The sequence below is a fragment of the Myotis yumanensis genome, unplaced genomic scaffold, assembly GCF_028538775.1.
Source record: "Myotis yumanensis isolate MYYU_CA2020_CCGP unplaced genomic scaffold, mMyoYum1.0.hap1 SCAF_6, whole genome shotgun sequence".
NCBI classification, from domain to species: domain Eukaryota; kingdom Metazoa; phylum Chordata; class Mammalia; order Chiroptera; family Vespertilionidae; genus Myotis; species Myotis yumanensis.
This window is the reverse complement of record NW_027223757.1, coordinates 28,627,959-28,916,316: the sequence shown is the minus strand read 5'-3', so window position 1 is coordinate 28,916,316 and position 288,358 is coordinate 28,627,959. Positions and strand designations below refer to the sequence as shown.

Sequence of the window (288,358 nt, the reverse complement as noted above, 5' to 3'; positions counted from 1 at the left end):
AAAGCCATCTTCCTTCACCGGGTGAAGATTTTATCTGATGCTACACTATCTAATTACTAGAGGCCCGATGCATGAAATTTGTGCAAGGGTAGGCCTTCGCAGCCCCAGCTGCCTCGCAGCCCCCCCCCCGCCCCCCCATCGATCGCCACACAGGATGGCCTGGGCCTCCCTCTTTAAGGAGATTGCGGAGCCCCCTGATTGATCGCCCCGCTGGCCGGTGGCCTGGGCTTCCCTCTGTGGGGCGATTGTGGGGCAATGGCACCCCCCCCCCCCCCCCCACCACCAATCGCATCTCACCCGTCTTGGCTGGCCTGGCGCCAGTGTGTGTCATAGCGTGGTTGTGGTTTTCTGGACGGTCGTTCTGCTGTTCAGTCGATTTGCATATTACACTTTTATTTTTATAGATTGTGTGTTTTTTATTTTTTTCATTTTCAATGAATAAACAGTTTGGATTGGGAAACAGTTACATTGTTTTTTAAGTGTATTTGACATTGGCAGAAAGGAGGGGAAGAAAATTAATGACATAAATTTCAAAGCAACTGTTAAACTATTCGATTGTATGCTTTATTTTTTATTATGTTTGCCAAAATTTACAAAATTCCCTAATAAGACAGTTTTAAAGAGGGATGTCTTAATAAAAAATTGAAAGAAGTATCAGAAATTAGTTCTTTCTCTCTTGACCGCCTCAGCAAAACTAATAATTATATCAACTTAATTATATCTGATAAAAATAGAGTTTGGGAAAATAGGCCTAAGATGTTTCTGGAATCACAGATGGCCCGTAGTGATCCAATAGGATGTGTAATTCTAGGTAGGTAGTCATTTGGCCATAAAATAGTTTTCTTGGGTTTCCATAGAGACATCTAGACTTAGAATGTTTCAAGCACTGCTACGTTTAAAATGAGCATCAGTAAAAATAGCAAAAGCCAAGGCTCTTTAAAAAAAAATTAAAAATGTTTTAAAGTAGTGAGATTCCCGGTTAAAAATCCACGTTGAAGCCAAAGCTTGTCCTTCCCCGTCATTCTGCAGCAACTGGAGAAGAGGCACCGAGAACTGGTTTCCCTGCCTTTTGGCAGAGGAATGAGACTACATTGACTTCATCCATGAAGACAGCTGCCAACTATTTTCTAACCCATAACTGTTAATTGTATGTGGTGAGGGAAGGGGTGATGGGTGATGTTATTTTTATGGGTATAAGTTCTGGTGAAAGTTTGACATCTTTAGGATCTTACATTTTTTCAAGTGGAGTTAATAAAAACAGGCTCAGGGGATTACTTCTTACCTGATTTTTAAGTGAATACTGCAGTTGAAGAAGCATGAACTTGGGAGTCTAGGGCAGGAGTTGGTAAGAATGGCCCATGGGCCAAACCCAGCCTGCTGCCTATTTTGGTACCACTCACAAGTTAAAAATGGCTTACCTTTTTAAAAGGTTAAAAAAAATCAAAATAATTTAGTGACTGGTGAGCATTAAATGAAATTTAAATTTCGGAGCCCATAAATTCAGGTTTTTTTGGAACGCAGCCATGCCCATTTGTTTCTCTGTTGTCTAGGGCTGCCTCTGACAACAATGGCAGAATTGAGTGGTTGTGACAGAGACCTGTCTATGGCTCCCAAAGCCTAGCTATTTCCTGTCTGGCCCTTTAAGAGAAGGTTTGCTGCCCCCTGGCCTAGAGATTCTAAAATGTTGAGGCTGGATTTCCAAGGTGCTTGTTCAAGTTTCTGTGATTTTGGAACTGAATAATGTGGCTCATTGTGCAACTGTGGTGAATTGCTTCAGTACCATGATTTTTTAACATTGGTTTATAAATGTGAAAGAGAGATCCAAGACACTGACATATTTATTCCGCCTTAAAATATTTTGTTTTCTTATATACACTTTAAGAGAGTGGCAAGGAGAAAAGAATTTATCATTTTATTAGTGTTTCAAATAAACAATACATTTTATTTATAATCATCATAATAAAAATGTTATCAAGTATTTATCATCTTTAGGAACCATTACTATAATGTCAAAAGTCTATTGGACTCTTAAAAACCAGAATCTATCTCCATACCATCCCCTATCTCAGACCTTCCCCACCCAGTTTTCTCTGCAACACTTTTGGTAACCTTTTGATGCTAGAATCACATACACGAGTTTGAAAGAAAGACAAAAAACAAACATGTATTAGGTGTTCTATTATTATTGTTGTTATTATTATTATTCACCCAGCATTGAGTTTAGGACCAGGCCTTATGTGTAATAGACAAATACTAGGTCCAAATTCTAAATTGCATAGTAAAGAAGTATTTGAGGGAGACTTCCTGGAGGGAGACCAGCTGTGCCCTGAAAGGCCCGTAGGATTTGGGAAGGTAAGCAAGAGGGTGAGGGTTAGCATCTGCAATATTAGAGTAGGAGAGTGCCAACGATGGAAGACACAGGTGATGAATGCGTGGGCCAAGTGACTGTAATGAAGATTCCAACTTCTTTCTGAGAAGAAGTAATTTTTCATTCTCTTTCTGATGTGTGATTTCATACTTGTTCCTGGAGTATATGTGGTTTGGGTAGAGGATTGCCAGGGACAGAGATTGTCACACTCCAGTCACTGAGGTAAGCGGACTGGAAGTAGAGATTTAGGGATGGAACATGTTAATAATAGAAGCCAATATTTACCTAGACCTTACTAGGTGCTCATATGTTACCTCATTAATCCTCATTACAATCCTTTGATTCAGTACTATTATCTCCATTTTACATCAGGGAAACTGAGGCACGGGAGATTAAATACCTTGCCCAGGATCTCAGAGTACTAAGTGACCATGTCAGAATGGGCTAGGTCATTGCAAGGTAACACTCTTTCTGGGTTAGTGGCTGAGAACAAAGGTTTAATTCTCGCATGCTGCACTTCTTGTCCATCTCAGTCAGGCCAGGGGGTAGCCATAACTCCCCCATCAGGATCATCACCAGTCACCGTGGCAGGGCAAAGAGAAGTGGTGAATAATGCTCTATGTCTAGAGCAGAGCTTCCCAAACTTGAATGCGCATCTGAATCACCTGGGGAGCTCCTTAGATGCACATTGGATTCAAGAGAGCTGGGAGGGGCCTGAGATCCTGCATTTTTAGCAAACTTCTGAGCGATTTCTGTACTGCCCCACCATGGACCACTCTTGAGTCAGGAGGGCTTACTAATTTTTGCCCAGAAGTGACACATCACTTCTGCTCACCAAAGAATTAAAGTAAGTCACATAGTCACGCCCACATTCAAGGTGGCGGGGAATGTAATCTACCATCTACCCCGGCAGAAGGACAATTGGAGTATTTGGGAACAGCCCCAGTGAAGAGCAAAAAATCTGAAGCTAGGATTTGAATTCAGGCAGGCTGTCTCTCCATACAGTCAGAAGTATTGGTAACTTCTCCACTGAGAAAGGGCAGCAGGTGGCACCTGCCCTGCTGGGCAGGCCGCCAGGCGGGGTAGCCCTCGAGACTGACTGGTTGCAGTCCATTTGTGTGACTTCGGTGCCAGGTGTTCCAAGCTGTTTGGTGTCAAAGGCAGCAGTTCTCAACAACGTGTTGCAACTCTGAAATGTTTCAATTCATTTTTTTTCTTAATAATGTGCTGACATCATTGAATTCTTTCTTTTTGTTCAAAGCATACCTTCGAGTAGATTCAAGTCTTTCTCAATGGCACTGTGTCTCCTCTAATCCTGCCACACAGTCTTGTTTTGGAGAAGGGGCGAGGTTGGAGCCAGCATTCAGAGAGCTGTGCATGATCCCGGGAACGCCCGTTCTTCATGTTTGCAAAGGGCTGGAGGTGCTGGTCTGGAAGAGCCCTGGGCGTGTGGTTGGCACAACGAACTCCATTTCCAGATGGTGACTGAGCAGCAGCCTCTCTGGGCCTGCAGCCCATGTGCTCGCTGGTCATAAACATGGAGGATTGTGGGAGAGAGTGGTGCACTGCAGGCCCACGTTAGAGTCGTACGTGGAGAGCAGTGGGCAGGGTTCCTTAGAGCTCAGTGCTGAGTGAACCCTAGATCTCCTTTAATTGGCCTCCAGCATCCACAGAAAACCTTGCTGTTGGATCCCAGGCTGAAGTGTCAACAAACTGTTCAGAAATATTACAGGGTTTCCTCCCAAAAATGTATACACACTTTTTTTTTTTTTCCAGATAGCTCAGTTGATGTTTCTTTCTTTTCAGATTTAACCCACAGGAATTAATAGTTACTCCAAGTGTGTATACATTTTTGGGAACACCCTATATTTTAAGCAAGGCCCCTGTCTACCTTATGAAAACCTGGTCTGCAATGATACTTGGAATGAAATAAGATTGTTCTTCCACCATTAAAAACAATCCCTCGCCCTAACCGGTTTGGCTCAGTGGATAGAGCATCGGCCTGCCGACTGAAAGGTCCCAGGTTCGATTCCGGTTAAGGGCATGTACCTTGGTTTCAGGCACAGATCGATGTTTCTCTCTCATCGATGTTTCTAACTCTCTATCTCTCCCTTCTTCTCTGTGAAAAATCAATAAAATATGTTTTTTAAAAAAAATCCCTCCCAGAAAGGATCTAGAAGTACATTTCAGTTTTACCTCATAATCAGAGATAAGAGTTCCGAAGTAACCGACTACCTGGTCCATTCCGTCAGCAATTTAGCTAAACATGAGGGAGAAAATGGGCCCTGAGAATTTTTCATTTGGAAAACCAAGTTTGCCAGGTTGAAAAATGCCCTCACTCCTGCCCCCCTGCTCTGTCATTAACCACGGGAAGAACTGGAGAAACCTGATCGTTCCTGAGACTCGTTTGTCCTGTAATTCACGGAGTTCAGTGAACATACGCAGATGAACACAAAGTTAATAATTAAGGGAAAACAACCAAACAGAGTATTGCTATTTTCATTCGTTTCTTTGACTGAAACCTGCGGTATGACTTTTACCTTCGTGGAAGTGAATTCTACTGCTTGATCATTCTTTGGAAAGAGACCCACCACTCCACTGGTGATCCTGATTTCTCGTCAAAGTGCTCGCAGCTTTTGATGCAGCTGTACTGGCATCGACAGCCATTTCTTTCAGTGACATGTCTGTATTGGAGGCCTGAGCTAAGGATGTCAGCTTGATCTTTCCGTTGGCCACATCACCATCCCATTCAGATGCTAAGCAATTTCAGGAAAGATTACATTTCTTCTGGACCTGAGAGCAAAACCATTTTCTTAGTGACTGGCGCCCCTGGCAGGGTGCCCAGGGGAACCCGGCAGCGCCCTCCTTTGTGGGCCTGCTCCGCAGGTAAGCTCCCCTCTCAGCACCGGGTTCTTTCATCCTGAGCACATTTCATCACCTCAGAAAGCTCCAGCTTTCTCTTACTCTTCCCTTCAGAGTCCTGCAATCGCCCTGAAATGTTTCCCAACTACTGCAGCAGCCCACAGAGATTGTTTTCTTTAAACACTTACTTAGTGTCACCTAGTTTAACACTCTGTGGGGCTCTAATTATAGTAATTAGATTGTAAGCTCCCCCAAAGCCAGGACTTAGCCCAGTGCTAGGCCCAAGGGCGGTGTCAGGAAATGCCTGCTGAGTGATGGCTTTCAGCTGTGGACAGTCTCCAGTGGGTAGACAAACGGTGACTTAGCGCCACGCCACCACCGGAGAAAGCTGTCTCAGCTGACTGAGCAGGGCCTCTGTCCCCGCCTGTGCTTGTGAAAGCCGTTGCTGCCAGACAGCTCTGGGCAGCCAAGGTCGGGCGACTTAGACACCCAAGGTCGTCCTCCAGCTCATGGCTTCTCATTTAGAAAGGTACATTTTGAACTCAGGCATGCAATTTCCCATTTTCAGGTTTGAAAAGTCAGAACAAGCAGCAGAGAGGCAGAGAGATAAAAATTTTATATCTGCTTTGCTAGACCCTGTAACTTTCCTGTGCAGGCAGAACACATAAAAGGGAGGACACGTCGCATGTTGAAGAGCAGATAGTGTGCTGTGTGGAGACTGATTTATGTAACTCTTTTTGCTAGACTAATCCAGAGCTGGATTAATATTTTAATCATATTCCCTGGAGAGGAAAAGGCAGCTGGTGAAATTGTTGGAGGTGACATGCCAATCTACATAGAAACCAAGTGTGGTTTGGAGACCACCATGGAAATAATAACTTCAGTCATTAAGTAGAGAATGAAAGAAACCAGATAAGTTTTCCAGGATCAAGAAGTTATTTTTATTATAAACTAACCTTAGGGAGACCATAGGCTTGATTATTATTTTAACATTTAAATTCAAAAACTGATGGTTTTATCTTTTCACTGTTGATTACCCTTGGCAAGAACAGAGTTAGCCATGAGTGCAATAGAACATCCTTCATTTTTTTATTTTTAAGTTGCCATTTTAATTGTGTACATAAACTTAGTTTGTAGGCAAAGCCTGGCAAGGAGCACACATGATTAGGTCTTGATGTGGGATTTCTCTTTCCCTTGAACTTGACTTTCCAGGATCTGAATTCTGATGGTTGGTAAAAATTTACTGGCATTTGAAGGAAGTGGTCTTTCCCCCTTTTTGTTTTCTTGCAGACCTGCATAACACCAAATCTTCACAACGGTCTGTAGCTGGCACTAGCAATAAACGTCTGGAATATAATGTGTTGTGCTCTGGGAAATGCTATCTTTTGCTTGGGTGGATAATTGCTGAGAATTTGTTAATGCTTCTGGATTTTGTGGGATTAAGGCTGATACTTTGATATTCCCATGTGTTCTGTTGACCCTTAGGTATTTGAGAAAAGAGGGAAAAGAGTGCCTTAGGGTTGAAATAATCAAATTTTGAAGGTGCTAAGGTTCTACTCCAATTATACTGGCTGATGGCCCAGGGTGCAGCTGCTGACAAAGGATCCCAGATTGCACCCGAAGGCCCAAATACCATCTCTTCTGCCTGGAACTGAGTCAGTAAAAGGAAATAGTGTAGGGCAGAATTTTGGCCTGAAATTTCTCTGTGGGAGCAACAGACTGAATTGATAATGGGGGAAAGTTTGTATTGTTAACTTTTATGAGGTGGCAGTAATTTCAGGAATTATATAGTGCTGGCAAATTATTTGGGCCATATTTTCACCTGGTGCTCATTGTTCATGCTGCTGGGTTGGGTAGCATAGCTGAGCCAGCTCCAAGATGAGACAGAGAATTGGGGCCGACTGTGGCACTGGGCTAATGCAATTAATGTCATGACACGCACGTTGCCGCAGCTTCTGGGAACCACAACAGAGAGCCATTTACAAAGGCCCTGAGGGGATGAAATCTCTGACACCAGGAAGAAATGAGCAGGAGAGGGTGAGAGGACATAGAGGAAGTGGCTCCAGGAAGGAGAGAGTAAGGTTTGTTAGTTTGTGTTAATCCTCACTGGAGGATATTTTTTCCATTGAATTTTAGAGAGAGTGGAAGAGAGGGGGAGAGAAAGAGAGAGAGAAACATGGATGTGAGAGAGACACATCACTTGGTTGCCTCCCACCTGACCGGGGCATCGAGCCTGCAAGCGAGGTACAGGTACGTGCCTTTGACCAGGAATTGAACCCACGACATCTCATTCCTGGGCCGACACTCCATCCACTGAGCCAAACCGGCCAGGGCATTTGTTTGTTTGTTTATTTATTTCTCTCCTGATCTTTCCTGAGCAAGACAGCAACCCTAGGGTAGACCATGGCTTTAATAGTTAATTTCACTGGATAAATAAGAGAAATACCCGAAAAATGAAGAATGCTGGTGTCTAAGGTGGAGAGAGTCACTTTTCTATTCATGCCTTTGGTTAGGTGAAGGGCATTTGATATGCTTTGTTCTAATGTACAGAAATACAGTGGAAAGTTAGAAGCCACTTTCAACTCTCTATCATAAGAGGCTAGATAAGATGGCTTGGGAGCAGCTGAGAAACGTCTCTCTTGGCATGTGTCCACACCCTGTTTCTCCTTCTCTCTTATGGGTGTGGCTTTTCCCTACACTGGAGTGTAAAACCTGAGATTCAGTTTTTAATCTAGATTTAGGGTGGGTCCAGGTAGTTCAATACTAATAGGCTGTTTTGAATCAAGGCCAATTAGGCCCACCTTGCATAGTGATAGTGGTGTTCTCTACAATCTAGCTAAGTTAGAAATGCAGTTGTCAGAAAACAGACTCGTTCATTAGACTAACGAACAACAGCTAATATTTATTGACTGTTTATTGTGCACCAGGCACAGTTCTACAGGCTTTGCAGATAGTATATGATTCTTGTAGCCACCTTAGGAGATTACTGTCCTTTTCCCCATTTAAGTAAGTTTATAGAGGTTTATAGAGTTTAGCTTGCTCAGGATCGCAGGGCTAGTAAGAGGCACAATCAGAATTTAAACTCTAGAGCTCACATTTTACAACCAGCAAACTAAACTATTTGAAGATCACCCAAATAGGAAAAGAACAAAAAGGATGGCGAGTGTTGTTCCCTGCCATGCCCTCCACTGGGTGTATTCATGAGGCTAGCCTTTGGCTTTTGTCAGTACTTTTCGAATTTGAATGTCTTATCCTAGTCTGTGTCTGCGCGCAGGTGTTTTTGTTTTTTAATTTTAGCAAAGTAAATCTTCTAGAAAGAAGAGAGGTGTTTTACTTATAAGAACAGATCCCAGGATACTTACAAGCTTAAAAAAGCAATTGGATCATCATCTTGGTTCTTTACAAAAATTGCCTGATTTTATAAAAAAATTTTTTTCAATGAGATAGGTCTTGTTCAGGATCCACAGATGAACTGACTTGCTGATACCTTTGTGTATTCTGTAATTGTTTCTCTAAAGAACAGCACATATTATTATTGTGGTTGTTATTATTATCATTAGGTACTGTGCTTAAGTGATTTACATGTATTTTTCGCAATTACATTGATATGTATGTGATAGGTACTACCATCATGTATCATTTATCTATTGTCACAGCAATGATAGATAACAAAAACCCCCAAACCCTCAGTAGCATGCAAAAATAACTATTTATTGCTTATACACTTAAGATGATTCGTTCAACAGATCTCCAATCATGGCTCGACTGGCTCACAACACATAGGATTTGGCTCACTGAAGACTAAGCTAGCCTGGCCTTGGTTGGGATGAATGAGGAGATTCAGTGCTCCATTTGTCTCTCATCCTCCAAACGACTGGGCTGGGCAGATTCTCTTGGCAATTGCGATTGCAAGCTCTGTACAAGCTTAATTGCGTAAGTTCATTTCAACCTTCTGCTTTCAACATGTGTGTTAATATGTCATTGGTCAAAGCAAGTCGCATAGCTAGGTCTAAGAGGGTGGAATTATGCACTCCATCCCTTGGGAGAGCCCTGGAAAGCAGCATAGCAAAAGGCCTTAGATAAAGGGAATGGTAAATGATTGGACCCATTTTTGCAATCTAGCACATGTTCTCATTTTATAGATGGAGAAACTGGGACTTAGTAAGTGGCTTGCCTAGGATCACATACATATTAAGTGACAGAGCTGGAATATGGACCTGGGTTGGTCTTTTCTCAAAGCTGGAGCTCTTAATGATGTGCTATAAATGCAAGATTTAGAAACTAGCTCTGCCTCCAACTCCTGTCCAGATCTGAGCAATCTTCTAACTCCCTTTTTATGCATCTTCACCAATGAGGACAACATGCAGCTGTTAATGTTATGTAATGAAAATGCTGCAAGGAGTAATTAATGTTAGCAAATTCCCTGAAAAAGTGCTAGGTATTATGATCAAAGAAATATACAGGCTTTTTAATCACTGCTTGACCTCATTTTACATTTTGTAGTTTTTCAAATGTCTCTCACCTGCAATGGTTTAGAAATGTACTGAGTATAAAATCTTTTCATATTCTCACTTCCCCTCCCCCACAAATCATCATAGCAGTGCGCCAATCTTCCTACATTAATAGTAAGTATAAATGAGAATAAAATCCTATACAAATTGCTTTTTAAAAAATCTGACAGTAACATCTTTAAGACTGTCAATAAAATTGTACATTTTAGCAATTGATAAATGTGAACTCTAAGCTGGTAAAATCCAGTCTTTATATCAACTCCCCTTTCAACAGATGTGTTCTAGTCTAGTTTTGCATTGTAACTAACTACTACTGTTGCTATTCCTTGTATTAAGTCATTGTCATGGTACATGTTTTGAAGAAAGTTCAGAAGTTTTATATACTTCTGTTGACCCTAGAAGCAAAACAGCAGAAGGACACATTCAGGCATACTACTTGCCAAAAAGCACTCCTAAAGAAGACATTTCTGGTGTACCCTTTGACTCTTGGCCCTCTGGTCCTGTCCTGGACCTTTGACAATAGAACAGAGACAAGTTTATGCTTCTCAGGGGAGGATATTTTTTTACAGAGCTCTGAGGACCATTGAAGGTCCACCAGCATTTGTGTGAATGCTCTGTGGGTCCATAACAATGTTGGAAACCACTTTAGAAATATGGAATTAAGGAGACTATGAAGAGGAAAGGGGAACATTTGGAGAGAGGTGATGCTGTGAAGATGAAGGGCCATTGGCTCTGAAATAAGGGGGAAGAACGAGGCTGATAAGTTTCAATCAATGTACAAATGATTGGGGAGACTGAGAAATTAAATTCAGATTCTTTGTGAACATAAACATTTGGGGAACATGACTATATGCTGTATTTCCTCATCCTAGCACCTAGCACATACTTAGTGCTCAGCTGTTCTCCCACAAGACCATGAACTCGCTGAGGGCAGGGACTATGTATGTCCTGAGTGGTGTTATCATCACAGGAGAGCCCAAAGCACGGTATGTAGCATGCACTACGTAAATATTTGTTAGTCAAATGTCCCAGAACCAGCTAATACTTCTGTCGATTTCCTCAAGCAAAAACTCAGAAATTGCCTTTATCTCGTGCAACAAAAGAATAACCTATGAGTTGGATGTAATGTGGGAATTAAATAAAATATAATACCCATATTTAATTGTGTCCTGAAGGAAACGTTTCTCATGTGGTAGAGAGGGAAGGAAGGAACATCAGTGTAATAAGTCAAGGGACCTATCTTCTTGTTGCAGATCTGGTTTTGATCTTGGTCACATGACCCAACAGCAGCTTACCCTGTATATAATATGAACAACAAATGATGTGTTACATTTGAAAATACTTCAGAAATAAACGTGCCAAATTAACACTAGGTACTAATAATCACTAAGACACAGTTAAACTGAAAAGAACTCCAGATACAGGAGGCAGGCAGCTGCCCTGTCTTTTGTCTTTTTCATCTTGTGTGTGCACGACTCCAATGTCTATTATAATGCATGGTCAACAGTTGGCACTTGGGATGTGTTTATGGAATTAATTAAGGATCCTAAACCGCAACATAGAATAAAAAAGATGCTCTCAGGTAGTTATTCTTATTTATGGGTGAAGATTTTCATATGATTATTATCATGCAGTTGAATTGTTAAAATTTTATATAAGTTATATAGAGTCTTAAGGCAGAGTTTCTTCCCTCAAGAAACTTCCTATCTCATTGGTTCACAAGACTTAATTAGCTCCTCTCCCCTCATATTAAACAGTAATAAAAGGCAATACGAGAGTCCTTTTGGATATAGGGAGAGACATTTATTTTGGCCAACTTAAGTGGAAAAGAGAAAAAGGGTGGGTCACAGAAATGAAAGAAATGTGGAAGAGCCAAGTCCAGGAAGACCAGAACCTATATCTCCGAAGATCAAGGGGGTGGGACTGGGACACAGGCTCACCAGGACCCTGCAGCCAGGGTGGCTTAGCTCCATCTATTGTCTCTTTTGGTCACTCTATTCAACATTCATATTTTAAGGGGAGAGTCCAGTTAGCATGACTAGGGTACATCCTCACTCGCTGGCCAAGAAGGAGCAATTAGGCAAGATTGCATGAAGCCGGTACTGTGTAGTTCCTCAAAGCATAACTTGGGTGCACCTCTGTGATACAGTGGGTCCTGTTGACAGTATTACAAGATTTCAGAGAAGAGCAGTTCTGAGACTTCACAGGTGAAAAGGGACTCACGCTGGATCTTTAAGGATGGGTAGGACTGAGATAAATGAAGAAGAGGAAAGATTTCAGGTGGAGCCACATAAGGAGCTAAGGTTTAGAGTTAGGACTGAGCCCAGTGTGTTCACCAAAGTCCCAAGTGTCAGAGAGAGAGAAGATAGGCCCTTGGATTTGTGTCAGTAGAGAAGTGAGGGTAGATGTCAGGTTTAAAGGAGAAATAAAAGATTTGGGCAGGGACACTGTTAGTGTAGAACTAACTGAATAGCAAAATATTCAGGGAGAGTATAGGGGAAAGCTATGTATTTTTGAACGACAATCAGAAAAAAATAAGTTGGAAGATGCTTCTGGGAATAAGATTGAGAAACCAAGCAAAGGGGTAAGTCTTTTTTTTTTTTTTTTTTTTTTAAATTAAATCTTTATTGTTCAGATTATTACATTTGTTCCTCTTTTTTCCCCCCATAACTCCCCTCCTTCCAGCTCCCACCCCACCCTCCACCCTCACTCCCCACCAACTGTGTTCATCCATAGGTGCATGATTTTTGTCCAGTCACTTCCCGCATCTCCCACACCCCTTTTTCCCCCAAGAATAGTCAGTCTATTCCCTTTCGATGTCCCTGATTCTATTATAATCACCAGTTCATTCTGTACATCAGGTTATTTATTCACTTGATTCTTAGATTCATTTGTTGATAGATGCATGTTTGTTGTTCATAATTTGTATCTTTACCTTTTTCTTCTTCTTCCTCTTCTTAAAGGATACCTTTCAGCATTTCATATAATACTGGTTTGGCGGTGATGAACTCCTTTAGCTTTTCCTTATCTGTGAAGCTCTTTATCTGACCTTCAATTCTGAATGATAACTTTGCTGGATAAAGTAATCTTGGTTGTAGGTTCTTGGTATTCAGCACTTTGAATATTTCTTGCCATTCCCTTCTGGCCTGCAAAGTTTCTGTTGAGAAATCAGCTGACAGTCGTATGGGTATTCCCATGTAGGTAATTGAGCCTCTTTCTCTTGCTGCTTTTAAGATTTTCTCTTTGTCTTTTGCTCTTGGCATTTTAATGATGATGTGTCTTGGTGTGGTCCTCTTTGGATTCCTTTTGTTTGGGGTTCTCTGCGCTTCTTGGACCTGTAAGTCCATTTCTTTCACCAGGTGGGGGAAGTTTTCTGCCATTATTTCTTGAAATAGGTTTTCAATATCTTGCTGTCTCTCATCTTCTGGCACTCCAATGACTCTGATATTAGACCGCTTAAAGCTGTCCCAGAGGCTCCTTACACTATCTTCACACTTTCGGATTCTTTTTTCATTTTGCTTTTCCAATTGGGTGTTTTTTGTCGAATCTTTGGTTTGATTATTGTACTCCTCTGGTCTGCTATTGGGTATAATATTCTTTATTTCAGTCCGTGTATGCTTACTTTCTAATTTCTTTATCGTAGCATTGAGGGTCTCATTAGTTTTCGTGAGGCTCTGCACAAATTTATGGCAAGCCCTCAAAATTGCGATTCTTAGCTCCATATCCTCCATTTCTGTCATGTTTTTTTGTCTCCGCATCTTTTATGCTTTCTTGGTGCACCCCCTTGTGGTCTCTGTGCGCAGTCTTGTTCTAGCCAAGCCTTAATTGTTGTAGTTAACACTAGAGGGATTTGACCCCCAGGCCGACTGGCTATAGGAATCAGCTGTATGGAAAACGTCTGCCTTCTGGGGAGGCGCTAATCCAGCCTTTGCCTGAGGCGATCGGCAAATGGCTGTGCTCAGGGTTTGGGCGGGGTGGGATCAACAGGGCGGGCGGAGGGAGCAGTTATGGCCACGCTCAGTCCCGTTCCCAGAGGCTCTGCTTCTCAGAACCCCGGCAGCCGCTGCAAACCTCGGAGAGAAAGCTGCCCTCAGGTTCCAACTGATGCCGGATAATCCCGCTTCTCCCGTTTGAGTCTGGGTCCCTAGAGACTCGCCTGGATCTGGAGCCCAGAGTCTGAGACTCACTCCCGACAGAAAACGACAACCGCGCCCTCAGCCACCAGCCCGCTTTCGCGCGCACCTCGGTACCTTTGTATTTTCCACACTGCGCCGCCTCTGAGCCTCGATTTGCTGTTCTCTTTCCTTCTAGTTGTAGAGTCTCTCTTCAGCCAGCCTTCCTGTGGTTCTGGGTGATGTCCGTTCAGTCTTTTAGTTGTATTTTTGAAATGGTTGTTTGCGGCAGCGGTCTCCGGTGTTTACCTACGCCGCCATCTTGGTCTCCCTCCCAAAGGGGTAAGTCTTGAAGAAGAAGAAAGTCACCACTTGTTCGGATGCTGGACTAGTAATGGGGGCTGAAGAGGGTGTAGATATCAGCCCAGTGATTTAGATGACATGTTAAATATACTAGATCTTAGCAACATCAGGTAGGAGCCACTGTCGAGTGAAGTGGAACAGTGGTGGGTGAGGACTCAAAGGCGAAGATGTTTTGGAATATTCAGTGTGGCCAGAGTGCTTAGGAATCAGTCAGGGGTCAGTGAAAGATCACAAAACAACATCTCTGCCTTGGTTAAAGTTAACGTGAATTTGAGTTGTGTTTCCAAATGACTGGATGGAAACTCCTTTTGGTTAATATTTAAAAGCTAAGGTTTCCAAAATGTTGGAGCCGATTTTAAAGATAAGGGAATTTATTCAGGAATTTAATGTTTGTTCCTAGACTTAAAGGATTATTGGAAATATTTGGAAGACAGCAGATTGGCATATTTTATTTGGGATGGTTTGCATCTCTCATTTATATATGGAACAGTTGCCACAGAAGTCTCTTGATCTTATATCCTTTTCACAAAATAAATGTATTACTAGAAACATCAGACACATTAGTGTTTGACTAAGCACTGAAATAGCACTGAATAGAATATCTTTAGCCATTTCAACCCTCTTCTGTGCCTGCACATTATTTATGCTGGAGTTATCTCAAAAATGGATTAAAGGAGAAAGCACGAATCTACAAGCAATCCTTAACCTCAAATATTGGTCTATGTCATCACATTTAAGCAGTTCAGAATCTGCTTAGAACAGACCAGGGTTTGGCTTCTCTTTATGCCTTTGAAAGAGCCAACATTTAAAATTTATCAGTGATCCAGATCCTCACTATGACTAAGTCACCTACTGGTGGCCCTTTCTGTCTGCTTAAGACAATACACAAATAATCGCTCTATGTCATACATCTATTTCTGCAAAATTAAAAGTAAACCAAAAGCTCTTTGCTACAAAAAAGGCCTATGAATCATGTTTCAAGAAAAAACAATCCCTCATTACCTATTTGTTTTGTAAGTTTAAAATTCCATGTATTGGCCCTAGCCGGTTTTGCTCAGTGGATAAAGCGTCAGCCTGTGGCTTGAAGGGTCCAGGGTTCAATTCTGGTCAAGGGGACATGCCCGGGTTGCAGGCTTGATCCCCAGTAGGGGACGTGCAGGAGGCAGCCTATCAATGATTCTCTGTTATTATTGATGTTTCTATCTCTCTTCCCTTATTCTCTCTAAAATGAAAAAAGAAATAAAATAAAATTTCATGTACTGGATTTACTTACAATGAGATGCATCGGTAGTTTAGAAACATAGTTTGTGGGGTATCTACTTGTTCTTAATTGTAACTGTTCACAAGGAATAGCCTAGTCATTGATATGGCTAATTGTAACCAGCACAATAACAACTACTGCAAATTCTATTGGTTGAGTTTTCATTAATTCTTTATGAATATTGTCTATTGAATATAGATAATCATAATAGAGATAGTAGTGTAGACAATCATAGTCATATGAAGTAGGTATTATTATGATGACCCATTGTATACATGAGCAAACTTTAGCTTATGAAGATTAGGTAACTAGCCTGACATCACACAACCGGTGAATAACAAGGCCAGAGTTGAGTCTACATCTGGATGGTCACAAAGCCCATGCTTGTACCATACATGATCATTTCCTGACTTAATTAATGCTCCTGTATAAGACATTATGCTATGTTCTTAACCAGAAGCCTGTACCCTTGCTGGTTGTTTGTCTTTAATATTTTTTAAATTAAAACCTTTTAAACTTTTCATTCCAAATTAATTTTAAACTTTAAAAAGTTGCACAAACAGTATGAAAATTCCTGCATATCCAGATTCCTCAAATATTAATCTTACATAGCTATAGTACAGTGACCAAAATCAGGAAATAAACCTCGATACAATTCTATTATATAGTCTACAGACCTTATTCAAATGTCACTAGTTTTTCCACCAACGTCCAGGATCGAAACCAAGTGACAGGTTGCATTTCATTGTCATGTCTCCTTGGTGTCTTTTAGGGTCAGCTCTACACTTGCATGACCCTCAGAGCAAGTGCCTCTTCAAATTTTGCACCCTAAGTGCTTGGCTTGCTTCATCCCAGTCCCTTTTGTGTAGAAGAGTTGCTCAGCCTTTCTTTGACTTTCATAACTTTAACACTTTAAAAAATTACTGGCCAGTCATTTTTGCAGAATTTTCCTCAACTTGGGTTTGTGTGATGTTTCTTCATGAGTAAATTTAGGTTGTTCATTTTATTTTCAGTTTTTGTTAATCCTCACCTGAGGATATTTTTCCATTGATTTTAGGGAAAGCGGAAGAGTGAGGGAAAGACAGAGAGAAACATCTATGTGAGAAAAATACATCAATTGGTTGCTTTCTGCACGTGCCCTGACCAGGGCCCGGGCCGGGGAGGAGCCTGCAACCATGGTATATAACCCTAACCGGAATCAACCCGGGACGCTACGGTCCGCAGGCCGACGCTCTATCCACTGAGCCAAATCGGCTAGGGCTAGGTTGTCCATTTTTGATAAAAATACCATAAAGGTTATCTTTTGATCAGCACATCATTCCAAGAGGCACAGGATGCTGACATGTCCCATCGCTGGTGATGTTAACTTTGATCATTTGGTTATGGTATCATCTGCTAGATTTCCCCTCTGTAAATGAACTATTTTTCCTTTTTAATTAATAAGCATTTTGTGGGGGATCTACTTTGAGACTATGCAAGTATCCTGTTTCTCATAATACCTTTGACACTAATTTTTATCATTCATTGATAATTCTTTCTGAAACAATTTTACTATAGTAGTTGAAAATGGTGACATTCTTTTTTCATCTTTAATTCTACATTTACTAGAGTTTTACTGCAAGAAAGAGCTTTCTCTTCTTCCCCATTTATTTATGTATTCAATTACTTATTTATCAGTATGGACTCATGGATTCTTATTATATCCTGTAGGTTATAATTAGTTACCACCATTATTTATTTTGTTTGTTCAAATTGTCCCATATTTGCCCAGAAGAGGCCCTTCCATTGGCTCTAGTGTCCTTTTGACATGTTGCCATCATTTTGTTTTAAAGCACTTACTTTCTGGCACCACAAGATGTTCCAGACTCATCGTGTACTTTCCCTGTCCAGCGATGGCAGGAGCCATTTCACCTTCGGATGGACAATGGTGTCCAGAAACCAAGATCTTGGCACCAGGTGCTCTTACTGCTACTGGAGCATCATTGCTTCTAGTTTCTTTCAGAGGAAAGAGCTAGAAATATATGTGAGCATACGCATACTTCTGTATCTATTTGTAATCTATCTTTCTGTAAATGTAATAAAAATCATTGCCTCATAGTGATACCTCCAATTCCAATAGACCACTACAAGGTTTATTCTAAACTTACTCTTTATTTGTGGCTTCTTTCTCAGACAACGATAAAACTGGCTCTGTTAGCCGTAAGTATAATCACTTATAGTCATTGGTCAATACTAGAATTTACAGAAAGTGAACTCCCATATCCCTGTAAGTACATTTGTATATGGCTCGTCTTATCTGTAGTTTCAGTGTAGATAGTGAAAATACTGTTTTTCAAAGTAACTGAGGTTAGTTAGCTCCTTTTTCTCCTTCCCTTTCTGTGTGGTTGCTATTTATTAGCTCTTATATAGTTAGGTTTATATGTGTGTTTGTTTTCTCTGCTGGTTATCAACTTATTGCCCTTTATCTCCAAATTCAAATCCACTCTTCATTGTTCATTGTCTACTTTGCAATAATGGAGCTGGAACCCTTTTTTTGTTTTGTTTTGTTAATCTTCATCCGAGGATATTTTTCCATTGATTTTTAGGGAGAGTGGAAGAGAGAGGGAAAGACAGAGAGAAACATCAATGTGAGAGAAACATTGATTGGTTGCCTCCTTCATGAACCCTGACCAGGGCCCTGGGCTGGGTAGGAGCCTGCAACTGAGGTACATGACCTTGACCGGAATCGAACCTGGGACCCTTTGATCTGCAGGCTGACACTCTATCCACTGAGCCAAACCCATTAGGGCTAGGGCTAGAACCTTTAAGCATTTCTCCTCTGTAGCATGCATGATGTTATGATTTGTCAGTGAAGGGCCCTGGAGAGACTACAGGAGAGAGGGCCTTCTCTTCCTGATTCTAGAGTGCTGCTGTTTATGCCCTCTCTCTACCATAGGGCTGCCGGTAGTGTGTGGGAAAACCCGGTGCTGCTCGGCCTTAGCTGCTTGTCCAGACCATCTAGTCCGTTAGTGAGCTCACAGCCTGGCCCCAGGGACCAACTCACTGTGGCCCTCCCAACATGGTATCACACACTCTAGGCCTCTTGCTGCTCTGCTGGGGTGCAGGCTTCCAAGGTCCCAATTCCTTTTGTGTGCCTGTCTGCAGGCTTGTCTACTTGTACCCCAGGGGAGTGCTTTTGGCTTGCTGGCCCTGGCAGTCCTTCCTGCCAGCCTCCAGCCTGCCTGCGCCACAGAGGATATTTCCTGCTTGTCTGGGGAATATGGGGCAGCTCCGGCCAAGGCAACCCACTGATTTTTAACATTCACTGACGGTCTCTACCTACTACCTCCCCTTCAATGAGGCTGAATGTCATTCCTGGTGAGGGGCCCCTTCCAAGTTTCTTCATTCCTCAGGCTTTCTCTCTTTCTGCCCTAGAGTATTCTTTAGAGTTCTCTTTAACCTTTACAGTTATTTATATTCATTTATATTTTGCTTTTTTTTTTCATGTAACAATATATCCTAGTAAGCACACCATATCAGTTCACAGAAATATTTATCATTTTTTTACAGCTGTATTGTCCTCCATTGTCTGGATGAATTATAGTTTACTCAGCATTTTTAAAAGTATGCGAACAGTCACGCATCACTTAATGAGGATGATACATTCTGAGAAATGCATCTTAGGCAGTTTCATCATTGTGTGAACATTGCCGAGTACACTTACACAAACACCCAGGCTATATGGTATATTGCTCCCAGGCGAAAACCTGTACAGCATGGTACTGTACTGAACACTGTAGGCAATGACTGTAGGCAGTTATAACACAATAGTAAGTATTTGTGTATCCAAACATATATAAACAGAAAAGGTACAGTAAAATGTGGTTTAAAAGATAAAAAAATGGTGCACCTGTATAGGGCACTTACCATGAATGGAGCTTACAGGACTGAGAGTCACTGTGGGTAAGCCAGTGAGTGAGTGAGTGGTGAGTGAATGTGAAGGTCTGGGACATGACTGTACACCCCTGTAGACTTTAGAAGCACAGTACACTTTGCCTACACTAAATTTATAAAAAAATGTCTTTCTTCACTCACTGTAGCTTTTTTACTTCCTAAACTTTTTAATTTTTAAAAGCTTTTCAACTATTTGTAATAACTACTTAGCTTAAAACAAAAACACATTATTGTCCAGCTGTACAAAAATATTTTCTTTCTCTGTATTCTTATTCTATAAGCTTTTATTCTGCTTTTACTTTTTCACTTTTTTAAAGTTTTTTTTAAAAAATTAAATCTTTATTGTTCAGATTATTACAGTTGTTCCTCTTTTTCCCCCATAGCTCCCCTCCACCCGGTTCCCACCCCATCCTCTACCCTTACCCCCCTCCCACACACACTGTCCTCATCCATAGGTGTACGATTTTTTCCAGTCTCTTCCCGCACCCCCACACCCCTTTCCCCCTGAGACTTGTCAGTCCACTCCCTTTGTATGCCCCTGATTCTATTATATTCACCAGTTTATTCTGTTCATAAGATTATTTATTTACTTAATTTTTAAATTCACTTGTTGATAGATATGTATTTGTTGTTCATAATTTTTATCTTTATCTTTTCTTCTTCTTCCTCTTCTTAAAGGATACCGTTCAGCATTTCATATAATACTGGTTTGGTGGTGATGAACTCCTTTAGCTTTTTCTTATTTGTGAAACTCTTTATCTGACCTTCAATTCTGAATGATAGGTTTGCTGGGTAAAGTAATCTTGGTTGTAGGTTCTTGCTATTCATCACTTTGACTATTTCTTGCCACTCCCTTCTGGCCTGCATGGTTTCTGTTGAGAAATCAGCTAACAATCTTATGGGTACTCCCTTATAGGTAACTAACTGTTTTTCTCTTGCTGCTTTTAAGATTCTCTCTTTGTCTTTTGCTCTTGGCATTTTAATTATGATGTGTCTTGGTGTGGTCCTCTTTGGATTCCTTTTGTTTGGGGTTCTCTTCGCTTTATTTCTTTCACCAGGAAGGTGAAGTTTTCTGTCATTATTTCTTCAAATAGGTTTTCAGTATCTTGCTCTCTCTCTTCTTCTGGCACCCCCATAATTCAGATGTTGGCATGCTTGAAGTTGTCCCAGAGGCTACTTACACTATCTTCATATTTTTGGATTCTTTTTTCTTTTTGTTTTTCTGGTTGGGTGTTTTTTGCTTCTTCGTATTTCAAATCTTTGACTTGATTCTTGCGATCCTCTAGTCTGCTGTTGGATCTCTGTATAATATTCTTTATTTCAGTCAGTATATGCTTAATTTATTAGTTGGTCCTTTTTCATATCCCCGAGGGTCTCACTAGATTTATCGAGGGTCTTACTAAATTTATTGGCGGTTTCTAGAAAATTCTTGAAAAACCTTATAACCATGGTTTTGAACTCTATATCCAGTAGTTTGCTTTCCTCCATTTCTGTCATTTGTGACCTGTTTCTTTGTCTCCGCATTTTTTATGCTTCCCTGTGTTGATAGAGTGGCTTTGTGTGCTAGGTGTCCTATGGGGCCCAGTGATTCAGCCTCCCCAATTACCTGAGGTGGACACTCTTGGTGCACCCCTTTGTGGGCTGTGGTGCACAGTGTTGTTGTAGGTAAGCCTTGATTGTAGTTGGTATCACTGGGAGGAATTGACCTCCAGGCCAATTGTCTGTGAGAATCAGCTGTGTCTACAGTGGGAGAACTTCTGTGCTGGAGACACCCTTCTGGGGCAAGACTTGCTTCAGTGGGGCTTTGGTGCTCACTGAGTCTGCCCCCTGAGTGTGTCCCTTATGGATCTGAGGAGTCCTACTCTGAATGGTCCCACTCTGACCATTGGGTACACTGGCTTTTGGATCTCTAAGGAGGTGCTAATTTAGCCTCTGCCTGAGGCTACCCAGCAGGAGCTACAGAGAGATCTGCAGATTCCTCTTCTTTGTTTGGGGTTTGGAGGTGCCCAGATGAGGCCCAGCTGTGAAGCAGTGCAAGCTGCTGTGGGGCCTTGGGCCTTCTTTTGGATGTTCTGGGTCTCTCTGAACCAGCTGCAGTTTGTTAGGTAATTTTAGATTGCAAAGGGCCAGGCCATTCATATGCAAAAGCCTCTGGGCACAGCTTGGGTGGGGTGGGGTCTCAGGGAATCAACAGGGCAGAGCAAACAGCTATGGCTGATCCTCAGTCCTACCCTAAGAGGCCCTGCATCTCAGTGTCCAGCAGTAATCGCTGCAAGCACCTCTGAGAGAAAGCGGTCCTCGAGTTCTGCCCGATGCCAGACAGTCCAGTTTCTCCCCGTATGAGTCTGGGTCCCCAGAGACTCGCCCAGAACTGGAGTTCAGAGCAGTCGGGAGCTTGTGTCTCCCTCCCAATTGAAAAAGACAGCTGCATCCTCAGTTGCGAGCCCTTTCCGCGCGCCTCTGTACCTCTGCACTTTACTTCCGCACCTCCTCTGAGTCTCAGTGTGCTTTTCTCTTTCCTTCTAGTTGTAGAATTTCCACTCAGCCAGTCTTCCTGTGGTTCTGGATGATGTCCGTTTTGTCTTTTAGTTGTATTTTTGAAGTAGTTGTGTGAGGCAGCAATTTCAGGTGTTTACCTATGCCGCCATCTTGGTGTCTCCTACTTTTTCACTTTTTAAGCTCTCTTGGTAAGAGATAAGACACAGATGCATTAGCTGAGGCCTACCCAGGGTCTGGGTCCTCGCCAGCACTGTCTTCTGCCTCCACATCTTCAGGGCCAACAGCAGGCAGGGGGCTGCATCTGCTCTGTGACAAGGCCGTCTCCTGGAGGTCCTCCGGAGGGCTTCCTGGGGTTCTTCCTGAAGAGGTGTTGTCAGAACTGTGCCCACGGTGCTTTGCTTGGTTTGTTTCTTTTTTCTTTTTTTCATCATAGATTTGCTTGTTTGCACTATGAATATTCCTCTCTATTAATGAAAACGTTTCAGTGTTGAGGGGGTCTATGTTTTCAGTCTTTTTAAGGTGCTTGTAGAGGTCCTCAAAAGCTTCTGTTAAACCCTTCACTGAATTTTCTTGAAGTTTCTTATTTTTCTTCTCCTCCCCTTTTCCTTTCTCTTGCTTCTTTTTCAGCTGTGTGTTCCTGTTCCAGTTCCAACAACTCCTCATTAGTCAGTTCCTCAGAAGCCACGTCTAGTTGATCCTCAATGCCACCCTCATCAACACCCAGATGGAAGTTGTTTGCCATCTTAACCACATCCATGTAGCGTTTTGCAGCCTCCTCATCCTTGGAAAATCCTTTGAAGTCATGGATGAACCTCTTGAGTGTTCCAGATGCCATCATAAACTTCTCGGTGACATCATCGTGAAAGGTGTTTGGTGCGGTCATGGATGTTGTATTCCTTTCAGAATTGAATCAGGGTTTTCTCAGTTACAGCAAAGCCTGGACCAGGGTTCTACTCAGGCAGTAGGAGTTAAAAGCTGCTATAACTCATTGATCCATTCATTGGTAAAATCAAAGAAGCGGAGTTTGGAAGGAGAAACACAGCTTTGGTATTGGCATGAAGATCACCAATAAAAGGAGGATGTTTAGGAGCATTATCAACAATAAGCAAAATCTTGAAAGGTATGTTATTTCCCAAATAGTATTTCCCCATTTCTAGCCATTCAGGAGGGCCTCTTAGAAGAGAAGCTGGATCATCCACGAATTCTTTTTTTTTTTTTTTAATCCTCACCCGAGGATATTTTTCCATTAGGATAGTTTTCCATTGATGTGAGAGAAACACATCGATTGGTTGTCTCCTGCACGTGCCCTGACCAGGGCCTGGGCTGGGAAAAAGCCCACAGCCGAAGTAGGTGCCCTTGACTGGAATTGAACCTGGGACCCTAGAGTCCGCAGGCCGACGTTCTATCCACTGAGCCAAACCGGTTAGGGCCATCCATGAGTTTTTGTTCCTCCTGTAGGACACTGGCATGTGTGCTTATTGATATGTGAGAAGGCCCTGGGATTCTCATTGTGCCAGATCACAAAAGGTTTCAGTCTGTAGCCTGCAACATTGTGCTCAAGCAAGACTATTAGCCTGCCCTTAAATGCCTCAAAACCTGGCATTGACTTGGCCTCCTTATGGATGAAAGTCCTCTTAAGCATCCGTTTCCAGAATAGAGCGTTTTCGCCCATATTGAATATTGTCTCTAACAAGATATTTTCTTCCACATCAGCTTATCAGGCCTTTCCAGAAATTCCTTAGCTGCCTTCACATCAACACTCGCAGACTCCCACTCACTTTCACATTATGCAATGCCTAACGATTCTTGAATTGTTTAAATCACCCAGAGCCAGTAAGTGCAACATTGTAGTTGCGTCCAGCCTTTTCTTTCAACATTGCAAACTTTTTGCTTTGGCCGTGATCTTCATGGTGCTGAGAGGGATATGCTTCTGTATCTGCTCTCAAATCTAGGTCATTAGAAGTTTCTCCATGTCTGATATAGACCCTTATTGAATTTTTGTTAGTTTTGTTGCCTTCAGTGAAACCGATCTTTCAACAGCTTCCATCACTTTGTGCTTGTTCTTCAAGATCATACCTGTGGTGGAATGGGACATGTTTGCCTGGCAAGCAATAACCATCACTGACTTCCTACCTTCTTAGTCCTTAATCACTTTAAAAAATATATGTATTTTTATTGATTTCAGAGAGGGAGGGCGAGGGAGAGAAAGATAGAAACATCAATGATGAGAGGGAATCATTGATCGGCTGCCTCCTGCACGCCCCCACTGGGGATGGAGCCTGCAACCCAGGCATGTGCCCTTGACTGGAATTGAACCTGGGACCCTTCAGTCTGCAGGTTAACGCTCTATCCACTAAACCAAACCAGCTAGGGCAGTCCTTAATCACTTTTAATTTTGTTTCCAGGTCAGTCACTGCTTGTGGCCTCTTACTAGCAACATTAGCAGTGGATTTTGTAGGCTTAGGGGCCATGATGAACAAAACACCACAAAATTAAATCAAGTACAAGAGAAAGTGATGCAATCAAGAGACAAGGTAAACATGAGGTACATGAGGCTGCTGCCAGCATAGCATGCCATGCTATTTTACAGCAACCTTTTTTTATAAGTAGAAAGAGCACACTCTAAAATAATGACAAAAGTATAACATAGTAAATACATATGCCAGTAACATACTCATTTATTATCATTACCAAGTATTATATATTGTGCATAATTGATAGGACTGGCAACACAGTAGGTTCGTTTACACCACCTCAAACACATGAGTAATGCATTGCACTACGACCTTACAATGGCTACAGTGTCACTAGGTGATAGGAATTCCTCAGCTCCATTATAGTCTTAAAGGACCACCATCATATATGTGGTCCATGTTTGACAGAAGCATCGAATGGTGCATGACTGCATTGAAGCCATTTCCAAACAGTGTTGCAATGAATCGCCTCTGCATGTATATTTTTCTATTTTTGGAGGTGTATCTTCAGGGTAGGTTCCTAGAAGTGGGATTGCTCAGTGGAGAGGTAAGTGCATGAATTGTTTCCTTAGTCACTGCCAAGTTCCCCTCTTAAAAGGCTGTGCCAATTTGTATCCCCACCAGCAATGCATGAGAGCACCTGTTTTCCCCTAGCTTTGCCAACAGGATGTGTTGTCAAACGTTTAACACTTCTGCTTATCTGATTGGTGAGAAATAGTGTAGTTCTAACTTGTACTTCTTTTTTTGTTTGTTTGTTCTTTTTAATCGTCACCTGAGGATATTTTCCATTGATTTTTATAGGGAGAGGGGAAGACAGAGAGAAATATCGATGTGAGAGAAACATATTGATTGGTTGTCTCCTGCAGGAGCCCTTGTAACCTTGACCAGAATTGAACCCGGGACCCTTCAGTCTGCAGGCTGACGCTCTATCCACTGAGCCAAACTGGCTAGGGTTCTAACTTGCACGTCTTAATTATGAACTATTTGACTATGTTTTTGTATGTTAAATGCCATATATATGTTTTAAAATAAATTTTCTGTTTATGTCTTTTTCCCATTTTTCTGTTGATTTTGGTTATATCTCCCTCTTTACGATTCTCTAAACTTTGAGGATGTTGGTCCTTTGTCTGTGGTATAAGTTATAAACATGTTCCCAGTGTGTCAGTTGTCTTTTGACTTTGTGTATGGTTCTGTTGCCACACAAGTGTTTTTATAATTTCATGTAGCCACATTTATTGATCTATTTTTTTTTTCTGAATTGTGAGTCATGTTAGAAAGACTTTCCCTCTAACATGGTTAAAGAGGAATTCACCCATGTTTTCTTCTAGTACTTGTATATTTTAAAGGTTTCCATTCAGATTCCCAATCCACTTCAAGTTTATTGTCTTTTTCCAGTAGCTACCTGTTTTCCCCATCTTTGCCCCAGCAATTTGAGATGCCCCCTTTGTCACACATTACATTTCCATATGTACTTGGGCATTTTTGATGGCTTTTTATTCTATTCCATGGTCTGTTTTGGTTGCCAGTACCAGACTTTTTCAGATATGGTGACTTTATAATAGGCTTTGGGTTTAGAAGAGCTAGTTTACCCTCATAGATGCTCTTTTTAATGGACTTCTGGCTATTCTTGTATGTATATTTTTCCATACGAATGTTAATAACACCTTGCCCTTGATATTTAATATGACTCAATTATATGATGCCAAATTGAGGAAGCAGTTCAGGAGCCCAGGGGTACATTTGCATTAACAGTGAATAATTCATCCAATGGGCATCATGGCAGAGACCTGGATCCTGGAAGAAGACTGGAGACTGGGATGAGGAAAGTCATGGAGGTAGGAGACAAACTCCAGCTAAGAACCAGATCGTGGGAGTCACGGGTGGTTAAAGCATCAAATCGGAAGGTCAGAAGCTGTGGCTAGCCCCAGAAGGACTCAGGAATCATGACCTTACACCCTGGTAGTGAAGAGGTTTGATGTGGTGTCAGCAAGTTTGATGTGGGAGCCCGCCAGTTCTCAGTCGCAGGTGAAGTGAACTTGTAATATCCATTTGGTAGGAAAATTCTTAACTCTCTATTCAGTTAGCCAACAATGTGGCTTTAAAGGGCATTTATGCCTGACATATTTCTGGAGTAAGTTTTGTTCCTAGGAAATCTAAGTTCTTTTTTGCAGACTTTAATCATTGGAAACTAAAAGTTTAAAATGCATTTTAAACAGTCACTTTCCCTCCTCTACCCACACATTTACCAAAATAAGCAAGGCCACTCTGCAAGCCACTGTCTGATTTGCATAGCGGTGAGAGCTGATGCAATTTCTCACATTTGGGGCTATTTCAGAGTTGGTGGAGATGGCAAAGGGTTCCTTTCCTGAAATAGTCTTGAGAGTGGTACCCTTGAACGGGTGCTTTTCTAAAGCACAGCTACTATAAATTGAAAATATTTCAGGAAGTAAAATACTAATGATAAAATAAAAATTTTAGATGGTGTCAGGTTTGATTTTTGCTGTAAGACAACATTACAGCCCAGAGTGGAAAGTTAGAAATTATTGCCTGGTCATGTCTCTGTTTCACTGAAGACTAAGTTTTATTCAGTGAGTTTTAGGAGAGGGGAACTAGCCCAGTCAGTGTGGCTCAGTGGTTGAGCATGGACCCATGAACCAGGAGGTCATGGTTGGATCCCCGGGTTAGGGCACATGCCTGAGTTGCAGGCTCCATCCCTGAGCAGAGGGTGTGCAGGAAACAGCTGGTTGATGATTCTCTCTCTTCATTGATGTTTCTATCTCTCTTTCTGAAATCAATAAAAACATATTTTTAAAAATGTAAGAGAGGGATCTAAAGTCCCTGCTTCCTCTACCACATTTAATCGGAATTTAAATTTCAGAAATCTAACCTTATAACTTGTTTGAAATTGTCTTTCATTTTGCACTTTTCTGTGATGCTCACTCACTCATTCGTAATTGGTTTGTGTTTGTCACGTACGCTCTCCACAGAGAGACTATGTACTTAGGTTGCTCGAGTTACACGGTATTGTTTAAGAACACTTTTTCCCTTGGCGTTTGTGCCAGTAAAATGTTTCCAGTCATCTGGGTTCCTGTACTCACTCGCTTCGATGTGCCTTTGTAGTTTCCCAAGGATGCAGCTGTCTGGGGAGTCATACGGCAAGGGTCGACACTTAGCTCATGGAATAATTCACCCTTTTCCAGTAAACAGCACCGAACCGTGCATTACTGGGTTTCAGAATTCCAGGGGACTATGATGATCGTGTTAACTCAGCTCTCGGCCAGTGACAAGCATGGTGAAATGGTTTGCGTTAGGCTTGGCTCTCTGGAAGTCCACATTGAGTCTTGTAGCAGGCAAGAAATAAAGCAGGGCCAGTTTTATTGATGGATTTTTTTTTTTTTTTTGCTTGTTTTTATAAGTACTGCGCGCTAACCGATTGCGCCACTGGAGCTCCAGAAATATCAATCAGCTGCCTCCTGCACAGCCCCCACTGGGGATGTGCCTGCACCCAAGGTACATGCCCTTGACCGGAATCGAACCTGGGACCCTTCAGTCCGCAGGCCGACGCTCTATCCACTGAGCCAAACCAGTCTTTGCTTGTTTTTAATTTTCATTTTCCTGGGTTGTTCATTCCAACCAGGAAAAGACCAGTTTACAGTTGGCCACATAGGTAAAGAGTTGAGGGTGGGAATCCAAATGAATTGGTGCCATGTATCTTTCTAATGTATTGTGATATTTTATGGGTTGTCATCCTGGGCACTGGTCTGTTTGTTAGGCAACCTCTAGTGAGGAGAATCCTTGAACACCGTTTTCTCCAGAAGGCTGTGTCTTTGACCTTAGAACAATCACCAACGTGCTGATGATGGCCCCAGTGCGCCAGGATAGTGGCTCCTATCCTACACCCTTAGATCCTGTGACTCAGAATCCAGGGTTTGAAGAACAGCCCTGAGTGTAAATCGCTTCAAAGGACACGTCTGCCGCCCTGAGGTTCTGTTGAGCCATAGCTTCCTGCTTTGTCACTGTGGCAGCTGTGGTGGTGGTGGTGGTGGTGGTGGTGGGGCAACATTTTCCTCAGAAGAGAATCTTTCCATTTAAAGAGTCTTTATTTTAAAAATAATATTTTTGGTTTCAAGGTTACTTTTTATGAGCAGAAACCATAACAATGTATTCATTTATAAGGGGGAGAAGGGTAAAGAGAGCAGAAAAGTAACATATACTCAAACAAACAAACAAAAAGCTGTGAAGATATCTTAGTCTAAGCAGCATGGTCCAGGATGTTGTAAAAAAATAATAATAATAAAGAAAAAAAATCCCAGTACCAACATGTCAACCTTACCGGGAGGAGTTTGAGTATCTGGTTTTGGTGGAAAATGTAAAAGAATCAACTTGTCCGCTCAGGGTTTAGCTGAATGCTGTAGGCAGAGCCAGGATTGCAGGGCCGCAGCAGTGCTGGGGTCCCGGGCCTGTGTAATTTACATTGAAGCCCAGTTGTAGCTGTTTTCCGCAACTATTAACATTGCTTAGCCTAGACATCAGGGAGTCAGCACAGGAACCCCGGGGCAGGCTGGGGCTGGAGGGTCAGGGGAGGATGAAGAGAAGAGAACCCAGAGTGAGGAGCACCTGACCCCGGGAGCCCCCGGGGGGCTCTACAAAGCCGAGGAGGTTAGCACGTTCGCTTGTGTGGTTACACCCTTTGAACAATGCAGTCTTAACAGTTATTGCCGCATCAAAGAATAGCCTCCCAGTCTTGCTAAGACATATCATACTTCTCAGTTTCTTCAAAGCATGATGAACAAAATAACTGCCCCCCGCCTCTCTTTTTAGAGTTTAAAGTGAAAGACAGTTTACTAGTGAAGGAGTGGGACAGAGAGTGGCTACTCTATAGGCCAGGGGTCCTCAAACTTTTTAAACAGGGGGCCAATTCACTGTCCCTCAGACCGTTGGAGGGCTGGACTATAGTTTAAAAAAAACAACTATGAACAAATTCCTATGCACACTGCACATACCTTATTTTGAAGTAAAAAAAACAAAATGGGAACAAATACAATATTTGTATTTGCATGTGGCCTGCGGGCCATAGTTTGAGGACCCCTGAATGTTTAAATCAGAATAGCTTTAAAAGCAGCAACTGCTGGGCTGAGCTATTGGCCCAGTGTTCCAGGCATAGAGGTTTGGGAGACGACCTGGAGATGATCCTTGAGAACAGTGAGTCTGCGTTTTGTGTTTTTTAAAAAAATATATTTTTATTGATTTCAGACAGGAAGGGAGAGGGAGAGAGATAGAAACATCAATGATGAGAGAGAGTCTTCAACAGGCTGCCTCCTGCACGCCTCCACTGGGGACTGAGCCTGCAACCTGGGCATGTGCTGACCTGACCAGGAAAGGAACCTTGACCTCCTGGTTCACAGGTCTATGCTCAACCACTGAGCCAGGCTGGCCGGGTTTTGATGGAGGTGTGCCTGCCTTGCTGTCTGGGGCATCTTCTCAGCGCTATTGATGGTCTGGCCTGTGGCTTGGGGCCCATAGGAGCTTTTCTTCTCTCTATTTTCTTGCTCCTCCCAGTCTTCTGGGAGCTTGACAACCCTTCAAACACTTGCTAAAGTTATTAATCTGAAGTCAGTGACAACAGCAAAGGCCTGAGGGGACTCACTGTGACCTTTGGTGTGGGCCATAGAGAGCTAGTTTTGCCTTTATAGGTGCCTTTCTTGCCTACGTCCTGATTTCTGGCTGCATTTTGTATAGATGGGTTTTTTTTTTGTACCATAATTTAAGATAGAGTAGGCATTACCATAATGCAAAGGAAGAGGGTGAATACAATATGGGAAAGGCACTATTGTGTATGGAGCTGTGTTCTCCTCTGACCACACTAAGGCAGCATCCCCTCCACTGCCTTAATGCCACGTGGCTGAGCGTTAGGAAATCGGTCACCGAGGCTGGACGGTTTGAGAAGGTGGTCACGAGGTGACGGCTCTTCCTTCCTGGTGCCAGGCGTGAACCCAGTGACTTCTTATGGCAGGCGTTTCCCCCACATCCTCTACCCAATTTTTTAAACCTCAAGGTTTCATAACTCAACCTGACTCAAAGTGAGGTGTTACTTGATAGCATGATAAAACAAGGATACATATTTTGCCGTGTTCTCACCTGTGGGGTTTTGAATTACAAGACTAGGAAAGGAGAAAGAGCAGAGGCCAGTGAAACCTTAGAAATCATTTCATTTCTCACCAGACCTGTTTCTGATACGCAGGCCTTTCTTCTACCATTTTTATCCTCACCGATTCCTCACTGCTCACGTAGAAAACAGGTAAGGAAAAGCACCAACAAGCACGGTCCAGGGTGTGAGACTTGTTGAGATCTCCTGTGTTTGTCCCACTAGGGCCTCACTGCTATCCGGGCTGAGCGAGCCCTCACCCAGGATTGATGGATCTATGCAATGTGTGCATGAGCATGTGTGTGTGCATATGTGTGAGCATGTGTGTGCATGTGTGAGCCTGTGTGAACATGTGTGTGTATGTGTGTGTGTGTGCAGGGAGGAGGCCCATGATAGGGAGGTTAGGAAAAAGGTTCAAAATTCAACCTTCAAAGAGGGTGTGCTAATCCATGAGTCCCCACCAAAGAATTCTAATACAAAACTAGAGACAAATGCATTCAAAAAGTGTTGCCAAGAAACATGTCAAATACTTGTTCTTTTCATTCAAACATAGATTAAATCACAGCTAACAGCCCTAGCCCGTTTGGCTCAGTGGAGAGAGCGTTGGCCTGTGGACTGAAAGGTCCCAGGTTTGATTCTGGTCAAGGGCACATGCCTGGGTTGCGGGCTCGATCCCCAGTGTGGGGCATGCAAGAGGCAGCCGATCAATGATTCTTTCTCATCATTGATGTTTCTATCTCTCTCCCCTTCTTCCTTCCTCTCTGAAACCAATAAAAATATATTTAAAAATAAAGAAATGAAAATTCCTGCCGAAACAGAATTACCTAGAGCTCCACAAGAAAACTGGCTTTAAGATGCCTGGTTCCGCTGATGTCACTGGGTCCCGGGTGTCTCTCTGAACTTGTTACAGCCCATGTTTACACCATCTCTTTGTTCTCCATCTGAAAACAGTCATTTTATTTGATTAATCTCTCATGCCTTTCTTCCAAACACAGAAGGGAAAGCATCACCAGTGCCCTCTGCTGCAGTGTCACAAAATCATGGTTTGACATCTAAATAGCAGCACTCCACGGCAAAGCCAACGTTCTCTCAGCTCCCAGCTTTTCTGTACTTTAATGCATTTTCAGCCAGATTACTCAGAATGATTACCATTGTATAGCACATTGGAAAAGTGATGGCCAGGTCATTTTCTAAGGCCCGTGTCTTTCTACATTGTATCCCCAGCTGTGCTGTTGGCCTGGCTGCATGGAACCCTCTCAGTTTTACTATTTATAAAGAGGGGCACATGAGATGGGCCTTCAATGTGCTTTCAGAAAGACATGATTTTTTACCGTTATTTTGAATAATTTAGAAATGAGCACAATTGCTTTTTCTGCCCTTAGACTGGCTAATAGAGAACAGGGTTTCTCAAGCTAAGATGGAAACTTCTAGAAGGATCATAAGCTCTATGGCTCTTATTTTAACAGGAAACCCAGGTCTGGGGTGGGATGACTGGCTAAGCCCCAGCTTAAATCACATGTGGGATGGTGGGTGGGGTGAGAACTCCAGACATGGTTAGGAGTACAACCTCTGAATCAGGACACATGGAGTGCCAATCGCAGCTCCACCACTCATGTGTGACCTTGGTCAAGTAAGTTAACATCACTCTGGATCACAATGATAAGTAGCATAGTTATGTTATCAGTGGGATAGCAAGAGTAGCTCCTCAGAGGATTATTGTAACAGATACATGAGCCGATCCATTGTGGTTATTAATTTGGTGCATCATGATTGTAGAGAGAAGAGATTTACTAATCACTGAGAAATTGGGAAGATGAAAAATTTAGAGAAATTCAAAAGGTATTGGAAGAGGGCAATAATTACATGTAATTAAAGTCATGGTTTATTTTTATTTTACAAAAGCTGTTTGGGTTTTTTGCATAGGTGGGGGTGGCTCACCTTCCCTGCACTCCTGGCACTTTATGCCAGACCAAGACAGCTTCCCCAAGGACTGTATTTTGTCACTTTAAAGTTGGTTAGATGGGGGTGACATTCATCGTATTTAAAGTGATTTTGCTTCATTTTTGAGGTCTTGGATGAGGCTTAACTATTTTCAAAAGCTTGCAGGAAGTTCTCAGCGAAAATGCCCTGGTGCATTCTGGAATTACAGAAATTGCTTCTCAGATCATACTCAAAAAGCCAGCTATACAATCTGTCAGTTATACGATGAATAAGGTCTAAGAATCTAATGTAGAACATGGTTACTATAGTTGATAACACTGTATTATCTAATTGAAATTTGCTGAGAGAGTAGAACTGAAGGCAAATATGTGAGGTGACGGATGTGTAATTCACTTGATGAGGGGTGATCCTTTCACAATGTATGCATAATTCAAATCATCACCTTGTGCATTTTAAATATCTTACCATTTCATTTGTCAACCATACCTCATTAAAGCTGAAATCCTATATAATAAAAGGCTAATATGCAAATTGACTGAATGGCAGAAAGACCGATCGCTTTAACACACACTGACCACCAGGGGGCAGATGCTTAATGCAGGAGCTGCCCCCTCATGGTCGGTGTGCTCCCACAGGGGAAGCGCCTCTCAGACAAAAGCCTGGTTCATGGCTGGCGAGCACAGTGGTGGTGGTGGGAGCCTCTCCTGCCTCTGTGGCAGCACTAAGGATGTCCATGGGGAGTGGGCCTAAGCCAGCAGTCGTACATCCTCTGAGGGCTCCCGGACTGCGAGAGGGTGCAGGCTGGGCTGGGGGTCTCCCCCTGCCAGCCCCTGAGTGCACAAATTTCATGCACTGGGCCTCTAGTAAATAAATAGATAAATAAATAAATAAATAAATAAATGCTTAGAACAAATGGTTCCACCTCAAATGGAGAAAGATTTTTTGTTTTGTTTTGGTTTCTTTTTGCCAAGAAGAGGGAATTTCTTTTCCTCACTTATCTCCTCAACTCTCAGTTCATCCCCAAATAAGAATTGTTTAAATTCTCAAATTTTCTTAATGGTCTCCAATGGGACAGTGAGCCATTGTTGACACGTCTACTCTTTTTGTTCACCCATGATTGAGCTTCTTTCGTGTTAATTCCTTTCAAAAAATGGAAATTAAGTGGGGAGCAAAGTACCTGCCTGTGAGTTCTCCCAGTGTCCAAGGTCGGTAGAGGGATGGAAATTTGGATGATGTGTCTGTCTCACGGGGCAAAGGTGTGCATGTCTCATGGCCATCAGTCATCAGCCTGTAGCAGGTGTGCATCCAGCCCAGAGGAGATAAAAACGGGTGCTGGCAAGTTTTGCCTGGCCCCAGGATGAGGGGTATGGCCTTTGGGACCAGCTCTTCATGCTTACATCACCCTACAGGCTCCAGGAGGTGGGCCTGGGCCAGGGACCATGGCCTCTGCTGTCAGGGTCCTTCCTCCAAGTCCTTCTCCTCTTTCTTTTCCCACTCACCTGGATGCCTTGATTTTTCCCAGCTTGCTCCTCTGCCCACAGGGGCCTTCCTCTCCACCCTGACTGTCTTGGCAAGAGGAGTAACACCAAGCTGGTGGTGAGGGTGAACTCAGGACAGGCTATTCACCATCATTCTGAATTTCCTAGGTTTTGTCAGTGGAAGCCTGACTCTTAATGCTATTTTAATGCAGTTGTTTTGTGTGTGAATAATATGCTCTTTTTGCCAAACCTCAAGCCCTGGAACTAAGATCTCATAAAAATGCCTAGCGTCCAAAACTAATAGCTGTTATTCAGCTGTTATGGGTGAGGCCTGAAAAGTTTCAGATTGATATTATTCTCACCAGGGCAGCGGGTGACGTGAAACTATTGAGGGGTGGCTGGGACTCCAGATGCCTGAGGTGTAGGAGGAGATGCGCCCCATCAGCCTGTTCCAGCCGGCCCACGGCATGGAGGGCCCTGGAGTAGATTTTTAAAGCTCATTGTCTCTGCAGCCCCTGGTTGAAGCTTCCCTTCTGTGATCCTCAACTCAGCGAATAGCCTCACTTTCCACCCACGCTGAGAGTTCTGGAAGTTATCTTTGATCCCTGCCCCCAACCTCCATCCCTCCACCATCTTCACCACACATATCTGATCACCACCAACATTCATGCAACAAGAATTTATTGAGGGCTTATCCATGCCAGGCATTCTGCTGGGTGTGATAAGGTGGCGGTCTGCTTGAGAGAGAGAGAGAGTGTGTAGGGTCCTGGTTAAGAGCATGGACTCTGAAGCCAGAGGTTACATGCTGGCTCTGCCACCTATTAGCTCTGTGACCTTGGGCAAGGCCTTCCTGTCTCCCTAGGGGGTAATACTAGCACCTGCTTCACAGTTGCTTTCTGTTACTAAATGAATTAAAACTTCTATTGTGCTCACTGCCTGGATCATGGTAAATGCCATGTATTTGAAAAATAAAATAATGGTGGGAAGAAGATTTGTATCAAGCTTTCACATAGACAGGTGAAGTGACTGCTGGGAGAGAGCAGTGCCTGGATCTGAGGATCCTGGGCTGGGATGTGAAGGACAGGTGGGCATCAAAGTTGTGTGGGCTTCACTGTCCTAATTCAAGCCATGGTCACCTCTCATCTGGACCACAGAAACGCCCTTCTTAGTGATTGTCCTTCCTGTTCCCCTACAGTCCAGATGGCGGTCAGTTGGTTTTTCTAAATCTTAAGTCTAAGCATGTCATGCTTCAGTGGCTCCCACGTACCCTTAAGTTTATATTCAAACTCCTCCTTGGGATCACAAGGCCCTCATCATTTTCCTCCCAGCATTGTCTCTGTCCCCCAGTCCTTGCCTCCTTCCACCTAGGATACACGCTCACACCTCACATAGCTTACGCCAAACCTAGGGATGTTCTTTTTGTCACCTCCACTTGGAATATCTCTCTGGCTGGTAGTCATTGCAGCAAGCAGCCCATTTTAGCTATTGAATGACCCCCTTCCTGATGGGTATTTCGAACACTTCACCCAAATGGGCAGGGGTGGCGGCCTCTCAGCAAGACCTCGCAGCAGAGGGATGTGAGTTGCTGGGCACGCAGGTGCTTGCTTCTCTTTTCCCTGGCAACCTCCTATCATCCTTCAGACCCCAGCCTCAAACTCGCTTCCTCAGGGCAGCCTCCCCTGGGCTCCATGCCGAGGACGGGTGCTCTGCCTGTGTGCTCCCTCAGCTCCTCCTAGGACTTTATTACTTTCTTGATGATATAATTTTTCTTTTATTCTCTCTGTCCTCCCCCCCCCCCCCCCCACACACATGTCCTTCGAAGGTAGAAATTGTCCTTCTTTTTCAAGAGCATACCCCAGAATCAGCACAGTGCCTGGCATGTGGTAGGTTCCCGATACATTTATGGGTTACATTTTGTCTCCTCCAAATTCATATGCTGAAGTCCTAACCTGCAATACCTTGGAATGTGACCTTATTTGGAGATAGGATTGTTGCCGATGTAATTAGTTAAGATGAGGTTGTATTGGAGTGAGGTGGGTGGGCCCCTAATTCAATGTCACTGGTGTCCTCATTAAAAAGAATGCCTTGTGAAGAGAAAGACGCACATAGAGGGAAGATAGTGTGAAGATAATCAGGGAGAGGACGGTCCACAAGCTAAGGAGAGGGGCCTGGAACAAATCCTCCCTCTCGGCCCTCGGATGGAACCAATCTTGCTGACACCTTGATTCAGACCTCTAACCTCCACACTGGGAGACAGTAAATTTCTGTTGCGTAAGCCACCCAGTGTGTGGTACTCTGTTATGGCAGCCCTAGAAAACGAACGCAACGTACTTCTTCACAGACTGGGTTTCCAACTCTTTTACACGTGCTCCTCTAAGGAAAGACTTCGCATGTGTACAAATATACTCCAAACAGCTCCGTGTTCCACAGATAGACAGATCCATGAAACTGGCAGGCCCAGGTGGCTGTTAGTCATCGCAGCAAGCAGCCAATTTTAGCTTGTGAACGACCCCTTCCTGATGGGTACTCCAAGAATTTCACCCAAATGGGCAGGGGTGGCGGCCTCTCAGCAAGCCCCGCAGCAGGGGGATGTGAGCTGATGGACACGCAGGTGCTTGCGTCTCTCTCCCAGCCAGGAGAGCAGCTGAGAAGGAATGGGAGGGGGCAGAGCAAAGGGAAGAAGAGAATGAGAGCAGGAATCTGGAGCCAGAGCTGGGTTCGTGCTGACACCGCAGGATGTCAATGCAGGCTGTGCAGAGCCAAGATGTCAGGGAGGAATTTCCCCCCTTCTTAAGAAAAGTTCTCCCTCTCCATTTGATTGGAGCCTCTAATAAGCAATTCTTCCAGATTTCTTCTGACTTAAGAAGTTCAGAGAGTGTTGAGCTAAAGAAACACCAGGATCATAATTACGGTTATTATAGAGAGCTGTTGTGTGCCCATCACCACAGCATCTGGCTGTAATCACATGCTTAATGGAATGCAAGATGATCCCTGCTCATAATGGGCACTTTCCAAGCCAGGCAGCCACCAAGTGCCCACCTCCCACTCGGGGGCCCAGTAGAACAGATGTTTGTGGAAAGAGAAGATGTGTGTGCCTGTCTGGAGAGCGTGTGACCTTGGGGCAGTGTTCAGGGAGTTAGTTCCATCACCAGGTCCTGGAGCTTGTATGGTTCCAACTAGCAGCCAGGTCAGGAAGCGGGCTCTCCCCAGCTCTGGGTGGCAGGGAAGGGGTGTGTGTGGGCGGGTCCCATTGCTTACCTCTGATCACATTGATTCTCACAGGTGGTGAAGTGGAGAGGTGTGACTATGGGATGTGGGCCCATATTGGCTCTTGGTAACCCCAAGGAACTAGAATATCCCAATGCACTGCAAAGGTAGAATGAAAGTCCCTCTCATCAAACAATTCCTCTGAAGCGTAACTGTCTTAGTCAGCTCGGGCTGTTTTATGTATGTACTAGAGGCCTGGTGCATGAGATTTGTGCACTGCGGGGAGAGGGGTCCCTCAGCCCTGCCTGCACCCTCTTGCAGTCCGGGACCTCTTACTCCTTACTGCCTGCCTGCAGCAGAGGTGGGAGAGGCTCCCGCCATCGCCACTGTGCTCGCCAACTCTGAGCCTGCTGGCGAGCCCAGCTTCTGGCTGAGTGGCACTCCCCCTGTGGGAGCGCACTGACCACCAGGGGGCAGCTCCTGCATTGAGCATCTGGCCCTTGGTGGTCAGTGCGTGTCATAGTGACCGGTTGTTCCGTCATTTGTTCAATTTGCATATTATGCTTTTATTATATAGGATGTATGTATGCATGTATGTATGTATTTATTTATGTTAATCCTCACCCGAGGATATTTTCCCACTGATTTTTAGTGAGAGTGGAAGAGAGGGGGAAAGACAGAGAGAAATATCAATGTGAGAGAAACACATTGATTGGTTGCCTCCTGCAGGAGCCTGACTAGGGCCCGGGCTGGGGAGGAGCTTGTAACCGAGGTGTGTTCCCTTGACTGGAATCAAACCCAGGACCCTTCAGTCTATAGGCCGATGCTCTATCCACTGAGTCAAACCGGCTAGGCAGCTTGGGCTGTTTTAATGAAACACCATAGACTTGGTGGCTTAAACAACAACACTTATTTCTCACAGTTCATGAGGCTGGGAAGTCCAAGAACAAGGTGCCAGCAGATTCATTTCTTGGTGAGGAGCCTCTTCCTGGTTTGCAAATGGCCACCTTTGCCTTCTCATTGTATCTTCACAAGGTGGAGACAAGAGGCTCTTGGGTCTCCTCCTCTCCTTGTAAAGATACTAATCCCATCAGGAGGGCTCCACCCTCGTGACCACATCTAAACTTAACCATCTCCCAAGGGGGGCTTTGGCTTCAACACATACCTTTTGAGGGGACACAACTATTTTGTTTCTAATAATAATTAAACTTACTTTATTATTTTATTCCACCCGTTTCTTTCTTTATACTCAGTTTTGAGAACTAAAAAACCCAGAGCTACAGGTGCCTGAGCAGGTCCTATTCCCTACAGATGGGACCTTGGACTCCGCAGGCCTCACCCTGCCCCAGCCTCCAGACACAGGGCTCACCTGGCACCCTGTGCTGACTAGAGTGCGTTTGGGGTTTTGACTATAGTGTAGTCTTAGCTCATGCCTTTGGTGGGTTCCTTTAGATTGGTACTATTGACAACCTCAAGGCCACTTGATTCCACTATGCCCCACATTCTGGGTATCATTGTTAACTTCCCCAAAGATAAAACCCTACAATCATCTCACCTCTCCTATGTCATCATGCTCAGTCTCTATGCTCTTCTCTTTTCTAATTTTCTGCTGCTGTATTTATTCCCTCTGCAGTTCCTATGCAAGTAAACTTTCCTATTTCCTTAACTCACTCCATATCCAAGGATCTTCTGTGTGCCCTCAAAGGCATCTCAAACTCAACATGGCCAACAATGAAATTTTAATATCCCTGCCATCCTTTGCCCTATAAACCTACATGTGTCCCATTGGCTTGTTCCAACAGACTTGTCCTTCATCATCCAGCATCCTACCAATCAAGTCCTGCAGGGTTTATTCTGAAAATATTGCAGATACCAGGAAAGAAGGAAATGAGCATTTAAAATAGATTTTTTTTCAATTAGATCATTTCCCTAAACTCAACCATATTTTGAGGGGGGGGGCTAATTTTTTAATTTAATTTTATTTTTTATCTTTAATTTCTTTATTGATTAAGGTATTACATATGTGACCTCATCCCCCCATACCGCCCCCCCCCAACTCATGCTCTCATCCCCCTGTTGTCTGTGTCCATTGGTTGGGCTTATATGCATGCATACAAGTCCTTTGGTTGATCTCTCCCCCTTATTCCCACCCTTCCCACCTTCCCTCTGAGGTTTGACGGTCTGATTGATGCTTCTCTGTCTCTGTTCATCAATCTATGTTGTTCATTATATGGGAGGGGGGTAATTTATTGCTACATAGTCAAATATCTATCTATACTTAAATGATGATTTTAGCTTCACATGCATACTGAAAATAACATAAAATATAAGGTACTAACTTAGAAATGAATATCCTCACTTATATTTCATGAAACAGTTTTAGTCAAACTTCTCATGTGCAATTTTGACATCAGTGTCTTTGCCATCACTGGAGCCAACTATAGACTTAAGGTGGTTTTTTAGAGCAAATCATGGTCAATTCAGTGGTGTTTGAGACACAGCATTTTTGGAATTCTGATGTGATTCTGTCTCTGGAAATGTTTCTGAAAGTCACAAGAATCCATGGAACAGCTGGTTTTTTCAACTGTGTATTGTAATCCTTACCATATAATCACTTAATACATTCATTTTAAAGTCATCTTTCAAACACTTCTTTATAACACTCTCTAGCATTTGTGATTATGAAGTCATAATCCCAGGAAAAATTACTGCAGTTCTATTGGTTGACTTTGCCTTATTCTTCTTTGTTAACAGAATCAGTCAATAGACCCCTCTAACACCCCAAACCAGCATTGATTCAAGCCATTTCAGGCAAATGTACCTTTTCTTAACATAGGGTGACCATATGCCCGGTTGGCTGGGACAGTCCTTGTTTAACATGTTGCCCACGTGTAATTATTAATAGAACCATTTCCAAAGTGTTTCAGTTTGTATCATCAATTGTATCATCAAATACCAGTTTGCTGTTCCAATGAGAGTAATTGAGAGAACTCCCTTAATAAGGATTTTAAAGGTCCCAATATAAGGTCACACTATCTTTTCTAAGGAATTATGTGAGGATGGGAAGCAGTTTGTCTTACATTTAGGCATAAACAGTAATTCTCATTAACTCTCACAGTATCCTCCCAAGTGGTTTCTCTGCCTCCAAGGTGTCCCCCTCAGGTCAGCTTCTGCTGCCCTGTCTGTCCCCGGCTTACAACTATTCAGTGGTTCCCCACTAACTGCAGGGTTATATCCAGACTCCTAATGTGGCTTACAATGCCCCGTTTTTCTTAATCCTCTGTGCTTCCTAAAACCCATTTCCTGCCACTCGTTATATGAGAGGCTGAATTGCAGCCTCCCAAACATGCCCGCATCCTTATCCCTAGTACCTGTGAGTATTACCATAAAAAGGGGACCTTGCAGATGCGATTAAGTTAAGGATCTTGAGATGTGGAGATTTTCCTAAAATTATCAGGGTGGGCCTGATGCAATATGAGGGCCCTAATGAAAGGGAGGCAAGAAGGTCAATGAGGAAGTAGGAAATGGGAGGGATGTCAGTCAGAAGAAAATGACAGATGCACAGTTGCTTTGAAGACGAAGGAAGGGACCACAAGCCAAGCAATGCAGACCCACAGAAGATGAAAAAAGGCCAGGAGCCTCCAGAAGGCACCAGCCCTGCTGACATCTTGATTTGAGCCTGTTGAATCTCAGTACAGACTTCTGACCTCCAGAACTGTAAAGAGAATAACTTCATGTTTTAACCCACTGTGTTTGTGGCAATGTGCTACAGCACCACAGGAAACAGTATATCCTACTCAGTGCTTTATGTCCCAGAAACACTAGTCTGTCTGACGCTTACCACCCACATCACACACACTCTTTTCTGCCTCTGCTGTTTTGATGCCATGCCCCCTGCCTGGAATACCCTTTCCTTCCTACCCACTTTCCTTTCTCATTCCAGCCCCCATTTGCTTGGTCAAATCCTCTTTACCCATGTGACTCAGCTTGGGCGTCCCCACCACGGGAAAGAGTTCACAGACCTGCAACTACATCCACCTAGGCAAGATCAGACCCCTTCCTCAGACTCCCATGTTCCCATTCACATTTCTCTAGCATTTCTTTTACCAGAGTTTACTAATATTGTCCATGCAATTGTTATTCCCAATAGTCCAAGAGTGCACTGTGTGAGGGGACTGTGTCTTTTTAATTTTTCTATCTCCATATTTAATAGATGCTCAATAATTGTGGAATACTGGAAAAACATGAATTCAAATAGCTTGACAAAACAAATATTTCGTAACTAAGAAATATTGAGTATTCCTGGCCACTTTCCAAGTGCATAGAAGAACCACCTATGCTCAATATTCTGTTATGTATTATGCGAGAAGAAACTGTGATTTGCTGCCAATTGGAGAACTCCTAGGAATCAAAACGGAAGAGCTCTGGGTCCCCTTCATCCCACACAGAGAGGGCTTTCTAAATCCTGGTCCTGCAGTAGTTATCTGGTGTATCAGAGGAAGCTTTCCCTTCTGATGAACTTGCTCATCAGGGACCAGGACCCCAGGCTCTATGCTCCTCTGGGTAATGGGGGCTTCAGTTCAAATTGTTATATGTCAGGAACGTCTCATCCTACACCTTAGCCCAGTGGTCATCAAACTCATTAGTCAACAGAGCCAAATATCAACAATACAACGATTGAAATTTCTTTTGGGAGCCAAATTTTTTAAACTTAAACTATATAGGTAGGTACATTGTTATTAACTTAATTAGGGTACGCCTGCGCCGTGTCTCCCGTCACCAGACTGACCGCACCCCCCACTTCTTCTAATGCCACTTCTTCAAATAGACTCGCCCAGGCCGAAAACTGACTTCTGCGCATGGGCCACAAAGTTTCAATCGCACTGCACTGTACAGCGCGCCCGCACGTGGTATTTTGTGGAAAAGCCACACTCAAGGGGCCAAAGAGCCGCATGTAGCTCTTGAGCCGAGGTTTGCCGACCACTGCCTTAGCCCAACTGGACTGTACTTAGACACACCTGCCTGTCTTGACACCTGTGCTCACTCCTTTTCCTGCTAGAATGCTGTTCTCTCTCACTATGTTTTCAGATTTCAACCTTTTTACCCACTGAAGTTACACCTTCTAAAACTATCCCAAATCCTGGTAGGCCATTTCATAGTTTGGATGAATGGATATGAAGGATTCAGCCCAATCAATCACTACCCTGAAAGTAGCTGAAATTCAAGTTTCTCCAAGATGGAGCCAATATTTCTTCACAAAAGAGAGCACATTTTCAAGGGAAAGCAAGCATATCTTTATAATGGTGGTGAAATCTGCTCTATAGGCCTCTGAGCATTCTCTTGTGTATATTCTGTGGCCCATTATGGTAATTTCTTTTCCTCTTTACCTTCTTTGTAACTGGGTGATTATACTGCAGATCCCTGGGCACTATAATTTGCATTGCAATATGAGGCTTTATTTGATGCTGGCAAATTATGGGCCCAGGGCTGAAGCTCTGATGTGGGAGTTGCTTCCCCATAAGTCAAAAGAAGTTACATATATATGAGTGCAGCTCTGGGAGTAAAGAACCTCTTGTCATAATCACAATGTAATATTTAAAAATAAACTCTCAGCTACAGAAAAATCAGAGGAGCAGGCCCACTGTCAGAGGAAGAGGAAAGCTGAAATGAAGTGCTTTCATAAAAGACAGCCTACACATATTATACACTTGGGAGGAATGCCATAAAATTTCTGTTCAGGAAGAGGCAATGTTCCCTCGATCTCCTTCCTGTTCAACAAGGATTTGTTCTGAATTGTGAAGTCCCAACAGGTGAGTGTTCACTTGCGTCATGCATTTCAGAGGAAAGAAGTTACAGTCATTGGGCTGCGAAGATGGGAAAGAGAAATGAGCTCCATCCAGGGAAATCACAGGTTATTGGTTTCAGAGGACAGGATTTTCATACAGATGTGCTCTTCGTAATTCAGGCTTTATAAGAATACATCGTTTCTGCTGCTCTTGAATTCAGTAGAGAGCTTGGTGTGTCAAGGTTGGGCAGTTTCCCTGGAGGGGAGAAGACCCGAGTTCTGGTCTCATTTCACCTCCTAATTACCTAATAGTTCTCAAACAAGATCTTAGTTTCTTCATCTATTTATCCTGGAGGTTGAATAAGGGTATCTTCAAGGTCCATTCCACATTTAATGTTCTAGTTCTATTATCAAAGGCTCACTGGTGTGTGAGGACTATTTTTGTCAGGGTCACTGTCTATAGCAACTGAGGCCAAATCTGTACCTGGAGAATATTATTCCAGCATTGATCTACACCAAATCCCGAGCCTGGTAGTTAACCTAACTCTGTTTTGTTGGCCTAAGCAAAAAGCATTATATTCTGCCATCAAAATCTTCCATAGAATTTATTTTGCTGTAGAAGGTGTGTGTGTGTGTGTGTGTGTGTGTGTGTGTGTGTGTGGAGAGAGAGAGAGAGAGAGAGAGAGAGAGAGAGAGTTAGTTCAAGCTTGGAGTCGGGCAGTTCTGGACTCAAATCCTGGCATTGCTACTTCTGTGTGATCTTGGGTAAATTTTGTGATCTGTCTAACTTCAGGTTCCTCACCTGTCAAATGGAGATAGTATCTTAGGGGATGTTCGTAAAAATTAGAGATAATGCATTTAGGTACACAGTGAAGCACATTTGATAGGCTGTTATTAACACAAGCTAAAATTTTCCAGCTCAGGATAAACAGTGGGCCTCATGTGAAAAAAAAAAAAAAAGCGAGCATATGAGCCCTACAGTGTTTTAACAGGAAAATATTTGTTTATAGAATACCTACTATGTGCCAGAGGAAGTGTTAGGTATTATTGCAAAGAGACTCCATCATGTTCTATGGGCCTAAGAAATGCGGAGTTGAGTAGAACAGACAGGCTTACTTATGTTGCGGTTATAGGAATACTCATTCTGGTGGATGTTGACATATTTCAGACTTCTAATGGAACTGAGAGGATGTAAGCACCTCCTGGCCAGTTCTAGTCTATGGTTTGGCTGAGGGAGATACATCAGACATTAAAAATCAAGAGAGGGCATTTTCTTTTCCTTTTCTCCCTCAACCTCCCTTCATCCCTCTGTCCCTCCATACTTCCCTCCCTTCCTTTCTTACTCCTGACAACCTTTTCTTACCATCTTCCCACCAGTGTCTGCTCTTCATTTCCTTTCACAACCTAGTGGTCTAAGTGAGGAATAACGCTTTGGATCTCTTGTTCCAAAATGAAAAAAAAAAATTATGCTCAGTTTCTCAGTTTCTTTAAAGTATTTGGTCTCAAAAGCAATTTTACAATAGCCCTTCCGAGAGCCGCCCAGCCATCTGCTCTGAAGTCCAGACTCCTTCCTTGCCACAGGCGGGGAAGAGGCTGTGTATCACACCCTGGGAGTTGGGTCCGGTATGTTTGCTGAATTCATTGCTAGCCTGCTTTAGGGTGATGTTGGTTCATTAAACTGTTTCTTAATGTTCAAGAAACCTGATAAGACCATCTGGACTATACCAGGGGCAACACTAGCTATTTATAATTCCAAATTACCTACACTTTCAAATTAAGTAGCCAGTTTCACTCTCACTAATTAAGTCATATCTCCACCAGGAAATAGAGGCAAAACAATTTTTAAATAGTTTCCTGATCTGTTCTTGCATTGTTTGACTGAATATAGTAGTTTCAGATTTTTATATCATATATTTATGCAAAATAGTTTAGAATTAAAATGGATATTTATGTTAATATCAACTGTATAAAATTGTCATTTTATACACATAATTCCTTCAAACTACAGCCATACAAGTTAGGTAGTGTTATTGCTATTTTTCAAGTAAAAAAGATGATCATCAGAAAAGTTAGGTATCTTTACCAAAACTACACAGCTAGTAAATAGCAAAGCCAAGATTTACTAGTAAGCACAGATGTGTATATTAACATTCTCATATCTATAAATAAAAGCATAATATGCTAATTAGAGTGGACATCCTTCCGGACATCCTTCTGGACGAAGCCGAGGCTGTGAGGGGAGCCCGGGTCCTGGGTGTCAGAGGAAAGCCGGTGCCAGCAGCTGGGGGAAGGAAGGCCTACTCTTGCATGAATTTCGTCCATTGGGCCTCTAGTATATATATATATATTTATATATGTCATGTAAATTATGTGATAAAATCATCCTCATGTTTATTTTATTTTCAAGAATGGTTATTATAAAAATATAGCCCACAAGTCAGTCAAAGACAAGTATCACACGACCTCACTTATATGTGGAATCTAATGAACAAAATAAACCAATGAACAAAATAGGCCCAGAGGCATGGAAGCATTCAATAGACTGATGGATCTCAGAGAAAAGGAGAGGGGGCAGGCAGAGACTAACCAAAGAACTTTTATGCTTATATGCATAATCCATGGACACAGACAATAGAAGGCCTGGGGTGGGGTGGAATTCAGGTGGAAGGGGGCAATGGGGGAGAAATGGGGGACATCTTTAATACCCTCAACAATAAAGATAAATGATTTTTTAAAAAGATGACTTTTGAGAGAGGAGATGACAATTGATGATAGTTTCAACAAATTTTTAGAACTAAGAAAGGTTTTCTTTAAAAAATATTTTTATTGATTTTTTACAGAGAGGAAAGGAGAGAGACAGAGAGTCAGAAACATCGATGAGAGAGAAACATCGACCAGCTGCCTCCTGCACCCCTCCCACTGGGGATGTGCCTGCAACCCAGGTACATGCCCTTGACTGGAATCGAACCTGGGACCCTTCAGTCCACAGGCCGACGCTCTATCCACTGAGCCAAACCGGTCTTGGCAAGAAAGGTTTTATTTGTCATAAGATATAAACACTAGATATTTGTTTAACAACAATGTAATAAAATTATAGTAGGATGATAGGGAGGGAAAAATGTCTCAGGGGTGAGGAATTGTAAGTAATAGAGGTGTAATTCCTCTTTGCCCATGGTAGAAAGCCAATAGAAAAAAAAAAAGAAAATACTTTTAAAAGTTTAAACCTTGGTTAGAAACATAAAAATAAATATCAGTAGATAGAGTGAAAAAATTGAAAGTAGTCACTTAGTGTGGCAGGACTTGAGTATGGGAATACAAGCTAGAGCCTTATAGTACACTTGACTTTTAAAATTAAATTTGAGTATCACCCTGCTGCAAAACAAAACAAATGCATGTGCATTGCAGATAACAGATTCAAATTAGAATAACAAAGATTATCTCTGAATAATTTTGCCACCCAAATTTGCTATAATTAACATTTAGTGTTTTCCCACAATGCATATTTTTTGTTATAAACTAAGTATATTTATAGGTTTGCATAAATTTTAGAAAGGATTCTGTTTGTTTAAAATACTTAATGTCATAGGCATTCTTTATGTGATTAAAAACTTGTCCTAATGTTTTGTACAATATTCAGTTGTATGGATATTACATAATTAGTCATTTTTGTACAATTGGGCTTTAACTTTTAAAATGTATTATTTCATTTAGTCATTACAATAGCATTAAGAGTTACTCTCAATATAATGCTCTTTTTAAAAAGCCAATCTTGAAAAGGTTACATGATGTGCTATTATGGGCTGAGTTACATCTCTCGAAACTCATATGTTGAAGTCCTAACTCCCAGTACCTCAGAATGTGACTGAATTTAGAGATAGGGCCTTTAATGAGGTAATTAAGTTAATATGAGGTAATTAGGTGGACTATAGTTCAATGTGATGTGTCTTTTTAAAAAATACATATTTTTATTGGTTTTAGAGGAGAGAGAGAGAGAGAGATAGAAACATCAATGATGAGATAGAATCATTGATTGGCTGCTTTCTGCATGCCCCACACTGGGGATCGAGCCCTCAACTTGGGCATGTGCCCTTGACCAGAATCGAACCCGGGATTGGGGAGGGGGACAGATACCCTTCAGTCTGCAGGTCGACACTCTATCCACTGAGCCAAACTGGCTAGGAACAATGTGATGTGTCTTTATAAGGAAAGGAAATGAAGACACAGTTCCAGAGGGAAGACCATGTAAAGCACAGGGAGAAGAATGTTCATCTATAAGGCTTCAAGAGAAACCAACCCTGCTGACACCTTGAGATTAAGCTTCTGGCTTCCAGAACTGGAAGAAATAAATTTCTGTTGGTTAAGCTGCCCAGTCTGTGGTGGTTTATTTGGCAGCCCTAGCTAACTAATGCATGTGTCTATGTTCATGTCACCAGTGGAGGCTACATCTGATTACAAAATACATGTCTCTTTAATACAGGTCTCTTGAATCCATATTTCAGATCCCAAGCTCTTTTCCTATCCCTCTGCTGCATTAATATACAAACACATGAGTGTACACAAATATATTCAGCTTCCATGAAAGTCACAATCTTACTTTAATGAGTTGATACTCTTGTCTTTTCCCTTTGCTTTCCTTTTTATTTTTCTCTTTATCTCTTCTTATAATGTTTCCAAATTCTCCTACCTTTTCCCTTCCGCTATTCTTTCCATAGTCATGCCTGGGCAATTTTTCTCACCATAAACATTTGCTTTGGAATATCCACAAATCCACTTTTCATATCCTGACTTGTAAGTCTGTAGCCATCTGATGTTCTGTATCCTCAATTTGCTTTTCAAGGAGCATCTGGTTAAGAACATGATGCCACCCAGGGCTTTTGGTTGCTAATTGGAATTGATAGAGGCACAGACTTTGCAGTATAGTGTAATTTCTAATATGAACTGAGATCTGATCAAAGAAAAACAATGAATATAGTCACTGGCCTGGGATGATCTTGATCTGTAATTATTGTAGTTTTAGCTAGTTTCTCGTCGTACTCTCAGGGAGTTGTACCCCCTCCCCACAAACCCCATCTTCTTCTCCAGGATCCTATGATCAACAAAAAATAAGTAACATAAGTAACACTCTGTTTGGAGCAGTTCTTCCTTTATTTAAGCAGGTGCTAAGTACGTAAAGACATACTTAGCATTTAAAGGGTGTATTTTCAGTCCTTAAAACATATGTTCACATTCATGTTTCCAATGTAAAAACAAATTCCAAAAAGAAGAATAAAATCTCAAAATTTGACAAGTTCTGGTAAATAGAAATTGAACAGGTGGTTTCACCGTCTTGAAATCAATATTTTATTCTGAAGAAAGTGGAAGTCATTCTAGCTTAGAACTTCTTTAGAAATGATGAGGGCTTTGAACTCTTCTTTCTTAAAATACAGATGTGAGTTACATATACTTTCTAGGGAGTCACACACAATTGGTAGATGTGTTGACATCCAGAGATTAGTTGTGTCATGCATCTAATTTTCAGGCTCATGGATTTAAAATATCTTGAGAATGACAATGAGAGTTGACAAGAGGGTTGCTAGACACTGAAGAATTTTTTGAGTTATTATTGTTCTTACATCCCAGAATCTATGTTTTGAAATTATACAAAAATTTGATAGCATCTCATATTTCTCCAGTGGTTCCGCCTGAAGGCAGAGAAATGGATTTAAATGGCTTTTTAAGACCCCCTTGAGTCCGAATGAGTCTGAGCTTGACACCTCTTCTGCAGGCCACCAGACAATGGTCATCATTAACCACATGAAGTTCTATAGCCCCATGAAAATAGTAATTCATAAAAGGCATATCCAAAGTCCTCATGGGATCTATTCACTTTCTCCTTAGATGTCTTAAATGTGTCAGAATTAAGTTGAGGGATGTCTAAAACATCCAGAGGATGGATTTTCAAAAGGATTAATTAAAGATGATGCCATTTTTATCTTTTTAGTTGTACAATTTCTAATGAAGCCTATGAAGATTCATTGACGTGTTCTAAAGAGCTGTGATTGCAGTAACTTAAACCTCTTTAATCTGGAATTTGAGTGAAAACCACCACCAAATTAGAAGAGTGCCAATTCTCCTTTGTAAAAATTTTTAACAATGTAGATGAAATGTAATCCCAGTAGGGTTTTTCTTCGAACACATCTGGGTGCCTGGGAAAAGAAATATGAGGAACCCAAAATGTGCTTGGGTGTAAAAATAATGAGCATGTTTCGATGTGTTTCAGCTCAGTTCAAAATTCGTACTCCATGGTTGTAAAAGTAAGTTTTAACTTGGAAAGTATTTCTAGATTGTAATAGGACTGCTTTTTTTTTTCTGATAAAGCTATATCTTTTTAAAAATTGTAATTGTATAAAGATACAGAGAATTGAAACTTGCATTGCAGTGAAATCTTGGCGATTGTACAATTAAACAATTCCTTTTTTTCCTCAAGAGGCATGGGAATAATAACAATAGTCTTCAGAATCACTCAATGAGATCTTTGTTCATTCAGACATTTACTCAACATTTCTTTCTTGGGGTTGAGTTTCTTATTAATGGATTATTTGTTATCCTAATTTTACTTTCACATTTAGATTCTAAGTATTATAAGAACAATTAAATGCTTACGGAAGTACTGTTTGTGAAATTCAAAGCAAACCTCTCTCTTCCCTAATATCTTTTTAGAAAGCACAAAGTCTTACTATTTTTATATTTACTCTCCTTGTTGTTTTGTTTGCTGTAATTTTAATTCACATGACCTCGAGTCTATACTTTGTGTGTAAAAGGTAATTCAGCATCCTTGGACATTCTCTTTGTACTCAACATCATGTTAGTGTACCTGGGGAGACACAGATATCTTTAAAGCCCTCTAGGGCCAAAATTAATTTTATTCTGTATGTTTCCAGTTTAAATATATTGAGTTTTCAGTGGGCAAAAATGTGTTGGTAACACTCCCTGTTCTATATTTTTCTTTCTAGGTTGGTTCAATATAGGAAATAGAATCCTCTCAAGTCATAAGTGAAGGGGAAGAGCCTTCAGTTGCTTCTATGTTACTGAAATATTGAAGTAAAATACCACATATTTGAGTCCTTCATTATGCTCTTTTACACCCTTGTTTTTCATGTGGTAAGTCTTATCCCTCTTATAATACTTGAGCATTTGAGGTCAGACCCATGCCTCACTTTTTATTTTGTTTTTGTATTCTTCTATCTGGGTTTCTAATAGTTGCTTAATAAATGCTTTGTTAAAAGAAACAAACTGTTTATGTTTGGCGGCAATTATCCTTGCCAAACAGTTGGGTATCCAAGTTAGTGTCTTTTGGTCATCTTGACAGTCTGTTTTTGCCCAAAGCAATCCCTAAGCCACAGTAAGTGTCTCTATTTGGTAATGTAATTCATTTACTTACTTTCAAGCAATTCACTTTTAGTTTTCTTGATTCAAGTAGAACTCTATATTGGTCTTATTTTTTTTCATGTTTACAATCCTTCTCAAACTTCTGTATTCCAAACTTGATCTTCTCAAACATCTGAACCTTTGTCTTCAGAGGAATTTTCTATCATATCCTCAAACAGTTGCTGAGTACAGTACTGTGTGCTCATTGTCTGGAGCACCGGTCCACAATGAAACCACTTGTATTTGTTTTAGGTGCATGGCTTCCCAGACCTACATGATTATTATATTTATTTCCAACTGAACACACATCGGGGGATTGGTGGGAATTTGGGGGCAATATCAGTCCTCCTCTGTATTCAGTTAAGTCAGAGAAATCACACCTCAATGTAGTCTAACCAAAAAGAAAAAATTATTGGACAAACATGGGGTGACTCTCATAGAGGAAGACTGTGGAAAACAGGGGTGTCAGGCCTAGAACCAGTGGCCCAGTGACCATCAGGTTCCTCCTGTCTCCTTCTTTTATCTCTTTTCTCCACTTCCTCCTCTGGGTCGGTTTAATTCTCTACTATTCCTTCATAAATGTGGCAAAAATTTGGCTTTTCCAGATTTATATATTTCCAGTTCTATAAGTTAAAAGGCAAAGTCTTGATTAAAAGAAAAATTAAAACCTGGGGAGAATTCTAATGGCTAACCTTGACTTACTTGTTCATGTGTAGACCTGTCACTAGAGTCAGAGGAATGAATTACTACGACAGGCCTACCTTGGTCACATGTCCACCCCTATGGACAGGAGGTGGGGCAGCACTGTAATAGGCAGACACCACCAAAACCAAAAGGTGGGAATGAAGAGCAGCTCTTCCCCCAAACAAGGATGAATGTTGACTGCCTGTTATGGACTGAATTGTGTCTACCTCCAGATGTATATGTTGAAGCCCCAACCCCCAACGTAACTATATTTGGATATAAGATTTTAGGGAGGTAATTAAGGTAAAATGAGCATAAAGTGGGGCCCTAATCCAATATGACTAGTGTCTTTAGAAGGAGAGAGAAATGCCAAGGATCTGTGCACACAGAGAAAAGTCCATGTGAGGACATACCCAGAAGGTGGCCATGTGCAAGTCAAGCAGAGACCCCTTAGACTAAATCAAACCTGCTAAACTTGATCTTGGACTTCCAGCATGCAGAAGTGTGAAAGAGTAAATTTCTATTTAATTTATCTTATCAGTCAGTGATATTTTGTTAAGGCATCCTTAGCAAATTAGTGCATTGTCCCAGGTGCCCAGGTAGTACCTGCATACCCAGCTCCATCTTGCTGTCTTACAAATTCTGAAACTGTGTTTACAAAAGGAAGTTCTGGGCTCAGGAAATTAGCTAGCTAGCTTTATAAAGAGATGCTCACAGATTGGGCAGGGATAGTCATCTGAGGGCAGCCTATTCATATTTTAAGCTGGCAGGGAATTCAGTGTGTGTGTGTGTGTGTGTGTGTGTGTGTGTGAGAGAGAGAGAGAGAGAGAGAGAGAGAGAGAGAGAGAGAGATGGCAAGGGGTGGTGGTGAAAAGGTTATTCCATTGGCTCCTCCAGGGTGTGGATAAGGGAAGAATTGTTCATTGATAGCAGAAAGACAGCACAGAAGACTCTTCTGAAGAGTCAAACTCTCCATGAAACACAGAAATGGAGACTAACAAATTCCTCATGTGACCTCAGATTTCCATTGGAGTGACCAACAATGATAACACCCAAGAGTCAGCTGTGACAGAGCTGCTGTTGTTTCCCAATATCTACTCTCCCTCTTTCCATAGTAATACAATTCCATATTCTTAGCTGGGCTAAAGGCCACTCAGAATAAAGGCTACTTGCCCAATCTCTCTGTGGCTAAGTTTTGGCTCAAGGAATGCAAAAGGTTGTGTCATGTGGCAGATTTTGAAAGCCTTTGAACTATTGCTAGGATCTTTCCTTTGCCTTTATTTTCTTTGTTCCTTCCTCTACTCTGCTGCCTGGAATGTGAATGTGATGACAGGTGCTTGAGCTGCCACCTTGGACCACTGCCTTAGAGATACTGACTTATATGGAGGAAGGAGCCTCTGAGGGCTTCAAGGAGCAGAGCTGTTCTAATCCTACACTGCTGACTTCTGGACTCACACACAAGGGACAATAAGGTTCAATTTCATCTAGCCTTTGCTATATTTTGTCTTTGTTACTCACAGCCAAACCTAATGCTTACTGATATATCAGACAAACCAAAATCCAAGCGTAATGCTACACAATTTCCTATCTTCCAAGACCCACAATCAATCAATCAATCAATCAATCATCGTGCTCTATTAAGTCTTACCACTCTGGCATCTTTCTCTTTTCTTTTGAGTCTTTAGTTTTTTAATCTTAATCTTCAGTTTCATTCTTTTCCAATATCTGCTCCACACTGCCACCAGAATGACCTTTCTAAAATGAATTAAATCACTGTTTAACCTTCTGTAATTATTCCCTACTTTGTACAGTTCTTAGTATGGAAAACTCTTCATGATCTGTGTCTCTTCCTTTATCTCCTGCAACTCCACCATATTCATGACTCTCCAAGCTCTTTATAGTTCTGGTCCATGCCACCTTATATCATATCTCTGTGCCTTTGCATGTGCTGGTCTTACAATTTGGTATGTCCAGTTCTTTTTCTTCTTCAACATTCATCTAGAACCTTTATGCAAAGAAAGGAGGGGACTGATGAAGTATCTTTGTGACAGGAATGAACCTTACATGTACATCTGTGTTGTAGCTTTTATTCTGTCCTAGAATTACTTGCTATATGTCTCCCCCTTTTAGATTGTGTGCTTTTTTTAAAAGTAGAATTTGTTGTTGTTGTTGTTGTTCACTGTTGTATCTCCAGTTCATATAAAAGTGCCTGGCACATAGAAACCTTTCAATAAATATTTAGTGAGTGAAATAAATGGATGCATGCATGCATGATGCACTATTGCTCTATCCGGGGCTGGAGGGAGTTTATGAGGTGAAGAAAAATAGAAGGCCAATGTTAAGCAGAGTGCCTGGATTTAGCACAGATCCATTTTTTAATAAAATAAATTCTCTCATCTTTACCATTAAAGGAAGAGGCCCATATCAGCCTCTAAGGAGATTTCATAAGTCAGCATGACTAATTTTTCAAAGACTTAGAAAAATTTGCTTTCCAAATATTTCAAGAGAGTGGAGCTTACCCAGGAGCAAGCAGGTCCCGTGGCAGCTGCCACGTAGACTGGAGCCCTGGGCGCTCTGGGAGCCTCCGTCAAGACAAAAAGAGGAGCATGTCCTAAGATAGACATAGTTTAAAATTAAAAAAGAAATCCTCACTTAAAAAAGTAAAAATGCTCTCTTAGTGGATTTCTTTCACATTGTTCTCGTTCTTTTCCTGGGAAATGTTGAAAATAGCTAACTCCCCCATAATAGCATGTATACGTTCCTTCAGAAATCCAATGCTATGCAAGTGTTTAAGTGGTAAAGCCTATCAAATGAAACACACACACACACACACACACACACACACGTATATTCAGAAAATTTTAAATCTCTGAGGGCAATAGAATTCTCCAAGTGTAGGCCTAATGGTAATTTATTGAAAGCAGCCCAGATTTCATGCATTATTCTAGAAATGGTGATAGTTCCTCCTGGAGGCGCAGGAAGAACCCTGGTGCAGAAACCATCTCACGCTTTTCTGTGCCCCAGACCATTTTCTCTGTGTGAATCTATTTCTTACTTCCATCTCATTCCAGACTTCTGCCTTGGCTGTAAAGTTATATAACGTGAAGATAAGAAAATAAAACACACCAAAGAAACCAAACCAAGAAAGGTGTAAAGTCCCCCTGCCCCCGCCCACCCCCCACGGCCTGCCCTCTTCCTCCCCCAGCATTTTTATCCTTAAAGCAGACAAAGAAGCAGCTGGTGAAATTTAGTGTCCTTTAATGTTTATCCGGTGTCTCTTATGCAGGTGCATTAATTTTATATAAAACTTTCAGAGTGACGCATGGTCTCACCCTCTTGATCGTGATTATGGTTTCATGGCATATGTATATGTCAAAACATCAGAACGTGCACTTTAAACATGTGCAATTTGTTTTTTGCCAGTTATACTTCAAACACTATATTTTTAAATTTTTAGAATGCACACACACCTGTGTACACACACACAGTTCTACCTTGTAAACCTCCACTGTCTGATAATTCTGGAAGCTATTTGTTAATTAAAATGAAAAAAAAATTGGAAATGCAATTGTTTTAGTTGCACTAGACACATTTCAAGTCCTCAATAGCTACCCATGGCCAGTGGCTCCCACACTGGACAGTGTAGACCAGTGGTCGGAAAACCACGGCTGGCGAGCCACATGCGGCTCTTTGGCCCCTTGAGTGTGGCTCTTCCACAAAATACCACGTGCGGGCGCGCACATACAGTGCGATTGAAACTTCGTGGCCCATGCGCAGAAGTCGATTTTCGGCCTGGGTGAGTCTATTTTGAAGAAGTGGCGTTAGAAGAAGTGGGGGTACGTTCACTGAGGCCGACCCCTCAGATTGAGGACGTTTTTAGCAAAGGCCAGCTTAGGAGTACCCTAATTAAGTTAAGAACAATGTACCTACCTATATAGTTTAAGTTTAAAAAATTTGGCTCCCAAAAGAAATTTCAATCGTTGTACTGTTGATATTTGGCTCGGTTGACTAATGAGTTTGCCGACCACTGACCTAGACCAATCTTTGTAAAATGCAAATCTGCTCCCCCGAACCAGTTTGGATCAGTGGATAGAGCCTTGGCCTGTGGGCAGAAGGATCCTGGTTTCGATTCATAGTCTGGGGCAGAGGGGTGAGTAAAGCAATGGTGCTGGAGAACAGGCATGTGGAGAGTGAAGGACAGGGCATGTACCAATCGATGTGTTTCTCTCACATCGATATTTCTCTCTGTCTTTCCCTCTCTCTTCCACTCTCTCTAAAAATCAATGGCAATATATCCTCGGGTGAGGATTAAAAAAAATAATAATAAAAAATAAAATGCAAATCTGCTCAAACTCCCCCACAAGATGCAATGCAAACGCCTGCGAATAGAAGCTATGGAAAATACCAATTCATCCCATCTCCAGCCCAGTCCTGGCCCTTCACTCTCCACGCACCTGTTCACTACCACCATCGCTTTACTCACCCCTCTGCCTAGAAAGCTCTCTGCTTGCATGTCTACTTGCATACTTATGGTTACACTTTAAATTTAAAAATGATCTGATCTTTGGATTCTTCCAACCTATTTTTTTAGGCATTTACTGAGATTTTCTTTGTGGGTTAACATATAGCTATTTTTATCAACATTTTATGTGGAACTGATAAAGAAGGTCTGGTCTCTGTTATAGAGTAGAAAGTTCGATTTGTATATTTTACATCAGCCTCATTGATGGCATTTTGCAATATCTAGTTTTTAGAATATAAGTTTATTTAAAATAATCATATTTTAAGTAATCATATTTTAAATAAATGCTCTTTAAAAGGCTTTCAACACAAGTTTCTGACAATTATAATAAATTATATATTTGAATCCTCTCAATTGGAGACAAATAATTCAATACAGATTTAGTGTCTCATTTTCACCCAGATATTTCACTATTTTTTAATTTCAGGCATCAGGTCAGAAAATTATGTGGTTTATTTTCTCCCTCTGCCTCTGTATGTGTATGTGTGTAAGTATCTATCTATTTATCTATCTATCTATCTATCTATCTATCTATCATCATCTTTGGGGTGCAGTCCTTATGAATGGGATTATTGCTCTTATAAGAAAGGACAAGAGATCTTCTCTCTGCTCTTCACAATGTGAGGCTACAATGACAAGACAGGATGCTATAAAATAGGAACATTCAGAAAACAGAGATAGAACACTTTGAAATTAAAAACATGTTAGCAGTTGAAAAGCTTAATTGAAGGCCTGGAATATAAAATAAGAAAATTCCCAAGAAAATAGAGCAAAAGGGCAAAGAGACAAAACCTAAGAGGAATGATTGTAGAATTAGAGGACCAGTCTAGGCTGTCTAACATCTGAAAAAGAGAATTTCCAGAACAAAGAACAGAGCAAAATGAAGGGAAGAAATTACCGATAAATAATTCAGGATATTTTCTAGGCCTGAAAGACATTAGTCTCTTAATTAAAAGGGATTTGAGCGGGAATGCTGCCCAGCACCATAAATGGAAACAATGCATTCCGAGGCACATCAAAATGGAATTTAGGGATATTGGGGACGAACAAAAGATTGCACAAACCAGGAGAGAGACACATACAAAGTATTAGAAGTCTTGAGAACCTCCTCCGATTTCCCCTTTTTGATAGGATTCCCTTAGCCATTAGGGCAAGAGGTTAAGACTGGCCAATTTCAGATTTCGTCCTCCAAAATCACATCTAATTTTACACAGTCTCTGAACTTCAAGGATGATGAAGACAGTACAGGAATTACTATACTTTAAACATTACTGATTTCTTAAAATTAAACAAAAGTTCTACACTCTTTATAGCATCTTGACCCTGCTCCTGAGTGTGCACAAGTTTCTCTTGTCTTAGAACGCCTACAGAGGCTACTGTCTATAAACTGACTTCTTCCTGAATTATATTGCTATTTATATGTCATGTGTTGTTTTTTTTTATTACATTGTGAGCTCCTGAACAGCACCAAATACCTTCCACTACTAATGTGCCCTTTAGTTCCTACCACATTGCTTTGAAAAGTAGAAGTGGCCTTCATCTCTTGAGTTCTTATTCTAGGCTAGGTCAGACACTCCCTAGCTGTCTCATTACATGTCTACAACAGCTCAGTAAGGAACGGGGCATCATTATCTCCACTTTACAGATGAGAACATCGAGGCTTAGGGGGCTTAATAAGGAGGGCCCTCGACTAGTGAATGGCAGAGCTGGGAATCCGAGCTTTGCCTGGCTGAACCCGCAGCGTGAGATCCCAAGCATATGCTATGGAGCGCACCATTCATTTCCTATTTGTCTCAGACGGAGTAGTTTTCTTTCAGCTTTAGGAAGGTAAACTGGGGAATTTGTCACAAAAGGCAGTGAATGCTGTTATTCTGTCCATTTCTGCCTTTTCTTCTCTCTCTGCTCCCTATTATGATACTCCCTTTTCACTAACTGAAGGGGCCATGGCTGGGATAGTGACAGAAATGAGGGAATGCTGAAGGATCTTGGGGAGAACCAGAGTTTGGGGGTCTGTGGCAACAATCTATATGCTAATCACCTAACAATCCTCAAACCATTTGATGGAAATACTTCAGTGTCCTGGGACCAATACATTCCATTTCTATCCCCCTATGGTGGGGGACACAAAAGAGCACTGTTCGGGTTAGCAGGGGGCCTGGCAGCGTCCCAGCTCCACGCTGTCCCCACGCCCACACCCTTGTCTCAGGCCCCCTCGCCTGTCATTTCTCTTGATAAAAGGGATCAAGTCTCACAGCGGTGGGGAATTCTCACCACTCCCAGTTTAGGTTATGAAACCCGCTGTCTCAAAGGAGGAGAAAGAATGAAAATTGCTGGGGAAGGGGGCGATGTCGACAGGAATAAAGAGAAGGGGCTGGAGGCTGGTAAATGGGCAAAAATAATGAGTTGAGAAACTGCCTTGATAGAAAATGGCCAGAAATCTGTGAGAGGGAGGAGAGGGGTCCCGTAGAGAGGAGGGGTCACACCAGAAAAGAGAGAAAAATTTGTACACAGCCACTTTTAATTCCGGGTCCATGTCAGAGCCACCCCCCACCCCGAAATTATTTTTCCTATATTGTCTTTTTAATGTAATATTTGATGCTTACAAAAGAATATGGACATACCCCAGGTGATTTTGAAGCCATTAGAATTTCATGTCTAAGTAAAGAGTGAGACACCACACAGGAGGTGAAACAGTTTGTCCTATGCCTGGTTGAGAATGCAAGAAGAGATGTGTTTTACCTGGAGTACCGCATTGAAAGTTTCCCCTTTACTGCTTGAATGAGTAAATTGCAGGTAAAAAACCAATTACTTTTAAGAAAGTGGAGGCTTTGCCCTGTTTTGAGGCTCTGCATCCACACCTGCCTCTGCCCCCCCTCCCCCCCCCCCCCCCCACACACACAGTGAAATTGTAGAGGGCTTTCTGCTCAGGCCTCCTGCAGGGAAACTGTCTTTTCTCTTGGTTGTAGTCTTAATTGATGCTCAAATAATGGAGCACTTTGTGCCCCAAATAACTTTCTAAAAATTAGATTGTGTAGCATGAGGTTAACTTAGGGAATGCTCCTGGCACAAATTAAATAACTCCAGAACTTTAAAAGGAATCTGTCAAGAGCAATCTGCCTGAAAAGGAGCCTGCCTAGGATTCGGTCCCATTGGGTGGTGACACTGCACCAATGACAACCAGGTGTTTCCTGCGCCTATTGATTGAATTTCTTCCCTTGTTCTCTTTGTGCCAGCCCCAATTATGAGGATGGAAACACATAGGAACCTGAGAACAAAAATGTCAAATTCTTGTCCTCTATGTGCAAAAATCCTCAGCCCAAACATGAGACAGGTGAGGTTTGGAAGAAGATGCTGTTGGGCATCCCTGGTCCTTGTCACAAGCAGATGAAAAGCCTCTAAGCTGGAGAAAGGGAGAGAGCTGGAGAAGCTTAGAGAGTTAGATTCCAGAACGGGGGCCCTTGCAGCCTACTCCCCAGGTTGAGCCAAGTTTTTGGTGGGATGAGTGCTCGGGGAGAGGTCTCCCATGCCTTGCTTTTTGTCTGGAATCCTCTTGTGCAAGAATGTAGTCTGTAATGCAGTGTAGGCAAATATAAACACACTAGAGGCCCGTTGCATGAAGAGATTTGTGCAATAGGTCTTCCCTTCTCCTGGCTGCCGGCATTGGTTTTCCTCCGGCACTGGGGACCCAGGCCTTTGCTCTGGCCAGAGCCTTCTGTCTTCGCTGCTCTGGCCGGAGCCTTCAGTCTTCGCTCTGCGCTTTGCGCCTATGTATGCAAATTAACCACCATCTTTGTTGGGTTAATTTGCATACTCTCCTGATGGGCTGGTGAGCATAGTGGAGGGATGGTCAATTTACATGTTTGTCTATTATTAGGTAAGATCATTTGTTTTCCTTTTTCATGGGAATTGTAGACATATAATTTATAAGGATATCTGTGTTCAGAGGGCCCAAATGATACAGTTAGTAAGTCTGTGTGTAAAGTTGCATGTTTTATTAATCCTGACTATGAATAATAATAACCTCATTTGACTGTGCTAGAGGAAAAAAAGTATCTGTCTAGTCTCTCCATTGAAAACATCATGAAAACAAACAGTATGAGCCCTAAAAAGGCAAGGAAAAAATAGCATAGAGGTATTGTAGGCAAGTAATGAGCAAGAATATTTGTTACTTTTCTGTTTTTGATATTTGCCAGCTTTGTAAAATTAGTGATTTTTGTGAATAAGTGTTCATGTTTGTACCTAATTTTGAGTGTGTAATTTTGTAGTGCATTCTATTTCCTAAAGAAAGCTTCCCAAATTGTTTAATCTGCTGTCCCACAAAACTGTATTTGCTGCTGATTTACTTTGAATGAAATTCATGTCTCAAAAACACACTCATGATCACCTCAATATACAAAATGAATGTGATGTTGTTGTTAGTAGAAATAGTTTAAATTTTCTCTTATCTTTTCCTAACAGTATCAAATGATGGTTCCCTCCATGAAATGAACTATTCTTCGTAGGAGACACTGGTGTGGAGAAAGAGATGTGGTCTAGACACAGACAGGAAAACATGTCTGTGTTTGGCCACTGACCAGCAGTGGGAATGCTACTGACGTTCCCTAGACCTCAGTTCTCTCATCAGTTCTGGGATGATGCATAGTAATTACGCCCATGTGAACTGTCACCCCCAGGACCAAACCTCTACTTCAGGGGCTGTGTGGCCAGGGCCCTTCTTCCAGACACAAAACGCTTTCATGAATGGAGTTTTAATTTTGTCAAATGCTTTTCCTGATTCTATTGAGATTATCATACAACTAGAAGCTCGGTGCACAAAAATTTGTGCACTAGGGGTGTCCCTCAGCCCAGCCTATGCCCTCTTGCAGTGTGGGACCCCTCGGAGGATGTCCACCTCAGTGGGGACCCTCACCCCATGAAGGTTTGGCCAGTCTGGGTGAGGGGCTGAGGGCCGTTTTCAGGCTGGCCAAGCACCCTGGCGATGTAAGCTCCCAGCCTCTCCTCCTTTTTTTCTTTTTTTTTTTTTTATTCTGGGATTTATTTACCTTCTATAATTGAAACTTTGTTGCCTTTAGCAGAGGCCTGCAGAAAGCTTGGCTTCCTCCATCACCAGGGGCAACCCACTCCTGCTCGCTCCAGCTCCGTGGCCACGGCTGGCTGAAAGCAGGTATCTGGGGTTTGTTTATCTTCTATAATTGAAACTTTGTTGCTTTCAGTGGAGCTCAGAGCTGGGCTGCGGCAGGCGGGGAACCTTGGCTTCCTCCATCACTGGAGCAAGCAAGCCTCCTGCTCGCTCCAGCTCCGTGGCTGCCGGCCGCCACCTTGGTTGGGTTAATTTGCATATAGTCGCTCTGATTGGCTGGTGGGCATGGCTTAAGGTGTAGCGAAAATACAGTCAATTTGCATGTTTGTCTTTTATTAGTATAGGATTTTCTCTTCTATTCAGTTAATAGGGTGAATTGATTGATTTTTATAATGTTAAACAACCTTGTATTACTGGGATAAACTCCACTTGTTTGTGGTTTATTATCATTCCTATATATTGCTGGGTCAACTTGCTAATGTTTTGTTAAGATTTTGTGTGTGTGTTTACAACCTTGAGGGATACTGGTTTATAGAGGTTTTTTTCTGTGTGATGTGTTTGGTTTTGATATTGCCAGGAGCGCCCCTAGGGGTTGTGGGGTTCCAGGCAGATATTTTTTGCCAGGCCTTTGTTCATATAAAAATTTTTGATTAAGAATGTCTGATACAATCTATGGGCCTATGTGAAATATAGTGAAGATTTAGAAAAACAAGCAGAAAAGAGGTAATTATGTATTTGTTTATTGTCTGATCAATTGCATTTCTTTGTAGTATCTATTCCTTCCTTCATATTTAGGTCCAGAAACTATTTTTTTTCCAATTCTTTATCATTAATTGCTTGCTTCTGACTTATTTCCTATTTCCCATCTAGAGAAAATGTAGCAGTGTTGTTTTTACAAAGCTGGGACCTGTTTGCATTGAAACAACATAAATCTTCCCTCTGCAATTCTCTATTTATTCAATTATGGTTAGATCATTACTCATGATGCCGCATCACCCATCTGCCACCCATGAACACTGGCTTCTGATGAGACACAGTAAAAGTTGTCATTTTCTATTTCATTCATTTCTGTTCTTATCCTCATTATTTTCTTCCATCTTTACTTCAGGTTCATTTTGATTTTTTTAAAAACTTTTTAAGGTAGAAGATTACATCATTCATTTCAGACCTTCTTTTCTAAGTAAGTATGTATAACTATATTTTCATCTAAGTACTATTTTAGTTGCAGCACACAAATTTTGATATGTTGAATTTTCAATTTAACTTAGTTCATTTTAATTTCATTATAGCTGGAGAATATACTTAGTATGGCTTCAATCTTTTTAAATATTTGAGACTTGTTTTATGACCCGTAGGTAGTTTACCTTTATATATGTCCACATGCACTTGAATGTGTATTCTGCAGTTGGGTGGAGTGGTCTATAAATGTCAATTAGGTTAAGTTGGTTGGTAGTGTTGAGTTTTCTATATCCTTGCTATCTTGTATAATTGTGCTATCAATTACTGAGAAGAGCATTGAAATATCCAATTACAATTATAAATTTGTCTATTTCTCTTTCAGAACTATTAGCTTTTTTCTTATGTATTTTAAAACTCTATTGTTAGTTGCACACACATTTAAGATGATGTCTTTTTGATGAATTACAATATGCTCTTTTTAATTCCTAGCACTTTTCTTTGTTACACAGTTTATTTTCTTTGCTATTAATATAGCTAGTCCAGATTCTTATGACTATTGGTATATGGTATATATTGTTATTTCTTTTAATTTAAAAAAATATGTTTTTCTTGATTTTAGAGAGAGAAAGGAAGAAGGAGAGAGAGATAAAAACATCAATGATGCCCTGACCGGTTTGGCTCAGTGGATAGAGCATCAGCCTGTGGACTGAAGGGTCCCAGGTTCGATTCCGGTCAAGGGCATGTACCTTGGTTGCGGGCACATCCCCAGTGGGAGGTGTGCGGGAGGCAGCTGGTCGATGTTTCTCTTTCATTGATGTTTCTAACCCTCTATTCCTTTCCTTTCCTCTCTGTGAAAAATCAATAAAATATATTTAAAAAAAAACAAAAAAAAACAAAAAAAAAAACAACAACAACAAAAAAACATCAATGATGAGAGAGAATCATCAATCGGCTACCTCTTGCACAGACCCCACCAGGGATTGAGCTGGCAACTGGGCATGTGCCCTGACTGGGAATCAAACCATGACCTCCTGGTGTGTAGGTAGACACTCAATCACTGAGTCACACTGGCTGGGTAATTCTTTTACTTTTAACTTGTGTTTTTATTTTCAAAATAAATTTCTTGTAGGCAGAATATGGTTTGGTCCTGCTTTTTTATTTAATCAGAATATTCCTGCATCTATTGAAGTATTTAGATTATTTACATCTAATGTAATTAATGAATGGTTAGATTTAAATCTAAAATCTTATGAGTTTTATGTTTTTTTTTCTTGCTTTCTATTTTATTATTTTTATTAACTTAATTGAGAAATAATTTATATACAATAAATTCTCTCAAAGTGCACAACTTGATGAGTTTTGACAGTTGTATACGTATATGGAATCACCACCACAACCAAGATACAGAACACTTTAATAATTGAGTCCTTTTAGTATTCTATTTTATCTTCACTATCCATTTATTAACCAGATCTCCATTTTTATTAGTTGCCTTGGGTTTAAATATTGCTTCTTTAATTTCTGACAGTTTACCTTCAAAAGTATTATTATGAATTATGGAAGACACGAAATTTTCTCCCCCACTTCTTTGTACTATAAAGTTTTTCTATTTTTTACTCTTGCATGTCTTATTTATCAATTGTTTTATTTTTGCCTTAAGCATTCATTATGTTTTAAGGAAATTATACTATGAGAAAAACTTTTATATTACCTACAAATTTGCCATTTTTAATGTTCTTCATTCTGTGTGAAAATCCAAGCTCCCATCTGGTATCAATAGCCTTCTGCCTGCAGTGTAAGTATGCTGATGAGATTTTATCAGCTTTCATTAGTCTGAAAAAGAATATTTTGCCTTAATTGTTGAAATATATTTATCTAGGTATGTAACTCTAGGTTGACAGTTATGTCCTTTGAGCACTATAAAGATGTCATTCCATAGTCTTTGAGCTTGCATAATTTCTGAGAAGAAATCTATTGTCTTTGTTCCTCTGTATATAAATTGTGACTTTTACTATGCATACTTTTAAGATTGTCCCTTTATCACTTGTTTTCAGTAACATTATTACTATTTCTCTTGGTGTGATTCCCTTTGGTTTTATCTTACATGAGATTTGATAAGCTGAGTTTTGTGGATTTATAGGTTTCAACAAATTTGGAACATTTTCTGCCATTATTAGTTCAAATATTATTTCCCCCCCCTCACCTCTCTCTACTTTTTATGGACTTCAATTACATATGTATTGCTTCACAGGTCAGGGAGGCTGCGTTTATTTCTTCAGTCTTTCTATTCTCTGTGCTTCAGTTTGACTAGTTTCTATTGTAATGTCTTCACATCCACTGATCTTTTGGTCTTCTGAAGTCTCTAATCTCTTAATTCCATTCCAAACTTTTATTTGCATTTTTTTATATCTTTTATTTGTCTCCAAATCATATTAATTTTTCTGTCTGCCTTCTTGACATATGGAGTATCTACACTAATAAAAGAGAAACATGGTAATTAGCGTATGACCGCTACCCTTCCCATTGGCTAATCAGCATATCCTTATGCAAATTAACTGTCAGCCAAGATGGTGGCCGGCAGCCATGCACTGAAGCGAGCAGGGAGGCTTGCTTGCTCCAGTGACTGCGGACTCCAATGTTCCCCGCCTCACTTGCCGGCCTCTCAGCTGCAACTCTAAGCAACTATGTACTCTGTTGCAAATATAGAAGCTAAACAAAACCCCAGAAACTGGCTTCCAGTCAGCCCCAGACTGCAACATTGTATCGATGTTTTCAGCAGCGAGGCCTCAGAGCTAAAGCTGGCCCAGAATAAAAAAAAAAATAAAAAAAGAAAACAAGGAGGGGTTGGGAGCTTCAGTCACTCTTGGGAGCTTCAGTCACTCTCCAGCCGGAAAACAGCCCTCACCCCCTCACCCAGACTGGCCAGGCACCCCAGTGGGGACCCCCACCCTGATCCAGGACACCCTTCAGAGCAAACCAGTCGGCCCCCACCCGTCCACCAGGCCTCTATTCTATATAGTAAAAGGGTAATATGCCTCCCAGCACTGGGATCAGCGGAGCAGCAAGGCTCCCGGCACCAGGATCAGCGTGACAGGGGGCAGCGCCCAAACCCCCTGATCGCCCTGTGGCTCTGTGTGTGACAGGGGGTGGGGTCACAACCTCCCTATCCGCCCTGCTCTGTTCATGACAGGGGAAGGCTCCCCAACCCCCTGATCGGACCTGCTCTATGCCTGATAGGGGGGAGATCCCCAATCTCCTGATTGACCTGCAGCTCTGTGAGTGACAGGGGGCAGTGCCCCAACCCCCTGATGGGCCCTGCTCTGTGAGTGACAGGGGGCAGTGCCCCAACCCCTGATTGGCCCTGCTCTGTGCGTGACAGGGGGTGGCGCTGCAACCTCCCCATCGACCCTGCCTTGAGTGTGACAGGGGGCGGTGCCCCAACCCCCCAATCGGCCCTACCCTGAGCGTGACTGAGGGTGGCATCGCAACCTCCCGATCCGCCCTGCTCTGTGCATGATGGGGCGGTGCCCCAACTCCCCAATCGGCCCTGCTCTGAGCCCGACCAGGGGCTGCACCTAGGGATTGGGCCTGCCCTCTGCCACCCGGGAGCAGGCCTAAGGCAGCAGGTCGTTATCTCCCGAGGGGTCCCAGACTGCGAGAAGGCACAGGCCAGGCTGGGGGATCCCCCTCTCCCCCAGTGCACAAATTTTTGTGCACCAGGCCTCTAGTATATATATAATAGTTGTTTTAATGCCCTTGTCTGCTAATTTAATCTATCAATCTGGGTCTATTTCTGTTGACTGACTTTTACCCTGGTTTTGGGTCAAGCTGTCTTGACTTTTGGCATGTCTTGAAGTTTTGATTGTATGCCAGGCATGACAAAATTTGTCTTGAGTACTGAATTTTTATTTTTGAAGGATTTTCCTTAAAGAGTGTTGTGCTTTATTCTGGCAGGCAGTTAAGTTACTGAGGATCAGTTAAATAATTCTGAGTCTTCTTCCAAAGCTTTTTAAGAGTGTGACTAGAGTAATCTTTACCTAAGAACTCTGACAAATACCCGACCTTTCTCAATATCCAGCGTATTCAATGAGGCCTCTTCATTCTGGCTAGTGGGAACATCAATGACTCCTGGTCATCTTTTTCTTTGTTTTTTAATATATTTTCATTGATTTCAGAGAGGAAAGGAGAGGGAGAGAAATAGAAACATCAGTGATGAGAGAACCATTGATTAGCTGCCTCCTTCACACTCCACACTGGGGTTTGAGGCTGCAACCCAGGCATGTGCCCTGACCGGGAATCAAACTGTGACCTCCTGTTCATAGGTTGACCCTCAACCACTGAGCCACACTGGCCAGGCTGACTCCTGGTCTTAAGTGAGCTCTTGAACTCCTTCAGTTTATAGATCCTTGGTAAGTGCACTTTCCTAAAATTGTAGAGTTTCACCCTATTTAAATGCACAGTGATATTCAGCCAAGACTGGAGGGGATTCCGTGCACATTTCTGGAGCTCCTTTTCATAACACCCTCATATCTAGCACTCGCTTACAATCCTAGTCACCTTAGTCTTCTGAACTATGGTCTCCTATACTCCTTGAGAGCAATGGCTTAGTTTGGGGTTTCCCACTCCATGCTGGGATGTGGAAATGTCTCGAGGCACAAAGCCAGAGTGATCAGAGGGCACATGTAGTTTATTTCCCTTTCCTCAGGGATCATAGTCCTGAGAAGCTCTGTTGACCAATGTCTGAAATGTAGTGTTTTATTATATTTTATCAGTCCTTTCTAGTTGTGTACAGTTGGACGAGGGTGTACTCCCAGACCTCTTAATTTCTTTATGGCAGGAAGAGGAAATTCCCCAGACATAATGTGCCTTCTTTCAACTTTGCCTCAATATTCGACTGGAGTGCAGAATAAATGCTGCTGATGGCGAGGCTGTCTCACAAATGCAAACTCTATTTATTCTTGGACTTCCTCCCTTCATCACTCCTTCCCTTTGTTCTCAGAAACCTTTATCCCAGACTTACCACTGAACTCTTGAAATCAATATAGTGACCTCCAAAATTACAATTTAGTTAGTGCAAAGATTATACTCCCAAATTAAGCCAACTTAAAAAGAAAACTCACTTCAAAACTGCCTCCAAGACAATTTATAGCAATGTTTTGGGAAAATCATCTTCTAATATAAAAATTCTAAAATTAATGATGACCATAATACAAAATTAATGTATACACAGTAGTAAAGTGGTGATGAGGGATATTTTTACTTCCCTGGAATTGCCAACTAGAGTTCATGGTTCAGTATAAACCGTCAAGTGTCCTACCTTTTCAGTGAAATGCCTTCTTTTTTCTTTCTTTCTTTCTTTCTTTCTTTCTTTCTTTCTTTCTTTCTTTCTTTCTTTCTTTCTTTTTTTTAAAAGATTTCTTTTAAAAAATATGTTTTTATTGATTATTAGAGAAAGAGGAAGGGAGAGGAATAGAGAGATAGAAACATCAATGAGAGAAACATCATGGATTGGCTGCCTCCTGCATGTCTGCCACCAGGGAATCTAGCCTGCAATCTGGGCATGTGCCCTGACCTGGAATCCAACATTGACTTCTTGGTTCCTGGGTCAAAGCTCAAAGGCTGAGCCACACTAGCCAGCAGTGAAATGCCTTCTTGATGCCAGTCCCATACTATGATATTTATTAACAAAAGGCATTCAGCAGAACCAGTGTCTTCTGCCCCAATCCTTTATAGCAGCAGTTCTCAACCTGTGGGTCGCGACCCCTTTGGGGGTCAAACGACCCTTTCACAGGGGTCGCCTAAGAACATCGGAAAACACATATATAATCACATATTGTTTTTGTGATTAATCACTATGCTTTAATTATGTTCAATTTGTAACAATGAAAATACATCCTGCATATCAGATATTTACATTACGATTCATAACAGTAGCAAAATTACAGTTATGAAGTAGCAATGAAAATAATTTTATGTTTGGGGGTCACCACAACATGAGAAACTGTATTAAAGGGTCGCGGCATTAAGAAGGTTGAGAACCACTGCTTTATAGGATAAAGGACACAGTGGTGGTGGTGGTGGGGTGAGGGGAGCACAAGTATATTAGACCTTTGAAGGAAGGTTCATGTAGTATTAATGCCTTCTCCTTCCCTTGATGGAGAGCCTGGGAGGCAGGCAGCAGGGATGTTTCTATCTGTTCCAAACTCTTCTGTTGAAATCTGTGTTTCCCAAGTTCCCTCCACTCCCCAGGATGAACTGTGGGGGTGGGGCTGTGTGCCACTGAGCTGAGAGAGCATTTGGTGTTGCTGCTGATGGAGCTGTAAGAGAGAGTGCCCCAAGGCAGCCTGTGTTTCCACTCTTGGCTTGGAAAGGCTTCATGGGTGCATGCCATGGAAGGTAGCTGGGGCTTGCCGGAAGCAGAGACTTTTGGATGGATTGCTTATTGCCTTGGTTGGTAATAGGGGAGAAGATGACAGGGGAACTGTCCAAGGGTGGGACCTTGAGGAGCTCCCTAAAGAGCTAACAATTTCATCCCCACTCAAAACCCAGGGCCAACGCTTGATCCCAGCCCCTCTGTGTTGGACTAAGAGGCAGAGAAAGGACTCGCCAGCTCTGATGCCATTTGCTATGTGAGCATAGGTCATTGTCCTCTCCCCCTGGCACAAGGAAGAGAGGGAAGGGAGTTTTGACAGTTTGGATTTCAAAAAGCACAGGGATAAATATTAAGCCTGAATGGGATGAAGAAATAATATGTCTGGACTGCACAGGATGTAGGGTGTAGAGCCCAGAACATTTAGTGCTCCTTAAAAGTGAATGGGTTACATGCTTGCACACATCTATGTTGAGACTATTCTAACTGAACTTATCAATATGCTTGTGTGTATATGCAAAACCAGACATAGCATTTTAAAAAGCTTTTATGTTGCGTTTGATTTTATACGCTTGCAAAATTCCCTTGAGAGACTTTTACTGCATGGATTGTTTTGACTGAGGTTTTAAAAACATATTTTTAATAAAGCTTGGGCATCTCTCTTCCTGGCAAATCTCTCTATAACAAGCAAAGGCATTTGTCATTACTCCAAAATCCCTTGAATTGTGCTTGAAATTAGGGTCATCTGCCTCAAACATTTTGTTGCTTAGTTGATGAGTAGGCATGAAAGCACCCAAATGTTTTGAATATTTCCATGGGACTTCATCAATGATCCTCAGCACTTCCATTTCAATAAATCAGATGAGATAAGATGAGTTTGATTAACTTGGATCAGCTTGTCAGCACTGGATAATTGGTTTGGCTTAATGAGAGACAACAGTGTTGGCCACTCAATTATTAGAAAGTCACAAATATGAGTTTTAGATATTATCCTGTGGTTATTACTCTATTTTTTAGCATAATACAAGAATAACTCACGTAAATATGTAAAAATGTTTAATGATAACATATGTGTCAGTTTTCTGAATTACAACAAACTTAGTGGCTTAAAACTCATATTTATTACCTAATAGCTCTGGAGGTTAAAAGTCTTAAAATCAAGGTGTCAATAGGGTGGAATTACTTTTGAGGGTGCAGGTGAGAATCCATTTCTGTGTCTTTTTTGAGTTTCTAGTGTCCACAGATTCTTTGGCTGTGGCCCCTTCCTTATACCATTTCAATCTCTGATACCATTGTCACATTTTTTTTCTCTCATTGTGACCTTCCTGCCTCCTTCATAGAAGGACATGTGTAATTACATTGGATGCACTGGATGATCTAGTGTAAACCCTACATCTCAAAATCCTTAACTTCATCACACCTAAAGTCCTTTTGGCTATGAAAGGTAATATTCAAAGGCTCTGGTGATTAGGAAATGGGTGTCTTTGAGGAGGGGGAACTACTACCACACCATATTAACTAAAAAAAAAAAAAAAAAGGTGAGCAATAGTATGATCTCCTGCATCCCTGAAATGCTGAACTCTAACAGTTCATTTCTGATCCTGATTTCCTGTCTATTGCCCTCATTTCCTTGATACATCTATTTTTCAGCCTTACTGAGACTGTCAATTTCCTCATCATTTTGTTGTGCTCCAATATTGATCCTCTTTCTTTCCTCCTCAGTTCCAAAACCCATGATTCATCTTTCCCACCACACTTGACACTCACTGGCTTGTTCTCTTATGGCACTTACTCTTCCAAACCAAACTTTCAACTTCTTTACTCTTCCTGGTCTGTTGAGACCTCTGGGAGGAAATATCTGAATGGTCCTTGTTATCACCAAGTAAATTCATGGTCTTCAACATCTCTGGCCATCAGTGCCACCAGAAAACCTTCTGTGTTTTCAGTCTATGCTGCCCTCAGGCTGTGTTACAAATTCCAACCCATTATCTGTTCTCTCACTCTCTTCAGTCAATTCTTTGAGGCAAAAATGTTAGTCATCAAAAAGCAGTCCCTGAATTTTGTTCTTTGTCCTGCAAACCCACTTCCAAGGACACTTGTTTCTTTCTCCTTCTTTCCTATAACTGGGTAGGGGGTGGGGAGTGTTCCCATCTAAGGCTAAGCCAGAATTTTCACCAACCAGGAATTTTCACATTTGACTCATATCATACTGATAGCTTTCGTTCTATAGGTAGAAGTTCTATTTTTGAAATAGTATTCTGTAATTGCTATCTCTTCTTTAGCATCCACTAATGTCAATAACTCCTCAATGATCTGAAATATAGATTCTGTTCCAACAATTACATTGAAATAACCCTTCACACACATACAGATAAATCCAAAGTCCAGTTCATCATGAAACCCCACCCCAGCCTAGTTCTCCAGGTTTCTTATTTAAGAAAATTGTGCTATCATTGTCTTGAACACATCTTAGATGGTTTTGTCTCAATTATTGTACACAATGTCAGTTACCAGACCTGTAGATTCAAGTTCCTCACACACACACACACACACACACACACACACACACACACACACGTATTATTGAAATTTCTCATATATATTCTAAATAATATTCAACTTCCTAATATGTTGGGGTCCAGCCCCAGCAGGTCCAAGGGTTCCCAAAGGTGTGGATGGAGACAGTGTTCAGGTGATCATTATAGCCAGGTTCTGTAGCCAGGTTCTAGCCAGGTTCTCTAGTCAGGGTCTCCAGCCAGGTTCTGTATTTATTGTCCTGTTACATCTGTATTTATACCAGTTGATTTTAATCCTATCAATTCTATTCCAAAGGTTAGGGCGTTTCTTATCTCCATTCCAAGGTTACTCTATTGTTCTATTAAGCTACAAGGAAGTAACTGAAAGAGATTATCCTAAGTAAAGATTATGTAGCTTAAGCGTGATTGTTCATAGTTAATCACCCGCCTGGCACTTAGTTAAGGGGTTTTATTCCCTCCCTAACTCCAGGGAAAAATCCTCACCTGGGGAAACAACCTTTCTTGAGGAGGTGGTCCTGTTTAAAACACATAGTGTTAAGAGGGGGAGCAAACATATGCCATATATGCCAGGTCCCTTGAAACAAGCTGTGCAGATGTTTCTTCCTTGCAGCGACTGTGTCAAGCAGCAAGGGTGGATTGGCTTCCAGCACTAATATATACATTGCACATAAATATTGCATACTTTTTTCCATATCTTTATTATAGGATTAGATATTTATGTATATTCTTTTATGCTTTTTTGGAACATTTCATTAATTAATCTATCTGAAAGTTTAAATATGGTGTTTGTATGTGTGTATGGTTTAAGGGAGCAATCTAGTTTTTTATTTTTTACCAAATAATTATTAATTTGTTACAGCACCACTCGTCTAATTATTTATTATGTCCTTACTGATCTATATAATAAATGCCACCTTTATTATTTGCTATATAGGTTGGCCGGCCAGGGTGAGGGGCCACAGGAGGTTGGCTGGCCGTGGGAGGTTGGCTGTGGGAGATACAGGGTGGGACAAAAGTAGGTTTACATTTGCGAGTATATGAAACACATTATTTTGTATATGTGTTTTTGCCCCTCCTACACACACACACACACACACACACACACACACACTAGGCCTGCTTCTGGGTTTGCTTTCTATTTTGTTGATTTTTCTCTCTATTCTTGAGCCATACCACACTATTTTAATTATTGCATTTTAATAATGTTTTAATGGCATAGTATGCTTTAATTACTCGTCCTCTTCAAGATTTTCCCTTTGTTTTTACTTGCTTATTTTTCTGCTAAATTAAAAACAAAATAAAAATGACCCACCATAAGAAAACCAAACCAAACCCCAAGTATGATCACATAATTGTATTTCAAACAGTAGTAAGGCATAAATTCAAATTACTATACTGTAAATTGAATCACCTTTATATTTAAAGCACACAGGTGTCAACTTCTTTAGGTGTCAGTTTGGTGGGCCAAGTGAGAAAGTGTTATTTGCTGGAGGAGAGGGGGAGTCACCGGGTCCCAGAAGAATTGCCCCGGAGACTCCTTACAAATATTCCACTTCTTGAGGTTTCCACTTCTGAGAGTCATCTGGAAAAATGGTTTCCTTTTAAATGGTGGTTTTGCCCCTTTCCTGTTATTTTTTAACCACATTTTTCTTTTTCATTAATAACATCCATTCTATAGTTACATAACACTTTTTTTTTAAACCTAAAACTTTTCCTGTCCAGGTCAAAATATAACTTATCTGGTGCTAGACCTAACATTCCCAAGCACATCAGAACAGTAACAATAGTAGTATAGTGGATATCTTACTTCTGACAATAAAAGGAAATGCCTTTGGTTTTTGAGATGACTATTCCTTCTCATGATATGGGATGTTTTTATATTACTGATGGTATTATCAGCTATAAATGTTAAAGTTTTCAAATGCCTTAGAGCAACAGTGAAAAGAATCATAAATTTTTTTTTCTTTTGTGCGCTGAGACAAGGTTTTTAATAAAAATCCTAGTATTAAGTAATCCTTGAATTTTTATTTATTTTTCATTTTTAATTTTTTTGTTAATCCTTACCCAAGAATATTTTCCCATTAACTTTTAGGGAGAATCAAAGAGAGAGGGAAAGACAGAGAGAAACATTGATGTGAGAGAAACACATTGATTGGTTCCCTCCTTCATGTGCCCTGACTAGGGCCTGATCTGGGAAGGAGCCTGAAACCAAGGTATGTGCCATTGACAGGAATCAAACCCAGAACCTTTGGTCCACAGGCTGATGCTCTATCCACTGAGTAACACCGGCTAGGACCATCCTTGAATTTTTAGAATAAACCTTTTTTAGTTTTGAAAAATTATTTGTGTACTGTTGGGTTGATGTTGCCAGCATTTTAGTGAAAGCAAGTGAAATTTTTTTCTTTGCTATGTTGGCTTTGTTTATATTAACTTTGAAAAATAATTGGGGAAGTGTTTCATCATTCTGTAATTTTGGAACAATTTGAATAATGTGGGAATTGTTACTAGAAAGTTTTCAAGAACTTACTCATAAAACTCTCTGGATCCAATTCCTCTTTTGGAGATAGCTAATTAAACATTAAAAAATATCTTCCATAAATATGTCTGTTTCAGCTTTCTAATTCTTATTGAATTCATTTTCCTTGAAAATTGTACATATCTCCGGGTCCTAAGAATTTATTGCCATAGAGCTATAAAATATATTTTCATAGTTTAAAATTTGCTTCACATCTGTGCTTATATTTGTCTTTTTTTCTTTGTCTTTTCAGTTAACATATTAGTGGTTTGCATGTTTTAATTATATTTATATAGATTAGATATTGTGATAATCAATTTATCAATTCCACTCTTATTTTCCTACTGCTTTACATAGTTTCTGCTTTTGTTTTTATTAGTTCCTTCATTATATTTCTCTAAGATTTATTTTTATGTTTTCTACTCCATATTCTGCATTAATATTACTTAAAAATAATTATGGTCAAACACTTTGTAAATTAACTCCCCCCCCCCCCCCCAAAAAAAAAATTTATTCTTTTTTGGATTTATCAAAAAAATACACATTTTTGCAATCAGTAAATTATAAGAACCAGGCTCAGTAAGCCCACTTTCAAGAGGTAATAGAAACAAAGTAAGAAAGGAGACACGATGTTGTTAGGGTTTGAGATGTACCATGCAGACATCAGACTAGGGATTGCTTGGTCTTTATTAAAATTATAGTTTGCATTTAGGAAACAGTTCACAAGATTAAACCATGAGATACAAAAACATTCATGGATTTGACTAAATTGATGTACTTTTCGGTCACATTGCCTGTGTGAGGCAACTGTGACATTATTGCAGTAGGGGTCATCCACCACATTTCCTCCAGACTGACGCTGGGGCCGAGGTTCCTTTCTCCAGCCACCAGTAGGGCAAATACATGAATGCCTTGCTCTACATCTGCTCCTTTGATTCTCACTAATTTCTCAACAAGAAACACAACAGAATTTTATTCTTAATGGTATTACCATTGCACAGATTAAAATCCAATGAGCAGTTTTAGTTTTAGAAACTAGAAGAGGGGGGAAAATGTTATCATCAATCATGAATTTGGAACGAGCTCTTTAACAAACAAGGAGGAGTTATTTTGGAAACAACTGTATTCTATTCTTATATAGTTTATTTCTCTATAAAAGGTGTCCTCCCTTGGGCTGGGAGGTGGGGTACATTCCACCGAGGTCTAAGTTCTGTGAGGCTTCCTCTCCTCCACTGCCAATGCCCCAGGGGAAATGGGGATAATGAGTCTTCATGGCAGCTCAGTCCAGCTTCCTGGTACACTTCGATCTCATTCCAATTTAGGCTTCTCTTTCTCTTCTTCCATACCTAAAACATAGGCAAAGTACTTTATGTGAACACCCGATTAAACTGTGAGCAGCTTTGCCAAGCTGCTTTAAAAAAAAACCACACCTCTCCTCTCTCCATTTCTCATCCACCCTCCTGCACTCACCCCTTTTCTCCAGTTGAGAAGGAAAGTCATTTACTGCTTTCTTCAGAAACTTTCTCAGTGACCTCTCTCCCCACCCCTTTCCCTCAAATCAAGACAAAACATCTCCGGGACACACCCAGTCCTTGTGGCTTCTGGGAGTGAGGGACTCAAGTTAGTTCTTGACTCATGGAGTTTGCTCAGAAACCCCAACCGGACTGCTTTGTAAGGAACTTGTAGCGATAGGAGGTGCTGCTGATAGTTTCAAATAGACCTTCTTCATTTTGATTTTATTCCTGTTCCTGCCCAAGACAAGGACTCTAGGTGGTAAAAAGTCAAGCAATATATACATTTCTAAGCTCACTGAGAGCTTATCAGCGACAAGAACTGTTTATTTTCATACCCATCTGTACTTAAACTGAAGTTCTGCCTCTCTTCAACCCAAGCCTCATAGACAGTTTTTTCTCTTTTATTTTTTTTATTTTTATTTTAAAAATCTTTATTGTTTGAAGTATTACATATGGCCCCACCCACCCCCCACCCTTGAACTCTTCTAGCCCATCCCTGCCCTAGGCCTTCACCACCCTATTGTCTGTATCTGAGGGGTTGTGCATATTTGCATACAAGTTCTTTGGTTGATCTCTTCCCACCCACCCACCCTCCCCCACCTTCCCTCTGAGATTCGACAGTCTGTTCTATGCTTCCATGTCTCTGGATTTATTTTGTTCCTCAGTTTATTTTGTTCATTAGATTTTACATATGAATGAGATCATGTGATACTTGTCTTTCTCTGACTGGCTTATTTCACTCAGCATAATACTGTCCAGGTCTCTCCATGCTGTCTCAAAGGGAGAGATTCTTCCTCTTTATTGCTGCTAGGCTGTTTTTCTTCCTGAGACTCATATGGACTGGACTGGTAAGATCTCTGTCTATTGCCTATATGGTAAATAGCTAATGGTGTTTCATTTTCCTAGAGATGAAAATGTTCAAGTCATTCTTATGAATCAAAGTTAACCCTGGCAAATGCTTCCCACTTATTTTCTAGATAAAGATTTTTCTTCTGATACTAAATTCTCAGAGAATTTTTGCTGGAACAAAATAACCCCACCCGTTGCCTTGGAGGGTCTGTTGGTATTCTTTCATAACCTGCAAGCTCTCTGAGGGCAGAGCCTTTACCTGCTTCATTCCAGATTATATTCCTAGAACATAACACAGTGTCTGCCTCCTAGTAGGGGCACAGTTCATCTTTACTGAATCAATTAATAAACAGTAAACATAGAGGAGGTCTCAGCCAGCTGGCCTAGAGGGAAAGCAGAACAAAATATGGAACTTCCAATATAAAAAGTCATAAGCCTAACTGCAGAGGGTCACCATGATAGGGCTTCATTAGGAAAGAACCCCCACCCTGGCTCCTAGTATGTGTATGTGGGTTCAGGGTGGTAGCAGTACAATGTGGATAACATGCTCTGAACAGGTGTCCTTAGATATTCTTTTAGGTTTGGTTTTCATGACTAAGGAACTGGCAGGGATCTGTACCACTTTTTCCAAAGTAATTTTCAGAATCATATTAAGGAAAACTTCAATTCCAGGAGTCAGGACATCTGAAGGGAGGAGGAGTACGGTTGTGGGGTGAGCAGGCAATGGCTTAGTTGTTGGGTAACCAAGGCAAAGGCAGAAAAACACTACACAGATTCCATTCAAACAACACACATGACTTGGGTTCCCACTTCATCCCTGTGGAGAAACTATCAGGAGCTAACTGCTTGCTTTTCTTTTTCAAGTCTGTTTCCTCCTAAGTGTTTTCCTGCAGATGGGTTGACTTGGCAGCAAGAGTGGAATCTTCAAAAGCAGGGGTGGAGAACAGGGGGTGTTCACTGACCCAGACAGGGAAAACGGCTCCCCACCTACTTTCGTTTGGCAGCTTGGAGGTAGAGGGAAAAATTAGACAGCTGTAAATAATATTTGGAAGAACCAGAGGTATAATTTCCACACAAATAGTTGAAAGAAACCTGTCACAGAGCTGAGGTAGGAGGTGCTTTCGGAAACACAGAGGAAGAGCTGATTGACACTGAGAGACTCAGTCATCTGTGATTCTCCCAGACTGGGAGAGGGGATCAACCAGAGGGCAGTGCTGGGACACTGCAGGCCTGGGTGGGCCTGGGTGGGACATGAGCTAGATGGGCAGCTGGGAGAGAAGAAAGGTGGATGTTTCTGTCACATAGGCCTGGCTCTGGCCTCCTTTGTCCTTTGGTCTGCTTTCTCTGTCCTCACCTCAACCTTTTACCCTTGGACACTTTCATTTCTGGTTGTATGAAGTTTGACTTTAATAAGACTTACCCATTGGAATTGAAATATTCTTTTTTTAAAAATATATATTTTTATTGATTTCAGAGAGGAAGGGAGAGGGAGAAAGAGAGATAGAAACATCAATGATGAGAGAGAATCATTGATCAACTGCCCCCTACTGGGGATCGAGCCTGCAACCAGGGCATGTACCCTTGACCGGAATCGAACTCAGGACCCTTCAGTCCGCAGGCCGACACTCTATCCACTGAGCCAAACCAGCTAGGGCGGAATTGAAATATTCTTAAAGTACAGAAGTATTTCAGCTGTTGTAGGTTGAATTGCGTCCCCCACCAAAGTCATCAGTTGAAGCCCTTCCTAATCCCCAGGACCTTGGAGTGTGAGAGCAGGCCAAGGATGTGGCTGGACAACCGCTTGCTAAAGAGATTAGGCAGATGACCTGTGGATCCAATTAATCATCTCAGCAGAGCCTGGAAAGACTTGTGGGGGACCCTCTGTTTGATGATTTGGACCCCCATGGATTACATGGGAGGCCAAAGGGGTTTTGAAAATTTTGTACCAGCAGAAACACTGCCAGCGTAGATGAACAGGCAGGATGAAATGCAGGAGGAACGACTCCAAAGGCATTTCATGGGCTGGATCCTTCTTGGCTCCAGAGGGCAGGGCTGCTGCCCAGGGCCAAGGATGCAGGGCCATAGCCTGGTGAGTCCTGAGGACAGAACATTCAGCCAAAGAGGATTATTCTCAAGCCTTAAAATCGAATGGAATTTGCCCTGCTAGCTTTTCGACTTGGTTGGGAACCATGACCCTTTTTTACCCTGTGATTTCTTTCTTTTGGAAAGGAAGTGTATATTCTATGCTTGTCCAGCCATTGCATTTTGGAAGATAACTTTCTGTCTGGTTTCACAGGTTTATAACTGGAGAGCAATTTTTCAATTTTGCTTCAGGATGAATCATTCCCCCAGTTTTACTCTTGTGTGATTTAGATAATATTTAAGGTGAGATTTAGGACTTAAGAGTTGAGTCTGGAAAGACTTGGGGGGCTATTGGGAATGCATTTTGTGTGAATAAAGGACATGAATCTGGGGGGAGGCTGAAGGCAGAATGTTATGGGCTAAATATCTCTCCGAACTAACTCCCAGTACTTTAGAATGTGACTGTATTTGGTTCTTTACCAAGTTATAATGAAGTCACCGGTGTGGGCCCTAATCAAATATGACTGATGTCTTTATAAAAATAAATTTGGAGACAGCTTCTTCACACATAAGTGAGAACTCCATGTGAACATGAAATGGCCATCAACAAGCCAAGTAGAGAGACCTGGGACATTACTTCCCTCCTAGTCCTCAGAAGGAACCAACCCTCCAATACCATGATTTTGGACTTCAGGCACCCAGAATTGTGAGCCATGACATTTCTATTGTTAAAGTCTTCCAATTTGTGGTACTTCATTGTAGCAGCCCTAGCAAATTAATACAACATCCACAAAGCCACATGGAGTTACTTTCTTTTCAAAAGAGTAAATGATTACCTATAAATTTAGCATAATCTAGGTCCATGGTTCTGAGAGAACTTTCTGAACGCTCATGTGTCTGATTTTCCAACGGTGACATTCTGTTGGTTCACTAGAAATAACACTGGATTGAACATCCGTCAGAAGGAGGTGACTTTGCACCCACCTTTTTTGGCGGGTTACTTAAGATTTATGGGCCTCAGTTGACTCTTTATAAAAGGTAAGGGGTGGCTAGGATGATTTTCTAATCTTTTTAGTTTTAAGATTCTATAATAATGTGATTTTATCTCGGAGTTGAGGACAACATAGCGTAACCAAGTGAGCCATTAAAATTCATGATGGATAAAAGGAAGGGAGCTGAAATGTGGTATTCCTGCTTCTTGGGGGAAGTTTGTTTGGGGTGTAAGTAAACGTACTCAGAATTGTAATACTGTACTTGATTGGATTCAGTTCATCCTAACAAGATGCACACAAACACACATAGGACACACTTCTTTTAACTGGCAGTTTCAGATTCATCTACCGACCGAACCAGGCAGCTAACGTGACAGCAAAGTGGCCAGTGAGGATTAGGCAAAATTAAACAGCCATCTAAAGTAGGCAACTGATACTCAAGTCCAAACTATTGTTGCCAGAAGAGAACAGTGGGCTCAGTGTTGCCAGGTCTTAATATATTTGAGAAGATAAAAAATGTGGCCTTGATGTGAAATCTTCCAATTTTGAAATGTTGGTTCCAAACAAAGCCCCACTATGTAGGCCTAAAAAAGCTTTTTGGCAGGTAAGATTTGGAGGAGGCCATCAGTTTGTGATCCCTCTCAGATATGAAAAAGATGGCCACTTGGCATAAAACATCTGTCCCCATGGAATTATCTAGATGGTCCCTTGAAGATAAAATTAATCCCTATACTTGACATGAGTTACAAAATGTTAGTCATCTTTAACTCAAGTTGCTGAAGAGAATGGCACAAATTAAATTGAACAGGTGATTCAACAAAACCTTAGTTGCACTATTCATTTTTAACTTCTCACTCAAAGCTGCTAAAATGTAGTATTATATTAACATAGATTGGATTTTTTTCTCTCTTTTTAGGCCATTTTCTCTTAGAAGTAGCAGAACAATGGCAAATGACCAATAGAATCAAGCCCATCATATGCTATATATTGGACATACAGTATTAGCTTAAATTGAATTATGGCCTTTCTCACAAAACATAAGACTGTTTACATTTTATTCTTTTATTTAAAAAAATATATCTTTAATGATTTCAGAGAAGAAGGGAGACAGAGAGAGAGAGATAGAAACATCAATGATGAGAAAGAATATTTGATCGGTGGCCTCCTGCGCACCTCCTGCTGGCGATCGAGCCCACAACCCAGGCATGCGCCCTGACCGGGAATCGAACTGTGACCTCCTGGTTCATAAATCGACACTCGATCACTGAGCCACGCCGGCCAGGCTACATTTTATTTTTAATATATTTTGAAAGTTAGCTAAATACTTTTATAAGTTAATTAGTAGAGGAAGATTACTATTCCCATTGAACAGAAAGGAAAATTATGGAAAGATTAATTTCTGGTCCCTCAAGCCGTGGCCTGAACTGAATAAAAATTTTGATACTTTTCCTAATAGACCACTTATTAAAATCAAGCCAGCTGCCGAGAAAAGAAACCCTCAAGTTCCGCTGGGCCATTTAACATTGGCTAACACTTTGACACAAACCATCTTAGAAGACCCACACACAAAAGAAGTCCAATTCGACAACCATGCAATGACTGTTTTATTTGTCTAATTAGGTCACGTTCCTGGCATAGTGTCTGGCACAAAGTAGGGTACTCAATGTCTGTGGAACATAGATCAGTTTCTGGCGAGGCCTAGAATGTTGTGATTGTTTCAGAGGAGATGCCCAGAGCTCTCTAAAATCCCCAAGTCATCTTGTCTTTGGATGGATTATCATGAGGGCTCAAGTCACAACATATCCGTGTTGCTGCTTTTTTCACCTTCCCATTCTTATGTTATTTTACATACACTGTGGACAGGTTTTGCACAGCTTGGGTAAGATTACGTGCCTTGCCAAGATGGAGGCCCTGCTATAAATAGAAACAAAAGACAAATCAAATCGTAGGTTAAAAAACTTTTTGCAGCAATGAAGTGTTACCCTTTAGTGCCCAGATTACTTTGCCCTTGAACATGACAGTCACTGGTGAATCATGTGGCCTGGGCCTTCTGTGCTGCTCGATGTCTAGCAGAATGGTGGTGAGATGTCTCTGAGGCTACTGCACCCATGGGAAGGATGATGTGAGAAGTGGAGATCTGGGTGGCTTCCATCGAGACCCGTTACATTTAATAATTTATCTATTTCGTTGGGGGGTCCTTTAGCTAAGGCAGTACTTATTAATCAGAGTGAACTCCCTAAATTTTTTCCTGTTAACACTACATTTTTCACTATAAAATTTATAGATGTGCTTCTTTGCTTTTAGATTTAGATATTTTACTAGCTAATAAGACAAAGTGAGTAATGAACCTTTCAGGTAAATGCCAGGAGCTCAAATTAACATTGTTATTACAAAAAAGTAACTCTTCCTAAGTGATCCCATGCTACAGCAGAATTTTCCTTCGGTCTCTGCGCACACTTTTCAAGACTGAAATTCTCTTGTTTTATGCTCCCCTAAACAATACTTACTTCTCTGTGTATCCCAGATATAGCTGTTCAGGGCTTCTCCCAGCAGGTACAAAAAGTTCATAAAGATGGTTGTAGACCCAAAGAAGATGATTCTGGCTCCCGGGCCAATGTGTTCCAGGAAAGGGTACGCCCACATCCCGGTTACGTGATGCACCCAACACACCCTGCAATGGAATTGCAATGGAGACATAGACAGGACTTATTCTCATGTCAGATTTCAAAGTTGCTGATATTACCAACAGGACCCCTTCCCCCATTCCAACCATGCTTCAGCAATGCCAGTCACAGCTTTGCTTCTGAGACTCAGGAACTACTGGAAACACTGTTGTAATTTATTTTCTTTTATTTTTTTTTTCACACAGAACTAATTTTAAACTCACAGAAGAGTAGCAAATATGGTATAGAGAGCTCCAGTATGCCCTTTGCTCAACTTCCCTGCAAGGTAACATCTTGTATCACCATGGTAAAACGAAGCAGTGAACCTTGGTACACAATACTACTAGCTGAACGACAGATTTTATTTGGAATTTCTGTTTTCCCATTAATGTCCTTTATCTGCTGCATTTGGTGGTCACGACTCCTTACTCTCCTCCAATCTGGCAGTTCCTCAGTTCCTCCTTGTCTTTTCTGACTCTTGAAGGGTTCTAGTCAGGGATTTGAAACTGTTGTTTGTCTAAGTACTGTTGTACAATCTTCTTAATCTCTTCTTTACATAACCACATCCCATCTATTTTTTTAAAAAAATATATTTTTATTGATTTCAGAGAGGAAGGGAGAGGGAGAGAGATAAAACATCAATGATGAGAGATAATCATTGATCGGCTGCCTCCTGCATGCCCCCTACTGGGGATCGAGGCCACAACCCAGGCAGATGCCCTTGACTGGAATCGAGCCTGGAACCCTTCAGTCTGCAGGCCAACGCTCTATCCACTGAGCCAAATCGGCTAGGGAACGATGAAGATTTTCTTTTTAAAAAGTCTTCTTGACTTACGAGGTCATCAAGCCATCTCAAATGCAGAAGTCCTGTTATGTGGGGTTTCACCTGGATTGGTGTGAATGATGCATCCACATGTCCCAACAGGATGTGCTTTCACCATTTGTTTCCTTGATATAATCAAGGCTCAATTTTCTGCACAAAAATGACTCATGGACTTGCTCATCTATTTCTGGAGACTTTTTGGTTCTTGGTTGACTTTCAATTTCTACCTCAATCTAAGGCCAGTTTGTCTTAATGCCCAAATAGCTTCTGCTTAATATAATGATACCAGTTTTAATTTTAGCCTAAAAAAATGATAACCATTGTGTGTGTTTGTGTGTGTGTGCATACATACATATGCACATGTTATAGTATCACAAGACTTCTGGGATGGTCTATTTTATTAAATGTAGCTCCAGTGTCATTCACTTTAACGAGCAATTAAAATTGACATTTATTAATGCCTCCTATCTGAGTGCTGTGATACACACTAGGGATATAGAAGTAAATGAGACAAAAGTGATTTTTGTCCTCATGCAGTACTGTCTAATGAGGAATACAGATATTAAAAAGGAAATAACTAGTGTAGTCAGAATTAAGAAAAGTTTAAGTGTAGGATGTCCTGGATGCTCAGAGATAATTTCCTGCTTTTTGGGAGAACCTTGCACTTACCATCAGTGTTTCTTTCTCTTATGTACTCAATTTCCTTTCAAATCATTTTTTTCATAACTGATAAATATGTAAAGCACATATTTCAGCAAAGCACAACAAAAAATTTCCCATCAACTTCACAAACACTGCTCTCTATCTCTCTTTCTCTTCAAAAGCAAACTTCTCCAGTGTCAGCCAGTGGATCAAAGTGTCTTTGGTTCAATTCCAGACAAGGGCATGTACCTTGGTTGCAGGCTCCTCCCTGGCCCAGGCCCTGGGGTTGGGGCCAGTGCAGGAGGCAACCAATTGATGTGTTTCTCTCACATGGATGTTTCTTTCTGTCTTTCCCTCTCTCTTCTACTGTTTCTAAAAACCAATGGAAAAATATCCTTGGGTGAGGATTAACAGCAACAACAACAACAAAAAAACACCCCCAAAACAAAAAACACACTGGCTCTCTGTCATCAGGTTCTCCAGTTTTCTTCCTACCTCTGGCGCTGTTCTCCTTGGATCTTTTTGTAAGTTCACCCTTCACTACCAAACCATTAAATGCTGAATTTCCTTAAGGTTTGGTTTTAAAAACCTTCTTATAGTATGCATTCTCAGTTGATGAGCTTTTTCATGGCACTGCTTCATGTCTTCTACTATTCACATAAATTTCAAAAATTTATGTCCCCATCCAGATCCCTCCTCTGTTCCAACAATCATCATCATGTCTCATTTTGCACATCATAAAGATACCCTTGTCTTGATATATCTGCAGCCAATGTCATGCTTCTTTTCCTCAAACCTGGTCCTCCTCTGTTGTTCCTTATTCTTTATTTCTGAATGGTACTACCTCCATTCAGTTTTGCAACCCAAACCCAAGAGTCATCTTGTTATTTCCCTCTCTTTCATCACACATTTTCAATCCATAACTTTGTCTTGTCAAGGTTACCTCACACATCTCTCCAATATGTGTATTGTTTACCATCTCCATCACCAGTATCATAACTTGTATTACAATCATCCATCTCTGTCTAGAGTACTGTCATAGTTTCTAATCTGTCTTCATATCTACTTTTGTCTCCTTCCCATTCATCCTCACATCTGCCAGAGTTTTAAAACCAGAAATCTGAACACATTACGTCCCTGCCTCAAACATGTCAATGGCCTCCCATTGCTTTTTTGTTAAAGACCCACATTTTTAACAAAGTCTAGAGTGCCCTTCATAGAATGGTTTCTGCCTGTTTCATCCCCCCATATCATACCTTGCTTTTGTTACACTGGCTTTCATTTGGTTTCTTGATTTTGCCATGTTCCTTCCTGCCATGTGGATTTTCACTTGCTCCATTTTTTTTTCTGTCTATGCTGTTAGTTACCTGATCCTTAGACTCATTAAATTATAGTTCTCCTTTATATCTTAGTTCAACTATAACAAACCAGTCATCAGTTAGAAAATTTTTTCTGACCTATTATATTAGATCAGATTTTACAAACTCTTTCAGAACCATAAATCTCTCTTATATTAAAGCTATTCTTTTTATTAGTACTTAAATTTGAATGACATATTTACTTGAATAATATTTCTCCCCCTTTATAGTATCTAAATATCTTATTGTATTTTCAATACTTACCACAATGCCTGTCACATAGTAGGAGAAAGAATAAATGAATCAAGTTGCGTTTAAGCTATGATAGGAGGAGTAAGAGTTAATTGAACAAAGATGGGAGACAAGAACTTTCTAGCCAAATGGAATTGTATGTCAAAAGACCTGAAAACAAGGGAGAGCTCCCAGATATTCAAGAAGAAAACATTTTGTTGAGGTCAAGGGAGAGCGGGCATGAGGGGCAGGCAGACACTCCACTGTGGGTGACTTTTTAAAACATGGTAAGAACTGCAGACTCTATCCTGGTATGGACATCAGGAAGTCTTTGAGGGGTACTGAATAAATGTGAAACAGATCACATGGTCAGGAGAGTGGTTACTGGATCTCTAGGAAGGATGGTTGCAAGCTGGTTGGTTGGCAACTTAAATTCAGCCACAGTGGGAGTTCTTACACCAAGGGCTGTCAAATGCTGTGCTTGGGTTCTCCTTCCCTCACTTCCAGAAAAGCTGGCTGTTAAACATTGGCCAGTAACCCACAGGTTACTAGCACTTAAAAATAAAGTAAGAATATAAGAAAAGTAATAATAGTACAAAAAGTAAGAATAGTAAGAAAAATAAGAATAGAAGAAAATAATAGAAAACATCAGAAGGTCTTGAATATAATGATGATAAAATGGTTTTGTGAGATTTCTGTTTCATTTGTGTGTATGTGTGTGTACACACACATGCACCTGCATGCTGGCTGGGTCATGTTGCCAAAGAAGTTTTATATATTGTTTTTATTCACAGTAAAATACATTTGAAAGGCACTGATTTTGGAAATAGAATTAGAACTTAGTGACTGATTGGACTTAGGCAGCTAGGGAACTGAGATGAGTTAAGGATTAATCATAGATTCCTAGCTTGATTAAGTGGGTGGGGAATGCTGCCATTTCCTGAGACAGGGAATGCTGTAAGGCAGCTGGTTTGAGGGGATGACGAGTTCAGTTTGGACATGTTGGGTTTGAGGTATCTGTAAGATATCCAAGGGGAGATATTCTGAAGGCAGTTACCTGGATTTGAACTGTAGAAAAAGGACTACGGTGGCAATATATATTGGGTGTGTTGGGAAAAAGATGGTGGCTGAAGCCACCAAAACAGATTGAAATCATCCGGGTAGAATATAAGGTATGAAGAAAGTGAGTCCGTGAGGGAGCCCTAAAAAAATCAAGATTTAAGGGATAGTTTGAGGAGGATGAGGCTTAAAAGGAAACAAAAAAACGTGGGCTAGAGACATGGAAGGAAGACAGAAAAATGTGGCGTCTTATGCCAATGAACAAGTGGTTCAAGGGTAGAGTAGACCACATTTATTAACACTGTAACATTGAGAACTGAGAATAATTAGAAAACAAACTTTGCGCATACAAATATATTTTTTCTGATTTCAAGTGTTATATGTATCATACAAATCTACTTTGGATGCTGAATGGATATAAATGATAAATAGTGAAGTAAAGACAAATTGACCTGGTCAAGCTCCGTAGCTCTTTACACCATATGGCCAAATGTCACCCCATCCCACAGTTCACAAGTTGTGGAGGTCACTGGAGCCCTCAAGGAGCTGTAGTGAAGGAGACATAGCATCCCTCCCTTTTCTGGCTCTGTCACCCTTATATATCCTAGATAGACACACGTACCCATTTTACTACTGATGACCTGTCAGTTCTCAAGATTATTTTATTTTAAAAAATATGTATTTTTATTAATTTCAGAGAGGAAGGGAGAGGGAGAGGGAGAGGGACATAGAAATATCAATGATGAGAGAGAATCATCGATTGGCTGCCTCCTGCAGGCCCCCTACTGGGGACGGAGCCCACAACTCAGGCATGTGCCCTGACTGGGAATAGAACCGTGACCTCCTGGTTCATAGGTCGAGGCTCAACCACTGAGCCACACTGGCCAGACAGATTAGTTTATTTTAAAGAAGATTTTAAAATTGCTTTTATCATCACATTTTGGTAAGGAGCGAGGCTATTTGGCAGCTAGGCCATTAGGTCAGAAGACACAAAGAACACAGATTCAATGCAGTAACAGCTAATAGCTAGTGATACTGAATTCTTAGTGACAGGCACTGTTGTAAATATTTTATGAGCAATGCTTTGGGAAAGGTATTAGAGTAGTATCATCTTATAGATTAGGACACTGAAGCCCAAGGAGGTTCAGTAGGTTCAGTACAGGGATATGTACTGAACACAACTGATATGTCAGCAGCACAACTCCTGGCTTGTATGCCTGGCTCCTCTGATGCTCTGAAGACTAGGATATGATGGGTAGGAACAGGGCTCTGGATGGTTTTTAATGGGCTCAGAACCAAAAATAACCTAAGTATAAAATCTCTATATAAATTTCTCTTTCCCCCCACTGACTCTAAAAGTAATTCATGCTCATTATGGAAAATGTGTGAAATACAGAAATGTTGCAAGATGCAAGATAAGTCAGTTTTGGTGAAGTTTTAATACAGGACTGAGCCTCCTATAAAACTCAGGGATCAGATTTTAAATTTTCCTCAGAGGAGAGGAAAACCACTGCAGGGCTGCAGGGGTAAAGTAATAAACACTTCCTTCAGAGAAGGCACTGACTTACCTCTTATGAAATAATCACATCATTTATGCATTTAGCCTACTGGAATTTACTACGCTCCTTGGCAGGCAACGAGTGTGTGCCTTAGGGTAGAGTGAGATAAGGAATGTGCGTCAGCTTCTCATCCAGTGGGTCTCCGTGTGCCTTCCATGGCGCCTCCAACCTGATGCTTCTGAAGGACTTTTCAAGAGCATTTGGCTTTTGGCTCAAATGCGGATTTTAGAGCTGGCCCTCTCTTTAGATCTAATCCACCCATTTTAGGGCCATTCTATAGGCCCCTTGGACCATTTTCTGAGTACTAATTGCATGAAGACTGGTTCCTGTTACATTTTTGAAAACCTAGAATTCTGTTGGAGCTTTATGGAATTCAGGTACTCATTCATTTGTTCAACGGACATTTCTTGAGCCCCTACTTTGTGCCAGATGGGGCAAGAAACAGTGGGGATGCAAAGGCGTGCCCTTGAGGAGATTATGGTGCAGAGGGGCTACCAAGGTTTCCGCTGCAAAGACTGTAGGTCCCAGGGAATATGATAAAGGATGTCTGCCTAGGTGGAAACAGCACTCAGAAAACTCCTCTGGGTGACGTGTGTGTGATAGTGCTAGAGAATTAATGCATCAACTCACAGGCAAATACAAATGGAGAGGTCCCACCAGAAGCAGTGTGGAAATATCCTCTAGCTCAATTACAGATTGAATTAGAAGTTACAGAGAGAATTATGTGATCATTCACTTACTATGGTTTAATAGAGTATTCCTCAAGGCAACCTTTTAAGACATAATCATAATTTAAGATTGATCAAAGTCTTCCTAATTTTCTCATTGAAGCTGATCCAAATTTACAGAGCCTGGGATGTATCTATCCATCAGGCTGGCTTTATGGGTGTGCACTCCAGGCAGTCACTTGTGGCCCTGTGCTCAGAAGGGCCCCACACTTAGTTTAATGCTCAGCTGTCACCGTCTTGCAATTCTTAATAATTTTTTTAAAAAAAATATTTTATTGATTTTTTACAGAGAGGAAGGGAGAGGGATAGAGAGTCAGAAACATCGATGAGAGAGAAACATTGATCAGCTGCCTCCTGCACACCTCCTACTGGGGATGTGCCCGCAACCCAGGTACATGCCCTTGACCGGAATCGAACCTGGGACCCTTCAGTCCACAGGCCGACGCTCTATCCACCGAGCCAAACCGGTTTTGGCTCTTAATAATTTTTTAACAAGGAGCTCCACATGTTTATTTTGACCTGGGCCCCACGAATTATGTCTATGTAGCTGTACATCTATACTTTGGATCAACTTCCGTTCATCCACTTAGTAGCACCTTGGACATTATTTAACTTCTTGAAGCTCAGTTTCCCCTTTTGTAAAGGATATGTACTGCCTATCTTAAAGATGTATTCATCCATTAATGTAAAGTTCTTAGCACCATCAATTTAGGTTAGATTAAAAACACACACACACACACACACACACACACGGAAACAAAACAAGTAAAACACCTTTCCACCGCTGTTCCTAGTGCAGAAATATATAATATTTTTCTGTACTTCTCACACACGAAGATGTTTTCAAGGTTACAAGTCTCTCCACCCATCCCCGGGGAAAGAGGCAAATTGTGCGTGCCTCCCAAACTGAATTCCTGTAGTGAGGTAATGAGGGAATGTGTTTTCTTCCTGATTCTCAATCATAAATATCAGAGTAATTTATCCACACACGCAGGCCAATAATTTGCTTCAGAATATTTTCCTCCAACACATGTTCTGGAGGCACATGCCTAAACTGGTTTTAAATGATTTGTTTCCTTTGAGTCCCACTTTCTACAGCCTACCTGGTCTTATGGTGATATTTCCCTGGAGAGGATTCAGTTCGCATTTCTCTTAATAAAATTCATACCGGTCTTGCTTAACTTTAATCATTTGGACCTTCTCAAAGCATATACGAGTAGGTGCCAAACATCCAGTTGACACACTGAACATTGTAGGGAACATGTGTTCTTTCTGGAGGGGAGTGGGGAGTGTAGTCAGCGGGGGACTAATGGCCCAAGCAATTTATCAGGGCTGGCTTTGGTGGTGAGAAACCCATGCGTTCATTCTTCTACTTTTGGAAGGAGGGTGTGGTGGGGAGGAACATCCTAAATCCCGCAACAGAAATCATAATTTCCATATTTTTCAGAAATGATCTGTAGTGTTTCCTTAGCACATTTTGTGCTTCTCTTTCTTCTAGCAGACTTATTTTTAGTATTACAAACAATGTCCTGGTAATCCCTGCCATGATGACATCTTCCTTGATCTTGCAACCTCCTTGGACTACCAATCTTTCTCTCTCTAATCGCCAACCGTCTTTAATAAATAGCAAACTCCCCAGACATTTCTTGAGCTCCTGCTTTGTGGCAGTGCTCAGCGTCTCTGTATTATTTGTCACTACTGTCCTCTGTGTGCTGCTTCCACAACTGATGAATGTTTCTTTTATTTTTTCATTCAACAAAAGTATATCAGTGCCTAAAATGTGTCAAACCATGAATGTAGCAGCATATGAAGTAGATGTGGTCCCTGCCCTTGCGACAGGGTTCCCAGTCTAACAGTAATACAGACATTAACTGACACACTATTGTTATGCCCTGACTGATGCAAGGGAGGAATGGTCAAGTCAATTACTTTTTTTTCCAAGTTGAGTTGTAATGTTTGTTTTTTAAATATTATTTTAATTTTTATCAGAATCAAACCATCTAAAAGTTCTAGAAAGCTCATAAAAAATCCCCAGAAACTCCTGTCCCACCCAACTGCAGCTCTTGCTCTCTTTCCCATGCCTTGTCCTGCTCTCCCGGGGAAGCCACCTTCAACAATTTCAGCTGTTTCTTCTCGCTTTTACACCCATATTTCTTTTTTTTTTTTTTTTAAATATATTTTATTGATTTTTTACAGAAAGGAAGGGAGAGAGGTAGAGAGTTAGAAACATCGATGAGAGAGAAACATCGATCAGCTGCCTCCTGCACATCTCTCACTGGAGATGTGCCCGCAACCCAGGTACATGCCCTTAACCGGAATCGAACCTGGGACCCTTCAGTCCGCAGGCCGACGCTCTATCCACTAAGCCAAACCAGTTTCGGCAACACCCATATTTCTTAAAAGTAGACGTATATTCTCTCTCTCTCTCTCTCTCTCTCTCTCTCTCTTCTTCACTGAGGATATTTTTCCATTGATTTTTAGAGAGAGTGGAAGAGAGAGGGAAAGACAGAGAGAAACATAGATGTGAGAGAAACACATTGATTGGTTGCCTCCTGCATGTGACCAACCAGGGCCTGGGCCAGGGAGGAGCCTGCAACCCAGGTATGTGCCATTGACTGGAATCAAACCCAGGACCTTTGGGTGCACAGGCTGACGCTCTATCCACTAAGCCAAATGGACTAGTGCCATATATTGCTATTTCTTGATTCATCATTTTTAGATATTATCTTAAGATTTTCTAATATGAAAGATGTTATGTTCTCTCCCCTCTTTCCCCCCTTTTATCCACCAAATACATTTAGATGATATTTTGGGGTCCAAGGTAGTTTTCAGTATTTTTGTTCTTATGCTTTTTGTGTTGTATCTAAAAGCTCTGCCAAACCCAAATTTCTTGTGTTTTCTTCTGGAAGTTCATAGTACTGAGTTTTACATTTAGATTTATAATGTATTTTAAGTTACTTTTTGTGAAAGGTGTAAATTTTGCGTCTCAATTCAGTTTTTTTCATATAGATTTCTAATTGTTCCAGCATCATTTGTTGAAAAGATACCCTTCTTCATTTTATTACCTTTCCTCCTTAGTTAAATATTAGTTGATTATATTTATGTGAATCTATTTTGGGGCTCTCTATTCTGTTCCATTGATCTTTGTATCTATTATTTGCCAAGACCACAGAGTCTTGATTACGGGAACGTTATAGTAAGTCTTGAAGTCAGGTAGTGTCAGTTCTCCAATTTTCTCTTCTTCTTCAATATTGAGTTGGGTATTCTGGGTCTTTTGCCTTTCAGCACAAGTTTTAGAATCAGTTTGCCAATATCCACAAAATAGTTTTCAGAGATTTTGATTAGGCTTGTATGAAATTCATAGATCAAGCTGGTAAGAAGTGACATCCTAACAATATTGGGTCTTTCTATCCATGAACATAGACTGTCTATTCACTTACTTACATATTATTTCTTTCATCAGTTTATAGTTTTTGCATGTAGACCTTGTACATATTTTGTTAGATTTATATCTAAATATTTCATTTTTTTGGTGCTATTGTAAATGGTATTGTTTCTAATTACAAATACAATTTGTTTATTGCTAATATATAGCAAAGCAATTGATTTTTGCATATTAACCTTGTATACAGTGACTAATTAATTCCAGGATTGTTTTTGTAAATTCTCTGGGGTTGACTACATTTCAGCTGTGAACAAAGACAGTTTTATTCTTTCCTCTTAATTTACATATATACCGTTTACTTTCTTTGCTTGTCTGATTGCACTAACTAGGAGTTCTTATACAATATTAAATAGGAATGGTGAGAGGGGACATCTTTGCCTTGTTCCCAATCTTAAAGAGAAACTATCCAGTTTGCCATGATTTTATTTGTTCTGAAATGTGCATTGTTTGAAATAAATCTAGCTATACCAGCTTTAGTTTTATTAGTATTAGCATGTTATATCTTTCTCCATCCCTTTACTCAGCCTATCTATGTCTTAATATTTAAAGTGATATTCTTGAAGGCAACACATATTCGGTATTGTTTTTTAAATATACCATGATAATCTTTGCCTTTTAATTGCTGTATTTAGACAATTCACATTTAAAGTGATTATTGACAAAGTAGATTGATTACTACCCATTTTTTATTTATTGCACTTGTTTTTGTTTTGTTTTTTCTTTCCCCTCTTTTATATTTTCTCTGGTTTTAATTAAGTATTTTCATGCTTCCCATTTTCTCTTCTCTCTTAAAAATATCAATTATACTTTTTAATACAAACTTTTATAGTGTTTCCCTAGAGTTGCAATACGAATTTACAATAAATCTAAATTCACTTTCAAATATCTTCTATAAGTAAATAGTGTTCCCCTGCCTTCACCTCCCCCTAGCCCACCCCACCCCGCTGGCTTCTCTCAAGATATTGTCTTTGGTATTCTGCAGTTTGAATATGACATTTGTACATTTTTTGGCACTTATCCTGCTGGATATGCTCTGAACTTCCAAACTCTGGAGCTGTGGTTTGGTGTCATCAATTTTGGAAAATTCTTGGCCATTATTACTTCAAGTATTTCTTCTGCTCTGTTTTCTCTTCTCTGGTATTCCAATTTCGTGTATGTTACACCTTTTAATCTTGCTCCACAGTTCTTAGATATTCTATTCCATCTTTTTCATTTTTTTCCCTCTTGCTGTTCAGTCTGAGAAGTGCCTTTGAATATTGCTAAGCTCACTGATTCAGTCCGTGGCTGTGTCCAGTCTACTGGTGACCCCATCAAAGGCATTCTTTATTTCTGTTAGTGTTTTGATTTGTAGCCTTTTTTTAAAATTTGTTTTTAGAGTTTCTAACTTCCTGATTATAATAGTCCTGTTTTTACATGTTGTTTACTTTTACCACAAGAGCCCTTAACATAACAATCATAGTTATTTTAAATTTCTTATCTAATAATTTCAAAATCTGTGCTATATCTGGTTCTGATACTTGTCTCTTTATACTCTATACTCAAGAGTATAAAGAGACAAGTATCATGCTTTGTAATTTTGTTGTTGAAAGTCAGGCCTGATATCTCTGGAATAAGAAATTGAGAGAAACAGAACTTTAGTGTGTTACTCTGCCTTGTACTTGGCTATGCTTACTGTTTGCAATAGCCACAGGTGCCAGAAGCATCGAGTTCCTTTAGTTTCCTTGTTTTTCTCTACCCTTTGTCTTTGAGTTCCCCTAAGAACTCCTTGTTAAATAGAGTTTGCATCTTGTAACTCTTTCAGTTGTAATCCACTTTTATGTTGGAGCCCTGTTGATGTGGTGGTAAGTGTGGGATGGGGATGTGCTCTATAATAATATGGTTAAATCTGAGTCTTTTAGTGCACCTGTGTTCCTGGTTTGTGAGAAAGGAAAGCTAGAGGGGGCTAGGGTTGGGTCATTGCCCTTCCTTTGGGTCTATAAGGCTGTGGTAAAGTTTTTTCTCCTTTAAAGAACGCCTTTATTGTTGAGAATGCTCTGGGTGTATTTCAAAATGGTTACTTTTATACTCTCCATGCCAGAAACACAAAGGTTTTTCTTGGCTTTTCATCATTGGTTTCATTTATCTTTGAGTCTCTATCAGCTAGCACAGCCAATACAGAGTAATTACTGTTTATATTTGCAGTACAAATAAATCAGTGAATAAAGGTAAGTCCAGAAAGAAGATGGTTTAGAACAAAAAGTAGAGAGTATTTCTACCTCAACACTGGTGACTACATTCAAAATGCAGGGTAATATTTTAAATTTTATATCCATTAAACAGAGGCAAAAATGTTGGTTTTTGCTAATTTTTAAAATGGGAAAGCAGTGGTGCTTTGCACACTGCAGAAACAACTGATGGCCTTCCTTCTTCCAGAAGAGTGTCTGGCTCACTATTCCGTTTCTGGAAGTGGAGCAGGATTCTATCAGGCTGGCTCCTGGAGCTCTGCCTCCACTCCTTCCCACTCATAGTTCTCCACAGTGTGCCCTATACTTGAGGAGCAAGTCCCCCTGCCTTGAGTTTCTAGTCCTGCTGACCTTGAGTTTCTATCCTTGCCCTGATCCCATTCTTGTCTGTCCATTGGGAAAGCTCACATTCCCCTTATCATCCACCCCACCTGAAAGGTGAATGGTTCCTTTCCAACAGCTTTACACTTTAATTGTCTTCCATCTTAATCCCGGGTCCTGTTCATTTATGCCTCACTGTCCCAATTCATATCCAGTTCCTTATTAATTTATGTTCTCCACCTCATATAAGTTTTCTTTTTAAAGCATTTAAAAATATGTGTAATATTTGGTGGGAATTTGACATACCTACATGCATGCAGGTATGTAATGGAGATACAAGGGCAAGTCATACAATGCCCTGGGAAATTTACAAATTGAAGCAGCTAAACCTGAAGCACTAACATCCTACCACTTCATAAATATTTTCAGATCTCCTAGCCTGTGGTAAAGAGAAAAGTAAATTAAATTAAGAGTTACAGTTTTTACTCTCTTCTAAGTGGCAGAAACAATGCTTTTGGCAGGATTGAACAGAAGAACAGATGCTAAGCCTTGGTAAATAGATTGTTCTCTTTATTTGAATGACTGAGCACCGTTGACTTCTCTGGTGATCTCTGTTAGAACAAGGCAGGCCACATAATAAAGCTCAAAGAATCAACTCACAACCAAGGGGAAGTGACACTTATCAGAATGTATTTATTTTGGACAAGAAAGACAATGAGCAAATCCAGGTGTTGAGTCACTAGGAAAAATGAACACATACACGAACACAACAAAAATTTAAAGCTATTTTCATTCCTCAATGTTATCCTCATGTCTTGAAAAGTAGATTTTTTTTCCTTCCATAGTTTTATACTATACTCTTACTAGTACATGATCACAAGCCTGTCTTTTGTAAGATTTAGCACTGATGAAATAATTCTATTCATCACTTAGTTCCATTTGTTCCTGGAGCAATTAGATGAGACTACTGAAGGTCATTAATTGGACATAATGTGATAAGATCAAAGGGACACTAGTCTCACTAGGTATAAAGCTGTTTGAAAGAAAACCTGAGTAGACAGCATGCCCTCCCTTAGTGTCCTACCCAAAGACCAGCTTCCTGACTATACTGGCATTACCAATATTCAATTTCTTTTCATTAAGCAGTGACACAGTGAGTATTTGGATACTGTCTTTGTTACAAATGGGAATAACAAAGGAAGAACTGCTACCATGGAAACTACCTGATGGCCTTTGTGGTGAGCTTCTTGCTACTTGAATGCAAGCAAACCCCGTACAACAAAGGGCTTATCAACATTAGGCATACAGCTTCTATGCAAGAGCACTCATTATTAACTTTAATGAATGCCTTGAACATTGCAATCCAAGGCAGCATTATTCTTGTCCAACCTCATTATTAGATAAGCACAGGGGAACTTGCATTAAGTTATATTTTGGATTGCAAAGCAAGAGTCAATTTAAGGCCATCTCCCATGATTTGTCTCTTACAAAAACAAGCCACATAGTTTAAAGATGCATACACTTGGAAAGAAACTATTAAAAGCAAACTAAAAATCTGGATCATTGCCTACTACATTTCAATAGATCAAACTCACTTCATTTGTATGTGTCAGATTTTTCTTCCTCTACACAGTGCTTTCCTCAAAGAAATTCATCCAAAGGTTTAGAGCATGCAATGTTTTAAATGTAGCTGTATTTTATATAGCTGGATATTTTAAAGAAGAATTTATTTGGTCAAGTTCAGCTGATATCCTTACTAACTTGATATGTTATTAAAATGCTGATTTTCCATAATTTAGTAATTTTGGGGAGTGTGCATAGCCAAAATTTTACTAGAGTTAACAAGAAGAAATAAAAATTGAGTTAATAAAATTAATAGTAATGGGGGTGCATATCACTAGTGGTTTTCTTTTTTTTGAAAAAGTACTTTCACTCTCTCCAATGTCAATTAAGAGACTATGTCTAATACTAGGTTATATTTGAAACCCTGGCTAGTATTCTAGTCTTCTCTACCTGTTTCCACCTGAGTGAATAGCCTCTTGCCACTTTCCAGTTTTGTTCTAGAAGCCTTCATTTAAGAATGGAATACCAAATGTGAAAAAGAAAGACAATGGGAGAATTAATAAGCTAATATGTCTGAAAGATTTTTAACTTTGATGGAGAGTTTGTTCAGGAATACAAATAAATAGGTTTTGACAAAAATTAATCACTCCAGTTCTCACTGATTTTTAAAGTTGTAAAAATAATCTCTGAGGAATCACAACCATAATTGTGCTGGGATGAAATTTAAACTACTATCCTGCCCTAGTTCTTAACATCTTTGACCCCATGGATTCACGGTTTCCTTCCTTCCTTCTATCCTTCCATTTCCCTTCTTTCCTTTCTGCCTTCCTTTCAAGTTTACTGAGCCCAGTAATACACCAGGCAGTCTCAGGCACTGAGAATAATATGGAGAACATCATAGTAGTTCACACCCACATGCTTACAGCCCAGTGGAGGTGTAGGGTGAGGTTTCTAAGCAGTGGTATAAGTGCTGTGATGAGGTGACTGGGGGATGCATGGGAGTGCTTGATAGGGGCACCTAACACCAACTCAGAGTGTCAGGAATGGTTTCCTGGAGGAAGTAATATCTGATCTGAGACTCAAGATAAGACTTCGAGTGGGGTGAGGCCTGGAAGAAAATGGTTCACACAGAAAGAACAGTAAGAAAGATAAAGGTAGGTTCATAGAACTATAAGAAGTTTGTGTGAAGTTCTGGGGAAGAAGCAGAGCTAACTTCCATGGGTTTTGTGTGCCGTGAAATTATGACCATGCAGCACAGACCTACACTAGACTGGGAAATCAGGGAAAGTTTCTTTCTTTTTTTTTTTTTTTTAAATTTTGTTTTATTGCTTAAAGTATTACAAAGAGTATTACATATGTCTCCCTTTTTCCCCCCCTTGACCTTCCCCTGGCCTCCCCTACCCCCCAGTGTCTTGTGTCCATTGGTTATGCTTATATGCATGCATACAAGTCCTTTGGTTGATCTCTTACCCTCCCCTCCCCCTAACCCTCCCTGGCCTTCCCGCTGTAGTTTGACAGTCTGTTCAATGTTGTTCTGCCTCTGTATCTGTTTTTGTTCAACAGGGGAAAGTTTCTTAGAAGTGATGTTTAAGGTAAAAATTCAAGTTGGCAGGGCGTTTGGTAGGTTAAGAGGTTGAGTTGGGAATAGAGTGCCAGGTGAGGGAAGAACATATGTGAGTGTTGTGAGGCAAGAAGGAGCATGATTTGTCTGAGGATGGAGAAATCGAGTGTGGCTACAGTGGGCAAGGACAGGAGATGAGGTGTTTCAGGGAGGTAGGGATGAGATCATACAGGGCCTTTGAGGCCACCTTAGGATTGCAGCAATAAAAAGCTCTCCAGATGCTGTACTGCTTCACTCCCAGTTATTCTCCATCAATGTGTATGCAGCAAATTAAAGTATCGAGAAGAATCAAGAATCATTGTTCTTTCCCTCAACACTGGCTCAGGCATGAACAAAGGTGTCTCTGTTAGGGACGATAAAAACTGTGCCTGGTGGTCCTCATTTATTCATTGGCCAAGACAACTGATGTCATGGTATGTGTGGGGCAAAAGGAGACCCATATGGATGATGAACCCAGAACAAGAGAAGTATCTGCCCTGACCGGTTTGGCTCAGTGGATAGAGCGTCGGCCTGGGGACTGAAGGGTCCCAGGTTTGATCCCGGCCAAGGGCATGTACCTTGGTTGCGGGCACATCCCCAGTAGGAGGTGTGCAAGTGGCAGCTGGTCGATGTTTCTCTCTCATCGATGTTTCTAACTCTCTATCTCTCTCTCTTCCTCTCTGTGAAAAATCAATAAAATATATTTTAAAAAAAAGAGAAGTATCTGTCATGTTATTGAATGTGGTGAGATTCCTACTGGGTGAGATGGGGAATCAGACATCACACCTTCTGCAGTGATTCCTGTTGCTCCTGAGAAACACTATGTTCTTCTTAGTGAAACTCCTTGAGACCACTTGTTACAGGTCCTGATTGACACCTTCAGTGGCCCAGTTACACATACTGCTATTCTGGCCACACTGTCCCTGTGTGCCTCTGGTCATGTACAGCTGGGTAAAAAGGCTTGGGTTATGGTGTCATCTACACATCTATGAGGGTTACACCTGCTGTGTGTTATCTTATTTATGGACTCAGCTAGCTAGGACTTGGAAAATATTGTTAAAGGCTGTGAGAAAAAAGATGTCAGAGCTTCACTATCTTAGCTGAGAAGGAAATTGTTCATGATGTTAAGGAGAAATGGTGCCACCCTATCACAAATGTCAATCAGGAGCTATGCTCCCTGGAGAACTGAAGTCCTAATATCTGGCGAGGCTCTCAAAGAGGGTCTTAGATCCAGAAGCTTTTCCTAGCCATCCTTCTTAGGCATGGAATCATGGCATTCATGAGGATGCTTCCAATTCAACCATAAGATGTGATGCTTATATTGGAAAGGACCTATATGCATCATCTGGTCTCATGGTATTATCAAGTATCCTGGTTTTACTGACTTTAGAACGAGGAGATGTCAGTCTTGGAAACAACCATGGTGAAAATTAAGATGATCACTGCTTCGAATACAAGTATGGTGTCTAGCTACTCTCTTGACAGCCAATGTGGATTAGTAAGAGGATAGTGTCTGTTGACTGCTGCCAATACTTTCAAATGGACCGCTGGCAGATGCACTGCACTTTCTGTACAAATTAGTTCACATGACAAGTTTACCCTGGCAGAAGTAGACATCTTATGTCACAATCATCCATTTGGAATACACCTTTTAAAAAAGACGCCTTGTCTGATAGGCAGGCAAATAGCATTATTTCACATTGTAATAAAGTTAACTATTTTTTATAACACATTTTATAAAATTCTGTACATACTTTTGATTTAAAGTTTAATATATTTACTCGGGCACTTTGTGTGACAAAAGGAAACTAAAGGTATTGTTCTTATGGAAGGGACTTGGTCTACTGTGATGGCTCCTTGGTTGAATGACAGTTTCTTGTGAGCTGTTCACTCCTCCATGGCCTGATCAGATCTGAATAGAGTACTAATGACAATTCCTGGATTTCTCCAGAGGCTGGCATGAATTTATGAATGAATTGCCACTCCTTTCTTGTAGTTTCTTGCAGAGCTAGAAAACAGCATTAGCCTTCAGACTCCATTGTCTTTCTTATCCAATGTTTTTCCAGCAAGATATCATGGGGCTAAATTACTCACTATAGTTACAAAATGATTTTATTTGTACCTGTAAATTTATGCATTGTTTTAATTTATGTAAGATTTTTGTATGTAATTCTCAGCTTTTAAGGATGACTTACACATCTTGTTTTTCTACTGTCATGTGAGAATATCACAGTCCAAGGATACATCATTGTATAAGGAAAAATAAAAGTCTACCAAGAAAGAAAAAACAAACCTCAAATTGGAAAAAAAGACCCCGCTATTAGAGAGTTTTAAGTAGGAGGATTGACACGACCAGATTTGCATTTTAAAACAAACTATCTGGCCAAGAAGTGGAAAGTGGGTGGGAGACAGTGTAAGAAAGTTTGCTATGAAGATTTACGCATTAGGAAATCAGTAGACGAATAGCACCTGTCAAGGAGGCTGAGAAGGAGCAGCCGGAGAGAGTCAGGTATCATAGGAAATGGGCAAATTGATCAACCAATCAATTAACCAATCAAACCAACCAACCAAACAAACAAACAGAAAACTGGTTAAAAGTACGAAGTTGTGGAGAGGTAAAATACAAGTAACCATGATGGGGAGAGCAGCAGAATTAAAATTGTAGTGATTGGAGAGCAAAATATCAATGGCTCCAGGTGCACTAAACTTCTTTGACTGCCTGAGGTTTGGGTAGAGTGGGAGGAACCATTAAGTGATGCGGAGAGGGATCAATTTTGAAAACTGGGAGGAAAACACGGAGATTGTTATCTCACCTAAGTCAGAAGAGACAGATTCAGGAACGGGAATGTTTCCATATGGAAACTACTGTAATGTCCATTGAGAAGAGGTCTATAAAGCATTCAAGGAATTCAGCAAAACGGAAGTCATTCATGGTATCAGCAAAAGTTTTGCTAAAATAATGAAGCTTAAACCACATTGGAGTGGGTTGATGATAATATTAACATGGTACCCACTCTGTGCTAAGTACTGTTCTATGTGCTTTATGTATACTAAAGATTAGTATTACTTTAGTCATCGCCACTGAGGGTGTGAGCTCAATGGGCTCCAGTGTATGAGAGAAAGTTCTGGTATCCCTAGCTTTGTCAACACTCGCTATCTAAATCTAGGAAGAGAACAGATTCAGATAGGGCGGGAGGCTTGTGAGATGGAGAGAAAGCTAGAACCAGAGCAAAGCAGATAGCCAGCTTGGCCAGCAGCCTGCGAGGTATAGGTTCAGCTCACACATACAGAGAATTGGAAGGGAGACCTATTTATTTTATATCTAGCATGTGATAAGAGGAATGCTTTCTTCCATTTTGGCACAAGGTTCTGGAATGTCCAGTCACAACCCTGGTATGCTACTAAGAGATTTCATATCCTGAACCTTCTGCTGGTTCATCAGCTCCGAGATAGTCTGAAAGGGAACAAAAACCAGCATCTTTTTTATAACAATTAAAATCTTTGGATTTATATAAAGTGACATGATGTGTGGGACATTGTTTAGGTCTTGGCATACCCGTGAATGCCTAGGGCAGAACACCAAAGAAAAAAGTCTGTTTTGAAAGCTTTCTCAGCATATATCTGAGAGAATTCGCTAGTTAATGCAAATACATGTCCAAACAAGTACTGGTTTGCTTAGGGAGTACACAGCACTGGCAAGCCTCACTTGGCGTGAAGAGCGTGAGTAATGCTTCATTTTAATGAGGGATCTTGGGGGTCTATAATGAAGACGATGTGGTATTTCCCACGTGTCTCTTTGAAACTCGGACTGATTTTACCTCCGGTGGAAAGAAAACCCATCGGAAAGTATGTAGTTCCTGAAACCTCTGGGGCTTTACAAGATTCAGATAATTTAACAGAATATAAGTGGATTTGTGGAAATATATCCAGAGTTCCCAGAGTAAAAAAATTCCCTTCCCACAGGTAAGCAAATATGAATGCAAAATAATAATGGTTCTAGCTTTCTCTCCATCTCACAAGTCTCCCTCCCTATCTGAATCTGTTCTCTTCCGAGATTTAGAGAGCGAGTGTTGACAAAGCAAGGGATACCAGAACTTTCTCTCATACACTGGAGCCCATTGAGCTCACACCCTCAGTGGCGATGACTCCTCAGGGGAGGGAAGAGAGAAGGGCATTTGAGGCTTAAATGCTATGGGCACTCCCAGGTATGTTGTGAACACTGCAGCGTCCTTGAATAATTGTGTAGCTTCCCCACATGGCTCTTCCGAAAGATAAGAGTCATTTGACTATCAAGTTCATATGTATAAAGCACATACATGAATTTTTAAGATGTAATTTCACAGTCTTACTTTATCCGTGAGCCCTGATCATTTGGAGCTTTCCTGTGAGAGAAAATGAATACTTAAGGTTTTAGGTGTAAAAAGAAGATCTAGACAGTGACTAGGAAAACAAATGTTCCCCAGTCCTCACAAATGGTCTTTGACTAGTCGATGAAGTGGCAGATGGAATGAACATTACTGCACGTTTGTTCTGAGGTCTGCAGTCTGGATGTCCCCTTAGAGCTGGTCATAGAGTGTGACTTCCTAGAAGCAAATTCCCTTTCTGTTCAGATCTGGGACATTATGTGAGCATTCATGCAAAGTATGTGAAGAACTGCGCTGACCTTCATTCTCCATTTCTGGGCTGGCTGGAGCTAAACGCTCCATGGACACTGGGCCTTCCAATGCGCTCCAGGAGCTTGATGGGATTAAGCACAGTTGGGGAGGGCGTGTTGGAAGAATGTTCTTCAGTCCTTCAGGCTTAAAGGAGGGGATGGTGACCCAGAATTCAGGGCAAGAGAGTCCTGAGAGATAGAAATGCTGGCAGGAGAGACCTCTGCTGTGTAAGCTAATATATCAAATAGAACTTGAAATTATAAAGAGAAATAAGAAATTTTCTAAAGATAAACAATTTTGAAACATTAAAACATGGTAGGAACTGCAATTAATGTGTAATAAACTTATCAGGCAAAACCTCTTATCAGATAAATTTGGAATCTCCTGCTTGGGACTTATTCATGCCCGATAGACAAATTAGAGATTTACCCCAACTTAAAAAAACAAAACCACTAAATGCGTGCTATATGTAAAAACTAATCTGGAATAGGTTTTAAACTGACTCGTATATTTTCACTTGTTTCCTATGAAGTTTAAAGTCATGTCTCTAAGAGGTCATTTCTCCCATCCTTATTTGCATTCGCTGCAACTCCCCCATTCCCCAACAAAAGCAACAACAAAAAATCCCAAGCAAAAAAAGCCCTTAAGCAATAAAATCGGTGTCCAAGAACAACATTTAGTTTGAAAAAGAGTTGAAAAATGTAGCCTTGGAAGAACCACTGCTTACATGGGATTGTTCAACAAATTCCTGTTGTGTGAGGTTTGGCATATACTTTCTAAAAATATAAGCATCTGGGGAAATGAGACAAAGCCCAGGTCTTGGACCAAATGAGGCACGCAGTATGAATCTGTTAGTGATTATATCCATAATGAAATATGTGCCCAAATTTAGCAGTGCAAAATCTAATACAATACGAAAGCCCAGCAGGCACTGTCCTTACCATAATATATAGCCAAGAGAGAAGGTACATATGGTAGTGAGTCCGCTGCTCCTGCTGGGATACCCATGGTGTGATGTCCTCATCTCGATCAATATAAAGGGCAAAACTGTCGTGTGCTGAAACAGAACAGAGACCAGGTGACACAGATTCTCATCATGGCCCATCCGTCGTGGTTTTGCCTTGTCTCCAGTCGGAGAATGGGTAGTGTAAATCCCTAGCGAAAGCAACACATCAGAGAATAGCATATGGACACAAAAACACAGAAAGCGTCAATTGCTCCATTGGTATTTTGCTTTTGTATCTTAATTTTTGAAATTTTATTTATGCATTTTACAAGAAATTTCTATAACACAGAAAGGCATATAGGAAGAAAATTGGAACAAAAATTGGAACAAGAAAGAAATAAAAATAACCAGTGTTAATATTTGGGTATATGTCTCTCCCCTCCTTCTTATACATAGTTAAGATCATACTGTGCATTCATTTTATTTTAAATTGTAGCATGAGAATTCCTGATATGCTATTCTAAAAATCCTTCTAAGAATATCAACCATGACCATAGCTGCTTAAAATTTCACCTTATAGATGTACCAAAATTTATTTAACCAATTCCTGTTTTGGGACAGTAAGTAGTAAAAGATTTTCAATTTTTCACTTGTAAAAATATAGTTAATATCTTTTGTAGAAGTCTTTGTATGGATGTCTGAATGTTAAATTATTTTCTTGTAGTCAAAAGCTATAAAGATTTTAAGGATGTTGATACATAATGCCAAATTCTGTGTGTACCAGCAACAAGTTATGAATATTGCCAAATTAGCTTCAGTTTGGTACCAGTTTGCACCAGCAGTTCATGGATTTAGATATGATGTTTGAAGGCAGACACTAACGAAGCTGGGTGGAACATTACCACTTGCTTTTTGGACCCAGTGGCTACTCTATATGCTCAGTTCAGGGAGCCAGGTTGAGGATGAAATTTATCTCCTCCATAAGGTAGGAAGGAAGGAAAGTCAAGTGTTGTTGGTATTGAAATTTGGGGGACAGTTATAAGGGACAAAGAACTTCTTAGGTAAAACCAGGCTCAGGATATAGATTTACCTTCTAACATTGTAGAACTTCCCAAGAGTAAGAAGATGACAGAACGAAGAACTGAACTATCAGTAAGTCTGAATCCTATTTAGACCCCCTTAACAGCTATGAAGGAATCTTTGTTCTAGAAGCTCTTGCTGTATTGTTTGCATATTCAAGGAAAAGGCAGGAAATTGAAACCCTAAGTATTATAGCAAAATGGAACCAGGTTATAGGTAGGCCTTGTCAGGAAAAGAGATAGCGGGGATATCAAGGTGAACATTTTTGGAGCTACTTTTTATATTCATAGAAAAAAACAGCACAAGATTTTATAAGAAATATTAAGACTGGTGCTTGGCTGGTGTGGCTCAGTGGTTGAGTGTTGACCTATGAATCAGGAGGCCAAGGCTCTATTTCCAGTCAGGTCAGGGCACATGGCCAGGTTGCAGGTTCAATCCTCAGTAGGGGGCACGCAGGAGGCAGCCAATCAATGATTCTCATCACTGATGTTTCTACTAGTGTCTCTATCTTCCTCTCTCAAGTCAATTAAAAAAAAAAGAAATATAAAGACTGGAAATTCTTTGTCTTAAGCATTCTTCTCTAGATAACTGTTCTGACTGCCAATATATTAGTAATTAGAGTATGGCATTCCCGGGATGTCAGGTGGGTGATTCCACAGTTGGGTAAATTTACCTTTCTTTATCCTTTGTTTCTCTATTATTGTCTTAAAACAGTATAATTAGCTCTAAAAGGAACCATGTAGAATGTACATGTGTGGTAATTCAGAGATAGTATGCATTTTAAAGATCTATTTTATTTTTGTTGTTTTTCCCCACCTATTCACCTCAGATGACACTGGCCTGGAATTTCAACTGCTAACAATCTATAATAATAAAAGGGTAATATGCTAATTAGACTAGATGTCCTTCCAGACGAAGCCAGGGCAGAGCGAAGCCCAGGTCCTGGGTGCCAGAGGGAAGCCGGTGCCGGCAGCCGGAGGAAGGAAGGCCAACTCTTGCACAAATTTTCATGCATCAGGCCTCTAGTAGTTTTATGATGGTTCACTCATGTAAAATTAAAATGTACGGCTAGCAATAAGGCCAAGTGTTATCAAATTTTACATAAAAGAAAAATCCATGCAAATAAAATGAAGATAATGCTGACTCTGATGGCCTGTGTGGGTTATAGGATGACAATATTATTTTTGACTCATTATTAAACAATGTCTAAACTCTACCTCTTCATCCATTGTTCTAAGCTGAGAAGAAAGTTTTCCATTTTTCTATAAAGTTATATAAGTTCAAATAACGAATCTGAATACTTTTAGTTATCCAGTTATCATTACGTTATCTGGCTTAGTTGCTGATTATCAGACGCCATACCTGAAAGTGTTAGAATGTACTTTGATGGTGCTAGGTAGAAAAGCCCTTTGAAAAATTAAGATCTTTCTGGGTTACTTCATCATTGGCATCATTACTATTTAAAAGGAACTACTTGTTCCATCAGTGACTTAACCAATGACAAAATATCTTTTTATGGCTAGCTGTGCCTGGGACAGTTTGGCTAGTGGCAAATCTCAGGAGAAGGTTTTTCTATATCAGGGTAACTTAGCAGCTTATCATTCAGAATTTCCAGGCATTAGAAGATGTATATCTACCTCTCCAAAAATTTATCACGCACATTATGTTTACCAATAAGCCACATATATTAACAAAAGCAAAAATAGTGCAAAATATTTATAGCAAATATAAATGTTGCCCTGCAGGTAAAATTTTATGAATTAGAACAACTGTAAAACTCTATAAATGATCCTGCTGAATCTCTGAGTAACCCTTAGCAGCTCAGTTATAACTCGAAATCCGAAGCAGCAAGAGGAATACTTGCTTGAGAAGTATAGGTACAAGAAATCCAGTTCTTATCTACTGTGCTTCAATGACACAAGAACCAAGAAGGAAATATTCAATTCAATTCAAGACCACCAGCTGTTCAAGAATAGCAATCTTATGTTTTGTTCACTGTGCTAATTGTAACACTTAGACAAGAACCTGGCACATAGGAGGTGATCAATAAATATTTGTGGAGATAATGTATTTAATCTTCAAAACAACATTTTAAGTGGGAATTATAAACTGCATTCTGCAAATAAGGTAATAAAGACTTGGAAAAGGGAATTATCTTGCCCCAAATCATAGAGCTAGTAAGTCTGAAGGTAAGGTTCAAGACCAGTTCTATCTGTCTCCAAATCCCATACTCTGTTTTCTACATTAAATTATATCTTTAAAAGATGTAAGATAAATAACCTTTGATTCAATAAACCTGTGGGAGTACATGATTATAGATTACTTATGTTGCCTCTCAACAGACCAGAACTATTTTTTGGTTGAGCCTCAACATAAACAAAAAGGTCTTCAGTGTAAAAAACATATTTTGCTAAATGTGCTTTTTCCTGTGGCATATAAGCATTCTGAGGGAGCTCTTAAAAATTGCTGTTAAAGGCTCTGACCCTGAGGCCTGCTCTGTAGATGTTAGGTAGGGATGTTAGTAAGTATTAGAGGGGCATCAAAGACACACTAGCATGCAATAGAGACTCTCCTAAATGGAATCGGGAGGATTGAAAGATGATTGAGAGGGAATTACCTTTTTACTCTGTGACTCAATATTATTTAAGGCCAGGTCTCTGTGCCACATACATTATCTTGTGTGCCATGAGGGGCACACAGCACTAGAACAGATTATCATAAATTTTAGCTATATTTTCTAACTGCTAAATCATTTGATTTATGAACAGATGTTCTTTTATAAAAAAATACATTTTATTATTTTTTTACAGATAGGAAGGGAGAGGGATAGAGATTTAGAAACATCGATGAGAGAGAAACATCGATCAGCCGCCTCCTGCACACCTCCTACTGGGGATGTGCCCGCAACCAAGGTACATGCCCTTGACCGGAATCGAACCTGGGACCTTTCAGTCCGCAGGCTGACGCTCTATCCACTGAGCCAAACCGGTCAGGGCTGAACAGATGTTCTTTTACCAGAAAAATGGAGAGATGGATGAGTAGAACATTTAGGTACTGATGGAGGATTTAATGGGATGTAACAGGATTAAAGAAATGCATTTACACTACACAAGAAGGATCTGGACTTGCTACTGGGAAAAACATTTTGATTATCTGTGATGGCTCTCAGTAGCCTATAAACTAAAGGAACGTTTGAGAATAAATTATGCTGTGGAAAAAATAGAAGAATAAAAACTACGCTGTGTGACGATAAGAATTCAGGGAAGTAGAGTGGATGGATGAATCAGAGGGCCAGTCAAGATTATTTCAGAGCTCTAGACTCTAGAGCTGTAATCACAGTATATATTATAAAAATAATAAACAAGATATGAAGACTATATCTAATTGCTGTTTTGCTGGTCTTTCTCCTCTCTCCAAAATATTTTTAAATAGGAGAGTACCGCTCCCATACCGTATGAACACCAGATACAAATCGTTTTCTTCCTTGGAAGCAAAACCAGCTTTTGACTGTGAGGTACGCCAGCCGAGCCCCCGCCTAGCTGAATAGTAAGAGAGCTGGCAACCCCATGTCTGCTTATTTGCATCTGTAGCACACAGGGGGAGCTCTGGGAGTGCTCTCAAAGTAATATTTGCATCAAATCACCAGGTGAGCTTGTTAAAAGTGAGATTGCTGGGTCTGGCTCCCAGGGTGCCTGGTTTACTCGCTGTGTAGTATTGCTCCTGGTAGTCCCCACGTAGGTAGACCACAATCCGTGCCTTCATGTTTGTGAGGATATCTAGGTTTTCCTCTATCCCTATGATGACTTTTGATCATAAATGAAGAGTTGAAGGATAGCCGTGTGCATGTGCATATGTGTGCACAGGTGGCACTGAACACCTGCATTTTTGTGGGCACGCAGGATGCGGGCAAGGCTAGAGATGCGACTAGACTTGCCTGGGAGGATGGGGTGAAGGAGAGTCCCTATGATGTTCTGACAAGTTTACAGGAATATCACAAATAAAAATAATCTGAAAAATTTCTCCAGGATACAGAAAGTTATACACTCCAGATTGTAACTTGAATATTTTGTTTACTTTTTTACCTCTCAATCCGCTTCAGAATAAAAGGGGATTAAAAAAGAGAAACTTTTCATTCTGTAATAAAGCAAGAAGAAATTTCCAAGTGTGAAGATAATGTCCCTTGTATTAGCAAAACATGATCTAAAATGACAGAAAGGATGATGTCAGAGAAACTGGCAAAGATTATGAAATGCTGACTGCTCTAACTTTTGCAAAGCTTCTGGGCTCTCCACATAAGGCAACTGTTTGGTGAAAACGGAAAACAGTGTTGGAGGGAGCATGGAGCAGAACTGGGCTGGGTCTTCCCCTGGGCCAATTGTAAATTCAGTCAATAGATGAGGGAGGTGTCAACGATGTCCCTGGCAGCTTGGAGACAAACAAAGGCGATGCAGGTTCTAAAAATCCTATTTCTTAACTCTGAAAACCTGACCAAATGTTTTATCGTGCCACCAGAAACTATCATTATTAATCTTACTAACTGGTCAGCCAGCTCAAAATTTGTAATCCTTCCTCATTTTCTTCATGGTAGAGAGATTTTAGTGCTTTGAATGATAAGGACTTGCATGTCTTAACCACTGTAGTTTCAAGGAACTTTCTCTTGTCACAGGCCTCCCTCTCCTCAGGGCTGAGGTGCTGGTTTTAGTGGGACAATCAATGCCTGTGCAATATGACAGGTTCTCCCCAGAAACTGCCAGAGCCTTTCTGGCTGGGCCTTTTTGGTGTAGTGTCGGATGCCTGCTCCTGCTGGCTGTCACGTCAGCCGGAGACACTCTGACGCAGGCATCTCAGAACCGTGTTAGAAACATGACTCAGCATCAGAAACTTAGATTCAGATGGAACCAATATTTACCCAGTTCCAGTATGTTCCAAAACTCTGTACGGGCATAATACTAAATCTGGGACCCATCCAGTTCTAACATTAGTCCCAACAAGTCTTGGGATATGGTTTTAATAATTAGGCCCAATAAACAAAATAGTGACGTGCATTAAACCAAGACATGCATATCTTTGCAATTAAGAGCAAAGGAGATGTCAATTACACTAGGTGAGTGACACCATGTTACTGGGCTGTTATTTTTCATTTAAAAGGCATTTTGAGGGCAGTTCATATCTCTTGCTGAATCTTCCTAATGAAGGTGCCCACAAGGTGCGAAGAGTCTGGCATCATGAGCGGTTCCGGTGTGGTGCCTCTTTTCAGTCCAGCAGCTGTAGGCCGCCAAAGGGAATGCTTGTGCACGTGCTGCCAGAGATAGCTCACATTGGACCTTACAATGTGACAGCAAATTTAAAGTGATTTAAAGGTACTCTCATCTTACATGAGAATTTTATAATTCATATTTGTAGTTCTCACAGAATAGCGACTCTAATGACTGCCCTCAGACAATCAAAGGATTACAATATGATGAGATAGATGCAGATGTGGGGACTTATGACGGTGCAGTGGCCGGAGTGATCTGGTCTGTTTGGGTGAGTCCAGGACAACTGTGTGCGGCAGCAAACATTGGATCTGGGTTTATCAATGTGACCAGGGCCTCTCCAGCAGAAGGAAGGGTAAAGGAAGAGTTTCGTTCACAAGGCTTTCCATAAAAGAGGGATCCTCAAACTACGGCCCGCGGGCCACATGCAAATACAAATATTGTATTTGTTCCCATTTTGTTTTTTTACTTCAAAATAAGATATGTGCAGTGTGCATAGGAATTTGTTCATAGTTTTTTTTTAAACTATAGTCCAGCCCTCCAACGGTCTGAGGGACAGTGAACTGGCCCCCTGTTTAAAAAGTTTGAGGACTCCTGCCATAAAAGCATGTAAAGGCACAGCATGGACCCCTGAGGGAACTGTCACTGTTGTAGGACATGAAAGGGCATGAAGAATTGAGTTTGCCCATGTGAGGCAGGCATAAGCCAAATCATGGAGGGTTTTCATATGGACTTTGTCCTGTAGGAAGCAGAGAAACTTGAATAAGCTAAAACCCTTTCCATGGAGTGTAAGGTATACTGGGGTAATATTTGGATATTAGTAGAAAGAGCAAGTCTCAATAAACCTTTGTTCAAGGACCATGACAGTATGACTTTCCCTTATAGAAACTCTATTTAATGGGCAATTTATTTAAAGAAATAGTTCCTGGCTGAAAAATATAAGTAAATAAAAATACATTTATCTTGAAAGCACAAAAATTATGATTTATTACAGAAAAGGGGGATACTTTGTCCCTAACCATATTTATATGGAATCAAGTTGTCAAACTAAAGCTGTTCACAAAAATATATAGAGGCATTAATTTTTTGAAGTGAGAAAATTTCCATTGACTTGTAGAATTTTATCACACTCCTCTGTCATGTGTACCAGCTGAATCTTCAAACACAATGACTTCAAATGGTTTTAATTTACTCTTGTTTATGATAAAATAAATGTTATTCTGATTGATTGGCAAACGTCTACTAGCAGCAATAAGGGCAATTATGTTTGACATGAAGACATTATAAAATCTATAACCAAAACCTTTAAAGCCTGATTTGAAATGTCAAATTTGACTTATGAGAACCAGTTATAATCCTGCTTCATGCAAAAAGCATTAGGTTAATGCTGGAGCAAAGTACTGTTGCCAAGCGTGCACTGGCATAATTAATCAGGGATATTTCAGAAACGAATCGTCTCCAAGAGGTTATTGATTTACTGTCACGACACGTTTTTTTATGGCTGCGCTAGTGCTCTTGCGCTGGGATGCACTGGCATGCATTTTTCAGTGACTAAGCCTTGATCTGTCCTCCTGGATCCCTGCACTGACATCTGCAAGCACTCACATTTGACAGCCTCATGCCTGAGTGTGGTGGCTTCCAAGGTGATTAGGATTATTTCAGAGGGGTTTTGGACTCGTCTGAGTATAATCGAAAGCAGAGAGCCATGAGTCTCCAGAGAGTGACATGCGCCCTGCAAATGGCATAATATTAACAGAAAATGTACATGGGTACACACACATACATGCAGACACAGATATGTATACATCCAAGCATACACCCATACAACACATACTTGCAAACACACACCCATGCAAACACATGAAGGATATACTCTTGCAAACATACATGTGGACACATCCATGCATACATCTATGCACACACATCAATGCATAGACATCCATTCAAATACATATATGCATATACACACATCCTAACATATTTAAGGAATAGGGAACATTTTAGTTTTAATCTTGAAGGTCATTCCTATTATCTATTAAACTAAATCCAAGCCCTCACAGAAGCACTATTTTATTTTATTTTATTTTTTAAAATATATTTTATTGATTTTTTACAGAGAGGAAGGGAGAGGGATAGAGAGTTAGAAACATCGATGATGAGAGAGAAACATCGATCAGCTGCCTCCTGCACACCTCGTGCTGTGGATGTGCCCGCAACCAAGGTACATGCCCTTGACCGGAATCGAACCTGGGACCCTTTAGTCTGCAGGCTGACGCTCTATCCACGAAGCCAAACTGATCAGGACGCAGAAGCACTATTTTAAATAATATAAAGCAGCTATAACTTAGCTCTTGTTTATAATGACTCCATGACATAGGTAATACTGTCAGAAGGAGCCCTTAAAGCATGGAGTAGTCAAATGTTCTCCCAAAGAGTAGAGGGGAAAGTCCAGGGAGAAGGAGGCCATATAGTTCATAGCTCAAACCTTTTTCTCTGCAGTCTCACTCTCTTTTTTAAAATATATTTTATTGATTTTTTACAGAGAGGAGGGGAGAGAAATAGAGAGTTAGAAACATCGATGAGAGAGAAATATCGATCAGCTGCCTCCTGCACACCCCCTACTGGGGATGTGTCCGCAACCAAGGTACATGCCCTTGACCGGAATTGAACCTGGGACCCTTCAGTCCCCAGGCTGATGCTCCAGAGAGCCAAACCGGTTAGGGCTCTCTGAAGTCTCTTAAACAGAAAATGACACCCTTTCGACACAAGGCAATATTGATAGAAAAGTGTGGATGGGAAGATAGGTGAGGAGAGAGGCCTCTAAGAAATGAATGACATCTCTGTTACTTTGGACACAGTGTATCAAGTTCAATGTCCCTTCTGGATCCTTGTTCAAGCCGCATTTCCCTACACATCTTGCTTGGGCTGCACTAGTGATTATGTAGCCACCATTGAGTCCAGCTAAATCGGGACTCTAGTGATTGCATAGGCTCTTTGTGCTGTGGGGAAGTGGAGAGAAGACTGGGCTAGGGAGCTGTTCGCCATTAGCTGGCTACATAACTTCGAGCCAACTGGAGCCCTTCTGGACCCCAGAATTATCTGTAAGAGTCTGCAGCAGTGGACAGCAGAAATCCTGCTCAAATCTTGGGAATATGTGTTCGTATACTAGAAGACACATTTCTGAAGTAAGTCCTTCCTTCCTCCCTCCGTCGCTGTGTAAATTTTCAGTTTAAGTATAACATATATACAATAAGTGCACAAATAATAAGAGTCCAGGAGATGAATATTCAAAGTGAACTCACTCCTGTAGCCACACCAAACTAAGTGACACAAGTCCCCTACAAGATCCCTTATACTTCTTGTTACAGCTAATCTCCTTAGAGGTGACTATTGCTCTGACTTCGAACACTAGAGAATAGTTTTGTCTGATTTTGAAATGTAGGGAAATGAAATTATGCCCTATGTATTTTTTTGTTGCCATTCCTGGCTGTGCTTGCTCAATATCACATTTGTGAGATTCATTCACGTTGAGGGGTGGAGCTGCAGGCTTCCATTCTCACTGCTGCATAGCACTCCATGTGTGAATACAATAGTGATTCATCCACGTCACTGTGAGGACACTGCGCTTCTCTCCAGTGTGGTCCTTTAGGAAGTGTGCTGCGATGAACATTCCTGTGCATTTTTCTTTTGGTGAAGACATTTGCATTTTTCTAGGGTACTTAACCAAGGACAGGAATTGCAGATATGACTCTAGCTATTTAGCTTTAGTAGATAATGTCCAAAAGTTTTCCAAAGTGATGGTACCAATTTACACTCCCCTCAGCAGTGTATGAGAGTTTCACTTGCTCCACATGCTTATCCACCCTTGAGACTGTCTGTCGTTTTCATTTGTTACTCCCATACTTTTGCATTTCAGTCACTTGCATCCTTTAAATTATAATGTAATATTCCTAACATATCATCTTTGGATGCAAGCTGACCCAGATCGGTTTAGTGTTGCAGGTCAGGTTCCCCATGAAGCAGACTTTGAGATGGGAACCAGCATGCAGAAAACTAGTTAGGGAGCTTCTGAGGATCAGCATCTGTCAGGGGAAAAGAAGGAAGTGTGAGGCCGCAGAGGGAGGAGGGTGCCTGTGATGCAGTCGCAACGAGGGCCTTGGCCGACCCCCAAGAGCTCTGAAGAGTTGCCAAATTGAAGTAAGAAGGCCGGGTCTTTCCAATCTTGCGTGGACCAGTTATGGGATGTGGGCCGCCCCAGGGAAAGGGGCCTGAGCTGTGGGAAAACAGCTCCCTTCAGATGAGATGGTTCCTGGAGAAGACGTACAGTGCAGAACTGGAGAGGACAACACTCCCAGCCGCTGGGAAGCAAGTCCTTCAGTTCCGAAGGGGACCTGTGTCGCACACTACAGCATTCACCAACCACGGATGGTCTTTGTTCAAGTCGATTTTTCCCGCACATTCAATGTTTTGACTACACAATCATCAGTGCAGTAAGATTGAACCTCTGTGTGCGCAATTCATTGAGGGAACACCTACAGCAACAGAGCCTGACAATTCATAATTGCATTGCAGGGTTATGGACACACTGACATCGGCATTTATAGGGCCTGGTCAGCATATGGTACTGCCTAATTTGGGGCTATGAAGTCAGCTACTTTAATTTAACATATGGTCATGCATGACTAATAAGTCTCTTTGACATCACTTTTAAAAATTCATTATCAGTTTGTTGCTATTCAACACCTTCTTCAGCTGAATAAGGCGCATAGTAGGCCATCTAGTTTTGGTCACTATGGATCTGAGGCTCTAGGAACAATGCCAGTCCTATGGACAACAGAAAGCTTACGCCCTCGTGAGACAGTGCACTTGGGAGGGGTTGCTGGAGGGAAAAAAAGCTCCAGCTCTAGATCACACAAATGACCTTCAGTTTTACTTTTCCTTAAGGCCTTATGCTTTGTTATGTTCAATGGACAATATCTTAAATGGCTTTATCTCTCAAATCATATATCAAGTCATAATCTTCCCCATTTGAACATAATCAATCAAAGACATATATAGGGGGGCAAACGAAGTTTTATCATTGTGAGTACATGAAACAGAGTGTATTCTTGTATTGTTATTTATTAATGATTGTATTGTTTTCCATACAAACAAACCCCTTTGGCCCCACCCTGTATTTTGGCCCATTTCGGGTCAGCATGAGATCAACAGTATCACTGCACTCTACTCATAAAGTTCAGCCAGATTGAAGAAGCCTGACATTTTCATTAGCCCCTGCAGCCTAATCATGGGGAGACAGGCATTTTTGTAAGCTTAAACACAGCTTGTGGAGGCGTCCCGTCCCTGCTCCGTGAATGTAAACAGAAAAATCCCAGTGTATATGGTGAGGAGTGGGAGTTACGTTACTTCACCCTGAGACTTCCTTTGGTGGAGACAAACAAGGGCCCTGCAAAACAAGGGCTGGCCATCAGCTCTTGTTTTCAGGTTGAGCCTTTGCTGTAGCCAGCGTATCTGTCCTGCTTTGACAGCCATAAATCCTGTCAGAGCCACAAATCCTCTGGGAGCCATTACAGAGGGAAGCAGGATGGGGTTAAAGCTCACTTGGAGCCTTGAGAATCTTCAGTTGGAAGAATCGGAGAAGAGGATGGGAGAAGAGCTATTCAAAGGTCTAAGATGAGGAATTGCATGGGTTGCGTGAACTGGATGTAACACCAGTTCCTGGAGTTACAGGGGCCAGGAATAAAGTGAGCTGGGGTCATAAAAATAGCTGCATGCTGTGCTAGATGAGGATTGGCAACCTATGGGTTATACAAGTGGAACAGACTCAAAGTATAAATCGATCCAAATATTAATTCAATAAATTGATTCAAATAATGTCTTGATAAATTTGTGCATAAAATATACTGGGAAAAGCTAGGGTGCATCTATCAGGTGTCCTTATTGTTAAGAGAGACAAACAAACCCTTCTCCGACTTGGCCTGAACTGGCCGGGGGTCTGACCCACTGTGGTGACTTTCACTCCAGGGGAAGCAACAGAGCTTCTGGCATTTGAGCAAAGATGTGAGACTCCTTCAGATCCTTGAGCAGATGTTTTGCAAAGGTAAATGAGGTGCGGAGAAGGGAAGAAAAGAGAGGCAGGACACTGGCAAGGGCCAGGGTCACGTTTCTAAGTCTTGTATATTCCTTGAGGTCGAGTTCCTTGGCTCTGCTTAACTTGGCCCTTGATCATATTATTGGAACGATTCTTGATAGATCATCTCAGTTAATTTCCAGTTGGTACCTGCAGTGAATGGGCCATGATCGTCTCCTGGTTTCCTTTTCATCCATAATGTCTGGAATGTTACAGATAAGCAGGATTCTAAATCGGAGTAATGAAGAGAAACGTCACTGAACGATCTTCGGACGCCCCTGGTATGGTAAGGGCTGGAGAGTGAGCAAAGGAAACGCAGGCCTTAAGAACCACTGACTTCACAGCCTCGCGGGGACAGCTGGGCAGGGACACACACACAGGGTTTTCAGATAGTAGGTGCTTTGCACATTTTGGGGGAATGAGGAAATGGGTGAGGATTTTGCAGAAACACTGTAGATGCCCAAGGCATGAACTGAGTTGTCTTTTGTCATTTTAAGTTCACAGGGGGGATGAGGGAGTCTTCCTAGAAGGGTCTCTCTCATAAAGCTTTCTCTCGGAGTGAGGTATATTGGGTTCAGCTCTTGCCAAATTTAAATTGCATCCATGTTAAAGGGGAAAAAAGGCTTTAGCACATTCCATTGGGGAATGGAAACAATTTATTTTGTTTGTTTCTAATGGAGAGGGTTTGCTCCAAAATCTCACTGTGAGGTCTGAGAATCTGGGTTGAGGACCGCCAGGCAGCCAGAGGGAGGAGGAGTAAAGGATGGAGGGAGAGGGGGAGGAGGCATGGAGACCTCAGCAGGTGACAGAAACAGCAGGGCAGCAGTTATAAAGACAATGCATGAAATACAGCGCCGGGGTTTAGGTCAGGAAGGAATACTTAGCTAAATATTACATGATTTGATGTGCTTTCACGGTTCTTCACTTTTTCTTCCAAATGCTTGTTTTGTGTTAAAATGAAAACCTTCCTGTGCTGTTCAGCACAGCCAACTGTCATACCTTTCTTTTTTTTTTTTTTGCAGGAGTTGATGAAGAGGACTATTTCTGTTTTTCCTCCTTGATAGTCAGAAAATAAAACTGCCAGGCTGCCAGTTCACCTTGGGAGGAGGAGGGGAGCAGAAGGCACAAATGCACATGACTTGCACCATCATAAGAAGTGAGTGTTTGGAAAGACTCTCCGGTTTCCCAACAGGAACTGGATGATGAGAAACATAAGCACAATTTCTTATCTGCTGATGTCCCCCGAAAGCTTTTCTTTTAGAATATAATTTATTTCCAAAGAATGGGCTTAGTCTCCTAACAAGAGCGGAGCGTTGTCACTGCGAAGCTGCTAGTGTCAGGCTCCAGCCTCGGGGTTACCATGGGCGGCATAAATAACAGGAAAACGCAGCCTTCCCAGAGTCCCCACGCCTGTAACAAGCCCGCTGGCGTGGTCAGTGATAGATGGTCTCTTTATCTTCAGCAGAGAGCAGAATGCTTTGGGTCTTCGAGTTATTGTTTGATTGCTTGATAGGAGCCAATCAGTAACACCCAGGTAAAGTTTGCTGCGAGACACATACATCCTAGCACTGGGAGACCAGCTGTTGTGAGGTTCTGGGTGGGTGCCAGTTTCCAACCGGGGAGTCTCAAGGAAGTGGTCCTGAATCTGGGCTTTGTTTGGATTTCAATGGAACATAATCGGGCGACATCTGGTCCCCCACCTTGTGCTGGCTTGGCCACACTTCCTCCGCCATGGCTCTGGGCACCTCCTGCAGGGCTCCCTGTGAGTGCCAAGTGCCCGTGCCCTGCCTGTCACCAGCTGCCAATCAGTTTTTCACAGTGGGGGACCAAAAATGAACGTGGGGCCTTGAAGACACCTGCTGAGAACCGCTCATAAAAATGATCTTAAAATGCAATTTGGGTCCCACTGCTCCACAAGTTACTGGACACAAGACAAAAGAGAATTACAAAAATAACTTTGTGGGGAGGAAAAGCTAGCAGAGGGAATGAGGAGATACGCAGGAAATTAGCAGTGTGGTGCACAAGGCAATGGAAAGGTAGAGAAGGGATGAAAGAATTAATGAATAAAGATGAACGATAAACAAATTCATGGAAATACATGCACTCTTACTAATAAGCAGTTACATTAAAATGAAAAACCATTTTTGCATGTTAAATTAGCAAAGCTTTCTTTTAAAATAAGAATACTTAATGTTGCAAGAAAGGGGAACAGTGCATACGCGTGAATGCTGGACAAGGAATACATTACCACCAGTCGTTTGGAAGTAGATTAACCCTATTATCAAGGGTCCTAACCCATTTCCCAAGAACTGTAATTGAACTTCTGGGATCTATGCTAAACAAATAAAAATCAGCCCAAATAAAACAAATAAACACAAGATAAAAACACACCCTTCGTCAACTTAGTAAACAAAGATATTTTCCCTGAAACCATTTACAACAGCAAAATAATGAAAGATTATCTTAATGATCTACAATGAGGGAATGGTTTTTAAACTAAGATATATGCACTCAATGGATATTACATAACCAGAAAAAATATTAAGAAAAATACTTATCATATTTAGGCATCAAAGAACATCAAATAATACTTATATTATCATATTTAGGTTTAAAAACTTATTTGTAAAACAATCTAAAAGGAACAGATTACAACTCTAGCTGATTTGGCTCAGTGGATAGAGTGTCAGTCTGCAGACTGAAGGGTGCCGGGTTCTATTCTGCTCAAGGGCATGTACCCAGTTGCAGGCTCTATCCCCAGTAGGGGGCGTGCAGGAGGCAGCAGATCAATGATTCTCTCTCATCATTGATCTTTGTATCGCTCTCTCTCTCTCCCCCTCCTCTCTGAAATCAATAAAAATATATTTTTTAAAAAATTGAAGGAAAAGATTACAATATTAACAGTGATTTCCTTTGTCTGAAAGATCATGAGTGATCATCTTTCTTGTGTCTACACTGAGATATATTTCAAATATCCTTTACCTGTATGTATTACTTTATTATTAAAGATAAAGTCATATAAATTTAAAAAGAATACATTAGAGAAAATGTGGCACAGGAAAATATTAGCATATAGTGTTTTTGAGGAAACACAGAAATATGAAGAGACAGGACATAGCTTATAATAAACTGAGAAGATGAATAGGAGAAGGGCAAGTGAGCAAGCTCCCAGTATCAGACATAAAACGGAAGTGAGGAGGAGGAAGGAGCTTAGGTAAGAAATAAGAAAGGAAGAAAACCCAGAAAAACACCTGGATATAGAAAAGGAAAAGGAAAAGCTATCCAGTAAAATTGAACAGTTGAATTTTGATCACTTTTGCTTTGCTAGAGGACCATTGAAAAATGCTTGGTCACCATAAGTAATGATGGGGTAAGGCCATCTGACTTCACATGCAGAAAATTCAAAGACAACTGGGCTGAGTAAGGATGATGCACTAATCTGATTTCCCTTATACACCGTCACGGCAAAAAGAGTCATGGTACTTTAGGTTTGAAGTTTTCAAATAAGTCCACTGGAACATAAGTGCCCTAAGGAATATTCCTTGTGGCTGTCCCCTGCCAATTGGATTCGTATCCTCCCGCTTATACTCTGGCGTTAATTTTATGTGTAGTATTTGAGGCTAGCTAAGCAGATTTGTTTGAGGAAGCATTTAAAGGGGGTGAAAATGAAAAAGTTTTGCAATAGCAATGCATTGAAACTTGACTTTGAAAAACTGACCACAATGTTTAGCCAGAAAATGTATATTGCCAACTCCCATCTGTGATCCCCCTAATAAATTTCTACGCCTGGATTGGTCCTCTAAGAAACTCTTAGTGCAGACCATAACTGTTATATGTCTAAGATCTTCCCCTTGCTAGATTGGAAAGCTTTTATTAAAATATATTTTTATTGATCTCAGAGAGGAAGGGAGAGAGAGGCAGAACCATCAATGTTGCTGAAACATCAATTCAGCAATAACCTGCTCCCTGCCACTCCCCCCTCCAGGGACTGAACCCATAACCCGGGCATGCGCCCCAACTGGGAAATCGAACCGGGACCTCCTGGTTCATAGGTTGATGCTCAACCACCAAGTCACACCAGCCAATCTAGATTGTAAACCTCTTAAAAAAATCTTTATTTTTTAGTTTTGTTTGATGTATATTGGTTTCCTCCATCTTTTTCTAATTCTGCATAAAATCGCTTCCTTCATTCTAGAAATCCTTAAGAATCATTTCTTAAAACCTATATGTGATCAAATAGTAGGTTCATGTGATTCTTGGCAGTAGTTTCTTTCATGTGAAGGCCAAAGGCTTCCCCAGTTGTCCTTAGTTTCCCTACCTCCGCTCCCCTTTTTGCTTTGCAGCTTGAAAAAAACCTGATGAGATAAAATAGGGCAGTTCTCATTTTCCAGCAACATCGTAAACGAAAGGCAGGGATGTGAGTTTGTTCGAGTTTCTCCCACAGGAAATAAATCTTCCTACCTCTCACTTGTGGATGGAGCCTTCAATTTCCTGAAGAAAAAAGTACCGTGGCAATGATGTCACCCTGTTTTAACAGCATGAACTATTTAATATTTCCTATGCTACTTGGATTATATAACCCCATTTACCTTCCCCTGGTACAGTTTAAATTTGCAAATAGATTTAATATAGAGATGTTTTCGCTAAGCTATATTATGAAAACACTTCCTCTTGTGAATTTTTAGACTGCCTTCTATTATTCATTTCGCTGAAACATCCATGGCTGAGCTGCAGCAATTGCTGAAAGGCTCTTAGCAGCAGCTCCTTGAACATGTCATCCAATTCTCTTTTTCAACAGCGGAATAGGTTAGATACTCTCTCATAACTCACACACTTTCTGAAAGATAATCATTGAGAGAAATTGACCATAAACTAACCCTTTGCTTTTCCCAGAGTCAAAGGATTATCAGTCAACTTAAATTTATGGCACTAATATCAAGGAAGGAAAAGAACTTCAGGAGGTTTCCTAAATCATTGCGAAGTCAGAGCTATTTGCTTAGCTCATTGCTCTCATTGAAGGTGTCCTTAACTAGACTTCCTCTCATGAGGCGAAGAAAACTCAGAGTTAATGAGGCTTCCTCTAGCTTTCCATCTTTGTAAACTCAACCTGTTGTGGGGTTAGTTTGGTGATGATTTTATTTCTCCCAGGTGTGTTCAAAAACGTTACACTCAAGTAGAAGATCTCACTGTCTCCATCCAACCTCTTCTCCAATACAACTTTAGCCTACATACTCTGCAGAAATCGTTCAGTTGGCCTCCGGGTCACTATATCTGAACCTTATTGTACTGAATAGGTAGCTTCAATGGTGTAAGTCCCAAGATAAATTAACCACTAGCCATTTTGCCCTGCTATTGCTTTCCTCACTGCTCAAACAAGACATTGACAATTTTTTCTGACTTCCCTTTGGATTTCTGGCTGGCAAAACTGAATAGGGAACACTGAGAGTGGACCAGGTTTTGGCAGGGGCAGGGGTGGGGGGGCGGGATCCATTCACAACTTTAACTATGAGCAGAACATGTTAGACATGAGGAAACCAGTCCCCCTTCTGGTTTCTATCTCCATTCTACTTACTATGTCCCTCTTTGATTCTCTCTACCAATCAAGTCCATGAAATAGCTCATTGGCTAGTAGAGGCTACAGGGTAAGAAGCATTTGAGAAAATAACAATCTTCCAAGGTTTTATGAGTTTTGCAAAAATGTGTGGGTAAAAATGGCAGATACGACTCTCTTTAAAGTTAGCAATGGTTAAGAAGAAATCTTTGCATTGGGATGACATGTAATTCAGCATTGCCGAGTCAGGGCAAACATTAATTCTATTGATTATTTGAGTCATAACTTGCTGGTGGTTTTTTCACAATTCATGAAGAGGCTGAATGAACACAAACTTTCTTTAATTTGTTCAGCTATGCTCAAGACTCTCCCATTTAAAGACAGATTAAACAAGGTGGCAGACTCTTGAGTTTATTATACTGATAAGGAAATTGAAGGCTTATCTTCTTTAGCATTTAAATAGGAATGGTTCAATCTAATGGGAAACATCTGGCCTTAGTCTTTAGAGAAACGCAGATTCAAATACTGCTGATGTCATGGATTAAACTGGAGGGCTTGGGCATCTACTTGCTTTTTGTGATTCTCAGTTTCTTCATCTGTTAAGTGGGGATAATAATAACGTTCTCTGGGGGATTGTCATGAGGTTTAAATTATGTGAACCCACAGCTGGGCTAAACAGGCATTCAGTAGTTACTCATTTCATTCCTTTTTATCCTTCTTTAACTTCCATAATCCCAGTACATAAAGCACCACCAGCTGCACATGGACATGCTTAACCCTGAGAGCTGGCAGGAAATGAACAGCAAGGGGAACTCAGCCTGTCACCCAAGTGCATGCTTCTGGAAATAAGTCTCTATGTTCCTCAGACATTACTGGGCAGAAGTAAGAATTACAACACATAAAGTGGTTACCCTGGTCCATCAGACTGACTGAGCTGGTGTGGTCAAGGCAAGTGCACACATGTGAAGAGAAGCCCATGACTTTGATTTCTATGTCCGGGTGGCCCCTGTAGTATCTAGAACCTACCAGATAACTTAAGAAACAAGGGACGGTGTGTTGGCTAGTTAAAGCAGCACATTAAAAACCCTTGACTAAAAAATAATCTCCACTTGGCTTTGACACAAACTGTATGACCTGGAGCAAATTACGTAAAACTTCACAACTTTATTTCTTTGCTGAGCAATTTAGAGCCAAAATGTTGTGAGAACCAAAACAACACAAAAAACACAAAACCAAACTAAATCAAACCAAATCAAACCCATCCAAACAAACCAAACCAAACATACCCAAACCAAAACAAACCCAAACCAAAACAAACAAAAATCCAAAAAAGCAGGAGTAAAACTTCTGTAACAATATAAACGCTTAACTATAGCAGTTTACTACATATACAAATACAGAAACTCAGTAGTGTATTTTTCCACTGAAATCCCCAAGACTCACAAGTGTCCATTTGTACTAATTTCAGAGGTTTAAGTTGTTATTTAAAGGTTTCCTCAATTCTTTGCAGACTCAGTGAATGAAGATTTTTTTTTAAACAGTTATGCTATCTGGAAATATTCAAAGTGTCTCTAAATAGTAAGCAACACATTTCAAACTTCTTTTTATTTTAGTGTTTCAGGTGCTCTGAACTGCAGGAATGGAACGGATGGGACCCCAGGAACTTGGAGCGCTCCCTGAAAGCCATCAGGCATGGACCAAGGCAGTGGGAGCTGCCAGCTGTCTTTGATCCTGACACAGTGACTGTAGCAAAAATGACAGAGGGCTTTGAAATAGCTCTTCCAAAAGAGCCATTCACCAGGAAGTCATAGGATGTCTTAAATATTTTGTTCTGCGACTCTAGCTGCATGCTTTGGGGGCAAATGAGACCAAAGGTCAAAAGTGTTTCCAAAGCCAATGATATGATTTAAGATTTCCAGTCTGCTTCTGCCATCATTGTCCTAAAATGAGGAAAAGGAAGTGAGCGTTGTCTTAATTTTCCCATCCACTCCTGACACTTTTACAAGAGGTCACAGTCAGAAAAAATAAATATGTCCCAGCTAATTTTACTCTTTAAAAAACAAGCAAACTGGGAGCATAATTTCATTTTTTTGCTTCTGATATTCCATCACATAGGGAGTGCTAAATAAAGTAATAATCGACTATGAACTGCTAATAGATTGGGAAATTCCACATAGAGTATACTACTTAGGATTGGGGAAATACCAAATTTCCTTTCCCACCTTAGATCAGTTATAAGTTGAATTTTTATCTACTAGACATTATTGAATTTTTATCTTCTAGACATCATTGTTTGGATTGAACAGTTCCATAATTAGAGAAACATTTGAATATCACTGGGCAAGAAAAGTGTTTAAACCTACCGAAATGAAATTTCTTTCTTTAAAATATATTTTTATTTATTTCAGAGAGAAAGGGAGAGGGAAAGAGAGATAGAAAAGTCAATGATGAGATAGAATCACTGATTGGCTACCTCCTGCATGCCCACCCTGGGGACTGAGCCAGCAACCCAGGTATATGCTCTTGACCGGAATCAAACCCGGGACCCTTCAGTACACAGGGTAATGCTCTATCCACTGAGCCAAACCAGCTAGGGTCAAAATGAAATTTCTTGATGGTGAATAAAGTTCCAGTTTAAAGAGTTAGTAGCACAAATATACAGAGAAAATAGTAGCCTCAGAGCTCAGCATCTGATAGGACGCAGATAAAGGTGTAGATCCACTAGTGTAAGGGGGAGAAAACAATGGACAAGGATAACTTTTAAAGTGTCATTTACCCTCTATTTTCCATTATAAAAATTTAAAATTTCTTTAGGTTCTTATCATAGAGCCCATTTTTTTCCTAGCACGTTTTTTCATTGCTTTCCTCCACATATTATGGAGGCATAAGAAAGACTGCCTATAATCACTCATTAATTAATGAATTAATTTTTGTAATATGATTACTATTTTCTAAATTCATAATTGCTTTTTAATTGTGATTCTCTTTACCTATCTCATATATTTATTTGATTTATAAGACCATGTATTTTCTTAAGCACTTAAGCCACCATTTACAAAGGAAGACAATAAAACTGTACGTTAATGAAAAATACAACATCATCATTTTAGCCAACTCAGCAGCATAGAAAAACATGTTCTCCAACTCTTCCCTAATCTTTGGAAAGATTAATGATTAGTAGCTGAACAGAATCTAGATCTCAAAATCGAGAGAGGATGGAGCAACAGGGTTTGTGAATGATTCACATATATCATCATACCTGGAAAAATAATTAGGGAGGTTAATATATAGCAGTGTGTCCTATCTATTATTTGAAATTCCCATAAAAGCTACAAACTCTCTTTCCAGGAAAATCCTCATATGCACGTGCTCATACACATTTTATAAACTATGACCTCCAATTTACCTATGAGCACTGTGGGTAATCCCATGTTATGAAGTGAATCATGTTCCCCCCAAATTCATATGTTCAAGCCCTAACCCCTAATGGGGCCTTTAAAGAGAAAACAGATGAAATGAGATCATGTGAGTGAGGCCCTCATCCAATAGGACTTTTATCCTTATAAGAAGAGGTAGAAACACCAGGGGTGCAAGCACAGAGAGATGGCCATGTTGAGGACACTGAAGACAGCCATCTGCAAGCCAAGCAGAGGCCTCAGGAGAAACCAAATCTGTGGACACCTTGATCAGGGACTTCCAGCCCCCAGAACTGTGAGCAATAAATTTCTGTTTAAGTCACTCAGCTGGTGGTATTTTGTTATAGCAGCCCTAGCAACCTAATATAACCCATGACTGAGATAATTATTATCATATATGGAGGAAAGTGTGGTTCAATTGGTGTTGCTAATTGCAGACCTGGCTGCTCATACATGAACTAGTCTGTATCATGCAAAAATTTAAGGGGTTATTCTACGTCACACTGGGCAATACTATTTCCTGATAGTTCACAGAATCAGAGACTTCTGGAGTGGGGAAGATCTACTTCTAATTGCCTCACAAAGCACCACAACAACTCTAGTGCTATCTTTGTTAGAAAAGAAAACAAACAATACTTCATGGGAGCTAAAATTTTACATATCTAAGTTGAAGAACTAAACTGAAAGAAAAAAAAGTAAAAGCACAACAGAATCAATCCATAACTAGCCCACGAATCAATATCTAGAAACAAGGAAGTAAAGAAAAATTCCCAAGCATTGCAGCTTCAGGTTGTGTTAACAGATGAAACAAAGCAGACGTACCACCAGGAAGTCTAGGACTTTGCTTCAGGGCAGGGTCTAACTGCTCTGGTGCCTGGGGAAGATTCCCACGGAAGTAACTCAAGTTGTTTTAAATTTGGACTCTCTCATGTAGAATGGTTCTGGGATGTTCACAGGAGCTGAAATCCCCACCTAAGGATGAGCCACTTTAGAAGCCACTCCCTGCTTCGTGCAAGGTACGGATGCTGCAGCACCGCGAAGAATAATGCTGTTCAATTTCTTCTCTAAGTGATGCTGCTCAGTGGCTTTCCTTTGATTTCCACGTTTTCTCCGGCTCTCTCTGTAATAACCATGACCTGCTACGGCCGCTGATGATTGTTTTTGTTTATTGCTGCTTCCTCGGACAGATCCATGTAAGGCAGGAACCCACCATTTTCAAAAGGCACTTTCTCCCAGCATGGAAGGGAAGAAGCCTTTGAAGAGGAAGCAGGGTCAGTGGGAGCTGAGTTCAAAGCACTCCCCAATGGCTAGGAAGTAAGAGGAGACTTCAAAAAGGGAAAGGCCCAGTCTGATGAATCTAAAAATTCAAAAGACTTTCTTCTGCTAGCAGAGGAAATGGAAATTTTCCACATTGGGCTGCAGGGAGAGGGAGGTGGCATCGATATTAACCCATGAGATTTAGTGTAAACAAACCAGGACCAGGAACTTCAGCTTAGAGGATTTGGTATTACTGTTGTGAAAGTTTTTGTTTTGTCTTTAAGAGTTTAAAATGAGTTGAAATAGTTCCTCGAATGAACACATTCGGAAAGACTTTGAAAATGATTTACTGTCCCTGTTGAAACATTTAGCTTTTCAGCGCAAGTATTGAGGACTGCACAGAGTGACTACACAATAAATGCATCATTGATAAACATCAGCTTGTGGATAAATATTTTGCTTGGGAATAATCTACTATATACATAGTAGAATAATCTACTATATACATAGTAAAATAGTTAACGAGTTCCTGATGGCAGAGGTATAGAATTTCTAACTTCCCTACATGCTATGTTGATGATCTAAGGATTCTTTTCAGTATCCCAACTTCAAATGTGGAAAGCATACTTTCATAAAATAATGGTGGAATAAAGAAGGGCTAGTTATAATAGTTTGGGTAGCATGATCCTTAGTATTTTGTGGGTAAAATGCCCTTACCTGAGCAGTAAGCTCAGAAATCTATCTCCATTGTTTCTATAAAAAATCATACTGAATTCTTAATTCCAACTGAGGAAGAAATAATATTTTAGAATGTGACCCATTCAAAATACTTAGGGAACACCTATAGTACTTACCACATGTGGCTGACAAATTCTAAGATGTGTTTTCAATGTTCTCAGCTTCCTGGTATTCATGGCCTTGTTTGAGGGTAGGTGGGCCCAGGGATTTGCTTCTAACCTCCAAACCATGGTAAAGTTGATGGACTGTCACTTCTGCCATTCAGCTAGACAACACTGTGACTTCCATTTTGCTAGCAGACTACTTCTCTTGCTGGCTTTGATGACACAAGTAACTACATGGAAAGGAGGCCCACATGGCAAGAACTGAGGGCTCAACAGCTAGATAGAAACTGAGGTCCCCAGTCCAACAGCCCTGAAAGAATTGAATCCTGCCAATAGCCGGGGAAGCTTAGGAGATCCTTGCCCACTCAGTCCTTCAAATAAGACTCCAACCTGGATGACACTTTGATTACACCTGCAAGAGGCCCTGATACAAAAGACCCAGCTAAACCATGTTTGAACTCCTGATCTACAGAAGTTGTGAGATGATAGATATGCATTGTTTTAAGATGCTGTTTGTGGTAATCTGTTATGGAGCAAAAAGGAAAATCAAGAAACCAAGTGTAGAGTCATCTAACCATTCTGACCTTACTTATCTTTGTGAGTTTGGACCAGCCCACCATTATTCCAATTGGGCCCTTATTGTTGTTTCAGAATAATTTTATTTACCTGCCCCCCGCCCCAGCACATTAAGGATTTCATTGCAATATTTTTTTACTCTTGTTGAATCTTCTCAATTCTCTTCATTTTTCATCTATTCAATTATCCAATATTTATTGGGTTCCTATACCATTAGCTCTTCCTGTATTATGCATTAAGAGAAAGATGAACCAAATGGTAAGACCATTCAAAAGCCTGGTAGAAGGGAAGACATTCACATAAATATCTGGTTTCCCAGAGAGAAGTAAGTGATATAGAAAAAGGGATAAGATGGTACAATAGTTCCAAAGAGGAGAGATGGAGTTTGATTAGAGGTGGAGAAATGAAGAGAAGAAATGGAAAGAAGATGTAATGGGGTTTATTTCAGAAACAACAGTTTTCTTAGTTTAAAGGGAACAAAAAGGAGAGCAGGTTGCCTTTCTTATCCAGAGTATGTATGGAGATGGTGGAAGGAAGAACAGTAGAAGAAACTTGCAAAGGCCAGGGACCAGGATGGGACCCAACAAAAGCCAGAAAAGTTGCAGCTTGAAAGCACAGTGACTTCTGGAGCCAGAGGAGTCATTTGGATGCACAGAAGCAGAAAATAAACAATCAGGAGGAAACCAGAGAATTTATTCATCCATTGAACAGTTATTACACATCTGTAATGTGCAGCACACATTACAGATTCTAGGACGAATCATGGCACTTATAGACCAGCTATCTCAGCAGACCAAGTCACAGCATTACCTGAGTCTACCTCAGGCCAAAATCCACTCTAGTTTGCAAACAAATAACATCACACAGACTGGTTTTCAAGATTAAAAACTCTGGAGACCTCTGTGAAACACTTAAGACAGTATTATATATTAGTTTCCTAGGGCTTCAATAAAAATTACTATATATTGAGTGGTTTGAAACAACAAAAAATTTATTCTCTCACAGTCTTGGAGGCTAGAAATCTGAAATTAATGTGTTAGCAGGGATGTAGTTCCTCCAGTCTCTAGGGGAGAATCCTCCCCTGCCTTTTCCAGCATCTAGAGACTGCTAGCATTCCTTGGCTTGTGGGCACACCACTCCAATCTCAGACTCTGGTCACTGCCTCCCCCTTTTCTGTGTCTGTCTAATTTCCCTCTACTTTTCTCATAGAAGACTCCTATGATCAAGGATAAGCTCCTCCTTTCTACATCCTTAGTTATTCACATATTTTTGCCAAAGGAGTTAATAATCACTCTTTTGCTATAATAGGTAATAGTCACAGATTCTAGAGATAAAATATGGACATAGTTTTTGTTTACACATTTTAAATTTCAATATAAATTACTCATGGAGACTTTTTTGATATTTCTACATTCACCAACATTTGGCATTCTAGTTAGCCCATGCTCAAACCACAGTAATTAGCAGGAAAACATTTAAAACAGAAAAGCCATGCCATTCTTTCAGGGACAGTGGGAAGGGGTGGGAGAATATAAAGATCTGCTTCCTATTTTAGAGCCAACTTTGATAGGGCCAGAAGACATCAGTGATCGAATTGATGGAGAAAAGCGATTCAACCTTGTGGCCTGTGTACAAGGCACACAGGGAGCTGGGCCAGAAAAGGGACTGAGCCTGGGTTCAACCAGCATGGGTGCTGATGTGGCTTAGGCTTGTTCTAGACAGGCCACAGTGCATTCTAAGAGGCCTCCTAGTGCCTGCCATGCTCTCAGTTTTCTTTTTCTAAGGGATTTCTTGGGCATGGCTTGCCATGATGTATATCACACGAATCTACAAAGCCAGTTGAATAAGGAACCATTGGTTCATCAAAGATATCTTTCTTTAGGCAGGTAGTGGCCCTTATAGTGGCATGCTTGTTGCAAAATATGCCCAATAGGGTGCATATATGAGGTCATGACGACTGGCTAGTCTTTCTTTTAGAGGATTTAAAAGTGAGACATAGAGCATCAATGGTAGGATGGATGGGCTTGAAGCAAAAGACACAAAAGGAAGGCAGGAAGTGCAAGCCATGAGCTAGGAGAGGCTTTGAGTAAACAGAAGCTATGCAAAGGAGAGGTAGTAGGCTGCAGGAAGCTCAACCTGGTAGAGAGAGGAGCAGAGATGGAAGAGTGAGTATTGAACTTGTGAGTCTATCAGAGCAGTTGTTGGGTTTCCAGAACTATTATCAGATGAAAGGTGCTACTGTGTAGTCCTAGCCTTAACAATGACCAATGTTTACCTCTCTGTGAGGCCTGTCCATGAGGCTGCCCAGCTGGTTTATGTCTTCCCTTAACCTCCCCATATGTCCTTCTAGTACATCCACACAACTTCAGTAACCCACGCTTCTTTCTTCTTCACAACCTGAAAGAACTTGGAGCCCAGCCATCATATCCTATGGTGTTGACGAATACTTTAATAATTGATTATCTGTCAGTGTGATACTGACAGTGATACTGAGGAAATAGGTTCAAATCAACCCTTTGTCCCCACAGAAGATGCACCAAAGGACATCTCCATACCTGAAAGTGGCTTTAGAATTCTCTTCAGTTGTAGTCATTTACATCCAGTGTGAAAACACTTCAAAAACTAAAAGTATTTATAAATGACAATTAAATTACTTTGTGGTAAACTTGCCCTAATTTAAAAATATTCATAGTATCTAATTATATGCTTAACTTTTAATTATGTGCTTAACATTAACAGCCACTCTTTCAAAACAAAATTAAAAATAAGTGCAGTTGGTCATTTCATTTCCCTTTAAAGACTCTAGATGCTGAAAGTGAGTTTTAGATTACAGGCTATCCTGCTTCACATATTTTGCACATTTAAGTTTTTAAATGATGCCATAACTTCAGTTCTATTACAGGCTTGACATTTTCTGTGCCTTGGAATCTCTGTAGAACTTTGAAAAATGTCTATAGTTGCTTATGCCTTATCCTGGATTAATGAGACTTCAACTAACTGATGGGAGTTGTAGGAAGTAGGGGAGGAAATACATTTATTTTTTGCCTTGATTCAAGTTCAGTCAACTGAACTCACATGGCTTGACTCCTACCTTTGTGATGAGCTGGCCCTGTATGTCAGTGTGGCTGATCTGTGGGTGGGAAATGCCTGCCCCTTTGTTTTCATCAATGATACCTCTCCTGTTTGCAGTGGTTACTCCTCTCTGAGGGTGGTGGTGTGGGTGTGGCTCTCCTCCCACTACTCCCCTCAAAACCATCATGCCTGACAAGCAACTGAGATAGAGTTTTTAAAGGAACCAGCTGTAGCTTGGTACCTATAATTACATCCTAAATTTCAGGGTGCTGGAGACAGCCTCCTGAGACATAAAACTGCTTTCAAAATGTGTGAAGAAGCTTCTCTCTTGTCCCATTGTGATGTACTGTAACAAATAAGGGAACCCTGACATTGCTCTCCTAAAGACACTTAAGACACATGACTATCAATACCTTCCCTTGGCTTTAACCAGTACTAACATAAATATACTAACCAGTGCTAGTAACACTTTTTCCCTGTAGAGATAATACAGAATTATTACCCTCATAAATAATATTATTTTCAAGGCTCATAAAAACTCCATTGACTATGAACAACCATATGACACTTCCAGGAGACCCGAGAGGAGCACTCTTCTGTTGAGACAGCCACTGATGTTCAGCAGGACTGTGTGCCAGAGGGAGGACCCAGTGAGGATTATAGCAGCTTCGCCTATAAAGAAGCAAGAGCCTTTTAGACAAGCGGTCTGTGAGGCTCTCAGATTTTTGCAAGGAAAAGCCAGAGGAGCATGGAAAGACGGGAAACTCTTGAATCAGATCCACCCAGTTTCAAATGTAGGCCCCTCAGTGTGATCTTGGGAGAGTCAATGTACATATCTTCAGGCAGCAAAGAGTAATGTTTAAAGATCCCAGAGAAACACTGCCTGGATTTGAATCCTGGCCCTCTCCTTACCAACTAGGAGTGCTTAGGCAAGTTTCGTAACCTGGGTTTCATTTTTTTCACCCACAAAATGAGAATATTAGAAGTGAAGAATTAATCTTACCCAAAGAGAGGTATGGCTATTGCCCTCAGCTCCTAGGAGGTGCTCCCAAACCTCCTGGAAAGTCCTGGCTGACAGTAGTGTCTGTTTGCCTGGGAGCTTTGGCCTCCAGACAGTCTAATAATGTGATTTTATGATGGGGGCTCTGGGCTACTTGGTATCAGGTCTGCCTCTAAGAAAGGCCTGGAGACTAAAGGTCAGCCCTGCAGGAAGTATGTGATTGAGCCCCAATAAAAATTCTGGACACTAAAGGCTCAGGTGAGTTTCCCTGGTTGGCAATATTTTGTGTACATTGTCACTGAGAAGAATTAATGCCAACCATAGCTACATGGGGAGAGGACAACCAGAACTCACTTTTCATTCACCTTCTAGACCCTTTCTATGTCTCTGTTCTCTTGGCTGATTTTTAATCTATATCCTTTTCCTATAATAAACCATAATCACGAATATAACAGTGTTAAATGAGTTCTGTGAGTCCTTCTAGCAGATTTTTGAACCTGTTTTGGGAATCCTTGAACTTGCAATTGGTGTCAGAAGAGAAGATGGCCTTAGTAGGCTAACTAACTCACACAATTAGCTGATCCTTTTGGATTCCCTCATATGGTTGTTGAGAGGATTTCAAAAGTTCTTATATGCAAAACACATAGAACAGTTCATGGCATATGCACTGCTCAGTAGATACTGGCTACTATTTTATAAGTTTCACACATAGACACTAATCATTTTTAAAGTGAACACTTCCTACGTGCCCATTTCTGTGCTGTATGGCTCAAATGGATCATCTCATTTACTTCCCAACTAACTCTAACAGGAAACTGAATGAAACTTACAGGGGTTCAATAACTTATCTAGGTTGAGTCAGTTAATAAGCAGAAACAAGGACTTAAACCCTGATCTTTGTGACTTGAATACAGACCTACATTTCTTGAAAGCCTATGCTGCTAGCTAATAAGCTACACTGCTCCATAACATACCTCTGTTGAGGGTATTCATTGACTACCCTGCTATAAGGATTACAGATGATGTTTGCAAGCCCCCAGCAAAGTGATCGATGAATGGGAAGAGCAGACATCGAGTTTCCAGTGTTTGTTCTTGCAGGATAGAAACACCAAAATAATTCTGTAGGAAAAACTTGGATGAAGAGCTCCACTTTTGAGACTGCTTCATTGGTTGAAAGCAAGGAATAACACCTTCATCCCAACCTTGTTTATTTCTTTTCAAAGCAATTAGCATTCTGTATGATTGTAGTTTTGGGAGGGGAAATACTTATTCTTGATTGGATTTTGTACTGACACATGAAATGAATAAACATTTTAGTTTCTGAATTAGAGTATATCAAATTCCATTATACTATCAATAAAAATGAGAGAAGCAATAAATTTAGCACAGAGCCCTTGGGGGAAAATCAAATCACTATGAAACTCTACATACTCAAAATCTTCAGAAGCTGTGTTCTTTTTCTTTTTTCTTTTTCTCCTCCTTCTCCTCCTTCCCTCCTCCTCCTCCTCCTCCTCCTCCTTTTCTCCTTCTCCTTCTCCTCCTTTTCTCCTTCTTCTTCTCCTTCCCCTTCCCCTTCCCCTTCCCCTCCTCCTCCTCCTCCTCCTCCTCCTCCTCCTCCTTCTCCTTCTCCTTCTATTACTTTGTATAAATAGATACCATGTCAGTAGACTTTGCTGCTGCACATATCCAAATGTTGTCTAGGCAAAAACTTAAAGCAAATCCTAAAATTTCCTCCTTTGGTGGATTGTACTAATTACACACCCCCTACTTGACCTCTCCTCAGCGACCAGCACCTCTTCCCTTTCTCCTTTCCAGTCCTGTTCACCACAACCTCCCTCCCTTTTATTCAGTGCCTTCCAAACTTGACTTCATTTTTTATGCTTTCAGGGGTACATTTTGCACTTACAAAAATGTGCTAATAATAGCAATGTTTCAAATTGGGATTATTCCACAAATTGCATGCTGCCTGGTTGCCATGGGAACCAATTTGTTATTAGGTTCACTTGGTTCATCTTTGGGGTGCTTACTCACCTTGAAAAATATTAAAGGGCTCTCACGAACCCTATGTAACTCCTCTATGATTTAACTGGCACAGGATGGGAAAGGACCAATACATTTAATTATCCCAATTTCCCATTGCTGATCATTTCCAATCCCCAGTTTCATTCTGTTTACATAGATATTTGTTAAAAAAAAATCCAGACACGGGATAATGGCAATACTTACCACTAAAATAGGTTACATAATACCTTTCCATCTCCCTTGAATGGTTATTGGAAGCATCGAATGATATAACATGTGAGAGAAAGTGCTTTGCCAACTGTCTCCTATGATTGATTAGCTATGTCTGTGTTGAGAGCAGGAGGGGAGTTGAGATATGAGTGCCACACTTGCATCCTTTCCATTGAGGATGGATGTGTGGATGGAGAATACTTTCTGGTTCAAACTACTAGTAAATGGACATCTAGTCACAGATGAGCCTGGCAAGACCAGATTACAAATGTTTGTTGCTCCCCACCCCCAATCCTCAACATCAACTCTCTCCAGAAAATCATCTATTGTCTTCCTTCCCCCCATACCACGGGGGATGGATTTCTTCTCTTCCACCCTCAGTGATGGTAAGGCAGTAGCCCAGAGCAACACTTCTGAACCATAGCTAGGTGGCAATATAGAATTATTTCTCTCCTTAAGCAAGTTACAGAAAGCCTCCTTCCTTTTCCATCCTTTATCAATACTTTAACAATGCCTATGTTACTACTGTCTGTTACCAGAAAAAGGGACAGGTTGATTTGGGGTGACTTAACATCAGATATCTTGAAAGATGAGACTTTACCTGGTCAAAACATTCCTGGCATTTTGGAATCTAGGATACCTGACCTGGCTATTTTTAACTAGGAGGTCATTCAAGAGAGATAAGACTAGGGTTCCAAGTACGTATAGCATTATGGGGAAGTACCTTGGCAATTCCAAGAATGCACAACCTTCCCCCACTTTTTTTGAAACTCTTATCAGTACTGTTTCACAATTTCACTTGGCATTCTGACAGTATCACTCCTCATGACCCATTCCACAATTATTTGGCTTTTATTATCTTTTTCTTGAATGGCTTTAAATAAACTGAATATCCTAGATAGAATTCCAATTCCACACCCAATATGGCTTTAGCATCTACATAAGCAACTGAAAATATTCCCATACAATCGAGTGATTGCTTATGAAGGACTGAAGAGTAGCTAGACTGAAGAATATTATAAAAGTAAGGGAATGCATTTTATATAACTCCATGAAGCAATGAAAACACATTCTGGTCTGGTTGCAGGAACCAGTTCTATCTGCCAACAAACTTTATGTAGATCTAGGATGGAAATAATGCTGTAAGAACCCAATAACTCTAGTGGGTCATCCATCCAGGGCATCAGATAGGCGCCAGGCTCCGTAACATTTCACCTTTCACAGAACACATGCAACCTGGTATAACAGAAACAGATAGATACCCCAGGAGTTTCAGTGGGGACATATTCTCAGCTCTCATGTCTATATTCCTCTTGTAAGAACGTAAGACGTTGCCTCATATATGAAATGGAAGTGTCCTGTGTCTAGTTAATGGGTAGCTAGATTTATCTTTCTTGGGTTTTCCCATTGGAAACAAACAGATAATTCATTGAGTTTTATTTGTAGGTGCATAGTTCTGAGACTTCTGGGACACAGAGTGAGTCTTCACAAACAGATTTTGGATTCTCCTAACCCAACCCCCCATAGCATGGGGTCACCAACTCTGATGGTGCGGCTGAGTAAAAATGGCCTGTGATTGGAGTTAAGATAGAACTGGATAGAAATTCTAGCTTTGCCAATCAGTATCTGTGAGACTATGACCAAGTTATTATACCTCTATGTACCTTTATTAATGTTTTCATTTGAAAAATGGGGATAATACTCTTTTTTTCACAGGGCCATGAGGATTAAACCAAGTTACTTATGTAAGCTATCCCACAGTAGAGATTCAAAAGAGCATAGCTATTTTATTATTGTTGTTGTTATTACAGATGTCCTATCATATCCTTTTATGTGAGTTTGATTATGACAGATACTGTGATTTTGGTCTGTTTCCTCACATTATATACAAACCCTGCCATTCAGTCTTACATTTGTTTTCTCTGACGATGACTAGATTCCCTTTTTGTTAGTCAGAGATTTGGCTGCTTTTTTTTATCTAAACGTCTTGACTCTCCTGAACTAAGACTCAATTTTCCTCACACTGCTATTACTCCCACTCATTCTAAGTCTTTCCTTCCACTTCTCACCCTGGAGGAGGAGGAGATATGTTGACCCAGATGAAAACCTAGCTGTGTGACCTTGGGATGATCCTCAAATGCTCTGTGCTTCAGTTTCCTCATCCATAAAATAGAGAGAGTAATAGAACCTACCTCAAAGGGCTGTTATGAGGATTAAGTGAGCTGATGTTTACAGATTCCTTAGAACAGTGCCTGGCACATAATAAATACAGTGGCAGTATTTGTTAAATAAAAATAAGAGGAAATAAAATAGAAAGTGGAGCATTTGATAGGTGGCATAACAGCAGGTCTTCATGGGAATAAACTCTCTTTGCCTGGCTTCTTTCTTTCTGGTTTTTTTTTTCTTTTAACACCTTATCCTAAAAGTGGGGAGATGGTGACAGCCAATTTGAGTTTAGACCTGAGGGAAAAGTTGTCAAATAGTCATGGATGTAGGTTGATGGGTGAGGAAGAGGGCTCCACATAACTCCTCTAAAATGTCTGTCTATTCACAGGGCCTAGTGGTTTCACTTAGGGGTTTTGGAGTGTTTTTGTGCTAAAATAGTGCTTCTGAAGTTGCTCAGGGCCTGTCTCTTTTGGGATCTCTCTTGAGCCTTTGTTAAAAGTGACTTAACCTTTACCTTGTGCCCGGCACAGAATTAACTATAGAGACTGATTTTGTTTTATTTTTTTAGATCATTTTTCTAATGCCCTCTGATGATGGATAGAGGTTCTCCAGGAGGCCTCGAAAACATCAGGTTGATATTTGTACAGGAAAATCCATAGAAATATGAGGAACTTCCTTAATAAGCAAATAAGAGTGTGTATCATTTCTGCCTGAAAGCTCTTCACAGAAGTTCTTTTAATCAGAAGTTCTTTTAATGCAGATTAGTGATTGGCCATTGGTACAGATCCACAAAAAGATAAATACAGAAATCAAGAATGAGTATCTAGAAATTTCTATAGCAATTTGCCCATTGAATATAATCATATAAAAACTTGGGTTAGAATGTTGTTTGCTTTTTCATTTCCTTTTTCTAGTAGTTAAGTTTTTAAATCTATACTTTATAAAATTTTGGCTTATAGCAGATTGGAAATTTAAGAAAACAAAACAAAATGTTTCTTTATCACAGAGAGTTTTAAGTGTTAGGAAAATTCTATCAGCCATTGGTCCAGAAGTGAGGAGTTTTGATTGGTTGATGTGCTCAAGTCTGGGATTCCATAATTTCACAATCCCAGGCAGAAAGGGGTCTGTGGCTTATGTGCTTCATATAGAAATAGCAGTTTTGTTAATGGAGACATATTTATGGGAGTCTCAACTATATCTGGCCATGTTTAGGTCGACAGATCACCACTAATAACATAATCTGTAGCCATTCAATTTCTTACAACAGAACTTATAGTGTCAGATTTAAAATTCAGTCCTGTTTCTGTCACTTACCACCTACTTGCTCTAGCAGATCCAGGACCTCATATAATATCACTAAGCCTAACTTTCATCATCTGTAAAGTGGGAAAATAATACTTATTTCCTAGGATGTTTTGAAGCTCAAGTCATTAACACTTGTAGAGTATTCACTATTTGCCAAGCATGTAATAATGTAGAACAGCACACATATATTAATTTAATTCTCACAACAACTCTCTGAGGTAGTTACTGTTTTCATCCTTATTTTGCAGATGAGGAAACTGAGGCTGAAAGGGTTTAAGTGATTTTCCCAAAGTCATAGAACCAGGAAGTGATGAAACTGGGATTCAAACAGGTGGTGGAAGAGTCTAAAATTTAAACCCATATAGCATATTCCCTTTCATGTGTAGTTTGAATAAATGTTGCTCCTTGCTCATTGAATCTCTTTGCCCATTTGAGGTAGGCCTTGGTAGTGGCTCCTTTTGAGCCAGACCCTCATATGTTACACATACATAATTACAGGGAGATCTTCTGCCTCTACTCCCCACCTATTGGCACATTTCAAAAACTCTAATTGGATAAAACATCCTGAGCCAGACACACTTAATATAATGTTGCAAAGAGAACACTTCATAAGGTCCAACTGCCTATGGGGCCAACACACAGGTCACCCATGGCAAGCTTCTCACCCCATTCATTCAAGCATCCATTTGTTCAACATCCATGTTTTGAACATTGACAGTATGTCAGTTATTGTGCTAGGGAAAGTCAAAGCTGTAAAGACACATACCCCACTGTTTAGGAGGTGAAGCTTATTTGGCAAGATGAACTCATAAATATGGACATGGAAGTGGAAAGATGAGAGGGAAACAAACCACATGGTAGCAGGTGAGGAATTGAACACATGGTCCTTCTTACATTCACTAGGCGCTCCTTGCCCACTGTTCTACCCAAGGGCAGCTACTCAGCTCATCAGCAAACAGCCATATATAGGCACCCATCACCTCCTCATTTTGAAGCTGCAGCAACAGTCTTTGGGAAATTATAGGTTTTCCAATGAGCAGGTGTAAGTGTTGATTCTTTTGATCTTAAATGTCTTAACATTAAGTATCTGCTGAAGAAGATTCAGAGGAGTTTGATTTCTGTTATAAGATTCCCTTGGCTAGATTGTCCTTCATTATGTTGCTAGGTTGTTCTTCCTTATTTTCAACTCTGAATACCTCTTCATCCTTCAGGGTCCAGCTCAAATGCCTGTACCTCCTCCCCACATCCTCACCTGCCCCATTCCAAGCAGAATTGACCAGTCCCTCCTCAGTGATCCAACTGTATTTTGAGCATAAACGTTCATGTGTGGTAAAGAATTTACTATATTGCAATTACAGTTGGAAATGCATAGGAATCTAAAATGTCTGCCTGTGAGTGGACTGTATTTGATTCATCTTTGTATCATGCACTCAGTTCAATAAAGACTTTTGGATGATTGAGGTTCTTTTAGGCAGCTCCAATAAGCATCAATCTTCCTTGTTCATTGCTTCTATAATATATGAATTTAAAATGAAAGAGAAGGAGTAATTGGTTCTCCTCCATTACAAATACAAGCCAATCACATGGAGTTCGTAGGAATTACAATTCTAGGATTAGAAATCACATGGAGTTCATAGTGGCAATCTTCTTCCTTAGCTTTTCCTTCTATGGATAAGTTACTCTGAACACAGAATCTTTCTGGACAACAAAGGTTTTTCTCTGGGATCTATGTTTCCTAGAATTAACCTCTTGAGTATTCCTGCTTACTACAATGTCTTCAAGTATTCTAGGTTTTTCTAGGACTAAATGACCACTGCTAGAGTGTCTGCTTCCACTCAACTCTCTATGACACTCTTAATTGCCTACTCACTTTCTTCCTTGCAAATCAAACCCAGATATTGTGCAGATGGAGATCCCATGACTTCAGAGAAAGCAGAAGCCCCTCCTCAGATACAAAGGATTAATTATGATTGGTGTAGGACTTGACATATAACTAAGTTCTAGCCAATAAGAGAAAAGGAAATGTCAGCAAGAGGAGGGCTTCTATTCCAGAGCGAAAACAACGAAAAGTGCCCCACTAGGGAGAAAGGCATTTTCTCATATGGACACCAGTATGAGAAAATAATTCTGGAAACAACAGAAACCATCTGTAACCATGAGACAATAACTTTGAGGACGAAGGGCCAACACACTAAGGGTAGTAGATCAGAAAACTAGAAAGAAACTAGGTCCTCGGTGGCATTGTTGAGCAACTGAAACAATACCAGAAACACTTCCCTCTGGACTTCTTTTTATGTGAAAAAATAAATTCCAATTTTTAAAAGTCATTGGTCATGTTTTCTGTTACTTAAGGCCAAAAACTTCTGATGAATATGCTTCTGGAATTTTTATCCTGCTTCTCTCACAAACCTAGACTTAGCTCTTTTCTCTTTCTCTTAGGGTTCTAAACCTAAGACTCCTTTGTAAGGCCAGTTAAAGCAGCAATGACTTTTATGGAGCTGGTATCTATTTAATATATGAAGAAACTGAGGGAGAGAAGTTCAGTGATTTGACCAGGACATACATAGTAATAAACACTGGTGCTGGAATCCAGCATTTATGATACTTAATCCTAGAATTGTAATTCCTGAGAGTCCTGATAAACTGAAAGCTTACACAGTTAAGGGATGGTATTGTTTTTGACCTTATAGTCCCAGTCCCTTGCACAATGACAGTATATTGTTGCTTGTAAAGGTTTGTTAAATAAATAAATGTGACACAAACTATATTATAAGCTCCTTGAGACAAGGCTTCTTCATAACTGACTCCGTAGGGCCCAGCATGGTGCATGGAACACAGTAGATACTCAATAAGTATTTGCTTTGGACAAATGAATAAATGGGAATTGCTAATAGATGTGTGATGCCCTATTTAAGAAATAAGGGATTTTTTTTTTAGTCAAAGGCATTGAAATTCAAGGAATTGAATGCTTAATATCAAGAGAGGGGCATTCTACAAAACTTTAAGCTCTTGCACTCAGGGACCAGGCAGTGGGGTTTATATTTAGATTCCATCACTTACTAATGGCATGGTCACAGGTAAGTTAATTAAAATATCTGAGTTCCAATTTCCTTATACACAAAAACAGAGATAGGGATGGTATTTCATTGGGTTTTTGTAGATAAAAAGGAATCATGAGAACATAAAACATGTAGTACAGTGGCTGGTATGTAGAAAAGAATTATTATATATTCATTATTCTTATTGTCTATGTTTTTGGTGGAAATCCAATTTCGTAGGGAGGTATGAGAAAAATGTGGTTTAGAACAGACAAAGCAGTGTCATTTAAGTTGACTTGATGCAAATGCGTTTTACTTGGGGGAGGTGCATTTTTGGTGTAGTTAGCTTGCTCACTTTGCTTACAGTTTGAAGAGGGAAAAAGCTAAGCAGATGGCATGGTGACACAAAGGACTGCAGCCTACTGTTGCTAGAGCTTGTAAAAATGGAACCCCACGGCTGCCAGCTTGGCTGAACTTCAAACAAGTCCATGAAGAGTGAAACTCGCTCAGGAGGGGGCAGGAACTTGGTGTGAAGCTCTCCCCAGTGCAAAGAACAGTGTCATTACAGTCATGGCAGCTTGACTCAGAACTGAGGCCTGACCCCAGACCAGATAGGAAGCTGGTGTCAGAGAGCCTTGGCCAGAGAGTGCACCTCGTGGTGGGACTCGAGAAATTGAAGCCTTTGAAAACCCCTAACTTCAGAATAAGGACAAATTACCCACAGATGGCCTGAGTCACGGAAGCCGAGTATGGGTAAAGCATCTGCAAACTCAGAGCTGAGACCCTGTCCTGCTGGGTTGAGCGGGCAGACGTAGGTCCGGGCCCAGATGGCTGCGAAGGTCACCAGGAGGGACACCAGCCAGACGCGCTCTACTCCTGAGAACTGGCACAACCCAAAGCCCACAGAGGCTTCCCAGGGTCCAACAAACCAAAATATCCTGGTCAGGAAAACGTCACACTTCCTTTTGGCTTACTGGCTACAGGAAAATAAAAGTGTATCAGGGGAGAAGGGAGTAGATGGGGAGCCTAGGGAGGGCATTAGCAGAAAAAGGCCACTGTTTTCCATTCCAGGAGCTTAAGCTGATATAATTCCTTTCTGATACACAGGTTCAGCTTCAAATCACAGAAATCCTGCACATCTGAACGTTTTCCACATAGCTCCCTGCCATTATTTTATAAAATAAAGCCACATGCAAAGCCAAACACAGCCGTATCCAAAGTGCAGATTTTTTTTTCTTCTTCCAACAATATAGAAACATGCAACACATGCCCTGATGGAAACCTTCAACGACAAAAGAAAATACCAAACTCTATTTAAAAGAAGTCTTGCATGGAATAAAGTCCTCTCATCGTTGCACTGGAAGAAAAAGCCCTCTTCTGGGGTTCCCTGGTGCCACACAGGTATCTTGCCCCTTACCTTGTATGTAACCATTCACTCCTGCCACTAGAATTGCAGCCTCTCTAAAGTCAGCATCATATTTCATTCATTGTCAAACCCTTGACACCACCTACCTAACATTTAGTAGGCTCTTAATTAATGACAGAATAATGAATGAATAAATGCATGTGTACAGGGCTAGGGATTGATGATTAGTTTAGTTCAGTGTCTGTTTACCAGGGAGGGTATTTGAGGTTAGTGTGGAATAACCTCTTTGCCATGTTCTCAGCCAATCTGATTGAAGTTCATTTCATCCTCCTCTCCCAATTGCTTCTCACTCCTGTTATGTATCATAGAATATTAGCCACCAGTTGTGAAAGACAACTTTCTAAATGAAAGGTGCAAGTATTTCTGTTCCATTTGATTATCAATGGAATTGCTTTAGGTTCTCGAGTCTAATTTGGATCCATTTTTTCTGATTAAAAAAAATCTAAATCAAAATCAGTCTGACTTCACTTTCCCATCCAAAAAGGACACTTGAAAAATCTAGGTTAAGAGAAAGGGGACCTGACCAGGAGATAGTGGCTGGCTGGATTATTTTTCCCTTCCTGCTTTATTTCTCCAGCAATATATATTTATATTTTTCCATATAGAGACAAAACCTAGTCTGCGCAATCAGTATTTTCTTCTCATTTGAGACAAGCTCCTCAAAGGCAACCAGGTGGGGGATTCTGAGGATTTTCTCTTTTCTTTAGGAAACCCTCTTAAACAGACTCATGTTATTATTACCACTTAATCACTCAAATCTACATTTGAACGATGACAATTGACAAAAGCAACAGAAATTGACCTCCTGCAGTTTTCCAGCTCAGAATCACTTTTTCTTCTTTTATGAGTAAGCATGTATGAGGAGCTCATAAAAAGAAATCTTTTACCTTTGATAAGGCTAATGACGTAGTGTTTTAAAGGTGGGAAAAATTGCCCAGGTCCAGGTCTTCCTTTCCCAGTGACACTGTCCACTCTACCGGCTGGCTGCCCTCACCCCACAAGGCTAGGCAGAGCATGTGTTAGGGGGCTTTGTAGTTTTCAGTTATCATTGCTGCAGCTCAAGCACCATGGACAGATGCCAGACAGGCACTGGAGCTGGTTTCACAGAAGCATTGAACTCAAAATGCAGATGCTTTTTTTAGAAGAAAGAAAGAAAAAAAAGCCTTTTTTAATGATCAACTAACTCAATAAACTGTGGGCACGATGGAGAAAGACCAGCAGTTATTGACATCTGGCCCAGCAAAGTTGAGACGGTTCCCCAATAACATAAACAGGGTTTATTTTTCCCTTCTTCCTTATTATCTCATCAAACCACCAATCATTCCCAAACTAGAAATTTGTTCTAGTTTGAGCAAAATAAATGAATCCATCAATGCTATGGAATCTGAGGACTTGGTTTCAAAATTTAAGAAATTGTAGGTTGTGAAACAGAACACAAGAAGTGGCTGCAGTGCCAGGCACAGCCACTCCTATGGTCCATGCCCCGAGGTGACTGACAGTCATCAGAATCACCTCAGGCTTTAGACACTTCTGGGCTTTGGGGACAGGAGGTTGGATAGGCCTGGAGTAGAGACAGATGAGAGAAGCACAGACACCTCCTCCACCAGTGAGAGCAGCACCTTCTTCTGCTTGTGGCCTTCAATCTTGCTAATATTTTAGCCATTATTATTGGGCTCAAGAGGACTAGAATAGTTCAGGGAGCTCCGAGCATAAAAAAGGTGGCTTGGCCAGCATATTACTTTGAAAATATCCATTTGCTCTACTTTCACATATAACAATGTATTACTATGCTGTCTTTTGGATTAGAAACCAATGAGCTGAAATGGGGCCAAGGGGCAAAATGGCAGAAGGGCAGGTGGAAAGCAGAAGAAAGGACCCCATTAAATAGGCAATCCTGAGAAAAAAGGAATTCAGGAAGCTTGCCTTCTGCCATGCACGCATGCATTTAGTAATGGCATAATGCTTGTACAAAGTGGTTTGGGGAGGCTAAGGGTCTCTTTGACTAAGAACTGCACAACATGAACTGCTTAGACCAAGCTTAATGGTGTCCATACCCAGCATTTTCTCTTTCACACCTGATATTCTTAATTACTATTCCACCTTACCCTTCAAATTCTCAAAAGGCCCAGAAAATGATAAAAAACTCATGAAACACTGAAGATTGAGAACAGCTGTGTACTAATTGCTAGAGTTTATATGAAAGTTTCATTAAACACAGAGAAACACAACGGATTGAGAAAGGACCACCAATGTTCTTTGTGCTATGCCTCCCCAATCAATCCTTCACACAATTGCTAGCATAAACTTCCCAAACTTCAAATTCAATCTACATAAAACCTCTCAAAGGCATCAAAGGCTCCCGAATGCCTTTGTGATTAAACTGAGACTCCCCTAACTTGGCATCTAAGGCCTCCGTGGTCTGGTGTCTACCTGTATCTCTCTTTTATCTCCCACCCGTCATCCACATGCAGCCGGTGTATAGGGAGCTCAAAGAACTCCCTGTGTATTTAATATTCCCAGGTCTCCCTCCATCATCTGAACCTGTGCTGTCAAATGCAGTAGCCATTAGCCACATGTGGCTACTGAACACCTGGACTATGGTTAGTTCAAATTGATCTGTGCTACAAATGTATACCATGCAACCAGATTTTTAACATTTAGTATGAAATAAAAGAATGTTTCATTGATAATTTTAAAATATAGGTTACTTGTTAAATGACAATATTTAGATGTGTTGAATTAAATAAAATACACTATTCAACTGATTTCACTTGCTTCTTTGTACATTTGTTTAATTTGTTTTGTACATGTAGCTTGCATTATGTTTCCACTGGGCAGCGTTGGTCCACAGGTATGGCATGCTCCTTCAGAGAGAGGAACCTTTTTCACTTTGTTCATGGAGCTAGCTAGCTCTTCCTCACCAGCTAAGACTCAGTCTCACAATCACCTCTTCAGGCAACAAATGTGAAAATGTGCAGTACCTAATAAAATACCATTTCTCCCCCCCCCCCCCCCCCCCCACTAGTTGTTTGTGATAGAACCCCAAAGAAGGTGGAAGAGAATTGTTATGAGTCTCTAGACTAATTCAGTTTTGGAGACAAAGGTCTTCGAATGTGAGTAGTAAGTACAAATACTTTGTTCAAATTGCAGGAAACAGCTGCTTTCCCCAGAGAATCTTACCACTAAGTCCAAGGGCATTGCTAGAGGCAGGCCTTCCCTCTGCTGGAGGCAGAGGACCCACCTGGGGCCACGTTCAGGTTCCTCTGGCTGGGAGAATCGCAGTGCCTCCTTTTGGCCCCTTACTGGGTTTCTACCATGATGCTGGTACAGTCCAACACTGCCCAAAAGATCTTGGCCAGCCACCCTCAAAGCAATGCCTCACGTGGCCACAAAAGCAATGTTTGCCTTTTCCCAGGAATAAGAATTTAACTCTTAAATTGAGAATGAGTTGGCGTTTTACACTTGACATCTTGAAAATGGAAAGAACACATTTTAAAAAGCTAGTTCCTCACCTACACAAAGAGGCAGAAGAAGGTTACCTTTGTTTCTCCTGTTCCGCAGACCACACCCATCATTTTGGTGACAATCATTTCTTTATTGGTTTTCAGCTTCCCACAGTTCCCTGAGTCCAAAGCCCCAAGTCACTCATTCGTGTAAGCAAAGGACGTTCAGATCCCCATATGACTGCTCAGATTCTCCTTCCTGCTCCTCCTCTGTTCTCTCCTGTGTTGGCCCATGGTTGCTTGATGCTCCTGCTACACTCTGCTGGTGTGAGTCCTGGGACACTTGCTCCAACCCCACCACACAATAGACATGGCAGTCATGGTGCCTGCCACACACACAATCCCTGCTGAGCCACCACCTGTTGAAGGGACAGCACTGTGTAGCCACATTTTACATGAGTAACTCCACCCCCACCTTGGCCACAATTGATTGGATCAAGGGTGGACACTTCATTCAAGAACAGTCCAGTCAGGTGCAAAAAGACAAAATGGGGTCCATTAGATTTTCTCTTTGGGGTATAAAGTGATTATGTTAAGTCATGGGAAAAAGTAAACTGAGAAAAATCAAAGCTAAGGGCACAGCAGAAGTCTCTGAAGCATGTTTCAAGGAACCATTGGGGTTCTGTGGCGGTGACCCAGGGCCTGATGTCAGAATGAGGAGACACCTGGGTGGGAGGAGCCAAACTCATGCCCACTTTATCCAAAGAAGTTCCACTGTGATCAGCTTTAAATATAAGATGTTGCTTGAAGAAAAATTAAAGAAGATAGATAATAGATAGCCAACAGATAAAGGAGAATGTAGTAGGCCCTGGGAGAACATCTGAATCACATTAGTGCAGACCCCCAACTGAACACCCCGGAACTTCTGTTCTTCTGTAGCCTCAGCTCTTCCTGGCTCATCCTGAGGCCCAGGCCCCTATGCGCTAATAGTAAACTGCCACACATACACACACACACACACACACACACACACACACACACACACACACACTCCTTGCTAACCAAACCACTGAAGCTGCTGAGTGAGACTTCGGTCCTTCCTTCTAAAGTGCCCTGGTGGAAGAACCCTAAAACATCCACACAGGTATTTCTCTATGTTGAAAAGATTTTACTTCAAAGAGATCACAGCTCTTTTGACCTAAAATTAGAAGACTAGACCTCTGCATAGTTATAGAGATATTTTAAGCCTTAAAAATTAGGCTCTTTTTTTCTCTTGTTTTTATTTCAATTTGACAATCTTTTAGATCAAAGAGCTTAGAATCTTCCAGGTCCCAGACTGGAGGACCCTTAAAGGTTACCTCTCCCTGTTGTTTTTTAAAGCCTTCCTCCTTGTGCTGATTAAGTTAGATGGAGATGAAGGAAGGGCATGGGGCGGAAGCCCTGGCACATCTGTATTTGCTCCTCTTTATAGACAGCATGCTCCACGTGGCAGGGCCATGCCTGGTTGCTTTGCAATGGAACCTCGTGTCTAGTATACAGTAGGCACTAAGTAAGGATTTATGACAGGCTAACTGACTGACTACTGGTACGATTCTTGCTTTCTGGGTCAACTCTCCTACCTCTGAGAGCTGCTTCTCAAATTGGGACAGAAGCAAGAAAAAAATCAACACAAAATTGTCCCACACATTTTGGAGTTTGGAAAAAGGCATTCAAGGAGACTGATTTTTAAATATTTTCTAATGCCCAAGTTGTAAGCAGATGACTGACTTTTACAATGTGCTTGTGTAAAATTTGTTTCTTTGACCAACAATTAAAAAAAAAATTGGCCAAATGGCATCAAAGTGAAGATTAAGGGGGAAAGATATGGATACTTTTAGAATCTTTACGGTCACTGAATTAATTATTTTATTCTCCTAGTTCTTAAAAGTAGCAAAATAAGTGAGAATCTTTGCCATATATGTTCAGAAACTTTTGGCTAATTGAGGAGGCAATGACAATATTTAATTATTGACAGGGCAAAACTGACTTTCATTTAGCCATTTATTCATTCAACAAGCATGTAGTGAGTTCCTCTTATGTGTGGATTATCTAAGGGAAGGAAAGAGACATGGGCTAGGTGTATTCTCTGCCTCCTCTCACCACTCCCTTACTTGTAGGGTGTCTAAAACATATATTGTTAACTACAATATAGAGAGCATCCAGTGCTTTAGATTCTGAATGCAGTATTTTTAGGAGAATTTAAGGGGTAAAGGAAGAGCTTCTCACTGGGGAAATTAGGGAAGGCTTTTTGGAAGAGGTCACACTCTAGTATGAAGGACAAAGTGGATTCTAACAGTGGAGACAGGATGGAAGAATGTGACATTCAGAGGGCAAAGCATAAGCAAAGGCATAAGAGAAGGCAAGGTAGTTAGGGAAATGGTCGAGTATGCCAAGAACTTGATGTAAGGAAAGGACAATGCTTGGAGTTAAGTCTGAAATAATACATTGAACCTCAAACAGGAAGACTTCTAAATGCCATGTTGGGGAGTTTACACTTTAGTAAGTGGGCAACAGGAAGCCATTAAACGGGCTTGAGGCAGAGAATGATTTAAGAGATGTGGTTTCAGAAGATTAATTTGGCAACAGTACATAGAGGGGATGTAGTAGAGGGGAGCCATGGAAGGGGAGGAACTCAAATCGAGAAGACATTACTATCCTTCAAGTGACAGGGACTGAGGACAGCTTTGGGGGCAGGAGAATGAAAGTGAAGGACAGATTCAGAGAACAATGAAGAGAACTAGAATGGCAGGCAGAAGGAAAAGGGGACTAGTATTAATGAGGACACATCTATGTTTTACTCATAACACTAAATGTATAGGATGAACACATCTCCTGCTTTTCTTGGCACAGTCTGAGTTTATGCCTTATTTCTTTTTGATTATGGGATAATTATTAACAATGGCCTCTCTCATTCTCAGTGTTTCTACTTTGGACAATACCTTTCACAATCATATTCTTATATACTTTTCCTCTTTGATTCCTCCAAACTACCCTCCAGTTTATATATGAAGAAGCTGAAGATCTGAGGTAGCCAATAGGTGGTAGAGCCTGGATTTGAATCCAAACCTATACAGTTAAAAAACAACAACCCATGAATGTTCTATAATACCTGGTTTCCTGCCCTCAGCCTATGACAGGTTGTGGAGGGCACATAGAGGGGGTGGTTCATTAAAAGAAACAGGGACGTCAGAGAGAGTGGGTTAGGGTAAACTATAAGTTCTGGTTTGGATGTGTGGTCTGTAAGGTCCTGAGGTGCTGGAAGAATATTGAAACAGTTGGAGATATTGGCTGGAATTCGGGAGCAAAATCACACTCTAGTTACAGATTTGTGAGCCTTCCAAATCAACAGATGCAGGACCCTGGGACCAAATGACATTGCCAAGCATGAGACTGCAGGACAAAGGTCACAGCTCAGATACCTGCAGTGGCCAGGCAGGTAACACACGAGTGAGGGGGCATTAAGGAGTGGCAGAAGGAGGTGCTGGTGAGGATTAACTTAATTTCTCCTAGAAATTACTGGCAATTTTAGATAGAGACAATATAGATGTCAAAATGATAGTCTATTTCTTAATTAAAGCTGGCAACTAGAGTAAAATTCTAGCAATTTGATAAATAAATCATAGTTGACTTATAAAAATAGTTTTAACAATAAAACTAATTAATAGAATAGAAAATTATAAATAGCAGTCATACAATTTTGATCTACTATTTTTGGTCCTAGGTGAAACCTCAAATGAGTTTTTTAAAAGTTCAATTAGTTCTTATCAAAATACATACAAGTATGTCAGAACAAATTGCAGTGCATTTTTACAGTCCTAACAGGAGTCAGCTATAACTCAGACATCACTGCCAAGAGCACGCAGGTGGGGGCAAGAGGAGAGGGGAGAGGAAGATGGGGACACAGGAGGGGTGGGGTGGTGGAAAGCATTTCAAAAAGCAGGACATACCAGTTCATTTATAGTAGGAAAAATTAATTTATTAATGATAACTTACATTACTAGTCTTGTCACTAGTAACTTTCAATTCAAAGGTAATAAGCACCCATCACCTTCCTGGGCCTACACAGTGGTTCTAAACTTTTACCAGCACTTTCACTTGAACTTGTTTACCTGGGGGGCTCTTTACAACACAGACTGCTGGGCCTCGTTGATTCAGCAGGTCTGGGAATGGTTGGTGCAAGTTTGCATTTTAACCAGTGCCCAAGTGGTGCCAGTGCTGTGGATCCAGGGACCACACTTTGTGAACCTCTGGTCTACATGCCAGACAGGGACTGGCTGGCTTTACCCCTTTCCGAATTACCGTGGTGCAAAAACATCCACTAAGGCCCTATTTCTCATGGCACTCTGGAAAATGATTCAACGACATGGCTTCAAGCAGAGGTCCAACTTTTTGCCTCATTGTCTGTGTTCTGAATCCAACCTAGTTTAATATTTTGGAAAATGTTACCCTTTTCTGTACCGAGCAAAGTAAATATTTTGTCAGTTGTTAAGGATGAGCTGCAGTGTAAGACCTAAAGATGGATCCAAATTCAGCAGGAAGGCTTGGAGCTGCTTCGGGACTCTTTCCAGGTTGTGATTTGTAATGTATTTCAGAAGCCAGCAGAAATACCAACCACTCGATCTATTAAGGAAAGGCTGAATGAACCTTTTCACAGCAGATTTTTATTTATTTATTTCCACACCAACTCTCATTCTGCTTAGTCCAGAAAAGAGAAAGGGGAGACAAAATGCTTTTCTGTCCCTAGGATTTCATCTGAGTATTGTTCTCATAGGAAGAACAGTAGCACAGAGTTTTTAGAATTGGAACATTTTTTAAAAATTTAGTTTTCAGTGACTTTATTGGGGTAACATGGGTAAATAAAATTATATGTTAGAAATTTTTAACAATCCTTTTGACAACTGAAACAACTAAGGCCCAAGGAAGGAAATGTCATTTGTCCGAGACTCAGACAGTGGCAGAGCTGCAGCTGGAATAAAGCTCAAAGGCTGCAGGGACAGCACTTTCCTTACCACAGCCTACCACCTCCCTTGTGGTAGATCATAAAAAAAAAAAAATCATCGCCCTAGCTCCGTGGTCGGCAAACTGCGGCTCGCGAGCCACATCCAGCTCTTTGGCCCCTTGAGTGTGGCTCTTCCTAAGCCTTAGGAGTACCCTAATTAAGTTAATAACAATGTACCTACCTGTATAGTTTAAGTTTAAAAAATTTGGCTCTCAAAAGAAATCTCAATCGTTGTACTGTTGATATTTGGCTCTGTTGACTAATGAGTTTGCCGACCACTGGCCTAGCTGGTTTGGCTCAGTGGATAGAGCGTCAGCCTGTGTGTGGACTGAAGGGTCCCAGGTTCAATTCCTGTCAAGGGCACATGCCCAGATTGTGGGCTCGATCCCCATTAGGGGGCATGCAGGAGGCAGCCTACCAATGATTCTCTCTCATCATTGATGTTTCAATCTCTCTCTCTCTCTCCCTCTCTCTTCCTCTCTGAAATCAATAAAAATATATTGAAAATATAAAAATCCACAAACAAAAAACAAATACCACCAAAGTGCATTTTATGCTCTGCTTTCTCTGAGAACGCCTAAATCAATTGGTTACTGATGGCTTTGCCCTACTGCTGAGAGTGCTGGGGAGTAGACAGAAGGGGACCTTGGGGTGCTTTTCTTAATTTCCTTACTAAGCACTTCCTGAAGCATCTTCCATTACAGTGTTTTGGGTCTCTAACGTGATGTGTGGATTGAGATGGTAGAAATCTGAGCCTCATGGTAAATTTCACATTTGGACAAAGAAATATGTGAAGGAAGACATACAGGGGACAAAGGATCTTAAAGATCATCGGGTCCACACATCTCATGTACACATGAGGAAATTAAAGCTCTCATGAGTAGAGCAACTTTCTGGGGTGTTCAATCTATTAAATGGCAGAATTAAGACCTTACCACAGATCTCTTGACCTGCAGATCGTTGCTACTTCTATCTTATTATCCTGTCTACTGTAGTACAGTGTGTTGATTTAAGCCAGAAAAATGCATGCTTCACTGTGTGTCTAGATCCAGAAATAAATGGATCTCTTCAGCATTAAATAAGAAATATGGTAATAATAACAGCTAACATTTTTGATTGCTAACTCTATGCTAGGTACTGTCCCAAGTCCTTTGCATGGATTATTGCATCTAATCAGTCATATCATTGAGGAAGCTAGAATACCATCAGGTTGAAACTGGAAATTAGGATGAAATGAAATAATGAATGTGAAGCACTCAGCACAGGGCCTATACTGTTTTCCTAGGAATAGTTTTTGTCTAGTAAATGCGATAATTCAAGAAAGGCATTTAGAACAGTTCTTGGCTCACAGAGCATACTAAGTATTGGCTGTTATTATCACATTTTTCTCTATTTTTTTTATGTGGAACCAACCAAAGAAACTGGATCTAGATAAAAGTTATGAACCATACAAGATTCAAACCTAAGGAATATCATTGGGAGCCAGTTGCCACCAGTGGAAACCACAGTGACCACAGTGTAGCTTGGACTAAAACACTCTCAAAGGCCAAAAGTTGAAGCCAGAGACCACAGAAGAACAGAATTAAACAGGTTTGAATTGGGCCTCAGTTTCAAGGAGCTCAGAAGGTTTATTAGACATCTCCTCGTCAATCTTTACCACGTTCAAGTTGGAGGGGAAAAGTGAATGTAGTACGAAGACCTCTTTCATATGAGGGCAGTGTGCAAAGACAACACTGATCATTCAAAGCCCGTGATGAGGACCCAGTTTCCTTAATAGGAATTGGCTGATCTTTCAGCAAAGGAAAAGAATACCTCCACTAATTAAGATGAAACCACAACACTACAGCACCTGTGGCAGGTAAACCACATTGTCAATTGTCCACATGGGAATGCTTGGCATACCATGTACTTGCACACAGGAAGAAACCAGGGAAATCCAAACAGAATCCACCCCGCTGCTTCTGACTTCCTCTCCACATGCAACTAGAAAGGATTCATTCTGTTTTACTGCAGAGCGATGAACTAGGATCAATGAGTGGAAGATTCATGAAGGCAGATTTTGGTGCAAGATAAGAGAACACTTTTTTAAAATTAGAGATGTTCAACATTGAACATGCTGCCAGCTGAGGTGGTGTGTGCACTGCAGGTGATCAAGGAAGAGGCCCAGGAAACACTCATGGGGTATACTACTATTGGCATCATAATTTTCATTGTCATGGTAATCATTATCTTATTAGCATTCCACCAATTTAGATATGAGTGTTGATTTGAGTTGAAATGATTCTACCTAGAGAGGTTAAATAACAGCTAAGAGTTGCTCTCGGGTCAAAAAAAAATTGAGTTTGAATCCAGGTTCTATAATTTACTAGTTATGTGCCTTAGAGTTAAACCTTTCTAAGCCCCACTTTACTCATCTATACGATAGATATTATAATAACTACCTATTTTGTTCATATTCATTCACCAGATACTTATAAAGCATAAACTGTGGTCCACTTTTCTAGGTGTTGGGGATCTGGTGATAAATAAGGCAGACAATGTCATTATTCTCTAGGGGTTCACAGTTGAGTGTGTGTGGAGAGTCAGAAACTATACAAGTAAACATAAATATAATGACCTAACAACTAGTATTATACAAATAGTAATAAATGCTGTGAATTAAATAAGACAGCATATCTAGGATATCTTCAGTTAGGATGATAAAAAAAAGAATTCTCTTAGCAGGTTATGTATACATTGGAACCTACAATAAGGGAAAGGGCCAGCCTTGAGACATTCTAGCAGAGGAAGCAGCAAAGACCCTGTGGCCCCACCAAGCTGGACTAGTGTGTATGGAGTGGTTCAGGGTGAGTAATTCAAGATGAGGCTGGTGGTAAGGATTAAAGGAGGCAGTGCATGGGTGACCTGCACACAGGAAACATGTTATTCATGATTTGCAAAATGTTGAGAACAAGTAAGGGATCCTTCATCATGCTTATTTTTCAGGAATCGCTACCTTAAATAGTGATCTGTTTAAACTCAAGTTCTAGTAAGGAGGGGGGACCTAGCTACTTTAAAACATCACAACCAGGGATAGAGGAAGACAGAAATCTGCAAAGATTTGTAAAGACATATGTCAAACACCTGCTTCAAGGACAGGAAGTTGGGCAGGAAAATTGGGTCAAATAGAAGCAAATTTCCTAGTTGGGGAGGGCAGTAATGATAGGGAACATATGATTTTTATTCTATTTTTGCTTGTGGAAGCAATGCTGGCATGTAGGATGAGGTAATTTAAGTGTTTCCTGGATTAGCTGACAGTAGTTAAGAATAAGTTGTCCTTTTTGGACCACTTAATGCTGGCAGCTAAAGCAAGGTGGCAGGAGCATTTTCACAAGGGTACTTTCTGAAGAAGGCTAACAGGTTTCTCTTCAATGGAGAGGGAATGTGTTCCCCAAAGAATCCCACAGTAGATGGGGAAAAAATATACAAGTGAGGACAATACTAGCAGTAAATATAAGTTAATATCTTCATTCTATTTAGAGCTCATTCAAATTGCTGAAGTAAGTGAATTCACAAATGAGCAAATGCAGTCACTAAATACACAAATAAGACATTCCCTCTAAAATCACGAGATGCTGTACTTCCTTCCATTGCGTGAGTGCTGACAAGGATGTAGTGAAGCTGGTGATCTCATGCATTGGAGGGGTGATGCTGTCAATCAATACAGCCCTTCCAGAAGGAAAGCAATTTGGCAGTAGATAAACACAGTCATACCACATGACCAGTAATTCCACTTATGGGAACCTACCTTAAATAAAAATATGTGAAAAGCTCTACCCATAAAGATATGTGTTGAATAGTGTTTCAATTATTACAAACTTAGGATGGGCAAGGACTTTCAATTTAATTCAACAAATGATAATTGAATACCTACCAGTAGCTGGGTTTAATAATTTCCCTCAATAATTCATAATCACAACTTAATGACTGTGCTTTTAAAAAAGATATTTTTATTGATTTCAGAGAGGGAGAGAGAGATAGAAACATCAATGATGAGAGAGAATCATTGATAGGCTGCCTCCTGCATGCCCCCTAATGGGGACTGAGCCCACAACTTGGGCATGTGCCCTTGACCGGAACTGAACCTGGGACCCTTCAGTCCACAAGGCAACGCTCAATCTACTAAGCCAAACCAGATAGGCACGACTGTACTTTTTTCAATATTATGCAACCATTGAAAAGGAAGCTATAGAGACGCTAAGAGATTAAAAGGTTTACAATGTATTAAATTATGGTAAATTATATTTACCATAAGGTTTAGGGGGGAAAAGCAAATGAAAAAGCCCAGAAGAAAATAAACCTAAATAGTAACAATGATAAAATAATGGGTCATGTTTTATTTTTCTTTATCTTTTGGTAATGTGGTGACATTACCTTTAAAATAAAGAACAATAATAAAAATGAGAAGAGAAACAGAGAAAAATAGAGCAGTTATTAAATAAAGATTAATGAGGCAAGTATAGTTAAGAATTTTTATTTATTTAAAAATTGCTTTTAGTTGTATATCTTTAGTACTTAGGATTTATTAATTCAATAAACTATTTTATGTTAGTAGGAAAAATTATGAGGGTTCTAAACCATTGATTCATTGAACCTCACTCATGGAGGCCTTCAGAATCTCACATAAATAAAAGTTGCTCTGAAGCATAAACTTAAAAAAAATCTGCTACTTAAAAATGATGGGATAAAATCAATGCCAAAGATTTGGTGTGGAAGCACAGTAAGACTCGGATGCCCTAATGAAGATGGGGGAAGCGGCTTCTCCTCATAGGAACTCTTGCAGGTAATGGAGCAGCAGTGTCTTTTGCAAGGAGGAGATGCTATGTCCAAGAGTAAGGGAGGCTCATGGGAGCAGGGGTTTCCAGGTATTCTGTGACCCCCAAATCAACTCCTCCAATTTCCTGGGCCCTGCTCTATCCAGGAGACCCAAAGACACTGGAGTTAACACTATGACTCAAAATGCATAGCATCAAACTTTGGGTTGTTGTGTTTTTTTAATCTTTTTTGAGGCCACATAAAAGAGTCTTTTTAGATGGCCATCAAAGCTCTTGAAGTTTTCTTCTGCCTTGAACCAAGCATGTGTGGTTTGGATGTGAGATGGTCATTCTACCTCTCACTTCAGGGACCTTGGACCCCTCTTACCTTGTCTGCTTTGCTTGGCAGTGGTAATTCAAGGCCTTGCTCTGCCTCCGCAAGCAGTGACACTAGGTGAGCAGAGGTGCATTTATCTAACCCATTCACCATTGGCTGCCATGAGTGATTAGAATCCCATTCTAAATATTAAATAGGATTTTTCTGCATTTTGCCTAATCTAGGTTAGATATTAATGCCCAATTCTTCCTATTTCCCTGAGAATCTATTTCCTAAAATCCACTCCTGGGTCAGTTTATATATCAACCATAGTTATTGATTGCAGGAAATAGAAACTGATTCTGATCACCATTAACCCAACAACAAAAAAGCAATTTTCAGAAGGCTGTCAGGGGCTCAAGAACTAAGTCTAAAGAATCAGGCTCATAAAATGGCAGGAACGAGAGCTTCAGAAGTATGGTTGTGGGGACCAAGCATGATCTCACTGACATGCAGGCTCACATTATATATTAGAAAGAAATTATAAAAAATTAGTGAAAAGTGTGAAAAAATCTTAACTAAATATGTGCAGTATTGTGCAATGAAAAAATCCACTGTTGATTTCTAATTATGGCTTTACCACTAACTAGTTGTGTAACCCTGCATGAGTTACTTTACAGTTCTGAATCTTAACATGGCTTTCTGTGAAAGGAAGAACCAGATTAGAGACTGGTAAACTACAGCTTCCTTCTAACTTTCATGTTCCTTGAGTCTATACCAGGGGTGGGCAAACTTTTTGACTCGAGGGCCACAATGGGTTCTTAAACTGGACCGGAGGGCTGGAACAAAAGCATGGATGGAGTGTTTGTGTGAACTAATATAAATTCAAAGTAAACATCATTACATAAAAGGGTACGGTCTTTTTTTTTTTTAGTTTTATTCATTTCAAACGGGCCGGATCCGGCCTGCGGGCCGTAGTTCGCCCACGGCTGGTCTATACCAAGAGTGAGGACCTGTGTGAGACCCCTCCTCTCCAGTCCTATGTACTTGGGGAGACCCTGGTAGGAAAGCACAGACCACATCTGTTAAAACCTGGATGCTGCCACAGAATCCCTCTCAATATAGACCTCCAGATGTCTACTACTCATTAGGCTAAGTTTACCTGCAAGAGGAAATCAATTTGCATTCTTTGTACGATACTATCCTGCTTTCACAGGATGAGCTAAAAGAAAAGTCAAGACTTCCTAAGAACATCAGGTGAAGTCTTTGCTGGAAAGTGTCTTCAAGGCCAGCCCTTGCCCAGCTGCTAAACAACAGTTCAGCTTGCACAATCTCCCTGGCCACAGAGTCCAATATGCTATCATTCAGTCAGCCTGAAGATTTTGTGGTATAATTCAAGGAGTCCAAGTCAACAAGGGAAACAGACAACCACACAGACAATAAGCGTTCAGGAAGAGAGGTTTCCTGGGAAGGTAGATATTGACTACCATGGAAAGCACATAGGAAAGTTTAAGACTTGAGCTGAACATTGATGAACTAGGAAGGAAGCTGTGGGGTAAAGACGAGGGAGCAGTGCTAAGACATGGAGGAGAAAGAGAGAATGAGCATGTATAGCCTGGCTGAGGGACAGAGAAGTCAGCCAGAGAGGTGGGCACAGTCACCCAACAGAACAAAAGGGACCTTGGCACCAAGGTATTGTTTTTTTTCTCTGAACACTAATGAGTAGGCACTGAAGGGTACCACTTAGTAGAGCGATACAATCAATGTGTGTTTCATGAAGCTAGTTCTGGTCATAGTGAAGACTGAGAAGGGGTGAGGAGGCAGGGAAACAGCAAAAGGCTTCCATTTACCCCTCAAATCACACACTTTGCAATTGTGCTTGTTAAACAATGATCTTGTATTGTTGCACAAGAAGAACCATTCACTCAATAGTTAGTAAAGAGATACAGTGGCTAAAAATAACCTATATTCCATTTAATCCTTGCAGCCATCCTGTGAAGCCCTTTCTCACAAACGAGGTAACAGAGGCTTGTCTGAAATCTCACAGCTAGTCTAAAATCTGGCAGAGTGGGGATTGCATTAAGGTTTTCTGATCCCAAGTCCAGTGCTCTTCTCACTGCATGTTGAGAGTAACCAGCACTCCAGGCCCGACCTGTCACCCCTAAATCCAGCCCAGGCAGTACTATTTGCATGTCTTGGCAATAACATATCCTGGTGACATTAAATGCAGGAAAACACGAAGACATTTTCCTTCAGTTACTTCATGAGGCAAGGTGTTAAGAGTATTTTATTAGGCTTTGGCAAATTCTCTTAATGGGAAAAAAATGAACCATACATTTTATTGTTCTTTTGTTCAGTGCTATGGCAATCATTCAAACTGAACAATCTATGTTTCTTTATGGTTCCAACTTTCAATTTGATTACAGTCCATCTTTCCTCATTTATATGGGGAGCCATAGGAATTCTCAAAATAGACTTGTTTAAAATCTCCAATAAACTGTAATATGTAATAATTTTTATTTCTTAAAATTGTTCTTGTAGCTTTTTGTTTTCTTAGAAAGAACTTTCCAGATACCCGTTCTCTTCCCCCAAACTTTATGTTTGAGTTAAAAGCTGTCTTTCCCTCATCAAGCTATCCTACATTCTGTCAAGACACTTAAAAACCTACATTGTGATTGTCAGTTTTCTCATGATTTTCTCCACTACATAGTAAGATCCTTGAAGTCAGCAATAGGGCATTTGTTTATTTATCTTTATTATTTCCAAGCACAGTAGTTAGCATTTATATATGCTATAATATACCACAATAGCCATGGCCCAGAAATGTAAACTAACTCATGCAGGGTTATACAATGAGTTAGTGGTAAAACTAGTTGAAGATCAATTAATAAAAAGGGGCAACAGTGTAACTAACCACATGCACTTATATTTACAATTGTACTATAATAGAATATTTAGCACATTTAAGAAAAAAAACACCTTTGCTGTAATTTTATTGCAAAAAATCAAGAGCGTTAGGGACAACTTCAGGGATATGGAATCCATGGGGGCTATTTACAGGCCAATTTTGATATTTAAGACATAGGGTCACAATGTTTTTTAAGGAGTTGATCCAGAGATGGTGGCTACATGGTTCCATTTCTTCCCACAAGAAGCATAGGCCTTACAGATTAAGTCTAACTGTCTTGGTTTAAAAGCAGAAGTCTTCGAGCTTTCTTGAGTTGCTGTCTTATGAGACCAGATGTCATGCTGTGGGCACATATGCCTTTCAAATTCACTTTGATTTCTCTTGTTTGGCTGGGACTTCATAGAAGGGAGCCTCAAGTTTTGGTCCAAATTGGAGCTGAATTCAAGGGTGCTTTGGTCCCAGGCACAGACACCCAAAGCTCTTCTACACTTAGACTTCTCACCTTTTCTCCTCAAGGGTGCAGCACCCTATGGCACCACAGTTTCATTTTTTGATTCAGTTTGAAGGCCTGAACAGGTGTAACTATAAATTAATGAGACATTTTCACCAACAGATCAGAACTCATTATCTGGTTAGTCCCTTGCCCAAAACATGCCTGGAAGCCATTTCTTAGACTTGCCTTAGACCCTGCTCATATCCATGCTCTCAACCAGTCTCCAACTCTAGAACAGTTCTTTCCACCCTGACCTCTTTCTCCTTCCATTTGCTCTGCTAAGCTCACTCTTCCTCTTTTCTTCTAATTTTGAGCCCCCAAACCCTAACATCTTCAGAGTTCATGGATGCAGAGGGGAGAGTTTGTGGGGTAGAGTAAGGTGGAAAACTCAAATCAAGCCTTGTGCAGAGCAATGGGGAGCTGAGGGCTGACTGATTTCCTTCTGAGCATGTACTCTTTCCTATCCCAGGGCAGCCAGCTTGGCTGGGTAGAGGGGAGAGTAGGGGATGGCTGAATTCAGGAATGTAACTGCTGAGCTTCAAAGACTGCAGTGCTGGTGAGAAAATGGAGAGGAGAATGGGCCAGAAACATTAGCCAAGATAACTGTTCTTCAAGGATAGGTGGAATTTGAATGATTGGTGGACTACCAGTGCTTCTTAACCCAGGGTAACTTTGCTCTCCAGGAAACATTCAGCAATGTCTGCAGACATTTTTGGTTGTCACACTTGGAGGCAGAGAGGGGTTGAAACTAGTGGAAGGAAGCCAGAGAACTTGTTAAACATCCTACAATGCATCCCTCCCCTAACAAACAATGATCTGGCTCAAATATTTGCTGCTGCCGAGGCTGAGAAACACTAAGCTAAACAAAGGACCTTTGGAGCAGGTGTCATATTACATAGAAGAGTGGGGAAAATGTAGAAATTAATTTGCTGTTGGAATTTAAAAAAATAATTGATATCACATCTCATCAGCCTCTACCTTACCTACTGTTTGAGTATGAGGCACCTATAGAGACATTTTCACATACAGAAATTCCTTTGCTCTTGGTACAAGGTATGAGGCCTGCATGTCTGTTAGCTGTGGCAATTTTCCTGAATTATAAAATAGAGGTGTTTTCTTTCTTTTAATTTTTTTTAGGATGCTAGATGATCACGTTCCAGACAAAGAAACTGAATTTTAGAACAGCAGGGGGAAAGATCTAAAATAGTTTAGAAAGACTTTTGATTGGTGAATTCAAGATTAGACCATTTTATGGGTTGCTTTTAGGCAGTACAAATGTGGCAAGTTTAATTTTTAATTTCTGCAATGCTGCTCGATTTTACGATGCCACTATTTTGCTGGAGGTATGAAGCACACTATTCTTCCTCCCAAGTTACAGCCTTCCGTTGTTCCTCCAAATGTCTCATAAGAATGAAGCCTTGACAGTCTGACAGGACCTTCATCACAGCCTTCCTGCCCCCGATTATATAACACGATGGGTTGGCTGCATGCTGTCACTTTGCTTCTTTTATTTGTGTCCATCTACTTTGCTGTGGGTGCACGGCTGTGTCCTCCAGGCAACTGTAAGCTCTCAGCAGGAAAGGAGAGAGGCCCATTGCTCTAGTTGCTGGTACTTTGCACAATGGCTACAAAGTTCTGGGGCCGAAGTTGCTGAATTAGACTATTTTAATAAAGAGTGTGGCTCAAAATTGCTACAAAAATATTAATTTTTATTTCCTACCTAGCTTTTATCTGCACAACTAAATATGAGTGGTGTCCATCAGAAAGATTTTGGAATTAGTTTTTCAAAGAAAATGGCTAATACCAAGCCATGTTGGAAACTTTGAGAAGGCCAAACCTATTCACATAAAGATAAAAGCTCGGCTGTGCGTTCCCTGGCATGCTTTCTCTGGACGTCATTCCCGTCTCATTTTATTCTGAGTTAGATTGAACTAGAAATTGCCATTCACACAGACCTTTTTATTTCTCTATAGAATGGCCCCTGAAAAATCTCTGACCTGGGAGATGGCAAAGCAGATCTAATATGTTCCAAATTAAAGACATGACTGTACCAACTGAAATCCTGACAGGAAACCACCTTCTAGGCAAAATAAATATGGAAGGCTTATGCTTAGCAAAATGAGCTGTGAAAAACTGGAAATTTATTTTCTTTGTCTCCTCTCTATTTTTTCCTTAAACCCACCCTAAGGATTAAATATCAGTACGAGCGTATTTATTTTATATTCTATTCCCACTGGGAATTGAGAGCAGGGAAGAATGCTCCATCTCTATGGTTCAGTATGTTAGTTGCCTGAGCTTTCATTCTGCTACAGAACACCAAAGAACTGGTCACTTTTCAGCTCTGTGGCCAGCAACAGGAGAGTCCAGCTGGTTATACTGTGTTTATTACATAAATTAGAAGATGTGTGTGTGTGTGTGTGTGTGTGCACGTGTGTGTGCACGTGTGTATGTGTGTGTGCGCATGTGCGCGCACTGTCACGGTTGCAGGAAACCTAAATTGAAGCTTTGCTGCATGTAGCTATAATGTTCACTTGGATAATTGCTTTTTTGTAAACATAGTTTCATACACAATCTTAGCTTGCTGCTATGGAAGCAATGACATTAACAGAAATAACAGTGGTGCCACAAAACTTCAGGGATTTTTTTTAATGGAAAGGAAAATTCTAAAACTAAAAATACACTTTTTATTTGCAACTATGGGAATCCAAACACCAGAAAAACACAAAAAGGCTGCATAATTGGGCCATGGGAGGTATTCTCTCTGGTGGTTTTATGGAAAGGACAGTTATAGGATGGAACCTAAATCTTAAGTTGTTACAACTTGGGTGAAGAGTAAAAAAAAAAACCAAAAACCTGCATTCTTCACAAAAGTGTTGATATCTGTAAGTAGTGCCAGCTTTCCTAACTGTTCCAACATAACCATTGCACCACACCATTCTTATGGAGTAAAGGGGGTGACCATCTTAATGCCTCCTGAGTTTCTATTGCCTATGCCATCATGAATCCTGTCCCCTTGGCATACGGTTTTTAAACACAGACAACCACCCATCACAGAAATACTGTTTTTTACATTAATTTTTAGTGGGGGATGTCAATTGATTTTTATTTTACAGAATCCATAGAAAAATATCCAGATGGGAAAACATTGAAATATAAGAGAAATACCCTCTTTTTCCCTCAAATGTAAACAGCAACATCAGCTAGACTTGAAGGCATATTATTAATATCAGTGGCCTAGCTCATTTGAATTGGCCTCTATTAGCACTATTAGCAAAGACCATGAAATGGTTTTCTGCATGCTTGAACTTAATGATCTTCTGATTATAGCTGTAAATTATTTATATAAAAATGCTGACTCACAAAGCTTGGCTACAGAAAAATTTTCTTTCCATTAAGAAGGACCCTACTTTATATATAACTTATGCTTCCTTAAGGATTTTAAAAGTTTTAGGGGGTTAAAGAGCCAATGTTACTTTCTGTATTTTAAAGTCACTGAGTGGCTAAGGTAGGTTTATACTAACAAAACAAAAACTTGTCTGTGTTCTCCTGTTAAATAGATGTTTGAAAACAACAATGCTGGAATCCGAAAGAGAGGAGAGTGAGTTTAGGCCCTCTTTTAGCAGGCTGCAATAGCATCTTAATTTACAAAGTTGAATATATTATATCAAGAATGTTTTTATTCAGTTAAAGTTTACCTCAGTTAATTCTTCTAAAAAAATGTTATTCCAGATTTTTGGAATAGGAAGCATATGATGGTTGAAGGTTGAAAACTACCTTAAGAAAGACAAAATAAAAGTTGTTACTTAAAATAGGCCCAGAGTGAGCCCATGCCAGAGTTCCATCAGCACTGCACTGGGGAAAGCTGCCTGCTAGCTATTCACAATGGACGGTGAAGAATTCAATTCTACATTTTGCAGCTTGAGCCATGTCATCCATGTGGCTACGTCAGCCTTCATTGAAGTTTTGGATCTGAAAATACAGCTATACAAACACTGGAGCAAGTGAAAAGGTAAAAATAAAAAGTTGTGAAACAACATAGAGAGCTGGGTCATCAAAAAACCCAGATTCAGTAAATCAATAGAGATAGCCAATGTCTGATGATTTAGAGGAATGAAATCATGTAACAATTACCCTGTATTTCCATGGGCAAGTCTGTGAAAAGTTGATTCCTCAAGCACTTTTGCTCTCCATAAATTCTCACGTTGATGCTTTTCTTTTTCTTCCCTGCAATCTGTATTTTATTAAAAACTTCAGTTTGGGGAATTCTTGACTGCTGGCTGAAAGAACTGGTGCATGTCCTGGGGTGTTGTAACAGCACATTAATGCAGTATTACATTCATCAATGGCACCAGAGACATACACTATTTTAAAAAGGAAACAACTGCAAATCCACATGTGTGTTGTCTGGGCAAGTGAGATTCTGGCTTGGCAAAAGGTCACATTCTAAATTCGGCTATCCTAAAACAAATCCAATCTGTGCACTTTGTATCAACAACAGAAAACGCTGATTGAGTGAAGGTAACGTATTTATGTGTCCATCACTTATTACCAGAATATATAATGTGAAAAGAGTGAGACACGATGCTGAAGAGAAACATATCTATAAAATTAATTGTCAAACTCCCCTTTTTGTTCTTTTCTTTTTAAATTAAATTTATTGTGGTGACATTAGTTAATAAAGCAATACAGGTTGTACAACTCAATAACACATTATCTGCACAGTCCATCATGCGCTCATTGCCCAAAGTAAAGTCTCTTTCTGTCCCCATTTTCCCCCCTTCGCCCACTTCCATCTCCCCTGCTCCTAATTAGAAAATTTCTAAAGATACTTACCAAAAGGATCCAAACAGGCAGACCTGCACCAATCCACCCCACCCAACAGCCCTGTGAGTACAACAGGAGCCGAGCCACCACCGCTGCAGCTTTGAACACCTGCCAATGTCACCCTCAGGTGGCCCTGTTTTTGTTTCATTTTGTTTTTATGTAGAAGAGACTTGGGAGAGATTATCGGGATAGTTTTCATAAAATGGATTTCGCATTTTGCTACTCAAGCCCTGGAAAATGTTTTTTTCTGCTCAACCCCTTAGGTGTGGAGTGGACTGAAGCCTCAGTCGGGCTCACCTTCCAGAGAGACCGATTTCCTTTCCCCACAGCCCTGGACAGACTGGACTTTGGTAGGTGACATGAAGAACATTGAGAATATGAACCAGAAGTCTTGCAGACACTGACTTCAGATACAAGGCTGTGTGGGGCTTGCCTGCTCAAACCAGTGAAATAGACAATGATCAGAATGAGGAAACAGCGTTTTCTGTAAAATTTATGGAGAGTGGGTGGGTAGCATGGTTTTCATTATGTGAGAGTCTCCTTCCACTAGAGAGCCGTGATTTACTTGAACTCTGAAATAACTCCTTTCACTTTTTTGTTTGTTTTCATCTCAAAATTTTTATCTTTACTACCTGAACCTCTTTTCTGTTTTTTTTTGTTTGTTTGTTTGTTTGTTTGTTTGTTTTGTGTGTGTGTGTGTGTGTGTGTGTGTGTGTTTAATCTCCAGGTGAGATATGTCCCTCCACCATTCTGAGGATAATCTTTTTTTTTTTATTTGGCCAAGAGTAAACATTAGCCCTTTATTTCTGAGGATAATCTTTGCTCTCAACTTAGAATCCCAACATTGTTCAGAATCTTGTTCCCTCTACATCTCAATGGGAAATTAAAGATGGCTATAAATTCTTTGCTAATTCTCTCATTGAACTGTGACACCAAGTTCCTTTCTTCTTAAACCAGATGTGACCAATAGGATTCAGTGGGAATGTTGCTTTAAGGCTTCTGATGCTAGGTCAGAAGAAGTCCTGTGGTTTTGCTGGACCTTCTAGAACACTTCTCTGGAGTCACCGTGGAAGAAGTTGGACTATCCTGAGAGACTAGCATGACCTGGCCAACAGTCCCAGCTGAACACAGCTTTCTAGGCATCCCCACCAAGATACAAGACCATGCCAGCTGAATACAACTGGGTGATCTCTGATGATACCACTTGGAACGGAAAAATCACCCCAGTGAGCCCTGCCTCACTTCCAGACTTAGAGAATCCTGAGATGCAGTTGTTATTTAAAGCCACGAAGCTTTGGGGTAGTATGTTATGCTGTAATACTCTAACTTCTAATTTTTCCTTTTTTACCAGTTCCTTACCTTCTATGTACAAATCTACTCAGTTCTTACCAATGTTAAAATCTTTCCTCAATCCTACCTTATGATACCATAAAGCTCTGCTTCCCTCAATGGCAACCATCTTAAAAAAAACTAGTCTACCCCCACTGCATCCATGCCCTCATTTTTCATGCTTTAAACACTAGCAATCTGGCATTTACAGTCTCTATTCTAAAATGGCAGGATTTCCAAGTTGAAAGGGGCCTTAAAAGTTGCACCATCCAGCCATATGTTCTCTACTGAATTCCCCTCCATAAGGTCCCTTCTTTGTAGAAGGTGTCTTGACAATGCTCTAACTTCTCAAGGGACATGGCATTTGATGCACCCAAGGGTGCTCATTCCATCTTTGGATAGCTGAGATTGTGAGGGAGTTCTCTCTGATTCGGCATAGAATTCTTTCTCTTTAAGCCTTCCATTGATTGGTCCTAGTTCTCTTGCTCCTAATTATATAAGAAAAAGCCTAATCTCTCCAATTTGGAGGCATTTGCAATCATCAGGTAAGACATGGGCTAAGTGGTGGCAGTAGAAATGACAGTAAGATAATATGTCCAGTCGAAGACATTTTATTTGTATGCATCCTAAAATCGATGTGTAAAGTCCCAGGGTGAACTTCACAATCATCCTGTATCTTTCTATAATGTTCTTTAACTTAGGTCATGAGCCATCATTTCATTTAGTTCTGGGAAACATGGAGATAGTAGAGTACAGAATGATACAGCATCGACAGTGGTTTAAAATATGGACAGTACAGTCAGACTGCTGGGCTAGAATCCCGGCTGCAGTCCTTTCCAGCTATGTGACCTTGAGCAACTTAGCTACTAAAACTACAGCCACTTCCAGGGACAGTCAATCATGTTCAGTCATTTCACAGTCAAATTCAGAACTTAGACATAGTGAAATGAGGGTCCTGCCCTTCCCCCTCTTTTTGCCTAATAGTATCTAAATTCTAAGAAGGCCCATATGTGTCATGATATCAGGGAAGAGCCATCAGGTCCACTAGCCTCCTCTTCCTACTGATCTTTTTGGGGACAGTCAAGCACACTGACATTGTCTCTGTTTCCACAGCACGGAATCCAAATCGAGTCTGCTGATGTCATCCCGGCCACCCTTCACAGGACACTGAGGCCCTTCTGATCCCCTTCCAGGGCAGCCTCTTACATAGGACCCAGGGAATTTTAAAATGTTTCCCATATAGCCCGGACATCTCAACCAGCGGTGCTGCTTTTCAACTCCAACGTCATGCTGCTGCAAGATTTCCCTGTTAGGTGTGGCCTCTTTCAGATTGATGCCTGGAATCCAATCCTGGGTCCCTTGTACTCTGGGATTTCCCCAAACACTCCTGGGCTTTCCATGATCTCCCATCTCCTGGAGAACCAGTGCAGGGACCACCTTCTTAGGGTCCTCCAGCATCTCAGCTGCACACTCTCCTTGCGCCCACAGCTAAAGTGTTATCTTCTGTGGAACAAGAAACTTCTCAGACTTCAGCCTTCATCTTCCCCAACTCCCCTCAATTGTCAGGCTTTGGCTTTTGATAAGCAAAGCAAACCTTGAAGACATGTTTTAGGGGCTCCTATCATTTATGAATTGCATGACCCAATTGTAGACTTCAATAGACAAGAATTTGCCTCTTTGTTGTTGTTTTTTTTGCAATTAGCTTATTCTTGAAACTAAAAGCCTGAGGTAAAAAGGAATGACTAAGAAGGTGAAAACATTGGTTAGAAGTTTAAAAAAACAGTCCTACTCTAACTACAATTGATATGGTAGTACTTATTTTATTCCTGAAAACTGTTATTATATTAAATTGATGGTACATCTTATATCAATGGCACAATAGGAATAAGGGGATGAAGTTATTCAGAGTGAGTTTTCAGGCAACTTGATATAACAGAATGGGTAGGAGGGTACAAGCTGGAATCAAACAACCTGAATGTAATTCTTGGTGTCTTCAAGCAATTTACCGATTTCCTATGCCTCAGTTTCCTCGTCTGTTAAACACTGGTTGTTTTGAGGATTAGAAGAGTTCACTCATGTAGAACATTAGTGTCTGGCACACAGTAAATGCTCAAGTAGCATTTGCTATTATGCATTGGTTGTGGAAGGGAGGTATAGGAAGAGGTAAGGACAACTCAACTAACCTGCTAGATCTGCAGGTGAAATCATTGTGCCTTTCCACTGAAACACAGACATGGATAAAATGCAAGCCTGCTCTAATTTTATCCTCTTGAGATCTAGTGAAATAGAAAGTAAAGTGTTCCCAGTTCCTTGCCAAAAAGGATAATTAAGGTTACAGTTTTTCACCACTCTGGGCAAAGTAAAGGGTGGAGGTGAGGGGCACATCTGCAGATTTCTAATCCAGCTAGAAGAGCAGAATCTGCATCCCTAGGTGATCTCTGGGATTCCCTCTACTATGAACTCCCTGGGGCTGATCCTGACTGTACCCAAGAGTCTGGCTGCCCAGGACAAGTGGACCACAAAATCTTTTAAAATATATAGCTTCAATCCCACCACAAATTTAAATTTACTGCTAGCACTGGTGCCTAACTCAAACTGCTATGTTACAATGAAGTTATGTGGGAAAGCTTTATTTTTACAGCTTATACACTTCAGCTACTTGAGGGAATAGTCTGAGAATCAAAGGATATTTCATAACTAAGTGGTATTTGTGTGGGCTTCCTGGTGGAACTGACCTGTGGACCTTTTGCAAATGAAATGTTTCACATTATGGGCCCGAGCAGCAAGATAGATAGATGGTGGTGATATTTCCTGAGGGAGAACAGGGAGGGGGGTGGGAGTCCGAATTTCAGTTTTTGATGTGTTACATATGAAATACCTATGAGAAATCCAAGTGGAGGTGTTAGGTAGGTCCAGAACACAAGTGAGATATAAATGTCAGAGCTCTGTTGACTTTTCTTAGGTGAAGCCATAGAACAGGAAACCCCCTCCAGGAGAGGTTATAGAAAGTCCAGCATTGGTCCCAAGGTACCACAATATGTATAGGTTCATGGGAAAGAGTGGGTGAAGAAAATAGGAAAGAGCAGCCAGGAGAAAACCAGAGGCCAAGAAGAGAGAATTCCAAGGAACAGGAGAGGCTAGCTAGGTCACCTGTTGCTCAGAGTCAAGGGACCGGAGGAGTAAAAGGTATCCATGGGACGGGCCAACATGGAGTCACTGTGACCCCTGTGCTGAATTGAACACAGTTTCAGTGGAGTGCTGAGCCAGGATTGTGATTCAGATTGCGTTAAAAAGTGAATGGATATATTCCTAGAAGTGGGATCACTGAGTCAAATGGCAGTTCCATATTTAATTTTTTGAGGAAACTCCATACTGTTTGCCACAGTGGCTGTACCAGTCTGCATTCCCACCAGCAGTGTATAGGGTTCCCTTTTCTCCACATCCTCACCAGAACTTGTCATTTGTTGATTTGTTGGTGGTAGACATTCTGACAGGTGTGAGGTAACTCCTCATTGTTGTTTTAATTTGCATCTCTCTGATGATCGGTGACTTTGACCATTTTTCCATATGTCTCTTGGCCGTCTGTATGTACTCTTTGGAGAAGTATCTATTTAGGTCCTTTGCCCATTTTTTTAATTGGGTTGTTTGTCTTCCTTTTGTTAAGTTGCATGAGTTCCTTATATACTTTGGATATTAACCTTTTATCAGTGTATCATTGCCAAATATCTTCTCCCATTTTGTGGACTCTCTTTTCATTTCTTTTGCTGTGCAGAAGCTTTTTATTTTGACATAGTCCCATTTGTTCATTTTCTCCTTAGTTTCCTTTGCCTTAGGAGATGTACCTATAAACATATTGCTATGAAAGATGTCTGAGATTTTGCTGCCTATGGTTTCTTCTAGAATTTTTATGGTTTTATGACTTACATTTAAGTCTTTTATCCATTTTGAGTTTATTCTTGTATATGGTGTAAGTTGGTGGTCTAGTTTCATTTTTTTTGCATGTATCTGTCCAATTTTCCCGACACCATTTATTGAAAAGATTCTCTTGACTCCATGAAACCTGAAGCATCAATCAGAAAGAACATATGCACTCCTATGTTCATAGCAGCACAATTTCCAATAGCTAAGATCTAGAAACAGCCCAAGTGCCCATCAGGAGATGAATAGATAGAAAAGCTGTGGTACATTTATACCATGGAAAACTATGCAGCAGTAAAAAAGAAGAATCTCTCACCCTTTGAGACAGCATGGAGGGACCTTGAGAGTATCACACTAAGTGAAATAAGTCAGTCAGAGAAAGACAAGTGTCACATGATTGCACTCATATGTGGAATCTAAGTAACAAAATAAACTAATGAATGGAATGGATCCAGAGACATGGAAGCATGGAACAGAGTGCGGAATGTCAGAGGAAGGTGGGGGGAGGGTGGGTGGATGGGAGGTAATTAACCAAAGACCTTGTATGCATATTTGCATAACCCATGGACACAGACAATAGGGTGCTGAAGGCCTGGGGCAGGGCAGGGGCCAGGGGGAAGGGATCAATGGGGGAACAAAGGGGACATCTGTAATATGTTCAACAATAAGGAATTTAAAAAAAAAAGAGTCAATGAAAGTTAGGCAGACAACTCTTTTGAAAAGCTTAGCCTGAAGGAAATAGGAGGGAAAAAATAGAGATAAGCGGTCTCTGTGAGAGAGAGGAATACCGAGAAATACAAATCTTGCCATACCAGGGGCTCATATTTTTTTAGTGTCAACTAAAACCATTCTGTCTTTTTCACAATAATGATGTCATAATTCCCATCCTCGACTTTAATAAAACTGGCCTTAAAAAAATCTTTATTCTCTTCAGTAGTAAACTCATCTAACTACAGATTTAACTGTCAATATATGCAATTGACCAACCTCTTTCTGTGCTCCACCACATCTGGGGATGCACATCTCATCTAGAGTCTCCCATTGTCTCAAAAAGATATGCCCCCCCCCCCCAAAAATATGAATTTTCTCCATTGGGTCCACTTTACTACCTCATTTCCTTTAATGGAACATTCAGATATACTCAAAACCATTTCTTTCTTTCCTGTCAGCAGGAAACCATCTCATATTCTCTGGCTTGGAGGCTTTCTCTTGGTGGTCCCCTGCCCAGACCACTTTCCCCACCACTTCCATCTATCAAAAGCCTACCCTTTCTTTAAAGCTTATAATATCTGACCCAGGAAACTTTCCTGATCCTTCCAATTTGATATGATTTCCTAACATTTAAGCCTTTTTGTGCACTTCTTGTCAATCAGATTTATTTGAGAGACTGTCTTATCTTGCCAATTAGACTTTAAACTTAGTGGTTAGGGGCTCATCTTACTCATTTTTGCCTCCTTTGCATAACTAGATGCAGCAGGCACTCACCAAAGTTTTATTTGATTGGCTCAAAAGCAAATTGTAATGAATTCTTTAGATGAAATGAGCATTTTCCAGTTGTATGCATGTAGAATAAATAATAATACACTGGAAACTTAAGAATGCACTTAACTGGAGTACAGAAATGAGCTCATCTGAACCTCAGGGCACTGCCAAAATTTGCTTTTCTTTCCTGGAACAAGTATTTATTCCACTTTTTTATTATGGTATGAAATATTTCAAATATACCTAAAAGTAGAAAGAATAGCATAATGAACCCCCATGAACCTATCATCCAGTTTCAACAACTCAGAACATTTTCCCAGTCTTATTTTAACTATTCATCAACCCCTCTCCCTTTTTTCCCCTGTAGTATTTTAAGGCAAACTGCTGACATCATATCGTTTCACTTATATAGACCTCAGTAAATATCTCTACCATATGAGGTTTTGTTTTATAATTTAACCACATGTCACACGTAATGAAATTAATTCTAATTACTTAATATTATTTAATACCCAATCTTTGTTCGTATGGCCTCAATTTGTTGCAATCATCTTATCCAGAGAATGCCTGATTTAATAGTTACAGCCTATTTTGAAGTCATTTGTGCAAGGCACAAATTCTTGATTCTTTTAGCATGTGTTCTGGAAGAAGTTAAGGAGAAAGGAGATACTCAATTTCTGAATTACTTAGTTTCCTTGATTCATTTCCTTCCCTTCTCTGCTACTGCTGCTTTGGTTCTTTCTTATTATCATGTTTATAAAAAATGGGAAGATAAAGAAGGTGTGGCAAAGGCTGCTTTGTCCCAGAATATCTCTTGTCCCCTTCTTCTGTAAGAATATAAGGACCGGCACAAGGCCAAGCATTTAAAGATGACATATCCTGACTCTCTTGCAGTTAGACAGCAATAAGACCATGTAACTTTTTGAGCAAAGGTGATGGGTGCACTTTCTTGGTCATGCCCTTAACTGGGAAGACATCTGCCCTCTCCTCTCTTGTACCTTCTTCTTAAGGATTAAATGCAGATGTGGTGTGGTAAGCCAACTGCCACCATGCAGATGAAGAACAATCCTAGAGGATCCAGAAGCAGCCAGATGAAAGAGCCTGGGGCCTTCATTGGCCTCAGGGAGAGCTGGCCTGCCAACCCCCAGACCACCGGCTTTAAAGTACTATTAGTTTTCTATCTGTTACAGCAACTGTTATGATATCTTAATTAAGACAGAAGGTAAAACTCAACCATGTCAGTATTATAATTTTCTAAAAATCTAATGGGAGTTTCTGTTCCCAACATCACAGATAATCAAATATTCTTTGCATATGTTTCCAATTATTACTGGCTATCATTCTGTCTTAGAGCATAATGATCAACTGATGTTAGTTAACTGAGTGTGTGCCACAAAAAGCAGTGAAGTGGAAAGCTTGGCTGGATTTGGTTCCAGGAAAACTTTTATTTGAATCCTTCCCCGCTACTCCCTAGCTATGAAGATGTTATTAAACCTATATGACACTTTAAAAATCTGTAAAATGGGAATAACAGAGTTTCCTAGAAGGTTAATTATAGACAATATTAGTGTATATTAGAGGACTAAACACAGTCCTTGGTACATAGAAGTATTCAGAAAAGGTTAATTCCATCTCCTTTGGTTCCATGTGCACATAAGTCACAAGGGTCTATGACATTTTCCAATCATCTACAATCTCTGTTGCTATTCAGGCCTCTAGCACCTGTCAAAACAGCAAAGTCGCCACTGAACACTGATTAGGGGCCCTGAGGTTTACAATGCCAGTTTCTTTCTAAAGGCTATGAAAGAAGCTATAGGAAAAACTTGTGGATGGAAAGCATGGACTTTCCCCAAGAATTATATGCCCACTTTCAAGAAATATGGCCAAGCAGTGCATTAGTTAGGGCAACACGGGGCAACACAGCACACGATCCTGACATCTCAGAGGGTCTGTCTCTTTTCCACAACAATAGATGGTCCTGGTCAGCAGTGAGGCTCTGATCCGCCCAGTTACTCAAGAGTCCAGAATGGCCGGCCAGGCTGGAACCAAAAGGTGGGAGGATTAAGTGGGAGGTATTTATGAGCCAGACCTGGAAGTGATTTCATAACTTCCACTCACATTCCAATGTCACATGAATCCTACGGTCAGAACAAATTGCAAGGGATGCTGGGAAGAGCAGTCTGGTGAGTGTCCAGGGAGAAGGGAAATGAATGTGGGGACCAGCTAGCAGTATCTGCTGTAAGCAGTTGGCTTGAGAGATGATTTACTGAACTATTTTATTTAGCTTCAACTTGGGCAGTGGAAGAATATACTTAGAAACACTTGCTCAAAAACTTCTATTAACAGTGTCTCACAAAAATCTTGGACAGGGACACCAACAAGGTGGTGATTGCGGGGGTGGAGGGTGGAGCTGGAAGAGGGCAGAGAAGGGATAAAAGGTGACGGAAAAAATAAAATGAAATAAATCTTTCAATGATACCAAAAGTTTAGGAAAGATAATTTTAAAAAAAATATATTTTATTGATTTTTTACAGATAGGAAGGGAGAGGGATAGAGCGTTAGAAACATCAATGAGAGAGAAACATCGATCAGCTGCCTCCTGCACACCCCCCACTGGGTATGTGCCCGCAACCCAGGTACATGCCCTTGACCGGAATCGAACCTCGGACCCTTGAGTCCGCAGGCCGACGCTCTACCCACTGAGCCAAACCGGCCAGGGCGAAAGATAATTTTTAAGAGAATTGATCAGAAAAACAATCCCAAATCCCTCCAAGTGACTTCAGTAAGTAATAGTAATTACTTTAAAATGTTAGTGGCAGAAAATGTAAATTATTTTAGTTAGAAAAAGACTCAAATTCGGGCCATTTTCCTCTAGGAAAAAATAAGCACTTTGTTTAACAAAGTATTTGAACTTTTAAGAAATTCTCAGGAGCCATTAACTTCAAGTCATCTTTCCCTAAACAGTGATGTCCTAGTTACTAGATCAACAGTGCACAGGTGGCCCAGAAACCACACACATTCGTCATGGCCATCGCCAGAGTCTCAGATACATGGTGAAACTCACTCAGAAGCTGTAGACTATTATGTTTCACTATAATGATATTTCCAGAAATAAAGAGAATTACACATTAATAAAGCAATGAAACTATGCAGGTAACCATGACGACTGCTGCAAATTCAATAACACTTTATACTCCTGAAGAGTCTTTCCTTCTCTCGCCACCTTTTTTTTAATTGCCAGAAAGATTAGAGAAATTATGAGAAAGAACTGGGAAGCATCTGTATCTCATCTGTACTCTCATACCTCCAAAGATGTCATGGGTAGGCTGAGCTCATTATAATACCAACTTCGCAGCAACCTCTGAAAATGCCCTTCCTGGCTCCTACCTGCATATTTATCCTGAGAAACAGCCAATGCATGAAGCCCATAGACCAATGTTTTTAAATAACATTTGACCAGAGACTATTTTTCCAAGTCAAGTCTAATTTTATCTATTTTCTGAAATATACTTCTACTTCTGAATCCTCACAAAAACAAATGGCTTTCTCTAACGACGTCCACAGAAATTTCTGAAAGCTCTTACATATCAAATCAAATTTCAGAACATTTTTGAAAAAGACATAATTGAAATCATGCAGTTTTCCAATTAATCAAATTGTGTTTTTGTTACTTTTTGTGTTTATTGCTTCAGACAAATGAGAAGTCAGAAATGGGAGGAATTATTTTAAAGTTTCTCAAGGGATGTGCAAAACAAGTAACTTCTTTTTACTATATTTCTGCATATCCTCCTGTGATTTATCCTTAGTATGTATAGATTGACACTCAGGTCAATATGGAAAAAAAATTAAGTGGTAGAAAGAACACCAAAGGCCATTATCGTGTGGCTGGGGGAACTTCTGACCTTGCTAAGGACGTATGTTAGAAATAGCAAGTCATTCACTGGAGAAAACGGAGCTGAGGCCGGTAAGGGAAAACCATCTACCTCTAATGCTGTTTCTCAATCTGCCCTTGTTTCTGGCTTCGAAGATGAAACCATTCATCTTCCCTCCTCTTAAAAATTGCCATATTAATGGGATCTTTTTTAAAACTGTGTTTTGTTTTTTAGGTAGACTCCTCTTTTCTCTGTTGGTTTGTTCCCTTGTAGTCATTTTGCCACTCCTCAGCCCTGTGTCAGCTGCTGACGTCTGTGGCCCAGGGTGTTACTGACCTGCCTTCTTCCCGAAGTGCCCTCCTCTCTCGGCTTCCTTTCTCTCTGAGCTATTCTTCAGCCCCTGTGATGGTGTCTTCTCAGTTTTTCCCCCTTGCAGTGTGGGTGTTGACCAAAGCTCCATTCTCAGACTTCTTGTTTTCCATCCCAAATCCAGGCTGCCCCTGTCAATTCTTCTCCTTCCACCCTGAAGGAGGAAGCCTTCTAAAATGCTCATCTGACCCCACTTTTCTTCTGTTTAAAATCCTTCAAAAACTTCCCCTCAAGGTATTGGAATCAAGTTCAGTGTCTTTGGCCAGCACACTGGGCATTTTGGGGCCGGCCATGGGCGACCTCCCAGTGTCCTTGCCTCCTTGCACATCTTTTGCTGTGGGACCACACTTCAGGCGGTTTGTCCAACATATGGTGGTATTCCTGACTGCATATGCTGTTCCTCCACCTGAGTCACCTTTTTCAGCCCTCCCAACCCTCCACCCGTCTCTCTAACGTGTAAATCGAATCATCTTCCTCATGCAAAACTTTGCCATCCTTTTGTTTCCTTAAAGATAAAACCTACACTAGCTGTTGGTAGTGAGGCTGTCCCAGATCTGAGCCCCTTCTTGTTTCTCTAACTACAGCGTCAGCTATGCCCCACCTTGACTCCATTTCCAGATATATCCAATTAGTTTGCATTCTCTAAATGCATCATGCATGGAAATTCTCCCCAAATCATTGCAACTGCTCTAGACTCCCAATTTCAGCTCCTGAAAACTAGTTACCGGTGCTCTCCCCCACTTTTTGGAACTTTAACTTTTCTCCCTTGACTAACTGTTTGTTTGTTTTTTAGAGGAACAATTTCAGTACCCAGAAAAGTCTTAGACATAAGAGTATTAAGCAGTTATTTGTTGGGCAAATATCCATGAATGGGTTAATCTCTCACTATGCCTCCTTCCCATTCCCTGGATGAGGCTCACTTCCTGGGGATCACTCACAATGGAGGTCTCCCTCTTTCCAGTGTGAATAGCAGAGAGAACTTCATTTCTTCTTTTTCTGTTCTGGAGAGCTGCAGATGTGCCCTAAGAACTTTGTTTTGTTTGTTTGTTTTTAAAATATATTTTATTGATTTTTTACAGAGAGGAAGGGAGAGGGATAGAGAGTTAGAAACATCAATGAGCGAGAAGCATCGATCAGCTGCCTCCTGCACGCCCCCTACTGGGGATGTGCCCGCAGCCAAGGTACATGCCCTTGAACGGAATCGAACCCGGGACCCTTGAGTCCACGGGCCGACGCTCTATCCACTGAGCCAAACGGTTAGGGCTGCCCTAAGAACTTTGGATGCCATCTCTGGTGGCAGTAATGATGGGAAGCATGCTGGGGGCCACATGCCAAGAGGCAGAGGGGGTAGGGAGATCAAGCACACATTTTCCAGAGATCCCGGGTTAGTGTGGGTTGGGAGCCCACAGGAAAACAAGGGTGAGCCCAGAAGGATAAAGAAGACCTTTAGTTTTCTGTCCATACATTAAACTGTATAACTTGAAATTATCCAAAAAATATGTGGATTAAAGAAATTTCTAAGTATAGCCCTCTCTCCCCCAAAGCTATGATATCCTGATGAGAGAATGTCTCATATATAAAAAAATATTCATTTGCATGTGACTTCTACCTTCTGTTCAATGGAGCAGGGGAAGGGGAGGAAAAATAATTTCCTTATAATTCACTTGCAATTCTTCCCAACCCTCTTCTGCATTTTACTGATCATAACGGAAGCTATTTGTTTCTCTTAATCTTTTTTCTTTCGTTAATAGTTTCTTCCATCTATTGCTGAATTACCAGAAAAAAGGTTATCTCCTCACTTTCCCCGTTAACCACTTAGGTTCTTTTACCCTCAGTTGCCCCTTTTGTGAAATGGGAATAATAATAGGGTTGTGAGGACTGAGTGGACAATATCTATACAGTGCTGACCACAGCGAGAGGGAGAAGAGTGATATTTGCTAGCTGTGCTCATGGTCCTTTACATTCCATTTATGAATGATAGAAGGAAATGCAAGAGATGAATCTCCGTTAAGGAAAAGGAAAGTAGTAAGTCTTATGATGACGTTAAAATATAAAGCTGGAGCCAACAACGTCTTGGTCCTCTTTAAAGGAACCAGAACTGCCCTTCAGAATTGCTGAAGTCACTCAGTTACCAACCTTATTGCTCACTCTCTAGTGTAAGGCCCTGTTCTAGGTCAACTGGAGGGCACAGAAAGAGACCATCAAAGAATTCCAGAAGTCTCGGCTATTTCTTTTGTATTTATGTAACGTGTATTCAATTTCTCAAAAGGGCAAAGAAACTTGCAATGAAATGCTCAGGGTAGTAAATATCAACACAAAATAAAAAAACAGACAAAAATATATGGTGAGAAAAAAGGAGAGGACACTGCACTAGGAGTCTCAGGTGAGCTGGCTATGGTGTGAGAGAAATCAATGGCATCAGAATAGAGGCTGAAACAGCTTGCATTGGTGAAAGGAAGACCAGCATCAGGAGAGGAAGTCTCTTTTCCATTACTAAGTTGGAGGTACAGATTAGTGCATTGACACTTATACAAAAACTAGAGGCCCGATTCACGAAATTTGTGCAAGAGGCTCGGCCTTCACAGCTCCAGCTGGCCCTCGCAGCCCCGGCTGGCCCTTGCAGCCCCTCGCAGCTCCGGCTGGCTCTTGCAGCTCTTCACAGCCCCTTGCAGGTACAGATTAGTGCATTGACACTTATACAAAAACTAAAAGCCCAATTCACGAAATCTGTGCAAGGGGCTCGGCATTCACAGCCCCAGCTGGCCCTCGCAGCCCTGGCTGGCCCTTGCAGCCCCTTGCAACCTTGGCTGGCCCTCGCAGCCTCTTGCAACCTTGGCTGGCCCTCGCAGCCCCTCACAGCTCCGGCTAGCCCTCACAGTCCCGGCTTCGTCTGGAAGGTCATCCGGAAGGATGTCCAGAAGGTCGTTCAGCTGTTCGGTCTAATTAGCATATTAGCTCTTTATCATATAGGATACTGAGTAAAATAATAAGAGCTCTGTCCAGAGTGGTTTTGCAGAACAGGCAGCTTGGGTGGGCAGAGAGTGCCTGGAGTCGGACAGGCTTGGTTCGCATCTGGCTCTGCTGCAGAGTGTCTTCCCATCTGTGAAGGTCTCTGAGTCTCAGCTCCTCTTCTGAGAAATGGTGATAAAGATCTCGATGCCCAGGGTTACTCAGGGTTAAATGAGAGAGTCAAAAAGTAAGTGGCTGGCCCATGGCAGGTATTTAACAAAGATTTAGTTCCTCTCTATCCCCAGGTACAGCCTATGAGAGGCATCATTATTTCCTGTAAATAGGTATCAATTTCAATTGTCATATAATATTTTTTCATAAAAATGGATGAATCATAGGTCATCTATCAGTACAATTATTTGGCTGTCTCATCCGCTGGATTATAAGCTCCACAAGGAGAGGGGTCTTTCCTGCTTTCCTTCTGGCATAAGTGGTAAGGAGCATGTCACACACAGTATGTGATTCATCGATTTCTGTTGTAGAAAGGAAAGGTTTTGATTGAGGATTTATTAATATGGTCTAAGTGTGTTGCTTTTTGGTGGTCAGCCTAAAACACACACGTGGCTGCAGAGACCCTCAAGAAAGAATGGCTTTTGCTCCATTGACTGGCACTCTCAAATATCAACATTGGATGATTGAACATCTTCAGGCTCCTCAAATTAACTTTGCTTTCCCTCCAGCACCAGCATTTAAGTGAAAAGTTTTAAGCTACTCCAAAATGGATTTTATTTCTTTTATGTTCTTTAGCTCAACAAGTTTTTAATATTATAGTCTACTATTTATCACTGTAAATGCACAATCTTTCGATTTCAAAACAGAATGAGCAGAGTTTATAAGCTCGCCTCAAAAATTAATTACCACTTACAAAACAAAATTTCTGTGGGGAAATACGTTCTCAGTTTCCAATGACTGGCTCATAAACTTCTGAAATCCAAGCCCATTTGTATTTCAAGGTTGTCTATAACATATCCATAAGATACCATGAACGGCTTATCTTTATAATGTCATTAAGTTAAAAAATGTAATCTAAAGTGAAATATTTTGTGCCTTTGCTCCCTCTTTTCTTCCTCCCCCCTTTTCCTTCCTCATTTTTTCTCCTTCATTTCCTTCCTTTCTTTTCCCTTCCATGTTTTTCAAATGCAGTTTTAAAAAAATCCCCTACATTCCAAGCTGCATTGGTGGGAAAAAAAACCTTCAAAAAAGTGTTAATATTATGACTCACCTCACTGTAATTCTGTTTATAGGATTTATGGAAAAGTAATGAGATCCAAGAAAATAAAATAAAACTTAAAAAATCCCACCAACAAGCAAAAAATCCTTTCTGTAGGAAATAGAGTTATATAAAAGTTTTATATTTTGTTCCATATAACTCAGAGGAAACTCGTATCTCCTGTTAATTGCCATCTCTAATTAGTTACAGACAATTTAACTCCATAAATATTTTCAAGGATTAATAATAATTGACACATGCATTATGCTTTAAATCTCCTAAGAAATGTTAATATTGATTCGTTTATCCTAGAATCCTGGCATGGTGCCAGTATTTTATCCCAGCAGAAACCAAGGCAGAGATGCCACCTTGTAATCAGCTCATTATGGTTAAGTTAACCTGGTTATGCACATTTAGCCAGGTTTGTCTGTGTGCCATATCCTCCATTCAGCTCAGCTCCAGCCATCAACCAAGGTGACTTTCCTCTTGTGTTCTTCCACTGACTTCAAAGAAGCCTAGAGACAAATTTGAGGGTTCTCAAACTTAGCTATGCCTCAGACCATGTAAGGAAGCATTAAAAGTACTCATGGCGCATGAGTCCCATCCCAGACTGAACCAATCAGAACCTTTAAGACCTGGGCCCAGCAGGGTTGACCAACGTAAGTACAACTTTCATGGCATGGAAGAGGAAGGCATTCTGCAGACTTCTACAAGTGGAGTTGTTCTTGAAGGAAAAGAGGAGTTTCAATGGGGATCTGTGATGGTTAATTTTACACATCAACTTCACTGGTCCATGGGGTGCCCAGGCATTTGCTTAAACATTATTCTGGGTATGACTATGAGGGTGATTCTGGATGAGATTAACATCTGGATCAGTAGGCTAAATGAAACAGATTGCTCTTCCCAATGGGGGTGGGCCTCATGCAATCCATCAAAGGCCTAAATAGAAAGAAAGGCTGACTCAGGGAGTATTTGCTGACTTTTTTCTCTACCTGACTTTTTAAAGCTGGGACATCACTGTCCTCCTGATGTTGGTCTTAAGAGTTAGACTAGAACCTAGTACATTGCCTCTTCTGGTTTTCAGGTTTTCAACTTGGATGAAAACCTGAGAACCTGGTTTCTGATGGGCTCTCCAGGTGTCTCCCAAGATCACATGAGCCAATTCCTTATTATAGACACATGTCCTATTGATTCTAATTCTCTGGAGAATCCTGACTAATACAAGATCATATTTCTTTCAATTGTGTATTCTAGAATAAATATATATGAAGGTACAAAGAAAATGTCAGATATTTTGCAATGAAAGCAAAGAAGACCTCTGTTCAATTGGGGGAAGCTCTGGGAGGATTCAGAATAAAGCTTTTCATAAGACAACATTTTCCATTCTATTCACATACACATAAAGAAACTCATATGATTCTAAAATTTAGGAATGGTGAAACTGTGAATATAGCTTAAAGGCAAACATATTGTCTGACTATACTGAATAATGATAAGCTCTCTACTTCATATCTGAAATGTTTACTGAAAAGAGAAATAAAAACTATCACCAGGAGGAGAAAGGAAGTGCTCAGTGCTAAAATTAGCAGAAGGGCAAGGACAAAGGATTCTCAGGGGTTAAATCTCGTTGGCCTGGGACTTCTCTTTTCATACTGGACCTTGATTCCCATGATCTACGATATTAAGTACTGAAGTCATCGTGTACCTGATGGTTGATATTCCCTGCTACATTTCTCTCTCTTTTTCTCACCCCTTCTTCAGTGTCATCCTTTATTTAAGAAGTTGAGAAGTGTTTTAGAAAATACATTAAAAATTAGGCATATTAATATGAGAGCTCTAAATTAAAAATGAGGGCTATTTGGGAAAACATGTTCTCCACTTAAAAACATTTAAAAGTGAAAAAATAAGGTGTGTGCTATAATTTAAAGCAAATCACCCTAAATATAGATAGATCAAGAAAATAAGGTAATATAATGGAAACTTTCTGAGTCTCCTATGTCAGAACCATTCGAGCAATACCAAAAACAGGCGACCAGGGGAAAGAATTCACAAGCAAATAATTTAGCATATGATATTTAGCATCACCAAGCTTGACTTCAATATAAATTATTCTACAAAAAAACTGTTTTGCAAATGTGTCATTGGTTTTAATATGTTACTGTATAAAATATGAACAGTTTTGTAACAATTACATTCTGTAATTTAGATTTTTAGCTTAGTTGCAAGGCTTACTTATGTAACTCTACAAAATGATGAGTCTGGAAGGCTTGCGCTTATAAGGAAAAAATGCCTTCATTTTAGTGATTCCAGTATAAACTTACAGAAATATCAAATTACTTATTGAAAAATCCAGATGAAGTAAGAAGGAATGTTCTGGGAAGTTGCTGTTGACAGTATGTTGCCCTGATCTTATAGATGTGTATTTCCCAAGATTGCTTAGTGAGGATTATCAGCATTTAAAAAATAAGAATGGCCAGAGGTCTTCTACAGTCTGCTTGGAATGCTTAAGAAGGGCTGAGTGTCTTCCTCTTTTTTAAAAAGAAGTATTGAGTCTAACTTTGTATAAAAACCTGAGAGTGAGCTTAAGATAATTAAGAATGAATTCAGAGAGAATGACTTGCTCCCCAGTATTCTTCCAACACCTCACCTTGACTGCTCTGACCTTAGCCTGTCTTAGCCTCCTCAAGGGTATGGCAGCAAGGTCACAGGGAGGGAAGCAGAGGGGTACGTTCCAAAGTCATGTCCATCCAGGAGACTGATCACTGACTACCAGTAAGGTTAAAGCACAGCTCTATTATCCAGATCCTAAAATGTCAGCCAACGTCACCCGCATGAGAAGCACAATTGAAAGGAGACATTGTGCACCAACACAAACACGTCCAGCATCTGGTTTTCCAGATGGAAAACCATATAGCAACAACTGCTGTCAACATCAGTGAGCATTTTTTCAACTACGACAGGTTACCATATGGGTGTGCCATGCTCCTCTCTTGGAGCCTAAGTCTGGTGGGATGGAATCATATCAACGGGGCAGTTTACAGGTGCAGGGAGGTACTTCTCTGTACCATCTTCTCTTTTTCCACTAACTACATACACCTTTACCCTTTGGGCATCTTTCAGCAAAAATTTGAAAAGAAAACACCTAAAAGAAACAACAGTGGAATGCCAATTTTCTCCATTACCTAATTTTTCCGACCTGTTACAAAGTGCAACTAAAATTAAGAGGGAGCATCATTCCTTGTGTATGTTAAACATCTTGGTAAACCAAACACCGCACTGAGAGGCTGAGCTTTGACAATGCTGCGCATACCCTTCTGTAAGTTGCTTGTGAAATGTCACTTCTTGAAGGGCCATATTTCATTAACTTGGCAACACTCTGTTTCAAGGTCATTTCCAAGTGCTCGTCTTGTGCGGAGCAGCATGCGTGGAGCAGCACTAGCATGGCACCAGGTCAATCCATTAGTCATTGCTGGAGCGAGCTTTCTGTGGAGAGGCAGGCTGCTTCAAAGTCAGATGGGCTTTGGAGAAGCATGCCAAGAAAACTTTAAGATGTGAAATGTTACAGAAGAGAAGGTCACAACATCTTTTAATTGCCTACTATCCATGCAGAAGGTTGCTTTTCATATTTTACGCAAATATTACATATCTGCCCTGTGTGAAAACCAGCTTTAAAAATGTGGTGAGTTTGTGCATATGTCTTCAATTGAGTGTAATGCTGAGTGCCAAACTTCAACCAAGCTGATCAGACTGTAGGTCTCTGTGTAAAAGCCTAAAGTGGTGGAATCTAGTTGCTATAGCTGCAAATTAAACAAATAAATGAGACACCATGGAATGCGGCAAAATATCTGTGGTTTGATTAGTTCATATTTGCCATATGTGTGAATATTAGCAGTCAAATTCAGATTTTAAGCAACATTCTTTTGGTAGGTGCAACTGGGGGGAAATGCTTAAAAATAAGTAAGAAGATTTGAATTTTATGTCCAAGGATCACTATCTTACATTTTATATAAACCTTTAAGAAAGTTCATTAATTTTTCACTTTAAAGGTATATACAAATTCAGTGTTGCTAAAAATATAGGATTTCCACCAGTGCATTTTTCCTTCAAGTTTTAGACAGGGTTTGACACTGACCTGTTATTTGTTATATGATAATAAGTGAAAATAATTAGCTATAGAGAACCTTCCATCTCATCTTATTTAATCTTGTCCTATGCTATTCTATCCTATTTTTGAGGACTTATATTTATTAGGCTTACTATGTGGCAGGCATTGTGCTGTGTACCTCCATGGCCAACCTCATGAATTCCTACAACAAACTGAAACCAGAGAACACTTGAGAAATCACTAGGCTCAGTCCCTCTTTCTCGGTGACTCACATGTCTGCATCTATTAGAAGCACAACATCCAGAAACAGAGTGGGTCTTTTTGGGTTAATCTGGTGTGAGAAAGAGAATGGAGCAAAAAAGACAATCTGTTGTGTGTGTGGTGATGGCAGCAGGGTGGGTATAGAAAGAATGTTTACTAACGTCAATCTTCTTATCCTACTCATACAGATAGCAGCAATGTAAGCAGCAGCACATGGATGTATAGGATTATTAGATATATTATCAGTTCACAAAAATTAATGCATTTGATAAGAATGAAAGGGGTTTTATTAAGGGGGAACATTTCCACCAATTGGCTAATCCTTGCATCTTTAAAGTACATCTTCATTGGATTAAGTGCAAGCTCATTCTCTGGGTATGGTAAAACAATAGGAAATAATCATTCTTGCTTAGATGAAAAGGAAAATAATCTACAATGCCAGGAATATTGATTAGTGTCCTAAGGAAATATGTTTGGTGAAATATAATGACAATTCATGTTTAAAGACTTCTCTTTAACTAGATGTTAACCAAGTTCCATGGAGACAGGTCATTGGCATTCTGTTCCCAACTTGTCCACTGACAAGCCATGTGAACTTAGACAAATTACTATGCTGGACATTTGGAGGCCAACAGATGTAGCTCTGCTATTCAAAAGGGAAGACTGATCCTGAAAATTATAAGCCAATGAACTTCACAAGAATGCTATAAGGTTCTAGAATAGGCCACTGAAGGACTAGGGCATGAAATTTAGAAAATTAAACAGTGACTATAGGTACCAGCCTAAGTTCACTTAGAGAAAATATAATCTTATTTCTTTTTCAGAAAGTGTCAGAGCTAAGTGTTCCAGCCTGAGAGATTAAGGAAATGTGATAGAAATTCATTCACTTCATCATTTATTCATTCATTCACTCTTTCAAAAAACGTTTTCTGAGACCTGCTATGTGCCAGGCGCACTGAGTCAGTTGATGGGAATATGATGAGAAGACCAAACTCTTGCCCCCAAAGAACATCTATTCCAGAGAAATGTGTCAACAAACTCCAAGTACAGTGCAAGGGATACTATAGCAGAGGTTCATATTGGGTAAAGAGGCTCAATAACAAGAGACAGTTCTATAATGTAAGGAGAGGACTGATGCATGAGTGGACTCAGAGAATAAGTAGCATTTTGACAGGGAAAGGAGGACTGTGTGGACACTCGGTCCTGGAATGTCCTGGAGGGCAGCTTGAAGGGGCCTTGACAGGTCTGGCTGGAGTTCTGTTTTAGCCACAGGTTAGCAGACGGGGATCCTGGAGACATCCTGGAGCAGCCTCACCTTTAGAAGAGGTATAAATGGGCTCAGGGAAGTAAGCCAGTATCCTTAAGGGGCCAGGCAGTTTGGAGACAAATTCATTAGCTTAGATTCAGAATCAAATAGAAAATAAATTGGGTTGGACATTTTCTAGTGGATTGCTTTCCTTGCTTCTCTTTAGCTAACCATTTTTCTACATAACTTAAAAGAAGCATGCAGGTAAGAGGAGGATGCAGGAACCATCAACCCACTCTTGTTATCTCCATGATCCGGAGCCAGTGTAAGGATTTGGAGCAAAAATTTTGGACTCAGAAGTTTCTTTTCCCACTTTAGCTAAGCATGACCAACACAATGCCCCCTCAGGAAATATATATATCCCAGCCAACTTGGGGAAAGCAACACCTCTCCTTCATAGGTAAGTTTTGTCCCTAGGGCACCATTCACTTGTTGCCAACTCCCAGCCCCTACCCTTTTTCCGTATAAGATCCCTTATCACAGAACTGTCTCTCAACTATGGATACTTAATTATTGTCCTATTTCTCCATCCTGAAAAATGTAAATTGTTTTTATTTTCATTACTGTCGCCCACCTGGCCCTTCTGCCACCAAATATATCATCTTTATCTAAATACTTGTTTTGACCTTCAGACTCAACACTTCTCTCCAAGCATGGCTACAACATGGTTAAAATGTACTGCCCTGAAAAATCAATTGTTTTGTTACTGACTTAACACAGAGTGTAACCTTCAAAGTATCTTCAACTCAATGGCACAAACTTTGGCACCTCAATTCAAAACAAATAAAACATGATTTTATTAAATCCCAATAAATCCATTCAGTTTTCCTCAAGTTCTTAGTACTGTGCCTTCCCCAGAGCTGATCCTCTGTTCACATTGAGTTTAACAAGATGGAATTTTCTAGATATACATATAAGGGTCTTACATTTTGTGTATAAAAATGAAAATAATAACAACTTTAAGATTAACTTAACCATGCAATGATCAGGTAAGAATCATGTGGAAGTTTTCATGTAGAGTATCGTAGAACTACCAAAAGTGTTAAAGCTTGGACAATATTAATAAGCAAGGACAATGGCTAAATCACTTTGCTGTGCACCTGTCAAATCCTATGAAATTGTAAATGAATCTAGACAAGCCTGGTCAGATGAGCATGATGGTGAATGGCCTGTATATTATTTCTTCAATAAATATTTGCTGACTATGCACTAAATGCCAGACATTATGCTAGGTTCTGGAGAAAAAGATGAAGAAAACCCACAAACAGTTATGGCCCTTTATGGCCTCATAGGCCATTGGAAGAATAAACGTGTAAATAAACAGTAACCAAACAATGTGATAAGAGAAATCATAGGTGTATGAACAAGGTGTTCTGGGTGCACTGAGAAGGCACTCAGATGCCTAGAAGACTGAGGATGGCTGATGTCTAAGAAAGGAATGTAGCAAGAAATCATCAGAACATCAGATTTTCTAGAAAGGTAACTGAGGCAGCAATGTGGAGAAAGATGTGGTGAGGAGACAGACAGTGAGGAGGCAGAGAGATGGGAGGTAAGCCTGTTGCCCCCGCTCAGTTGAGAGATAGTGACACCTAGAAACAAAAGAAGGGATGGTGGAGGTGAGGCGGCTTAGGCAGACATTGGAGCTACCTCTGATAGGAATCGTTAACCGTGGGGGATGTGGTAGGAAGAGGAGCTTGTAGATGCGTCCTGCCATTATTAAGATGGCAACATGAGAGCAGTAATGAGATTTAGAGGAGGAGTTAATGTAATGAGTTAATTTCAATATGTTCATTTCAAGGTTGTGTCAAATGCAGAGTGTGATGCTCCCTGGGAAGGTGAACCAGGAAGTACAGACTCAAGAATGACCCAGGTATGGCAGAGAGTGAAGTCATGAGGGAGAGTTCTCTTGAAGGAGAACATGAGAACAAAGAGGACTGGAGTTTGAATCCTGCAGAATAGATGAAGGGACTGGGCAGATTGAAACTTGAACAGAAGACTCAGTTCCTTGCAACAGTCTTTCTTATAGCTGAAGACTCATGGTTGTGGCCCACTGCGGAAGCTCCATCACTGGAGATGCTCAAGCAGGAAGTGAAAGGGAATTTGCCAGGATGCTGTTCAGGTGATTAAAGTGTCACATGGCATATGGATAAGATGATCTTTAGAATCACTTCCCAAGTTTAAGATTCTGGAATTCTGTGCTCCCATGATAGAAAATGCAGCTTCTTTCCACTTCACTTTCCTTGGCAGCTGTCACCGATGCTTGCTGAGGCTGAAGCTTCAATTAAAAGGGAACTGGAAAGGATAAAGGAATAGACTTCTGCCAAGGAGTTGGGTCTGTAGCTAATGAATGATCTGTCTGTGGTAGTGAAGAAGGAAGCCAGTTCCTAAGACAATACCTTCCTCCCTGCTCCACCCCCTCCCCTGACTAAGGGCAAATGAATGAGAAACATATGAATTAAGTTTACTTTGAAATATCGATGGATTTAAGGATTAGGGGTAAAAGACTTGAGTAAACCACACTTTGGGTTTTGCTGACCCCAAAACATCTGAATATGACTTACAGACCTTTTGATGAACTCACACTACTGCTGGGCCTGTTCATCTATTAAATGTAGCAAGAAAAAGGGCAGAGTATAAACCAAATATTATTAGCCTTAAATTTTACCCTTGCATAAAAAAGTAGTTCTACAAAGGAATTTGTGATGGCAGGAAATTGCTTTAAAAAGCCACTGACTCTTACCCTAGAGGAAAAATAACTAATACCCAGATGAAATAATCAATATATGGAAGAGCTTTTCAAATAAATTTGATCCAGGCTATTATATAACTGGCCTGTAGCTCGTTTTCAGGCACCCATGTTGTGTTCTTTATTCATCTATTCAGCCCTTCTCAAGCAGTAATAATAACATGACATGTACCAACCAATAAGACCTTCTGAGAGGGGGGAAGCAAGCCATGTATGCAGGATTTAGCTGCAGTGCAGCTGAGATTGAAGAGTGAAGTAAAATACAAGTAAGGAAAGAAGTGAATGGTTTGGGTTATATTTTCTGTCAATTATTAGGAAAAGAAAAGATAAAAAGTGGAGGAGAAGAGAACAAGAGAAAGCATGGACATGCAATATTTTAACAAATATTCATTGATTGCCCATTATGTGGAGACACTGTTCTAAGTGCTTCGGATAATTCAGTAATTAAACCAAAGATCTCTGCCCTTATGGAAATTATATTCTAGCAGAGGAAGATGGACAATAAGGCACAAATACAACATATAAGTAAAATCATGTAATATGTCAAGGATGATAGGTGCCATGAGAGGGATAAAGAGCAGGATAAGGAACTCTGGGGGGTGTTGGGGGTTGTTGTAGTGCTTAATGGACTGAGAAGGTGATTTTGAGCAAAGACTTCAAGGAGGTGAAGGAGTAAGCCAAGCAGATTTCTAGGGGACAGCATTCCAAAGCAGGAGGGTACTTGATGTGTCTAAGAAACAGTAAGGAGGCCAGCTCAATCAACTAACATCTATCTATCTCTATATATAAAAACCCGAGACCTTTCAACCATTCGACTGGTCGCTATGATGCACACTCACCACCAGGGGGAAGATGCTCAATGCAGGAGCTTCCCCCTCGTGGTCAGTGCGCTCCCATAGCAGGAGTGCCACTCAGCTGACCAACAGGTGCCAAACACCAGCTCACAGCTGGCGAGCGCAGTTGCAGTGGCGCAAGCCTCTCCCACAGACACTCCCCCCGCATATCCCTCCTCAACCCGGACCAGGATCGTGAGGCATTGGGACTGACTGGGTGAGAGCCTGTGGCTGCTTCTCGTTCATAGGCACACCAGTATCACCCTGGGATGGGGACATGGAGACCTCAGCGGAGCATCAGTGAGCCTACCGAGTGGCGGTGGCAGGTGCAGCAGGGCCGGGATAAGTGGGAGCGTAGTGGCACCCGGCCCGGCTTGGGCTCCTCCTAGGCCGCCTGCCACTTCATGCACTACTACATTCCTTGGGGGATGATGGACTGTAGGTTTCGGCCTGATCCCTGCAGTCCATGCTGAGGGTCCCCACCGGTGCACGAATCCATGCACCGTGCCTCTAGTTGATTTATAAAATAGTTACTGAGTACCTATAACATGCTGAGCACTATACCAAGCACTGCAGGGAAAAATAAGTTAATCCCCAAACTTCAAAGAGTCTGTATGACTTAGCCATTGTGCCTTCTTTAACCTAGGACATTTTAAACTTTCCTTCCCCCAATCTTCTTCCCATCTCCTTACTTGATATCCCTCCTTTCTGCAGCCATCTCTCTTTTCACCCATGGCATTACCACATTTTCTTTTCTCCTCTCTTCCCTTTCCCCATCTTAGCCTCTCTCTAGGTCTTATTTCTCTCACCAATTCTCTGGATTTCTCTTGCATCTTTCAGGTGTTTTTCTTTATCTCTTATTTCCTGTATTTAAAAACAATATGTCTAGGTGTAGATTTTTTGGTATTTATCTGACTTGGTGACTCTGTGGTTTGCTGTCTGACAATCTGGGGGAAATTCTCAGTCTTATTTTTTTGGTTCCTTCCTTTTTCTTCTCCTCCTGGTAATCTCATCATGCATGTATTACACTTTTTTTGTAGTTGGCCCACAGTCCTTGCATATTCTGGTCTATTTTTTTTCAGTGTTTGTTCTCTTTACGTTTTAGTTTTCCAAGGACTCTATTGATACATCCTCTAGCACAGCAACTTAGGCTGTGGTTAGCTTCACCTGAGGGCAGACCTTGTTAAAAACAGGATGCTCCAGTGTATTTAAAAATGATTGGTTTTCCCCTGCCAGTGCTGGAAGCAGGAGATTTTTCTCAGATATTTACTATGGGGACCCAGTCGAGCTCCTGGAGGTAAATCTCACAATATCTGGGGATCCCTAAGACTAGATTCCCCTGGAATTTTTTAACTCTCACTCATGAATATCTGCTCCAGTACATTATTATTCTTTACATATGCCTATCTGTCTTTCCAATCTTTGAGTATTCCCTGTGTCCTCCCTCTCTTAAGGATGCAAGAAGAGATGTTGATTTTTCAGTCTCTTTAGCTTTTGACTTGTTAGGATGAAGATGCAACTTCTAAGCATTTTACGTGTGAATCGGGAAAACTCTCTTGGTCTCTCTACCTCATAAACTGTTCAAAGTTTTCTCAAACATAAGTTTAAAAAATACATTTTCTCCAATGTACAATATTTTTGTTAGAAATAAATAAACAGTAAAAATGGCAACAGTTAAAATTAAATACCTTAAAGCCGATTACTGACTTTAATAGAATAATCAAAACTTCATGTCAAAATTTAGAACAGCAAAATCTGACAGTAGAATTGGACTTGGTAGAACGAATGATCACAAGTAAAATTTTGCAATGGAAGAAGCTATGATCGGTAAAATTAAATATGAAAAAACACAAAACCTTACACCCAAGAACAGTATGCATCATTGCTGACAGTGTCTACCTCACTGTGGACATTAACTCTCCTTTATCCTGGGTCTTGGGGTCTTATTTGTTTTCTTTGGGAGGTCCACTGGGAGTCTTAGAAAGAGGTTCCCAAGAAATTTCTGACCTCTGTTCCAGTCTGAACTTTTATTTTTAAAAATTTCCAGATATCTTCTAGCTACTTTAGAATACATTGGGAAAACTGAGAAAGGTCAGTTTTTCATTCGGAATGTTTACAATGGTCTTCTCTCAACCAACAGCTTCTTTTGTAAAATATCAGAGTGGTACAGGCTCTATGGTACTGAAATGTATAATCTGCGTATCCCTGAACTGGAAATTTACCAAAAGAATAATGTCAAAGCCAAGTTCCTGCAAAACCAATCATCATACAAGCAGCATTTAATGCCTTTTCTTCTGGGAAAGACAGATGTACAAAAACTTTAGTAATTATCAAATGTCAAAATAATACTGAACAGAATAAATAGTTGCCTAAATTAACGTTCTCTTGAGAATCAGTTACGTATAACAAGAACAACTGACAAATCAAGCATGAAGAGAGGTGGGGTGCTTTTTTTTTCTCTCCTTATAAATTATATGGGGAATGAACAACTCCTGCTGTGATTGTAAGAATATCTAGGTCATGTCTGTTGAAAGATCTGTGGTAATAATAATAATATCCTAACCTTCCACAGTGCTTGGCAATCTCAAAGCACTTCATAAACATTAATTAGGTCTTCAGTAAGCAGAGACACTGTCTCGTTTTTTTTTCCTGTTACAGCATTAGTGAGAGTCTGCAATCATACCAGAATTTAAATATTTATTTATTTATTGCTTTTAATGTATGTTTACTCCATGGGCAATGCTGTAAAACTATAATCAGCAGAAGAGAAAGGTTCAGAGTTCTATTTTTGCAACAAGCCAGAACAAAAATTACTGCTTCTCCTTGTCAGAGTGAAGGCAGCCTGTTGGGATATTCTGTTTTCTTACTTATCTTCCTCTACTTCACACGTGCCATTTCCATCCTCTAAAACTGCAAGTGTTTTTCTCATCCTGTAACCACCCAGAACATAGCAGGGTGCTCTGCACAGCATAGGTATTCAACAATACCTGGGCTGGGGGGAGTGCAGACCCTTTCCGCCAGCCCCACATTGCAGCCGTGCAGAACCTTCACACAACTGTCCATGACCATTCTCATTACAATTAAGAAACTGATTTATTTGCTGATATCATCTCTGTTTTTCTTTTGTCTGGTCATCAGTGGACTGAGGATAGAAAGGTGGTAGAAGGATATAAATGTAAACCTGACATTCTTCCAAGTTTCAAAAGCAAATGCACAAACATCTTTATCGTCAACACTAAGTGAATGCCTTGTGGACATCATGTTTTTTTGAATTGCTGGGAATACAAAGATAATTAGGGCTTCCAGGATAGATGGGTTTTTTATTTTGGATACTGAACTGACTCCATTTAAATTTGCTATATTTATATGCTTATATTTTAATTGTAATAAGTTAAAATTCCTTCTTTTTGGTGCTATTTTCATGGAGTCTGGAGATAATTTAGTGGTTACACACCGAGGGTGTATTAGTTTTCTAACTCATCTATTCACCCATTTCCTCTTCTCTTCTGCAAATCTAGGATTACTCCCTGAGAAAAAAGAGGCAGAGAGTGGGAAGGAAGTGATAGAATACCTGCCTTTCGTGATAATCATGTCTAACTTCTGGCAACTTTAGTGCATATCAAAATGAAAACCCTGTGAATTTCAGATTCTGTGAGTCTCCCCTTATGTTCGTTTCTGAATAATTTTGTGCTGGGAAGTTTAAATGCTGTAAATTTAAGAGTGACTTAATAAAGTCTTCTGAAATGGTGACATGATGGGCTTATAAACTGCATCTGAGTTCTGTGGTTCAGGGCTCCGGATCCCTAGAAATTATGTTGAGCCTCTGCAAACAACGAATGTGACCTACAGATAATAAGCACAGGCTGCATTCTCCCTAGGAATCCCTGTAGCTACAAAAATCTAAACAGGCAACAGCAAATAGGCCTCGTGGGCCATAAACCATTTGCAGAAATATCTAGAAGTTACAAATTAAGCTAGTAAAGTATTAAAAACTATGTTTTATAATCCTACCTTGTTAGATATAGTTTCATACAACAAAATAGGAAACATATTATTAGATGAGTAATAAAATAAAGGTAAATCAAAATAAATGACAAATATGAATATAAAATATTTAATATAAGTATAAATATTTTAAAATTTTATTTTCTTGTCTTCATCTCAATAAATTCATGAAATTTGTTGTTATAATGGAAATTTTCACAAAATTTGAGCTCTACTGATAGTATTACTCTAAGCTAAATCTAACATTAATTAAACATGCAATGTAATTATAATCAAGTGTACACAATTTAAATGTTTTCAGCAAAATGTGAAATTAAAAATAAATGTAAATTTTTAATTGAATTATTTTTCTATTTTTTAAATTAAATATTCAAAATGTCTATTAAGATTAAAAACAAGTACAAATTATAATTTCTGATTAAACTTTTAAATAAAATTTTAAAAAGCTAAAAGTATTTACTTAATTTTTTGAAATGTCATAAATCTTATTACACATTTTATAAAAATATAATTATTCATGATTCTAGTATTTAATGTTCATATTTTAATTGTCAATTTAAAATAGCATCATGTTTTAGCCATATTGTATTTAAACTATCATATATACAAATTTAGAGTAATGTAAATTATTTAATATTACAAAATATTCCTCAGCTACCATATGCAACTTAGTTGTTTGTATCTCTAGAAACATGAATTGAAACATGAAAAAAAGCAAAGAAAGGGTCATTTTTCTCTACTAAGACACAAAATTCATTGTAGAAGAGTCTATTGAGCTCATATTATCTGAGGATTTGAAATGCTAATAAATTTATCTTATCCTTTTCCTTAATATTTGTGGACTGAATCCTCCTTGCATTTCTATGTAGTGTGTGCTCCAAGAGTGAGAATTTTAACCCATCCAAGTGAATCAAAGGAAAATGAAGAGACTCAAATTGAAGTTCTAATGGCTGCCTACATGCTCAATAAACCGTTCGTTGGAAACATTAAATAGTGCCAAGATCTGCAAAGGTGGTGATACGTTCTCTGGCCCAAAGGTAATATTGTTCAATTGAGGGATCCAAATAGTCAAGGACTATACTTCTAAGCACATGATATACCAATTGTTCTCAGCTAAGGCCCTTCCAGTATTAGAAACTTTCTGAGCTTAAGTGTCTTCATCTGTAAAAAGATAATACTTCCTCACTCATAGTACCCGTCTGAAAATTAAATGATTTAATCACTATAGAATGCCTGGCATACAGTAAGTTCTCAAAAATAATAGCTATTAGTATTGACTGGCACAGAATTATAGAAACTGGCAATACTGAATTCATTCATCTATCTAACAAATATGTATTGATTCTACAATAAGCCACGAGCTGGGCAGAGTGCTTGGGGATTGAAGGCTGCTGTTTTGCCCTGGGAGTGGAGCATTTTTGTGGGGGAAACAGAAGTGCGAAGTAGAGATATGAAGGTACTGTGCAAGCACCGATGACAGAAGAGCTAACTTGACTTGGGAGAGTGAGGCAAGACGTCTTAGAGATGTTACCTAAACTAGCAGGATGAGCAGTAGTTTCCCAGCAAAGAATGGGAAGAGCATATGGGGCAGAGGATTGCAAAGACATGTAGTCATGAAAGAGCTTTCACAATCAAGAGAAGTAGGAAGTTAAAGAGGGGCAGAGTAACCAAGTCAGGTCCCTTAGGTGGCTAAAGTGAAGCAGTAAGACCGAGCCGATTTCTTGGGAATTAGACTAGAGGTGCCATGTTAATCCTTCAATAGTGTGGCTCTATTGGGCTCAAATAAACTTCTAGTTCTCTGAGACGTGCCACTTTTGACAAAGAGGCTTACAAAAGGATTGATCAAAGCCATTCAGCATAATACTATTTATTTGTTAGTACACACCACGCTTCTTAAAACATACCAAAATTGGGGCAGGGAGCAAACTGTTATTTTGGACCTAAGACACTATATCTAGCTCTTCGCTCCCCTATAATTTCTGTGATGGGTTGCCCTTTTCTCCAGGAGCACCCAGTGACAGTCTAAAAATTGCTGTAACCAAAAAAAATTGCAGGCTTCTTAGTTACTAACAAAATAGTGCTCAATTCCAGAAGCAGAAAGGGAATATTTCTTTGGAGATAATATCTCTTCAAATCTTGTAAAGTAATGTGCAAACCATCCAAAGTATTTGATTTGAAACTTGGGAAGATAACACAACGGTTAAAGCATCAGAAAGAATTAGACCAAGGAGAAGGAAAAGACCTAGCAACCGCAGGCCAATACCCTAGGATGGGCAGACCCTGACAAGGCAGCCACACCCAAGGACACCTCCAATGCCTATCTCCCAGGAAACAGAATAGCCCTGCTGCTCCTCCAGGAGAGATTCTCCAGTACAATAAGCAGTTACGTCCAGAACAATCCCACTGATGTGAGTGGAGGAGGAGCAGAGTGTTAGTAGTTGTGCAGGTGGGAATTGATTCTCAGGCTCCAAGAGTGGATGAGCCTTTCGATGGTGCAAATTCATCCCCGAATAAGCTAGTTGTATTACCTAACACCACTGGTGCCTCTTATAAACTATGGATTCCTTTATGCACAGCTTTAGTAGTGACTCAATTTCATGGGAAGACATTATTTTATTTACACTCAGTATTCTTCTTTGGTTATCAGTGCATTATAACCTTCCAACATTTCACAGCTATTTAGAGAGTCTATGGAAAGCCTAAGTTAGCACTTAATAGATTAAAAAAAATAAAAATTATCATTTGTTTTAGTTGACTCACCATTCCGTGGTTCAGCCACCCTGGGATAAAATTATCAAGCAACTTCGGGTAAATCATCTCTCTGTCATAGGCATAAATGATCCAGAACACCACTACAACAAACTGGAAGGGAAAAGAAATCCTTTATTTCAAATTCACCAATTATCCACAATATACAACTTGTTAATTATCTATTGTTCAAAGAACCCAACAGTATTTGTAATCTATAATGAAAGACAAATCAGTAAACCAGCTAATGACCAGAAAGACAGTTCTAACTTCAGGCCATTAGTGGTAATGGTTGGAGGCCCTCCTCCTTCCCTGATCTCTCAATTGTGTTTTCTCAGGCAGAGGGATCTCTCTGAGGGGGAGAGAAATGATCTGTCTGTTGTCTGCAATAGCTCCCTCCCAGGGCTAATTGGGTTGGTTTGATTCCTCTCAAGAGGGTTTAAAAGTTCACTAGTGGTTTTGGATCCCATTCCCCACTGTACAGAGTTAGCACACATTCAAGAATCTGTAGTGGATGTCCCTTTTCCTTGAACTCATCATGTGGTTTAAATTAATCTTCGCATTCTCAAGTTTCTAGTTCACCACTAACTGCATTAGAATCGCTGCTATAAAATGTCCCAAAGTCACATTGCGAGCAAATGTATTAATTTACTAGTATGTACCCTACGCAGGGGCTTTGGCTGCTCTGAGAAGTAGAGCGTATGGAGGGCAAAGGAAGATTCCTAATTCTCTTGTAAGTTCATCTGGGTTCCAGAGGTGGATTTTGACCCATCAGCAACATAATCATCAAATGAGAGTAGAGTACTCAATTTATTATCATTTTTTCTTCAAACTAATGATGGGAGAATAAGTTCAGGTACAATAAAGAAAAGAATGGCCCAAGGTCTTAACCTTCAGCATAGAATTTAAAAGAAAAAGTGGATGCTTTTGTACATAGTAAATGTAGCATTTGATCCCAGAGGGAGGATTGATCAAAGTCTCGTAGAGTTATATCTTAACCAATAAATACTAGAGAATGATAAAATGCATCATGAATATTCAACAGAAACAATTTATATCTCATTTCTTATGTCATCCATGTCCCCACATTTTATTAATAAAAATAATAAATATTTTGATCCCAATTTTTATAAAACCCCTGGTGGTTATAGCTCAAGGCTAGTAATCAGTTGGGTTCCAAATTTCTATTCCAAGTATCTCAATTACTACATGAATTTACTTGCCTGAAAAATAATCACCCTTAAAACCTAGGATATTATAAACATTTATTCTTTCATAAAACATACTGAATGATAACTGCAATATACAAATGTAGATTATACACATAATCTTAATATAAGTGGGGTTCCAGTTATTTACCTGCTTTTGGATGAACTATTTTCACTCAGTTGGTAAGTGTACAAGATGAAAAAAGAAAAAAAAATCTGTTCTTATCATTAGGATCGTTATATAATTTTTGTAATACATAATTTTTGAATTATCCACAATTTTAGTTTATTCATTCCACTACAGACTTCAAATATAGTAGCTATCAGTGTTACCTGCCCACAGACCTACAAGCTACAGCCTTGCTAACAAAGTGGGGTCCATGGATCAGCAGCACCTGAGAGCTTCTTAGATGTGCAGAATACCACTCCCATCCTGATGTGTTTTGATCCCGCATTTCAATAAGAGCCTGGGGTCATTCATATGCACATAAGAGTTTGAAATGTCCTGCTTTGGAAGGCCCTACTCTAGCCACCTTGAGCCTCCTTCCTTACCATGGAGTGAGGCAATGCCAGGGCTGAGTGGCTTGTCTAGCTGGAACCTGCACCCCTCCTCTTCTAGTCTACATCCCAGGAAACCATGGCCTTGGAATTCCCAGAGACACAAGTATGCCCTGGGGCCTATGTGGGCCTCTGTCCTAGGTTTAACTGCAGGGGTTGATTGTGAAATGTTTCCCTTGACCTGAGGCATTTGTTTCTGTAGGGTGAGGACAAAAGGTTTACATTGGGGTGCACAGAGGCATGACGCCATTTCAATCCTAGATGGAGTCACAGGTGGAAATCCTCTTACTTTTGCCATATAATGAAACCTAATCATGAAAGTGAAATCCCATCCTATTCACTGGCCCCTCCCACACTCAAGGAGAAGGAACTATACTGGCCTCTCAGCAGGAATAGGACGGGGAGTGGAATCTTAGGGTCATTTTAGGATTCTGCTTAACACATGTTCTCTCTCTGTTCTTTCCAAAATTGCTTTGGCTATTTTAAGTCCTTTGCATTTCCTATTAAGTTTTAGAATCTCAGCGTAGTAATTTCTATAAAAAATATCCTGCTAGAGTTCTGATTATCACTATTGAATCAATATATTCAACTTGGGGAGAAATGACATCTTAATAATATTAAGTCTTTAGTCCATGAACATAATTTATATCTCCATTTATTTAGATCTTTAATTTCTCAATGTTTGTAGTCTTCAGTATATATAGATCTTGCACATATTTTGTTAAATCTATCACTAAGCATTTGATTTTTTATGCTATTATAGATAGTATTACATGTCTTTTATATTCTTTGTTGCCAGTATATAGGAATACAAATGATTTTTGTATGTTGACATTTGTTCAATTCACTTAGTAGTTTGAGAATTTTATAAAGTGTTTTAGACTTTTATATGTGCATGATCTGCAAATAAAGACAGTTTTTCTTCTTCCTTTATAAGTTGTATGCCTTTTATTACTTTTTCTTTTCTTATTGTACAACCTACGACCTTCAGCAAAATGTTCATTAGATGTGATTAAGAGTGAGCATGCTTGCCTCCTTCCTTATCTTAGGGAAAGTGTTAAGTCTTTCAACATTTAAATTTGATCTTAGCTGCAGGTTTTTCTTACATGCCTTTTATCAAGTTGAAGAATATCTCATCTTTGTTAATTTATGTCTGTAATGAATGCTGGGTTTTACGATAGCTTTTCTGTGTATTTTAAGGTAATCGTGTAGTTTTTCTCCTTTATTCTGTTAATATGATAAATTACATTGGTTGATTTTTAATGTTAAACCAACTTTTAATTCTTGGTAATTATGTATTATAATTTTTGGATATAATACTGGATTCAACTTGCTGATATTTTGTTAGGATTTGTTTTCCACCTTTATTGATCTACAGTTAGTTTTCTTTTCTCATGCTGTCTTTTTCTAATTTTGGTAACAGGATAATGGTGGCCTCAAAAGATAATTTGGAAAGTGTTCTCTCTACTTTCTAAAGAAACTTTATGCAAGATTGGTATCATTTCTTCCTTATCTATTTGATATGCTTTTCTAGTGGAGATATCTGGACTTGTAGGCTTTCTTGTGGGATTTAATTGTGAATTCAAGTTCTTTAATAGATATAGAGTTTCTAGGTTTTCTATTTTTTTTCTTGAGTTACACTTTGTGGAATGTCTCCATTTCATCTAAGTTTTAGAATTTATAAAGTTGTTCTTAATATTCCACTATGGAAATCAGCAAATACTACAGAGCAGGTATTTTTTCCCCTGAAGAACTGGTTGTTAATCATTACCACCGATGAGAGCCACTTTCTGTTCACCATGAATGATCTTTCAGTGTGCCTACCACATGTAAAGCATTGTGGGCTCAATACTTAATAGCACAATCTAGTCAATTCCATGACCTCTAACATATGCTAAAGGAATTACATGAGTTATTAAAAGTGAAGTGACTTTCAAAAAAGTGTTAGTCACCTTTCTTAGTGTAACACTAGAAGGTCAAGAGGCACAGCTGAGTAATCAACCTTCAAATAATTCCTGAGATATAAACACAGTACAGACTGTAGCTTCTTGGCTTCCCTGCACTGATATCCTCTTGGAAGTATGGTCATCAGCAAACCCAAAATAAGTTTGAGCTTTACTACCAGGGCACAGATAGGAAACAAAAATAGGTGCTCTTGGACAGGCTAGGGATAGTGAAACCTTCCACTGTTGTGAAGAAGCTCCTTCCCTGACCAGGGCCAATGGCCAGCTATTCCTCAGCACACACCTGCTGCTTCTCAGCTGCCAGGACCAGAATACTGTACTTGAACTGAGAGTGAAAGGAGCACTGTCACTTTCCAGTCCTTCAAGTGTCCCAGACAAAAATACCTGTGTCACAGCAAGTCATTGAGGCCTCATTTGAACCCCTGGGACTGTTAGAAGTGAAACCTAAGGAAAACTGGATTCACCCTTTGTCACATTCTGTAAGGAGTCTCTCACATGGAGTCTAATAGAAGCTGAAGCTGATCAACATTAGCCTGCTCTCTAAGAAGAAGCTTTATTGACCAGTGAGGAACTCCTTGGAATTCAGTAAAACATTAGAATGCCAAGGATGCTGCAGAGAATAATGCCACAAAGGAGGCTAAAAGGAAAAGCTACTTATCTATAGATTGGTCTGTAAAGGCCATTTAACATGATCTCAAACATCCACTGTTGAAGGAGGGAAGGAAGGAGAAAAAAGGTAGGGAGAAGTAAATGATTATATCTTTAAAGTCTATAGCTTCAACATGACATGATCCTATGGAATTACTTTCCCCTTTAAAACAAATTTACTAGTACTCAACACTTTACCAAATACTGATTACAAGTGGGCTCTACTTTGCTTCCAAATTTCCTATTCATGTTTTCTTTCCCATCAACTCTTTCCATGATCATATTGTTGCTGAGCAGTAATATTTAGACAAGTTCTCAGTTGTGATTTCTCTTTCCAAACACACAAAGCATGAGAATAAGTTGTGTTCTGGATGTTAGCTGGCTGTTTCAGGTGGCCCCATGCAGGGTGAATGTCTCATTTTATCATGACCCCTATTTACTCACTTTCAAAATCTAGGAGATCCTGATTCAGAAAGTGGTCTCCTCCTGGCTGATTTCCCTCAGCCATACCCTCAAATTCAGAATGAATAGTGAAGCCTAGGGCCTTCTGATACTAGTATTGTAGTATCTTTTGTTCCAGAGTACAACTGATTTCTAGTGCTCATTCCTAGAAGTGTGACATGTAATTCCTCTACTTGCAATTATGAGGCTGTAACAAACATTATACTCTTTATGCTGTGCATTCTGCTCAAATTATCTTAAAACCCATATCTCCATTTTTTGCAGTGGTTCTCAACCTTCCTAATGCCGTGACCCTTTAATACAGTTCCTCATGTTGTGGTGACCCCCAATTTCATTGTTACAAATTGAATATAATTAAAGCATAGTGATTAATCACAAAAATTATACGTAATTATATATGTGTTTTCTGGTGGTCTTAGGCGACCCCTGTGAAAGGGTCGCGACCCACAGGTTGAGAACCACTGATTTAGAGAGGTTTTTAAAGCACATGTTGATGTTATGCCTTTTTCAACTATCATCTTTTTGGTAGAATTTATCATTTACCCATATTTATATACATTTAGGTCCTTAATTATCTCTCCTGACTGAATAAGTAATGTGGGAATAAAAACCCAACTCCTATAAGTACCCATGTGATTTAGTGCTTGCCTTTCCAACCTAAGCTTCTACCATATTCATTCTTGCTCCATAAGCTCCAATTGGCAATTTGTTCTTATAACTCATTAAGCTCTTTCCTGCCTCAGGACCATAGGATTTCCTATTCTTTATGCCAGGAATGCTCTCCCCCCGTTTTCACATGGCTGGATTCTCTGTTCCTTCAGGTCTACCTTAAACATCACCTCTTCATGGAAGCCTTGCTAGTGACTCCTCTGCTTCATTATTTTCTATCAGAGACCCCGATTTTTAAAAAATAGGCTCTTGTTGTTGTTGTCCAATTGTTCATTGCCTGGCTCTTTTATGAGAAAGTGAAGTCTCAGAGAATAATAATTTGTCTGTCTTCTTCATTGCTATTTGCCCACTGCCGGGCATAGAATATGTTTATGATAAAAATGTGCTGGAAAAAAAATGAGTAAAGGTGCAATGCTGCTTCTCATCTGTGTCAGACCCCACATCTTCCATAGGAACAGGCACTCTTTTACACCTTCAATTTTCTTCCTATTGACCGCAAATGTATCTTTTATGTTCTCTCTACATTGTTGTCGTCCTGTCAGTGAGGAAGATATGCCCTTCTTTCTAAGGTTATTGTTCTAGCCCACCCCTTCTCTGATCTTCTACAAGTTAGCTCCTCCTTCACTTGTTTAAGTCTTCCATCATCCTACAATAATCCTTCTTTGGACTTCTAGACCAAGATGGAAGACTAAAGGCTTTCTTTCTAGAAATCAACCAAGAATAAGGATAATGAGAAACAGAAATGAAACCAATGGAAGTAAGAAGCACCCATAACCCAAACATCACTCTTTTAAAAAAGTCTGCCAAGTATTGGAAAATTGAACCAGGGCAGAGGAAGACTCTGATATAAGAAACAGGATACAAGAGCTCTCTGGTTGAGCAAGAAGAACAGAGAGATCATTCTGGTGGCACACTCTAAGGGACAGGAAATGACCCTTGCCGGGAACAGGTGGTCTGAGATGCATGAGAGCACTGGGGAAATGTTCTGAGCACTGCTTGGCTTCAGGTGTCATAAGTGATAATGTTAAAAGTGTCATCCCTTCAAGAAGCAGGATGTGGATAAGTTAAGGCAAGCAAGAAAGGATCTATGGTAACCAGCATGAATGCTCAGCCTTGAGCTCACCTGTCACCATACAAAAGGGTTACGATGAAAATAAGTCAAGGGAACAGAAATAATAGAGTCCAGAAAGAAGCCATTGTCCAGGGGAGGGTAGTGGTGGAAGAAAATGGCTCAGAATTCAAACTGCCCTAGCTCGATTCCTTACCCTGTTTCCCATCCTATCCTTTCACAAAGAGCTGGCTCAAGACAAACAGACCAATTTAAGGATGAGCAATCATAAGTAAAAGGATAGCATGGAATGTATTCACAGATACCATACACACATACACACAAAAGAGAGAGAAAGTGGAATATGACCACTCAAAAAGGCAACTGAACAATACAAACCAGAAAAATTATGTCAGGATAAAGATAATTTATGTTCAAATAATTATCTGTTAATGAATAGAGGTCAAAGTAGAAAAATTGAGACAAAGAAGAGAAGATAGCCCAAGCCGGTTTGGCTCATTGGATAGAGCGTCAGCCTGCGGACCTATGGGTCCCAGGTTCGATTCCGGCCAAGGGTACATGCCTGGGTTGCGGGCTTGATCCCCAGTAGGGAGTGTGTTGGAGGCAGCCGATCAATGACTCTCTCTCATCATTGATGTTTCTCTCTCTCCTTCTCCCCTCCTCTCTGAAATCAATAAAGAAATATATTTTAAAAAAAGAAGAGAAGATAAAGCAAAAGAAGACACTGAAAGTGAATGAACAGATCTTAAAAATTAATAAAATATAAAAAATAAAACTACATGAAACTGAAAGTCACCTTATAAACAATGAAAGGGAAAACTATCTTTGGTAAAGACAGCTGGGGTTTAGCTTTCTGCAGTACAGCAGACCAGATACACTGAGAAACCTTCCTGCTGAGAAACACTGGGTGCTAAATAAATCATGGCAAATATACTTTCAAATGTATTCTGAGCACACTAGAAAGGAAGGGAAATCACTAGGAGCCAAAATACACACCACACACACACACACTACAAAAAAAAAAAGGACAGGGAAAAAATCAGAACAGTAGCAAGGTCAGAAACTGGGATTGCTCTGGACATAAACGCTAGTACCATTATCTGAGCACTCTGTGCATTGTGGGCAAGGAGATGGATGACTAAAGCCTTGGGTCTTGCAAGTTGGTGCAGCAGGCACTGAACCTGAGGGGCCCACAGAGAGGCCATTCCTTCAGTGAAAAGATAGGCTAGAGAAAGCACCCTTCATCAAGTTAAATAAATTACTTTCTATTTCTAATTGTGAAAATTGTTTTAATAAAAAAGGTTTCATTTTATTGAATTTTATTCTACATTGAGACCATTGTTTTCCCTCCTTTATCTTTGTATCATGAAAACTAAGCTGTGGTAATTTAGCAAGGTCAGAGAATACATTTTATACATATATCAAATAACTGTAGTGGATACTGAAGTGCTTCCCCCAGATCCCCTCTTCAGGACCCATATATCCATTCCTCAACCACTGGGAATATTGGTGGTTGGCCACGGTCAGCTTCATCCTTCACTGGTAATTTCCCTCAGCTTAGGGAACTGCCTTGCCTAAGGTCATGCTTCTTCTCCAAGACCAGTCCAAACCCAATCACTGACTGATGTAAGGATACAAAGACCAAACACCTTTGCTTCAACTTAGGGCAACTCGAAAGGGTCATTCCAGCTCTAGGGTTCCCAGGATGCCTCACTTACAACTGGCACTGTGGGTCATCTTCTCTCCTTACCCAGAGCTGTCTTCCTCACTTCCTAACAGGTGTATCTCCCAAGAACCCCTCTTTCTGCATTGACTCTCCATCTTAGAGCCTGTTCAAGTGGCACCCAATTAAGATAATGGCATTCATGGTAAAAACACAACAGATATTGCTAAACATGAGAACATTTGTGGTAAGTAAACTACCATAAAGAAATGTATAAAGAGCAAATATTCTTTGCAGTATCACCCTGTTAAGATAGTCATTGTCAAAAGGACAAGTGTATCATTTAAGATATTTTTCCATTCATGTAAAATGCATTCCATACATTATTTTACAAAGTCAGAGCAGTAATTTAATTTAAAAATATTTTAAGGACATACCCCATTTTTTCTTAGGTGTTTCATGGTACCCCACTATATGATTATGTGCCATAATTTACTTAAGCACTCACTAATAGATATGTACAGTCACTCCAATTATTGCAATTTCCAATAATCCTGAAATGGTATGTTATGTAAAGGGTTTTTTTGTATGATATGAGTGCTTCAGAGGAAAAAATTACTAGAAGTGAACCTCCTGGATCTGAGGCGACCATTGCACGTTGAGCTAGCTTTCACAAAGTTCCACGCCATACTGTCCCTGTCCTTGACTACTGAGATAGCCACTGGCTTCAGTTTTGTTGTTTTAATTCTACCTATGCCTTTTCTTGGCTTCAGAATTACCTTATTAAAACTTTTAACAACTTCACAGTTTAAAACTTTCAATGCCACCTCTCCCCTTTGCTTGCAGAATAAAATAAAGTTTTTGTACAGCAAATGAAACCATCAACAAACTGTAAAGACAACTCACTGAGTGGGAGAACATATTTTGTAATGATACATCTGATAAGGGGTTAATATTCATAATTTATAAAGAAATTATACAACTCAACACTAAAAAAAATTTTTTAAATGGCAAAAAAGACCTGAATAGACACTTCTCCAAAGAGGACATACAGATGGCCAATAGACACATGAAAAGGTGTTCAATGTCACTAATCATCAGAGAAATTCATATTAAAACCACAATAAGCTATCACCTGACACCTGTCAGAATGGCTATCATCAATAAATCCACAAACAGTAAGTGTTGGCAAGGATGTGGAGAAAAAGGAATATCTCATCTATTATTAATTTGTGCACTGTTGGTGGGAATGCACATTGATACAGCCAGTGTGGAGAACAGAATGGAGTTTCCTCAAAAAATTAAAAATAGAACTGCCTTATGACCCAGCAATTCCACTTCTGGGAATATATCTGAAGAATCCAGAAACATCAATTTGAAGAAATATATGCACCCCTATTGCAGTGTTATTTACAACTAGTGGCCCGGTGCATGAAATTCGTGCATGGGAGGAGGGTGTCCCTCAGCCCAGCCTGCACTCTCTCCAATCTCGGACCCTTTTGGGGATGTCGACTGCTGGTTTAGGCCTGATCCCAGGATGTCCAACTGCCGGGATCGGGCCTAACCCGGCAGTTGGACATCCCTTTCACAATCCTGGACCACTGTCTCCTAACCACTCACCTGCGTGCCTGCCTGATTGCCCCTAACTGCTTCAGCCTGCCAGCCTGATCGCCCCCTAACAGCTCCCCTGCCGGCCTGATTGACGCCTAACTACTCCCCTGCCGGCCTAATCATCCCCAACTGCCCTCCCCTGCTGGCCCGATCACCCCAAAGGCTTTTGTTAGTATAGATATGACCCTTCACAGAAAATTTCACTAACCCTGCTTTACAATAAGGGATTGACGATTGAATCATTGGGGCCAGGCACCAAGATTTCCTTTCTTTGAATAGTGGAGGGAATAATTACCTTGTCTTTAAGTTGCCCTGAACATCAAATGAGATAATGACTTAGAAAAGCATAAAAACACCATATAAAGACAACTGTCTTATCATATACTGAAAAGACAATAAAGTGGTAAAATGAAAAACACTATTTTTATTCTCCCCCTTCTTTCCTTTACAGCCTTTATTTAAACTTTGAAATTTAGAAAAATTTCACTCCTATTTTCATTTCTTTACATTCAATATTATTTTGTATTAGTTTCAGGTTTATTAGTTACAGAATAGTGGTTAGACAACCATATACTTTACAAAGTGTTCCCTGATATTTCCAGTACCCACCTGGCTTCATACCGTCATTACAACACTGTTGACTCTATTCCCTATTTAAGTGACAATAGGTTTACAGGTTCCTTCCAACCTTTCTTTTGTGTTGCCCGCCCTTCCTTTTCTTTCTCATGTCTTCCCTCATTTTCTTTATATAGGATTTCGATCGGCCCTCAAAGCTCAGTGAAGGCACTGGGACACGCTTTACACATTTTACAGACCAGGAAACTGAGGCCAATTCCAGTTGGCTATGGAACTGGACTTCTCACGCAGGATCGCTCACAGCCAGCTCTCCGCCTTTCCTAAGGGACAGCCGCAGGGCAAACAGAACAAACCTCCCCGTGAGGCTTCCAAGCCTCATTCTCAAGCACCTCTTCATCATGGATGCTCCACATTCTTTCCTCTCCCCCGCCCCACCCCCATTCTTTACTGCCCCCCCTTCTGGGGAGCAGGTGGTAGGCTTGCACTCACTGTGCAGGTGTGCACCCCCATGGGGTGGGCGAGAACTGGGGGCGGGGCAGGCGCAGGCTTGTTTTTGGGCCAAGGCGGGAGCAGGAGTCCTGGCCTCTCAAGTGTGCAGGCCTCCGGTGAGGCCCGGTCAGCGCTGGGAGCTTCACCAAACTGCCGCATTGGGGTAACCAGCAGTGGGGCGCTCCTCCACTGAGGTGGCGCCCCCCTCCACCCCCGCCTCAGGGCTGCGAGTCTGTGCCCCTCCGCCTGGGCGTCCTTCCACGCCTGCAGTCATCCCTGCAGTCATCGCCTCTTGTTTCCTGCCTATTGGGGCCAGTACAGAACCTCACTCTCGGCAGGCGAGGCAGATCCCCGCCCGCCAGCACCCTGCCCAGGCCTGAGCCCCGTCCAGTGCACCCCACCTTGGTGCCGCTCTGTGCCCCTTGGGCCGCCCGCCTCCTGGCCAGCCGCTTCCCTGAAGCCATGGCACTTACCCAGGATCGCCCATCAGGCGGAGGCCTGTCCGCGCGCCTGCAGACCCCATGGCCGCGGCTCCTGGCAGGGGCTTTGCCAAAGGTTCCTCTACCTTCAAGCTCTCTCCTCAGACCCCGGGGAGCTTGGCTCCCGCGGCCTAGCCCTTCCCTGGCTCCCTGCAGTCCCGCTCTACTCAGCTCTCCTGCCGCCCACCTGTCAGGAAGCTGCCAGGAGCCTTGCTGCGTGCAGTGTGGTTCTGGGGCAGGGGCTGGGGTGTGGGGAGCAGCTCCAGGAAAGTTTAGTAAACCCCAGGCCCCCCAGTCCCTCCTTGAGCAGAGCCCAGGGCAGGCTGGGGGACTGGGTCCAAACACTGCAGCTGCGGAGGCCCCGCCCGCCCAGGGCGCACACAGGGGTCCCAGCTGGGGGAGTGGTTTAGGTGGCTGTTTGAGCCGCCAAGCCCCCCGCCACTCAGGCCCGCACACTGGGGTCCTGGCTGGCGTTGGGGCTTAGGTGCCACACGGGCCGGATGACAGCTCCAGCTGACCCTCCCTGCCTGCAGTATGCAAATTAGCCGCCATCTTGGCTGGCCGTTAATTTGCATATCGCCCTGATTAGCCAATGGGAAGGGTAGCGGTTGTACGCTAATTACCATGTTTCTCTTTTATTAGATAGGATAGCCAAATAGATTAGGAAGCAGCCCAAGTGCCCATCAGTAGATGAGTGGTTAAAAGAGCTGTGGTAGATTTACACAATGGAATACTACTTGGCTTTAAAAAAGAAGGGAATCTTATCTTTTGAGACAGCATGGATTGTGCTAAGTGAAATATGCTTAGAGAAAGACAAGTACCATATGATTTCACTTATATGTGGAATCTAATGAACAAAATAAACAAACAAAATAGAAACATACTCATAGATACAGAGAACAGACTAACAGTTGTCAGAAGGGAGGGGAGTTGGGGGGAGCTGGGTGAAAAAGGTGAAGGTATTAAGGGAAAAAAAACTGAGACATAGACAACAGTGTGGTAATTACCAGAGGGAAAGGAGGTGGGGGAGGTAGAAGAAGGTAAAGGGGGGGATAAATAATGATGGAGGAAAACTTGACTTTGGGTAGTGAACACACAATACAATATACAGATGATGGATTATAGCACTGTACACCTGAAATCTATATAATTTTATTAACCAATATCACCCCAATGAATTGAATAAAATAAAATAAGACAGCCAATCTGAAAAATAAAATAAAATATACAATGATATCATGTTAATTAAAATAAATTAAAATATTCAATGATATCATGTTAATTGAAATAAATTAAAATAAAAATGAATGGGGGGTGGAAAAGTCCCCTTGTGATCTGGCCCCAAATTCTCTGTCCCTTTCCAGCTTCTTCCAGGAACCCAATCCCCAGACTCCGTGTAGTTTCCCAAACTTACCACACATTTCCAAGTATCCATTCCTTTGGGCTTTTTATAACTACAGCTTGAAATTCATTACTTTTTTCCTCAATATCTAAGCTCTATCAAGTGTTACTTTTGTTGTGCAATCCTATCCCTCCAATTCTTAGTCAGAAGTAATTACTTTTTCCCTGCCCCCGATGCGGCCTTCTGCTTATAACACTAGTCCATTTAACTCTGGCTCTTCTATGCCCTTTAACTTGCTGGCCCCTCTAAGCTGGCAGAAGGCTCCTTCTATCTGCAAGGACCCCTCGCATGCTGCTCTCTTTGTCTGGAATGCCTCTCACCACACCTCCCAGTTCATCCTTAGCATAGAGATGGGATAAGAAATGTCACAACCTCTAAGAAGCCTGCTCTGAGTTGCCCCTTTTCCTGGCATGTGCTGTCATAGCACATTATGCTTATTCTTTATACTACTGAACATACTTTTGATTAAATAATTGACTATGCAAATACTAGGTTCTCTTCCCAGTGGAATGCAAACTCCATGAGAACAAGAACCAGTCTATTTCCTTGCCATTGCATTGTCACATCTCTCTTGGTGCTTTATATTTTTACTAGGGGCCCAGTACAAGAATTCGTGTACCGTGAAAGGAACTGTGGGTGGTGGGCACAGGGGCGGGTCTTGGCCTATCCTCTGCGCGCCCGCCCAGCCCCTCCCACCACAAACCCCTGATCCCCTGTCAGCTGGCAGCCCTGCTCCTGCTGCTGGAGCAACTGGGGCTGGCGCCAGCAGCGGGTGCGAGTGGTGGCTCCTGCCCCGATTGCCCCACAGGAGCAGGGGGAGGTGGAGAAGCCCTCAGGGGCGATAGGGGCCAGCAGCCGCTGCTCGCACCCACTGATGACACCGAGAGATCAGGACCAGAGCCGGGCGCTGACAGCGGGTGTGAGTGGCGGCTCTGGAGCTGGCAGCAGGTGCGAGCACCAGGTGGGACCGCAGCACGCAGGAGCAAAGAATTTTCAGTAACCACAGAGCAGCAGTTCTCAACCTGTGGGTCGCGACCCCTTTGGGGGTCGAACAACCCTTTCACAGGGGTCGCCTAAGACCATCGGAAAACACATATATAATTACATATTGTTTTTGTGATTAATCACTATGCTTTAATTATGTTCAATTTGTAACAATGAAATTGGGGGTCACCACAACATGAGGAACTGTATTAAAGGGTCGCGGCATTAGGAAGGTTGGGAACCACTGCACTAGAGGCTCGCCCTGATGACAGCTACCAGCGCCCCGCTTTGGTCTGGCACTCCTGTTCACCTGCTCCACCATCCTGTTGCAGCCGATGCCCGTCATGTTCCTCGCACACCCCCTGGTGGTAAGCGCACGTCATAGTGACCAGTTGTTTACTTGTTTGGTTGTTCTGCCATTCGGTCTATTTGCACATTAGGTCATATATATATACACACATATATATATTTCTGAACTCTTTATTTTGAAATAATTGAAAACTCACAAGAACTTGAATAAATACAGAGAGTTCCTGTGTATCCTTCATTCAGCTTGTCCCATGACAACATCTTATGCAAGCATGATAGATTTTTAAAATCAGAAAACTGATGTTGGTACAATACTCTTAACTAAACTATAGCCCTATTCAGATTTCACCAGTTTTTACATGCACTCTTTTTCTGCAGGGTATGTTGTACTATGGAATTTTACTGCATGTATACATTTGTGTAACCACTACCATGTTCGGGATTCAGAAAGCTTCCATCACCACAAAGAAACTCCCTAACGCTTTCCTTTAGAGTCACATCCTCCCTGCAACCTCATCCCTGGCAATCTGGAATCTGTTCTCCATCACTGTACTTTGTCATTTTGAGAACATCATATATTTGTTATCTTTCCCAGTGCTTTAGGAAGACTGCATTACATCTCCACTATGTTTGGGTCAGAGGTTTCACAAGCAAGATCTTATTTGAAAATCACAACTACCTTGAGGCAGCTATTACTACTATCTTTCCATTTTTATAGACAAAAAAATCCTTATATTTAGAGAATTTTAATAACTTCTCCAAAGTTAAAAGTGAATAAATGGCCAACCAGAATGTAAGGCCAGACAGTGGGACCGCAGAACCAATACTTTTAACCTCTATAAATATAATTTGCATGTACATACTTCTGAAAGAACCAATAATTGAATGAATGAAAAATTAAACACCGAAGACTATTTCATTTCTGGGTCCTCTAGAAAGGCCTGCGCATAGCGGGAATTCAATGAACGTGTGGTGAGTAAAATGCTTGGTTAATCATCCTAGAAAAACCAAAAGAAAAAGGAAGGTCATATATGGAGAAAAATCACCAGTCTGGTCCCCTGGATTGAACATGACATACAAAAGCCATAGGAACAGCATGGAACACAGAGCAAGTTAGGGGAATCATTCTTGTCTTTGCTGTAATAAGTACATTAGTGGAATTTCAAACATCTTTGCAAGGATTATTTGGCCAGGTACATCGTCCCTCTGGAAAATTCATGTCCACAGGATAGAGAAGCAGTACTGACCTAGAATATTTGCTGGTCTTAACTGATATTTGGATCTTGTCTTATACCTTGGAGCCATGTTCCCTTCCTTACTCAAATTTTAGTTACTGGGCTCCTGTCTTAGTCTCATATCATTTTGGGGACATGAGTGTTTCCTGAAAATACAAGCTTGTGGGGGAATTTTTCTTTTATCCTTTTTAAATATATGTTTTCATTGATTTTTAGAGAAAGAGGAAGGGAGATATAAACATGGATGGAAGAGAAACATCATTGTTCGGTTGCCTCTTGCACACCCCTACCAAGGACTGAGCAATCTGGGCATGTGCCCTGACTTGGAATCAAACCAGCAACCTCTTGGTTCATGGGTTGACACTCAACCACTGAGCCACACCAGCTCGGCTCTTTTCTCTTTTTAGTGTTTACTTTTGAAAATACAAGGAAAAAATGTATACACCTACACATATATGTCTATAAGTTCATATGCGTGTATGTGTATGTATATATATCCTCTTCTTAGATATATAGAATATCATACTATATAACCTTGTTTGGTTGTTTCAGAATATATCCAGAAAAAATAAATCATCTTTTAAAATAAACCACTATGTAACAAAAAGTCAAAATAAAGTGACAAAAAGTCAAAATAAAGTGAGAGTGAGAATCCAGGGAGGTAAGCACAGGGGCCTGCTTCCCTTCAGGGGTATCCGTCATACCACAGTGACCCTGTGCTTGTCTTATGATGCTCTGTGGGATTCAGGAGACAGGAGATAGAGTGCACATAAAGCTAGTCCCCAGAGGGTCCCGCCTACAGAGTAAGGGTGAATGAGAAATGACCGTGGGCAGAGACGAGGACAGTGAGGAAACATCCTTCTGGAACTTGAGCTCTGTATTGAGAGGAAAAAATTATCCTGAATATTCATGACCATAAGATAGTCATCAGAACCATAAGATAACCACCGTGTGGGCTTGTGGCCTGATATGTGCTTTCAGGTGTAGTGGTCTGAAACGCGTGTTTTTTTTAAAGCACACACTGTGCATATGAAAACTGGTCACCGTTTAGGCCAAAAAAGGCAAGTTTCAAGGAAATTTCAGAGTATCAGTATCTGACTTATCATAGACTCTGAACAAAATGCAATCAAATTTGAAATCAGTGATAGAATAAATAAAAATCCTATACATTTGGAAATCTGAAAATATAAGAACTCCTTCTGGGACTCGGGATGGCGTGACCACGCGTACCCGTGGAATGTCAGAACCCGCATCCTGTAACCTTTAGAGTGAGTGTTTGCAGTGGGCCAGCATCACACCGCACCAATCGATGCTGACATCCAACACGCTATTCTCTGTGACGTGAGGCCATTTTTAGGGCAAACTGAAGGAAGCTCACATTCTTTGACTGCTTGTCATGTGCCAGATACTGTTCTATATACTCTCTGTCTTTCACTGCCCTTCAACATAACTCAGATACGTCAGTTTTTGTGAGCCCTCTCTTTACATTAGGAAACCAAGATTTTGAGAGCTTATAAAATGAAGTGGTGGATTCATTAGGAACTGGTAGATCCAAAATTGGAACCCAGGTATGTCTGTCTCCACAGCTTGTGCCTTTGACTACACCGTGTTTCTTTCAGCCTCACCCAGGTGAGATCACACCTCAAGGTGGTCACCTTAGCATTCTCATCACTAACCATACTTTTATAGGTCAAAGTTAGGTCCATTTAAATTCAATTCCACTCCAAAATAATTAAGCAAGGCTTCTTCCATTCTCAAGTGACAACAAATAAAATAAATAAGCATATCCATAGTCAATCACACAAGACTATATTTATTATGTTACAGAACCACTGACAATCCATTAGCATTGGTAGAAGTTTCCTTTTAGAAAACTATTTGGACTTCTGTCATCATAAAATCACTGAGTAATCAAACTCTTGCTGTCTCTCTCTCTCTTTTCTTAATAAAAGGGGACGATAGTCTAGTTTATTAGGATTATATTAAAATGAGTATCCACAGGGCAGCTATAAGCACATAGGAGAGACATCCAGCTAATTGCAACTTGAATTTAAAGTTGCCACCTGAGAATAAAATTAGGAAAAACCTCATTTAATCGAGTCTAATAAAATTTAAGTAACTAAGTAGAGCATCTGTTGTAGAAGCTCCTGATGCTAGGTGGCTCTGTGTCAATGACTTCCTACATTTGGTACCTTGGATGTAGAATCGGAACAGCTTGACCAGAGTACTACTGTAATAGTGGAAGCAGAAGCCTGATCGAATGAATCGCAGCCTGCAAGAAGGATATGTCAACAGGAGAAAAGTGATGGTCACAGCGGGCAGTAGCTTACAGGTATAGAATAGCAGAATGTGCCCTCAGCTTTGTCCAGAGAACAGGGTGCCCTGGCCACCCAAGGCAGCATTCTGGTTTACTCAGCAAGTCAATCCCTCGCGTGCAAAAGGAGGCATCAGACTATAGTAATTTGATGATTTAACACAAATATCATCCAATTACTGCCTTGATTTCTAGTTCTTCCAGAAGTCTCTTGGCTACTCTTTGTCTTCCTCAAAGTTGTTTGCCTCTAAGGAGAGCTTATGCAGACGCCAACCTTCCTGATGATCTTTTTGTCATTATAAGTTGCTAGAACTATCTTTCTGAGTTCAACTTTAGTTAGCATGAATTCATTTACTGAGAGAAGAAGTACCTCAAAATAGAATGAAAAAATGGAGGGTCTGGATTTTTGGTGTCTGGATTAGGCTATGACAATTGAATACTATCTCAGGACACTGGGACACCCACAAATGGCCACCTCACTGCCTCTCAATTGCTATGGAGAGGAATCGAACCATGGCCTCCTGGTTCATATGTCGGTGCTCAACCATTGAGCCATGCTGGCTGGGCTAAAGGGACATCTTGAAGGGAAACTTTTTGGAAAGTTGCGTTGGGCTGGCAGGGCTGCTTGTGAAGTGTGGCTGCGCACGCTCCTTCCCCTCACTGCCTCCCATCTCCCCTCCTTGTCCTTCACCTTCCCACGGGTGTCTTGTCTCTGGACACATCTCCCAGAGTCAGAATTATGCCTTAACTCTTCTCCTATATGAAAAGGCATGATGAATGAAAGGCCTATCCAGGACTGGCTCTTTGTGATAAAATAAACAAATCGTCAGCATGGCAATTGCACAGGCACAGCTAACAGTTGATAAATGTTGTGTAGGTGGAGAGTCCACTAGCTCCTTCCTTGGGGGAAATGTTCCTTTTGATATTGGCTGATATAACACAGGACACTTTGATCCAGCTAAACAGGTAAGAGTTACCTCAAAACACCCACAGGAAATGTAGTAATTTCAGGACACCTACACACCAAATCATGGTTTCCTTTCTTTTCTTTTCTTTTTTTCTTTTTTTTTTTTACAAAGAAGTAGAAGAAGGAGGGGGTGGGGGAGATAAGAGAGAGACAGAGATAGCTACATAGAGAGACAGAGAGAGGTAAGGAGGGAGATAGATAGGCAGAGAAGGAAGAAGAAAAGTGAATAGTATTTATTTTTCCTTTTCTATTTTTTAAACAACAACTAATAATGCATCTTGTTCCTGGTCCCCCAAATAAAAGCATACAAAAGATCCTGATTTAGGGGTCATATTTTTGAGAATAGGAATCACATGTCTATTTTATAATAGGCCTCACATTATTTATGTCACTGAAGATCAATTCTACCTTTTCTTGATCACATATTTCATAGTATTTCATTTATGGATATAAATATGGAAGGCAGCTATCTTCATTTTCTGAGATTCCTTTGTGGCCTTTCGCCCAGAGAGAATGGGAAGTCTGTAAAATGATACACAGGGCAAGATAATTCTCTACAATTTCCAGGGAACTATGAAAGGAAGATTTTACTCATTGAACCCGGTTGTCTGCATATCTGAGTTGGTGGTCTAAAAGCAAGGCCACCTCTGACAAATTTCATATGTTCATAAACTTGAAATAAACCATTTGGTCAGTTGTGTAACATATCTGACTTTCTTAGAGAAGAACTTCTTTAAATGTCAGAATTAGATAGTTATTCATGATAATACTGATAAAATGCACAAAAATGGTATTGGCAGAGAGTAAGTGGGAAACTGTCTTTTATGGTTAGGATAGAAGAACATATCTATATTAGTCTCATAGTTTTACTATATCTATTTTTTCATATTAACATAGATAAACTATGTTACTTAAAATCCTATTAGTTTTAACTTACTTTTTATTTCATTGTTATTCTCAAAACTTGTTACTTGAAACAAATTTCTTGAAACGCCTGGTTTTGTCTTGGGATCAATGTGCCAACCCAAAAGGATGATTCATAATTCGTTTAAGCCCCCGTGGTAACCTCATCCCCTTCTGCTTCCACTTGCTTCCTCAGTGTCCCCTGCTGCTTATTCTAGCCAAGTAACAGTTCTCACCAGGAGACCCATGGGAGAGTCTGCTGGCAAGGATTCTAGGAAAGATTCATTTGCCTGATGAAGAGACAAACACTGGGGGAGAGCAATCTAAGAGCTTCTTCTTCCTGCCTTTAACATGGTCGTGAAGGATGTGAAGTTTGGTATTTATCAACCCTTCTGAGACTGTAGGTGGAATGCCTAAGGACAAAAAGCCAACACTCTAGAGATAGGAAAGTGGAAAATGACTAAGTCTCAAGTGATAATACTGAGCAATATCACTCTGAAACTACCTGCTTACAGGCTTCTTGTTTTGTGAGATATTAAATATCTTTATTGCTTGAGTCACGGTTGATTGGATATTCACTCAGCAAATACTGAATTATTTAAACATTGCTCCTGATGCTTGCGCTGCAGCACCATATCAAATATACAACCTCCCTTGCCTCACAGGCAATGTACCAAGTCAGAGGAGACATACACTATAGAAACAAAAGATTGGCATGTCATGTGCCAGGGAATGACAATATTATGGAGAGTATAAAGCAAGGCAAGGGGATAGAGGATAATGGAGGATAATTTATATAGGTTGCTCATGGAGGCTTTTCTGAGGGCTAATCATTTGAGCAGAGACTTGAAAGAAATGAAAGAGTGAGCCAGGTGGCTATCTGGGGAGACTGTTATTTATAGGCAAAAGCACCATTAACTTACATCTCCAATAAGTTTTTATTCATGCTTCAAAATAGAGCTCAAATATCATCATTTCTGGGATGTCTTCCAGGACCTCCCACTCACTAAAATGAATCCCTTCCTCTCGTGGGCTCCTCTATACCTTAACAGGTATTATTATGGTCATCAGGCCCTCTTTTAATTTACTGGTTGACAAAGCTTATAAAGTCACCTTCTCTGGACTGTGAGACTCTAGAAGGACAAGATCAATCCTAGTCACTACTATTTTTGCTCCTAGCATGCAGTACTTGCTACCTAATAGACTTCTCTCCTTAGACTGTTCTGGATATAAATGTGAGGTTTTCACTGTAGTGTGATTAATAATGGGCACCTATAATAAAATTTTGTTGAAGGGAGATTATGTTTTGTGCTGAAGAAATTTGTCTTGCAAGCACTGGGAAAGCTGACTACTCTGAGATAGCATGTAAAAACTAAGCAGGTCACCTAGGCAAGCAATCTTTGGTTTTCACTTAGGAGAGAAAAATATATAAGATGGCTGAGAAGCAACCTGGTTCCCTATCAGGTACATCTGTCTGCCTATAGATTCTGAACGAATCCTCATCTGTAAACCTTCCTCTTAGGCAACTCTCACACTCATTTCAGTGCAGAGGAAAGCATATTGTTGGCTCAACTCTAAATGAACTGGGGTTTGCCATAAAATACAACCTAGCAGATACTGTATTTTTAACATCAAAGGTGAATAGAAAGAAAAAAGGGTATGTGAAGAAACTGAAAACATCAGCGAAGGCTTAAAGAAAATGAAAAAAAAAAAATGATTATAGGCACCTGTGTGAAAATATAATAGAGGATCAGCGGATATTAAGTGTATTTTTGTTTGTTTGTTAATCCTCACTTAAGGATATATTTTCCATTGATCCTTAGAGAGAGTGGAAAGGAGGTAGGGAGTTAGGGGGAGAAAGATAGAGAAAGAGAGAAAGAGAGAGAGAGAGAGAGAGAGAGAGAGAGAGAGAGAGGCGTTGATGTGAGAGAGTCACATTGGTTGGTTGCCTCCCCAGGTAAGCGCTCTTGACTGGGAATCGAACCCACGACCGTTCTGTGAATAGGCCAGCACTCTAACCATTGAACAAACCAGCCAGGGCTATTAAGTGTATTTTTAAATTAAATCCAGAGTTTGCAGAATAAAGTAAACAATCTACTTTTTAAAAATTTCACCCTCAATAGCAAAACAGGAGGAAAGGCATTTGCTTTTATTTATAATCTCAAATAGAATCAAATTCCCTTCCCTGTGTGTTATGTTGACAGACATTAATATTAATAATTAATATTTTTAATATGTTTTCTTTCCATTTAAATAAAACTCTTTTAAAATCAGAAATAAAATAATGTCTTTTAAATTGTAGGGGTATAATGATAAAACCTACAGCCAACATCATACTCAATGGGCAAAAACTAAACTCATTTCCCCTAAGAACGGGAACAAGACAGGGATGCCCACTTTCACCACTCCTATTCGCTATAGTACTGGAAGTGCTAGCCATAGGAATCAGACAAGAAGAAGAAATAAAAGGCATCCAAATTGAAAACGAAGAAGTAAAACTGTCCTTATTCACAGATGACATGCTACTATACATAGTAAACCCCAAAGGCTCCATCAAAAAACTACTAGACCTAATAAATGAATTCGGCAATGTAGCAGGATACAAAATTAACACCCAGAAATCTATGGCCTTTTTATACCAATAATGAATTCACAGAAAGAGAAACGAAAAAAAAAATCCCATTTACCATTGCACCAAAAAAATTAAGATACCTAGGAATAAACTTAACTAAGGACGTAAAAGACCTGTACTCAGAAAACTATAGGATATTGAAAAAAGGGATAGAGGAAGACATAAACAAATGGAAGAACATACCATGTTCATGGATTGGTAGAATCAACATCATTTAAATGTCCATACTACCCAAAGCAATCTACAGATTCAATGCAATCCCCATTAAAATACCAATGGCATATTTCAAAGATCTAGAACAAACTCTCCAAAAATTCATCTGGAATAAAAAAAGATCCCAAATAGCCACAGCAATCCTGAGAAAGAACAAAGTTGGAGGGATCACAATACCAGATATCAAGCCACTGTTCTCAAAACTGCCTGGTACTAGCACAAAAACAGACATATAGACCAATGGAACAGAACAGAGAACCCAGAAATCGACCCAAGCCATTATGCTCAATTAATATTTGACAAAGAAGGCAAGAGCATACAATGGAGTCAAGACAGTCTCTTCAATAAATGGTGCTGGGAAATTTGGTCAGATACATGGAAAAAAATGAAACTAGATCACCAACTTACACCATACACAAAAACAAAATCAAAATGGATAAAGGACTTAAATGTAAGACGGGAAACCATAAAAATCCTACAAGATTCCATAGGTAGCAAAATAGCAGACATATATCATAGCAATATCTTTAACAACACAGCTCCTAGGGCAATGGAGACTAAGGAGAAAATAAACAAATGGGACTACATCAAAATAAAAAGCTTCTGCACAGCAAAAGTGATCATCAACAAAACAACAAGAAAGCCCACTGCATGGGAGAACATATTTGCGAGTGATATTTCAGATAAGGGTTTAATCTCCAAAATTTACAAAAAACTCATAGAAATTAACAAAAGGAAGATAAACAATCCAATCAAGAAATATTTTAAAAAGATAATTCCTAGATACATTTTCTTTGAGTTTTCATTTGAGGTTTCAAATTCTATTTTTCATATTTCCTAAGGAAGCGGGTACCATACATACAGTTTCCATCACAAAAATAAAAATAAGTTTTAAAGGATTGTAGAATAGATCAGTACATATAAAGTATTCACTACGTCTTTAGAAGAACATGATTTTAACACCAGAAATGGTTTAGAAAGACCAGATTTCTAAAAAGTTCATCCTGGTACATGCTGGTTTGTTCCTTATGCATTAGATGCTCTCGCAGGTTAGAACATATCCAAACTTCCAGGACCATCCTGGACCCCCTTCCTCTTTGTTAAGGGAGGGGCATCCTCCCATTGCTACCATGAGAGGGTCAAGGTTAGTTTAGCAGCGGCCAGCATCTGGTCTAGAGCAACCAAATAGCACCAGGGACAAAGGTGTACTGGGGAGGTGATGAGATTGGATTCCGTGTATTACGCAAACTGAGCAGCTGCAATTGAATGGGATTCATAGATTTGAATTAATGGAAAACATACAACTGTTCTTTGTCATCGAAAGGGCTTCTTTGGATTGCAATTGGAGACACATGTAGGATTTTTAAGAGAGGCAATTTTATATTCATCATACTTTTTTTTGCTGCTCTTCCTCTCTTTCTTCATCTTTTTTTTTGTTTTTGTTTTTGGTTGAAACTTTAGCCTATTTTCTTAACTATAAGAGTATCTGCCAGCAGAAAAGTCAACAAACTCACAGGAGACAAAAGACATTCTTAGTTTGATTGCTCCTAATAAGCTTCAGTGCTTCCAGACCACATAATGTCATAGAATTGTTTGTAATGCTCCTTTAAAAGGGTGACAGGGTTCAGAAATAAACTGCACGTGGTAAGAAGAGCCTCCCATGGGTTATGCCTGCAAAGTGAGTGGCAAGGCTTTGGAAGCGGAGGTGGTTTCTGGCCATTAGCGTTACTAACCAGGCCGGCTTAGCATTTATGGGAATCTACTCAGAGCAGGATGACACAGGCAACCTTCACTAAGCCACCCTGCCTGATTTCCTCAAGGTCATGCTGAAACAAACTTTCCTCCAATCATCTTTGATTGGAACGTTTCATTATTTTTATACATCCTTGAGATAGAGAGGGGCCAGGCAGTAGATGCATTAGGTCCATGGGTCACACAATCATATTGAGTGCTTTGTGCCCGCATAAAGCAATTACTGTCAGCTCTCAATTAACCTCGTTATTGGAGGAAGCATTAATGTAGAAAATACAAATCCTAGATAACCTACCCGTGTCTTTCTTGCTGCCATAGTTGCAGCTGAGGGGAGAGACAGATAATGGAAGCGCCAGGGGGAGCTTGAGGTTGAGAGGTCTCTGAGGAAACTGTGAGCAGAGGTGATAAATTCAGCTGCCACTATGCCCTCTGTTTATGCCGGCTGCCCTTCTGCACGGCACCAGGAAGCAAAAATAACATTGCTTTCCCGCAACTTCTGGCTGCGAAACAAAAGGCGTTGGGCAGGGGACGCCAGCAGAAAGCGGCAGGGAAGGCACACGGGGAGGCTGGCAGTCACCTGGCAATCAGAGCCCAGAGGCCTGGAGGCACCACAGGCGGGTTCTCAGCCCCTCTGCACCTTCCTCCATAGGCAGCTCCATTCCCAAGGCTCTTGGGGACAGTGCTCGGATGTTTTGCTTTAGGATTTTGACTGTGTCAACCCAATGTGGTAAAATGTGTCTAATTGCCAATGTTATAATTAATCATTTGTATTTGCTCATGTGATAAGCATTCTTTCACTACAGATTCCTACACAAATAACTGCATGTCCCGAAGATCCTGGGTGTTAGTACTATTCCCATCATTCTCAGGTAAGAAACCCTTTAGGTTGGCACCTCATCCAGGCCAGGAGCCACAGGAGGGGTGAAGATGACGCCTCTTCAAGTGATCCCTCATGGCATTGCTCCAGGAAGGGGTGACATTTCAACAAGAGGAAATATTAAATGATAAAGATAAAACTACAGTGGGCTTCAAGGACCCACTGAGCAGGTGAGAGCTCTGGGGAGAAAGAGAGAAGGGGCAGGGGACTAAGGTCACAGCAAAGACAAGGGAAAGAGAGCTGGGAAAGAGCCTTGGGGAAAGGAAGGCCAAAAAATTATAAAATTATATGTTTTGATGAAGAAAATATTTTGGGTGTGTTAAAAAGAGACAATAGACTCAAAATGGCCTTATTTGTACTAGGCCCCATGTCAGCAAACCATGATTTAATACTTACGCTGGCTGCAGTTTCAGCTTGCCAGGAACATAACTTTTAACCAGGTAACATGGCATGGATAAGTTAGCATTAGTGAGATAATCCAGCCCATAGTCCCTTTTGTTCCCCTTAGGAGATCAATCTTGCCTGAAAAAAACACATTATTTCCTAATAATTTCCTTTTCCACCCCCTTTCTGCCTTTAAAAAACCTTTCCTTGTCTATAGCTCTGTGGGTTTCTTTTATTTGCTAGATGGGATGCTGTCCAATTCATGAATCACTGAATAAACCCAATCTGATCCCTAACATCACTAGGTTAAATTTTTGTTATTTAACAGGTTAAAAGTATATAAAAAGCCAAATTCATATCCTCTGTGAATACGAATTTGCAATTAATGGAATCAAGGAAGAAGCCATTGGCCAGTTTTTGCCTCAAAATGAATTTGTGTATATTAGAGTGAGAAATCCGGTAGAAATTGGATAAGTATGTACAAAAAGTCAAGTGAAAGAGTAAGAGAGAAACAGTGGAAAAATATAAAGGGGATTTCTGAGGACTACTGGCCAGGATTCTTCTTAATATTAGGGGGAAAGAGAGAGATGAAGGGAGAAAAGAGAGGGGAGAAATAAATATAACAGGAACTTAAGGCTAGTGACTATAAAATGGGAAGGGTCTCATAATAGCAGGGAAGATTATAAATATGTAAATCTTGACTACAAAATGTCAGCAGGTAAGAAAAAAATAACAGAGAAATGAGTGAAGCTGCACCTCTCTGATTGATTACTTAGTCTGTGAATTTTTCTATGAAGCTCATCAGCTAGGGAAGGTGAATTCAGATGTAATGAAAATGTGATGTTATGACTTCTGGTTAAAAAAGGAAGGAGGAAATCAAAGGTATTATTGCTTCTCTTTCCTCTTTAAGACACAAAGACAACAATAAAAATGGTGAAACATAGAGGATAATATCAGATGTAATCAAACAAGCAAGCAAATAGAAAGTCCCCCATTCTTTGTACCAACCATGAAGCTTACATGGACCAAATTCAAGAAGGACACTGAAAGCTGCAGAACATCTCAACTGTCAAATAGGTGCAAAAAGTTTCTGGCCAATGTGATGTCAAAATGTCTAAAGAGCATATGTAATGAGCCTTTAAGGAGAGTGGCGAAACTCAACAGTTGAAGCCCTAGAGACATGGTTTGACATTATATAACAGGAGAGGCAGATGCTAACAGAAAACATGTTAATATTGTATTCCTATTTACTTTTGTATTGTGTTTTTCTTGTATTCCTTCTAACCAAGGAAAAATTCCAGAGGCAATGGCATGTCTTTAGAAATACCGAGGGAGTAAGGGATAAAAAGAAACCAAAAAAGTACACAGATTTAAGTTTTCTAGATAATTCTTCCATGCAGGAAGTATATATTTTTAAACCTTATGCCAATGGCAATTTTCTCTCAGGTGAGTATTTTGATGCGAAGCATTGGAATTTTATAAGGCAAGTCCAAAGAAGGAAATACTAAATAATACATAAAACATTGAACTCTGTTAAGCAACAGAAGTTGAGAGATTTGCTAGATGGCACCAATCTGAGCACCCACTTAGCTTTGCAGGGGATAAGGATGAGGGAATAAGAAAAAGAGTGTGACCAGATTATAATACACTCCTTGTGTTGTTGTCAAGAGCTACGGGATATTTTATACAAGAACATAACAACTCAGTACATCAAAAAGCAAGTCAGTGATAGTCTGGGCACTTACTAATGGGTCTTAGAGCCAGCATGTAGAGGCTTCCACCAGCTATTTGTATAGATCTGAAAAATGTGCAGAAGAGTCATTGGAAGGATTTAAAAACAACTTTCTGACTTTGACTACACTGAACCTTGGATGTGGTACATGTGCTAGCCCGGGTCACAGGGGTGTCTGCTATTCCCAGAAGTCAGCTGGCAAATGAAAGACCTGAATTTAAATTAGGTAATAGACTTTTACTTGACTCACAATTTGAAGTTTATGAGTACTCTCATTCTTCTCCTGGGTATACATGGGTAAAAAACATCTATAGAATCCGTTGGGTCCCTGGCCCTTTAAAGAAACTTGGTTTATGTTTCCGACAGACTCAAACATGTTCAGGACAGACCCAAACATTAAGCAACATTTATTTAGGAGATATTAGCTAATGGCACAGCTGGATAACTGAAGAAGTATGAGTTAATGATGATTTCATCTTTCTCATGTTCAAAAATACTAGAATGATCACAGACCCAAGGACCACACACTTGAAGTTTGGGCAGCTTAAGAAACTGTGGAAGTGCGTTCCCCCAAAAAAATTCATATGCTGAAGTCCTGACCTCATAGTACCTCAGACTGTATTTAGAGGTAAGGCCTTTAAAGAGGAAATTAAGATTAAATGAGGTGTCCCATCCAAGTGCTAACCAGGCCTGACCCTGCTTAGCTTCGGAGATAAGACAGACACTGGTGGGGGGGGGGTAATGTGCCTTGTGTGGGGGGCTGGGGGGAGGTCAATAGGAGGAAAAGGGTACATGTGTACTACTATTTGTAATACTTTAAACAATAAAAATAAATAAATAAAATTTTTAAAAAAGATTAAATGAGGTCAGTGGGGGACCCTAATCCAATATGTGTCTGTATAAGAGGAGAGTATGACATAGATAAATAGAGGGAAGAACATGTGAAAACATATGGAGAAGTAGTCCACTTATAAGCCAAGGAGAGAGGCATCAGAAGAAATCAACCTTGCCAACACTTTGATCTCAGACTTCTAGCCTCCAGACCAGGAGAAAATAAATTCTGTTGTTTAAGCCACCCAATCTGTGGTGCTTTGTGATGGCAATTATAGCAAACTAATATTTCAATCTCCTATAATGAACCCCCTTTTTTTTCTTAGGAGTCTGAAATAAGACCCAAGTTGCTTTTGTGAATAAATGGATTCTACATCATACTCACAACCCCAACAGGAAAGGCCAACACAGCTAGCATCCAGTCCCGAAGAGAGATGAGCTTCTTGAGTTGCCGCTCTTGTTCTTGGTTCCCACTTCCTCTAGTCAGAAGACTGGAAAGATCAGTCAGCACACAGATGCCAAAAAAGGCAGCCTGTATAACCTGGAGGAGACAATAGCTGTTGTTAGTCCATTAGCTCTACAGCGACCCAGGCTGTACAACAGCAAATAAGCTACACATTTGCAAAACAACACATGATAAGAGAGGATCAGAAGCACATTTAAAAAGCTGGCCATAAACATAACAAAAGAGAAAGAAAGCTGAGAAAATTCATCTTACAACCATCACTTCCATTTTTGCTCACCTAAGGACAAATGCAAAACATGCATGCACACACACAGTTCAACAGAAAGCAACATCAATTATCAAAATGACATGTCCATTAATTTAAAATATAACACATGTGGTCTAGTTATATCGACTAGTGAGGTTTAACAAACATCTAAGACGTGCAAAGAAAAGGATCAGGGTATTTTGAATAATAAATGAGACAACTCAGTCTGACTGTGAAGAAACCTTCCATGTTTTAATCTGTTAGCCTTAGAATTTTTTATCAACTGGAGTGGTAGAAAGCATCTAGTCTATGAGTCATAGATAAATCAATTGAATGCACCAATCAAGACTGGTATAGAGCAAATTTTTGTTGTCAAACTTGAAGTAGATGACTTCCTTCTCAGGTTTTCAGTTTTTATGAACTAACATCTTTACAAACACTGTAAACTTAGATACAACATTGTCCCCAAATAAAGTAACCAACTATATTTTCTCAAATCAATTACAACCTGAATTACTTACCTTAACTATTTTACTTGTACTGTCACAGAGAGAGAACACTGAAATGCTATAGCCCAATAACTATTTGTGAAATTCTTAAAGTGGGTGTAAATGCATTAATGATCCAAAGCTATGAGTGGAGGCAGGCAACATACTGTAACACAGCTTGGCAATGATAATTCAAATTATGGAAAGGGCAGGAAATATATTCCCTGAGCTCAACATCATGCCCATTTAACACCAACAAAAGATTCAGGAGTATTATTCTGGTTTTTTCTATGAGAAATAATTTTCTGATGATATATTTATTTGTAAAAGATACAATTTTATTAATTACCTGTTTAGAAAACATAATTTCTGGGGTAAATTTCCATGTTGGCTGTGGAAGAACCTGTGACAGCTCTGTGGATGGGTTCTCCACTGAGGCACAGAACAAATGGAAGAAAGGCCCTCAAAATTATCTGGTTCTACCCCTTAGCACAGCCCTGCCACACTCACATTGTTCCTCACTCTGTTCAAAGTTTTATAGAAGCCACTTTGAAAATTCCCTGTAATGGAAACTTCACCATCAGGCTGCATTAAATAAACAAAAGTCCTTCAGTATGTTTATATATAATACCCTGGGCTCATTGGAGCTCACCAAATCCTTTATTATTAGCCAAGTTTGTCAGAGTAATGTTATATTCTTCCTAATAACTTACCTTCTCTTTCAGCTTCAATGACTTAAGGCTTATTGTTTTCTTTCTAGAACCAGAGAAACCAGAGTAGGAGAAGCTAAGACTTACACAACTGAGCATGGCACAACTGGATGGTTGGCAAGATCATATTGTGATGACCAGAAATGACTTAAATGACTCAGGGAATAATTTTATACTCGTGAACATTTTCCATAGCATATCTTATGACTCTAGATGTGAGATCTTTATGTCAACCCAAATAGGGTTTGAGAAACTGAAGTGGCCGTACTCAGGAATAATAATATACATGCTAATCTGGCCAGTGAACATATTAAAAGATGTCCTGCCTAATCAATAACCAGGAAAATGCAAATTTAGAGCACAATGGGATTGTATTTCTTACCTATGTAATTATTCACAGTTTAATTCTGATAGTACCAAGGATTATAAGGATGTGGAACAACCAGAAGCCTTATGGTGGGAATGCAAATTAGGACAACTTTGAAGAACAATTGTCAATATCTAGTCATTTAAAGATGTACATACTCTTATTATCTACTGACTTCGCTATGAAAGGTATTCCCTACAGAAACTCTCATATTTGTGTACTAGTCACATCTATATGAAAGTCAGTTTCAGCATTCATTGCTTCAAAAAAGATGAAACAATTTAAATGTCTCTTAATAATTGAGGATAAATAAATTGTGCTATATTCATACAATGGAATTCTAAGCTCTTATCAATTTTTTATTTTTACAGCAAAACATTAAACAAAAATAGAAAACTAGAAAAAAGCTATATTTTGAAATTAAAATATATTTCAAAAAATGCAAAGATAATTTTAAGGATAGTTGTATATGAAGTAAAATATGCAGTAATACATGGGAATTAATAACACTGAATTCAGGTATGTCGAAAAAGAGGATAAATATGGCAAAAGAACACAAGGGCCTCAACTGTAATGATAATATTTTATTTAAGTTGATTATAGGGTATATAGAAGTTTATTATGTTACTCTCCATATAATTCATTAAAATATTTTCACATAACTTAAAAATAAAAAGTAAAAAAGAGTGGTTTTTATACTTTTCGGGTATAGTTGGGTAGTGTTTTTCAATTCTTTTCCATTCAACTCAGTTTCCCCTACTTTTTAAAAAAAATTATCTTTATTGTTGGAAGCATTACAGATGTCCTCTATTTCCCCCCATTGATTCCCTCCACCCTTTCACCCCTCCCCCAGGCCTTCACCACACTATTGTCTGTGTCCTTGAGTTATGCATATATGCATATAATTCTTTGGTTAATCTCTCCCTCTTCGACCTCCCACACCTTGCCTTCCCTCAGAGATTCCTATTCCATGCTTCTATGCCTCTGGATTTATTTTGTTCATTAGTTTATTTTGTCTATTAGATTCCACATATGAGTGAGATCATGTGATACCTGTCTTTCTCTGACTGGCTTAAGTTTCCCCTACCTTACAACTGGCTATTAATATAAGAATCTAGTGAGCAGCAAATTAAAGTAAATAAATTTTAAAATTCCATCATCAAGTAACTAGTATTAGATTTGCCTTCCCACCATAAACAACTAGACATTTGAAATAAATAAATAATTAATCTTTTCATATATTGGACTTTACCTCTGCAATCAGCCAGATAAATCTCTCTCTCTTTTTTAAAGGTATACCTGATGAAGTCAGGCACACCTTGGACTTCTCTTTTTGCCAAATAAAGTAATATAATGACAGGAGTGATTGTATTCACAAGATTTTCTAAAACCAAGTGGGAGGGGATTATACAAAGGTGAATGTCACTGAGGGTCATTTTAGAATTCTACCTACTACAAGCTGTATGTTAAACAATTTTTAGAGCTCACGCAGAATGGAGAGTTATTCAAGTTCAGACCAATCAAACAGAGAGGCCTTATTGACTGCAATGGGTGTTCAGTAAAAACCTAAGAAGTTTCATACCTAGATACTGATGCTAAAATAGCGTTGCAATAAAGGTTTCTCTAGATCCACTCCAACAATATTTAAAAGCAAGCCTCAAAAAGATCAAGCTGATTTACAAGTAACATAAATGCCGCAAACACAAAATTCTACATTCTTTAAAGAATTATAACACAATCAGACATTCAATAATATCCAACATTACAATATCCAACATACAATAAAACAATATTAGACATGCCAGAAAATGGGAAATCCTTAACCAGGAGAAAACCTATTCAATAAAAACAGATAAATGACAGAAATATTGCAACTAACAGACTTAAGAATAAGTTAGCCAATACAGTGGGGCCTTGACTTACGAGTTTAATTCATTCCATGACGGAGCTCATAACTCAAATTACTAGTATGTCAAATCCAAAACTGAACGAGTGAGACACGTGATGCTGGGCTGATGTTGTGGCGTTCACTGTGACGTTCGCTGCGCCAACTAGCGGTGGGGTATCTGAAGGTGGATCGCAGCTCAAAGCAAAAAATCGGCCGAGAGACGGCTTGTATCTCGAAAAACTTGTTAGTCGCGACACTCATAAGTCAAGGCCCCACTGTACTGTTAAACCACTTCAGATTTCTGCTACTTTATTAGAATTTAATTTGAGTTGGCAGCTAATAAATCACATTTGAGACATCTTTTTGGTGTTTTTCTATTGCTTATAGGTGCCATGTCATCCATTGCAACTTAAAATTCATTAAAATAACTTAAAAATGTAAAGTTTAGGAGGGAACCAAAATGGTGGCATAGGTAAACAGCTGTACTTGCTGCCTCCCATGACCACATCAAAACTACAACTAAAATACAGAACAAACATCATCCAGAACTACCAGAAAGCTGGCTGAGTGGAAGTCCTGCAACTAGAGAAGTAAAGAAGAGAGCACACTGAGACTGGTAGGAGGTGTGGAGGTGCAGAATGCGCTGGTCTGGCACCCACATGTGCTGCTTTTTTAATCAGTAGGGAGATTGTCTCTGTGGAGGCTGCCCAGAGGAGCAAAGGGCTTCAAATCAGAGCCCAAGCCCAAGGTCCCAGAGCTGGGAAAAGAAGTCCCCGAGACTACGGGCTGTAAAAACCAGTGCGGATTGGAGCTCAGTGACACAGAGGCTGCTGGAGACCCAGCTGTTCCTCTTAAAAGGCCAGCACCACAAAGTGAACTTACAAGGTCCTGCTCCAGCACCAGGGTGAGACTCTGGGGGACACATTTGTCTGGCATCAGGGCAGGAACTTGGGGGGCAGTTTTCTCCTAGATGAAGGTACTTGCAGGGATCATTGTTCCTGTGCTGAGACCTCTCCGTCACAGGGCTGACTGGCAGCCATTTCTGTTTGTTCCACCCTGGTGATTCCCTAAGACTCCGCCTCATCCAATTTACAATCCCATCCAAGCTGCCTGCAGTGGCTTTTGCATATGAAGGGCCTGTCCTTGAAAAATCTCAAACAAGCTGCAGCTGGGTCAGGGAGCCCCAAACCTATCAATAAAAGGCCCAAGACCGGGACCAACACCAGCCTGCCTTGCTTCATAACTGGACCTCATCTGGGCACTTCCAAACCCAATACAATAAGGAGAAATCTGTGGATCTCTCTGTAGCTCCTGCTGGGTGGCCTCAGGCCATGGCTGACTTTACACTTCCCTGGAGACCCAAGAGCCAGTATACCCAGTGGTCAGTGTCAAACCATACCAGATTACAACTCTATAAGTGACACACTCAAGGGGCAGACTCAGTGAGCACCAAAGCCCCACTGAAACAAGTCCTGCTCCATAGGGGTGTCTCCTGCATAGCAGCTCTCCCACTGTAGTCACAGCTGGTCCTCACAGCAAATTGGCCAGGAAGTCAATTCTTCCCAGTGACACCAACAGCAATCAAGTCTCAACTACAACAAGACTGTGCTCACAGCCGACAAAGGGGTACACTTAGAGTTCCCAGCTCAAGTGACTGGGGAGGCTGAACCACTGAGCCCTGTAGGACACCTACTACACAAGGCCACTCTACCAACTCAAGGAGACATGGCAGTTCAACTGAATACATAGAAACAAATGCAGGGAAGCAGCCAAAATGCAGAGGCAAAGAAACATGTCACAAATGAAAGAAATGGAAGAAAGCAAACTACTGGATATGGAGTTCAAAACCACAGTTATAAGGTTACTCAAGAATCTTCTAGAAACCTCCAAGGGACTTAGTGAGACTTTCAATGATCTTAGTGAGAATGCCAAAAAAATTGAAAAGGACCAGTCAGAAATTAAGCATGCAGTGACTGAAATAAAGAATAATATACAGGGATTCAATAGTACAGTAGAGGATTCTGAGAATCAAATCAACGATTTGAAATATGAGGAAACAAAAAACACCCACCAGAGGAGCAAAAAGAAATAAGAATCCAAAAATATGAAGATAGTGTAAGGAGCCTCTGGGACAACTTCAAGCATACCAACATTCACATTATGGGGGTGCCAGAAGAAGAGAGAGAGCAAGATATTAAAAATCTATTTGAAGAAATCATGACAGAAAACTTCCCCTACCTGGTGAAAGAAATAGACTTACAAGTCCAGAAAGCACAGAGAGTCCCAAACAAGAGGAACCCAAAGAGGACCACACCAAGACATATCATAATTAAAATGCCAAGGGCTAAAGACAGAGAGAGAATCTTAAAAGCAGCAAGAGAAAAACAGTTACTTACCTACAAGGGAATACCCATACAACTCTCAGCTGATTTCTCAACAGAAAGTATGCAGGCCATGCCCTAGCTGGTTTGGCTCAGTGGATAGAGCGTTGGCCTGTGGACTGAAGGGTCCCAGGTTCGATTCCAGCCAAGGGCACATGCCTGATTGCAGGCTTGATCTCCAGTAGGGGGCATGCAGGAGGCAGCCATCAATGATTCTCTCTCATCATTGATGTTTCTATCTCTCTATCCCTCTCCCTTCCTTTCTAAAATCAATAAAAATATATTTTAAAAAAAGAAACTATGCAGGCCATAAGGGAGTGGCAAGAAATATTCAAAGTGATGAATAGCAAGGACCTACAACCAAGATTACTCTACCCAGAAATGCTATCATTTAGAATTGAAGGTCAAATAAAGAGCTTCACAGACAAGAAAAAGCTAAAAGAGTCCATCACCACCAAACCAGTATTATATGAAATGTTGAAGGGTGTTCTTTAAGAAGAGGAAGAAGAAGAAAAAGATCAAAAATATGAACAACAAAATGGTAACAAATACATACCTATCAACAATTGATTCTAAAAATCAAAATAAATAAGAAATCTAATGAGCAGAATAAATTGGTGAATAAAATAGAATCAGAGGCATGGAAATGGAACAGACTGATGATTCTCAGAGAGAAGGGAGTGGGGGGGTGGGAAGAGATTAAACAAAGATCTTATATGCATATATGCATTACCTATAGACATAGACAATAGGGTGGCGAAGGCCTGGGGTGGAGCAGGAAATGGGTGGAGGAAGACAATGGGGTGGGGGGGGGGCAGGGGAGGGACATCTGTAATAATCTCAACAATAAAGATTTAAATAAATATATATTTTTTTTAATGTAAAGTTTACACAGAGATGAACAAGTGAATTTAAGTAGTATTACCTGGAAGCATTATTTAGCTCCAGCCATTCTACAGAGCTGGCATTTCTACACCATCAACTCAGCATGACGCTCACATACACCATCTGGCTTTGGGTTCTTAGCAGGTTGGTGGCTTTAATTATTTTGTGTTATGTGTAGAAATGAAGTGGTCAATTGTACCATTTCTCTCCAAGAAATATAAATAGAGATTTATCAGAATGCAAAAAATATCCTAGGATATTTTGGAGTCACTCTAGCATTTGTTCTTCTTGAACGTTCTCTACAGTTTAATTCCTTCTGCATCTTTTCTTTACCCCCATAGCTCTCCCTGTCAGGAACTCAGATTTTTTACTGAGTCATGTTAAGTTTAGGATTAATTTCCACAAGTATGGAAATGTACCCAAATCACATTCATATCCTTTGCTTTTTTACACGAGTGGTTTTCATTGAAGTAATAAATATTTTTTCTGCCCTAACCTGTTTGGCTCAATGGATAGAGTGTCAGCTGCAGACTGAAGGGTCCTGAGTTTGATTCTGGTTAAGGGCACATACCTTGGTTGCAGACTCCTCCCTAGCCCTGGTCTGGGCTCATGCAGGAGGCAACCATCCATGTGCTTCTTTCACATCAATATTTCTGTCTGTCTTTCCCTCTCTCTTCCACTCTCTCTAAAAATCAATAGAAAAATATTCTCGGGTGAGAATTTAAAAAATTAAAATAATAAAAGAAAAGAAATAAATAGAAATACTAAAACAAAACAAAACACAAAAAATATGGGTTTTTTTTCTCTGGAATGCACTAAACAATTACAATTCTGTTTATATTTTAGGGAAAATTCAATAGACTTCTACCATTTATTCCCAAATATATATAACATGGTTTATCCAAAATAGGTTTTTTATTTCATTAGATTATCTTTAGTATCCTCAATTATATGTAATAGTACTAAATCTATAGTCTATATATCAGGTCATGTCATCATTAATTAGTTGGTAATTTTTACATTTCTGCCTAATTGGCCAAACTCAGGCAAGAACCAAAAATGCACCAAAGTGGAAAAACAACACATTAAGTGATAATTTGAATCATTATTTATATGAATTTTTAAATACCAGAGTGCCCCTGTCTTGACCTTGGGAAGCAAGATTTCCAATGATTTATACTATGGTATAACACATTTTGCTTATATTGCATTTTCATAAAACGAACATAAAGAGTACCATAATGTTTCTTTTGAAGATTTTGCTTATTTTAAAGTTACTGTTAGACATGGTACACAGAAGAAACAAGATGGCACTCTGAAGGGCAATAACAAAACAACAGTGATGAAGATCATGGAATGAAGGAAAATTGTGGAAAGAACAGATGGGAAGAAGGCAGGGAGATGTATAGGTATCATACGGGAAGTCCTAGAGGAGTTCTCTATGTGAGGATAAGAGGATTAATTTAAGGGGAGATGATAATGAAGAAATAAAAGTCTGCCTAAACACTTTTATAATGAGAGAACAAAGTACTATGTAACCTTTAATAAATGTATATGTAATCCAGGAAAGAACAGTATACTAGTACAAGATAGATGGATAGATAGATAGATAGATAGATAGATAGATAGATAGACAGATGGAATAAGATATATAGCTTTAGATATATATGACACACATATATAACATACATGGTACTTGTGTGGTGTGTGTGTGTGTGCATGTAATTTCTCCTATGCGAAGGTTGGATAACACATTTGGAGAAATGGTGTGAGCTTGAGGCCTTCCTATATCTCACCTATAGTCACTTAGCATGTGGCACTATACCAAAAACATTTTGCTTTTAGTTCATAAAACTTCCAATGCAGTTCTTGCCAGAAACCAATCTATGGCTGTATCTGTGCTCAATGAAGAATGAATTTGACTGAAGGAGTTAAATAATATGTGAAAAGGATCCAAAAGCAATAAAATAGCAGTACTAGTAAACACAATCTTCAAGGGATTCCCCATTTATTCCACACATACCTTACTTTTTAATGGTGCATAATTCCTTCTCCTTATTACCAATATCAAGAGTGAATGCCAAAAGTATTTAGGCACTGTGGGACAGTGACTCAGTATGAAATTAGATGATCTCACTCATATGTGGAATCTAATGAACAAAATAAACTGATGAACAAAATAGATCCAGAGACATGGAAGCATGGAACAGACTGACGAATCTCATAGGGAAGGTGGGGGAGGGTGGGTGGGTGGGCAGAGATCAACCAAAGAACTTGTATGCAAATATGCACAACCCAAGGCCACAGACAATAGAGTGGTAAAGGCATGGGGCAGAGTGTGGAGGCAGCTAGAAGAGGTCAATGGGGGAAAACAGGAGACATCTGTAATACTTGCAACAATAAAGATTAGAAAGGAAGGAAGGAAGGAAGGAAGGAAGGAAGGAAGGAAGGAAGGAAGGAAGGAAGGAAGGAGGGAGGGAGGGAGGGAGGGAGGGAGGGAGGGAGGGAGAAAGGGAAGGAGGGAGGGAGGGAGAGAGGGAGGGAGGGAGGGAGGGAGGGAGAAAGGGAAGGAGGGAGGGAGGAAGGAAGAAAGAAATCAGATGAATGAATTTGATTCCTTTGCATTTGTTTCCAGTGCCTTCCTTGCCTGAGACATCTGAACATTCCTAGCAGTTCTTCAGCTACAGGGGTCCATCTCAGTTACTGGAGTCTGTCAATTACTAAGAAGCCATGATCAGTTACATGTTTGAATGATACTCTGTAGAGAAATCAATGCATTTAAAAGTACCAGAGGCTCTCACTGCCTCCCTCATCCACTGAGACTAAACCCATCAGATGCATTGCCTGGTGAATTTGTTTCTACCACCCTTGGAGAGTGTGAGCCTGAATAAGCCAATTCGGTTCTCTCACTGTAATGACTGTAACTCTATTTTTCTAACTCTGTCATTTAAATGATGTGCTTTAAGCCCAAGCATTTTCAAGGAATGTTCACCACAAGCATTTTTGAGGAGATGGACTCACTGCATCATCAAGCCCGTGGTTTTCAGAATGTGATTTAGAATCCTTGCCCATGTACACAGACATTTACCTCATACTGCTCTATCTCATTACTGAAGATTGATGAAGTAAGCCCTAAGTCACCACGGGCAAGCAATCCATTCAGATAGAAAGAAAGAAAAACAAACTTTTCAGTCAGAAATAATGCAGTGGGATAAGCAGCTTTGGAAAGGAAAGCTTGTCCACAAAAGCTTGTTACAATTATCACATAATCGTGTTCAAAGCAAGAAGAGTCATCTAAAGAGGGCATCACACCATGGGTGCAATCACACCATGTTCCAGCAACAGCCCACTCAGGGTACGGCAGGACCTTCCCAGAGATGCCATTCTAATCTGCAAATAACCACAGCAAAGTCCTCTTTGGATGGTTCTCGCTGCACTTCACTGAAGCTATGAGCTACTCAACACTTTTATAGGCCTAAAGATTTTTTTAAAACTATTCATATTAGCATGCACTTTTCTGAACACTGTATTAAACACACCATTGATTTAACAAACATTTATTGATTGACTAACATGTACAAAGCACTTAGGAAACGACTAATGCAGAAATGCAGGCTAGTAAATGATTGTATGTTGTGCCGCCGATGTGACTGTGCGCAGAAGGGTTTAACTTTTAACTTAGCGGAGTCTATACTTGCTAAGTACATGATATCTAGATTTAAGCACAACAGTGATGAGCAATTATTTTAAAAAGATGTCTCTTTTATAGCAAATATCTGTTGTGGAGATTTTCTAACACTATGAAGTGTTTTCTTCATCCCACTAAATTGGTAACAATTTACTTCAGCAGAAGATGGTTCAAGTGCCAAACATAATCATTAAAGAGTTTGATAAATCTGAAACCTGAATAAAAACAGGGCCTTGACCTGAATTAAGACAAAATCAGATCTTAACTGATTAAATGTTACAGAATCAGATAATCCTACATATGAATGCACAATCTATATATAATAAACTAAATTATATATTTCAAGAGCATACTATACACATGTTAATAAAGCCATGTAGAAAGGCATGGCCACTGTCCCTAGAAGTTTCTATTTAAATTATTTAGAAATTTATTGAGTTTGGACTGTCTAGTATCATTCACAGTGTGAGGGACATACCTTCTGAAACAGCTTTGAGGAAAAATAACCAAAAATTTATTTTAAATTGTGGATACCTGTAGCCTGACTAATTTTTGGAAGGAAATTATAGATATGTTAGTAAGTGTGGAATCATATAAAACCTGGTTCTCCAACATACCTTTTTCTATGCTCTGATACTCATTTATTCACTGTTCCAAAGCACTATCATTTTTTCACAAGCAGAAGACTAGTTCATGTGTCTGTGTTTTGCAAGTGCTTTCACCTCAACCTGGCACATGCTTTCCTGTAGTCCACTATTACTCATCCTCAGACCCAGCTCTACTCTCTCCTTGACAAAGTGCAGCTGACTTTTCCATACGTATCTCGTTGCCAGGATTTTATAATCTATGTTCCTCTACCCTTGCATTTATGTCACTGCATGTAGGTGTTTGCTTCCGCCTGTCTGACCTAAAAGATGAAGAGCTTCGTGAGGAAGAACATAAGGTTCCCATCATCTTTATATTCTTAGGTCCAATTTACCTGCTTGAGTGCTCAGTTGTCCTGAGGAAAGTGGTTTTTATACTCCGAACTTCAGTTTCCTTTTCTGTCAAATGGTCATAAGAATATTTGCCACACAGATTTACTGTGAGCATTAAATAAGATACTGTAGATGAAAGCACCTGGAACCCTGGCTCTGAGTTAATGTTGACTTGAATCTGAATCATTCCATGCATCGCTGCAACACACATCACAACAGTAAATCAGCATTGAACAAAATGCCTAGTCCTGAGATCCTCAATAAATGATGATCAAATGAATAGTTATGATGCACATAAACCAAAGCGTATAGAACAGTGATTCTTTGAGTTATAAGGACTTTAAGGATATGATGAAAACGATGGCCTTTCTCTCTATATGCATATATACTTGATTTTACATGGAATTTTAGGGACTTTCCAAATCCCCTGAAGCTCAGTTTCAGTCATGGTCCCTTGAGTCTACAGGCACTGGGATGAGTCCCTACTATAGACAATCCTGTAGATTACCTTGGTCTAGATGAATTCAGCTGCCTTATCTGACTGCTACAGTGTCAGTTTATCTCAAACTGTAAGGCTCTGGCCCTGACCCTTCAATAGCAATGGAATAGCTTGCAACCACAAAGTGTCCTCTTCTGGGATGTAGCTAGGGGAGGTGGTGGGGGACCAGAATATGAAGATCCTGCTTTGCTGGACTGTTTTCTGGGATCCAACATTATATCTGAAAAAGATATCATGAACCTTTCAAGGTTTTAGGTTCTTCTTCACTATAAAGGCAAACATTGACAGGCAAAGTCAGGGTGCAGTTTGTCTTAAGCAGGGTTAGGGTTTTTGTCAGAGAACTCCTAGGCACACAAAATGAGTTGCTGTTTCTTTCAAGTCTCAGCTAAGCTTAATGCATATTTATCTCTCCAACCCAAAAACAGCTCAATGCATCTCTCTCTCCAACCAAGCGACAGAATGTTTATTTGCATGTTCAGGTATGATTTGTAAATATTTTAGCTCCCATACAGTTCTCTGCACCTAGAGATCTGAGGGAACAATCTTTGGAGGGCAACTGGAGAAACTGGCTAGGCGTTGCCAGGAGTTTTCCTGGAGATGATTTTTACTCAGAGGATTATCTCCCCACAGGCCATTTCTCTGGAGATCCCTTGTGTACACTTAAACAAAACTCTCAGGCCCAGAACCAGGTGCTCCTTCTTTCATGTTGTGTAAATACCCGTAATGTGGCACTTAACAAATTGCACAGTAATTATCTGTTGATGTTTCTGTATCACCTTCTACACGGTGAGAGCCCCGAGGGCAAAGATGATGTCTTATTCATCTTTGTATCCCCAGAGCCTAGCGCAGTGCCCATTCATAAAAGCAGACACTGACTGCGACTCCTTGCCTTTAAAAAGTTCTGATTAGGGTGATCAAAATAAACAAACACTTACGGTACAAAATAATATAATCTAGACTGGTGGGAAAGTGTGGGAAAAGGTCTCCCCTAGAGTGGATCCTATCTGAGCTGAGTTCTGGAGAATAGGTAGGAGGCAGTTCCTAGGGGGAGGAGGAAGGAAAAGGAGGGCAGTGTGCCTGTTCTGGGTGAAAGCAGCAGCACTTCTGAAGGGAAGGCAGAGTGACAGAAGGAACTGTAAGTAGTTTGGGAGACCAGTCACGACAGGTAGAAAAGGCATATTGTCAAGAGATGAGGTTGAAGAAGCAGAGAAGCGCTTGAGTATGACTAGGTTTAGAAAACCAGGATAAAGAGTTTAAAGTTAAAGGAAAAATACTAAAGGGGAAAAAAAGAACCATTATAGAATTTTAAAAGGAGGAGTAGCACATTTGGAAAGATCATCCTGAGAACAGATAATGGATTAGAATATGACAATATTGAAGGCAGAGGGGCCTGTGAGGAGGCGGTTTAAGAAGGCCAAGTGTGAGAATATGTGGGAACAGAAAAAAAAAAAAGGCAGTGGACATAGAGAAGAGGACCAAGACTGGAGCCATATCAAGGATGTGAAGGAGGAAGACTAGCCATTATTAAATATGGAAGGAGAAAGGAGAAAGGAGAGTTAATCATCACTTCCATGCTTCAGGACTCCTGGAAAGGGTGCCATTGACCAAGATGCAGAGCATGTTTAAAAGTTTCCCTTTTAAAGTATTAAATTCAAGATGCCTTTGGGACTCTTAAATGAAGAAGTCCAACAGGTAGTTGGATATATGCTTTTGTAGGGTAGAAAACCTCCCAAACATCAGAATACTGATTTGTCAATGAACCCAGGGGAGCGAATAAGTTCTACTAGAATGAAATTTTACAATAAGAAAACAAGGGGTCTGAAGCTGGTCCAGTGCGATGGCAACATTTATGGCATAAAGAGAGCTGAAAACTGAGCTGAGCAAGAGTGGCGGAGAGCTAGGAGAAAGCCCAAGAGAGGACACTAACTGTCAATGCAGCCATGGAAGAATAGTTCCGTGGAGAAGGAATATTTCAATAACCTCAAATGTTGAAAGAAGTCAGAGAAGTGCTTTCACTGGGTCTGACAATAAGGAGGTCCTTGTGTCCTCATGATAAGAGTAGTTTCAATGGACTTTGAGTCAGGATCCAATATGAGAAGTGAATTACAGCTGAGACCCTCAAGTCAGTGAGTAAGAAATCTTCTTTCCCAAAGCATAACTGAGAAAGGGAAGAAAAACACAGTAGTAATTAGAGGGATTTCCAAGAGACTGCAATCTGAAACAGTATGCTCTCACTGACTCATGCACAATTTACTGAATTTTGAAGATTTACTTAATTTAATGAGAAATACACTTGATGATAAATCCAACAAATGTATCTATCCCTTACTCTGTCACCTTGATAATATTGTGATCATTTATTTTAAAATTCTCAATCTCTGTTGATAGGTAAAGGTAAGTCCAGGATATGATCTATTTGTTTAGAATGGTCATTTGTTTCCCATCAATGACTATGCTTCAGATACTTAAAATACACGTTGCTTTCTTCATTCAACTATAAAATTACCCAAGACAGTAAGTTAGTCTGCTGCTCAGCATACTCTGTCATTCTTCCCACACACATCTGCTGCTTTTAAGAATATTTCAAAGATTCCATCTGGACAAGACATATTGCATCTCACTTACCTCCAACCAACAGAAAAAAAAACCCCACACCTCCTCCTCAAGGTGCAAGGGCACTTCCCCTCTTTAGTTTTAAGAGTTTCTCTGTCATATGTTGTTTAAGAGTGTGAGTCTAAAGGAAGATTTTGCTTCTGTACAAACTAGAACAGCTCTCTACTAAAAAGAAAGCACATACTTAGGAATCAAGCTAATGAAAGATGTGTAAGACAGCACAAAGAAAACCACACAACTTTACTGAGATAAGATTGGAGCCCTAAAGAAATGGAGAAATACACTATGTCCCTGGAAGGTACAATATTGCAAAATGTAAACTCTCTCTAAAATGATTATAGAGTCAATGTTGTTTCACTTAATAAACTAACTTTGGGGGGGGAGTGTTAAAATTTGGCAAGCCTATTCTAAAATTAAATGGAAATGCAAAAGGCCAAGTGGAGTAAAAACAATCTTGAAGAGTAAAGTTGAAGGACTTATACTACCAGATATCGTTGTAATTTACAGTTGTAGTAATTAAAAGAGTGCAACATCATCCAGCCTGTGTGGCTCAGTGGGTTGTGTGTTTTCCCTTGCACCAAGAGGTCAGTGGGTGGATTCCTGGTAGAGGCACATGCCCAGGTTGCCACCTTGATCCCCAGTAGGGGTGTGCAAGAAGCAGCTGATCGATATTTCTATCTCTCCCTCTCCCTCTCTCTTCCTCTTTCTGGAATCAATAAAAACATCTTTTTAAAAAAAAAAAAAAAAAAAAGAGTGTGCTATGGGTGCAAAGATTAATAGACCAGTGGAGCAGAACAGAGTCCAAACACTGACCCACACATACACAGTCACCTGATGTATAGCAAAGTTGCCACAGCCCTTCTTTGGACTAAGGAGAAAAAAATCTTTGACTCATACTTCACACCACACACAAAATTCACCACCAAATGGATCATAAATGTGAAAGGTAAAAATTACAAAACTTCCAGAATGTAGCATAGGAGAATATCTTCATGATCTGGGATTAGGAAAATATTTCTTAAAAGATCAAAAGATAGCATGTACAGTAAGTAAAGAAACAGGTTAATACTAGTAAATTGAGCTTCCCTGAAAGTAAGAATTTCAGTTGATCAAAAGACACCATAATGAAGACCAGCCATAAAGAAAGAAAATATATTTGTCATATATATATATATATATATATATATATATTTGAAAAAGAACTTGTAATCTTTGAAAAGCCTCCCACAAATCAGGGAGTAAAAGAGAGACCACCCAAGTTTTAAAAATGGCAAAGGACTTTAACAGGCGCTTTATAAAAGAGGCTGCTCCAATGGCTAATAAGCAAATAAAAAATTTTAACATCATTAATGATCAGGGAAATACAAATTGAAACCACATGTGTAATTTTACACCCCCGGAATAGTTAAATAAAAATTGACAGTATAAAGTTTTGGTGAAGATACTAAAAACAGGAATGCAAACGCTGCTGGCAGGAATGTAACGTTTTAAGACACTCTGGAAAACTTTTGGGCAGTATGGATTAAACTGAACATGTATGTTTACCCTATAACCCAGTAATTCTACTTCTAGGCAGACATGCACATACATGTGCGCCAAACACATATACTATACAAACATGTTCAAAGATGCATTTTTTTCATTAGCTTCAAACTGTAAATAACCCCCAAATGCATCAGCAATAAGATAGAAAATAAATTGTGAAATGCACGATATGGAATTCTACGTAGCAATGGATAAACCTCACAGACACAGCACTGAGCAAAGAGGCTGGAGAAACAAACAGTACAAGTTGCATGATTGCATTTCTATTGAATTCAAAAATGGGCAGCATTAATCTATAGTAACAGAAGCCATAATAGCGGTTATCTTGGAAGGGTTAATGACATGGAGAGACCACAGGGTGACTTCTGGGATGCTGCTGTGTGAATCTTAATTTGGGTGGTTGTTACACAGATATGTTCCCTTTGTAAAACTTTGTTGAGCTAGTTATGTATGATTTGTGCATTTCTCAGTATGTCTCTTCTGCTTAGATAGTAAATACATCAATGAATGAAATAAAATGAATGAATAAGTGACTAAATAAATTTATAAATAAATGGGACATAGTAAGATGAAGTCAAGTGTATGGAATCATGGTATTACACATGAATACACCTATAGTCCAGGGTTTAAAAGACATTTCTGACATTAAATATCTTAGAAAGCTAAATATCTACCTGCATACCACATATATGTGTCTGGTTGAACCTGGCAAAGGCATGAGCTAATATCCTCACAATAGCGGCCTGGTGCATGAAATTTGTGCATGGGGGTCGGGATGTCCCTCAGCCCGGCCTGCACCCTCTCCAATCTGGGACCCCTCAGGGGATGTCCAACTGCCGGTTTAAAGTGGCATGTCATGGGGCCTAAACCGGTAGTCAGACATCTCTCTCACAGTCCGGGACTGCTGGCTCCTAACTGCTCACCTGCCTGCCTGCCTGATCGCCCCTAACCACTCTGCCTGCCAGCCTGCTCACCCCCAACTGCCCCCTCCGCCAGCCTGCATACTCCCAATTGCCTCCCCTACTGGCCTGATCACCCCCAACTGCCCCCCACTGCCTGCCTGCCCCCCCCCTTGCTGGCTTGATTGTCCCCAACTGCCCCCCCTGCTAGCCTGCTCGCCTCCAACTGTCCCCCCACTGGCCTGATCACCCCCAACTGCCCTCCCCTCCTGGCCTGATCACCTCTAACCGCCTCTGCTTCGGCCCCGACACCATGGCTTTGTGTGGAAGGATGTCCAGAAGATCTCCTGGTCTAATTAGCATATTACCCTTTTATTAGTATAGATGTAGTTAAAAATGTAATTTTATACAACAGAGACAGATTCTGGGCCCCACCCAGCCAAAGTTAAGAGAATTCTCTGAGCTGCAAACTGCCCTTCTCTGTTTTTGTTTTTGTTTTTCCTAGAAACAGAGGTTGGTAGGTCAGGGAAAAGAAAAAGCAAGGCATTCTATTTTGCTTGTTACACTATCCAATAGATACCACAAACATTTGACCATTGTGGTCAGAAGATGTTTTCTTTCCTACTCTTTTCGCTTTCTCAAAACACTGTCTTAAATTTAGTAAATTTTTCTTAAATGCTACATAGCAAGTAGAAAATCTTAAATAAAATCTTTATCTTATCATATTTAGTAGAGTAAGTCTGGAATGTTCGCACTCTCAGTTATAGGAATCTCATGCAATAAACACAGTAGAGAAAAACTGATGCAGACCTCCGACCATACTAATATAAGATATGACCTTACCTGAACATGGAAAACACTTTTTCCTTAACTGTAAATTGAGAGATGTAATTCAGCATAAAAGCATCCGTGCAGCAATTTTGATAAGTCTACACATTAATGTTTAAGTAAAACAGATAACTCCAGTTAAAAGATCAGTGATTCAAGCAAATGAGTTTTCAGAGGGAATTTTTATGTAAAACCATACTGTCCATCATATACTAGTATTTAACTGGACCAGGAATTTAATGGAAGTGTTTGTTGCTCATTTCCCTCTTTTAGAAGAAACACAACCACACACACACACACACACACACACACACACGAACAAAAACATACAAAAGACACTGAATTAAAATTGTTTCCATGTTTATGATACTAAAAGAATATTTTCATTGATCCCCAAACTGTAAGAGACTTCTAAGTTGGGGGTTCCAAGAATTATTACAGAAGATATCCCTCCACCCTGACCCAGAATCCTTCTTCCTTGTCCTAAGTCACCTCATCTTCTTCATGGTCTCCAGTAAGGCTCCTTCCCTTCCCTTTCACCCACTTGGTACAATGGCTAAAATAAAGGAAATAGATGATGAGGTTTCCACATATAGCCAGTTGGCATATTTATGTAACTTACATTTTGGAGGAAAAGTCTGCCAGTAAAAGAACTACATTTTCACTTATAGTTCAAAAAATATCTCAGTTCACTCACATATCCACATAATTTTCTATCTCTAGTTTCCACAATCCAGATGATAGATACCTGTGTCTATAAGAATGTTTTGGATAAGCTATCCCTTTGCTTGGTCTAAATAAATTGTCCACTTAAGTTCTTTGTTTATTCAAGATACATTCCTACAATGAGTAAGTGTCTTTACATTAAAATGAATCATTCACTTTGTCCATCAATTAAAAAAATTGCTTTTTCCCCCTTTAAGAAAATCTTAACCAAGTGTTTGATTCAACCTATACCAATTTTATGGTAAATGACAGCTTCCCTAGAACGGTGGTATAAAAATTTCACATATCTGTAGATACTGTGGACGTCATTATGTTTGCATTTTTAAATACAGAAATACCTAAACAAAGTGCAGTGGTAGGACCTGGGGAGAAGAAGTAATCAAGGGAAGCCGCCCTGAACCTAATCCAGGGTCAAAATCACTAAACTGGAATAAGTTTGAGAATTGGGAAAATAGAATATATGCTTTCCCAATTGAGAGAGAGACAAATGTTTATTGGTAGAAGTCAACATACTTAGTTGCTTATTCCATACATATTTTGGGGGCCCTCCTAAGTGTTCTGGGGACTGTGTTAAGTATTAAGGATTCAGAAATGAGCTCAGTGAATGCAGAGTGAAGTGGGGGAGACAGACAAGAAATGCAGATAATACATGTATTCATTTTTTACTACCACAAACTGAACAACTTAAGCAACAGAAATATATCGTGAGACATCACAGCTCTGGAGGCCAGAAGTCTGAGATCCAGGTATCGGCAGATTGGTTCCTCCTTCTGAGGGCTGTGAGGGGAAATCTGCCTCAGGCCTCTCCCCAGCTTCTGATGCTTTGCTGTCAATCTTTGGCATTTCTTGGCTTGCAGAAGCATCACCCCAATCTCTGCTTCCATCTGCACATATATTCACCTTGTGTGTGTCTGTGCCGAATTTCCCCTCTTGTTAAGGACACCAGTCTTGTTGGACTAGGGGTCTACCTTATGCCATTATAATCAATCTTAACCAATTACATCTGCAACAACCATACTTCTAAATAAGGTTACATTCTTTCATATTAGGGTTTAGGTTTTTGACATAAAAATTTAGGGGGCACACAATTCAATCCATAACAATATGGAATGAAAGGTATTCAACCTCACTGTAATCATTCACCAGACATTGGGGAATCCTTATAGAATAGCCACCATTTCCTCAATGGCATCCATTCCTACCACCTGTTTCCCAAAGCCGGTCCCCTGTTCTTATCATCTGTCCCACTGGCTGCCTACAGAGCTAAAATCTTAATGAATGGGAGCTACTGCAACTGAGTGTGCACAAGAGCTGAGTGAAAATCCTTGCCTTCTGTTTAACTTCCAACACAAAGCCCTAGGTCAGAATCAGGTTACAAGTTAAAAAAAAAAAAAATCTGAGAAGTCCGTAATACAGAAAATGATCCATTTCACTTGCATTGCGAATTCGAGGATCAAATTGTGTTTGTGGACACTTTTTTTCTGGAGCTGTGGGGAAAACACTGGTATCATTCGACACTTTTTTCTCAGTAAAACCTACACTTCATAATGTTTATAGTGAACTTGAGGAAGCATTCCAGCTATCATACTCCTCGGCAAATATTTTAGACTTAAGGATGTAAGTGATATTAAAATTATGATACACAATACATTTCTGAACTTCATGATTTTTCTTCTCTGAAGATCTATGCTCTATTTGCTCACCCCATGAGGATTCGTCTGCAGCCCCATCTTAAAGATTTCTCACACCTCCCTCCCGAAAGCCAGCAGGGTTCTGCCTTTCCCCTCAAATGCTGCCTCAGTACCTCCCACTCTTACTGTTGTCTCCCAAGTTCTCTTGGCGAAATTTCTTTGGCTTATCTGGCTTTCTTTGCCTGGGGCCTTTATTAACTATTTATAATACCCTTGCTTGACCACACCCACAGGATTCTGCGATGTTCTCATTGACCTGTGCCATGTTGCTCTTATTTTAAACAAAATTTTGTGAAAATGTAGAATATGGCAATGAGCTGACAGGCACAGTGACAGTCCTATCTTAGCCTAAATTGCTAATATGACGTTTTCTGCCCAGGATATAAGTCCCTACTTCCAGTATTTAGTTCCAGGGCTACTATCTATAGCTCTCGGACACACTCAGGACATTCTATGGCTTCCATGGTTTCTCTGTCCCAGTACTGAAAAACATAACAAAAACAGAAGAGCTCACACCTGGGAAAGGCTCAGAGGGCGTTATGAACCAAATGTCACACACCCAGAAGTCTTCAGAGCCACAAAGTGTCCAGCTGAGACAAAGAACCAGTCCTCTCGGGTAGATGGCATCTTCAGGTTGGAAAGAGGGGCTCTCACGGAGGTAAAAGTCTCTCCACTAAAATGAGGTTAGAAGGAAACTCTATCCTCAGAATTAAGAGTCCTTTATTTACTACTGTGAAGGGATTAGAGTAGTAACAAGCCCAAGGCCTCTCTCCTTACAGGCTGCAAGCACCGTAACTTTTCAATGTTAGTATTTTTTATTTTGGTGTCTTGTCTGTTTCCATGGAATGATTAGTTGTAAGACTCTTAAATTAAAAAGAGTCTTAAGGAAGCACTAGAAAGGCAATGCAGAGGATTCTCAAAAACCATCATAGGTCAACTTTCACATCCACATCTGCTAATTACATGGCTTCTGGGGACCCTTTCAACTTGCTCCTCTTTTCTCTAACCAATAGTTTCCCAGAAATTAAGCAAAATAGTAGAAGGCAAACATCGTGATTGCGTAGTTAGAATAATTCATACAATGCTGTGAATAATTGATAGGTAGCACCACGGCAGGCTACTTGTTCTTTAATTGATGAAATGTGCTCGCAAGTATTTTTTGAGCGTCGGGTTCATTGGCTTCCAAGATGCCTCTATGTGAGCTATCTCACTCTCATATTTTCTTACCTATTCCCCCAAAATAGAAACTGGAAGGATAAAAGCCAGTAACCTAAATCTCACTTTTATAAACTTACATACTGCCTACTACTTAGAGCAGTTTATCATCAGTATAAGTAAAAAGAGCTAAAAGAAATATAAAAACTTCTGATATATACAAAGACGATACAAAATGAAATTCAAACTTTTATAACAATAAGCATAATTAATTATTTAAGGCAATAAGCTTTAAGTATGTATTCCCCATTATCATCTTATAAAATTTTTATGGGGTATGCATATATCACTTGCCTTTTAAAACAAGGGGAATAAAGACAAAGCAGAACCTAAGGGAGAACTTTTAAAATTAGCTTTAACTACCAGTTTTCATAATATTGACTTTTATTATTTCCTAAAATAAATCAATGCTTATTTCATTTTGCATATTAAAATTATGACCCAATGTCAGTTTCTCTTAAAAAAATATATATGTACATATATTATTTTGGAGAGGGAGAGAGAGACAGAAACATCAATGATGAGACAGAATCATTGATCAGCTGCCCCCTGCACATCCCATACTGGGGATCGAGCCCACAACCTGGGCATGTGCCCTGACTGGGAATCTAACTGTAACTTCCAGGTTCATAGGTCAATGCTCAATCACTGAGTGATACCACCCTGGCAGTTACTCTTTTTCTGCTTTCTTTATAAAAATAATTGGTAGCACTTTCTATGAAAATCACGTTGAAACAAAATACTAAAATAAAAAATGTATTTCTAATGAAAACAGAACTCCAACCATCTCAGAGACTAAAGTAAACAACCTAGATCAGTGGTCGGCAAACTCATTAGTCAACAGAGCCAAATATCAACAGTACAACAACTGAAATTTCTTTTGAGAGCCAAATTTTTTAAACTTAAACTATATAGGTAGGTACATTGTTATTAACTTAATTAGGGTACTCCTAAGGCTTAGGAAGAGCCACACTCAAGGAGCCAAAGAGCCGCATGTGGCTCGCAAGCCGCAGTTTGCTGACCACAGAGATCAATGAGCCACACTTGAAGCACAGAGGAAAGGCATCTGCATGTAAATCTTAGGGTTCAGAGAATTCACTTGGCAGCTGACATTGGAAGAATAGAAAGTACTAGCACAAGCAGTGGCAAAAACTGAGTTACTATAGTCAGTGGGTGGCATCAGGGCCCTTGGGTTATATCCATGTGTGTTGAAAGTTTCAACAATGCTGATCGAAGCTATAGAAAAGATAAATACATTTTAAAATCAGTACGACCCCACTGGCTGAATAACCCAAAATTGTACTTGAATGGAATTCAACTTTGGCTGAAATTTCTTAAAAAGCTGGCCACAGGTCTGCCATCAACACATATGTTTTGGTTTGACACTGGGCCTCCCAAACAACAAAGCAGGTGAAATTCCACAAAGATACACGTCTAATAAATCATCCTGTCAGTTAGACAGTAACATTTACATATCACCCTTCCAGTTCCTAATTGGATAATCAGTTGCAAGACTAAATTACATAGTACTGAAGGCAATAAGAAACACAGGCATGTAAACAATATCACAATGGCTCATTGTATTGTCAAGTTTACCCTACTTAAGCATGCTATTTCTATTTAGATAAAGAAAGCCTCATAATGATACCATTTTTATGAAGGCCCTAATCAAGTAAAACTAACCAACACAATATATTGTTTAGGAGTACATACTATTTTTTTTTAAAGGGAATGATAAACACAAAATTCAGAATGGCAGCTACCTTCAGCAGAAAGCAGAAATAAGAGATGGGAAAAGAGCATGATATAGAAAGCAACAGTACTAGTAAAATCAATTTTATAAATATGTTAATACCTTAGGCATATATCAATTATACTCTTTTGTGTTTATCATTTTTTCCATGATTGACTTTTAAAACGTCTCTATATGGAGTACTTTATGGAATAGGACATAGCAAACCTGAATTATGCAGAGAGTAACTTATATTTATTATTAATTAGAAATCCCTTTGAAAGTTCTTTGATCTTTGCAGTATTTCTGGTTGAAAAGTTTATGAAGTTAGCTGTAGTATAACAGCATATAAAAAGAGCTAATAATGTGCTTTTAGTTCTTTGATATTTACCACTCTTTTTTTTATTAAGATTTCATTTTTTAGAACACTTTTGGTTCACAGCACAACTGAGGAGATGGTACCGAGATTTCCCATATACTCCCTGGCCCACAGTACAGTCTCTCCATTATCAACCTCTCCACCAAAGTGGTGGTACATGTATGACAACCAATGAACTTACATTGACATGTCAGAATCACCCAAAGGCCATAGTTTACACTAAGGTTCACTCTTGGTAATGTACATTCTATGGATTTGGATAGATGCATAATGACATGCATCCATTATTAAAGTATCATATAGACTATTTTAATTGACCTAAAAATCATTTATGCTCTACTTATTCATCCCTCCCCCTACCTTCAACCCTGGGCAACCACTGATCTTTTTATTCTCTCCATAGTTTTGCCTTTTCCAAAATGTCCTAAAGTTGGAATCATGTAGCCTTTACAGATTGACTTCTTTCACCTAGTAATATGCATTTAAGAAGATGGGATACATACATATGATGGACTATTACTCAGGCATGAGGAAAGATGAAATGCTGCCATTTGCGACAATATGATGGACCTTGAGAATATTGTGCTAAGTGAAATAAGTCAAAAAAAGCTAAGAACCACATGTTCACTCATATGTGGAATATAAAACTGAAACTCATGGACACATAAACCAGTGTGGTGGTTATCAGAGGAAAGCGAGTAGTAAGGTGGTGGGGTTGGAGAGAGCCTAATATATGGTGATGGAACATGGTTTGACTTTGGGTGGTAGGCCCACAGTGCAACATACAGATTTGGTATCATGGAAGTATACACTTGAAACTTGTATGATCCCATTGACCAGTGTCACCCCAATAAATTTAATATAAAAATATTTCTCTATGTCTTTTTATGGCTTGATAGCTCATTTCTTTTTAGTGCTAAGTAATATCCATTGTCTGAATGCACCACAGTTTATTTATTCATTCACCAACTGAAGGACACCTTGGTTGCTTTCAAGTTTTGGCAATTAACTCTATGAATTTCTGTGTGCAGGTTTTGGTGTAGACACATGTTTTCACTGTCTTTGGGTAAAAAAAAAAATGCTAGGTTGTATGGCAAGAAAATATTTAATTTTGTAAGAAACAGCCAAACTGTCTTTCAAAGTAGCTGAACCACTTTCAGAAATGAATGAGAGTTCCTGTTGCTCCTTAGCCTTGCCAGCATTTGGTGTTATCAGTGTTTTGGATTTTGGCCATTCTAATAGGTATATAGTGGTATTTTGTTGTTTTGATTTGTATTTTCCTGATGACATATGATGTGGGAAATCTTTTCATATGCTTACTTGCTTCTCATCCATATATCTTCTTTAGTGAGGTGTCCGTTAAGGTTTTTGACCCATTTTTTAATCAGTTTATTTCTATTTTTGAGTTTTAAGAGCTCTTTGCATATTTTGGATAACAGTCCTTTATCAGTATGTCTTCTGCAAATATTTACTACCAGTCAGTGGTTCATTTTCCCCATTGTCTTTCTTAGAGCATAAGTTTTTCATCTTAATAAAGTCCAGCTAATCAATTATTTCTTTCATAGTTCAAGCTTTTGGTGTTGTATCTAAAAAGTCACTGCCAGACCAAGGTCAACTATGTTTTCTCTTATGTTACCTTATAGGGGTTTTATAGTTTTACATTTTACATTTGAGGTTGTGATGCATTTTGAGTTAATTTTTGTGAAGGTTTAAGTCTGTGTTTAGAATCATTTTTTTTTTTTTGCATGTGAATGCCCAGTTGTTCCAGTACATTTGCTGAAAAAACTATCTTTGCTCCATTGACTTGTCTTTGCTCCTTTGTCAAAGATCAATTGTCTGTATTTACTTAGGTATATTTCTGGTCTCTATATTCTTTTCTATTGATATATTTTTCTACTCATTGGCCAATACTACACTGTCTTCATACTGTAGCTTTTTAGTAAGTCTTGAAGTCAGGTATGTCAATCATCCAACTTTGTTCTTCAATTGTGTTAGCATATCTGTGGGGTTTTTGTTGTTGTTATTGTTGTTGTTTTTCCTCTCCATAAAAACTTTAGAATCTATGTTTTGCTATCCACAGAATAACTTTCTGGAATTTTGATAGGGATTGCATTGAATCTATAGATCAAGTTGGGAAGAACTGACATTTTGATAATATTAAGTCTTTTTATCCATGAACATGGAATATATCTCTATTTATTGATTCTTTCTTATTTTTGTTCATCAGAGTTTTATAGTTTTCCTCATGTGTATGTTGTACATATTTTGTTAGGTTATGCCTAAGTATTTTATTTGGGGGGGGTTCTAATGTAAATTGTATTGTGTTTTTAATTTCAAATTCCATTTTTTCATTATTGATATATAGAAAAGTGACTGTATCCTGCACCCTTGTTATAATTACTTATTAGTTCCAGGAGGTTTTTTGGGGGAAATTCATTTGGATTTTCTACAAGATATTTACCACTTGCTAATCAAATCCAAATATGACCATTTTTGGTAGAACCAAAATATAATTTGAGGTTACTCTCTTAAATGCTAGGTAAAAACTAATTTTTTAAAAAAGCCTTTGCTGAAATTTCTCCAAAACCTGAAACTGGTTAAAAGAGTTTTTCATGTTTTTTTTTTCTTTTGTGCATTATGTTCTTTGGCCATTATGAAGGTTATTCTCTGATCTTCGACAATTTCTCAAACAAAGAGAGATTAGTTGATCATTACCATAATGTAATTAGTATAGTAGATTTGTAGAGAGGTTGAAAATTTCACGAGTTATGTACAGCTGCCAAATTGTCTGCAGTATTTAGTCCATTTCAAACAAATGAGATGCACATTAAAAAAATTAATAGAAGATTCAAATAAAAAGTCAATTGACCCATCTGAACAATAAATCTTGGATTTGTACTACACTTGCAGTCCTGAACAATGGTGATATTTATTGAGATAGAGAATAATGAGGTAGAAGCAGGTTTGGGAGGTAAAACCAAGAGCATTGATTTTGAGCACAAGTTTGAAATACATATTAACCCTTTAAGCAGAGACAAAGCAGGCAGTTGGATAAAGGAATATGGAACTCAGGAAAGATGCGAACTCCAGATTTAAATCTGGAGGACCATCACCACATAGAATATACTGAAAACCATGATGCTAGGTGAGATCCCCAAATGCGTGAATGTAGACTATGAAGGGAAGAGGATCTAGAACTGATTTCTGGACATTTGACATTGAGAGGTTAAGAAGAGGAAGAGAAACTGGAAAGGGAAACTAAGAAGAAACAGCCAGAAAAGTAGGAGGAAAGTCAGGAGGGCATATTTTCCCAGAAGCCAAGTTTAAGAAAGTATTTCAAGAAACAGAAAGTGACCAACTGGATCAAATATTCCTGAGAGTTTGAGTTAAATAAAGACTTAAAATTGGCCATTATATCTGTCAGTGTAGTGGTGACTGATGACCTTAATTATAGCTCTTTCAGCAGTGGGTTTAAGAGAGAATGGGAGAAGAGGAAGTGGAAACTAGATGTGTAGACAGTTCTTTTAAGAGCTTTGCTGAAAATAGATTAAAAAAAATAGAGTGGCACTAAAAGACTCAAGATCAAGATAAATTTTATTTTGTTTTGTTTATGATGAGATATGGCATAGTATGTGTGTAGACTGATGGAAATGAAGTAATAGAAATGGAAAATTTTATAATATGGGAGGGAAGAGGGGGTAATCTCAGTAACAGAATACACAGGTAGGTTAGAGGTTGTTGAGTGTGCACACAGAAGAGTTGTCCTTAGAAGAACAGACAGTTCATCTAACAGGAGGAAACATGGAGTACAGCTTCACTTGAAGGTAGATTGGTAGACGTGATAATGGGAGAAGTAGAAGTCTCTTCTGATTGTTTTTGTGTTCTTACTGAAACAAGTAGCAAGTTCATTATGTGCTTTGGCCAATATGAAGATTGTTCTCTGAGTGAGCACTGAGAGGATCAGGGAAGGGATGACCAAGTTTGAGGACAGAGGGAAACAGGCACTGTGAGAATAGGATATTCAACTGACTAGGGACTGTAGCACATTGTTGGCAGTACTGGGCGCCCACTTGATATTTGTGGTCATACAGATCAAGCAAGACCCAATGGCATGCTTCTGTGATTTTTTAAATAGTGCTCAGCTGCTCAGGTGCAGACATGCGTAGGCAGGTAGTCCGGTTTAATCAGGATTACAGATTTTCTAGCTGAGTAAAACTGAAGGCAAAAGGGATATGGTAATCGAGGATATGCAAGGATGTGTTTATAATGTTGGACCACGAATCTCTGGTTTTAAAAAATGAGGAAGGCATAAAGACTGGGGAAATCCTCCCACTACAAATTCACAGAGCAAGCCCCATTTCAGCAAAAAACAGGGAGGTTACATCTGTTGGCATTCTATTTTTTAAAAAAATCTCTTTTCCTTTACAGTTTAGATCTTCTGGCAGAGTGCTGGTCCCTTTCTATTTGTGCCTAAGGACACTAATGGCAATTTTTAAAATATCAAAGTAGTTCACATCATAATGACTTTTTGTGGCAAACATAAATTGGCTCAGGTTGTGGTTATTGCAGTGAAGTTATGAGTTTAACTTGTGTTAACATGTGGAAACATTAAATGCATTAGAATAAAAAATAATTTTAAGTTATAATGTTAAGTTGCCATTCAGTAAAAATGCGAAGTAGAAATAAAGCAAATGCAATGGTGTTGCAGTGTCTTTGATACACTTCTATTGACTTCTAACTTATATTTGATAGAGATCCATGTCAAGATCAAAAGATATTTTATTTTTTATTATTAACTTAGAAGACAGAGAAGTTATTAGGAAAACTGCTTATCAATTCGTATCATGTACTTATCTTTCAACTACCTGTACCAGAATGGCACTGTGGTAGTACACACATAAGTGAAATCTTAGCCCAAGGGAATTCACATTATGAGGTATCAAAGTTAAATCTTATTTAGAGTTACAATAACACAAGTTCTTTTTTTTATTCTATGCTATTTAAAATCACAATTTAAGAGCAAAGAGGGGCAGTCTGATTAGAGGAGATCTTTAAAATAATTTAGTCATTCTTATTCTAGAAAGGCCTACACAAGATTAGAATTTACCTTTGAATCTGACCAATGATAAAAGCATATAGTGGTTAGGAAAAGCTAATTTAGCCAGATATCCTTTAATGGGTGACTGGTTAAACAAACTGTGTTGCAAGCATACCACGAAATGCCACTCAGCATTCAAAGGAACAGGCCATCAACATATGAAACAACTTGGATGAAATCTCCAGGGAATTTATTCTGAGTGAAAAAGCCAGTCCCCCATAGACACATATATATGATCCGATTTATATAATAATATTGAAATGACAAAATCATGGAGAACAAAGTAATGGTTGACAGAGGCCAGGGTTGGGACTAAGGGAGAAAGTAGGTGTGGCCATAAAAATGCTGCATGAGGTCCCTTGTGGTGATATAACTATTCTGTGTCTTGACTGTTTCAAGATCCATGTCCTGTTTGTGATATTATGATGCAGTTATACAGGATGTTACCATTAGGGAAAACTGAGTAAAGCTACACAGATCTCTCTGCATTATGTTATACAACTAATGTCAATCTACAATTAACAATAAAAATGTGAAATATGAAAGATTTAATAAAAGGCTAATTTTAAAAATACCATTTATAATAGCACTAATAAAAACAAAACAGGTATATATTTAACAAAATATGTGCAGGATATATATGCTGGAAACTACAAAACATCAATGAAAGGTATCAAAGATCTAAACAAATAGAGAGATGTATCTTGTTCATGGATTGGAAGAGTACATGTTAAGATGTCAAGTTTTCCCAAATAATTTTGTAGATTCAATGAAATTCCTCTCAAAAGTCCCAGTAGAATTATTTGTAGATATTTATAAGAGTAGTATAAAATTCAAACAGAGGCAAAGCATTTAGGAATAGCCTAATAAATTTTGAAAAAAGACTGATGATAACCTGCAAAAATCAACACAGTGCGGGATTTGTGACCAGACAGACACATCAGTAGAACAGAATAGAATCCACATAGACCCACAACGTAGTCACTTGATTTCTGACAAAGGTGCAAAGCAATTGTGAAAGGATAGTCCTCTCAAGAAATGGTGCTGGAACAACTGTGTAACCTTATGGGGGGGGAAAGTAAGAAAAAGACTCAATTTGACACCATACCTAAAGAACTAACTCAAAAAAGATCATAGGTCTAAAAAGTAAAACTTCTACAAGGAAACAGAGAAGAAACTCTTTCTGACCTTGGATTAGGTAAAACTTTCTTAAATAAACATCAAACGCATGTTCCATAAAAGAAAAAAATTATTATTATTTGGATGTCATAAAAATGATAAACGTCTGCTCTGCAAAAGAAATTACATGCCATGCCAGGGAGAAAATGTTTGCAAATCTCATATTTGACAAAGAACTTATATTCAGCATACACAAAAACTCTTAACGTTTAATCCTAAGAAACAATCTAATTTTTTAATGGGCAAAAGATTGGAACAGGTAGTTCTCAAAGATATGATATGCATGATAAAAATGCACAGAAAAAGACCCTTAACATCAATAGTCACCAGTAAAATGCGAATTAGAACCACCATGAGATACTAGCACACACTTATTATATTAGCTAAATTAGAAGAAAAATGCCACACTGATGAGACTCAAAGCAATTGGAACTCTCAAACACTGCTGATGGCAATGCTATATGGCACATCCACCCTGGAAAACAGTTTGGCAGTTTCTTATCCAGTTATATAGCCAAGCAACCCCACTCCTAGGTACACTCCCAGTAAAAATGAAAACTCATGTTCATGCAAGAACTGGTTTGCAAACGTTTATAGCTGCTGCTTTATAATTACCCCAAACTAGAAAAAACTCAAATGCTCTTCAACTTATGAGTGGATAAATATTCCATGGTATTCATTAGTTGAATACCATAGATGCAATTCAACAATAAAATAAAATACTATTCAGTAATAAAATGAAACAAACTATTGATACACAACAGCATGTAGGAATCTGAAATGCATTATGCTACACTCAAAGAGCCATACTCAAATGCTACGTACTGTATGTTATGTTTTTTCTAGAAAAGGCAAAACCATAGGGATAGAGAACAAATCTGGGGTTGCTAAGATTCAGGGGAGGGTTTGGCTACAAGGGGATAGCATGAAGGAATATCTTTAGGTGACTGTGGTGGTGGCTACATGAGTCTATGCATCTATCAAAACTCATAAACTGTATACCAAAAAAAGTTAATTTTTGTAAATGTTAATTTAAAAATTAATTTTTACAAACTATCCCATCTAATAAAGAGGGAATATGCTAATTGACTCTCACGCTGTCACAAAGATGGCGGCGCCCACAGCCAATAAGGAGGGAATATGCTCATTGACTGCCACTTCTTCAAAGATGGTGGCACCCACAGCCACAAGATAGCTGGCAGGGGAGGGCAGTTGTGGGTGACCAGGCCAGCAGGGGAGGGCAGTTGGGGGCAAACGGGTTTGCAGGGGAGGGCAGTTGTGGGCGACCAGGCCTACAGGGGAGGGAGTTGGGGGCGATCAGGTTTGCAGGGGAGGTCAGTTGGGGGGCTATCAGGCTGGCAGGCAGAAGCAGTTAGGGGCAATGAGGCAGTCAGGCAGGCGAGCGGTTGGGAGCCAGCAGTCCCAGATTGTGATAGTTGGATATCCCTCGAGGGGTCCCGGATTAGAGAGGGTGCAGGCTGGGCCGAGGGACACTCCCCGCCTAGTGCACAAATTTTATGTACCGGGCCTCTAGTATGTATATATTGAGCTTCTCTTTTCTTTTTTTTAAAGAATATATATGGCTCAAAAGGTAAAAAGCAAAATATTAACATTGGTATCTCTGAGTGATATTCTTCTCTGCAATTTAAAAATAACTTTTAAATCTGACTATATATGTACATACACTGTATATATACCTATATACAGCAAGATTGAGTAGCAAGATTATTATGACCGTCCAGATTATTATGACCATCCCCCATCAGTACTTCATTGGGCCACCTTTTGCCTTCAATACTGCAGTGATTCTTTTTGGCATTGATGGGGTGGTCATAATAATCTGGCCACTCAGTGTGTGTGTGTGTGTGTGTGTGTGTGTGTGTGTGTGTGTATTATATTATATTTATATATTAATATAATATAATATAATATAATATAATTAATATATAACTGCAGCCTGACTCTGTGTGTATTTCCATGTGTATATAAAGTTCACATTTAAATACCACCTTAAAGCACTCAAATGCTAAGATGCACAGAAAATTAGAGATAAATTAAGATGGAGTGTATTTTCTTCCCCAGGGTTTCCTGTACTGTACAAATTTTCTATGATTCTATGTATTGCTTGTGAAATTAAATGTTTAAATAATAATAGCCTGACACATCTAAGTCAATATGAAGGGGCTAAACCATTATCTCACTGACTTTTTAGAATTCCATGCTTCTAAAATACTGTAATGGACACGTTCTATTTTCTCAAGATGCAAAACAGTATTCAAGCAATTTCTCTGGTTATTCTTGAGTAGTCTATCTTGATGAAGCCAATCGAAACTACATTCCCTATCTTGCTCCAGAATTGATCTGATCAAGGGATGCCCTGCATTCAAAGGGAGCTCTGTGCTCACTGGACTCCGGGAGGACTGCCCTGCCTGTGAGAAATGGGCCCTTTGCTGTCTAGCCATAGCTGCTAGATACAAAAGAAAGCTCCGTTGTTATGGAATCCTAAGCAGAAAGATTTTTCCAAGCATGCTTGGCTCACAGGAATATCTGATTCAATATGGAAAATTGTACTATTGTTCACAGTTCCACAGAAACACATGACACTTCAGGGGAACACAGAGAAACAAATGAAAACCCTCAAGAGCAGCTACCAATTTTGCTAAATGTTATACCAGGGATGGGGGATGGCAGGGATGGGAAAAGAAGTGACCTCAACTAGTGGTCAGATGACTTTCTGTAATTTCAATAACAGTTGCAACTAAGAAAGGGAATGGGTGATTATATCCTTAACTAAAGCCCCCACTCTAACAAAACCAGGCCTCTATTTTATGTTTGATTCAAAAGAAACACTTTCAAAGAAAGTGAACAGGATGCTTTGCAAAGTATTACACTCACAATTATTCCCCTAGGTTAGGAAAAAACATTATTTAATTCTTCAAGTTTATGAGCACATTTCAGGGTCAAAGATGATTCTACTGCTGTACCGGTTTGGCTCAGTGGATAGAGCGTCGACCTGTGGACTGAAGGGTCCCGGGTTCGATTCCGGTCAAGGGCATGTACCTTGGTTGTGGGCACATCCCCAGTGGGGGGTGTGCAGGAGGCAGCTGATCGATATTTCTCTCTCATCGGTGTTTCTAACTCTATCCCTCTCCCTTCCTCTCTGTAAAAAATCAATAAAATATATTAAAAAAAAAAAAAAGATGATTCTACTAAAAAAAAAAAAAAAAGATTTTTTAAAAATTTCACCTTCATTGTATAATATCCAAAAACAATTAAAAAAAAGCATAAACAAAGAGAGCCCCACCTCATTTTGTTCACTGAGTACTCAATGCCACTGTTGGCCTGCAAGTGGCATTCTGTGGTTTTAACTGGCAAAACTTATGACCAGTTATAAAATGACATCAGGAATCTCTTTTCTAGGTATTTTATTTCTTATTTAAAATTAAGCCATAAACTAGTGTCAAGAATATTTTATTATCCTATATAATAAAAGCCTAATATGCTAAGTGTCTGACCATTTGACCAGTCACTATGATACGCACTGACAACCGGGGGCAGACTCTCCGACTGGTAGGTTAGCTTGATCCTGAGGTCTGGCCAATGGGGACTGGGCGAGACAAGCTGGACACACCCTGGAGCCCTCCCGTGGTCCCTCCCTGGCCCTGATCGTGCACTGGTGGGGTCCCTCGGCCTGGCCTGCGCCCTCTCGCAAGCTGAGACTCCTCGAAGGATGTTGAAGAGCTGGTTTTGGTCCGATCCCCGCAGGCCAGGTTGAGGGACCCCACCAGTGCATGAATCCGTGCATCAGGCCTCTAGTAAGTATATAAGTAAATATAAGACAAACTCAAATGTATTATTTAGAATACTTATGTAGTTCTAACTTTTAAACATTTTTTTAAATGCCAAAAATTCTTAGCATGTCTAAAAGCAAAAAATGTATCCTCCAGGTATTCTTGACCATTTCCTGATCTTTGACCAACCCATGCCCTTATTTATCCTCCACACTCTGGTTTTCTTAAATTCTTTTGCAATACAGATTTAGATAACAAAAATAAGTGCCTACATCATATTACCTTAAACCTCTATAAAAATGTCTTCACCTAGTCAAAATATAAGACCAAGCCTTTGGCTTTCATAAAAGCACTAGAGGCCCAGTGCACAAAATTCATGCATTGGGGGGGGGGGGGGGTGTCCCTCAGCCCAGCCTGCACCCTCTCGCAGTCCAGGATCCCTCACTCCTTAACGCCCGCCTGTTCACTTCTTACCGCTCAGCTCACTGCTCCTTAGCGCTGCTGCAGAAGTGGGAGAGGCTCCCGCCACCGCTGCTGTGCTTGCCAGCCATGAGCCCAGCTTCTGGCTGAGTGGCCGTTCCCCTGTGGGAGTGCACTGACCACCAGGGGGCAGCTCCTGCATTGAGTGTCTGCCCCCTGGTGGTCAGTGCACATCATAGCGACCTGTCGTTCCACCTTTTGGTCTATTTGCATATTAGCCTTTTATTATATAGGATGATATAAGAAACATCTATAATAATAAAAGTGTAATATGTTAATTAGACTGGGCGACCTTCCGGATGAAGTCAGGGCTGCTAGGGAAGCCCAGGTCCCGGGTGCCAGAGGGAAGCCAGTGCCGGCAGCTGGGGGACAGAAGGCTTACTCTTACACAAATTTTGTGCATCGGGCCTCTAGTCAACTACAAAAATACTTCTATATGTTCTGCTAAAAACCAATCAAAGGCATTACTACTATGCTACCTGATGTTCTCTGTATGACAGTCTGAGTGATAAATAACCTTGAAAAGTCAGTGCTGGAAAGAACTGTTTTGTTGTTTTTTTCCTGATAAATTGCTATGTTTCCTTTATGCTAACACTAGGAACAATGCAATCAAATGTGTATTCTTTTTTACATTGGTTGCCCTAAAGATTAGCTAAATTTGTTTCACACTGGCAATAAGTAACCTATCGCTGTTGTCTAATACATATTTTTCTCTTCCTTTTATTTTAAAGTTGTTTTTTACAACATGTTTCTAATCATATCACAGTAAGAGTCACCTTCAATGTATTTTGAAATATGTTTAGATATGTCTTAAATATAGAAGGCAGGATTAATATATTGATCTATATAGTAGATCAACACTAAAATTTGGTAAGAAAAAGTTTCCATTTGTTCAAATGTTTAAAAATACCTATTATACTCCAGCACTACTTTGAGGCCTCAACATGCATCTGCCTTTTTCATTTAATTTATTTATGCTGGTTTTATTCTGATTCCTCATTTTTATCATCTTTGGGGGCAATTGTTATATAACTTTGGGGGGAGGGACAATTATCCTTTAATTAGTGACCAGGGAAGGAATCTGCATCATTTGAAGAAAATTCATCAGCTGTAATATTGGTTAAGGAGGTATTTGAACATCAGTTAGTTTAAATTTTCTTTCTTTCCAGCTTATTTCCAGTTAAGGGTATTCCTTCTCCTGGCATGGCATGTTGCATAGTGATAGTCTCCAAAATACTTTACAGTAAAGCAAAGATCTAGTTTTTCCAATGTTGTTCAGTTTTTATAGATTCTCATATTGCCCCTTGTTACATTTATGTCTCCTCTGCATAGTTTCATAGATGCAGTAGGCAAAAACATATATTTTGGTTAAAGCTCAAATTAACCAATTACCTAGTATACAGAAAGAACTAGCTGAGTCACTGCATAAGTACAACAACATTTAAGAATTTCTTTTCTAGGTCTGAGGACATGAAGTCACGCGGACTAGCTTTCTATAGCTGCTGTAACAGATTACCATATATTTAGTGACTTAAACAACACATATTATTTTACACTTCTGCAGGGCAGAAGCCCCAAATGGGTCTCACCAGGTTAAAAGCAAGGTGTCAGCAGGGCCGTATTTCTTCTGGAGGCTCCAGGGAAGAATTTATTCCCTTGTCCTTTCCAACTTCTAATCACATCCCTTGACTCTTGGACCTTTCCTTCATCTTCAAAGCCAACAATCTTGCATCTCTCTGTGACTTTCTTCAGCAACCACATCTTCCTCCAAGTGATTCCTCTTCTGCATCCCTCCACTTTAAAAAACTCTTGTGATTTACTTTGGGCCCACCTGGAGAATCCAGGAGAATCTCCCTGTTTTAACATCAGCTAATTAGCAACCTTAACTCTTCTTTGCCACGTAACCTAGTGTAGTCATAGATTCCTGGGACTAAGAGATGGTCATCTTTGGGGATCCATTATTCTGCCAGCCACATTAGTGTTGCATTTCCATTTACTAATTTGAATTTTCTTAAAGAACTGTAGTTCTTTTACAGTTTTTCAATGATGGGGAAAGACGTTCTTGGGAAAAGAAGTTCAGCTTTTAATTATGAGCTTTGATTCTATTGGGATGACTTAAAGAAAGATATGGATATAGCTGGAATTGCCACTGCCATATAACCATCTCCTCCATACATGTAGTCTGAGATTCCTGACTTACATTCTGGTACACGGATGCCATGGAACATGGAATCGGACTGTGGCCACCAGGATGAATGTGCAGACTCCCTGTGAGCCAAGTGGATGAGGAAAGGGGCCCTCTACTTAAAATTCTGAGAAGCTAAACCCTCTTCCAAAATTACTCTAATGAGATTAGAATTGCTAAAATCGTCCAAGGCACTAAGTAATGAAGTTTATTCAGCTTTGTTTTGTTTGTTTTTTAACACACAAAAATGAAAAGTTAAATGGGTAAATTATAGTAGCCTAATCTTTTCAAATGCCATTTCTAAGGATTGACAGGCGGGTTGTTTTAACAGCTTTACAATGCTTACACTCTAAAGACTATAAACCCCGAAATTATATATATATACACACACACACACACTTTAGTGATATATAGATCACTTTGCATGAGTGTTTCTGTGAACATATTCTATACATACTTTCTCACAAGAACTCTTGATTAAAGAGAATTATTATATTTCAATCAGAACCACAGAGAGTAAGACATTTGAATGACTGGCTGAAGGCCCTATGCAAACTGAATCTAAATATGAGACAAAGTGAAAGTTTCCAATTTGAATCTATGTCTGAATTCTGATAGATAAAAGTGTATTTGCGATGATCATTATTTAAAATAGACAAGTCCAACCACCAAAGGTTAAAATACAAACTGTGTGACAGTCTAAGTAGAGCCAAATTGGCTGTACTACAGTTTCCTGTCACCCAGAGGTTATAAGCAGTGTATTGTTTTTTGTGAGTCTTGTTTTTTAACACACAGTAAGCAATGCTAATATGAGAAGCGGTCACCTCTCATGGATTAACCAGCACTGTCAATGTGTATCCCTCTCACCTGCTGACCCTCTTCTCTGCTCCCTTCCACACTGTACCTAATGCAAAGGTGCTTTTCACAGTTCCCATGGCTCTGCTGGGGTCTCCAACAGTGTTTTAGTTCAGCATTGCTCCTCGGTGGCACTAAAATGGTCCCACTCTAGGTAAGGTCTGATTAAGGAAGGGGATACTGTAGTAATTTAAGAGGAATTTTGTTTACATAGTCCCTAAAAGAATTCTGAAAACCTGGGTACATATTTTTAAATGATATCTAAATATTTCTAACATTAGTTTAAAGACATTAAAAAGGGACATGGTTTCTAATGCTCTGCTACACATTTGTCAGAACCTCGGGGCTGTAGATTTCACTCATTCAACCTATGACAAATATACCATATCACATAATTGGCAGAGCCAATCATCTTTGTGGAGCCAATCAACCCCAAACACTTTCCTGTCAAAACAAGTATGACTTCCTTTTTCAATCAAATATGAAGACATTTCTGGTGACAATCATCTATCTTCTGAATGCTAAAAGGAACAGATAAACACAGCACAGAGCCTTGTCATGCGCTCAACCCTTGGATGAATGGGAACAAGAAAAAACAACTGGCAGGCATCACACATATTCAGAGAGAGATCAATGTCAAGAAAGACATGGAAGTTGAAGATCTGAAAAATGAAACCTTTGAAACCGTGGGAAGTCTTGGTGCTTCAGGGTATGAGCACAATTTGGAGACTGCTGGGGAAAGGAACTTAAATTCCTCTCTGAATGTATCTAACGTGATAGAAATAGAAGGTGGTTTTTCTAAACAAAACCCTGTGGCTACATTTCTTTGAAGGTCTCAAGCCTTTGGAAATATCTTAAGGCAGGTATCAAGTTCTCCTCATCAACACTAAGAGTCAACAATAGAGATGACAATCTTGCTTGTGTAGCCAACCTCGGCATCCCCAGGAATTGGCTCTACATTTTCTGTAGTCTTTAGCATTGGTGGCTTTTGTTTGAACCCTCTGCCCCTGCTTGGTCATCTTTCAGCGTGTACTGGGAGAGTAAGTTAGCCACCTTTCTTCTCAAGTTCCTAGGTTCCACCCATGCCATTCTCTCCCCTTGTGTTCACGTTCTGATTCTCTGGCGCTTGTATTGCCAGAAGTGGATAAGGTACATATTGAAACAAAACAAAACCAAAAAACCCTGCAATTGCCAAGACTATTATATTGTGCCGAAAGAGGAGCTGCTTATGCAAACTAATACAAATGTTTACATAGGAAAATACGGAAGAGTGTAAGTTTACACTGGAAATGCATTTTGGAAATTTCTCTCCCCTACTGTTTCTGGGTAAATGGTTGCAAGGGACATTACCGACAATGGGCAAAAGACAACTTTATTAGGCGCTTTCTTTTCTTTGTGTGGAGGATTTTGGTCCTTGCAGAGGGAGCTCCAGGTAATTCGACAGGACCCAGTTTCCACAGTCGCTGCAACTTGATCCCACGATGGGTGCTCTGGAAAGCACCTTGGGCGAATGGGTCCGAGGCCCCTCATGATGAAGGTCGTCCAATCCGTGTATTAAGTTGACAATCTCTCCGTGTCATCTCTTAGAAGCAGGTCTGTGTTCCCCTCCGAATAGCCCACCACCTGGCTGCACCCCACCTCCACGCGAGCCCCAGCGACCAGGTAACCTGGGGTGGCACAGAGGGGCTGTGTGGGCGCAGCCAGGCCTTCCGACGCAATCGCTGGGGAAGAGGCGAGGACCCGAGAGGATGCTGGCGGCGCGTGCGCACAGGTGCTCGGGCACCCCCAGATACACTCGGGCTAAGGTGCAGGGCGGAGGGGGGAGGGGAGAGGACAGCCTTACCAGATCTATGAACGTCAGGAATTTCCAGCTCCCTCCGTAGGTGTGGTGCGAGGGCATTTCGATGGCCTTGTAGTTGCACAGGATAGAGCAGTAGGACAGCAGAATCGCCACCCGCAGCACCTGACTGGGGACAAGCGCCATGTTCGCCAAAGGCCTGGGCTGGCTGGGCGGCAAGAAGGGAGGGAGGGAGGGAGGCGCAGGGTGCGCGGCGGGGAGCCCGGCGCGGCGGGCAGAGGGGCGGGGCGGGGCGGGGCGCGCCCCGCGGGACCTTGGCAACCGCGGGCGCCGGGGCAACCTGCGCGGGCGGGGCGGCGTGTGGGGCACTACCGTTGGCCGGGCCGAGGGCGGCGTGGCGTCAGCGCTGTCGTCATCTCCGTCATTCTGTTCCTGCCTTCTCCGTCCCTGGAGACCCGGCCGGCGGCGCCCTCTAGGCGTTCCAGGAGTGGGGGGTGGGGGAGGTGGGGGGTGGTGAGGGTGCCCCCAGGGCACGCCGAGCTGTGGGGACCGTTGCTGGTGACGACAGCGGGGCGGGCGGGAGGTCAGAAACCCCGCCTGGAATTGGGGGGGCCCAGAGTCCACCAGGCTTCCAGCTGGGGACCTCTGCGCAGGTCCTTGTGGTGGTTCCTGTTGGGGGCTTGGTGGAGGCATGAACGTGGGGTGTCGACCTGAGCACGGGTAGATGGACTTGCTTTATTTTGGACCCAATTGGATTTTTAGGGTCAGACTACTATTCATCACTATAAAACTCCCTTATAAATGCCATCCCAGTAGATAGACTTCCCTGCACTTTCCACAGGAGGTTTATAAATATCCTGTTAATACATAAGAAGACAGACTGTGAACTTTGGACAAAGAGGTTTATGGATAAAAAGTTATAAAAAGAGAAAGTGTCAGATAACTGTTTATGCGGCAAGGTTGCATTCTGCTTAAAAACAAATTCTGAATTAGGATGTAAAACCCGTATGTGTAATTTAATACTAATCTTCTCAGGGTTAAGCTGGTTTTGCCCTTTTGATTATTTAGTTTTTCCTACGCTACACATCCAGGCCTTAATGGAAGGAAAATAAATATAAACTGGATTCTCCTTGCCTTCCAGTAAATGTTGTCACACTGGAGTTTCATCAGCCTGTGGGCAGCATGATCACATTTCAGCCAACCAGATGCAGGGGCAAATTATGAAAAGACAGCATAGGTATTTCCTGTGGATCCATTTAAAACAGGTGTCCTCTCCAAATAGTCTCTGAGTCAGAGACTGTGGACGGAGGGGCAGGGTAAGCCACTGGGAGAGAGAAAGAGAAAGTTACAACTCACAAATGTTAGCTGGAAATTTTCCAATCAAGCTCTACACCAAAATTAAGAAAGTCAGTAGATTTTTAAAATTGGCCTTATACTTACGCTAACAGAAATGATATCATAGAAAAATAAAGATAATTTCAAGATGATTCTACCAGCCTAAAACTACTCATTATTGACGATTTATATAGCTTTATCTTCATGTAAAAGTTGAGTTTATTTTTTTAATTGTTTGTCCATGCCACATGTTCATAAGATTAGAAAACTTAAAAATAGACCTACTGCCCTGGCCACTGTGGCTCAGTTCGTTGGAACATTGTCCCATACACCAAAAGGTTTCCTCTCTGTCCAAAATTTTAAAATGTTTTCTTAAAAAGTTGAACTACTGAAGATCTATCTTGCTAGGTCCTTAAAGTTTTATGAGTTCATGTGATATCCTTTTAGTTTGATATGCCTTCCTACTTTACAGTTTAGAAAAATAATTAATAAGACTCCCTGTCCCCATCACTGCAAAATATAAAAATATTTTCATAAAGTCATTTAAAATTTGATTCTGCACTCAGTTCTCTTTTAAATAAATAACTATAGCACTCAAAGAAGTGTTTTGAATCTTTCCTAAACAAAGGATTTTCCTTTGTTATTTGGTGACTGTCTAATCATGGTAAGATAGTGAGTTCTGTGGCAGTTTTTAATAAAACATTTGCATAAACCTTGACTCAAATATTTTATGGAGAATGTCAGTCCACAATTTTGGGAACTTCTTGATAACTGTGTATTATTGTTATAGCTCTAAATCTTACTCTGTATATTGGCTGAAGGTCAACTTCCTTGAGTACTTCTAAAAACTGATATTCTTTTCTTTTTTGCAGGGAAGGGTGTCTGACATGTTAGTCATGATAATCCTTGCTAATTTTGGAAATGACAGGGACCCCTGTGTCTTCCTTATGTTGTATTCCAAGAAGCCAACTTCATATAGCCATGGGCCTTTACTTAAAAATGCAGGAGGAAGAATTGTTTATGCCTAGTCTCATAATAATCAATGTTTATGCATTTTCTTCAATGCTGTGTTTATATTAGATAAGCATTTTCTAGCAATATCAATGTTTGAGCAAATCATTTTTCCCTCTTCACATTTGTCTGCACCACAGGGTAGAAGTTGGGATGTGTTCCTTTTAGAGATTTGGGCATGAGAAAAACCCCTTTGGAATCACAAAAAATGACAGCTTTGAGTTGCTTATTTTTCTTTGTTAAGAAAAAATAGCACATTTATGGTATTAAAATAGGAATTCTCTCATCAACCAGAGGAAACACTGGAAACATTTTATCATATACCTGCAAGTCTTTTTACAATATATAGACTTGGCAAAAGTAGGTTTACAGTTATGAGTATGTGAAACACATTTTATTCTTGTATTATTATTAATTAATTATAATAATAATTATTATTAACCTACTTTTGCCCACTCCTGTACACTTAGCTTGTTGTGACATACTGTGTAATAATTCATATCAAACAGATTTCTTTTGCTTTAGATTTAATAAGAATGTTCACTTATTATTTAAAATTCTTTATAAAATTATGTTCAATGATTACATAACATGGCATAATATGAACATATCATATTTTGCTTAAATTTTTCTATCGTTTTAGATATTAGGTTATTTCCAGCTTTTTATTGCTATAAATACACTGTAATGTCTGCATTTTGAGCTGAGAAAGCCACTTTTTAAAAGATTATTTGTAGCTTAACACCAGTTAAGAAACCACCCTTTTATAACCTAGTATGTATATTTTCCCCTGATTTACAAATGGATTGTATTTACTACAGGGAAGTCTACTAAGTAAGGAGATTTCTAAATACCAAGGATTCAATGGAGAATCATTGAAAAGCTTTAGAAAAAGTAGTGTGGAGCTGAGGAGAGAGTCACTGTTTAGATCTCAGACAGATCTGAAACATACCCTTACTCCCCCAAATCTTTCTGTGCATTGCCAATGCTCCTCATCCTGCTTGAATGCTCTCTCTTCCTGGGCGTTTATCCTGGCCAGCACATCCGGCAGGACACGTTGAGAATCCGCTTTGACAGTCCCTCTACGACAGCGGTTCTCAACCTGTGGGTCACGACCCCTTTGGCGGTTGAAGGACCCTTTCACAAGGGTCGCCTAAGATCATCCTGCATATCAGATATTTACATTACGATTCATAACAGTAGCAACATTACAGTTATGAAGTAGCAACAAAAATAATTTTATAGTTGGGTCACAACATGAGCAACTGTATTTAAAGGGCCAGAAGGTTGAGAACCACTGCTCTAGGACATAGGATGCGGTTTGCCTATTCTGAACGATCCATGTGGATGGCTTACTGGTGATTCATATTCTATATGTACTCACTGTACTCATTATTTCCTTTTAAAAACTGGCCCCTCTGCAGTGTCCCCAATCTCTGGAAACTGCACCACCTGCTACATTAGAAGCATTGGACAGAGCTAGATGTCCTGGGAGCATCAGCCTCTTAAAGGTCCTAAAATATCCCTGGAAGTGTGGCCAGTTGGAGGTAATCCACTGACCAGAATTCTCAGGAAAAAGATTGTGCTTTTAGAAGAAACATGTTCATCAACTACTTTGGTGGATGGGGGTTACTGGTGAAGAGAGATCTCCAAAACATTCGAGAATAACATAAATCATTGCTAAAGTTCTTCTCCCCAGTGGGTGTCAGGGTAATTGCAGAATTTCTATTTTGCTGAGTGGAGTCTATGTAAGAGCTTGGTTCTAGAACTCACTTGCTCTGGGTGGTAGAGAAAAGGTGGACCACCACCACCAGGGGGCCTTTCCTCCCCACAGCCTTCAGCCTCTAGTCTAAATAAATGTTCAACATAATGAAAAGATATTTCAGAGGTCTTAAACTCAATTCCTTCAGAGAACTGGCATGTATCATAGCTAAGTAAAGCTAGATGTAATGGGCATGGTTGTAAATGCCCTACCGAACTGGTGTAAATGCCCTACCGAAATGCTTTTTAATTCAAATTTTAAAAAATTGTGTCATCCCCAAAAAAGCACACCTGTGTGTTAGAGTCAGCTGCAGGTAGGAACTTCTGTATTATCCTTTGGAAAGAGAGCTACGTGAACACCTTATCCAGGGTGTCCAAAAGGCCCAGTCATCATCATCTGTAAATCTGTAAGAGTCAAGATTGCTTCGGTTGTAGCTGACAACTCTATTCTGGAAGCAGGATGGTGGAAATCATGAAGACAGGTCAAAAGGGTACATGTACACTGTCTCTTAAGGAAAGTTCACAGAAGAAACTACCACACAACTATTCTACCTTCACCTCATTGAACAGTATCCTTCCATGTGGCCAAAGCTAGGAAAAGCAGTCATCATCCTGGGGCTGATCAGCCCAGAATCAGGCCTCTATTTTTAGGGAAGAGCGATATTATGGGTTGAATTGTGTTCCTCAAAAAGATATGTTGAAATTCTAATTCCTCAGAAAGTGGCCTTATTTGGAAATAGGGTCATTGCAGATATAATTAGTTAAGAAATGATGTCATAGAGGCATAGAGTTGGCTCTTAATCCAAGATGACTGAGGTCCTTATAAGAAAACAGAGACACACAGAGAATGCCATGTGAAGATGGGGGAGAGACTGGAGTAATGACAAGCCAGGGTATGCCAAAGATTGCAGATTGTCACCAGAAGCTAGGAGAGAAGCCAGGAATGGATTCTCCTTCGTGGGCCTCAAAAGGGATCAATCCTGCTGACACCTTGATTTCTAGCCTCCAGAACTATGAGACAATAAATGTTTGAAGCCTGTGGCACTTTGTTAATGGCATTTCTAGGAAACTGACTCGGGGGAGAAAACAGATACTGGAGAGATCACTATCCAATCAGTAGTCAAATTCTAGTAACCTGTTCTCTGTAACATTTCTCAAATCTGAGCCTTCATTTTTATTTCTCCTGTTGTTGCCTTATTGAATAAGCTCTGTAATTGTGTCTCCATGTCACCCTTAGCACTGACCCTAGAATGGTCTTCCTGAGAAGATTGATCACTCCTCTCCTAAAAACTAGTCAGTGACTCACTTCCTTAGCATGGTCCTCAACATCTTCCATGGTTTATCTGACCTTTACCCAGTGCTTCAGCTTCCATTATTGCACCTTTTGAAAGAATTATGAATTATCATAGGAATACGTATTCCCCACCCCCCAAACTCAAAATTTACTTTTTCTCTTTCATGCCTCTTGGGTACTAATAATTTATATCATCTTCTCCATCTGTCAAAATTCTACTTATCTCTGAAGGCCCAGCTCAGACAGAAAATCTCTAATAATACCTACAATTGCAAATTTTTTGCCAACTAGGTAGCACTTTCACATTATAGTAAGAGATGATTGTGGCATCTTCTCCTAATGGGGGCAGCTGGTGAACGTCCCTGGCACAACCACCATCACCTTCTCACAGGGGATTGCCCTGAGATACCCTTCCTATGGAACTAGCCAATCCATAGGGGGGACACTTGTCAGAGAGCAATCTCTCTCTCTTGTAAAATAGGAAGTATATTCTTCAATGGTCTGAGATTATGTGAAGCAGCTAATTAAACTATTCCCCTGGGACTAGACTCTTTGCCCATCTAAGGCAAGACTTGGGGGAACTGGTAGCTTCTGCAGTAAGTGACAGCACAGATATGTGGAATGCCAGGATGGGTTGCTACTTCTGACCATATTAAGCAATTTTCCCCAGAATTAAGGGCAGATAAAATGTCTGTAGTCCATTTTGTGTTAGTTATCCTCAGAGCTAGTTAAAAGTCTCTTTTAAAAACTGTGTGATACAAATGCAAAATAAGTACCCAGCACAAAAGAAAGTTTCAACAAAATGAAACCAAACACCATCATTTTGTTTTCAGGAAACGTGGTTTTTCATAACAGATGGCACTGTCAAGCAGTCTTCCTCCTAACGTGTAAAAAGCCAGTGTAAATTATCTGTGAAGTTGGCCGACTGAGAGCTGAGAGAGCTCTCGGTCACCTCGTCTTGAGGGAAGACCCTGGTACCCAAGCAGACCAGCTGGAGCCAAGGCTAGTTCTGACACCTTGTCCTCCAGGACCCGAGCATCCAGTTTCCATTTCTCTCAAAAATTCATCTGTCAAAAATAGCAGATGAATTGCTTACATCACTGACAGCTAGACTCTGAACATAGAAGATATCAGGCCCACAGGATGTTTTGAAGCTTACCTTGGATTGCAGTGATCTGGCTGGGCCAAGCCACAGTTCTGAGTAAAGTTGAAAACTGCTGGAAAGACTACTGAGGAAGATTTCGCCAGAGCAGGCCTCCTCTGTCCCTATTTTTCCTGTTTCACTGTGTATATGATGGCTGGAGCTGCAGTAGCCGCCTTGTAAGCATGATGAAAATAACCAGAGAATCTCAAATTTGTCTTGACATCAATACACCAGCTGAACCAATACCTGCTATGGCCTCCTTCCAGATTTCTTTCTCTGTTTGGTCAAAGTAATGTAGTCAAGTGTTGTGTCACATGAAGCTAAATGATGCTACAAGGAGAACGTTGCAGCCACAAAATAAAGACCAGCCCAGAGTATGCAAATTAACATGTCTTTCCCTACAAATAATTGTGTATCTTTATAGCATCGCCTTCAAGGCTAACAGATTTCATTTCCCTTATAGCTTTATAACTCTTTGGAGCAAAGATTTAAAACAACACCACTGTTTACACTGTTAAAATTTTAGTGCATACATGTACTTGTACAATGGGATTAGATGGGAGAAAAATCCATGTGGCAGTAAAATTATTTCATAAATTATTGACTAGCTGGGGTTTCATCTAAATAAGAGAATCATGAATTTTTTTCAGCATTGCCTTTCAGAGAGATAATAAAGCCAGGCTATAAAAGAAGTCACAACACCCTGCTGGGACAATAGATGATAAAGTCCAGGAAAATAGTTATTGGCACAAACTTGTCTTTCTCCTTAAAGGGAGGGAAATTGCAAGAATAACTCTGCAAATAAAGTAATTTTTATAGAGTGAAGGCAACACTGCATTGACAGGGAGGTAAACTCCTGGATTTAGGCCCAGTCCTGCTATTCATTAATACACTAGAGGCCTGGTACATGAAATTCTTGTGTGGGTGGGGTCCCTAGGCCTGGCCAGCAATCATGGCCTATTGGGGCTATCTTGCCCAGTCCCAGTGGGGGCTGGGCCGGCTAGGGCCTGCAGGACAGGCCTGCCGGCCAGGGGGAGGAACCAGGGAAGGTTAGCTGGCCGTGGGAGGTTGGCTATGGGAGCACACTTACCACCAGGGGGCAGCTCCTGCATTGAGCATCTGCCCCTGGTGGTCAGTGCACGTCATAGTGACTGGTCGACTGGACGTTCCAGTTGTTCTGGTCATTCGGTCCTAATGGTTGCTTAGGCTTTTATATATATAGATGGAATTGCATAGCTCATTGTCAGCCTTTCCAAACCATCAACATCCATTTCTTTATCAAAAGATGGGCTTAGAGTAGATGTTTATAGTTACCTATATATATAAAACCCTAAGTGACCTTTACGACTGAACAACCAGAACAACCAACCAGAAGGCCTGGTCGACCAGTTGCTATGATGCACACTGACTACCAGGGGGCAGATGCTCTATGAAGGAGCTGCCCCTGGTGGTTAGTGCACTCCCACAGTGGAAGCACTGCTCAGCTAGAAGCCAGGTTCACGACTGGTGAGCACAGCTTCGGCAGCGGCAGGCACGGCAAGACTGGTGTGAGTGGGAGAGGCATGGTGCCTGGCCCCAGCTCAGGCTCCTCCTTGGCTGCTTGCTGCTTAGTGCACTGCTACATCCCTCGTACCCCATAAGCCTACAGTTACAATCTCTGGAAAATAGTTGAAGCGCAGACACTTGGAGTAAACAGGATGAGCCTGATATTGCCACCCAGCTCCTGTAACCCTGCCTCGAGCATCAAGATCAAATGTCATCCCTTACCGATTGCCCTGGAGCTACAGAGGAAGGCAGCAATACAACAGTGTCTACAAGGTAGTGACTGACAATCGGGGTAAAAGTTAAAGAGAGACAGATCTGAAGGGTGGGGGCATGGGCAACAGAGCACCCCCGCCCCCCCAAGATCCCTAACTTTGTATTGTTCACCTTGGAGCATCTCTTATCCAGCTCTGAGAGGTGGAAAGCATCCAGCATGGCCCAAGGCATCCACTGGGGACTTCTCGGCCAGCAAGGCACAACCCTGGCCGCAGAAGGAACATTTGGAAATATTTTTTCAGGAAGCTGTGGGGAGGAGGACAGACTCCCCACACAACTTCCCAGTGGCTCACAGAGATGTGGAAACTCCCAGGGCATGCAGGCACAGACTCCTGATTTCCTTTCAATGTGCAAGAATCTGTACACTGGGCCACTAGTTAAATATAATTATAGGCTTTCAACAAAATACTACTATATATATATATATATATATATATAGAGAGAGAGAGAGAGAGAGAGAGAGTAATATATATATATATATATATATATATATATAGAGTAATATATATATAATAATAGACAAACATGGTAATTGACCGTACCTTCGCTACACCTCCCATTGGCTAATCAGAGAGATATGCAAATTAATCATCAACAAAGATGGCGGTTAATTTGCATACGTGGGCTCCAAGCGGTGGAGCGAAGCTGGAGGGCCCCAGGGCCAACGGAGCAAAGCCGGAGGGCCCCGGGGCCAACGGAGCAAAGCTGGATGGCCCCAGGGCCAACGAAGCAAAGCTGGATGGCTGGAGCAGCGAAGCCAGATGGTTCTGGGGCCAGCGGAGTGAAGCCAGACGGTCCTGGGGCTGGAGCAGCGAAGCCGGACGGCCCCTTGGCCAGAGCAAAGGCCTGGGTCCCGGGTGCCAGAGGCAAACCAGTGCCAGCAGCCAAGGGAAGGGAAGGCCTATTGCATGAATCTCTTCGTGCAACAGGCCTCTAATATATATATATATATACACACACACACACACATACATACGTATACACACACACATACATACAGATTACTAATTCACAGAGTTTTATTTTATTTTTCCGCTTTTTATTGAATTTATCGGGGGGACACTGGTTAAAAAATTATATAGGTTTCAGGTGCCCAATTCTACAACAGATCATCTGTTCACTGCACTGTGTGTTCACCACCCCAGGTCAAGTCTTTGTCCATCACCATTTATTCCCCTATACTCTCTTCCACCTCCCTCTCCCTCCTCCTCCCCTGGCAATCACCACACTTGTCCATGTCCATAATTCCTCTGTCTCTTCTTTTTCTTTTTTGTTCAATTCCCCCACCACCCACCATCATCCAGCCTCCTTGGCCCCAACAGCTGCTAGCCTGCTCTCTATCAGTCTGTCATTATTTTGCTTGTTAGTTTATTTTGTTCATTAGATTCCACATATGAGTGAAATCATGTGGTACTTGTCTTTCTCTGACTGGTTTATTTCACTTAGCATAATACCCTCCAGGTCCATCCATGCTGTTGTGAAGGGTATGATTTCCTTCTTTTTTAGGACCAAGTGTAAATGTACCACAGCTTTTTAATCCATTCTCTACGGATGGGCACTTGGGCTGCTTCCACATTTTGCCTATTGTAAATAATGCTGCTCTGAACATAGGGGTGCATATATTCTTTCAAATTAATGTTTCCAGTTCCTTCAGATAAATTCCCAGAAGAGGAATCACTGGGTTATAAGGCAGTTCCATGTTTAATTTTCTGGGAAACTCCATACTGCTTTCCACAGTGGCTGCACCAATATGCATTCCCACCAACAACGCACTAGGGTTCCCTTTAGGATTTGCCAGGATAAAACAAGCCCCTGGCAAATCCCCTACCAGCTATTGGAGTCCTTGAAATCCAGTCCACCAGCTAAGGCTTACCCTCCTTTGTCTCCCTGCCCCCCCGACTCCAGGACACTTGGATCTCCAGCAGTGAAGGACCTGCACATTCACTGAGACACTGGAAATGTCCCGTGGATCTTCTTTCTCAGTCCAGTCCTCTAACACACGTGCCACAGACTCCCTAGATGGATGTAATGATTACCAGGGGTCCCCTATGGTTCCTGGCACAGAAGATATACTCAATCAATTTATTTTCTCTGAATAAATGCCCATGAAGCTCCCTTTCTTTATCAAAAGATGTTCTTGGAGCAGATGTTTATAGTTATTAAATAAGTCCAGGCTGTAAGTTTTAGAACCTGGGTCAGCTTCCCCAGGGGACAGAGTGTGCCCTTCTATCAGGCCTGTCTCCCCAATCCCTGCCTGGCTCACTGTGAGTCACTGGCCACACTCTCCAAATGAATATCCTTTTAACTAAACAACTCAACAAAAGGGGAAACTCAGTCTTTGAATGAAAAAAAAAAAAAAAAAAAAAAAACAACTTATGAAGATTTAGGGGCTATTTCCTGACTTTATTTAAGTATGTATTAAATTCTACAATATATTTTGTGATTTTACTAACAAAATAGTAATAGTGATTGTCTTTAACAGTGATCTTTCCTTGATTAAGGCTACAGAAGTCATGGCTAGTAAATTTGGTTAAGGTAAACCATTTGCTTTAGCTCTTTTTATTGGGCATGAAATTGACATAATAAAAATGTGGAAATCAAATAAAATTATTTGGAAATCCCCAAACCACTAGTTATGTAGATTTTAAATTCTATTCAATTACAGACCATTTTTCTAGTAAAAAAAAATGTTTGTTTTTTTTATTTGAAAAATTTGAACAAGTATTTTTTTTTTACCCAATTCCCAAAATCAGATGTAGCAGCTAACATAAACGATAATTTCTGTAACAATTTTCAAGAATAGGCTATGCTGATAAACACAATCTAGAAGGTGTTTATCCTAACATTCCATTCATGTTAATTTATAATGAATGTTTATTATTATTTAATGAAGTTCTCTAACTCTTTGTAAATATTGGCACCTTTGTATTTCAGTGCTTTTGCAGTCTAGACAGGATACTCTTATTTGTATGGTAAATAATAAATACATGATTAGTGTGCTATTTGCTGGTAATGTGCTTGATACTTCTCTGTTCTTATTTTAGCTCTGATGCAAATTATCCCTGCCATTGTCCAATGCCTACATACCTGCATACCAATTAATGGGGCTCCTCATGTTTCTTAAATTTGTTCTTTTTGTTTTGTCATTTTACAAAAAAAAATGATGTTACAATGGAGCTTCAACTCAGAATCTTTTTGCTCTGTTACCACTTTGCTACATGGAGTTGATTTTTCAGAGGCAGAATCTTGAGGCTGTTTAATGAGAGGTGTGAGGGAAGAGAAACTAGGTTAGAAGTGTTTTTTTGTGGCTGGGTTTACCCAGGTGATGCAAAACGACAGGGTGGAGCTTCTCCTTCCTCCTGTGAAAGTTCACAGAGCATGTGAAGGTGACTCTAACTCTGAGGCTGAGAATTTCAGCAAGACCTCGGGAAGTGTGAAAAGGCCTTCTGCCCATCAGACAAATACCCATGCAGCACTTATTCATATTAATATTAAAAGAGAACTAGCATATGCTTGAGAACATTCTACCGAGAACAGGACACAAAGAATGGGCTTAAATTGAAGGCATATTTATATAATGTATAATTATATGTATATTCAATTGTAATGAGAACTAGATTAAAACTGGAGAAAATACGGCCATGATTACAGAATGTAAAGTAATAAGCCCAGTGTCTAGATCTTGGTTTCTAATACTATTCTCCAATAAAAAGGCTCCCTGAAGAAATGTAGTAAATCAACATATACATTTGAATTTACTCAATGTTATATGTCAGTTATACCTCAATAAAAAAATAAAAGAAAAAAACTTGTGGGAATTTTACTAATTAAAATGATAATAGTGATTGTTTTTAGCAGTGATCTTTACTTTTTTGCATTTCATAATTTTTACATAGTAGAAGCTGAGCCTTGCACATATTGGATGAATTAGAGGGATCTAGTGTTTTATACATAGCCCTTGGAATCTAGAAATTTAAAATCTAAATTTAGATTCTTTGCATCTTCAGTTGTGTATTTAAGCCTCTTCACTTGTTGGGAATTTTCTTGGATGTAAAAGGACACCTTTTATTATGAAATCATGAGACATTCTGGGGAACTGATGTGCTCTATGATACCATGCCCTGGCAAAGGGTGCAACTGAGTGTTTTTCTTTCATTTTAACACATATTACCTCACTCATCTCCATGATTTCCTCAAAGGCAGATAAGCAACAGATGTTACTGTTACAAACAGTCATCAGATGAAGTAGTGGAATAAACATTCCTAGTGGAATGCGGATAAGTTGATTTGCAGACCATGTATGAGGAGAAGCTTTCAGAGAGGAGGATGGATCCAGGGTTGCAATATCAGGTAAAAATGTACGTGTTGAAAATTCCAGAGAGGGAACTCCTCCTGACTTCTCGAGGCTATTCAAGGCCAACTTCTAGGGTGGAATGAGAGACTGCGGCCCCCATGTCTACTTTATGAGGTAGAAGTGACATGCCAAGTGGAGAAAAACCCAGAAGAGATCCATACTAGCACCTTCTCATGCCCTTTAGAGATTTCTTAGGCTTCCCATTTAAGAAGGAATTAACATCAACACAGTGCAGGGGTCTGGGGAGTTCTTTACCCCTGGCAAATCTGAGTTCATTCTAACCTGACTGGAATGGGCATAGAGCAGATTTCTTCCATCTCTTGAAAAGAAATTAAAGTAGTTCAAGAAAAACATTTAGACTAGAGAAAAAAACATGGGCATGTAGAAATGATATAATGTACACCTGAAATAAATGTCAGGATCTCTCTCTCTCTCGTTCTCTCTTTTTATATATTTATGCCAACAACGTGGGTGGGAAAAGTGGCAGTGCACACTCTCTGAGGGTTTTCTTCATTTCTATATAAGCCTGGAATTTTACCTTCATGATGTAGGCATTCTTCAAGTATTATCCTTCCAGTTTCATACTGGTAATGGCCCATATGATAGTGATTTTTGTAAAACTGTGAAAGAATTCCCCCTTTTCACAGAAATTCCAGTGGAAAGTGCCTTTGAGTGTCTTAATCCCACTTTTCAGTGCAGAAGAGACTGAAGTTCTCTTTTGGATTCCCTCGTAGAGGTGGCTGAGCTTCATCCAGGGCTCAGCCAGGTCTTTTTGTACGCTATTCCTTAACTATCTAGTCATTTGGGGCATCAGGATGCTCATTCATTGACTCTCAAAATTGAGTTCCTCTTCACCATGCTCCTAACCCAGAATTTTTGTATGACTCAGATATTAGCCAAGTGGCCCTGCTTATGACTCCTGTCTGAGGCATTCTGTGCAGCACCAGCAAGATCTCACATGGCAGCTTAACACCCTGCCTCCCATCATCACTTTCTGAATCCAGTATCAAAAACCAAGGTGTGTTTCAGCGGGTAAAACTGAAAACCAAGAACAATTTTTACTGCAAAGCCAATCTCTTGATGAGCACCCAAACTTCCACATGTCCTTTCTCATCTTTTTACTACCATCTAGTACTCACACTGTTTCATAGACTAATATTTTAGGATTGATTGAGCTGTCCTTTTCATTAATATCACATTTATTTCCTAATAAAAAAGAAAAAAGACAGAGCTCTATAGAGAAATGGCTGATTTCAGGGCTGAGACAAAATTAAAAAGTGCAAGATAAATGTTGTGGTACCAGAAAATAAGGAAGTGCTAAAAAGGTGCCGAAAGGATGCAGGAGCCAATGTCTTGACCTAATGGAGACTTTAATTGGCTGCCTTATTGAAGGAGGTCTCTTCTTTTCAAGAGTCAATTTTGTCAAAGGAATATTTGTGGAAAACATGGAATTTACAGAACTCTGTTATTATTGCAGGAACAAAAGATTAGGTAGACAATTGTATTTACCCAAATTATGAAACAAATTATAGTAGGCAATTGTTTTGAAATTGTATTAGAATATTTTGGGACACCAATTATGCATGGCATGATTCAATAGAAGATATTCATACATTTAAGAATATTGGTTTCAAAAAATAGTGTTTTCTTACTCTTTATCCCTAGTTTTTGTTCAGCAAGCTGCCCACGATTCAAAGGATAAAACTGTTATGCAGAAGACTAATAAATGACATTCTCAGGAAATATAGAAAGGCTCAAAATTCAAGAAATATCTCTATCTACCCATCCACCCTAACATCCATAGGCCAAAACAAAAAGAACCCAATAGGCCAAACAAAAAGCAGTACTAGACAAATAGAAAATTATCAAGCATAAAATAAATTTTTTAATAAATTCATTGAAAAAAAAACACCATAATTCTTCAGTAGAAGAAAGGAGGCTCTGAACAAATAGTTTTTACCTTGATCAAAAGGAAGAACCTGAGCATGTAACAGCACTGGGCTTGCACAGAAAGAAGAGATCTTTGCTGTACATCTTTTACACCAAACCATTCATATAGTTCTTAAAATATGAAAAGGGAAGTCCATAATTATTAAATTACTAGGTATTAATAGTTAACTTCATGAACACATATGACAAGCCCTAAATTATATAAAACATTGTCAGAAACAGTTCTTAAAAATATCTTAATATAACTTTTCACCAAATTCAAATCTATCTCAACTCCAAGTGCTATTTTATATTATTTAAATAGAAATATGTGTTATAAAACATTTTTAATTTATAATATGATAAAAAAAATAACGACACTCATTTCAATGATTTCAATATTGTGACTTACATGTCAAGTTTTGTTTATATTTTTAATGTTTACAAATAAGAAAAAGCTCAGTTATGGTAAGCTTATATACGTATATTCTATACTAGAGGCCGGTGCACGAAATTCATGCATGGGTAGGGTCCCTAGGCCTGGCTGGCGATCAGGGCCCATCTGTGGGGTGACCAATGGGGCAATCAGGGGGCCCCTGCTGGCACCTGCCTTGGCCAGTCTGGCGCTGTCCACTCGCTGACCTCACCCCCCACAGCCACCACTGGTCGCCTCCCTCTGTGGGGTGATCGGGGGCCCTCCCCCCCACACCTGCCTTGGCTGGCTTGGGGCCTGGGGGCAGTTCCTGCATTGAGCATCTGCCCCCTCATGGTCAGTGTGTGTCATAGTGACCAGTCGTTCCTCTGGTCATTCTGCCATTTGGTCAATTTGCATATTAGGCTTTTATGATATAGGATATGATAAGCATACATATAATGTAAGTTCTCTCTCAATATATATGACAAATTTGTACCCCTAATTATAAAAATGAAGCCAGCATCACATAATTTTGCATTAACAGCATTAGGGAAATTTTCTGGTCCTTTATCATATGTTATCACACTTAACATATATCATGACATTGTATCTTGTCTGAATTAGGTAAAATTTTTACCTAGATTGAAGAAACAGGTGTTTTTTATTTTTTGGTTTTTTTTTTATCTGCATGATATCATTCACCAAATATGACTGGGGTTATTTTATGCTGAGTTTGTTGATGGTCATAGATTAGCAGAGAAAGCAGATATGGGTAAAGGAAAGAACTATAGTAAGAAAAGGAGACTCAATTAGTAATTTAAAACTTGTCATGTGACCTTGGGAATTTGATTAGATTAAGCAGTGAACTAAAATGGACCCCAATCCACTCTTAGATAGGGGTATCCAACTATAACTGCTCATAATCAAACACAATTCAGTAGTCAGAGTAGAAATTGGCAAGATGCAGGAAGAACTACCTAAATATCAAGATCATATTTTAAAATTCTCTCTTTATGCTGACTTAAAAATCTTTATATGAAAGTACCCATGATAGTGATGGACAGAGAGTAAATACTTAATATATGTTGGCTTACTTTTTGTGAAATAGGAAATAACTCATAGGAATAACATGGCCATTAGCCTGCTTGTATACTCTTGAGCAAATCTTTGATCTTTACTTTCTTAATGTAAAATTTATACAATGAGAGCCTTTTAATGCTGAGATATCTATAGTACAAAACATTGCAATTTTTATATACTAAAAATTAGCAATGCAGTATAATTCTCAAGTGTGAATAAAAGGTTGTTTGTCTTTTCATAAGAGAATTCAGCCTGATGGGCATCAAGCACTGTGTTCTGGGAGATTCCAAGATAAATAAGACAGCTTTTCCTCTTAGGAAGACATTTCTTCTTAAGACTAATATAAAACATTTATTAAGCACTTCTTTTATTTCAGGTTCTGGATTACTTTACTTTACTTCAGTAAATGCTTACAGCATCCCAGTGCCTACATTACTAGCATCACAAAGAGGAAACAATTTGGAAAGTCAAAGAAGGTGATTGTGGCTATACTTTAAACAACCAGTAGATAATATATCGCAACTCCAGAGCCTGAGTGCAGCTCTGTGTCTTTTTTCAGGCACTGGATTACTTCAAGGAACAAAGTGATCAGCACTAAGGGGCTCCTCCAGCAAGATGCTCAGGAGCCCATGAGAAAAGGAAGACTTCTTCAGTTTTTAAGTGGCATTTGAATTAAAATTGTAACATAAGTATGGTGATGTCAAAGTAATCCCATGCCAAAACATGGGTCAGATATATTATGCATCTGCCATCATGTGTCAAAGAAGAAAACAAGATCCACTAGATGGGGACAGGTAGTCCCTGGGGGAACTGGGTTGAGTGTCAAATGCACAAGAAGTTTGGGAACATGATGCAAAATTCTAGATGTAGTGATTAAACCCTCAATTTTGGGTCTAGCAGGAAAATGGTTCTAAGCCACACTTAAAACCAGTTAGTGGGAAAGCTACTATTTGCCATCTTCTGGTTAGTTAGAACTGTACCTCTCTGCTTTTGGAAATGTTCTTGCCTCTGTTTAGAATGCCCCTCCTCTTTAGTCTTGTGTCTAGAGAATAAGAGAGGAACTTTGTATGAGATGAAATCAGTCAGATGGGCAGGAATCAGATTGCGGAAGGCTTCCTGTGCCCTGGAAAGGCATTTGTGTTTTATTCTAAAGGCAATGAGAATCATGATCAGATGCAAAGCATGTAAGAATTTAGTGATATTTTTCAATTTGAGCTGAACATCTGGTTGAAATAGGGAATGGAGTGGCTGAGCTAAATCTCAATGCTAACTAGTATATCTGACCAAAAAGAATAAAATACAATTACTGATAGTCCTATCTCCCTTGCTTTAGGGGAGCATTTAGTCTCAGCAGAATCTCATCTTAATCTTTGTATCAGAAAAAAGCTCAGAACCTAAGAATGCCATGTTTTAGTGATGGTATTCACCACTGGTCATGAAATTGCTGTTTCCGGCTAATATTAACTTTGCTAATATTGGCAAATAAATGCTCACTACATATTTCTTAAATGGATGCATGAGGGTAGCTAGGTAGCTTCAGAAGAAGGAATGGCACTTTCTCCCCTTCTACTGAGAGGTTTAGAATATACCATGGAAATTGGGACAATGTGACTGAGATGTCTACTCTGAACTGGAGGCCACATGAAGAAGCACACTTGAATTGCCAGTTAGCTTCTCTCCCACCCCTGCCAATATCCCTCCTCATTAATCTCCTAATGAAAGTTAAAACTGTAAAGCTGAAATACCAACCTGTGCCCATCTCATATTTGAATTCTGGGAGCAAAGAAACCTAAGAGGCAAGTCTGCATAGCACAATTATTCTGCTGCTCCTTTAAAAATGCTGTTTCAGATTACTCAGATTTCAATATCCTAGTTTTCTCTTCAGTTTGTAATTACCATTAGGTTTCTACCAACAACAAAAGTGTAGCCAATTATGCTACTAAGTGCTGTGTTTAAAAAAGAACCATTACAGATGGCAATCTACTCTGCAAATCTCTCCTATAAAAATAAAATAATTCGTTAAGTTGGTTTGCTGGTCAGACAAAAAATTAAAGCAAAGGGGTTTGGGGTTTGGTTCTCATTTAGCATTGGTCAGTTGCACACAAGAAAACTGGCAGGAGAAAATGCAGTACTTTCCATTTTGTGAAGGTTGCCAAATAGAGTCAATTTATTTCCAGAATAACCTTAAAAACAATCTAATTTTCAGCAGATATGGTTTTGCTGAAAAGTTTTTGGCCTTTAATTGGGGTCTTTCATTTAAATATAATTCCCATTTCATGTTTTTTTGGAGACTATAGTCTTTTTAAAATTAACACATAGTTGACATACAGTATTATATTAGTTTCAGGTGTACAACATAGTGATTCGACATTTATTTGCCTTACAACGTGATCACCATGAAAAGTCTAGTCACCATCTGTCACGGTACAAAGTTATTCTGATATTTTTTACTATATTCATTGTACTGTACACTTCCCCATGACTTGTATATTTTATAACTGGCAGTTTATACTTCATAATCCCCTTCTCCTTTTCCACTCACCTCCCATTTCCCTCCCCTCTGGTAACATCAATTTGTTCTCTGTCTCTATGAGTTTGTTTCTGTTTTATTTTGTTTGTTCCGTGCCCATCAGCAGAGGAGTGGATTAGAAAACTGTGGTACATCTACACAATGGAATACTATGCTGCAGTAAAAAAAAAAAGGAACTCTTGCCTTTTGCAACAGCATGGATGGAACTGGAGAGCATTATGCTAAGTGAAATAAGCCAGTCAGAGAAAGATAAATACCACATGATCTCACTCATTTGTGGATTATAGAGAACAACATAGACTGATGAAAAGGGACAGATCCAAAGACTGAGAAACAGCGATCAGGCTATCAATCCCCAGAAGGAAAGTAGGGGAGGGCGGGGGTAAGGGGAAGAGATCAACCGAAGGACTTGTATACATGTATATAAGCCAAACCAATGGACATGGACAACAGGGGGATGGGAGCATGAGTGTGCGGGGGCGGGGGGGGGGGGGGAGGTTGGGGGTTAAGGGGGGGGATGAGGACACATTTGTAATACCTTAACTAATAAAAAAAAATAATAATAATACTTCAGTGAACATTGAGGTTCATTGCAGCATCTACACTAATAAAAGAGAAATATTCAAATTGGCTGTACCTTTGAGACACCCACCAGCCAATCAGGAGTGACTATGCAAATTAACCCAACAAAGATGCCGGGTTAATTTGCATATGCAGGTGCAGAGCTGCTGGGCGGGGTGGGATGCCTGCTATGAGCGGGAGGGAGGAGGGAGCTACAGGAGCGGCACTCTGGCTGGAGTGGAGAAAAAGGCTCCGGCCTGAGTGAAGACTCTGGCCAGAGCGAAGACGGAAGGTGGTGGCCAGAGTCAAGGCCTGGGTCCTGGGTGCTGGAGGAAAACCGGTGCCAGCAACCAGGGGAAGGAAGGCCTATTGCACGAATCTTCATGCAACGGGCCTCTAGTTATTTATAATAGTCCAGATTACAGTCTTTTTGATAGAGTGATGAAAATCTCAATTTCTATTGTAGATGAGCATATGTAGAATCATTTACTTCTTTCTGTAAAGGATCTGACTCAGCAAATGAAAAATATAGTACAGACTTGTCATCTGCATGCCCATTGAAAAAGCACTGTCCATATCTCTAAAAATTTTCTTCCAGAAAACAATCCAAAATTGTTTTTTAAAAGATAGATTCCAAAAGGGGAAATGAACAAAATAAACTGTACGAGAGAGAAGTATGTAGACTTGTAACATGTGGCTCATGTAGGACCATATTTAAACAAAATCTTGTTGAAAGTTGTATGTGTGAGTGTACACATGTGTGTGTAGGCATGCAACTACTTCAATTTTATGTGTCTATCAATTCACAGTCAGACAATGAAGTGGGTCTCAGTGAAAATACCATTCATTGTTTACCCAAACATAGTCTAATAAAACTATTCTTGGGGTAATAAATTTTTTTTCTCAGTATTGTTTTCAAGAATCTGTTACTGACTGATTGGATGTTTAGAATTTTAACAGTAATCTTAAACTAAATACATTTAAGTATTACTTATGTATCAATCTATATATTGAATTTAATAATTCATATGATTTAAATTATTACATTTTTAAGTAATTCAAGTCATGCTCCTTGAGCAATGAGCATCATATTCTGTGTGTGGTGATATTTACATTATTGTAGATGCTTCTAATCACTTATTCCATGTCATGTGAAAGTTACATTTCAGATGGAGGTTTCCAGCAATAGTTTAAGAAAATCTGAAGTGAATACCAAAAGCATTATTTATTTTTCAAAAGCCAAACTGAAGTTTGTGGAGGAAAAATAAGTCAGCGTTTAATGGATGGCACAGAGAGTGGAAACATCTGACTGAACAGTAGGAAACTTTGTACTGTTTTGAATGCCTCACCACTACTCATGCCATCTGTCATGCATTTCTCATGAAATAAACAGTTTTCAGAAATGTTTTGTCCAGGAAAGAGGCACTTTACATTTTATTGATTTATTCATTCTATGTGAGCTTCATGTAATGATGTTTAAGAAAATTGCATATGAAGGAGATATTTTTATACTAATAGCTAGTGATTTTTTTATTTGAAAGTATTTATGGAGGACATGAGATGTGGATACATATTATAATAGATGCATCAAATGGGGAATGTGGGGGGTGGTCTGAAAAGAAAGGAAGTGCTGCCAAGAGCAGACGTTGAATTTCCTGCCGTTTTTATTTCCAAAATCTGAGTTGCTGATAGAAGGAACTGGGGGAGGGAGAGGAAAGATGACTCTTCTCCAGGGGGTCCCCTTCATAAAATGTTTGAACTGTTGCCACAATCTGGCCATATTTTTATGCCAGAGGAAACATGACATTCTCTTCATTATTTACAACTTTCATATTCCGTCTCAGTTGATTATCAAGTCTCTTCCCATTCCATATATTAAAATTAAGTTTTCTTAAATAATTATCATTTCCTTAAGAGTCCTGCATCATTTTCCAACACAGTCCAATGACACCTTTGACTTTAACCATTGGTGACTTGTGATAATGTTTTTAACATCACATCTATAGGATTTCTCCTATGCAATAATTTTCACCTTACTCCCCCACCTCCTTGTTGCTTCTGAACTACAAATGCCATTTTTCCCATATCAAGGAGACAGATGTTTTGGCTCCAAATCTAGTCTCAGCTTCAATGTAGCTATATGTTCTTGAACAAGTTACTTAACCTCCTGTGTCTTCAATCGAAAAGGGCAATGGTGACGTGCTCTCCTCAGGGCAGTGAAGGTTGAATGGGATAGTGTATTTAGAACATCTGGTTCATATTAGGAAATAAATGGTTTTCCCTCCCTACACTTATTTCCTCTGTTACTTTAATCATTATTCCATCACTGTACTCGTCTTTCCCGTGATATCTTTCATTCATCTGCTTCTCCTGCTCCCCTGCGTTCATGGCACCGTTGTTGTCCTTCTCGTGGATGGATGACAAGGCAGAGACACTGTGTGCTGAGAGTGTGTACGCCCCCGTCTATTATGCTATGTTCAAAACAATTTTAAGACTCTACAATTTATACTTCATAGAGCATAAGAAGTAGCAGGAGATCTCAAACTACCAGAGCGATTCTGGCCTTTACTCACGCTTCTTAAGTTTAATTCATCTTTTCATTTACATCCTTCATTGTCTTCTGAGATCTCCAGACACATTTTGCTGCTTCATTCCTTTGTGTCTCTCATTGTAATGTCATTGTTACTTTGCTTTCTATTAACACTTCTTACTCCCTTTTGGCTATCCTCTAATTGGATATCCATTTGAGATTAAAGAGAGATTTTATTTAAATCCAGTGGGCCTCGCATTTCCTAATTTAGTTGCCCTGTACTGGCCTTAACACTAATTACTGGCCTTGCTGTTTACTCCAATCTGTTCTCAGCACTATTTCCACACGTCTCTTAGCCCAATCCTCATTCTCACGTGTGGCAGTGTCACATTATGGTTCCTCTTTATCTAAAATGTCTTTTGTAACCACGTGTGTTTTTTTCTTTCACTTTTTCAGGCACTAAAAAAATCCCAAATTCCACCTATTTTCCATTTAATTTGCTATGACATTGCATTAGTAAGGGTTCTCCAGAAAAGCAGAACCCATATGATGTATATAGATATACCTAGGAGGAGGTTTAGTGTAGGAATTGTGTCATGCAGGTATGGAGGCCGAGAATTCCCCTAATCTGCTATCTGCAAACTGGAGAACAAGAAAGTTGGTGGTATAATTCAGTCCCGTTCAGAAGAGGAAAAGTGTGGAAACTAAACCAGGGCTACCACGGTTCATCCTATGTTGATGTTCTCAGTGAGTCTGTAAAGGAAGACTTTCTATCACCAGCAGATACAAACTAAAAGAAAAGTAACAAGGTATTCTGAAATTTAATGATTTATCTATTGACAACAATGAGTTATTTATTATTTTTGATGCTTTTCTTCAATCTTCTGGGCTGTTAGCATAGACACTTGAAAAAGTCAGGTATCTTAGTTCCTTATCTTTCAAATGTTGGATGACACCTTCAAGAATCCATGCAACAAGTATTCAATGTTCAGTGGAAACATGCAAATCTAGGAGTCCAGCTGCAGCCCAGACTCCTCTCCCTCTCTCTCTCTCTCTCTCTCTCTCTGATGCTGTGGCTAAAATAGAGTTCCACATTCTTTACCCCACTTCCTCCACTTCCTGTCCAACAACTGTCCCCACCCCTGCCACTCTCAATGTACTAGCATCTCTGGCTTCTTATCTTTTACTGTATCTACAGGCTCATGACATATCTCTTGCCTTCTGGTTTGATAAACTAGAAAGGATAGCAAAAGTATTTGATTTATTTTACTGGACTAAGGACTTTTTTTTTCTTTATTGATTAAGGTATTACATATGTGTCCTTATCCCCCCATTGCCCCTCTACCCCCCTACCCCCCTGGTGTCTGTGTCCATTGGTTAGGCTTATATGCATGCATACAAGTCCTTTGGTTGATCTCTCCCCCTTACCCCCACCCTCCCCTGCCTTCCCTCTGAGGTTTGATAGTCTGATCGATGCTTTTCTGTCTCTGGATCTGTTTTTGTTCATCAGTTTATATTGTTCATTATATTTCACAAATGAGTGAGATCATGTGATATTTTTCTTTCTCTGACTGGCTTATTTTGCTTAGCATAATGCTCTCCAGTTCCATCCATGCTGTTGCAAATGGTAAGAATTCCTTCTTTTTACCACAGCGTAGTATTCCATTGTGTAAGAGTTATTCTGGGCCCTGTTGCCTCCCTGATTCTGATTTCAGAAGAACCAGTGTTGGCTATTATCTTGAATGCTTATACCCCTATGGAAACAAAAATAGTGAGATACTTGAATTTTTGTCAATGTCACTATTCTACAATTGAAAGCATGCCATTATTGAGCCCACCTTACTTCACAGGAGAGATGTTCTCCTCTATGGTTTTTGCTGCAACTTAAAAATGGTATGATCTTCTAGACCAGTCACCTTTGTACTATCTTTTTTTGTAATAACTATTTTGTAATGCCATCTTATGATTCCAAAATAAAAGTCATTAAAGTAAAAGTTATTAACCTGCACATGGTTTCAAAAAATCAATATAAGATGTAAATGAATATAAAAGAGAAATAAGAAGAAAATAATTTATGATAGATTAGTAGGCATCTTATTATGTAAATGGTTAAGAATGGGTCATCTAGAAAACAGAATTGTATAGTCATATGGATACACTTGTGCACCAAACCAACTTGTGACAACTACAAAGACAGGTGGTTAGAGGTGTGTTTTACTTGGAGATTCAATGGAATACATAAATGGTGCTATTGTCAGGATGTGATTTTAAAAAAATATGGCAAAGTCCAAATAAAATAGTATAATCTGCCCTAACTGGTTTGGCTCAGTGGATAGAGCATTAGCCTGCGGACTGAAGGGTCCCAGGTTTGATTCTGGTCAAGGGCATGTACTTTGGTTGTGGGCACTTCCCCGGTAGGGGGTGTGCAGGAGGCAGCTGATCAATGTTTCTCTCTCATTGATGTTTCTAACTCTCTATCCCTCACCCTTCCTCTCTAAAAAATCAATAAAAAATATTTAAAAAAACACAAAAAAACAGTATAATCTTTCTTCTGGGAAATGTAGTGTTGCTATATAACATTCAATTAATTCTAGGCTCAGGTAATATAAAAACGTTTTTAACTTATAAGAATATCTTGTGGCACATTAAAAAGTTATGTGGGTGTGAGATAATTATTTATTGCCAGGACTATCTCATCTATTCTAAGACATCTGGCATTCCTGGATCCTGCTTATAGATCTACTCAAAACCAGTAGCTTCTTTATCATAGTGACAACCAAAGAATGTTCCTCCCTCCATTTGTAAAATGCCACCAAGAGGATGGTAGAGCCCCCGTCGAGAACCACTGCTCTAAAAGAGCCATCAGCCATTGAATGTGGACAGGGAAAAAGAAGAAATGGCAGAGGTGTAGGCGGTTGTAAAATGATGTTACATACCTCCTCTCCTGCAATAACTGTGAAGGAATTTTGCATGTTCTTTAACTTCACTTCAAAATCGACCTTTGAGGTAGGCAATCTAGAGAGGTTAAATAATGATGCAAGGTCACACAGCTGGGAAGTAAAAGATCTGGGCAGAGCTGATTCCATAGCTGGAAGCATTCTTGGCTTTCTGGCTGTACAGAAGACTAAGAAATGGTCCGTATCACACAGAAAGCGGGAGAGGCCCCTTCATGGGAATTTCAGGGGGGTTCCCAGCTGGGCTATGGCAGATGCATGAAAGCCCAAGCCAGGCAGGGAATGTCAATCAAGTTATTCACAAGCTCTAGCTGAGCGAGGTCCTGTCCACCGCTGTGCAGCAGAGTCTAAATCTTGGCCCAAGACCCAGCCCTGGAACAATGCCGCTCTCTGTGGGATTTTTCTTTTTCTCTTAAAAAAACCAACTTCATTGTTTTCTCCTTTATAATAGAAATAATGGATGCCCATTATATAATGTTCCCTACCATGTAGAAATGTTTCAAACAGGAAATGAAAATTTTATAATCCCATCCCTCAAAGATCATTGTTGCTAACCAATTGGTATATATTCATTGGGATTTTTCTCCTGAGCATATAAAACTAGTTATTTTAAATGTATACTATATAGATTGTTTTTAACTTGCCATTCTTATTTAATAATTTTTGTGACTTTATACCCTTGTCTATATACAGAAAATGATCTCTTGTCTTCATTTTTAATGGTAGATTAAATAGAGTTGTTTGACTACTCTTGCACTAGGCTTATAAGAGAACTTTGCCTAAAGGAAATAGACCACAAAAGGTAATTTTTTTATACCTCTGCTATCATAATGCTACAATGAGCATCATTGGGCATATATCTTTGTCAAAGGTATAAATTCTTCATAGGATAAATTCCTAGAAAATGAATTGTTAAATTGCCCTCTAAAAGGCTTCACCAATTTACAATTATACCAATGACCCATGAAAACCTCAATTCACTGCACCCCAACAAACTCTAGCTGTTAACAAATTTTTTAACTTATTTTTTAATTTTATTTTCATGTCAAATTTTTTAAAATTTTATTTTTCAATTGCAATTTACATTTAATATTATTTTACATTAGTTTCAGGCATACAGCACAGTGGTTAGATAATCATATACTTTATAAAGTGATCCCCCTGATATTTCCAGTACCCACCTGGCACCAAAACAATGCACATTTCTTATTTTTAAAATACATTTATACGTATATAAAAAAGAAATAATCTTTTGAAATCAGACCTTTCAAAAATTTCCATTGAAATATGTCCCACTGTGTCTGGCTGGCATGGCTCAGTGGTTGAGCTTCAACCTATAAACCAGGAAGTCATGGTTCCATTACCTGTCAGGGCACATGCCCGGGTTGGAGGCTCAATCCCCAGTGTGGGGCATGCAGGAGGCAGCCAATCAGTGATTCTCTCTCATCATTGATGTTTCTATCTCTCTCCCCCTCTCCCTTCCTCTCTGAAATATATAAATATATAAGAGAAATATGTCCCAGTGCAGACCTGTGAATGTGACCTACTTAAAAAATGCATCAGTGTCAGTACCCATATTAGTCAGGGTTCCCCACAGAAACAGAACTGAACACCTGAGAACCAGCAGAGCAGTTGGGGAGGGTGACCTTCTCTGCTCAGTCTACTAACGTAAATGCTCATTCTTCCAGAGACACCTCACAGACACATTCAGAAATGTTTTACCAGCTATCTGGGCATCCTTAGTCCAGGCCAGTTGACACATAAATTAACCATCACAGTACTTTGTTCCTTTCTATGGTTGTATCATTACTTTATTCCCTTTTATGGCTCAATAGTTGCTCATTGTATGGATACACCAGATTTGTTTATCTATTTATCAATAGGTGGATATTCAGGTTGTTTCAACTCTTTGGTTATTGCGAATAATGCTGCTGTAAACATGCATATACATTTTTGTATAAACACGTGTTTTCATTCTTTTGAGTATATAACTAAAGTGGAATGGCTGGATCATGTGATAATTTAATTTTTAATTCTTGAGAAACTGCTATTGTTTTTCTCAGTGACTGCACCATTTTACCGTCTCCCCAGCAATGCATGAAGATTCTAATTTCTCCACATCCTCATACTTGTTATGTTCTTTCTTTTTCCATTATTATAGTCAGCCTAGTGGGTATGAAGTGGTATCTCATTGAGGTTCTGTATTTTCTTAATGACTGATTTTGAACCCATAATCATTGTTAATGTTTGTGAATATTCCAT

General features: G+C 40.2%; 1 protein-coding gene across 7 annotated transcripts; it reads right to left on the bottom strand.

Annotated features, from left to right (window-relative positions):
- Nucleotides 1-73,902: 73,902 nt before the first annotated feature.
- On the bottom strand, nucleotides 73,903-261,661 carry AIG1 (androgen induced 1). 7 transcript variants are annotated; one of them, XM_070417809.1, is made up of 6 exons: nucleotides 261,426-261,624; nucleotides 222,156-222,311; nucleotides 193,852-193,953; nucleotides 102,481-102,596; nucleotides 81,178-81,341; nucleotides 73,903-74,579 (listed from the first exon to the last, which is right to left on the bottom strand). In XM_070417809.1, exons 1-6 carry the CDS (start codon nucleotides 261,564-261,566, stop codon nucleotides 74,542-74,544), a joined length of 717 nt encoding a protein of 238 aa, XP_070273910.1. In that variant the 5' UTR covers nucleotides 261,567-261,624; the 3' UTR covers nucleotides 73,903-74,541. The 7 variants fall into 7 exon arrangements, with proteins under 7 accessions (XP_070273910.1, XP_070273914.1, XP_070273913.1 ...); XM_070417810.1 differs by lacking the exon at nucleotides 73,903-74,579 and adding an exon at nucleotides 80,260-80,584 and having other exon boundaries at nucleotides 261,426-261,628; XM_070417813.1 differs by lacking the exon at nucleotides 102,481-102,596 and having other exon boundaries at nucleotides 261,426-261,627.
- Nucleotides 261,662-288,358: the final 26,697 nt, after the last annotated feature.

Excerpts from the sequence above, each read along its gene's own strand:
- AIG1 (XM_070417809.1), bottom strand. The coding sequence starts at position 261,566 with ATGGCGCTTGTCCCCAGTCAGGTGCTGCGGGTGGCGATTCTGCTGTCC. Across the intron at positions 222,312-261,425 it reads TCCTGACGTTCATAGATCTG|GTTATACAGGCTGCCTTTTT; the intron begins GTAAGGCTGTCC and ends TGTCTCCTCCAG. Across the intron at positions 81,342-102,480 it reads TCTCTTGGCTATATATTATG|GGTGTGTTGGGTGCATCACG; the intron begins GTAAGGACAGTG and ends ATTCCATTGCAG.